At 36.3% G+C, this 255,218-nt stretch overlaps 1 protein-coding gene, 1 long non-coding RNA gene and 1 pseudogene across 2 annotated transcripts; 1 reads left to right on the forward strand and 2 right to left on the reverse strand.

Annotated features, from left to right (window-relative positions):
- Positions 1-61,937: 61,937 nt before the first annotated feature.
- Positions 61,938-221,176, reverse strand: ADGB (androglobin). Its single transcript, XM_059941038.1, has 37 exons — positions 221,103-221,176; positions 193,392-193,548; positions 188,642-188,734; positions 185,027-185,098; positions 182,852-183,061; positions 174,377-174,516; positions 171,414-171,500; positions 159,649-159,896; positions 158,322-158,323; positions 155,358-155,496; positions 151,435-151,529; positions 146,277-146,451; positions 143,260-143,350; positions 138,471-138,600; positions 131,722-131,758; positions 130,670-130,856; positions 129,415-129,478; positions 125,612-125,714; positions 123,065-123,206; positions 121,592-121,706; positions 118,093-118,260; positions 110,919-111,054; positions 110,154-110,291; positions 108,318-108,411; positions 103,635-103,769; positions 102,941-103,094; positions 96,999-97,186; positions 92,172-92,356; positions 88,384-88,580; positions 85,825-85,936; positions 76,812-76,984; positions 72,121-72,297; positions 71,270-71,372; positions 69,296-69,512; positions 63,946-64,041; positions 63,068-63,251; positions 61,938-62,164 (listed from the first exon to the last, which is right to left on the reverse strand). Exons 1-37 carry the CDS (start codon positions 221,174-221,176, stop codon positions 61,979-61,981), a joined length of 5,004 nt encoding a protein of 1,667 aa, XP_059797021.1. The 3' UTR covers positions 61,938-61,978.
- Positions 74,252-75,925, reverse strand: LOC132376374 (calcium-independent phospholipase A2-gamma-like; annotated as a pseudogene).
- LOC132375855 (uncharacterized) lies at positions 113,146-121,369 on the forward strand. The gene is made up of 3 exons (XR_009506136.1): positions 113,146-113,261; positions 115,123-115,216; positions 121,094-121,369. It is a non-coding gene; the product is annotated as an uncharacterized LOC132375855 (long non-coding RNA).
- Positions 221,177-255,218: the final 34,042 nt, after the last annotated feature.

Below are 255,218 nucleotides of genomic sequence, written 5' to 3' on the forward strand. Positions count from 1 at the left end.
TTTCACTCGGTTTGTGCATACAAAAAGGTGATATAAAAAATAATAATAATGATAAGTAAATAGTATCTGTCACTTACTTTGGTCATCATTTACCATACCTGTATAAATCAATGCCTAGGTACAATATTTCCATACAGTAATTCAGAATGTCTCTCTTTGGGTCTTTTAAGTTTACAGTTTATAATTCAATTTTATAAATGTTTTGAGGCATGAATTATTCTTTGAGGCTGAAAATATTTAAGAGTTGTAGTCTTGAAGTATTCTCATGCAATACACATACCACATCATTCTGCATTGAATTGCAGAATACCCCCAAGGGCTTTTAGGGGTTCCATAGAGCCCAAGTTAAGAATTTCTGCTTAAAAAAGCTCATTTAACACTGTGGATGAAGAAACTTCCTTCCCCAAATTATTCTTTTCAGCTAAAGACTTTCTTTAGGAAAAGTTTTTTGCTCCACCATGAATCCCATATAAATAATTGCCACCTAATTCCCCCACCTTCACCTCCGATGCCCCAGACTCAGCCCTGAATTTGCAAATGGTCAGCAGCAGGGCCTAAGGGGTGGATTCTCCAGTTTGCCCTCCAAAACATTCTCTCTCCTCCGCAAGGACCCCTGCCCTGCCACCCTGCACTGGCACTGTCCATATTATTGGAGGGTAGGGGCAAGTTCTGGAGGCAATTTAAATAAGGTTCCTTGTACCAGAGATAAGCAGGACATACAGATGCAGTTGAAATTTTATGCACATTTGGAAAGCTTGCTTATTTTAGGATTTTGTTCAGAAATGAGTCACTGGAGCGTCTGTTTCTGGCTGTCTCTCTGTGGCTCTGTCTCTCAGAATGATAAAATTCCCAACTAGCGGCCAGAGAGAGCACATTAGTTTAAAATTTGTTCTAGTCAAGGAGCTCGTCCAGTGAAAGTGCCAAGGGACATGCCACAACAGATTTACAGCTCGCACAATAAATGAAGAGCTGAAGAAGCCCGAAGGGAGGTGAGCGCGGAGGATACTCTGGAGTAGTGAGGACTGAGCGGGTCACAGAGTCAGCACATACCGAGGCCGTTACATCTCCAGCAACCTCGGTTATGTACACAGAGATTTAGGAACAACCATCATGTGATGAGGTCCCAGGTAAAAATTGCAAGCTGTTACTTAGGTGTTAAGTTATTCTAGAATTCACTAGCATAGATTGACTGATTGATCACATAACCACAAAGCAAAATTTAAGAGATTCGTCATGGATCCAGGCATTAAAATTGGGGTGGGTCAGGCAGTTAAATGGAGGGGCAAGCAGCTGGCGAGGCTTAGCTGGGAGAAGCACATCAGGTGGGTCATGCCAGTGGCTGGGTAAATGGCAGTGGCAGGAGGACTTACAAGGTCCAAAGAGTGGGTAGAACTTCATAGATAGGGTTTATTTATCTTTTTCTTAATATGCTTCCCAATTTTCTGAAAAAATTTTTAAGAAGAAAAGGTCATTACTGGCTAGATTGAAAAAAAAAAATCTGGTCCTATTTGAAATCCTTTTGTGAAAAGCTCAGAATGACCTAGTGATAATGAGTGAACATGTACAATGTGATCCTAAATAAACAGTTAATAGAAATATGAAAATTATTTAAAAGTCTTATTTGAATCTAGTCGATCATTTTTCAAAAGGGCCTCCTTTTAAGTTGAACATCTACTAAAATGTCACCGGTTTTGTAGTCGATAAGCTTTAAAACGTATGTTTGGGATAACGATGTATAGCTAATGTGTTCATTATTCATGACAATGGTACATGCACCATTTTAATCTTCATTATCCTCTATAGACATTATCTAATTTATCTGCAGCAGGGTTCTGAGCAGTGCACTGTTATTTCTCTTATTGAGCAGGCAGAGGAATGAATGCAAGGCGAAAGGCCTTGATTCTCCAAGGTCCCATTTCTCAACTCTGATCCATCAGAAATATCGAAGACAAACTGTTGGCTGTCAACAAACAGAAAGGTAGAATGTTTGCCAGTTTGACTGTAAAGCGTTGCTGGTGTTTACTTACCCTAGAAGGCTTAAATGAAGCAGGGATCTGGAAACACTTAAGAGTCCATATGCATTTCTACTGAAATGCTCCAGTTACAGTGGCAGACTCTTTGCTACCTGTGGGCAGCACCAAGGGGTTCCCCATGTCCTTTCCTCTAGGGAGACAGAGGCAACTTTGCTTTGTTGTCCTTAGAGCTCCTACTTCTCTTTTTACCTCATTCAAATGGGACCTCCTCAAAGTGAGCATTTTCACCATCTGGCAAGTCTGCAGTTCTCTCTCTCTAGCAAACAACCTTTAGTTATTCTTGCTACCCCCGGCCCCTCTGTCCACCCCTCTTCCACCTCGCAGGTGAATCTCTTTTGGTCAAGTGCATTCACAGCTATGGGAGAATAGCTGGCTAGCTTTCTGACTTCCTAGGACTGGTAAAACTCTACTTCCCTTTCTCGATGTTTTTTTTTTCTGGGCATTTTTATTTGGTTTGCCTAAAAGTAGGTATGATGAAATTTACCAGAAGTTGATTTTGGAGGATCTGGTAGAGCCATAGGTAATATTAAGACTGTGTAACTCTTGATCCTCCATGGTCCTGAATCTTCCTTTTGGCATTTTTCTGTATTGGCTAATCCCGCTTCAAAGTATGGAGTCTTGAGTAGTTACGGTAGTTTGTACAGTTTCACCACTTACTAATTATGCAAGTTTGGAAACTTGAGCAAATTGTTTTGTTTAAGTTTTAGTTTCCTCATCTATAAGATGGGAGTAATCCAAGCAAGTCACTTAAATAATGCCTAGCTCATACCAAGCATTAAAAAATTGTGAACTACTATTTATTATTTCAGAGCAATTATAATTTGATAATTAAGTGTATAAAAGAGGTTGGCTCTTTTTATCAGGCTAATGGATTCCTTTGAACTTTTTTGAAAAATTTTTATAATTTGTTTTATTTTCTACTCCTAGAAAGAAAATAGAACCTTCCTTAAGAACAAAAAAATGGCTTGCCTGTGACTCCCTGGAACCATTTCAATTTTGTTAACAGCAGAAAACAGCATCTCCCCAGCTTTATGCCACCTTTGCCTCTTCTTACTTCCTTTTCTGAAGTTCCTCTTCAAAAAATCTACTGACACTTTCTTACATCTTCTCCTCAGTCTTTCAAAGTCATCCCTCTGGATGAGACTGGACTTTGTCACTACACTCTTTCTGCCATTTCTTTGTAGTCCACATGGTTTCTGGAAGCTAGACATAGATAAAAACGAAGCAGGTCTGTCCACAGGAGATTATAACAATGATTGGAGGAGGAGGGGTGCTGTGGGAAGAAATAGTTCATCCTGATCCTGGCAAAGGAGAGAAGATCTTCAAAAGACAAGTGCCTTACATTTAGTTTAATTCTCTTTGGCTTTTCTTCTTTTCCTCTTCAGAACAGTTGTCTGAGTTCTTTCTCCTGAGATGGTGTGAACAGAGGGGCACAGCAGTGGTGAAACTTTTATTAACTCTGGCACAGGCCTGACCACAGAGCAGAAAACTCTGTCAAAGCTAGGAAGCAGCCAATGGTGGACAAAAAAGAGATTTGAGAACTGGGAGGGGAGAGGAGATGGGTAGTGGGTATGGACAGGTTGCAGAGACGCAAAGCGAAGTCATCGCACAGCGGCATCTCTCAGAGCCGTGAGGCCACAACCAGGGACCTTGTCCCTTTCCGCAAGTTGTGTTCTCCTGTGACAAGCTGATGGGGTAACCTGTCGGAAAATCTTCTGTAGTCTCTTCCACTCCAGCACAGAATATAGAAATTGGGGGCTTCCCTGGTGGCGCAGTGGTTGAGAGTCTGCCTGCCAATGCAGGGGACACGGGTTCGAGCCCTGGTCGGGGAAGATCCCACATGCTGCGGAGCAACTGGGCCTGTGAGCCACACCTACTGAGCCTGCGTGTCTGGAGCCTGTGCTCCGCAACAAGAGAGGCCGCGACAGTGAGAGGCCCGCGCACCGCGATGACGAGTGGTCCCCACTTGCCGCAACTAGAGAAAGCCCTCGCACAGAAACGAAGACCCAACACAGCCATAAATAAATAAAAATAAAAATAAAAATTAAAAAAAAAAAAAAGAAATTGACATTGTTGTTCTCAAGTTCAAAGCAGTAGAAGGTTGTATGTGAAATGAACTGGATGCTTCACAGACTGATGACCCAAGGTTGGACAGTATAAAAGAAAAGGCTGGAGTAAATGGCTGCTTTGGGAAAGTTGGTTGTTTTGGGAACAGGTCCTGTTTGGGGGAACATTTTGACAGTATCATTTGAATAAAACGTATTCATATTTAACACCCACAGAAGTCTCCATAGATGTGTGGACAAAGTTTAAAACATGCACAGAAGCTGCCTAAAGTTCTAGTAGATTTTCCTGTATTATAGTCTTCGTGGTTAAACAAGCAAACAAACAAAAAACCTGCTTAAAAAATGATTAATCTCATAAAGCATTCTAAAAATATTTACAAAATTAAGACGACTATTGCTAATTCTCCTACCATCTTGAATATCTTTCTTTTCTCATATGTTAAGCAGGACACGGTGGAGGTTTTGGTCTGGCTTGGGGACATTAGGTGTTTCTCTCTTCTTACAAGATCCTGTCTTGATTCTTTGAAAGGCAGAAGATAACTCATTTAGCTTGGTATTGCTTCCCAAATATGTATATTTACTCTTTTATATCTCTATGAAAAGTCCCCTTTCTCTTATTCTTTTTATCATGTAAGGGCCACTTTCTTCTGTGGGAAAGAATAACTCCATGTATAGCCCCAAACCAGTTACTGTAAATCTGAAACCCAGCACTTGTATCATTTTTACTGAGACTGTCAACCTCTTACCATCCTCACAGTGGCCCATTCCAGTTAATGTTTTATCTCCATGGAAACTCAAAGGCATATAAACTAGGCTCTGATTTTACTTTAAGGCCTTCAGCTAATTGGTTGATTTTCCTGAGATGTCGTGTAACAAGAATTCCACTCCTTCTACCTCCCCAGTCCCCCTCAGAATGACTGAGAGAGAACTGGAAGCTCAATGCTTGATCACATTTTGATCAGGTGTAATTTAAATCTTTGTCTGAGTCTGGATACACACAGGGAAGCAGGAACAGTGGAGTTTACTGTAAGGCTTGGGGAGTGCTGAATTATTCTCCATAAGAATATGAGAGGAAGTTAATCTTTGTGTTCACATGAAGAAGAATACAGAGAAGCTGGGGTGGGTGAGGCTAGGGACATGGAGATGAGACAAATGACTTTTAGAATAGAAATGTCTCGTATTCAGTTCTAGATTTTTGGTGAAGAGGCAAAGTAAATCTTTTCCTTTAACATCTCTTCACTAAAGTCTACTACCCACTCAGAAGCTCTTTTATGTATAGAAATCAAGGAAAGAAACTAAAACTGGGCTCAGCCTTTGGGTTAGCGTGGAACAGGAAGCTCTGATTCATCAGGGCCAGGAGGCTGGAACCAGGAGTATCCCTGACAGTGTAAGTCCCGGAAGAAGTTACAGGAATCTTAAAAAAGGCAGTGCGTTTTCTCTGAATTGTGTTATAGGAATTGGGGCCAATTTTACCAAGATCTTAACAAGGCAGCATGACCCCAGAGGGCAGCTGATTATGAGTCTATAGCCCTGGGTAGGTTTGAAGGCTGGCTCAGCTACATGTTAGCTAGTTAATATAAAGAAGGTAAAACCTGGTTTCTTCATTGGTAAAATTGGAATAATATTTTTATAATTCAGGGTCATCAATTGATGCTTAAAATAGATGAAACATTGTTGAAGAAAGTGATATTCTCAAAGAAGCACTGCCCTCCCCCTCCATATTATGTTTGAATTGTAAGGGAAAATGTATCTTTACAACTGAGAAATTACAAGTGATCTTACAATTGACACATATCCAAGAGATCAAACTTAATATGGCCGAAGAATGGGATAATGATACAGAGATTTTGTGGAAGAGCATCCTTGTTTTTGAGAGATGCATGCTGAAGTATTTAGAGGTGAAGTGTTATGTACAACTTACTTTAAAATGTGCCATATATATGCACACAGGTAATATGTGTATGTGTACATGTGTTTCTCTCTCTCTCTCTCTCATAAATATATGTCTCTCTACATATATATGTCCTGTATATATATATATATATCTTTCTCTCTCTCTCTCTCTCTCTCTCTATATATATATATATATTATATTGTGCAGATATGGCATGCAAATTGGGCAAAATGTTAGCAATCAATGAATATAAGTGAAGATTATATGTGTTTATTGGACTATTCTTTCAAAATTCTCAAAATAAAATGTTAACCGTGTAAATAACTGAAGTAAAATACCTAGCATCACATCAGGTGCCGTGTCTGTGCTTGCTTTGTGTTGGTTACCTTTTCCCTCCTTTTTCCTCTACTACATTTGTTCACTTTCCCCCAGTTGTGATAAACCCTCATTATGGTTGTTTAAATATACCTTGGGTCTAGTTTCCTTGCCCTAAAATGAAAGTAGCTTCTGAAAAAGCATAAAGCACAAAAAAGGTAGAGTGCTGTAAAAATGCCCAGAGTGGCACTAATTGGCAGCTCTGCAAGGCTGTTCTTTCTCCAAAAGGGGCATCCCATGGTGTCACACGTTAAATACTTTGCAAAATTAAGAGGAAGAAATCAGTAGTTTAGAAAAAAAGCTACCCAGAATATAAACATTTCTCAATAAATATCAAAATAGAGCAAACATTTTATTTCAGAGTGCTGATTTAGTAATGCAAAGCCAAGATTATCTTTTCTTAGAGCTTTTCTCCCCAAAGTAATAGGTGTTAATGCCTGTGGAAATGACAAACATTTATTTGGAAGTTGCCTCAGGGGGCTGAATTATGTGCATAGTGAATTATATACTATGCCAAAATTAGATACTATGGCAGAAATATATATTTCTGCTAAATCTACTGGCCAGCTTAACTCGTGGCCAGTGTGTGTCTTGATTTTTAGGATTAAAAACTCAAGAGTTCTGGGATAGCTTTTCTTTGCTGTACTTACTTCATACCCTTAAAGCTGGAATGGATATAGGAAAGAGGCAGAAGGAATATGCCGGCTGGGGCATGATTCCCAAATCGTGACCCTTTGGGCTGTGATTCTCTTGAATTCCAACTCTTCTCTTGGTCACTTTGTAAAATGAGTCATTTTCATAATTCTACCCTTAATCCTCAAAGCTCCCCTGGTAGAGGGAGGAGAGTGGCAAATTATTTATTATCCCAACTTGTAAAGCGAGAAAACAGGAGGACTCGTGGGGAAATTATTTTCTAAAACTATGCAATGAAAACTCAGTCTATCCTTCTAGCTTTCTTTTACTCCATGTATATGAAGCACTGTGTGAAATATAGAGGGATGTGAGGAAGAAAAGAGTTTTGGACATAGTTTATGCTAACTAAATAATAACAGGAACAACAACAATATAAGATTGTGTGAAATTGCTATGCAAACGGCAAAATTCTAGCCATACATAAGCTCTTATTATTTTATTCATCAAAGTTACCATCATCATTGTCTTCTTCATCCTCCTCTATGTCTACAATGGTGGAATTCTCAGGAATTGAGGAAGAAAGAAGAAAAATTATTTACTGTTTGGGAAAACTATAAGTTTTGAGTGAAAGCCATCATACTGAAGAGTTTTCAAGACATGGTTGGGCAAAGAGTAGGACAATTGTGTTCAAAGGGAAGATGTCACATGTGTGATGAGGAATGAGAGGGAGGATGAAAAACTCTCTGCTGGCAGCAGAATGGGAAAGTAATAGGAAATATGGCAGTCAGGGTTGGAATAAAATGTGAGAGGATGGGAGGTCCAGCAGTTGGAAGGCAATGAAGCCCCTAGTCTTAGATATTAATGCGATTCAGGAAGCAATAAAGAGCAACTATAGGATTCTAAGAAAAGGAAATATTGTGATAAAGTGATGCTTGGGAAGATGAAGTCTTTTCAAGTGTTTTGAATAGACTGTGGACAGTTGAAACCAGAAGAGGAAGGAGGTTTTTAAAATAGAGCAGACTCAAGGAAATAAAGATCTTGCTTTGATCTGCGATGTTAAGATCGAGACAATGGATGTTTTGAGAGCACAGCTGGGACAAATGCTCAAGAAGTAAGGCTTTTGCTAGACCTTAGGTGTGTGGGAACAAAAGAAGGCTAAAAGGGATCTAAAGGCAGAAACAATTTCCCCTGGGAGCCTGAAAAGAAAGACGGACCTATGTGAGACTCAAGCGTGTTAGATGAGACTGGAAACCAGATTAGCATTAAAATCCGGTGCATTTGAGATCTTGTCTCTCGCAGCCATCATCGGAAATTGCTGATCACTGTCTTCTGCTCACTCGTTCTCTTTCTCTCAGAGTTGCTGTGAAAGAACCTTCTCTCCATCTCAGAGCTGCAGGGCTCCAAGCGTCCTGTTGCCGTCTCCCATTACCGGGACAGAGTCAGTGCCAGGGCAGTGATTGTCAGCTTGCTGAGGCGTGCATTTTAGGTGTTGCTGTTGTTTTTTCTTCTTGTTTTGTTTTAGAGAATTTCAAATAACAAGTGATTTTAAAAATGCCGCATTGATGTAATCTCTGTATTGCTGGCCCTTGTATTCTCCTTGCAAAGAAAGCATGGAGTCCCCTGCAATGTTCTCCTTCAATTCAAACATGCTGCATGGCACAGCCTTAGGTATGGGCACACAGAGAAGATGCAGTGTCTGCTGTGATGACCTGGAACTGTGTCCTTGTATGGGGCTCCTATTCTCCACACAAGGTCCCGTAGTTTTCTCTCCCTGCTGCTCAGTATTGTGGGAAGAAAGAAATTCTAGAACCCTGTTTTTTAATTTATCTTTCTGTTATATTCTGCTACCATGGTACCCAAACAGGACTCTTTATACCATCATATCATTTATTCATTATGAAAATGCTCCTAAGTGTTTTACCTAAGTCCATAGGGACCTACACTGGGGGACATACAGTACCCACTGAACTTACATAGAATCTTTGGAAATAAAAATATGCTAAGTTTATTTAACAGTGTTTATATAGTTCCTACTATGTGCCATGCACTTTATTTAATTCTTATAACAACCTTATAAGGCAGATATGATTATTATCCTCCTCCTCATTGTTTTCAGATGTGGAAACTGAGGTACAGAGTAAACAAAATAACTTGCCCTAGGTTATATAGCTGATAGTGGGGAAGGTGGGGTTCAATTCCAAGCACTCAGGTTCCAGATTTTGGGGCTGTACTCTCTCTCTGAATGAAAATGGAGATATGTCTACCTCCAGCTAATGCTATTTATGAACAGATTAAATCCTGCAATCTGTAAACTTGGAAAGAAGCTTCATATGTTGAAAGACAGCAAGGCTTCCATCCTACCTCCAACTTCCCCTCATGTTAGCCCACTTTCATGTTTTCTTCAGCCATAGGGGTGGGGGAATTGAGGCATTATGGATCTTTCTGCAAATTCCAAGGCCATGGTTAAGGCCAGGGCCTTGCCCCATAATCCTTAACCTCCCTGTCTCAAATATGGTTGCCCTGGGATACTTCTTGTAGATGCAAAGAGAAACTCAAGATATAAGGAGAGTGTACATCAACTAAATCTCAATTTAAAAAAGGTATAAAAAGAAGATATAAGAAGAGTGGATGAAGGGTCATCGTCCTGTATGGTTCCTGTGTCATGTCATCTTTGTTTCCCTTTGCTATCATATGATCAGTCTTCAAATTCCAAAGGCAGCTGGTATAAATAACTTAGCTAAGCACTCTCATCTCTTCTGGACAGAGGCTATCATTTCAGGACATCATGGTGCTAATTGATTTGGTTGCTTCTGAGTCACTTGCCCAAGTCCAGTTTCACCAGTGATTGTCCATCCATGCAATTAAAACATAAAGGCAGTGGGGGGGGGCGTGGTGCTGGGGCTTCTTCCCTGAGCAGAGGGCTATGGGCGGGGCAGTTTCCTAAAGAAGGGGTCTCTGAGTATGACAAGCCTTCTGACTTCCATACGCAAGACACCTCCATTCCAGCCAATGTGTGTGCTCAGTGCATCCCAAACCTATTTTATACTTTGTGTTTGATTTATGCCTTTTCCTCCTTCAGTAGTATCTCTTCACTTCAATGACCTAAATCCTTCCTGTCTTTGAAAACTCAATCGAAATTGTCCAAAAAGTCTTCCAAGCTTATCCCAGCTGGAGGTGGTTGCTATCTGATTATGGGCTCCCATGATACTTTAATTTATGTACCATTTATTTGGCACACGGCATTTACTGCTTTCCCTAGCCTAATCATGAGTCCATGACTCATCTCCCCAACTACATTATATGCTATTTGAGTCTACATAATAGGTACTTAAAAGCCTGTTAATTGAGAGTCACTTCTACTATAGTCTCTGGGAACTCACTGGGATCTTAGTTTTCTCTTGCAAATCAATATCTTGAAGAGCTGCCCCATTCCCCTGTGATGCCAGTGTTACAGAAGTGTGTCAACGACAAACCCAAGAGTAGAACTCTATGTTAACCAAAGGGAAGGAGTCTGCATAGATGATTAAGGGAAAGGGTATCAGAGGAGGCTCTGACAAGGAGATACAATGACCTCGATTACCTGATTTTAGGGCAGCAAGGATTTTAGACTCCCAGAATCCAGCCCATCCCAAGTAAAGCCACCAGAAACAATGGCGCTAGATGGGCGGATTATCAGAACTCTTTTCCACTAAGATCATGCCATCCAGCAAACAAATATAAAAGAGGAGATTCATGAACTAGAAAATCAATTTAGAATCTAGGGGGAAGCCAAAGGCTATCTTAGCTTGACCTTTAGCACACAGTCTATTTCAGACTAAATTTTATTATGGAAGCGCATTCCACAATAGGCTTGTAGTGAGGAATAGAATCTAATTAGAGCTGACAGCGCTCCTAGCCTTAGCAGAACTAACAGTCTGAATGAGAACCTGGCTTGATGGGAATCTGAAAGGAATATAGGGTGAGATTATAAGGAGACAGAGTATCTCCAGGGAACCCAAGGAGTGGCTAGGCAGGCACACTGTAGTTACATGGATTAGACTGTCAGTGGTTAAAAAGTTAAGTAACTCACTGCACTGGCAAAAGGAGCTAAATAAATGCTATTTTTGAAGTCTGTCCACAAAAACTCAATTGAGAACAGAAGTAGCTAAAATATATGAATGAAAATCAGAAAACACAAGACAAAGAAATGGTTTAGGAAAATAATTCTTTGAAATGAAAGGATTAACATGAAAATATTCTACTCCTTCTCTAAGGGTCCTAAGGAAACAATTTTTAGAACTGTGGTGCATGTTTGCTAAAAAAAATTTTCAGTTCTGTGATTTATTTTTTGGCATTACATTTGATTTGAAAAGAAGGTAAAAGTCTTATAATCATTGTACAAAGAGTCAGATATAAACGTATAAAAAGATAAAAACGACTTCCTTACTATTAAGCAATGAGTCAGCATGGGTTCAAGTTTTGCAATATAGATCTCTTGGCATCAACTCTGGGAAAATGCTTTCAAACTCTAAAATCCTATAAAAATGGAGAGAATAATTACCAATATAAACCTATTGCTTTTCACATAGTAAGCACTTTATTAACCATGTTAAATTGTACACAGAGAATTATTTTTGTTATTTCTTTCTCTCTTGAATTATTTTATTATCTTTTTTTTCTTTCCTTTCCTATTCTTTTTTATCCTCCCTCTTGGTAACACTTGTGCATGATATAAATTAAAAAGTTTCCCCATTTTTATTCCCATATAGCCACTTTTGTTGGTTTCTTATGTATACCTCTAGAGTTAATCTATGCACTGATAAGCATATATGCACAAATAGAATTATATATTGCACATTATTCTGCATTTCAGTTATGTAATTACATTTGTACCATATGAACTTTTACATAATTGTCTGCCTTATCTGTCTTAGATGCCATATAACATTTCATTGTACATATTTATAAGTTAAAGATATATATTTAATTACCCTCTACTGATGCACATTTAAGTTGCTTCCAATTTTTCTTATTTTTATTTCCAGCAGGGCTTCAATTAATATCTTTGTTCAAAGACATTTTGCATGAGTGGGAGTATATCAGTAGAATTAATTCCTAAAATTGGAACTTTCTGGGTGAAACAGTAGGGTGCATCTGTAATTTTGATGGATATAGCTAAATTATTCTTTATAGGATTTCTACCAACTTACATATATAACAACAAAGAATGAGAATTGCCAGTTTTCCCATGCTCTGGTTAATGAGCATGATATTTAAAGTAAAAAAAAAATCATTGCCAGTTTACTCAGGCAAAATGTTATCTCAGTATTTTATTTTTCATTTTTCTTATTTTATTTCTTTTCTTGAACAGTCAGCATCATTTTTAAAAGTATTCTTAACTTCTATATTTTAATTTAATTTCTAATTACATTAATTAAAAATTTAAAAATTTTAACAAAGCTTAAAATGTATTAATAATTTACATCTTATATAAATTGTCACATTTACACTTCAACTCTCATAGTTTTCTCTGGGCCTCTTCATTTTTCTCTTCTTAAAGTGGAGGAGTGTATTACCACCAAGGTGGCTTTTATTCAGCATGTCCCTATATTCTTTGGCAAGCTTATACATTTGTTCCTTTGTTATCTGTCTTTAAATGTCAAAATATTCATGAGTACAGTCTATCTGGTTACATTAGCCAGTAAATGACTTGATTGGCATCAATGGGGGAAAATGTCAGAATAAAACTGAGGGTTATCCATTTTTTCCTTTGAAAATGGTTATAAAAGGATCATTAGAGTTTTTCCCTTGTGATGAGCACATTTTGCAAATTCTTTATGTGACTTCAACTCATAGTTAAACCTAATTTCCCTATTTCATCTTAGAAATTCTTCTCTAGTCTCAGGAAGGGAAGGAAGATAAGCTATTTGAATCTTTTAGGGGGTTCTGAGGTCAGTAAAGAAGTCCCCGCCAAAGGAGATGACTTTTACCAGAAAAAGAACGTACTTCATCTTTAGTTACACAAATAAGGTCTGCACTATCAATGAAAATCTTAGACCTTCTGGTGAATGATTGATGCCATCCCTCATGTCTGCTGAAAACCTCCCTGGGCATGTGCAGGCTCTATTTTTCTAATCTTATTTCCATGAAAACGCCAGTAGAAAGTGACAGCGTATATTTGGCAACATTCGACTGTGTCACATGACTCAACAGGGCGGCTCAGAGGTGGGCAAAGGAACTGTACTGGTCTCTGTTGTCAATTTTATTGACAGAAAAATGAGTCATTAAAAAAGGGCATCTGAAATTATAGACCTAATTTAGTTCCTGTGTATGAACCAGCAATTCAATAAAGCTTGAGAGCAGTTTCCGTGTACCTAAGTAGCTGAATGTACCTGGTTTAACAATCTGTTGAGTCTAGTCTCAAGAAAAGTCAGAGATCTGCTGATTTCTCTCCCCTTCTCTAAAACATATTGCCAGCAAACCTGGAAAATATTCAGCTCTCTGCAAGATGGCATCACCTGACTAAGAAGTACTTTGCACACAGCCAATAAATATTTAATGTTTTATTTTGAAAATCCCTACTTTTATTCACTTATATTGCAGAAATCTTCCATCATTGATTGTGACAAAAAATAGTAATCAGAATTTTAAAACTATCATTTATATGTCAACAACCTGAAAGTTTGTTTATTTACTGCTCTATTTTGATTTTATAAATTAGATAAGATGTAGATTTAACCTTCAGGACTATACGTAAACGGAGAATCCTTGTTCTAACTTGCTTTGGTGACACTCTTTGAAGTAGGGTATGACTTTATCTGTTATAGGTTTGGGGAATTTACAAAATTTAATGACTCACTGGGATTTATTTATTCTTTTTCAGATGTAGAATAGTGAAATCTAACATGTTCATGGGTATAATGACAATGACAAGGCATATTCTTATTTGAAGTTTAAAAAAGTGGAGGCAAATCATTGGGTTTAAAAGAGAGAGAGAAGAAAGAGAGTACTGTAAATGTCTTAAACATTTAGGAACATTTAAATATATCTTATAACTCAAGGTATTTAATTGAATAAAATCGATGAAGGATAATGTGCAGTTTGTGGTGTCTTTTCCTTAATTCTGAAAAAAATCTAGTGACTCGCAGTACCTTTTACAGCAGAGATCACACCCACTCTCCCAGTGAGCTTGTGGCTGAACTTGAACCTAGAATGAGCCTGTAAAAGGCCCTGCTGACAAAAGTCCGAGAGAGGCACCTTAATGGATAATGTGTAGTGTTCTGCAGCGTGAGTCACTAGGGTTTCGAAGCAACATCAATTTGGCCATAAGACGTTTCCACGGTTTCCACACTTATCACTCTCTAACTTGGTAATAAGCCCCAATAAAATATGACCTGACTGGATTATAGCAAGAGAAGAATCTGAAGAACACTCTTTTTATAGTTTCCTGTCTTATAAAGCACTTGACTGACTCCTTTTGCTAAGGCTATCCTAACTTTTACTGTATGGTGCAGTATGAGGTCATTGGCTCTCAGTATTTCAGGAGGGTTCTATGTTGCAGTCAGATCAATATTGTGTGTCTCACTTGTGTTATTAGAAGAAAGAAATATCTGCCTAAGAAAGGGAGTGAAAAAAAAAATGCTGGAGAGAGGCATAAACAAACAAACAAAACAATGCCAATATCTATAAGATGCCTGAAATGCACAAAAGTCTGCATCACTTATGGCTAAGTAACAGATGAAGCTGTCAGGTAAAAGTAAAAAAGAAACAGTTGTAATATAAATGATCCTGCAAGGCTGTTTGGAGAATAGGCACAGTGCATTCAACTTTCCACTCGTTAGGGGAAGCTAGGTGATTGAACCAGATTGGAGCAGTTTGTCATGGTGTGATGGTTTAAAGGTCACTCAGTCACACTGAGGTCCTTTTGCGGAAGATTCAGCGTCTAGTTGTGTTTTCTGTGCCACGTGTGTGGGCTTTTCATTGGCAGGAATTCCCAGCTGTACGTCCTGTTCATAACAAAGTGCACTACGAACTGGGGGAAGGGGCTTGCTCCCTGTAGCATCTCACTCCACATGCTCCTCTCCCACCTCAGTCCTCTCTCCCTCTCTGCTCTCCGGCACCTGGCTTGATTAGCTGCTGCCTCTCAACTTCCTTTGTTGGGTGGGAGGCTCTACTGACGGGCTTCTTGGTGCCTGTATTGGAGGAGGAAAGTGATATGAAGGACCTTGCACCTCAAGCATTTGGCAGAGAGGTACAGGCAAGCCAGGAGCCCCTGCTCCACCCTGGGGCAGTGCAACCTGACAACAGGCATCCTTGTGCTTGGGCTTTGACTGCTGCTGATGCCTGAGTCACGCACAGAGAATCCCTGGCGAAAGGTCATCAGGACCTGTTTTTCCTGAGCATTGGGAAAGCCCCTGTAGCGACCACTGATGAAAACCACTGGAAACCAAGTTTACTTTCAGTTTTCTTTTCCAAAGAAAACGACAGAGAGAGAGAGAGAGAGACAGAGAGAGGAAGAGAGAAAGAGAAGCCTCTAAGTTCAAGGCTAATTGAATGGAGGCTGCACAGTGACCATGAAAGCTCCTATCCATTTTCATATTCTGATACCTTGGAGACCAAAGGTTAAGAGTCTCAGAATAGGGAAGTCATCTTGTTTTGAAATTCCTCAAATGTTTATGTCCTGGTAGAGAGCTCTGGTCGTGACCAAGTAGTTATCTATTCCATCACTTCCTAGTTGTGTAACCTTGAACAACTGACTTGCCATCTCTCTATCACGAGTTCCTTATTTGTAAAATGCAATTAATAATGATTTCTACAATATAGTCATCGTGAAACTTAAATGAGACAGTGCCTCTGATGATGCAGCATATGATGAAAATCCAATAAATATCACTTAGCAGTATTATGATTTCAGGGGCACAGAATAATATATTTTTTTCTAATTACTACATATTTTCTAGCTGTTCTATGCATAGACTACATTTATTCAGAAAAAAATAACCTTCAAGAAGTGCTTTTATTTCCCCAGGGGCTATTAAAATGTCTAGTCCTATTATAAAGATTTTTGCTTTCAGCCCAACAGACATGCTCAGAAATGGAATGGACTCTGGGGCAGACGGGGCTGCGGGTTTAATGACATCAGGTACATAGCGACTCCCACTTTAGGCAAGTCTGAAAATACCCTTTCTGCCCTTCTTAAACCAAATGGCAAGGCAAAATCAAGCAAGCTACACAGCCAAGAAATGATTTCTGGGCTTACGGGTCTGTTTTCATTAACTCTTTATTAATTATGTATTGAGTATTTATTGAGTTCTCTATGTGAAGTGTTATAGGCTAGCTGGCATTGGGACTCTATTTAAAAATATATCAGACACAGTCTGATGACCTCCAGGAGCATATGCATAGTAAAAAAAAAATATCACGTGCAAAACTTACCACAATAAAAGTAGGTGTGGAAACTGCTTATCAGAGATATGTAAACACAAGAGGTCAGAACGTTCACTTTTTTCTACAAAAGTTTGGATTTTGCTGTATAATTATGCTTTGAAGAAAAAGATACTCAAGGAGGAGAAATGACATAAACAAAGGTGTGAAAATGCTAAACATGATCACTGTTATAATAAAACTACTTATTTGCAATTTCTACTATGTGCTAGGCTATATATATATATATATATCTCCTAGATATATAGGCTAGAGAGTGTGTCTTAGAGCAGGCAAGAGATTAAGCTGCAAAGGTAAGCTGGGATAAGAATAGGATTTCTAACCCTTCAGTGATGTCAGCCCTCCCTAACAAGAATGAAGGGGTTTTCTGGTCTGGGGTGAACTTATGGCAGTGGTGCCTGGTGGAAGGTGATTGAGTGTAGGTCTGGTCTGGTGGGTTAGCTTCTAGGATTCAGCACTTCACAGCAATCCTATGAGGTAGGTAGTGAAGGTTTTGTTATGTCCACTTTCAGCTGGTAAGAATGAAGCACACAAGACCTAAGTGATGAAACCAAAGGCACTTAGACAATTTCAGAGCTGAACTAGTATCCAAGTCTTGCTTGGCTGACTTCCAATACACTTCCATTCTCAAATCCAGGTTGTTACCCTGTGGCTCTGAAATACATGGTGTTGTCGATTTTAGAGAGAAAGGCAGAAACCTTATGCACAGAAATAACTGTAATAGGTGACAATAGGTTACAGTAAGTGGCAGCGAGCCCAGTGTGCTTGGCTTACTTGAATTGCATGTAAGTTATAGAAACGCTAATGGTTATAATTGTGCTAATATTTGTTTGCAAGGAGTTATAGGGGTGGCTCTAAAGAACTTGGGAGAGTCCAAGGACCTGAGTATTCAGAACTCATAGGTTTGAAAAGTGGGAAAAGCTTTGAGATCATCTAACTCCTTTATTTTATCAGTGAGGAAACTAAGGCTCAGAGAGATCAGGTGAATTGCCAAGGTCATATGGACAGTGAGTGGGGGAGGGCTCATTCTCTTTAATAGATATTAATTAATGAATTAATTTCTTATGAGGAACTGGCTCGCATGATTACAGAGGTTAAGAAGTCCCATGATCTCCTATCTATCTGGAAGCCAATACCTAGGCTTACACCAGTGGTGTAATTTGGTCTGAGTCTGAAGGTCTGAGAACCACGGGAGCTGATGGTACAAATCCCAGTGCAGGGGCTGGAGAAGATGAGCTGAGATGTCCCAGCTCCAGCGTGAGGCAGAGAAAACAATGATCCTTCCTTCTGGGGGTGTTGTAGGCAATTTCGTGTTTCTGATATCCAGACCAGAATACTCATGAAACTCCAGGCACGGTTCTTCTGTGCTCGCCATGACCGGTGCTGTGTCATTTCGTTTCACCCATAGATTCATTTTCAGAAGATTTAGGGACACATGCTGTAACTCTTTAGAGTGCCTGATGACTGGTCCAACCTGAGTAGGTGCCAAGCCCCACTGTGCGGTAGAGGGCAGCATGTGGAGTGAGGAGCAAGCCCCAGGCTTCCCTTCTGTAACCGAGTGATTTCTCTCCCATATATTGACTGTGCTTCATGCCAAGCTTGGACCTCTGAAGGTCAGCTCCTTCCCCTGGTCCACCTCAGGAAGGCACAGGATAATGTAGCCAGGAAATACACCACCTGTTCTCATGCAGTTTGTCTGTGTACTCATTCCACACCATCTAACTGGAAACCAGGAACTCAGCTGCTCTTCCCAGGAGCTGAACTTCTACAGCTCTCGGAGGGGCTCCCGTGCACGTTTGCTGGGAAGCTCAGGGACATGGGGGTCCAGCATACGGAGAATAATCAGGCTCTTGGGCTCCTTCCCACAGACACATACATTCTAGAGGGCAAGGACCTTGGAAAGGTGTGAAACCAAGCACAGAGTTACTGTTCCAGTCTTTGGATTTGTGCCAGCAACTCCACCCCCAGGTAAATGTGGGATAATGTGTTCGTTCTACTTTTCACAGGCAAAGCAGATCATAGAAATTATTTGATGAAAAGTAACTGGGAGTTTTGCCAAGCTCATTTTTGGTTCATTATACCATCTATTATTAATACATTATCACATACTGATCACTTGGTCTGATTTCTTTACCCCATGCACACGGTGGTGGTTTTTCCCCTGTTGTTTATAAGTGTAGACGGTGTGATGGAACCATGTTCAAGGCTGAATTTTAAAATGTGATCATCTTAATATTGGGAGAAAGATTCTTTCCGATGAACGCAGGTCTTCTGAGGGATTGTTAACTGACTTTGTCACGAGGCTCAACTTTCAGCAGGCAGAAAAAAGAAAAAGAAAATTACCATCGTGGGCTTAAGTTTGAGTAACTGGGAAGAAACGCAAGATAAAGTGAAATGGTGAAGAATGTGGGAAAAAGTAACCGTGTCATCTTAGTGTTCAAAATAAACTAAGAGGAAAATATAGAGAATAATATAGTACACAGATTTTTAATTATCAGAGAAAAATAGGTACAATTCCATGACTGGAGGCTTTAAAAAGTAAAGACCGCTCAAAAGAAACTAGTGCAGCAGGAGAAGGCTTACTGTCTACTTTTAGAAGGATTTTGATTAGAAAAAGGAAGGACCAGGGCATAAAGAAGACCAATTTTTACTGACCCATAAGGGGAAGTGTTTTCCAAAAAGACTGAAGTGTGTCCCTACTTTATTCATCTTCATAACTTTAGCACCTATTGTAATGCTAGGGTCACCACATTTCTTTCATTGGTTCTGCAGTTTGGAGAATGTTTATCCCAGGTTCTTATAATAACATGCTGATGTGATCCCAGCATCACTTTGGATAATCATAATGAAACATGGAGAATAAGAGAGGTGTCAAAAATATTGTGACAGAGACACCTAGTTGATCACCCCAACAGCTAGTCTCCTTTTCTTCCTTGGTAATGGAACTCTGATTTCATCTGAGGGTAAAGCATCCCATGAAAGGCATACACAAGGACTTCCCTGGTGGTCTCGTGGTTAAGACTCCACACTTCCACTGCAGGGGGCATGGGTTTGATCCTTGGTTGGGGAACTAAGATCCCTCTAAGATCCCTCATAATGCATGGCACAGCCAAAAAAAAAAAAAAAAAAGCATACACGTCTCAGCCTGTCTTACACCTTGCTAGGGCCATGTGACTATATTCTGACCAGTGAATTATAACAGCCAGTTATTAATGTGCTAGTGTGAAATATAAGATCTGGTATTAATGTGACTTCTGGGTTGACTGAGATCACTTAGCTGGGAAGAGTGGTCCTTTTGTCTCTTTGCTCTTCTGACTACTGCCATCCTGTAATGAAGCCCTTTTAGAGTCTAAGTTATATGCTGAGAATAGTGAAGAAAAAAGGCTGAAACCTGGATTCTTGATGGCTCCGTGGAGCCATCATACCTAACTCTGAGCTGTTTACCTCTAGATTTCTTCTATTTCAGGGAAAAAAAAAAACACTTCTATTTGATTATGTTATTTTGGAGTACCTCTTATGCAGCTGAACTTAAACCTAACTGATAAAATTTCCAGAGACTAGAGATGGTTTTCAGAGACTAGAGATAAGCATGTGTAAATTCCAGGAAAAATCCTCCAGGGCACATTCAATAACAATAATTCTTGCTAAATTACCTTAATTTTTTTGGACCTTGTTATCAGATTAGTAGCTTTTATTTAAGGACCAACATTTTGGGAAGACTTACTCCTTGCTGGATGCTGTTTTAAATCCCTTATGTCTATTATCTTTTGTAATCATCACAACAGGTACTTTAAAAAACCCCATATAGCAAATGATAAAACAGAGGCAGAGAGGTTTAAATAACTGATCCAGTGGAACACAGCTGATAGAGACAAGATACAAGCTCAAGGAGCCTGAGTGTAGAGGTCACTATCTTAGTTCATATACTACACTTTGAGGGGAAAGACACAGATAACAAGTGAATTTTAATTTTTTTGTGCATTGGATACAATCTCATAAAAGCAGAGTGGAGAAATGATAGATGGGCATTTTGAACAATTCAAGATGCCCAGCCAATGTCATCCTGGAAGGAAGTGTCTTGGTACTTGTCAAGGTGTCTTAATCCACTTCTGTTTAAGAATTTTATTAATGGCTGAGGACACATCAGGTCTATTTATCAAATGTGCAAGAACTAGAATAAGTTTAGCCTGGAAAGGAGAAGACTCATGGAAACATGGGCGGTCTCATCAAATACTTATTCTATAATTTTAGAGCTTTAGCAGCCTCCAAAATCACTAATGCCTTTCAGGAATGGTGGGAATGCAAAGCGGTACGAGACCTATGGAGACACTATTTTGCAATACTGCAATATTTGACAATATTCTGATAAGTTGCATATGCATTTACCCTTTGACCCAGAAACTCCACTTCTACATTACTAAAAAGATACGCTGGTGAAAAAAAAGAAACAAATATAAGAGCACAAATTCACAAAGCTATCCTTTGTACACTAATTACATATAACCTATTTTATTTAAGAAATAAAATTCTAAGGAAAAAATAAAAGTTAGATGGACAGGGGAATCTGTAGATTAAAAGAGACTTAACCAATTGCAATGATAGGCTCTCATTTGCATCCTGATTCAAACAAGCAGAAAGAGAGAGAGAGAGAGAGATGATGCACATGTTGGAGAAATGTGAGCACTGCCTGTATAGTTTAAGATATTTAGGAATTATTTGTTGTTACAAAGTCACAGTCCTTATATTTTAGAGAAACTGTGAATCATTATGGATAGTTTTATATGATACTTGGGATGGGATTTGCTTCGATACAAATCCAGGAAAGAGGGAAACTGGGTGAGGATAAAGACGAAATAAGATTGATCACAAGTTGGTATATTTACAGCTGGGTATTGATTACAAGGGCATTCATTATTCTATTACATCAACTCGTGTACATGTTTGAAAATTTTCATAATACGAAAGTAAAAGTTAAACCTATCTCTCAATTTTAAATAAAATATTTTAATTTGCTAAAAAATTTTTCCACTTGAAATGTACAGATGCAGATCTTTAAAAAAGAAACTTACCAAGAAGGAAAAAAAAATAATCAATAGTAAAAGGGTAATTTAATTTAAGGACAGGTTTCACGTTTGATTTGCAGCAGAGCTAAGGAGCAAATTTGGGACTCTGGAAACTCACTCCAGTGCTCTTTTTATGTTATGATTGACGTTCAGTCAATGGGCAATGATGTTGAAGGGAGCACACTGTTTGCTGAGTCTCTAGAGGGGAAGCAAGCAAAGTGATACAAAGGTATATTTTGACTCAAAATAACAAAAACTTTTCCTCCAGTTGAGGCCATTGAGAGCATAATAGCTTTTCTCGAGGTTTTGGATGAATCCAGGTTTGGATGAATTCATCCAGGTCTGGATGAATACACAGGTTGAGACTTGATGGCCACCTGATAAGGATGTTGTAAAGATAATTCCTGTATCAGCTTGGAGGCTGCACTAGAGGAACTTGAAGCTCCCTTCCTACTCAATGATGCCATAATTCTATAATGAGATGATCCTTCTTGTTTCGACACATAACTCATAACTCTTGCTGGAGGGCTGGCATGTGCCATGGGAAGCATTGGCACCTGATTTGAAAGAAAAACACTTGATTTGCAGATACAGACTGATGCAGTCCTTCACAAACAAAAAATTTAAAGACTCAAATTATTAATGTTAAATAATTCCAGTTTTAGTAGTTTGGGGTTTAATACTTATATTGAATTCCTAGAAGGTGTAAGGTGTTTGGCCATAGACTATAAAGGCCCTCATCCAAGTGCTGAGTGCCTGAATGTGTTTGATACCTCCAGCTTCTCCTCCTCCCTCACATGAGCTGTTTTTCCTGTATAGAAGTCTGCTCCTAGACAAAGTTCTGTTACCCACCTCTAGAGCTAAGTGTGAGCTTAAAGCAACATGTCACCATTCCCAACCGTTTTTAAGCTTTATTTCTAACCAGAATAAAAAGATTTATTAAAAAAAATAATTTCTGAGAAATCAGAAATGAAAGAGGAGATATTAAGATATTACAATTGATACCACAGAAATACAAAGGATCATAAGAGACTGCTATGAACAATTATACTCCAACAAATTAAACAACCTAGAAGAAATGGATAATTTCCTAGAAATCTACAAGCTACCAAGACTGAATAATGATGAAATAGAAAATCTGAACAGAATGATGACTAGTAAGGAGATTGAATCAGTAATTAAAAACCTCCCAACAGGGACTTCCCTGGTGGCACAGTGGTTAAGAATCCACTTGCCAATGCAGGAGACACAGGTTTGATCCCTGGTCCATGAAGATCCCACATGCCCCGGAGCAACTAAGCCCATGTGCCACAACTACCGAGCCTGTGCTCTAGAGCCTGCGAGCCACAACTACTGAGCCCATGTGCCACAACTGCTGAAGCCCACATGCTCTAGGGTCCACATGCAACAACTACTGAGCCCATGTGCTGCAACTACTGAAGCCCGTGTGCCTAGAGCCCATGCCCTGCAACAAGAGAAGCCACCGCAATGAGAAGCCCGCACACTGCAATGAAGAGTAGCCCCTGCTCACCACAACTAGAGAAAGCCCACACACGGCAATGAACACCCAACACAGCCAAAAATAAAATTAAAATTAAAATTAAAAATTAAAAAAAAAGCAAAAAACCTCCTAACAAACAAAAGTCCAGGAGAGAATGGCTTCACTGGTGAGTTCTACCAAACATTCAAAGAAGAATTAATAACAATTCTTCTCAAACTCTTCCAAAAAATAAAATAGGAAGGAGCACTTCCAAACTCATTTTACAAGGCCAGCATTACCCTGATACCAACCAAAGATATCACATAAAAAGAAAATTACAGTTCAATATTCCTGATGAACATAGATGTAAAATTCCTCAACAAAATGTTAGCAAACAGAATTCAACAATACAGTAAAAGGATCATACACCATGACCAAGTGAGATTTATTCTGGGGATGCAAGGATAGTTCAACATCCACGAATCAGTCAGTGTGATACACCACACTAACAAAATGAAGGATAAAAATTATATGATCATCTCAAAAGATGGAGAAAAAGCTTTTGACAAAATTCATTATCTATTTATGATAAAAACTCTCAACATAATAAAAGCCATATATGACAAGCCCATAGCTAACATTATACTCAATGGTGAAAATCTGAAAGCTTTTCCTCTAAGATCAGGAACAAGACAAGGATGTCTACTCCCACCACTTTTATTCAACATAGTATTGGAAATCCTAGCCAGAGCAATTAGGCAAGAAAAAGAGATAAAAGTCATCTAAATTGGAAAGGAAAAAGTTAAACTGTCACTATTTGCAGATGACATGATATTATATATAGAAAACTCTAGAGGCTCCATCAATAAACTATTAGAATTAATAAGCAAATTCAGTAAAGTTATAGGATACAAAATCAATAGACAAAAATCTAATGTGTTTCTATACACCAACTACAAACTATCAGAAAAATTAAGAAAGCAATCCCATTTACAACTGCATTAAAAAGATAAAATACCTAAGAATAACTTTAACCAAAGAGATAAAAGACCTGTATATTGAAAACTACAAAACATTTATGAAAGAAATTGAAGAAGACACAAATAAATGGAAGGATTCCATGCTCATGGATTAGAAGAATTAATATTGTTGAAATGTCCATACTGGCCAAGGAAATCTACAGATTCAATGCAATTCCTATCAAAATTCCAATGGCGTTTTTCACAGAATTAGAACAAACAATCCTAAAAATTTTATGGAACCACAGAAGACCCTGAATAGCCAAGGCAATCTTGAGAAAGATGAACAAAACTGGAGGCATCACACTCCCTGATTCCAAACTATATTATAAAGCTATAGTAACTATAAACAGTATTGTATTGGCATAAAAACAGACACATAGATCAGTGGAACAGAATAGAGGGACCAGAAATAAATCCATGCCTATATGGTCAATTATTTTATGACAAATTACAAGAATATACAGTGGGGAAAGGACAGTCTCTTCAATAAATGGTGTTGGGAAGAATGGACAGTCACATGCAATAGAATGAAACTGAACCAGTATTTTATACCCTACAGAAAAATTTACTCAAAATGGATTAAAGACGTGAACGTAAGACCTGAAACCATAAAACTTCTAGAAGAAAACATAGGTTGTAAACTCTTAGACACAGGTCTTGGTGATGATTTTTTGAATCTAACACCAAAAGCAAAAGCAACAAAAGTAAAAATAAACAAGTGGAAGTACATCAAACTAAAGAGCTTCTGCACAGTAAAGGAAACCATCAACGAAATGAAAAGGCAACTAATGAATGGGAGAAAATTATTGCAGATCATATATCTATTTAGGACTAATATCCTAAATATATTAAAAAACAAAACAAACAAAAAACCCTTACACAGTTCAATAGCAAAAAAATGGTCAGAAGATCTGAATAGACATTTTTCCAAAGAAGACATACAGATGGCCAATGGGTACATAAAAAGATTCTCAACATCACTAATCATCAGAGAAATACAAATCAAAACCACCATGGGATATCACCTCACACCTGTTAGAATGGCTATTATCAAAAAGACAAGAAATGACAAGTGTTGGAGAGGGTGTGGAGAAGAGGAAACCCTTGTGCACTATTGGTGGGAATGCATACTGGTGCAGCCACTATGGAGAACATTAGTGAGAATCCTCAAAAAATTAAAAATATATAGAACTCCAATAAGATCCACGAATTCCACTTTTGGGTATTTACCTAAAGAAAGTGAAAACACTAACTCAAAAAGATATATGTACCCCCATGTTCATTGCTTCCAAGACATGGAAGCTACCTGAATGTTCATCAATAAATGAGTGGATAAAGAAGATATGGGGGCTTCCCTGGTGGCGCAGTGGTTGAGAGTCTGCCTGCCAATGCAGGGGACACGGGTTCGAGCCCTGGTCTGGGAAGATCCCACATGCCGCGGAGCAACTAAGCCCGTGAGCCACAACTACTGAGCCTGCGTGTCTGGAGCCTGTGCTCCGCAACAAGAGAGGCCGCGACAGTGAGAGGCCAGCGCACCGCGATGAAGAGTGGCCCCCGCTCGCTGCAACTAGAGGAAGCCCTCACATAGAAAACGAAGACCCAACACAGCCAAAAATAAATAAATTAATTAATTAAAAAAAAAAAAAGAAAAGAAGATATGGGAGATATATATATATATATATATATATATACACACACACACACAATGGAATATTATTCAACCATTAAAAAATAAATCTTGCCATTTGTGGCAACATGGATGGATCTAGAGTGTATTATATTATGCTAAGTGAAATAAGTCAGACGAAGGCAAATACTGTATGATGTCTCTTATGTGTAGAATCTAAAACAGTAAACAAGCAAAAAAACGCAAAGACACCAAAGATCATAGATAAAGAGGACAGATTGGTGGTTGCCAAAGGTGAAGGGTGGGAAGTGAGACAAATGGGTGAACACTTTTTTTTTTTTTTTAGTTTAAATAAATTGAATAAAAAATTTAAATAATAATAATAATAAAAGAATTCCTAGTGTCAACAAATAAACAGGGTGAGGGTTGAGGTGGGTGTTCTGAAATGACACAGTATAACCAATCCAGCTATTCTGGTGATTCCAAAGAGAGACTAGCCACGTGGTCTATATCAGAGACGGTCAGGAGCCCTGCTGCTCAGGCTGAAGGTGACCGCCATCCAGGACCTCAGAGTTAGCCTTGCCATGAATGGTTCAGGAAAAATAAGGTGCCAGACTTCCAAAGATCTGTAAGGGAGTCCATTCTGTCCCTGTGATGCTATTAGCTTCTCTCTCTCTCTTTCTAGTTGTCAGTGACATGAATCTCAGCTCCATTCTACATGGATTACTTCTGATCTAATTCTAACAGCCCTAAGATTTCAAGAGATAGATATAAACACCAGTTGGATATTACAAGAAAATCGGATTGTTCTGCAGTGAGTGAGATATGGAAAGGCCTTTTCCCAACCAAGTAGTAGACAGAATTGTCATAGTAAGTTGTGTTTGAAATAAAACGGTTCATAGATCTGAGGTGACACTGCCTTTTGTAAAGTGTGAAATTGGTCCTTCTGTTGGGCAGAAAGAGAATCAAAAAAGGAAAAAGAAAAAAGAACACAAATAGTTTACTCTCTATTTATTATGTTATGATCTGCCTCAATTCACAAATATCTACCTATACCTGTATCTAGAGCGATAAGATTCTTTAAAAGGCTACATATTTACTATGTTTTCATGCTTGGTCCAGAGCAAATCTGGTTTGAACCTGCAGATAAATTATCCCCAGCTCTAGAATGCTATAGGGTTGACTTTAGATAGGCACATGCTAGATTTCCAACATGATAGATGAAAGTGTCCTGCATCCATTAGTCAATTATATCTCCTCTTTTACACTTCAGTCCATACATTAATGCACCCTTGACACTGTTTTTCAGTTCACTCTTCCATCTTCCTTACTCATTTCGGCACGCAACTCACTTGCTTCTTCTGCCACGTCTGCCAACATCCTTGGCATCCCAGTCAAGTTCATGACCATTTTGGCACCCTACACATAACACTTTTTATTGAAGTTTTTACACATATATTTTTATGCCTCTGAACACTGTAACTTTAACCAACTTTACATTTCCCATACGGAGACCATAATGTTGCACTGCAAAAATGTGGGCGTAACCAATATTTGCTATGCCCCAACGTGTGTGGGGACAGCTTTTATCTGAGATTCACCCTTCTCACCATCCCTGTCATCTTTAATCTTCTGTAGAGTCTAGCATCTATCAAGGCTATGATGGTAGAAGAGGGCTTTTAAAATGTAATCAGGCTGAAAAGTAAATGCACTTCTATTTTAGGAAAAATTCATGAGAAAACTGGCAGGAAACTCATCTTAGTGCAAAATATCTGCTTTTTCCTTTGTCTCTGCTCTATAGGCCAGATCACTTCAAGGGACCCGCCCTCTTTGCCAATCTCCCAGCTTTCAAAGGCCTCTGTCCAGCAGTGGATCAAACACCTAGTAACTCACCCAGTGGCAGAGGTAAGTGGAGACAGCCATGATTGCTATTTACTCATTTGTTTTTGAAAGGCTATAAAGGGGCTGCAGGAAAGGGTATGCAGGTCGAAGATTGGGGGTGTTCTCTATCCAAAAATGGGGCTCACGAATGCCCTATGACCATGGACGGAGCTAGAGGGCAGGTTTGAATAGGTGAGAGAAGTTATTTCCAAATCACCATCATCTTGTGGACTTTGAATGTATTATTAAGTATTATTAAAGATCCTCTAGGATTCCACGTTAACATTTAGCCAGCTAACAGATAAATCTTTAAGTCCCATAGCAAGTGGTTAGTGTTGGTGTTTTACTTAGGAATGGCACAATCTCAAGGTCTAGGTGAAGTACAGCTTTGGACTGGAGAAGGAAAAGGAGTTATTTCCAGAAGAAGGTGCTAAAAGCAGGGCTCTGGGCCAATTTGTTGAAAGCCAATTTACTAAAATTAACTTCATGAATGACCAATTTCCTGACTCATGAGGGTTTTGTTTATAAGTTTTAGTATAGTTCCTGCCGCTACCTCTGCCTCTCCTCGCTCCTGCCTCTGAACTTGACCCTGCCTCTCTAACAAAGGAGCCTGGGCAAACCTCTGAGATGGGGCCAGGGAAAGCACAGGACGATGATGAAACTAAAACTTTTTAAACATTCCCCCAAATTTTGCAAATTGGGCATTTGGCAAATTGTTTTGGGCAAATTGTTTTTCAGTGTAAATCGGTGGTTCAGTAAATTAACTTGTTTCCCCAAAGCAGAGCTATTTCTTAATTGTCCCTCTCTTTCCTAACACGGGCTCCTGTCTCTTTCACACTCAGTTAAAATAAGGAGGGATGAGATCTGTGAAGACATGCACACCCAGCTATGCACGCCACAAGATGACATGAGTATACCTGGGTGTACAAACCAGTTATAAAATCTGAGTCTCAGGGTGAAGAAAGACTTCTCAAAGGTCATCCCTTTCCCCACTGCTACAATCTTGCCTTATTGTGAGGCAGCTTAGAAGCAAAAATCATCAGAATTCTTGTGTTTAGTCTTTCTGACCATGGTGGGTTTTTAGTTATTAAAGTTGAATAATCAAATTTAAGAATTATCCCAACCTGTATCCCCAGGCACAGTCCCTCTCTGATTTTCTTGGCTGTGAATCTTTCCCACTAAGTGTCCTGAGTCTCTATAAAAGCATCGTCTATTCAAGGTCATTGTTCCCTCAAGTCTCAAATGTCTTAAATGCCAGTGTCTCCCACTGCATGTTCCTTGTTTCTTCGGCTGCTACACATTCTTATCTTTTATTGCTTCCATCAGAATCTAAGTCTGTTGGAAAGGTCCTTAAAGGAAATCTGAGAAATTCAAAAGAAAGTGGCAGAGGAATACAAATTAGAAAAACAATGATATACTACCTGTAACCTGTAAAACTGGCAAAGCATACAAAAAGGAACTACACCCGTGTTGGCTCATAATTGTTGGTGAAAATACAAATTGGCACCATGTTTCCAGAAGGGCATTTGCAAACACACTAACTATCTTAAAATATCCACTGACCTTCAATTTCTCTTCTAGGATTTTTCCTAAGGAAATACAAATGTATATAAAGATTATTATCCCAGTGATATGTACTATTATAAAAAATGGAAATAGCTTTAATGTCCATCCCTATGGGATTAACTGAACATATTATGCTACATTTATATATGATAAAGAATATTATGCACGTATTAAAAATGATCACAATATATTAAATGAGGAAAACAATAGATTTTTAACTGGTACATTTAATATCATAATGCTTTGTAGGATAGCATATACAACGTTAGAAAAAAAAGGCCATTAGTTCACACACTAAATTAAATGACAGCATTCATCTCTAGATTAAGTGATTATGGGTGAATTTTATTCCCTTTATTTCTAGATCTATATTTTCCAAATTTTCTACAATTAACATGTTTTCAACGAAGTAAGCTTAGTTTTGACCTCTTACGTATTTTTCTTTCAAAAATAATTTCATGGTTTTCCTTTATGACATAATTAAGAAAGGAAAGAGGTTAAAAAGTTAGTTCTAGTTCCCTACCAGAAGGAACTACACAATACCTTTCTTTCCCTTTTAACCAGTATCTTTCTTTAGAATACGGTATCAAAAAAGATCGTGGACACATTGGAGGGAAATTAAAAACAAAATACACGCATACAAACACACACACAAACACACACACACCTTAAACGGTAAAATAGCAGCAAGATGCAGCTGATTTCAAAAGAGGGAACTCAAACGATATTCAGTTTCCTATTCCTTCTCTAAACTCAAGCTCCCTGATAAGTCCAGTACATTTGGGAATGGATATGTTTCCTCCCTCCCTCTCTCCCTTTTAAAAACAAGCTGTATTTAACGCAGCAGCAAGGCATGAAGTAAGGCGCTGGTAGGACCCCTGGCTGCAGGATGAGGAGATAGAAAACGCAGAGCAGGAAATTGCTGCACAGTGCACGTCAAGCACCGCGCTCCTCGGTGAGGGCACATAGGAACTGCTCAGGGAAAGGTGCCTATTATAACCATTATCATTTGGTCTAAAAAAGAAAAGAAAAGAAAAGAAAAATCAGGACAGCCCTCTTTGGAAAATAAACAGGAGCACTGAGCTAGTGCCACCGGTTCACAGGCAGCTGACATCTGTACGCAGCAGCCAGTCAACCAGAAGAACTACTGAGCGGTTTCCAGGGTTTCACGGGAAGGAGGAAGAGTCCTGAGAGCCCTTCCTCCCCTCTGGGGAAATGGGAGGCTTGGTCCCCAGATGCGCCTCTCTCTCCGGACTGTCAGCACCGGCAGGCGGGGCGGTCACCCGGCCGGAGCGTGCGCTCTCGGCGTTGCGTAATCATCCCGGGGCTGCCTCCCGCCCGCGCTCTTGTCGGAGGCTCCCCCTGATGGACAAACAGGAAAACGGCTCTCTCGCTGACATCTCCTTGCCCCAGGCTTTCTCCACCTTTAGTATTTTCTCACTATGCACGAGAAGGGAATTTTCTGCAGAGAAAGAGAAGCCATGAACCATCCCGCAGCACAAAGCATCCACTGGAGCATTTGTCAGTAGACAGCTTCCGTGGGAGGAAGGGGTCGTTCTCAGCAGTTTCCCCATGTGGCTCAGGTTCTTGCCTTAAGCCTGTACACTGAAGGATGGAGGGGCCAGGCCTCCCTCTGACAGAGCAGAGAAGGGGCCAGGCAGGATTTCTTAGTGTCTGGGGGAACCTGAGGGGGCGAGTTTACAGCCTTTTCTTGCCTTTTTTTTTTTTTTTTTAACCTCTTTATTAGAGTATAATTGCTTTATAATGGTGTGTTAGTTTCTGCTTTATAACAAAGTGAATCAGTTATACATACACATATGTCCCCATGTCTCTTCCCTCTTGCATCTCCGTCCCTCCCACCCTCCCCATCCCACCCCTCTAGGTGGTCACAAAGCACCGAGCTGACCTCCCTGTGCTATGCGGCTGCTTCCCACTAGCTATCTGTTTTACATTTGGTAGTGTATATATGTCCATGCCACTCTCTTACTTTGTCCCAGCTTACCCTTCCCCCTCCCCGTATCCTCAAGTCCATTCTCTAGTAGGTCTGCATCTTTATTCCTCTCTTGCCCCTAGGTTCTTCTGAGCATTTTTTTTTCTTTTTTTAGATTCCATATATATGTGTTAGCATATGGTATTTGTTTTTCTCTTTCTGACTTACTACACTCTGTATGACAGTCTCAAGGTCCATCCACCTCACTAGAAATAATTCAGTTTCGTTCCTTTTTATGGCTGAGTAATATTCCATTGTATATATGTGCCACATCTTCTTTATCCATTCATCTGTTGATGGACACTTAGGTTGCTTCCATGTCCTGGCTATTGTAAATAGAGCTGCAATGAACTTTTTGGTACATGACTCTTTTTGAATTATGGTTTTCTCAGGGTATATGCCCAGTAGTGGGATTGCTGTGCTGTATGGTAGTTCTATTTTTAGTTTTTTAAGGAACCTCCATACTGTTCTCCATAGTGGCTGTATCAGTTTACATTCCCACCAACAGTACAAGAGGGTTCCCTTTTCTCCACACCCTCTCCAGCATTTATTGTTTGTAGATTTTTTGATGATAACCATTCTGACCGGTGTGAGATGATATCTCACTGTAGTTTTGATTTGCATTTCTCTAATGATTAATGATGTTGAGCATCCTTTCATGTGTTTGTTGGCAATCTGTATATCTTCTTTGGAGAAATGTCTGTTTGGGTCTTCTGCCATTTTTGGATTGGGTTGTTTGTTTTTTTGATATTGAGCTGCATGAGTTGCTTGTATGTTTTGGCGATTAATCCTTTGTGAGTTGCTTCATTTGCAAATATTTTCTCCCATTCTGAGGTTTGTCTTTTCGTCTTGTTTATGGTTTCCTTTCCTGTGCAAAAGCTTTTAAGTTTCATTAGGTCCCATTTCTTCTCTTGCCTTTAACTCCGCTTCATATCATAGAAGCAGAAAGACCCTCAGACCACAAGGATGTCCTAAGCTTCTTTCTTTCCCTTTTCTCCAATCGTGACAAACTGTTTGTCACTTCTGTCGATCACAGTGATCTCCCTAGAAGTGTAAGCTGTTGCCCTCACCCGGCCATAAGAATATCAGAGGTATTCAGTCTTGCCTCTAAAGCGTCTTTTAGTTTTATGACCCCAGAACTTGGGTGGGCCTAGCAGTACAAAATTTACATACCACCATGCAGTTTCACTAGAGGAAGGTGGCATTGCTATTGTTCAGCTGAGAAAAAGTTAATGATACTATCATCTTCCCTTTGCTCAGCTTGTGATGGACGTGACACATCTCTCGCTCGAGCTGTGGCTAAAGTGCGGCTGGGCTGAGCAGAGATCGCGGGACCGGCAGTGTTGCTTCAGGGACGGACGTGGGCCCCCAGAGTACCGTCTGGATCTTTTAGGGAATCCTTGCCATTTAATTTTGGTCCAAGTTATTTACTCTCTTGTTTTCTCACGGTTCTCAGTCCTGGCTGCACTTTAGAATCACCCAGGGAGCTTTTAAACATCACTGATGCTCAGACCCTGGAATAATTGAATCAGAATCTCTGGGGAGTGGATCCAGGGCATCTGTATTTTTTTTTTTTCAGATTCTCAGATGACTACAGGATCAGCTAAGGCTTAGAACCACTGCCCTGGCCTTAATCTGCCCAGCTTGTAGGACGTGACCTTATACAAAATAGGAACTCAGACGCGTTCGATGAATGAATGAGTGAATGGATGAATGAATGAGTGAATGGATGTAGTCTGAGAAGGGCCGACTTTATGACAAATATGCTAAAATGCTGTGATTAATGAATTATATTGATAGTAGACCATACAATAAAGGCAGTCCCAGAACCAGGGGCGGAAAGCTCCAAAGACGGGCTTAAAGAGATGGGTCAGGTAGCTAACACTGAAGGGAAAAGGCCCGAAAGTGTTTACTGTTGGTACTGGTCTGGTGCAATCCTCCCTGTTCCCTTGGAGGGTAAGGGCAGCAGGACAGGAAGGGATGGGAGACAGGGGAAGAATCTGAGGTCTCATAACTGATGAACAAAAGATGAGGATGGGGGCTTCCCTGGTGGCGCCGTGGTTGAGAGTCTGCCTGCCAGTGCAGGGGACACGGGTTCGAGCCCTGGTCTGGGAAGATCCCACATGCCACGGAGCAGCTGGGCCCGTGAGCCACAACTGCTGAGCCTGTGCGTCTGGAGCCTGTTCTGCGCAACAAGAGAGGCCGCGATAGTGAGAGACCCGCGCACCGCGATGAAGAGTGGTCCCCGCTCGCCGCAACTGGAGAAAGCCCTCGCACAGAAACGAAGATCCAACACAGCCATATTTAAAAATTAATTAATTAATTAAAAAAAAATCTTCAAAAAAAAAAAAAAGGTGAGGATGCCGCTGCCTGTATTTCAGGGAGTCCGTCGGCCAGAAGCCCTTGCTGAGCCCACAGAGCACATGGAACTTGGGGTGCTCAGGGTGGTGGAAGCACAGGACCAAGGGGTGTTTAGGGGGCAGTACACAAACCCATCAAAGAGATGGGATTCTTGCAGGGGCAAGAATACACATTCGGGGAGGCTAGGCAAGTCCAGTCTCCCACCTGAACTAGACAGTGGCCTTCTTGAGACCAGGAGCAGTATCTTTCTCAGACCTGTTCTGGAAAGTTTCTAGTTTCCCATATATGTGGGAGGGGACTTGGCTTCTCAAGTGAGTGCAAGCAATCGGGGAACCGACGGAAAAGTTAAGGACGGAATTAAAATTCAGTGGGATTGTAAATGGCTGACATTCAGGCAGTGAAGGGTGGGGCAGTTGCATGGCTGAGAAGAGCCAGTTGCTTAAGAAGGTAAATCGGTCTCTGGTAGGATGAGCTTGGCCCTCTGGAACTGTATCTCCGGGCTGGCAGCTGACCAATTTTCCTACACAACCAAGACTATTTCCTTTCTCATTTTCAGCTTCTCCATAGTCAAAACGGAATTAATAACATAGAGTTTCTCTTAATGGTTGGGGCAAAGCAATGTGTCTTTATGAGTCACCTCAGAATGATCTGCTTCATAACTCTAAGGAATTGGTTCTCTCCCAGCTAACGTTCCAAATACAACTGGTTTATTTAATGCAGCGGAGTTGTTAGGTAAATGTGGAAACTTTTAGGTAAAAGTGGAAGGAGAAAGTTCTTCTTCCATCCTGGGGTATGGGGGGGGTTTGGTGAGGTCTTGAACGCGAGCCTTGTCCAGTCTAATCATGACATAATTCCAGTCCACTGTATAATACAGACTCTGAACATTCGGACAACTTAAAGCATCTTCTTTCTACCAGTTTGGGCCTCACCCAGGCCTGGGAGACCAGAGGGGCGGGTGAGAGCCTGGGAGCCCTCTCACTTGCTAGTTGCTGTCATTTAAAGTCCGCTGAGATTGAAGATAGGTCAATGGGGTTAGGGGTGAAGGGTTAGAAGCTGGTACAGTTGTCATCTAGTTTGGTGACCTCTGGCCACCGCTAGATGTTTGAAGCTCTCTTGGGGGATGTTTGTTTGTGAGTCTTTGGAAGTCCTCCCTCTGGAGACCTTGACCTGAGCTCCCTAGAAATGGGAAATGCCTGTCACCTGTCATCTGGCAGTCAGCTGTGACTCCCAGCTCTGTCCCTGGAGTTGCAGTGGAGTACTTTGCCCTGCTTAAGGGAGGGGAAGCTAGCTCTAAGTGAGGTTTGGGCCCCCTCATTCTGCTCTCTGAGGCTTAAGCACACTGCCTCTGGCTTTAGTCTTTTCAAGAATATCTCAGAATTTTTTTTTTTTTGAAGAATAAACTCTTATTTTTAATAGTACATTCAAGTAGCTTTAATAGATTTTTTTCTCCAGTTTTTATTACAGTAACTATAATCCTGGGTGGCTGGTACAATAGGGGAAGGTTATCCAAAGTCACACCTGAAGTATAAGAAAACAATTGGAATAGAAACTAAGTATTGTAACACCTAGACATCATCTGTGAGCATGAGAAAGTTTTCTATTCTAAAGTAGATACCAGACTTTGGCAACTATAGAATGTCATATAACTGCAAAATTATAGTGCCTTAGTTTTGTTATAACACTTGTGAAAGTCCGAGGTCCTTTTTGTATCTCAGGATTTAGATTTTATATTCCAGGACACACGTGTCAAACTCTCCTAAAAGTCTCCATAAAACTCTTTTCACTTGGGCTTAAAACACAGGGGCATCCATCCCTTTTCCCATGTTGGGAGGACTTAGGGAACATAACAGCAAGCTCCAGATATTTTCTCTGGACCTTTCCATCGTAATCTCTTATAAAAGTTGCAAGTGAGGTCTAGCACCTCACTATAGAGTATAGGGATGCTTGGGGCCTCTTGCAGTTTAAAAATATATCTATAAATTCTTGTATACTCCTCCCTTTGAGAAGTGGAACCTAATTCCCTTACCCTTGGGAGTGGGCTGGACTTACTGACTTGTTTCTAGAAAATAGAATAAAAAGAAGTGATGATATGAGAATTCCAAGATAAGGTCATAAATAGGCATTGTGGCTTCCTGCTTGCCCTCTTTTTCTTCCTTGGATCACTTGCTCGGGGAAACCCGCTTCTATATTGTGAGGACACTCCCACAACCCTCCGGAGGGGTCCACGTGGCAAGGATCTAAGCTACCTATCAACAGCCACCTGAGTGAGCCGCCTTGAACACTGCTCCTCCATCCCGAGTCAAGCCTTCACGTGCTGCAGCCCCTACCAACATCTTGACTGCAACCTCGTGAGACAGCCTGAGCCAGAATCACCCAGCTAAATTGCTCCCAAATTTCTGACCCACAGAAATTGTGAGTCGTATTTATGATCTTGTTGCACTATCATGGCCCCTTAAGTAGTAAGTTCACCTTTTGAGAATTACCAGGAGGAGTTGCTTGTGCGTGGATGAAACTGTCAGTACCCCACCCATATCCCCACAAGACGTCCTGTTCCCATCAGTGTCAGTACTACTGCTTTTCCTCTGCACCTGAGGGCTTCCTCTGGTCCCAGGAGCCTGCTTGCCTGAATGGGGTACCCAAGAATGACTGAGGAGTTATCGCCTCCAGCAGAGCTCTCCTCTAATGAAGAAAAGGGTTGGTGGAACCACCTCAGCTGTTTGTCCTCATGGGTGGGACAACTTGAAGACGTGCTCTACTCAGTATCTCAGGGTCCCCAGCAGGATGGAGCCCCACATCCACAGGAGTAACCTGCCCACTGATGCCCTACGTTGGCTTCCTTCCCTTCTAGGTCTCACTTTCTCACTCCACTGCCAGTGTTTCCTTCCATCATTTTCCGGGAAGCATTAATTGTTTGTACTCAAATTCGGCCTCAGGATCTGCTTCTGAGGAAACTCAACCTAGATTTCTTTCCTTCCACCCCCTTTTTTCCCCATCCGCTATACTCTCTTCCCTTGGGGAAGATGGGCTGAGCTGGTTGGTGAGTTTGGGAGAAGGAGTGGAGTGTGGATATCTCAGTCAAGGCTGGGCTTTCTCATCAGAGGTAAGTGTGTCAAGGTCAGTGTGCGTCCTGTCTTCAAGATGCCCACAGTCTCTGCAGCCAATTCTATGATTATCAGGATACACTCTGCCATTGCAGGGGGGTATCTGAGATTTGGGTTTGGCAAGCTCAGTGGGGATTAGATGTTTTAGGTAATTTGATTGCAGATATAGATCAATCCATGATTTCCAATTCAGTCCTCTCTTTAATAAACTGCTGTCATGATTCTTGTCTCTTTTCCCAAATTACTTTAGTATTCAAGAAGGGCAAAGAAGAATGTTTTTTATTTGTGCCCTAAAACTTCAACTACTTGTAAAATATAGGGGGTGAGGTGTGTAATTTATGAGCATTTTCCAAATAACCTGCAAAATTAGTTGTAGAACATTATACCAATTAGCAGTTTTTTGTTTATGAAAAGAAAACTCAACAATCTTTAGTAAGCTACCGTTGTTAACTGTCCATCTCAGGTGATCAAACCCTACAAAAGTCTGAAAGGGGAAAACAACATGGCAGGAAAGCGAGTTTGAATCTAACACTGTTAGGAGAGCTCTGGTATAGGGTTCTGGGATGATGTTGGAATTTTAGCTTCACGAAATGAAGTATCTATTCGCTTAGCGTGAATTTATTTCTGGCACAGTGGGAAGTTCTTAGTCATAAGCTTCTGGGTATTTTCTAGTCAAGATGATGTTTAACATTTACTTTTCAGCTGCATTAAGCTAAATTCTACTGCACCCCCCCAGACACCCCCCCACTATCCCTCCCAGGAAAAAATAATTAGAAAATGACAGATGAAATTTTTTGTTTTTTTTTTTTAATAAAAAGGTTGTGGCCCACTCAAATTTTAAATTCTTTTTGGGAAAATAAAAGAACAGAAACACACAGTAGAAACTAGAGCTGAGTCTGTGCACGTATCAGCTTCCAGGAACAGAAATAGGCATTTGACTTGTGTAGAGTGATGGAGACCAAATACACTCCACAGACAGGAAAGAACCAGAGCCAGGGTCAGGGTGTACAGCTGGGAGCTAGGGTAGTATTCTCCCTCCAATGGAAGGAGACTGAGAAATGAGCCAGTTCACTGTCAGGGGCTGTGACTTGTCCAAGATGCATGAGGGGAAGAAAAATATAGTAACACAACCAGTACCTGAGCCAAGCCACCTATGAGCAAAAATGGATGCCAAAAGTCAATGATCTTTAAAATGATACAGGAATTTAACTGTCTACTCAGAGTTCCCTTTGTGGTCGGACTCTTCCAGAGGTGATAAATGGACTAAGAAAGTTTGCAGCTGTGGTCTCTTACTGAAATAGTTATTGAAGGCTATATAATATTTATTATTACAAGAAAAAAGTCAGCCCAGAGGAAATAAGTAGAATTCCAGACAATGCAGCAAGTATAGAAAAACTGTTTAAGTATGTCAGGAAAAGTTGAGCTGTGTGTATTCATGAGTTTTTTTAGTCTGTTAAAATGTTGATGTGTGACAGATAATCTTCAATTATGTATCCCCCGGGTTTCTTTAGGAAAAGGAAGTCAGTTGATTAAAATGATAATATGGGTGAGTGAGACTATATCAGGAACAATAGTGACAGAGAAATACAAGTGTGTTTGTGCTTCTGTTTTAAGGAAAAGAGAACAATTTTGTCCTATAGTTGTGCCATTTATTTTCCATAATATGAAAGACCATAGTGAAGAAAGAAACTTGGAAAGTGCATTTTACTTGGTCTATAATACTTAAGTCTGCAAACAGCCATAAAATATTAAAAAATTTTTGAAAACAAAATTTTGGATGAACTAAATCTAAATGTATGTGTATTGGCATACATACAGCATCCATCTGAGTGAAAAAAATCATTTTGTAGAATATTTAATAAAGATGCCATATAAATTCAGTTTTAAAACCATGCTGAACATAGAATAACACTCATGTAACCGTCACCTATGTCAAAAATAGATTAATACTATCATCTCACAATCTCTTCTCTTGTCCCCTGACAAACTCTCCCCTTCCTAAAGGTAACCACTATTCTAACACTGTAGTTTAGTTTTGTTTTCAAACTTTATATTAATGAAATCACTTAATATTCATTCTGTTATATCTTCATTCTTTTGTTCAACATTACATTTGTGATATATTGATTTGAGTTTATCTCTTAATTTGGAGGAAAATTCTATCATCTATCTATCTATCTATTTATCTATCTATCTATCTATCTACCTATCTACCTATCTATCTATCTATCTACCTATCTATGAATCTTCTATCATCTGTTCATTTTGGAGTTGTATTGTATCATATTCTATTAGTCATGATACGTTGAGCTTATGTTAGTAACATAACAGTAGTAAAACACCCGTAAAATCTCAGTGATTAACACAAAGTGTTTATTTCTTGCTCATGCAAAATGCACTGCAGGTCAGGTGAATCTCTATAACTATCGTCTTCCACACACGACTCATAGACCCAAGTTGTTTGGGTCTTATGGCTCTGATATTTCAATATATGGCTTCCACACTTGCTACCAACAGGGAAGCAAAGGATGTGAAATCACGGAGTGCCAGTTTTCTATTCCAGCATGGAAGCGACATACATCACATCGACTCACATCCATTTGTCACAGTGAGTCATAAAGTGCTTCTTACCGGCCTGAAGGCTGGGAAGTACCGTCTTCTGGATGCCTAGACAAGAGAGGAGAATCAGATATTGTTGGGCACTAACGAAGTCTATCACACATACCTTAATAAAATAATTTTTAGATAGAGCTAACATAAATTACATCTTGTAACCATGGTAGAAAAATTTTGGCTACTGTTTGTGATAAACTAATGATGTATGAAACCTATTTAAGCAAGATAAGGAATTCAGCTGCCATAAAGAAAAAAAATGACAAATTTAACTACAAAATATGTTGAAATTATTGTATATTAAGGAGTACAATAGACAAAGTCAAATCTAAACAAACTGAAATGTAAGTAACAAAATGTTAATGTCCCTAATGTATAAGTAAGCTCCAATAAATGGATAACAACAACAAAAACAAAACAATAAAATGGAGAAAAGATACTTGCAGAATATTTATAGAAGTGGTAATCAAATTGATAATGATGCTTATACTGACTAGTAATTAGTGAAAAATTTTACCCATCAGAACTACAGAATTTGTTAAAATTGATAATTTCCAGTACCAGTAAAGTTATAGGGAAATAGATATTAGTTTCACATACTGTTGGCGGGAATGTAAATTACCTTAAACCTTGTGGAAAGTAATTTGATGTGATGTGTTAAAATTTTATATATGTCTGTCTTATGATTCAGCAATTCCATGTCAGGGAATCTACATTAGAAGAATACTTATACGGACTCTGAAAGAACTAACTTTAAGAATGCTTATTTCAACACTGTCTGTAATAGTATGAAATAAGTGCTAACTTAAATATTCATTAATAGGGGACTAGTTAAACAATTCAGAATTTAGTCATATACAATTCTATAAGCTGCCAAAACTATAGATTTACTTCACAAAATGATTGTTCAATTACTGACTTTTCACCGTAATGCTTTTTGAAAATTTTTACCACTTTTTGGGTGACTATTTTTTTTGTAACAATGCTTTCACCTAAAAACCTACAAAAGAAACATAATCTAAAGAATATTTTGACTTTATCATTTTAGACAAGGACATGCTCAAATTTTAGTCAACACAATAATTTCTGTGCCGAGGAGATACATACGCAGAACATATTTGAATTGTTGTTAGATTTGTCTGATCCCAGGACATCTTCCTTTCTGTAGGCACACAGAGCAAGAGGGATAAAAGAGTAGCAACTTCTATGACTTTGGCTTTTATGCACATGCATTCCTATTTCCAAATGTTTTGACCTACTCTTGTGTTTAGCCTTTACTTTCAAGTCTACTTTGAATTAAAAGTTAACCACAAGTGCCCAAATGGCTCAAAAATTGACAAAGTAAATGTTATAGAAAGAAAAGTGAGAAAACTTTAATCATGGAGCAAAGGATAGGTGTGATAAAGGAGGACTGAAGAGGAAGAGGGAAATAAAGATTCTGCAGTCCTTTAAGGTAGTTTATTTAACATACGATATGGAATGCCTGGCTGAAAGTTGATTACGTAACCTTTCTATGTCTTCCTTAGACTGCCTTCTTTGCACCTCTCTTCTGCCTCACCGTTCACTATCTGTTCCTTCTCACTGAGTACACTAAACCTTCATGACATTATTACGTTTTCTTCATTTATGAAAAACTGATTTTGTTTCCTCTCGAACTGTTTTTTATTGCTAATATAAACTTGGTTTTATTGTCAATTAATGTATTTTTCTCTGTGAAAATAGTTTTGGTATCTTAGGTTAGGTTGAAAGGAATCATAATTTTTCTCATTAAAATTAGTATACATATTTCTTTTGAATTTTTAAAAAAATTTTTATTGAAGTATAGTTGATTTACAGTATTGTGTTTAATTTCTGCTGTACAGCAAAGTGACAGTTATACACATATATATTACATTCTTTTCATATTCTTTTCCATTATGGTTTATCACAGGATATTGAATATAGTTCCCTGTGCTATACAGTAGGACCTTGTTGTTTATCCATGCTATATATAATAGTTTACATCTGCTAATCCCAGCCTCTCATTCCTTTCCTCCCCACCCCGTTGCCCCTTGGCAACCACAAGTCTGTTCTCTATATCTGTAAGTCTGTTTTTGTTTTCATAGCTATGTTCATTTGTGTCGTAGATTCCACATGTAAGTGATATCATATGGTATTTGTCTTTCTCTTTCTGACTTACTTCACTTAGTATGATAATCTCTAGTTCCATCCATCTTGCTGCAAATGGTGTTATTTCATTAAATGGCTGAGTAATATTCCATTATATATATATGTACCACATCTCTTTATCCATTCATCTGTCAACGGACATTTAGGTTGTTTCCATGTCTTGGCTATTGTGAATAGCGCTGCTATGAACAGAGGAGTGCATGTGTCTTTTCGAATTAGAGTTTTGTCTGGGTATTAGCCCAGGAGTGGGATTGCTAGATCATATGGCAACTCTATTTTTCTTTTCAATTCAATGACTTTACACTTAGTGGCACAGTTTCGGTTATGGATAAAAGTTGTTAAGCAAGGAATGAATGTATTAAAGAGGTTTATGCATAATGATGTGCAAGGTTTTCTATGATTGGTGAGTGAAAAAAAGTAAGTTGCTGAATACTTTATAAGTTATGACCTCCTTTTGGCAAAAATGATCAGGAATGACACTATGAATTATGATTATGTCTGGGCTTATGTCGCATACTAGTTACTAGTTTTAAGATCCTGAGACAGGATGCAAAAGATCACATCCCCGCTTTATAATTTACTGTAAAATTTTCGATAACATAGTCTCCTCCTCCTTAGCCTTACTGTTTTTTTTAAACCTGAATATCCAGGATGATAATTATTCTACTTCACAGGGAGGTTATAATTAAATAAAATAATTAATTTTCAGACATAGTAGATAAACTACACATTGCAGCTAAATATATGTATACAGATATACATATATCTGTATTGTTCAAATTTATTTTAAAATGAATGTGTATTAGCTTTTTTAAAAAAAATTAAAATAAATCTATAAGGTGTGCTGAACTTTTGGAATTGGTTTTCCTATACCACATATGACTGTTCTTTCCTGACAAATTTGAATAAATGTATAAATTTGAATAAATTTGAATGTTTATAGGAACTGACTATCGATTCCTGGGTCTAGTACTGGTTGCATTTCCACCCTGCTGCTACTGCCTGGTAGAGATAGAGATGCTTCTCCAGTTTTGGACTCCTAAGTAAAGCATGTTTTTTCATTTTGAGTACGATAATTTAAAAAAAAATTTTATCATCTTTACCTATTTCACCTATACATTTGGAGCACTATAATTTTAAATAACAAATGGAATATATAGTGTTTTCACATAAGGTATAAATACTCACCATTTATTAATTTTTGCTTCTGTCTTGTTGCTTTCTGTTTTCATTTTTGAGGGAGAAGAGACTTGGTAATGAGAACACTTTAATGTAGAAACCCTGAGTCCATGGTTTCCACCTACCTGCCTTTGGGGACACTGAAGATTGGTGCTGGGGGAAGCTGGGAAGTTCCTGGAAATGTGATAGCAAACTTTGAGGGTTAAGGGAAAGCAAAATAATACTAGACTTCGAGTATCTACCCAGTGACAACATCCTTTGGTAGAGTGTGGTCTATGTATGAAGTACTCGAAGAGCAAAGAAGTCTTCTTTCCCTTAAAATATAATCAAATACTTGTCCCTGAGCAATTGTGAGGAGGAGGATGGATGGAAGGTGAAAATTAAAAGGGAAAAGACTATTGAGAGAGCTGAGGGAAGGACTTTGAATCACTGCAGATTTATAAAGATGTAGCTTTTTCCCCCTGCTTCAATCATTAGAAAATTTACATAAGGAACCTTAATTTTGTTGGGAATTGAAGTAAATCAATTTGCAACATCAAACTTTCTTCCCCTTAGCCTTCCTTAGTTTTAGGTCCTCACAGATTAGCAGTTATTGTGGGTGCTGTATTATTCAGCCTTGCATCTGAGGCTTGGGAATCATTTCACACTTCAACGGATCTTTAAATGTGGCATCAAGTTATCTCATAATTGACTTGTCTCCACTGTGTGTTTTAACACATGAAATTCCAGCCAAATTAAAGTACAACAGATGGGAAAAGTCACTAGGAAAGGAACACTAGTGAAGCAATTTCACTTCCTCTTGGAAAGCTAGGATTAATATACTGATTTCAAATAACTGAGGATTCGTTTCAAATCCTTGGAGTTTGGAACATAGGTATGTGGACTGAAAATTCAAGCAGCAATTAGTGCTTCTTTTAAGCCTGTAAGAAAATCTCCCCATTTCAGCTGGTTCCTTGTCATGATCATCTTGTATCATCATCACCACCCCAGGTATCAAGCTCCTGCTTGGGCATTGCACTGCTCACTGCTTGTGAGAACGGCACACACTACTGGTGTCAGCCTGGTGCCTGTCAACCCTGTTCATACACAGAAATAAAGCAGGAAGATCAGAGCTAGTCAGGACCACTCTAAACAAACCCCAAACCCCAAAGCCCTCAAGGACATAGTCTTCTGCTGTAATATAATGTCCCAGTTAGGATATTGACCCTCATACAATCCACCGACCTTATTCAGATTTCTATAGTTTTACTTGTACTCAACTCTCCGTGTGTGTATTTAGTTCTATACAATTTTATCTTCTGTGTAGATCTGTGTTTCCACCACCACAGCCAGGATGCTAGGCACTTTCAACATCATAAGGGTACCTGGTGTTGCCATTTTTAAATGAAACCAGGCTCCCCTCTCCAAATCCTGGCAACCGTGAATTTGTCCTCCATTTCTAAAATGTTGTTATTTCTGCAATGTTATATAAATGGAATCATTCAGTATGTAACTTTTGGGGATTGTCTTTTTTCACTCAATATCATTCCTTGGAAGTTTATCCAAGTTTTTGTGTGTTATTTGTTCCTTTTTATTCCTGAATAGTATAACCAAGGTATATGTCTAGCAGCATTTATTTGTTTAATCATTCACCTGTTGAAGTACATTTGGTCTGACTCCAGTTTTTTGCTGTTGTGAATAAAGCTGCTGTGAACATTCATGTAAGTTTTTGGGTGAATATAAGTTTTCATTTCCTGGGATAAGTGCCCAAGAGTTCAATTGCTGTATTATATGATAGTTGTATGCTTAGTTTTTTCGAGGAACGGCCAAATTGTTTGCCAAAGTGGCTGTACCATTTTATATTACCACCAGCAATACATGAGCGATCTAGTTTCTTCTTATCCTCACCGGCATTTGGTGTTGTCAATATTTTTTATTTTAACCATTCTGAAACTATGAAGTGATATCTTATTGTGGTTTTAATTTGCATTTCCCTGATCGTTAATGATGTTGAACAACTTTTGTTGTGTTTGTTTGCTATCTCTTTGTCCTCTTCGGTGATGTGTCTTCATGTCATTTGCCCATTTTCTAATTTCTACTGTTGAGTTTTGAGACTTATTTACATACTTTAAATACTAGTTCTTTGTCAGATATGTGGTTTGCAGATATTTTCTCCCAGTGTATAGTTTGACTTTTTATCTCTTCATATGATGCTTGGAGGAGAAAGTTTTTAATTTTGATGAGGCCCAATTTACCATTTTTCCCTTTTATGGATTGTGATTTTGATGTCAGATATAAGAATTCTTTGCCAAAGATCCCAAGGATTTTATTTTATGTTTTTTCTAAAAGTTTTATAGTTTTATGTTTCCAATTTAAATCTGTTATCCATTTTGAGTTAAATTTTGTTTGAGGCGAGAGTTTTAGGCTGAGGTTCTTTTATCTTTTTCTTTCCTTTTTTCTTCTTCTCTTTCTCCTCTCCTTCTCCTCCTCCTTCTTGTTGCCTATGGATGTGCAGTTGTTCTGGCACCGTTTGTTGTAAGGCTATCTTTCTTCCATTGAAAGCGTTTTGCATCTTGGTCAAAAATTAATTAAGCATACTTGTGTGGGTCTATTTCTGGGTTCTCTATTCCATTCCATTGATCTACTGTCTATCATGCTACCAATATTACATTGTTTTGATTATAATAGCTAGATAGTTAGCCTTAACATTAGGTAGAGTAATTCCTCCTTTGTCAATATAGTTTCAGCTACCCTAGGGATTATGCCCTAGAGAATCTTGGGCCCCTGGGAGCAAAGATGCTTCCTCAACCAGGTACCAGCTAGCTGGTTTCCTCCTGTCAGATCCCTCGGCCTGCCTCAGTATCTCAGTGAAAAAGGGGAGTTACAGCCCTGGCAAGGAGTATAATACTTTCTCTAGCTGCTTGTTTGTGGTGGGGCTCCCATTTGATCTTTCTTGCCTGTGGTGTCAGCTTACCTGATGTTGTCAGAAGGATTCCCATTCTAACTGGGAGAAAATGAACCTACCTTGATTGCCTTCTTTTGCTAGTTTGGTGATCAGAAAACAATGGGTCTGGGTAATCTTCCTTGTTGTGTGGGGAGAAGAAAGATAGCCTTGCTTCTGTGCTCTTCCTCCACCCCTTGGCGTCCAAAACCGGCTCACCCTCTTACGACACTCCAGTTATCTCCTTGGTTGTCTCTGTCATCCTTTCCAGATTTTAGAGGTCTGCTTAGTGGGGAAGAGCAAGGGCAAGACTGTAAGCCAGGTTCTATCAAATAGATATTTTTTAAAAAACCCAACTAGATAAGCAACTGCTTATTTAAATAAAAAAGATACTGGTATATCAAGAGCACCACTTGAACCTTTATGCAGAATGAAATATAAATTTCAGAGCCTGGAAAACTTGAGCCATATCCCCAATGAACCAATGTTCTTGTGCTTTATTAAAATGCTTAAACTTGTTTTCTTTTCTTTTTTTCCTTTGACAAAAATAGAGTCTGGGCTAAATTCCAATTTGAATAAGTATAGTGATCTTCCAAATTCCCTTGGCAGTGTAAATCACATGAGGTTTTCTTCATGTGCTGTCCTTAGCTAGTGGAATAAGACGGCTGTGCACACTGAGATAGATGCTGAGTTATACTGAGAGCTGCCTGGAGATGAAACACCTTCCAATTAATTATCCCACCAGATTTGCAATAATGCCAAAGCCCACCAAGCTGTGTATTTGAATCAGCACTCTGTTTTTCTCTCTAATTGAAACCCTCTTATTTTTCTTCTCATTGTTTTTGAATCTGTTTAATGCTTTTATGAAAATAAAGAGATCTGTTTGCTGAAAAAAAAAAATCATGTTGACATTTTCAAGTGCAACATTTGGATGAATGTATTAGCTCCTGCCAATGAATCTGTACACACCCCAGTTCTTTACCCTCCCATGTGATAGTTCTACTGCAGAAAGAGTCTCCACTTCTACTTCTCAACTGAACATCTTACAGTTAAATCTCTTTGCCCTTACTTCCTTCTTTAATAACAGCTGGCCTAGAGCTCTGACACCATACAGTATTTTGTATTTAGATGCCATTCTTTTTTTTCAAAATACAGAATCTTAAACATATAGGGTTAGAATGGGTTAAAAATTCACAAGGTGTCCAACTCAATCTTTTTAAGGAGGACGAATTTAAACTAAACTACTTACACTAGATTTAAGAACCTCCAGAGAAGTAAATTTCATGATAACTATTGCAGAAACATTCTAATGTTGAATAGCTTTATTTTGAAATAAATGTCTCCAAGTTGACTAGGTATTAAGCTGTTCTTCAAAGAAAAAAATAATTTGCACTAAAAGAAAATATTTAACTATTTTACTATCCCTTATGCTAATTGAAAACTGAAATAAATTTTTAGAGCAGTAGTTGTTAGAATTTTACGGGTTATAGACTTCTTTAATAATATGATGAAAGCTATAGATTTCATCAAAAGACAACATATATAATTGCAGGAGGCTCAGGGATCACCTAAAACCCCCCAGGTTAAGAATGCTTGCCCTGGAATGTAGGTCATTGTTTTTTAAAAACTTCTAAAGTGTCTCTTCTAAATTTCAGAATCCAACTATTTCAGGGAGTAGAACCCAAAGTGAGCTTTGAGTGTATGAGTTATGGTTCTTTTGGTTATATATAACAGAAACAAACTCTGGTTATCTTAAGAAAAAATGTCATTGGAGAGATATTTGAATAACTCACAGATTTGAAGAAAAACCCAGACCAGAAAAGACAGAAAGTGAGGTAGCAGATACTAATATAATGGACAGTCCCTTTGAGATGCTCATGACCCAGCTTTAGCTCTTTTGTTGCTGCTAAAACACACACACACACACACACACACACACACACACAGAACAAAAAACAAACAAAAAAACACCAGTAGAGGGGATTCAGGGCAGGCAGAAACAAGAAATGAGATGTATATTGTAGGATACACAGACTCCTAGGGAGATAGGAATGGAAACTATTGTTATCCCTTATTTTAACTGCCTTTGCTATTTTTATTATGGACACAATTATTCTATTCTTATTAATTTATATCTACATACAAAATATCCATAGGAATTTTGAGGAACCAGGATACAAACACTGGTCAGCTTCCAAGAAGGACATACTTTCAAAACAGCCACTTCAGTTATGGCCAAAGAGTATAATAGAAAAGAAGAAATTCTATGGAACCAGGGACCATGGAGATCAACTGAATAGCAAAGTCTTCCTAGGGTGCAAAATCAGACCTGATCAAGGATCTTTCCCATTGCTTGGTGGGGCCTTTACAATGTCTACCCTGAGGAATTTCAGAATTGCTATGAAGCAGTGATGGGTGTGTCTCCTGTTCTTCCATTTTCATTCATTGTTTATTCTCTGATCCACACTTGTATATACTTGTATATTGGAGTTGCGTGGGGGAAAGGGGCAAAAATCAACTAAAGGGATGCTCTTCTAGACAAAGACATCAGTAAAAGATATATGCTTTTGTAAGTTTGGAACATTCTCGTTTTAATTGCATGAATATGAGCTCCCTGGTTGCTTTAGTGGTGTATAATTTAAGATCCTATTTGGAGAATGAAGCTGTCTCAACTAGCCTATGATACATGTCTTCTGTGAACGCTGCAAAATTCCATTGTTGACAACCTGCCATCTGGTGTTATCACAGTCTCTTAAGGGTGTAAATCTTTTTTTAAGCTCTGTATACTGTATTTTTCAATATTTCCACTTGAAGGCCAATCTGATACATTTTTGAAAATGATCATAAGCATTGATATAGGCCCATTTTAACATCAGCCTAATAGCTCAAATAATGCAAATTTATTCAATTATAATCTACTGAGAGCCTACTCTGTACAGTTTTGTGCTATAATCTGTGGATAATTAAGATGCTTAATATATGACAATTATGATGTAGTTCTGGCACTCAAGGAGGCTATAAACCATTAGATAACAGAGAAAAAGTCTTTATATAAAGTATTATAAATGATCCTAATGTGACAAACTAGTTAAACAATAATGACACAGCTGAAGAAATAAAGCTTATCAGCCAAGTTTGAAGTATCCAGGGTACTGAAGGTCCAGGGTTATTGAAATGTGCGGATGACATATGAACTTCTCATAAGGAACTTTCACTTCCCTTCAGGAAATTTTTAAATCATATCTGTAAACCACACATGAAACTCTTTGGATTTTCTCCTGCTTTCTTCTTCTTTGTCTTTATGGATACAGAGATGACTAAAATGTTGATAAATGAAAAAGGAAGAGTAAATATAAGGAGTCTGTATGAATTGTAAATTGGAAAAAAACATCTTTTGAATTCAAATTGACTATTCTAAAAACTGTTTTCATAGAGTGTAACTTTAAAAGTTTAATGACTTCAAATGATTTGCTATGGAAATGAAGGTCCTTATACAACCTTTTATATTATTTGCCAAAGGTTGTTTTCCACACATCTTATTGTAGAATATGCAGACTTTGGGCACATGCTACTTCAGAAGCAACTGAGTTAAAAATTGGCTGAGTTTGTGGAGAAATACATGAAAACCTCAAAGGTCCATGAGAAAAAAACACATAAGAACAATTTTGTATTATATTATTAATCAGTGGAATAGTCATTGATGAGGTTGTATCTAATATAATTTTGGCCATTTGTACAAGTTTAATATTCTTGGTGAAAACGGCATGTAAATTTTTTCTCAAATTCATAAAATGTTATAAAGATGATAACCAACTTAGCCCAATTTCACCCATGCGCTACAATCATGATTTATATTATTTAACCATTTATATATTAACTGTTAAGTCTTTACTATGTAACATATTAATTTGGAATAGTTTCCTCTAAAGCAAACATCATTTTTTATGAGTTTTCTCTGTATCTGTCAAAATATATCAACCACCTACAGTGGAATGAAAGATACATCCATATGCTATCTGAATTGGTGATTCTGAATCAACAGTTTGGTAAACATTGAAATTAAAGAGTGTCATTATATTATATACCAGATGGGGAAGTGATTTACAGATTAGTGAATTTTTATAATTGCAAAATGTATTAGAAGTGTTGGGCTTATTTGAATAAAGTTAGAATTGTCTAAAGTTATAGGTTGAATATATATATATATATATATATATGTGTGCATATATATATACCATACTCTCTCTCCCTCTCTCTCTCTCTCTCTCTCTCTCTCTCTCTCTATATATATATATATATATATGGTAGAGTGATTTATCATATAGGTTCATTTCAAAAACAAATCATACTGTGTGGTGATACCGCCATATGTGCTCATACCAAAAACAGGGATGTTTAGCCTGAAGTTCCAAGCACTTGCAAAGCCTTCAGTATGTAATGAAGCTCTTACATGAAAACACACCTGTGTTTGGAAACTATTTTATCTAAATTAAGATGAATAAAATCTGTTTTGTAATTGATTAGACAAAAAATGTTGTAACAACAGCTTGAAACAAAGTTCTTTCATAATGTTAATTTCAGAACTGTTCTGTGAAGGTCATTGAACATTTTATTTAACCTGGTATAAATAATCCCACCTGGGATATGACCCAAGCCAGGGGTCGAGGGTGGCAGCACAGTGTTTCTTCTCTGGGGGGAAGTCCTTTACTGTGTGGCTCTTCTTGCCACTTCTCCCTCTATTTTCCCATTTTCAAGAGTCAGTGGATGCAAGGGCTTCTTTTGAATGAGACAGAGACACAAGGTAAATATCAGTTAACATATCAGAATATACGCAACATTTCTCATGCAGAATATATCCAATATGTGCCAGTAGTTTATATTAACAGGGGGCTGGAGACTAGAAGTCAATGTTTTGTGTTTTTGGAAACTTGATTTCTAGAAGCCAGTTAAAAGTCTATTGAAGTTGTTAGCAATGTTCTGATCCCCTTAAATGAAGACTGTCCCTGGTTACATTTCAAAAAGTACTTTAATGGATGCTTTGATTTTGCAAATGGAAAAGCCACAATGTTATTCTTCAGAGAAGGTGTTGGAGACACCGAGGAGTTACATTGCTCTGATAATGATGTTTCATTATCACCGGAATTGCACCCTGGGGATTATTACTATTGACTCAGAGGCAGGCCTGTGACTGCAGAAGAGGAAAACTGTTTTCTCTGCTTTTACAAGCGGTTCTGAGAAAGGAGGGGTTGACCTTGAAGTACTTGGGGGGGTTGTAAATAGGTAGATGGTAAGAAACAAAGGAGGAAGAAACTGAATGGTAAGCCATATACTTTGTCAAAGACAACAGCCTAAGGATTGTAGGAACAATGATATGCTTTATAGCTCTACCCTGGTTAACTCAACACTATGGAGAATATTTATATGGCTATGTATTCTAAGAGAGTTATTTGTTAACTGTGATCCACAGACATTACTATCTTCACCGTCCCAGCAATCTTTACTATTTTTCTACATGAGGATGATCTGAGGGGGGAAAATGACACCTTTAGAGAATATTTAGGAAATATATGGTGGGGGGCATTTCAGGTTGTCCCAATAATAGGAGAGAACTACTACTATTTATTGGTTGAAAGCAAACTATGTTAGACATCCCTCAATTTTGTAAAGAGTTACATGGAACAGAGAATTATCTTTCCTCCTATAAATGATTTGAATGGCCCAACATTCATGTAGTCTAAAAACAAGTTGGTGAACCAAGAACCTAACTTTGTAAGATATATAAAACCAAAGTGTCTCTTGCACGGTTTAAAGTTCACTGAATATTTCAGGAATGCAACCATTGTGTACAGTAAGGGCAGACTAAACACTGTTATCTCTGAAAAGGGTTGTTCACTGTTTAGGAAAATGTATCACCAATGGCAACCTCATTCCAAATATTTGAGTCACAATTACAAACCACCTGTATATCAGTCTGAAGTTGTACATGTTGCATTTTCAGTGACTTCACATATAGGTATGAACATCGTAACTAGTGTTTCATGTACCACGTATTTCTAGTGTAGTCACTCCAAGCATTTATGCATCAATATTCATAGTACCTTATTACAAAATATTTTGATTTTATTTTTCCTTTATTTTAAAGATTGCACTCTATATTTATTTTTTATTTAGTAGAAATACTTTGTTGAATCTACCATATTGTTATCTATTTTCTGTTCTTACCAGCTTTTCTTTGTTATTTTCTCTCTCTTTCCTAACCTACTTTTGGGTTAATTGAATTATTTTTATTATTTCATTTCAATAATAACTTATTTCCTTTGTTTTATTTTTTGCTTAAAGTTTTAAAGTTAACAATATACTTTGTGAACTTGTTGGAGCCTTCATTCAAATAATATTCTAACACTTTGTGTATTATGTAAGAACATTACAGTAGTGTACTTTTATCTCCTTGTCTGTTTGATGATTATATATATGTACACATATAGTGAAATGATAACCACAGTCAACTTAGTTAATGTATCCATCACCTCACATGGTTACCTTTTTTTTTTTTTTTTGGTGTGTGGTGAAAACACTTAAGGTCTACTCTCTTAGTAAATTGCGAGTATACAATACAGTATTATTAACTGTAGTCACCATGCTGTGCATTAGATTCCCCGGAACATATTCATCTTATAATTAAAAGTTCATGTCCTTTTGATCAACACCTCCCCATTTCCTCTGCCTCCCAGCCCCTGGTAACCACAGCTTTAATTTCTGCTTCTACGAGTCTGACTGTTTTAGATCCCACATATAAGTAAGATTATACAGTATTTGTCTTACTATGTCTGGCTTATTTCAATTACCATAATGTCCTCTAGGTTCATGTTTTCACAAATGGCAGAATTTCCTTTTGTTAATGGCTGAAATATATGTGTGTATATATATTTTTTATTTTCTTTATATGTCCTTTTATCTATCTGTCCTTTATTTATCTATCCATCTGTCGATGAACACTTAGGCTGTTTCCATATCTTGGATATTATGAATAATGCTGCAATGAACAAGGGGGTGCAAATATCTCTTTGAGATTGTGATTTTTGTCTTTTTTTTTTTTTTGGATATATACCTAGAAGTGGAATTACTGGGTCATGTGGTAGTTCAATTTTTAATTTTTTGCAGAACCTCCACAATGTTTTCCATAGTGGATGCCCCAATTTACATCCCCATCAACAATGCACAATGGTGGGGGACCAGAGTACTGTAGCAGCAAAATACAATATCTAAACATGAGAGTTCTACCTTGAAAACCAAGGTTTACAGAGAGTTAGGCAACAGAGGTGTAGTGGCAAAAAACAAACCAAACCAAAACAAAAAACCTTCATAAGCCAAGGTTATCTCTGAGATAGAGCATTATAGCTGGATAAAAGGCCATAGTTGATGATTACAATAGGGGAGGGAGTCCTCCATCCATAAAGTTGGGAAAGTTATTCTATACTATCCATCATACATAGGAAACTTCTCCCAATAGTTCATAAAAACAAATCTTTTTTAAAATAGTGGGATAGCATCACTGACAGTAAACTGACTCAGATATGCTCTTAGGGGATCTGTATTCAAGCCTAAAGAGTAGAGGTAAGTGTCAAGAGCTGTGAAGGGCCTGAGACTTTACCCTACTTGAAAATTAGCAAGGTGGCCTAGAAGAGTATACAAAGCTCTTGGGTCAGGCACAAAAGACTTGGCTACTTATGGCATGGCAAGCTGATGAGCTTCAAGCTCATGTCCGTTACCCTGGCCCCCAAGTTCCATGGGGGCGGCAGAAGGCCCAGATATGTGCTATGCACTTGGTGGGTTTGTGTCACAGCTGAGGAATCCCAAATTTAGAAAATCCAACACCCATATTTTATAATGGGATACAAGCAAATCTGCCAAACCTCTGTGCCAGAGGGAAACATTATTTTGCTGGAAAGCAAACAAACCTTCTCTCCTCTGAAGGGAAATATTCTCTATTTCCCAGAGCTGTTCTCAGTACAAACATCCTTAAAAAGATAATCTAGGTCCCTTTCACCAAGTGCAGACACAGCAAGAAGACAGCTGTCTGTGAACCAGAAAGCAGGCCCTCACCAGAAACCAAATCTGCTAGCACCTTAAACTCGGACTTCCCAGACTTCAGAACTGAGAAATAAATTCCTGTTGTTATAAATCAAAAAAAAAAAAAAAAAAAAAAGTCTAGAACAAAGGTGGTTTAGTTCCTCTGCTCAAAATATATTCAGAAATATGGGAAACCCATGGAGAACTGTCTTCCACCAATAAGACAGTATGTCACTGTTTCCACATATGTTTCAGGTTATCTAACTCACTCTCTCTGAGAGGCAGCTGATGTCCCTACTGTATCAGCTGCATTTATCAAGTCAGCATTTCAGTGGATTAGGTTTAGGGCGCAGCTTAGGAACACATCTTGACCCCATAGTATTTCCTTTTTATAATGGTATGTTCATTAAAAAGTTAGCATTCTAATATTCTAAAAGAAAAATATTGAAACAAGGAAAACCACCTTTAATTTTATTATCCAACATAAGTTCATGTTTACATATTAACTTTAGGCCTTAACCAAATGCAATTTTACCTTAACCATATGTAAAGATTAACTCAAAGTGGATCATATACCTTAATATAAAACTTGAAGTATGAAAGTTCTAGAAGAAAACATAAGAGAAAATATTTATGACCTTGGATGAGACAAATATTCCTTAGGTATGACACAGAGGCATAATCCATAAAAAGCTGATAATTGGGCTTCATCAAAATTAAAAAGTTTTTATTCTATCAGAAGAATAAAAAGACAAGCCATAGACTGGGAGAAAATATTTGCAAATCATGTATCCAACAAAGGGCTTGTATCCTGAATATATACAGAACTCTAAAAACTCAATAATAAGAAAACAAACAGGTTGATGAAAAATAAGCAAGATATTTGATCAGACACATCACCAAAAGAGTTATGTGAATGGAAAATAAGCACATGAAAAGATGCTCAGTGTCATTAGTCACTAGAGAAATATAAATTAAAACCATAAGAGATACCACTACAAACCTGTTAGACAGCTAAAATGAAAAAGATTGACCATACCAAGTGTTGGTGGGCATGTGGGAGAACTGAAACTTTTGGGAATATTAAATGATCCCACTGCTTTGGAATACAGGTAAAAAGTTAAACAAAATAATCATATGCCTACCACATGACCCAGTCATTCCACTCCGAGTATTCACCAAGAAAAATACAAGCATATGTCCATACAAAGATTTAAGCACGAATGTTTATAATGGCTTCATTTGTAATTGCCAAAAACTGAAAACAGCCTAAAATGTCCATCAATAGGTGAATGGATAAACAAATCGTTTTATAAGCATATAATAGAATACTACCAAACAATAAAAGGAAATGAACTAATAGGTACATAAAACAACATGGATAAATTTCAAAATAATTATGCTAAGTGAAAGAAGCCAGACAAAAAGAGTACATGTAGTATGATTCTACTTATATAAAAAACTAGCGAATGCAAACTAATCTATCATAACAGAAAGAACAGTGGTTGCAGGGATGAGCAAAAGAGAAGCATAACAAAAAGACAGGAAGAAACGTTTTGTGAGTGATGGATATGTTTATTATTACATCAAAACCTATTAAAACTTGTGCTCTTTAAGTATGTGCAGTTTATGTCAATTATACCTCAGTAAGCTGTTAAACATGAGGAAGGAAGGAAAATAGTTTGATCTATTTTAAAAAATTTCTAGTGGGCATAAAATATTAAAGAACTTTCAACATGACTCTTAAAAAACATGTATAGTATGGTTTAATTTGTATAAAACTGGACATCTCTGTGTGTATATATGCACACAAATATATCTAGGAAGATGATCATCAGAATGTCAATAGTTTATCTGAGTGGCAGGATTTCAGATGATTTTTTTCTCCCTTCTTTTATACTTGTTATGCTTTAAGTGTTTTACAGTGGACATGTATAGTTATAATCAGACAAAGCAGTGAAGTTGTTTGAAAAGAAAAATAAAGACCGCCATAAGAAGCTTAAAAAAAAAATAGTGGGTAAAATCTGTCTAACTCTATATAAATTATTAAAGGTAATGAGATGAAAATGAAGCAAATAACATTCAGATAGAAAATAAGAACATACCAGAGAAGTGTGTATTAATCAAAAGAAAAATGTTGTATAGTAAAAATTTTTTAAATTTTAGAGCTTTGAAAAATCAGAAATAGAAAAATAGAAAAGCTCAGAAAAGCAATAGGTTAAAAAGTATAACAAGAAAAGTAGAGAATAAAAAGGTAAAAAAAATTTAAAAATCAAATAAATGATGACAGCAATAAAAAAGATTTGACAGAAGTGATTGATGATTAAAGATAAATAATTTAATTATAAAGACAAGATATGCTTGCAGCTGAATTTCATCTAACTTGAAAAGAATTTAAAATACCAGTTACTACAGTTGAACAAAGTGGAGGTTAGGAGCACCAACCCCCGTGCAGTCGAAAATCAAGTATAACTTTTTTTTAATAAATTTATTTATTTATTTATTTATTTTTGGCTGTGTTGGATCTTCGTTTCTGTGCGAGGGCTTTCTCTAGTTGCAGCAAGCGGGGGCCACTCTTCATCGTGGTGCACGGGCCTTTCACTGTCGTGGCCTCTTTTGTTGTGGGACACAGGCTCCAGACGCACAGGCTTAGCAGTTGTGGCTCACGGGCCTAGTTGCTCCGCGGCATGTGGGATCTTCCCAGACCAGGACTCGAACCCGTGTCCCCTGCATTAGCAGGCAGATTCTCAACCACTGTGCCACCAGGGAAGCCCAAGTATAAGTTTTGACTCCACCAAAAACTTAACTACTAACAGCTTATTGTCGACCAGACGGCTTATCGACAACATAAACAGTTGACTAACACATATTTTGTATGTTATATGTATTATATACTGTATTCTTACAATAAAGTAAACTAGATAAAAGAAAATGTTATTAAGAAAATCATAAGGAAGAGAAAGTACATTTACAGTACTGTATTTATTGATAATGTAAATTTACATTGTCTGTTTACAAGGTGAATCGTCTGTCAGTACCTAATACATCAGTATTGTCTATATGATACAAAACACTGTAGATGTTATACTAATTACTAACACGACATCAAAAATGAAAAGATAATGTGAAAAAGAAATTTATATTTATTTACAGGTATAGCAATTCATGCATTGATAATAAAGCAGCAGCAATATGATTGCTTTACGGTCGCCTAATGTAATTAATACAAGTGCTTCACGGCAGCTTAGCCTATACACTCATGAATGAATCGACATAAAATTTTTGTGACATACAGTATTATAGTCATATTCATAATACAGTATCGGAAATACTGTTAACAGTTTTTAAAAAGCCATTTACCTGTGATGATAGGCTGGTAGGCAGTTTCTTCAATTATGAGAGAGGCATACTGTATAGTAATATACTATAATTCTTTGAAAGCAAAGTTATAAAACAGTAAGAAAACTAATGCATATTAATTTTATATTAATGATCACTCACCTTATGTCTATGTAAGCATAGGCTCTCCCCTTCAATGCAAATCTTTCACAGGATGTCCTACAGGATGAATATTTAGGCGACAGTGATGATGATGGTGACACAAAAGCATCTCATGCAGTGCTTGACATACAGTTATTAGATTTTCACACGAAGACACACACATACATGGCAGATAAGTGTATTAACTGTAAGGCATGATGATTATGTACCATCCATTAAGTGGAAGTGGATCATCATAAAGGTCTTCATCCTTATCGTCTTCACGTTGAGTAGGCTGAGGAGGAAGAGGAGGGGTTGGTCTTGCTGTCTCAAAGGTGGCAGAGCTGGAGGAGGTAGAAGGGGAGGAGGAGAGACAAGCACATTAGGTCTAACTTTACAGAAATACATTCTAATTTCTGTGTGACTTTTTTGCTTTTTCACTTCTCTAAAAGTTTCTGTATGGTTCCAAGCCTTCTTCTACCGTTTGCTTTAGTTTCAGTGCCCGTATCATAGAAAGGTCCATGTTGTAAAATAAGTCAGAAGCAGTCTTGAATAATTGGAGCCCTTCTGCCAGATTGTCTAATGTCAATCTGTTTTCTGGCACTGCTTCTTCTGTGTCTTCTTCCTCCTCATCTGGCACTAGTTTGGAAGCACTCATCTCCACCAAGTTGTCTTCTGTGAATTCCTCTGGTGTGGTATCTGTTAGCTTTTGAATTTCTCCAAGATCCTTATCTTGAAATGCTTCACCCCACCCCACCACATTTTTTTGCCATATTCACAATCTCTCTCATGATTTCCTTGATTGGCTCTGTCGTGAATCCTGTGAAGTCATGCACAACATCTGGACACAGTTTTCTCCAGTAGGAATTTATTGTATTGGGCCTTCTGGCTTTCACAGCTTTCTTCTATAACAACGATGGCACATTCAATGGTGTAATTTTTACAGACTTTCATGATGTTCTCTCTATTCGAGTTCTCTTCTATAGCATTAATAATCCTTTCCATAGAGTCCTGTGTGTAATAAGTCTTTAAGTTCCTTATTGTTACCGAGTCCAAGCTTGTACTGCTCACATCACGACAGGCAAATAAGTTGAGAGACAAGGTGCTGGGCAGGGACTAGAGACTTTATTCAGGAAGCCAGCAAACCGAGAAGGTGGTGGAATAATGTCCTAAAGAACCATCTTAACTTGGAGTAGATTCAGGCTTCTTTTATGCTAAGGGAAAAGGGGAAGTGGGAGGGCTCACGATTAAAGGGTAAAGGCAGATTGCAGACTTTTTGGAGCCACCTGGCCTTCAAGGGAAGCATGACATTTCTTTGTGCTTCTGCTTGCTCATGTTGGCCGGATCACAGGGCTCCTGCAATACCTTCAAGTTGTTAGCAGTTATTTTTACTTTACCATTCTTATCTCTGCTTATTTGCAAGGTTTCTAGGCTGAAACCTTATCGACAACAAGTAATAGCCATAACTAACCCTGGACGGCAGGATGGGAACTTTCTTCGGGAAACTTACTGAGCTATTTGGGCACAAGCAGTGTTTCTCTAATGTTTAACTCTTGACATGCAGGACTAAAGTAATAGAATATATAGGCTAAAGAATGAGGGAGGCAGTTTCAACAGGGTGTTAGTTCTGTTCTTCCTCTGTTACATTATGACCCCTTGATCTAGAGGCTGCATTAGAGCTGTTGTGTTTGAGGGGCAGGTAGACCACTTGAACACCTTCGATGTTGAACTCATGGGGTTCTGCGTGGCCAGGTCATTGTCCAAATATCAAAAGAACTTTAAAATGCAGTCACTTACTGGCAAGGTACTTCCTGACTGACCAATCCAGAAGAAGGGGTTCCAGTGTCCAGGCCTTCTTGTGATACAACCAAGACTGGCAGCCGGTGTTTATCTTTTCGCTTCAAGGCTTGGGGGTTAGCAGCTTCGTAGATAAGGGCAGTCCTGATAAACCCAACTGCATTTGCACAGAACAGTAGCGTTAGCCTGTCCCTTCCTGCTTTAAAGCCTGGTGCTCGCTTCTCTTCCTTACTAATAAATGTCCTTTGTGGTATTTTTTTTTCTCCTAGAATAGATACTTTTGTCTGCATTAAAAGCTGTTCAGGCAGATAGCCTTTCTGTTCATTTATTTAATGGCTTTTGGGAACTTGTCGGCGGCCTCTAGGTCAGGAGAAGCTGCTTTCCTGTCATCCTGACATTTGTTAAGCCAAACCTCTTTCTAAAATTATCAAACCATCCTTTGCTGGCATTAAATTTCCAGCTTTAGATCCTTCACCTTCCTTTTGCTTTAAGTTGTCATATAATGATTTTGCTTTTTCTTGAATCATATTAGAGTGTATAGGCATGCCTTTCTTAGAGCAATCCTGCCCCCACAGAAAAGCTACATTGTCAATACAAGATAAAAAGGTATTTCTCAAAAACTGCAAAGTTTTCCCACCAGCTGGCATAGCTGCAGTAATGGCTTCACAAATTTCATTTTCTTTTCTTTTTTTTTTTTACAGTGGTCCTTATTCTGGATTCATTTATCTTGAAATGTTGGGCAATTGCAGCTGCAGACCCCAATCTATGGTACATATCAAGCAATTCAACTTTTTCTTGTAACGTCAGGACTTTTCTCTGTTTCTTGGGAGCACTTTCTGCATCACTAGTGACACTTTGTATGGGTCCCCTGATGTTATTCAAGGTTTACAGTATTGCGCTGAACGCAGTGAAAAATACTCAAATTCTATGAGAGATCATTTTTTACTGCCATATGCATTTCACTGGAGAGACTACTTCTCACATGGAGATGATTAGCATCACATGGCATTTAAAGCAGATACTTACAACACTTGAGCTCACTGCAAAAGCAACAGGAAGTGGCTACAAAATTATTACAGTAAACACTGGGTCGGCCAAAAAGTTCCTTCAGGTTTTTGTAACAGCTGGGAAAACCCGAAGGAACTTTTTGGCCGAACCAATACTACAGAAAATTTTATTCAGTTATGATTTAATAGTACCTTTTTTAAAAAATAATTTATTTGTTATTTATTTTTATATTTATTTTTGGCTGTGTTGGGTCTTTGCTTCTGTGCGAGGGCCTTCTCTAGTTGCGGCAAGCGGGGGCCACTCTTCATCGCGGTGCGCGGGCCTCTCACCATCGCGGCCTCTCTTGTTGCGGAGCACAGGCTCCAGACGCGCAGGCTCAGTAGTTGTGGCTCACGGGCCTAGTTGCTCCGCGGCATGTGGGATCCTCCCAGACCAGGGCTCGAACCCTTGTCCCCTGCATCGGCAGGCAGACTCTCAACCACTGCGCTACCAGGGAAGCCCCAAATACTACCTTTTTATGTTTGTTTATATTTCTCTTGACTGCCAAAGGCACCAGGTATGATCTGCAAGTGTTTATTTTGATGATAAATTTTAACTTTTTATAATGGATTTGTGACATTTCATGGTAGTAAATGATAACACAGACTAGTGTCTACATGTATTTTATGCATTCATGACATATCTTTTTCTTAATTTTTTTTTTATATGTCTAGGCTACACAGTTCATCTGTGAGTTTTTCAAATTGTTGCAAGTCTCCAAAAATTTTTTCCAATATATTTATTGAAAAATATTCATGTGTAAGTGGACCTGCACAGTTCAAACCTGTGTTGTTTGAAGGTCAGCTGTACTTGACTATCCTGATACACACATGTACACACACATTTTCATGTAGATTAGCTTGTATAGTAAAAATCTAAAACCAAAGTCAGTCATTAGCTGGTTAAATTATGGTATATTTATACTATGGAATGTTGCACAGCAGTTAAAAAATAATAAATTACTTTTGACTAGATTTTGTATTGTATGGTGAGAAAAATCAAAATAAAGTGAAGTATGTATAATTAATCAATTTGTAAAACAAGCCATGATATAATATAAATATTGATGTATAATGACATGAGATAAGTGAAAAGTATGGTAACATCCACACTAGGTTGTTCCCATGGATTATTTGGGAGGGGCTGGTAGATCAGAGGGTTGTGAAGGAAGTGCAGGCAAAGAGTAATAGAGGAAAAATGTATGTGTTTGCATATTTAAATAAGTAGATTTACACATACATATGTATAAAGAATTAAAATTTTAATAATAAGGAATTTAAATAAATGAAAAAAGTGAAATCATCTATCAAAGTGGAACAGCTTTGACTGGTTCAGAAATACTATGGGAATTTTCACCTGAGAAAGTCATGAATTGGAAGTGTGCTTTGGGGGCAGTTTCCTACCACGTGTCTCAGTTAAGGCACTCACTGTTTTTTTTTTAAACTAGCATACAAGAACATGCTCTATGTTACAAAAAATACAATGCTGGTACACATAACAAAGGATGTGTGTGATCACATTCTCTATGCCTGGGTTGCTCTGACTCATTTTTAGAATTCAAGCTTCTAGCACTTTGAGTGTGTGCTTAACCTACAAAAGTTCTTGCCCAATGAAGGGGGTTTGTTGACATTCTGCTTTGAAAAAGAAAAGCACAAGTCTGAAGCATACTTTTTATTAAAATTTTTTTTTAAGTTTTATTTATTTTTGGAGGTTTTTTTTTTTTTGAGTGTGTTTTTCATGCTTCAATCTAGACTCATTCATACAGAGCGTCATCTCTACCCTGTTTAATGATTTTGAAACATATTTTTTAATATATTAACGTCTTAGTTAGAGATGAAAGAGCAATAGCTATTTTTATCATTGTTGAATTTTTCAAAGGCAATCCTGTTGGTTCACTTATGATCCTGTTCTGGCACTAACTAAAAATGAAGCAATTCAGAGTGAGACACATATATTTTATTACATTCCAAATATTTTGAGACTATTTTTATTGAAATTTTAAACTCAAATCATAGCTCTCTGGGAAAAACCAGTAAGTTAACATCAAAACACAGAAACTACTTCTAAGGTGGGAAAACGTCTATTTTCAATTGACCTAATACCTTATTTTCATCAAAAGGCAAAGTTATAGATAATTAAAAGTAGGTTTTCCCTCTTTGGAGGAAAAGGAGTATTGGGCATCTCCTGGTCACTTTTTCTTTCCTTTCTGTTTTTTTTGTGTGTCTGGAGCCGGGACCTTCTTTTCTGGCTCTAGCCGGCTCGCGGCTTCCTCCGCAGCCTGAGACTCCAATCTTTGGCGCTCAGCTTCCAGTAACTTGTTTCTATACTCTTCCCGGATATTGAAGATCTTCTGCCGGGCTTCATCTAAGGAGTCCTAATCCAAACAAACAAATAAACAAAAAACCCAAGCAAATAAGATCGACTGATAGAGCCTTATTATGGTTCCATAAAAAACTGCACTCCCTTTCCTCAGGCCAACTGACTCATGTAGGAAATTATTGAAGAAAGATGAAAATTAGGTTATGGTCTCAAATGTTTCTTAGTGCATAAAACATGAGATATCAAAGGGCACATGAGATTTTACAGAATGGTAAATAAAAGAGTCAGTAGGAGAAAAATAAAGAGAAAGGTGAAGAAAGAAATGAGCAGGGATTTTGACAAAGCAACTATCTGCTTTAAATGAATTCAGCCATAATCTATATAAAATATGCAGCCGGTGTGTCTCTCACAGTAACTGTGCTCAATAAGTTACTAGTTCCCCATACATATTGTAACCCTGACAAAATATATCTGATTTGTACTTGAAGAACTTTAGGTGGTATCTAAATAATACCACCTTTTTTCTTCCTCTCACTTACTTCACCTTCACTTCTTAACGTGGCTGGTGCCACCGACTTCTGAGCCTTTGGGGCATTCTGTGTAGCAAACTGGGTTGACTCTTAAGAGTTTTTCTACTGCCAACTTAGGATTTGGCTACTTCAAGTCTGTTAATGTAATCTTTCTTCAGCTACTTTCCGACTTCATAAATATTTTGCTATCGTCTCTGCTTCCATTCTTCCCATTTTGTGGATAAATTTCCAATAGTGTATTTTAGAGGGATTTTAGGGAGTGAGTAAAATAGATGTGTATAATTAATTTGCCAATTCTCTGAGAAGTTGGGAACTAAATGTTTTCAAGACTTCGTTCTACCTGGTTACAGTATGATTCTATGATACCTTTTGAATATTACAGAAGAATTTGTCAATTGTGATCCAAGTATATGCCCTTTTAGACTCACCCGCATCTCCCCGTACATCTCCAGAACTTGATCCTTTACTTTAAGCCTTTCTTCTTGCTCAATACCACGAATGCTAAGGAGTCTGGTCCTATACTGTCGAAACTGATGGACCTCCTCTGCCTTTTGCATTGCCTGCTGCTGATTCAGCTCATCTGTTTGCAGCAGAGGATCAGTATTTGTTTTTCTTGACATAAAAACGTCAACAGAGATACATAAGTCATTTGGGAACTCTAGCATGAACTTTAGCACTCAAATAATTTAAAATCATGTCAGTAGGGTGGTGGTCTGAATCAAATCAAATATCAGGAACAGAAAGAATAAATCATTATTTTTACATGGGCTAGGCTCCATTTATTAAGTCACTAATATTTTAGGAAATTATTTTAGGAAAATACCAGCAAAATTAGATGTACTATTTGAAGAGGTGTTTGTGGAATTGGTGTGCGAAGCTATAAGAATATTTTGTAGGAGTTTTCTTTTTAATTTATGAAGCTAAGTAGGTTTGAAAATGTTTTCAAATTGATAAATGTACTTGAGTAACTATCTCTATTAATCCTATTGTTTAGTTTTTAAGAAAATTCAATCTAATTAAATAATAGCAGCAGGTATGATGGGATTTTTTTGCAGCTCAGCTCACCTTAACCAGGCTACAAATTAAATCTTTACAGAAAACATTTAAATGCTTTTATAACTGACTTTTAATAAAACATTTGGTAAATTTAAGATATAAATTCTGTACTTCTAAAAATTCAAATACACTTAAAATATATTAAGCATTTAATTTCAAATTTTCTGTTGTTTAGCAACTGCCTATTGACAATCTATCCAAAATTCTATGAACACAGATGTCTGCATTAACCATGTTTATTAAAACTTACCGTACATATTGACTTAAGTCTACACATTCTAGTTTTTTTCGAATAAGTTGGGGAGACATTTCCAAAATTGTTGGGGATCGTGAATGAGGCCCTGTTGTAAAAAAAAAAAAAAACAGTCATAGGCTTTCAAGAAAGAATCAACAATGACTAGCTAAACGATTGTATATCTTGTTTAAATTGACAATATTTTGGACTTGCCTTGTTTAATATGATTTTAATGTGGTTTAATGACTTTATTGAAACATAATTATATTTTACATTTATCCTCTAGCTGGTGTAACTATACTTATAGTTAAATGAAGGAGATGACAAAATGAATATAGAAAAAGATAAATATGCTCTATAAGAAGAGTAACAAAATTACTCTAATTACAGTTAAATGAAAGCAGAGACCTAAAAAGGTCATATTTTGTTACAAAATTTCATTATAAACAAGTTAAATAAACTAATATTTAAAGAGCTTGGTCTATCTGTGAAAGCTATGCGAAGCACTGTGGAGGTGGGATATAAAAATGTTTTAAGACACAGTATCCTATCTTCAAGAAACTTTTAGTTCAGTAGAGTAGGCAATATATAACAGGTGAACATTGAGAATCAAATATCGGGAGATTTTTTACCCCACGGACTCAAGAACCCAAGAGAATAGTTTTAAGAAAGAAATTTTAGAGACTAAGATATTAACCATTCAGCCATTCCAGCCCATTTAATCTCTCTTTTAAAAAAATTATTGAAGTGTAATTTACATACCATAAAATTTACCAATTTTAAAAGTATAATTCAATATGTTTTAGTAAATTACAGAGTTGTGCAACCAGCACCAAAATCCTGTTTCAAAACATTTCCGTTATCCAAATAAATTCTTTTGTGCCCTCTTAAAGTCACTCTGCATTCCCACCACAAGCCCCAGGCTTTCTCTCTCTGTAGATTTGCCTTTCCTGGATATTTCATGCAAGTAGGAATCAAAAAATTAACTTTTTAAGAAACTGTCAAATCATAGTGTTTTGATTATTGTTAGCTTCACAATAAATTCTGAAATCATGAAGGTAAAATCCTTCCTCTTGGTTCTTTATCAAAATTATTTTGGTCATTCTGGGTATTTGCATTTTCATATAAGTTTTGGGATCAGCTTGTCAAATTCTGTAAAATGTCTACTAGGATTCTGATAGAAATTTATAGATCACTATAAATTTGATCTATCTAAATTCAGTATCTAAAGTCAGATACACTGAATTTATAGATCAATTTAGGGAGAATTAATATCTTACTATATTGAGTCTTCTAGCCGCAAAGCATGGACTGCCTCTCTCTTTACATCTTTCAAAATTTCCTTCAGAAAAGTTTTGTAATTTTCAGTATACAGGTCTTGCACTTTTGTTAAATTTATTTCCATATATTCATTATTGATGCTATTGTGAATGAAACTGTCTTCTTAATTTCATTTTTTGATTGCTCATTGAAATGTAGAAATAAAAATATATTAATCTTCTATCATGTGACCTCACCAAACTCACTTGTTAGTTCTAGATGATATTCTTGGTTCTTTTCCCATGATTTCTTAGGATTTTCAATACACAGGATCGATTTGTCTGACAACACAGTTTTATTTCTTCCTTTCTGATATGGATGTATGGTTAAAGTGGACATCCTACGTTCTTGAAGGTTGAAATCACTATATCTGCTTTGTTACACAGATGTCTTTATTGAATTTTTGGCTTACTTTTTGCTTTTCCTGACCAGTGTCACAGTTTCAAGCAGCTGTGATGTTGGCTATTCCAGTTGTTTGCCACCAAGTTCACTATTCCTTGCAACACTATCCATGGGCATAGAACTTTTCCATGGAGCCTCAAATCAGGTAAATCCTTTTTAGCACTGGCAGCAAGACTGCTGGTTCTCCTGGCTACCACGCTACAGACCTTGGGGCTGATGAGGGAACCTCACGTTAATATGCAATAGTTGGTAGGCTAACTGTGGTAGACAGACTAATGGACCTCCGAGGATATCCATGTTCTAACCTCTGAAGCCTATGAATATGCTACCATACAAGGACTTTGCAGATGCAATTAAGGATCTCGAGTTGGGAAGATAATGCTGTATTAGTCAGCTGGGCTAAACCCTTGTAAGGGAAAAAGAGAGGAAGGTAGAAAAATAGAATCCAAGAAAGAGATGAAGTGATGGTCATAGAGGAAAGAGAGAGAGGGGGAAGGAAGGAGAGACAGAGGGATAGACAGAGGGATTTGAAGATGCTATGCTGCTGGCCTTGAATATAAGGAGGGAGCCGTAAGCCAAAGAGTCAATGGCCCTAGAAGCTGAAAATGGAAACCGATCTTCTCCAAGGGCCTCCAGGAGGAATGCTGCCCTGCCAACAGCTTAACTTTAGAATTTCTGCCTTCTAGAACTGCAAGTGTTAAGTCACTAAGTTTGTGGTTATTTGTTACAGAAGTAACAAGAAATTTATCCAACTAAGTTAATTTATATTTTTTTGTTTTTATTTTTAATAAATATTTTTCATTTAGTTGTACACCCTCAGAATTTTGAAATGTTTCTTAATCTTTTCCAGTTTATCATTGCTTTTGGGGAGAGGATATGTCAAGTCTTCTCTCTGCCATGCAAAAAATCCCGCCCTCCCACTGGCTGTTTAATCTTGCTTTTCACGTGTGGTTGTAATAGTCTCCAGGAATATTGTAAAGTGTTTAATTTATAACAACTTGTTAAAAGGGATTATTCATAGAAATATAATCTAATGTAAAACTTTAAAAACGTAAAAAGCAGTAACATCAAATTAATTTTCCATTTTTCAAAAATATCATGCTTTTATAGGCATGATACCCGTGAGAAATAAAGAATATAGTAGTACAAACCCCAACTCTGCTTCATTATTAAAACATAAATTCAGTCATGTTTTTCACTTTATAACATTAAATAAAACATTCCTGAAATATTGCATCTTATATAAAATATGACTCTTCTAGAAACCAGTGGTTAATAACTTTTCTTTTTTCATCATGGTTGCTCTGTGATCTTAGATTTCTAAAGTTCATTTGTTTTTCTTATGAGCCTATCTACTTTTGTTGCATATGTTTTTGGCATTTCAAACTTGAATTGTTTCTGTAAGACACCAACTCCGCTGACTCTGACTGGAAAGAAAATGTTTTTGATTAATTGGATGTTTGCGTTCTCTTGCATCCTGCCAAGTAATATGTATTTAAACAGGGAGGGTGTAAAAGGGGAAGAGAAGGTTAATCTTCATTTTCACTTATAAAACTGTTGTATCAGAATAGCGTGTAAGTGTAGTATGATCTTGGACCTCTAGAACAGTGCAGCTCCAAGTGTGTGCCCATGTGTGCACGTGTGTGTGTGCATGCATTGTCCGTCTGCAAACTGGTACTCTGTGGGATAAGTTCTGAAAGTGAGAGTATGCATTTAGAGATATTTTTATAGCAATTGGTCATCACTGGGTCATTTTATTATATTTTACAAAAGTTTCAGTTTGCAACAGAATCGGCAGAAAACTTCATCATAGATTGTAAGAAAATAGCTGTTTAAAAGAAATGGTGAAGAATAGTTTGACTGATTGTGAAGCCTGGGGAAAAGATTGGGACTAAAGACAAAGATCACCTCCAACCTTTGGAAGAGGCACTTTCCAGAGGCCTCCAGAAATAAAAGGGAAGTTGAAAGCAAAGTTTGAATTCTTGACCTTGATGATGGCTTGGTGTTGAGAAAGAATGCATAAGAGTGAAATCCATAATGATATTATTTATTTACATGTCCTCTGGCATTATGAAGGAAGTTGTTCTAAGTTACCTACTATATGTGAAAATAGAAAGTAGCAAGAATAAGGTAGCATTTTGGAAGTCACAAATAAATGAGTACATAAATATACATACATGTATATGTGTATATGTATATAAATGTAGAGGCCAGAGCATGTAAATCTCTCACAAGGTCTGTAATCTCCTATGGGCGATGCTCCCTCAGGAGTGAGGGCCAATTTGTGGTGCACCAACAGCAGAGGTGGGAGCAACACACAAAGTTCCAGAGAACAGCTAGATAACCGGACCCATGATTTTCAAGCAGGATTCCTTCTACAGCAACAGTACCTGGGGTACATGGCAGTGCATCAGTGCTATAGGATGTACTAGACCCAAAGAACAGCACACCTCTTCTTGCTGGGAGGGGGAGTAAATTTCGTGTTGATGGTGTGTAATTCAACTTATCATCTTATATTAAAATAAAATTGTAATAAAACATACTTAAGAATGCTTTGAAGCATTTTTTGCATGAGGACAGGCTGCTTTGGCCTCTAGGTCTTCCATCCCTGCTCACTCTTATCTTTCCTCTCTGTTTCCTGACCCCTCCTTATTACCCCAAAATGCACCCCAATAAGGGGTTAATATCTAAAATATATAAACTGTTCATACGACTCAATATTAAAAAAAAAAACAACCAAACAACATGATTAAAATGGACAGAAGACCTGAATAGACATTTTTCCAAAGAAGACATACAGATGACCAACAGGCGCATGAAAAGATGCTCAACATGCTAATCACCAGAGAAATGCAAATCAAAACCACAATGAGGTATCACCTCACACCTGTTGAATGACTGTCATCAAAAAGACTACAAATAACAAATGTTGGCAAGGATATGGAGAAAAGGGAACCCTTGTACACTGCTGGTGGGAATGTGAATTGGTGAAGCCACTGTGGAAAACAGTCTGGAGGTTCCTTAAAAAACTAAAAATAGAGCTACCATATGATCCAGCAATTCCACTCTTGCGTATATATCTGAAGAAAATGAAAACACTATTTCCAAAAGATTCATGCACCCCAATATGCACATGTTCACAGCAGCATTATTTACAATAGCCAAAATATGGAAGCAAGTGAAGTGTCCATCAACAGATGAATGGATAAAGAAGATGTGGTATATATATATAAAATGGAAAACTTTGTGTTAGAATAGAGATTTTAGAACATTTTAGAAACCAAATATTTAAAATTTGTTATAAAAGATGTAGTATACTATAGATAAAACAAAAAATCTATTTTTAGTGACAATTGTATATGCGATCTGTGCAATTTTATTTTTAGTATTCGTAGACACAGAAAACTATGTGAAAATATAACTGCTACTTAAAAATTAAAAAAAAAATTTCCCACTTTTATCTTTAGGTTAAGTATTTAGTAATCAGGTCCTTGAGCAGATTACCAACTCTGATAATCAAAATGAAGACCTATACACATATTTTTCTGTGTTTAACCCTAGCCATCACGTGCTTAACTTAGTATCTTTTCCAGAATTTTTATTTTAAAATATGTGTTTATCCTACCAATAAAGGCAATACTTACTGATATTTTCCTTCCGCATGCTCTGCTCATGCTCTTCCTTCCCTGCGGGGGATGATCTTCCACTTTCACTGCTTGTTGATTTTGCCAGATCCTTGAAGCCCTTGTTCGTCTGCCACTTCTTCCACAGCATACTCCCTGATAGTATAGTCTCTCTGTTATCTAAACTCATGGAACTCTTTATATCTGACTCTTTTATGGCACTTGAAGATGTTTCTACTAAATATGATATATGCATTACTGAAAAAACTTGCATTCTATGAAATCACATACAAAAATAGCGAGACATAGAATACATAAATATGTAAAGTTCAAAAACAGGAAAAATTAATTCATGGTCATAGAGATCAAATAGTTACTTTCAGGAAGGAAAAGGCTGGGAAAGAGAATGAAGAGGACTATTGGGATGTATTAAGGGTTTTTTATCTTGATCTGAATGGTGGCTCCTGAATATACTCACATATGAAAATACATCAAGCTGTACAATTAAGATTTGTGCCTTTTTTGCCTGTATGTTACATGATAAGTTCAGCCTTCTCTGAGCTCTGTTCTCCACTAGGCCTTGTCCTTGACTTGTGATGAATCCCAGTTTTAGCCAAGAATCCTGCCAAACTAGTTTATCAAGAATCCCCCTACTCTTGATATCCAATTAAACTCCTCTTCCTCCACACTTGATATTTAATCAAATTTCTCTTCCCTGACCTTTGATACCTAACCAAATTCCTGTAAGTAATTTTTCATCCACTCCCTGCTAGTTAGTTATAAATCCTCACTTGTTTCTGTTGTTTTCAGAGTTGAGTTCAGTCTCTCCTCTATTGCAATAGTCATAAATAAAATCTTCTTTGCCATTTTTAACGTGTCCAGTGCAATAAAATTTTCTTTTACATACAAATTAGCACAACATTTAAAAAATTAATAATAAAATCTAGAGCCTAAAGAACAAGAACTATATTCTATTCACCTTTATATTCCTAACATTACATTAAACTCTACCAATTAGAGGAGTGAGTACTTTAGGAGTTAGAAATATTTCAAATCCCAACTTGGTCACTTTATAGATGTATGGCATAGGAAGAATAAGGTGACCATCTGAGCTTTGGTCTCTAAATCTACAAAATGGAAATAGTAAGGTCTACCTCATAGTTGCTGTAGGTTAAAGTGAGATAATAAACATAAAGCACTTTGAGCAGTGCCCATCCCAGAATAACAGGATTGGGGTGATATTTATTTTTTATCCTCTTCACATGCAAAGTTAAGGGACATTACTTTTATAACAATTATTGAGTTATACTCCTGAAGATGTAAAAGTGGAAAAGCACGATTTGGGATGTGAATGTCTTCAGCCTCCCTGGACAACTCAGCATTGTGATAGATGGAGGTATAGCCAAGTGTTTGTGGGAAGAGCCCTGGAGTGATGGAGAGCTATGTCTGCATGCTGCCTCTGTCCTTGGGTAGCTTGTGAATTTAGCAAATTAGTCTGGGCCTGGGTCCTTACTGGCAAGTTGGAAATAATATTTGTATCAGTGGGTTGATGTGAGTATTGGATGAAATAATTAGTATTTTATAGTTCCAGGCCCATGGCAAATTGTTCACTGAAAGTAGTTAGCTTTCTTACTTTGATTCTTATTGCTATTGTTTATTGCTATTGTGATTAGAAAGGTGCCAGATTTATAGTTGTGAGCCTGCCTTCAAGTTCACATACTGCTACCTTCTAACGAGGCGGCACCCTTATTTCTGGTTTCATCTTTTCTTAAATGGGGAAGATCATATCTACTTGGGGACAAAGTGAACACCTGCTTGGTAAAAAGAAAATGCTTCAGAATCTATTTTCTTACAGAACTGTCTATAACTTTACAATCCTATAATGAAATAGATTCTGAAATTTTTCTTTTTACCAAGCATGACTTGCTGACTAGCTTTGAAGAGGTGCAAGTAACAGCTCCGTGCTTGGGGCAGCTGGGGCAGGGTTCACTGACCTTCTTCCCCTCCTTTGGTTTGGCTTTCAGACATAGGCACGCACTCAGCATCAGGTGTTTTCTTAATGAACCGGCTGAGATAATGGAGACGCGCCTGGGCAGCCTAAAGGACAGACATTATCAACACACATTACAGGCAATACCATCTCAACAGTACTCAAAAGACACGGGAAAATGTGAATGAATATGGCAGCCTGAACCAGACCAGCTCTTATGAATTACCAAAGAAAAACTCCAATTCTGAACCATCCATGATCTTGACAGTGATTTGTGAGAACTAATGAAGAAGAAGTCCTAAAACTCATACGCTGTGCATGCTAGCTTAGATCCAGGTGCTCCTGAACCTTTTTCATCTGCCTCAATAACCCTGAGTTGTGGACATGAAGCACATATAAATAATAATGTTTCACTATGGCAATGATTCTTATATAAAATATAGAGAGGAGGAATCATGAGGTATGTGTATTCCACAAGGGCAGCACATGATTTTTCTCTATCTAAGGTTGTTCAAAGTACATGAAAGCACATATTAAACATTTTTATGCTTTCTTAGTTGGGAGTGTTAAGGACAGAGAGTGTTAATCCCAGATGATGTGAAAGAACAAGGCGACCTACAGTTTGGGCCATAAGTGGCACCATTATGTGCTTTGCTTTTGGAAGTCATCTGGGTATCTGGATAATAACATTTCACAATGTGTTCAAATGTGGTCTTAATATTTAGTTAGTTGATGTCGGACAAAATTCCAGGTATTTCCTAAAGGAAAGACTATGTTGTTTCACCAATATGGCTCTTCCTTCAGACCACGCCCAGGAATGAAAGGTAAAAGGACAACTTTTCAAACTCAGGTAACCTTGATCGATCTTCCTGGCTCAGTCATCTCCCAGGCCTGCTTCATGGCTCGGATTTCATCTGCTCGTTCTGTATCTTTTTTCACTTCAAAAAAGTCTGCTTCATTGTATTCAGTGACCAACCTCAAAATCCAGTAGGGTTTATTTGGGTCTTCTTGTTGAGGGTGAGCAGTGGATATCTGGCAAAGTAAAGTAAAAACCTTTGGGTCAGATGCTTTCCTCCTTTCAAAAGGATCTAGATTTTATCCTATGACCCATAATTTCACTTAAGTATTTAAGCCAAGAGAAATGAAAACATATATTCACAACAAGACTTGGAAAAGAACATTTATTATAGCCTCATTCATATTAGCCTAAAAAGGGGAAACAATATAAATATCTGTCAACTGATGAATGGATAAACAAATTGTAGTATGTTCATACATGGACTACTACTTAACATTAAAAAGTAATAAACTATTAATGCATACCACAGTGTGGTTGAATTCCACAGACAGACATTATACAGAAATAAAGAAGCACAAAAGAGTACTTTTGTGTTGAGCGCAAAAGAGTACTTCTTGTATGATTCATTTGTATGAAATTCCAGAACAGGCAAAATTTGCTTGGGGGAGAGGTATGGGGATGACAGAATCCACTGCAAAGAGGTTTAAGGGAATTTCTAAGCTTATGGAAACGGTCTAGAATCTAAACCTTGACAGAGATGTGGGTTACATGGTGAATTCACTTGTCAAAACTCACTGAATTGTACATTTAAGATTGTTGCATATCACTCTATGCAAATTTCACCTAAAAACTGTAAATAAAAATAATTCTAAATTGCACTTAGGCTCACTCATACCATCTCTTTACAAGAATGAGGGCAGGAATAGTTGATCATTTCCAAGCCTGGATATACTTGATATATATTCATTAGGAAAGTTAACATTTTGCTGTCTTGTAGGATCACTTTCACGGACTTTAGGCTGGGAGCAGATTGACATAGGACTTGAAAATGTCTAGATAAGTGAGGCTCATTGGTAGCAATCTGGTAAGGAGACGAGCTTGAGTCTGATGAGGTTACTAGCACTTTACATAAGACTGAGACAATGTCAATAATCCATATTACATAACGCAGATGGGGAAGTGGAGATTGGGGGGCCACTGAATAAAGTTTTCATGTGTAGTTTGGTTTTAAGGTTATCAAAAAGACCTCCTAGCTTTCTACAATATTCCCTTAATATTCTGATGAAAATTTAAATCTCACAATTGGATATTCTTTTATTTCTTCCTTCTAAAACACAGTACATAAGCTTTTACCATCTTTTATATTGCTTGATAAATGAGTTTTTCAGAAACTTCTCTGGGATCAAGTTTTGATTAGGGAAGGGAACACTATGAAGGACTAAGGGAAGGCCACATGTCTATAAGAATTTATGGGTTGAATTTAGCTTATTTGCTTTAAACTTGAATAGTTTTGTTGTTGTTAATGATAGGACTATTTTCTCAGAAAATTCAAATAATTGATTTTATAAACTGGGCTACATCTAGAAAAGTTAACACACAGCATTATCTTGAAGTTTCAAGTGGAAAAAAGTGGTTGACTGGAACTTCACCTATGTTTTTGAGCAAAACAATGTTGAAAGAAACACATTTTGAATAGAAAATTTTATCTGGCTCTTTCATATTTCAAACGTAATTGTAATTTGATAGAGAGCGTTCCATTTGTCTGCATTTATTTAGATGATATTACACTAAAAGGCAGTATTTGGATTGTAGAATGTAGCTAGTGAGAACATAAGTAATATAAATTTAAGAAGAAATTAGCTTTTCCATATGAAATAAAATAAAGGATCAAATAAATTCAACATGATTCTGGTGAATAAAGCAAAAATACAAAGTATTATTATAGTTTTTGGTTTCCTGTTTGGCCTATATGTTAAATTTTCAAACATCAAACAATATAATACCAATAGCTACTAAAACCAACTAGCACAATATTAAGGTTCCTAAAGCTTAGTTCATTTTTAATGTCATAAAAACCCAATTCCCATGCGAATTCTGTAACCAAACATACCTTTTGTGCTTCACAAGATATTCTAAACATTGTCTCTTTCAGGATTCTCTAGAATTCATGAGTATTTGAAAGTTAACTCAAATTGAATCCCACAATTCCTTACTGAATTTGGTGGACCTTCTGAACAGGCTTTCATTTTGGAGAATATGCATACATTCTTCAAAATTTTGAAAAGAACAGAGGTTTTCACACATGTCAGTTTTTAGTTTTATCCAATCATTAGTTTTCTGAAGAACTTTTTTCTTGACAATATTTTTGTAAGTTTTTAATTTTTTTCTTCATTTCTTTCTATGTACTTCAACTCTTTTACCTGCAGCTTATCCAGCTTTTCATTTCAACTTTCATCTAGAGGTAAAGTTTTTACGCATGACAAGATTGAATCTAAAAATAGGTGTCAGGAAGTAATATAATAGATCATAAAGTATTATATGGGTTTCTTCTCTATCTATTGCACTGTTGATAACTTTAGACAGTTCAAGCTTGTGTATGTCGCCGTGTTTCTCACATCACTCTCATGATGTCCAATGTCCTAGGCACTCTAATGGTATGTCTGGCCAAAGACATTTACACTCATGCATTGCTAATGCTGAGGGGTTATTCGGAAGCAAATCTCCATTGTGATGAAGATTGTTTTCCAAATGCACACTTCGCACAGTAGCCTGGAGCAGCAGATATGGCTCTAGTGGCCTTCCACATCTTATACTGACAGCCTCCCAACTGGTAAGAGTTGATTCCAGGAAAATGATCATAGTTTCAGAAAACAAAAGTTGTTGGCACTTTCCTTCTGTTTACCATGGTAATTACTGCAGCTACCTTAGGACTTCAGGGATTTCTTGCTGTTTCTATCATTGGTGTGTATCCCATTCTATCCTTAAGAATATTTCCCCAAGTTTGACTGTCATAAAATGCAGGGCTCCAACTCATTTTGACTGTTCCAACAATGACATTTTGTGAAAACACATCTCATCCTAATTTTCGATAAAGTTCCTCACATTCATCCAAGGGCATATGAAACAGCCCCAACATGAAAGCTAATATGGCACCTGTACTTCCACCACAAATGCAGTCAGAGAGCTGATGAACTGGCTTCTGAGTGAGTTCACCTGATTTCCGCAATGTCTAAAGAGCAACCACACCCCTTGTTCTTCCATCGTCAATTGTGCGAATTAGGATTCCTCTTCCTTTCACTGGATTCATGCAGCCAAATTAAGGCCAGAATTTCTCTAACTGCAGCCTGAAGAATGCCATCCTTAATTTGTCTCAGTCATAATAAATATGGAATAATTCTTTCCTTGGCAGCCACTCCTTTTCCCTCAGGAAATTCTTGAAGATGAAAAGTCAGTTGTTCAACCCTATTAATGCAGAGCTTTGGCTCAGTTGTTCTTAATGCTTGAATAAATGCCCAGGTTCTGTCATCAATACTCATCCTAGCAATCTTGTCTTGTTGAAGAGATAAACGCTTTTTCTTCTCTCCATTTTTGTCTTTGCTAATAGTCTGCTCAGTTTTTAACTGCCTCTTCCTTTTCTTTGGACTGAATCATACTTTAATTTGGGAATGTATCCACCAATTTAACCACCTACACTAAAGTTTGTACACCTTCAGAGGGATGAGAAAGAGAGTTAGCTGTACTTTGTTTAGCAGAAACTAGGAGAACCTCATTTGTCCTCTTCTTCCTTCCTCTGACCTGTATCTGGTACAGCTTGTACTCTTTTGTCTGGACTATTGCAGTGCTTTCTGATGGTTTTCCCATCTCTAATCTTTTTCCCTTTAATTTCATACCCTTAAAAGTCACCAAGGTATCTGAAATGTAAATCTGATCATGTCAGTACACTTCTTAAAGTCAGTACCCTTCTTAAAGTCCCATGTCCCAGCCCTGTGTAGCCTAAGCTGTGATCACAAATGACAGGAAGATTTTGTCCTCACAGGTAATTTGTTTTGAGTTCAGTGTTTTTAAATAACTTGAATTTGAGTATCTTTAGGACTCTGCTTGCACTCCTCAAACTTGCCACCCACATACTCTTCCTTACCCTTAATCATTGGGATTACCTACCTGGTCCTGAAAAACTTTGGAATCAGGACCCCTGGCTTGTAGATAGAGTCCCAGGTTTCTAACCAGGCTTTCTAAAAGGCTCCCCTCCACCTGACCCTTACTTACCCTTCCAGCCTCATACCCCATACCTTAGTGGTTCAAAAACCAAATTGTGTTGGATTTTTGCCTCTGAATGTCTTTGCTCACTGATTCAGTTCAGGACTCCTCTAGGCAGAGGCTGAAATAGGTACCTATCCTTTCTACCACTGTGCATACCATATCTAACATTACAACTCTCTCTTTACCTTCAGTCTCCTCCATTAGACTGTGAGTTCCTTGAAGGTAGGGACTGTATAATATTAATATTAGAAACCCAAGTCCCCAAAACAGTGTCTTACATATTAAAAGCTCAATTAACACTTTTTGACACTAAACTAAGGAAGACTGCTTACAGAAGGTGCCCAAGGAATGTCTTTAAGGTATCTAGATGATTGCTGCAAACAGGGAGATGGAATTTTTCAGGTTTTCCTCAAAAGATATGGGAAAATAGGGACCCAATGAACCTAAATTTATTAAATGACTCCAATAAAAAAAGCATCACACCCACCTGAGGCTCAAAGCGAGGCGCTTGTTTTTCTTTGGCTATCTTTTCTTTCTCAGAAGACTTTTCTTTGCCTTTCCTTGTTGTTTTGGAAGTTCCTAAAGATTTTTGTCCCTCACTAATAGTGTGGGAATCTGGACTTCCTAAGGTAATTAATTCCTCATGTTTCTCTCCATGTGCTAGAAAAACAAAAAAAGGAAACCACTGAGTCATGATATAATAATAAAATCATGTCATGTAGGAAAAAGGGAAGAAGTTGGAAAAATGGTTAGTCTAAGGCATTTGGATATTTTTTCTTTTTTTAAACAAGCAGGTAAGCAAACAAGCAGACAGACCTTTTATAAAGATCTGTGTGACTCCCTTTTATATAATTGAGAAATAATTCATATACTATAAATTTCCCATTGAAATGTATAAATCATGGTTTTGGTTTATTCATAAGGTTATATAATGATCATTACTATATAATTTGTTTCTGATCTGGATGCTCTCAGTTCATTTTCTTGCCTAATTGCCTTGGCTAGTATCTCCAGTACAATATTGAATTGATTTATCTCTGCTTTAATATTTATTATTCCCTTCTTTCTGCCTACTTTGGGTTTACTTTCTTTTCCAGTTTTCTAGTTTTTTAAGGTGGAATATTAAGTTATTGATTTGAGATCTTTGTTCATTTTAAATGTAAGCATTTATAGCTATAAATTTCCCTCTTAGTACTGCTTTCATTGCATCTCATAAGTTTTGGTATGTTGCTAATTGTTTTTCATTCATCTCTAAGTATTTTTAAATTTCTCTTATGGTGCATTTTATTTCTTCACGTGGATACAATTTACTGCATAGTGTCCTTTGATTTCAGCCTGTACGATTTCCTTCAGTATTTCTCATAGGGCAAGTTTGTCAGTGACAAATTTTTTCAGTTTTTGTTTTTCTGGGAATGAGGCTTTGAAAGAGATTCAGTTCCATTTTCCTGTACCAGGAATGCAGGCTGTTAGTTTTCAAGGTTACTGCTGAGCTGGAGACCAGGGGATGGGACTGGGGCAAGTAAAATGTCATAAAGCTTACTGTTCTTAAAGAGATATGGCTGTTTTTCTTGAATAAAGCCTTTGTTAATTTCCTGAATTCTGAAAAGTTGATTCTGATCATCTCTGCTAGTTTTTTCATTGTTTTTATGGATGAGTAAATTTTTGGAGTCTTTTTTCCTGCTATTTCCATTGATGTCCTCCTGGATTTCTTTTCTTATTTGAAGCTTCTGAGTTATCTCTGCATGCTGTTTGTCTGGGGCAGAGTCCTGAGAGAATGGAGAACTCACATAGGCCAGGTCTCTCACAGCCGCCTGGAGACCTTGTCACAAGAGCATGAAATATCAAAAAGCTCTGTGGAGTACGTGAGACTCCATACTAAACAGCTCAGCTCTTGCGTGTGATGAGTAGGCAAAGAAAAAAGTGGACCGATTGAACTTGTGAGCAGAAAAGTGAAAATAATGAGACCACAGAATGAAAATAAGGTTACTTAAATGAGAGTAAGGATGAGGCACAAGGGTAGAAATGATGAGCCACAGAAACTGAATCAAGAGAAAAAGAAGAAAAGAAGACAAAGATTTTTATAGGAAGCCACACAGTAAAATCACCTTTTATCAGAAACCCAGGATAGAATGTAGAGAGGCTGCAAAGGACATATTTTCTCTTTGGTTCTTTGATATCCTTTGTTAACCAAAAACTTTGAGGTTGAAGAAACACTATTTGCACAGAAATGGAAGCCCATGTATTTCAGCACCGCTTCCCTGCAGAGGCTCCTCATGCTGTCTCTGCTGTATAGAGATGGTGCAGTACCAGCTCTTCATCTTTAGCCCAATATGAGGTAACTGCGCTTCGACCAGTCTCAGTGGCCACAGCTACCACCTCACTTAAATCCAGGTCCCAGAGGTCTCAATGCCAGCAAAATCAGGAGTTAACTACATTTTAGAGATCTATCTGTGGCCAGTGCTACATAATAATATCTCATAGAAACTGGAGTAGAAGAATTCATTCTTTTTATCTTGTGCAGCCAGACAACTCTGTTACCAGTTATGCTATGCTTACTGTAAAGCAGCAATTCACAAATTTGATGAATGTATGAATCACCTAGGGAGTCTGGAAAATGTAGGTCTTGAAGCCCAAACCCCAGAGAGTCCAACCTCTTAGAGTTTGATATGGGGCCCAGGAATGTACAGCTTTAAAAACTCTCTCAAGTGGCTCTGATTCATACTTCGAGAAACACTGCTTTAAGAAATGTATACAGTTTTCCCTTTCCTTGGAAGCAAATGTTGCAAAGGGATGGGCGGAAGGGAAGAATACCAGTGAGTTAGAGTTCAGTGAAGCTGAAGGTTCCTTTACAAGAGTGGTTTTCACACTTTAGCCTGTGTCAGAACCACCTGAAGGGCTTGTTAAGAAACAGATTTCTGGACCCCACCCCCCAAAGTTTCTGATTTGGAAGGTATGAGGCGGAGCCCCCAAATTTGCTTTCTAACAAGTATCCAGATAGTATCTGAGTATCTGAGGCTGCTGGTCCAAGGACTGCACTTAGAGAAACACGGGTTTACATTTAGGAGGGTATAATTACCTTTTCCCAATATGAAGGATTTCGCTTTATGTTCTATTAATTTTTTTCTAACAAATACCCAAGTATTGGGAGAGCAAATGATATTTGTTGAATCCCTACGATGTTTCTCTCTCTTTTAATTCTCAAAGAATCCCAGCAGGGTAGGTTCAGAGAGTTTACATAATTTACTCAGGCTCTCCCAACTGATAAGTTGAATCAGCATTCAAACAACAGTTCAAAGGACATGTCAGTCCCTTTCAAAATCAGAGTCTCGTAAGTCACCCCATCAGCAAAGTAAAACAGTAACTGCGAAGAATCCAGATCTTATTTCACTTGGTCTCGGTTATCGGCTGCTTTCAAAGTGGGGACAGAGCATCCTGCACTACCGCAAGCACCGTGATTTTACAAGGGGGCAACTTGCCTTTCTGCCAACAACCCCAGCCTGCTGAGAAGTGTGGTGCTAGGGAAGATCCTTTGGTCAAATAATCAAATGACTTAGTAGTGAATCCCGGATCAGCCACTGCAGGTTAACTTTGGCAGGTTTATTGTATTCATTAAGCTTAAGTTTCCTCCTCTATGTAATGAAACCTAAGACTGTGCCACAGGCTTTAAAAAAAAATCAATAAAAAACATTTAAAATAGGATCTTACCTAGTATCATACACCCCAGGTTTTTAAGATGTTAACAAATGTCAGATGAAATGGAATCTCAAGCTGCTCCATTAGGTATTTCTGGTGCTTTCTTTTTCTCACTACCCATAATTCTTAGCGTTTGAGTCATACATTTAGGCACATTTGATTCCACTCAAATTAACATATTCTAATATTCAAGTTTACATACGTGAACATTTACTACAGTGTGAGGCACACAGCAGGTGCATACCATCCTCTTTCTTTACATTATTAATATATAGAATAAAATAATTTCTATATTATTTAATGGCTTACAATATGGTAACTTTTCTTCCAGGAATTACAAGTTCAACAAAGGTGAGAATATCATTACATACTTCATTTTAAATTCCTAATTTCACCTAGTATAGGGCTGAACTCATAGTATGTATTCATTATCAGATTGCCTACGTTTAATATGTAAAGCTTTATAGGGAACCTGTATGTATTGGGAGCATATATGTCAGTAAGATGCAAGAATAAATATCCTAGTAGGTCAAAATTGTGAAAAATGTGACCCTGCTTTGCATATTCATGTAATTAGAAGAATTACAGAAATGTAATTTTGATTTTATGATTAAAATTCAGTGCTTAGATTTATATATCCAGAAAATAAAACTGGTTGGGATTTGAACATTAATATAATTTCTCAACTAGAAAACTTGTTTAGAACAAAGTATACATTTACCAAGTACAATCACACTTGGTAAATATAAACAGAAACACCATGTATATATGAATATATAAATATATATAGTAAATATATATAGTATCTACAATGCTTGGTTTCTTCAAATACTCTGAACTGTATACACCATGCATGTATTGTGCCTAAGAAAAACCAATAATATAATATTTATTAGAGTTCAGGAAATAATGTTATAATCCTGCTAATAAAATTAGCAGTGGGACTTGAAACCTTTTTTTGAGAATGATAAAGTTTACGTTTAATGCGAATAGATTAGAACTTCAAATATGCAGGCCAGCAATATAAACAAAAGGACTTCAAAATAACAAGACCGCTAATTATGTATAAAGGCAGATGATATCACTAAGTATTACCTGCTCAAGATTCTCCATTTTCTATTTTCTTAAGTGAAAGTAAGCAATTTTTACTAAAACTTAAGTATTGAAATATACTAAAGGTGGCACTGTTGCTTCATGTTAACCAGAGGCCAAACTTCCTAAAATTTTATAATAGAAATATCCTAGGTTGTACATAGCCATGTTTCAGGCCTTATATTTTATCATGAGTTATAAAGATGTAAAATTTTGAAAAAAATTAAATTATATATTTTTAAAAAATTATATATTTTATTTCTCATATAAATTAAACATTGAGTTTAAATCAGTAAATAGGGCAACATTTCCATTTAATTTACATAAAATTTTAAATTAGGTCACCAATGTACAAATGAAAAAAACACTTGACCAATTTATGTTTGATATATTTATAATTGAAAAGCAAGCTAAGTGAATAATTTTAAGACATTAATAACTTAATTTCTCTAAAATATATCACACTCTTAAGGTTAAAGTTTGTAGGTTATGAGTTGTAAATATAATTGACAAGTGGAAGTGGGCATATTGATATGTTTTAATTTAAACAAATTGGCTAACTAAAAAAAACATTTATAAACATGAAATTAGAGAATGATTATTCTGAATTCAAAAGCCACTTAACTTTCAAAAAGATTGAAACATATTCTTTCAAATAGATAATTTTCCTGGTTCATTTTAAATACAATTCAATCCTGAATTTCTTTGCTACTTTCAGCAAAAAATGTATTAGGTGACACAAGGTGTCATTTAATTTTAGCAGCTGATCATTCACACATAAACTTGTCAAATGTGATGTCAAAAAAGAAGATATATAATTATTCCTAAAGACTTATTTTCTAGTTGGAATACACAATAATGATAAAGCCATTTTTTGAAGTGCTACTAGGTTCTAGGAACTTTATATATATTATCTTGAATCTTCCAAACAACTTTGAAATAGAGGAGTTATTATATAATATAGGAGTTATTCTAATTTTGCAGGTGATAACCCAGTTTCAGGTAGTGGAATGTACAGTAGTTTAGCCACTCTACTGTATTTCTCCATTTAATATTAACTTCCTTTTAAAAACTTAATTCATATTATTAATTTTGTACCATAATCAAGATCTACATTTTACATTATTCTAGTTCATAAATTATACTACCGTGTTCAGTTACTGAAAATCCACCTGTGTCGGACAATTTGAACTTGAGAAACATACATTACATTCCCAGGACTTATTTATCGTATAACTGGAAGTTTGTGCCTTTTAAGCACTTTTACTCATTTTCTATGTCCCCCAGCCACCTCTCTGGCAACCACCAATCTGTTCAATGTTTCTATGAGTTCCATTGTTTCAGATTCCACATGTAAGTGAGATCATACAGCGTTTGTCTTTCTGTCTGACTTATTTTCCCTTATCATAATGTCCTCAAGCTTCATTCATGTTGTTGCAAAAGACAGGTTTTTCTTCTCTTTATGGCTGAATAATATTCCATTGTGCATATTTACCATAATTTCTTTACCCATTCATCAATCAATGGACACTTAGGCTGTTTGCATGTCTTGGCTATTGTAAATAATGCTGCAATGAACATGTAGGTGCAGATATCTCTTGGAGATAATGTTTTCATTTCCTTAGGATATATACCCAGAAGTGGATTTGCTAGATCATATGGCAGTTATATTTTTAATTTTTTGAGGAAACTCATCCTCCATCCATAATGGCTGCACCAATATACATTTCTACTAGCAGTGTACAAAGTGTTCCCTGTTCTCCATATTCTCGCCAGTACCTGCTACCTCTTATCTTTTTGAGAATAGCCATCTTAACAAATGTGAGGTAAAATCTCATTGTGGTTCTGAATTACATTTCCCTGATGATTAGTGATGTTGAGCATCTTTTCGTGTGTATGTTGGCCATCCGTTTGTATTCCTTGGAAAAATGTCTATTCAGGTCCTCTGCCCATTTTTTAACTGGATTGTTTCTTTTTTTGATATTGAGTTGTATGAATTCTTTATATATATTGGATATTAACCTTTTATCAGATAGATGGTTTGCAAATATTTTCTCCCATTCCATAACTTGCTTTTAATTTTATTGATGGTTTCCATTGCTGTGCAGAAGCTTTTTAGTTTGATGTAGTCCTACTTGTTTATTTTTGCTTTTGTTGCTTATACTTTCGGTATCAATACCAAAAAATCATCGTTAAGACTGATGTCAAGGATTTTATCCCCTATGTTTTCTTCTAGTTTGTAGTTATATACAAATTTTAGGATTTTACTTTTTCTGTGAAAAATGCCACTGTAACTTTGATAGAGACGGCATTGAATGTACACATGGCTGTGGGTAGTACAAACATTAAAAAAATATATTGGATTAGAAGCCAGACCTTCAGGCAGTAGCTTTTAAAGTATGCAGATAGACCTTTCAGGGAAAGACTGGGAGATGGGCAGTTCTGTCTGCTGTCTCTGCACTGAGCCCTGGAGGCCAGAGCATCCTTGGAAGCCTACTAAGAACTATTTGCTATAGTCTTATGGGTCTTGTGGACAAAACCCCATTGGCCTTTAGAGCTAGGTGTTTTGGGTGCCAGTCACTCACGTGGAAATTTTAATAGCTGGGGCACTAGACATTCAGTCCAAACCCTTTGCTTTGGGTGTTGTGAGTTCCCTTCCAATTGTATGTCACTGTGCTGGGTGTGGGGTTTATGGCGAGAGTATATCTCAACCTTTACGATACGTTTTGGTGTGAGTTTTTCCATTTGCCTGATGTGTAGGAGGTAATCAGCTGTGTACCTGTGGGAGGAGGTAAATTCAGGAGCATCCTATGTCACCATCTTAAACCAGAATTCAGTTTTCAACTCTTTTGTGTAAATACTAAAGAGCACAGTTACTGGTTACATAGTGTCAATGAAAAGTTAATTAGTCGATCTAAGAAAGAAATGGAAAAGTTTTTCGAGTCAAACTGAGGATTATAACCCAGGAACAGCATTTCAGAAAGCTCTGAGAACTGTTCCACCCATTAGAAGTCAAGGCATAGTTATATAAGGTTTTTGAGACAGAGGGCTATACGTTTAATGATGAATTATTGACAGTTTATACAATCCAGATCTAAGCGTCATCTTGGCCCCTTACAACATCAAGAAGGAATGTTATCCTTTAGGAGTTGTCTTGTTGATGCCAGGAGAATGTTGCTTTTTATGATTGAGCAGGTATTTCTGCTGATGGGGGAGGTTTGGTAGATGCATAATGCAGATACACAATGCACAGTAGAGGGAAGAGAGGAGACCAAAGGGCAGAGAACATTTTTTATGTTCACATTTTTCTTGTCATGCCATACAATGTGAATTTTATTTCACAACAGTAAATGCATTTTTAGTTTCATAAGAAACCGTGCACCTCAGTGTTCACTGCAGCACTATTTACAATAGTCAGGACATGGAAGCAACTTAAATGTCCATCGACAGATGAATGGATAAAGAAGATGTGGCACATATATACAATGGAATATTACTCAACCATAAAAAAGAATGAAATAATGCCATTTGCAGTGACATGGATGAACCTAGATATTGTCATACTGAGTGAAGTAAGTCAGACAAAGACAAATATCATATGATATCGCTTATATGTGGATTCTAAAAAAATGATACAAATGAACCTATTTGCAAAACAGAAATAGAGTCACAGATATAGAAAACAACTTATGGTTACCAAAGGGGAAAGGGGGTGGGGGTGGGGTAAATTGGGGGTTTGGGATTAACATATACACACTAGTATAGATAAAACAGATCATCAACAAGGACCTACCTACTGGATAGCACAGGGAACTCTACTCAAAACTCTGTAATGACCTATATGGGAATAGAATCTAAAAAAGAGTGGATATATGTATATGTATAACTGATTCACTTTGCTGTACAGCAGAAACTAACACAACATTGTAAATCAACTATACTCCAATAAAAATTAATTAAAAGAAAAGAAACCTTGAAACTTGTCTTCCAACTTGGCTGTACCATTTTGTATTCCCACTATCAATGTATGAGAATTCCTGTTGCTCTGTATCCTCACCAGCTTTTGGTGTTGTAGTATGCTCTTTTGTATTGTATAGTTTTATTTTAAAAATAATGTACATATGTTAATTTTTATGATTAGGCAATCTTGCTTCAAATTTGAAAAGAATATGCATTGAAAATACTCATTCCTTCAGATTTAATTATTATACTGCATAATGTGATATAGTGCTTAGGAGTAGAGGCTATTTCAGATTTTTTTTTTAGTCTAAAGCATCAAACTATCATTTCCTTCTCAGGAATATTAAGAGTAGTTTACATTTTAAAAAGTAAACCTGTATCTTCTTTCAGTAGGAGATTCTCCTTCTTTTAAATATTTTTAAAAACTTATCTATAAAGTTATACTTTCCCAAAAACTTGGACAAACATAATTTTATAACTAGAAAAGTTTCCTGTACCTTTGTTAGATAATCATCTAGTAATTTTTACTAACCGGACAAACTTTGTTTAAACTAGGCCTAAACAATCATATATTTTTGGTTTTTATAAACCAAACAGCAAGATTTTGAAACATGTAATCAATTAACAGAACAGGAAATGCCACTGGATTAAAGTACAAATTGTAAGCAATAAGGTTTTAATAATTACATGGTAAATTTATTGTTAAATATTTCTAGAAGATATAAAATACATGAATAACATTTAGGGTGACATACCTTTGTTATCATTTTTCTCTAAGTCTTTTAGTGCTTGAACAAACATCTGTTGACTTTCAGTGAGAGGCCAACTGTTATACAACACCAAACACTGTATAATATACTTGTATACCTAGGAAATAAAATGCAATAAACAATTAACAATAAAAATAAACATAGGATTTTAGGCACATAATAAATGCATATTTTTCTGGATCATATAATAATACTTTAATTAGATACTGTCAGATGTTCTCCAAAATTCTATAATACCACAGTCTATAAAAGTTTATCCTCACAACCCCACGAATACTTACCATCATATATTCTAGTATTTATAACTTTTGCATTCATGTTTATAAATGAAATTTACTTATTTTACTTTTGCTACTTATCAGTTTTGGAATCAGAATTACATTAATCTCTAAAAAAGGATTGGAAGGTTTGTATTTTTTTTCTGTTTTCTAGAACAATTTACTCTTCAAAAGTCTGTTAGATCTATCCTGTAAAGCAGTTAGGCCTATAGCTTTTTGGAAAGGTAAGACTTTGATTATCATTTCAGTTTTATTATTCTTATTTATTCTTATTTTATATTTTCTTTCTTTTAGTGGAGCAGCTATGCCATTCCTCCCCCTACTCCAGGAATTTTACATTTGAAACAATTTTTGTCAGTTTTAAATTGCTAGTATAGAGCTGTATATAATACTTAAAATTTTTTTAAAACCTGTTGTTTACATTTATACCTCTATCCTAATTTTTTGTTCTGTATTTGATTTATTTATATTTTCTTTCTTTTTTTCTTACTTGATTAGTCTTACAAGAAGCATGTTTACTTTATTAATCTTAAGAAAGCATAGGTTTTATTAATTTTCCTAAATTTTATTCCCCATTTCATTAATTTCTACTCTCATTTTTATTAAAACTTTTTCTTCTTATTTTTGAGTTATTCTTTTACTCTTTTTTTAACTTTTTGTTTTAATAGCTTAGTTCATTTGTTTAATCATTCATACTTTCTGATGAAATTAATTTGAAAGTCGACATTCCACTGAATGCTACTTTAGATGTGGCTTACAAATATTGATTTGTAACAAGTTTTTTATTTCTATGGAGTCCTTTGTATTTAATAGTTTCATTTTTTTTTTAAAGGATATTTATTTTACTTTTTTTTTAAAGGAATTCCTTTATTTTTATTATTTATTTACTTATTTATTTATTTTTGGCTGTGTTGGGTCTTCGTTTCTGTGCGAGGGCTTTCTCTAGTTGTGGCAAGCGGGGGCCACTCTTCATCGCGGTGCGCGGGCCTCTCACTGTCGCGGCCTCTCTTGTTGCGGAGCACAGGCTCCAGACGCGCAGGCTCAGTAGTTGTGGCTCACGGGCCTAGTTGCTCTGCGGCATGTGGAATCTTCCCAGACCAGGGCTCGAACCCTTGTCCCCTGCATTGGCAGGCAGATTCTCAACCACTGCGCCACCAGGGAAGCCCAATAGTTTCATTTTTTAATGATTTTTTTTAAACTAAAGAATTATTTAGTATATTTCACTGTGTTTTCATATTTATGGGATTTTAAGCAGTTAATTACTAATTACTATTGCATTATGTTCAGGTAACATTTACACAGTATAGTTTGGTTTTTATTGAGGCTTCCTGTGTGTTCTATGAAAAAGTATATTCTCTTTTATTAGGTGGAGTGTTCTATATAGATATCTAAAAGATTAAGCTTATACTTAATATTTCAAATCCTAGTGATCAAATACATTTTGTTTTTCAGCTTGATCTACTTGTTTCTGAAAGATATGTGTTAAAATATTCAACTCAATTGTTAACTTATTTTTCTCTACAGCTCTAATAGTTTTGCTTTTTATTTATTGAGTCTAGGCAGTGAGGTGCCTATATGTCAGTTATGGTCATACTGCTTTATTTTTCCTTTTATTTTTATATAATATCCCCCATGAATCCTATGTATTGAGATATTAAAATATCATCACAGCTCTCTTTTGGTTGAAGTTTAAACTTTCTGTGCTATTTTGTTTAAAAGTGTCACCTTTAGACTACTTACAGTTGGATCTTATTTTTTATCTAACCTTAAAATTTTATCCTTCTAATTGATTAATAATCCATTTGCATTTATTTTAATTACTGCCATATTAGGATTTATTTTTGGCATTTTGTTTTTATTTCTTTTAATTAGTTAATTTATTTTCTTGGTTTTCAATGGATAAATCATGTTTTCTTTTGCTACCTTAAATTATATGCATTGTCCTTTATTTCTTCAACTTAAGGCACATGCAAATATGTTTTTCTTAATATATGACCTTTTTCAAAGTCACATAACCACTAACTCATATGTAATGTAAGATAATAATATCTACATTATAGGGTTAGTGTAAAAATTCAATTTGTCACATATTTTAAAATCTTGGCACAGAGAAAATTTTCAATAATTCTTCAATTCTGGTTATACACTAGTGGCACTACATATAAAAAGTATTATACATTAACAATTTTTAGGAAAATAATTGTTGTGAATTACATTAAATTTTTATGAGCAGTACCATTAAATAATTCTTTTAAATGTAAATTACCTGCTGTGGTGTGCTAGCATTTTCTTCTATAGCGGGTACAGAGATAGTTTCCTCATCCAAAATAGGCTGGCCAGTGTCTACTATTGCACTTCCAGGTCTTTTATAGGATTTCTGACCTCCTGTGGCAGATTTCTTCTTAATGTAAAATTCTTGCTCTTTCTTGAATGAAGCATGAGTTGAAAGAATTTGCTTGCTAGCTGAATATGAGAAATATTAGGATTAAATTAAGATATGTGGAATGCGTAGTTATTACTGACTGTGTTATTTAGTTATATCCTTATAAAACACTCAAAGGGACAGGTCAATTTGTTTTGTTTTAATGAGATAAAAACCAACATCACTGGCTTCTTGGAAATATTCTGGTCTTAAAGAAACTTACTGTAATGGTATATGACTTGCATAGAGCAATGCATATTCTGAGCAACCACTGATTGATAAAAGATTATACAACAATTCAACAATTTCTCATTCATTCTGTGCTGCTCAAATGACAATAAACTAATACCACACACTCTGACTTCTTCAGCGTTTAATATTATGTGTGTGTATGTTACTGTAATTTTTAATTTTTGCATTCATTATTTCTTAATTAACAGATAATATAAGTGCCATTGGAAGGGATACAAATAGATATGTTCTGGATGATATGAGCTGTATTCTCTACGCTAGATATGAGCTGTATAATTGAATTAATTTAATTAATTAATGAGCTGTATAATTTGCATTAATTCATCAAACATGTATTGAGGAAACATAAGTGAAACACACAGGGAAATTCAGATTCCAACCATGACAGAATAATGGGCATTGGATTTATTTTTATACCATAAAAATGATAAATTTGGACAAAATGCATAAAACAACTGCTTTAAGCCGGAGGACAATAGACAGCCCAGGACTGTGATCCTTGAGAGAAGGGCAACATTCAGGATGATCTCTCCACTTCCCCACATTTCTGCCCGTGAGGATCTTCTTACCCATGGCACAGGGAAATAGAGTTCAAACAGTGAACAGCTGTGTTGTCAGATTTAGGAAGCAAAGACTGGAATTTGAGGCTCCTGAGACAATTAGAATTTGTGAGGCAGGGTACCAGAAAGCAGGCATCTGAGCAGCAAAGGAACTCACAAATATGCATAGGGGTCTACTTGAGTCTTTACCTGAATTTTAAACTTTGTTTGTACAAATACCTAATGATGCCTGGTAGACATTACTGGAAGATTGTGAGCTTAATGGAGATTCTGAAGGTTGCAGTGTTGAGAGACATTGGAGTTCTGCCAAAATGAAGAAAATTTAATGAAAACACAGAGCATTCAGCTGAAACTCAAGAAAGGCTATTCTTTAGAGCTACCCTAGCCCTGGAGTAATGGAAACTCTAGACCTGACTTAAGAAAGCTTAGAACAAAGTTTTGATAGGATTAAGCTAAACTGTCAATAAATTGTCTGCCAGAACAAAATTCAACACTCTTTTGATGAAGACAGCATAATCTAGAGTCTTGGTAACGTAGCAGATACAATGGACAGTGCACAATGTAACCAATAGAAAAAAGTCAATAGAAATACCCTTAGAGCTGACACAGATGTTGGACTTAGCAAACAAGGACTTTAAAATAGTGATTAAAAATGTGTTTAAGGATTTAAGGGAAAAGGTTGACATAATGAAAGAACAAATGGTGAATATTAACAGAGAAATGAACTATATAAAAAATAAAAAGAAATTCTAGAGCTGACTATAACTGAAATGAGACATTCCTGGATGGACTTAAACATTGTCAAATTTAGAAGAAAACGTTAGTAAACTTGAAAATAAGCAATAGAGATGATCTAAATGGAAGCAAAGAATAAAGAAAAAAAAACTGAACAGAGGCTAAGTGACCCATGGTACAATATTGTAGTGCATGGAATAGTGACCCCACCCCCCAAAGAGATATGTCCACCTAGAACCTCAGTATGTAACCTCATTTGACAAAAGGGTGTTTGCAGCTATAATTAAGGTAAGGATTCCACCATGAGATCAACCTGGATTAAAGAGGACCCTAAATCCTATGATGAGCATCCTTAAAAGAGAAAAGAAGAAGACACAGACACACAGAATGAAAGTCATGTGAAGAAAGGGGCAGACATTGGCAGAGATATGCTCTCACAAGCCAAGAAATGCCAGGAGCCAACAACGGTTAGAAGAGGCAAGGAAGGATTCTCTCGTAGAGGCTTTGATGGAGATGTGGCTCTGATAACACCTTGATTTTGGACTTCTGCCTTCCAGAACCGTGAGAGAATATATCTTTGTTGTTTCAAGCCACCCAGTGTGTGGTAAATTGCTACAGCAGCCCTAGTAAATGAATATAGCTATCAAATGATAAAATTTATGTGTATTCTTAGTCCTAAATGGAGCTCCTATAGAAATAAAATACTTAGGTATAGATTTAATAAACTATCTGTAAAATCTGTACATTGAAGGTTTAAAACATCGTTGAGAGAAATTAAAGATATACTGTGTTCATGGACCAGGAAACTCAGTTTTGTTAAGATGCCAATGTTCCCCAAGTTTAACACAATTCCAGTTAAAATCTAAAGCAATAAACTGTGTGGTCTATCCATACAATGGACTAATACTCAGCAATATAAAAAGGAATGGAGTAGCAACAACATGGAAGTATCTTAAAAACATTATGCTGAGCAAAAGATACCAGTGCCAAAAGAGGATTTACAGTTTTCCAATTTCATGAAGTTCTAGAAGAGGCGAAACTAGTTTATTGTTATGGAAATGTGAACAGTGGTTGCCTCTTTGGGGATTGGGAAATTGAATGGAAATAGATTGAGGGATTTTTTTCTGGGTAATAGAAATGTTCTATATCTTGTTAAGAGTATGAGTCACACTGGTACATTGCACTTGTCAAAACTCATCAACTTAGGTTTGTACTTCTTCCTATATGTAAATTACCCTCCAATAAAAAATTAAAAATGAATGACACAAAGTCCCTATCCTTGTGAATTCCTTCATTACTTCCTTCAGACATTTAGTTATTCATTCATAACCCGGTATCAAAAATATTGGAAACAAATATGAAAAAGGAAAATCATTTTTCTTAATATACGATAATCTACACATAAATTAGGAGAAAAACAACTAATTCCAATAGAAAATGAGCAAAACACTCAAAACATTTTTCAAAGAAGGAAATATTAAAGGAGGATATATAAGATATATAAAAATATGCTTAAACCTCATTAATGATAAGTGAAATATAAATAAATCTTTTTAGCATTAAAATTGAAATGAAGAAATATGAAAAACCAAGAAATGTGATAATTTACTGTCATTCAGGGGAGTATGGACAAAAGAAGGTAAATTTACACAAACTCAATGGAGGGCAATTTGACAAAATATACCTAAATCACTACTGCATGTACCCAATGACCCAATAGTTCTACTTCTAAGCATTTATCTAATATATGCATATACATGTTCAGAAGATTATATACTCAGATTTGTTTAAAAAAATTCAGCACTGTTTATATAAACTAATGATTATAATGATCACAAATCACTATCAGTAGGAGACTTGTTACATTAATTATATCATCAATAAATTTGAGCCTTATACAACTAAATGAAATAAAATATTTTACTATTATTAATCCATAGTACTTCCTCAAGCCCTCAATTGCTTAGATTGCAAATTTTGTGGGAAATTACAAATTTTATATTAACCCTACAGCATGAGTACTGGTATATGATATTATGCCTGAAAATTATATAAGATATGTAAAATTCTAAAAGCCACACTTACACTGGGAGCTCAAGGCTTTCTCATTCCCCAAGAGGTTAATTGCTGGAATTATAACTTGGCCCTTCCCGGTGGAGCTCGCGATAAGTTCTTCATTTTCTAGGATCTGTAGCTTGATGAATGCATCCGGTTTGGACGTGCGTACCTGTATTGTAACAGGATGTGGTAATGCAACTTTAACTGAATACCTATAAAGAAAAACATTCACCTTTATAAACAAGTATGCTGGTCTTTCCTTCAAATAGCTAAAAGAAACTGTCTCATTTGCTGATATGATACTCTACAAGTAAAACCACTTTATAAAGTCAGTTAAAATCCTGGAAATATTAGTGCTATTATAGACTTTGGCAAAAGATCCCAGTATGCTGTGGTAAAATGAAGTTAAATATAGGATGTTTATTATCATCATATCCCAAACAGGAAATGTAACTTTTTATTTAGATATAATAAGCACTCACTTGTAAAACTTGATAGATTGCAAACTACTGCCACATCAAACCTTTCCATTACGCCCTCCTCTGCAGTGGGACAAAGAGCACAGCCGGCAGTAGCTTTCAAAACCTCACTGTTAACAGTGTTTGTTAAATACTGTTAACAGTGTTTTCTTTCACAAAAATACAGAGAAGTCAGAAGTAGTACCTGTCGCTTGTGCTCTCACCCTTTCACTAAGCTGGTTGGGAACCTCTTGCAAAAAAGACGAAATGTGCAGTCTAATTCCTTCCCAACTCCTCCCTTAATGCAGTCTAAGAGGTTTCTTGTTTTGTTGAGGTTCTTTCCTACTTTAGGTGAATCTTTGCAAATGTTCAGGACCCTATAAACTTTCAGTTTCTCTAGAAATTTGCTTTTCTATCTTCTCTTTTCTGTATCTTAAATTTCCCCACTTTATTTCTCCTTGATATTGGCTTTTGTACCTGTGCAGTTCTCACCCACTGAAAAACAGATCAAAACAAAACAAAAAACAAACCAAAAAAAAAAAAAATCTTCAATCAGCCCTGTTGTTCAGTCTCAGCTCTTTTTTATTCCCCAGCGAACAATCTCAGGAGAGTTGTCAACTTCCACTGTCCTCGGCTCATCACCCCCCACTCGCTCACAACACTCCACTCTGCCCCCAACCAAGGTGCTAAACTTGCTCTTGCCATGGTGTCAAGCACCTTGTCACCACCCTATAGAAACCTCAGTTCTCATCATCCTGAACTGTTAGGAGAATCTGACAAAGTCGAATCAACCCTCATTTTCTCTTTCTTCAAAAACTTTTCCCCATGAGCATAATAACTTTTGTACCTCCTATTTCAGGGGTGCTATTTTTAGACTTCTCTCACATTGACATTCCCATACATATCAGAGAATCTTAATATTCTGTCCTGGATCTGACTCTCTTTGTACAAACTTTCCTGGGCACTTCCATGTGCAGAAACAGAATAATGAGTTCCAAATCTATGTCTCCAACCCGACTCCCCTATGCAGTATCCCTTGGACATTTCACTGGTCTACCATGTTTAACACCTAAAAATGATTTAGGACTTCCTTGGTGGTGCAGTGGTTAAGAATCCGCCTGCCAATGCAGGGGACACAGGTTCGATCCCTGGTCCAGGAAGATCCCACATGCTGCAGAGCAACTAAGCCCGTGCACCACAACTACTGAGCCTGCGCTCTAGAGCCCGCGAGCCACAACTACTGAGCCTGCGCTCTAGAGCCCGCGAGCCACAACTACTGAGCCTGCGCTCTAGAGCCCGCGAGCCACAACTACTATAGCCTGCACACTCTAGGTAATCAAGTTAAAATGAGGTCCTTATGAAAAGGGGAAATTTGGAGACAGAGAGACACAGGGAGAATGGTGTGTGAAGAGGAACACAAAGACCAGGGTGATAAATCTACAAGTCAAAGAATGCCAATGACCAGAACCCCCTAGAAGCTAGCAGAAAGCATGGAGTATTTTCTCTCTTTCAGCCCTCAGTAGGAATCAATCCAGCTGGCACTTTGATCTCAGACTTCTAGCAGTCAGGATTTCTGTTGTTTAAGCCACCTACTTTGCCAGTTTGTGGGCCTTTGTTATGGCAGCCGTAGCAAACAAATACACTGACTTATTTCAGTTGCCATGATCACACACCTGGGTTATTCTGCAACTGCTACCTGGCTGGTTTCCCTGTCTCCAGTTATGTTTCCCTTCATCCATTCAACACACTGCAGTCTTCCGAGTGAGCTTTTTTTCCTTTTTTTTTTCATGTTTTGTACCTTTTATGATTACATATAATTTCATAACAATAAGGTTCTAACATTTTTTCTGTTCTTAGAAATTATATTTAGAGTACTTTTTCAATTCATACATTGCAGACATAATGTTTTAACACAAATCTATTAATGCCATTTTTCTTAAACTCCTTCAAAGCATCTCATTGCCTCTATGGTAAAATCTGAATCTCTTCTTGCCTTGAGGCCCTTCAGGAAAGGGCCCTGCCAGCCTCTGGATCTTACTGCTTGCTATAGCACCCTAGAACCCCATTTTGCAAACAAAACAAAGGTCATCCTGAAAAGGTCATAGTCTCTCTAATTTCTGAATTTTTACATGTGCTAGTCAAGCAGTTCTCTCCTCACCTTCCTCTCAACTCATCCTGACAGATTTAGGACCAGCTGCTATGACTAATTTAGGTATTGGGTTCAATATCACTGAGTCTAATAGTGGCCCTGCTGTGTGATACAATGATTTTCTATCATAGTAGTTAAAATACTTTATCACAATTGTTATTTTTAGTTACTGCCACATTTCCTTCCTTCTCTCCATTTTTTTTTTTTGCTTTCTTCTAATAGGCAGTATGCAAATATATTACAAGAAGCAGATAGATTAAAAAGAGAATTCTTCAACCCTTTTATTGCCCTCAGTTTATGTGCTTTTGTTTAGTATTTTCTCTAAAATTTTACCTGTATATAAAATATATAAACAAATATAAACATAAGAAAATATACTTGGGATATACTGTATATATTGTTCTGTAATTTTGTTGTTGATTTATCTTTCTTTGCAAAAAATGTGAGCATGTTTGTTAAAGGGAAAAAGATTTTAAGGAACAAATAAATATGAATTATAGAGAAAAATCAGCCAGAATACAATGAATTATTATTTGTCCCTATACTGTCAAAAAGACTTGGGTTTTACTTTTGAAAACCAATTTACCAATATGTATGGTATCTTTAAAACATTTAATCTCTTTAAAACAATAAATCTTTAGACAATAATCAGAAAATTTTAAAAATATTTACAATAAAATTTGCCCATCATATCTCTATTAATACTATAGAAAAAGTAGAAAAGGAAATTTGTAACAACAGGGAATAACCAATAACCAAAAAACTTGTATATTCATATGAATAATTATTAGATAATCATGAAAAAGAGTTCACAAAATGTCTTAATGGCATTGGGAAATGTTAACACTATAATGTTAAGTAAAAAGGTCAGATTATAAAACTTTAATTATGTTATGATTTTAATAATGTTAAACTGTGACTAGAAAAAACATTCTAAGAAAATACAATAGAATACGAACAATGATTGTTTCTAGGTTGATTGATTATGGGTGATTTTTATTTCCTTAATAATATATTTACATATTTGCCAAACTTTCTGCATTGAAAAAATATATGAAAAAGAGAAGACAAGTATTCTAACAACTCATTTAATAACAACATTTAATGAACATTTAACAATATTTAATGAAGGCCAACTACGTATCAGGCATATATCAATACATCCTATATTGATAAGACATGGTTCCTGCCTCCAGTAAGTGTTAATTCTCATGGAGGTGGATGTGAAATTAACCATATAAAATTTGATATGTCACATTCTCAGAAAGAACAAAAGACTATAGAAACACGACCAGGACTAACTAGTTATATTTGGAGGTTTGGGTATAAAAGATTTGACTGTTGAAAATGATCCTTAAAAGTGATAAATTTTGCTAGGTGGAGAAATGGGGACAGGATATAACAAGACAAGAGGAAAGGCATGGGCAAGATAAAATCACATTACAAATATGTCAGGAGTTGGTCCATAGCTCCATCAAGAGAGTGCACCATGTGTTGGGAGGCTGGGCAAGAGTGTTTGTGGTTTGGATTTTATTTTACAGCCAGTGGAAAGTTGTCCAAAATTTTAAAGAAGGGAAATCACATATTTAAATATGTGTGTTAGAAAGGTAACTACTCTGGTAGTAAAGGATGGATATGTAAATGAATAAGGTAAGAGAGACAGAGAAATAGTTAAAAATGAAGAGTGAATATAATGGAGACATGGACACAGCATTTCTATAGACAAAATATAATGAGGCCCTGAAGTAGTGGAGGACATTGAGAATAAAGAGGAGGGCATAGAGATGAGAGGTATAGGGGAATGAGAATGAAAAGGGCTGATTAATGAAAGAGAGTGGAGTCCATGATGAGGCCATTCATGGAGAATATATAAATAAGTATGAAAAGAAGGATGAGTTGGCAGATAAGGAGAAACCTACACAAGAGAAGAGTTAGAGATGGAACAGAACGAGGAGAGAGTAAAAAAGAGGGAAGAGTGTTATGAAGGATGTTCAATGAAAGTCAAATACGATGAGGACTAAGAAACCATTATGTGCAACATAGGCTTGATCTTATATAGCATTTATATAATCACATTACTCTCTATGTTGTTTCCAAAAGAGTATAAAAGTGAAGTTCAAAATTCACCCAGAATTTTACAGAAAATTTATTGTTTTTGATAATATTAATATTTAAATTTAAAGTCAATTATTTAATTCAAAAATTATTAACATTTTTAAAGGAATGCATTTCCTTTCTGTCACATACCTGAATACAATTTTCTTATCATTGGGTATGTAGTAATCTCTGATTTCCTTTATGGCAAAGGTATTACATGGAAGATCTCGAGACAGGCATGGGAGTGGATGATAAGAACCAATGAGGCGCATTTTCCATCGTGAGGATGTTACATACACATCACCAGTATATGCTTCTGCCACGAATGTATATCCTTTCTACAGGAAAAAAGAATTACACAGAAGTAAGTGACATTGTCACTAGTCTCTCAAAGGTACAATAGATGATTTCACAGTATTAAAAATATTTATTATCTTAATACACATAAAGATCCTAAAATCGATTGATAATCAACAAATCACTAGCATGTTTTGAAATCCCTCTTAAAAATTGCTATCTTACATGTTTTTGGAGAAAATGGAAAACTCTAACACTTTTGTTTGTATGGTTCCCTAGCTATAAAAAAAAAGTGCTTAACTGTGGTAGATGATTACTACATTTCCTGCTAATTCTCCTAATGCTTCCTAAGGCAGATTTTTATCATTATATCATCCTGGATTAGCCCAATAGCTTCCTACTTGATTTCCCTGTCTTCTCAGTATCATCTTTCTAAATATGAGATGAAAAAGGCAGAAGAGTTTATGGAAATGTAGTGCCCTTGGGATGACCATTGGCAGGTAAAGCTATCAAATTAGCAGCAGATCTGGTTCCATGGAACCCAGATGTGAGCCTGGAGATGAGCTCTTTAGGTTGGAGAAAAGAAGCAGTTAAGGAACCTGGGAAAGTGCTAACAGACAAAAGTTCAAAGTAATTCTGAGTTTATAATTCCATACATTTCTAACAAGACATAAGAATATAGATTTGTATTCCAGTTGCTCTCTGATGCAGAGGAAGCTCTCCGATGTGTCTAGATTTTCAGAAACAAAAATTAGAAATACACAAGACAGAATGAATTCATAACATTGCAAAAAACACCTAGGAATGTTAACCAAAATTCCAAAACCTGTAATAAGATCAGAATTGCAACACCCATAAGGACCTTTGACATTACGTTTGGGGCAAGAAGAAAAGGAAGATAAATCATGTACGCTAAAGTGTTTTTATCAGCAAAGTACAGATTTATTGCTGTTTTTGTTATTATTTGAGCTTGTGGTACTAATCTATTAAAGAAGCAAAACAAAATTACATGACTCTGATTGTGTGTTTGTCTAGACTCAGAACAATTTTGAGAGGAATAAAAGTTTATAAAATGGTAGGATAGATATTGGTAAGTGAAAGTCTAAAGCTAAACCAGTGATAGGATTTTAAGAGAGGACCTGGTGACTCTAAAACGACCTCAAGACTCTGTTAATAGAAGAGTAACATAAGAGTACTGAGTACTGAGAAACCTCATAGATAAGTATTTCAAATCACAGGTTATGGTCTTTGAAAAATTATGAAAAAAATATATGTCAAACAATTCTAAAGGATTAACTGTGTAACCAGTTTTTTTTTTTTTTTTAACCTTAGACACTAGTTCTGTGGACATACGTTAGAAAAAGTTGACCTAAAATAGGCTACATATGTGTCAAATGCCTGGCAAGTGCCAAAATGTGAATGCAATCATGGGCTACAAAACAATGGAGTAACGATCCTCCTTCAGATGGGTTGGAATTCCCTTTAGAGGCTGCATTTAGTTCTGGGAACTACATTTTAGAGGAGACTTAGATAATTTGGAGAAATGTTCAAAGATCAAGAATTGTGACGAAAGGAAAACCATACCACAAAAAGGATGACTGAAGCTATTCTTGTATTCATACAGTTCTATATTCTCCTCCTCATTCTATTTTATTCTAAAAAGACCTACAGTGAGAGGTTAGAAGACAGGAGGTATTTGACAGAGGGAATGGCTATGCTTGTTGCAATCTTAAATTTACAGTTTAGAAATAATAGTTAAATGGAGATGATAGAGTGTTCTTCTGCATATTGACTCAAAATGCATCATTTAAAGCTATCCCCCAAATTCAAGTTTAGTCTAGAAAGGGAGGTCTTCACTGGGGTTACTAAACAAAAACCAAACCAAACCCAAAGTATGCTAGATATAAACAAGAATCAGATTCTTATGTGGTTCAACTAAATATCCTTAAAGATCCCTACAAAAATTAAGTATCAATGGCTAATATGATTAATATTAGCATACTTATCTAGAGAAGTAAAGAGCTCATCTCTAGAATTTAATGATATCTATGATCTTGATAACGTCTCCCTTTGAATGAAATCATCTTTTTCATGTGGATCTTTGGGACTTTTGATTTCCAATCACAAATGAAATAAATTTTTATATTCAAAAGGAAATCTAGGCCAAACTTGACAAACAGACATTAAAAAAATAACCCATCAATTGTTACTGGTGTGAAGACAAGTTTGTTAACAAAGAACTAGTTATCTCTTATAGTGTTTGGTTTAACCCAAGATATTCTGCTGGAGAGAGGCAAGGTTTATCAATAAATTTCCCAAGCTATAATTTTTAATAAATTGCTATTTACTAGGACATAAGGGAGAATAAATATAATGCAAAAGGGAGTTGTATGGAGGGTCAAATTATATTAGCGTCAAATAAATTCAGTTTTTAAGTACCTGTTTGATGTACAGAAATTGTCTTTTATTGGCAAATTCTATTTTTAATTGAAATATAAATACTCTTTCAAAGCAATTAGAAAAATAATATATTGGTGCACAGACTTTGAGTTTTTAAAAATTACATTTAAGTATATAACTCCAAATATACATAACTGCACACAAAAATATTGTCTATCAGACTTTCTAATAAAATGTAAATGTGAAGTAAATGTGCAAAATTTAATACAAACTAAAAATGATTTAAGTCCAATTTACAATTTGATAATATCTTCAAATGTAGTAAAATCAGACTGCATTATTGAGAAAATTTGTATCTCATGAAAAATAGAAAAAATGATAAGCTTTTAGTAAAACATGAGTTTTTAAATTATAATGAAATAGTATAAAAACTCATTAGTAAAATATAAAGTTTTAACAATAGTTATACACAGCCACACACCTCTATATATAGATATGAATGGATTAAATGATTTCATCAAAAATTTAATTGCCCTGATTTTTAAAAAGTTTCCTAAAATCCTAAAATCTTGAAAATAGTTTAACAGTGAACAAGTAGAATTTGAAATTAAAAACAAATTACATTAGCATCCACAAAACTGAAATACTTAGATATAAATCTAACAAAATATGTACAAAATGTGTATGAAAAAATTATAAAACTCTGATGAACAAAGTCAAAGGAGAACTAAAAAAACGAAGAGATATTCTATGTTCTTGGATAGGAAGAATCAACATTGTGAATATTTCAGTTATTTCCAACTTGATCTATAGATTTAATGCAATCTCAATCAAAATCTCAGCATGCTATTTTATGGATACCAACAAACTGGTTGTAAGGTTTATATGGAGAAGACCAAGAATAACCAACACAATACTGAAAGAGAAAAACAAAGTTGGAGAACTGAAACTAATCGACTTTAAGACTCGCTATAAAGCTGCCATCATTAAGACAGTGTCATTTTGACAAAGTAACAGACATACAGATCAATTGAATAGAATAGACCCAGAAATAGACCCACATAAATATAGTGAACAGATCTTTGACAAAAGAGCAAAGGCAATACAATGGATCAAAAACAGTCTTTTCAACAAATGGTGCTGGAAAAACTGGACACCCAAAGCAAAAAAGAGAATCTAGACACAGACCCTCACCCTTCACAAAAATTAACTCGAAACGGATTACAGACCAAAATATAAAAATACAAAACTATAAAACTCTTACAGGGTAACATAAGAGAAAGCCTAGGAATCTCTTGGGTGTGGCAATGACTTTCCAGATCCAACAAAAAAGGCATGATCCATGAAACTGGATCCATGAATTTTAATGAAGCTGGACTTTATTAAAATTAAAAACTTTTGCTCTGTCAAAGAACATGTCAAGAAAATGAGAAGACAAGCCATAGACTGGGAAAAAATATTTGCAAAAGACACATATGATAAAGGACTGTTTCCAAAATGTACAAAAACTTTAAAAACTCAATAATAAGAAAACTAACAACCTGATTTAAAAATTGGCCAAATATTTTAACAGGCACCTCATCAAAGAAGAAATATAGATGGCAAATAAACATATGAAAAGATGCTCGACATCAGAGAAACTAAAACAACAATGAAATAACACTACACAGGTATTAAAATGGCCAAAATCCAGAACATGGACAATACCAGATGCTGAGGAGGGTCTGGAGCAACAGGAGCTCTCATTTATTGCTGGCAGGAATGAAAAATGTTACAGACATTTTGGAGGCCAGTTCGGTGGTTTCTTACAAAACTAAACAGTTTGGCGGTTTCTCACTACATGATCCAGAAATTATGCTTCTTGTTATTTACCCAAAAGAGTTAAAAACTTATGTCCATACAAAAACATGCACACTTTGTTCATGATTGCCAAAACTTGGAAGCAACCAAGATGTTCTACAGTAGGTGAATGGATAAATAAACTGTGGTATATCCAGCCATGAAATATTATTCAGCATTAAAAATAAGTGAGCTATTAGCCATGAAAAGACATGAAGAAAGCTTAAATGCAAGTTTTAAAGTGAAAGAAGCCAATCTGAAAAGTTTTCTTATGTACTATATGATTCCAACTTTATGACATTTTGGAAAAGACAAAACTATGGAGATAGTAAGAGGATCAGTGGTTGTCAGGGCTTGGGGTGGGTGGATAAATAAGTGGAACCCAGAGCATTATTAGGGTAGTAAAAATACTCTGCATGATATCATAATAATGGATGCATGTCATTTTACATTTGTCTAAACCCATAGAAGGTACAACACAAACAGCAAACCATAATGTAAACTGTGGACTTTGTGTGATTATGATGTGTCAATGTAAAATGAGCAACTGTAACAAATGCACCACTCTGGTAGGGGATGTTGATAATGAGGATGGCTGTGCATGTGGGGGAGAAGAGAGTATAAGGACTATCTCTGTACTTTGCTCTCAATTTTGCTGTGACTCTAAAAAATAAAGTCTTATTTTAAAAAAATTCTTAAAATAACACAAAAGAACTATCGGGTTCTTTTAAGGAGTGATATTCTATATCTTTTATTCCTATAAACCAGTATTCATCAGGTAGATATGTCTAAATTTATACAAAATAATGCATAGAACCATAAAAGTCAATCACAACCACAGCTCGAAGAGAAAAATAAAGAGGTTCAAAGCCATACAACTAAAGAATGGAACATCAGAGCTACAGGAGATCTCCTGATTTACAGTGCAGGTATACACTATCTTTTATCATGCTTCCCTCTTAGAAGAAATGACTGGAAACACAAAACTGAGGTTCAGGTAAATAGAGAGGCAACATGATTTGCGTGGACATCAGCCATCAGGGTCTGTATTCAGCAGGAGTAATGTGCCAAGAGTGTCTATTCGCGAAGGAATCTGGGCAGCCCTGGAAAAGACTGGGGCTGGTGGGGTGGTGAGTGGCTGTGTAATCACAATCTTCTGACATGTTTAGGAATAGAATAAAAAACCCACTGGGAAACTGAGAAAACCTGCTGCTTTGGTTTGGTTTAGGGATAGGACTAAATGTGCTCTTTACCTCCATTTTCATTTTAAGGGTTTGTATGATTTTATGATTTTAATTATGAGAATTTCTAACTTTTCCTTTTGTCATATTTTCTTTGGAGAAAAGATAAGGAGGGCTAAAAGGTGAATGTTCTAGCACTCACATTAATTACCTTTTGCTGTCAAATACATGGGACTTCTATGGAGAAAGACCAGGACCCTATTCCTCTGTTATGTAGATTGAAAACACATCTGTTCTACCTTCTGTTGGAACCTCTCAGGGTGCTGACTTCTCACTGCTATTCTATCATATGAGGAGAATAAATTTTACACCTACCTTATTCTTAGTATAAAGATAAGGCACCACTTTTTGGAATACCTTTGGCACTTGTTCCATTGTGTCATTATTAACAACGTGGAGGATACAGACTGGAAGTGTAGTATATACTTTGGGAACCAAAGTCATATCTTGAGGAACCAAAAATGTTTCTCTGTAATTACAAAAGCATGAACTTTCCCTTGACATGAATCATAAAGAAAGTTTGAAATTAGGTTTGATGCTAAGAAATAAAAACATAAGTTTAAAGCTGCAAATAACTTAAAAGCACGCATACCATTTTCCTTTAAAATTCTTATTGATACACTATTTTGTCATGCAAAAGCAAACCTTTTAAGAAATCCCATTTATAAGTAGTTTGTGACTCTTACCTAATAGGCTATTGCTTTGAAATTAGTAAATTTATTTCTATACGGAAAGCGTATCAATTTATTATATTATGTTTACCATACTCATAAAAAGATCTAACAATTAACACTTCATAGTCTTCATATTTTGTTTAAAGAAACATGAATAAAAATTTCTATAATATCTCATTTATGCATAGCAGATATGGAAGAAATTTTAACTAACTTCTCAAAGCAACTTAAACATTCATATTAATACTTTTACTACTATCATAAAGAAAGCTCTGTATATATGAATATTTCATGCCACTTAAGAGTGATGTTACTTGCCAATATGATAGCCTCACCTGAATACTATAAACCAAGTATTTGGTGGCTGGTCTGCGTAAGTCACAGTGTAGTCAGCAAAAGCAATCTTAGTTTCTTCATCTTGATAGCATGGATAAGATTCCATAGACTTGCACTTACTTTTAAACATTAGTCTAAAAATTTAAAAATAATTTAAGTACCAATGGCAAAAGAACTTTTAAAATAAATTCTATTTACAAAAGAGAAATAGGCAAAGAAACAGCATAAAATATTGTAGTACATTGTTGGCTAGATTGAGTCCTTCATCAAATGGGGGCTCGTGGTGCACGGCACCAAAGCAGGAGAGCCCATTCCAGATTAACCATGATGTCTATCAAGGGTGCCCAAAGTTATTTGAAGTTCTTAGTCAAGAGAGAACCTAATTCATGATCTAAGGAGTAACTGAAATTTATAGATGGGAAATCAGCACTAAAGTTCAACCTATAAGGGTGATGAAACTAGAAGCAGGCAAACTAGCAATAAAACTGGGTGGGAGCCACTGAAGGTCTGGGGTTGACTGGAGACTCAATACTAGAATGGAGTTTAAAGTGAGGAATGGATTTGGAAAAAAAGACTTAAAAAAAACCCCTAAAAACAGAGGCCACAAACAAGGGGAGAGTGCCAGAGTTTTCCTTCTACATGATTTCTGGTGCAACTGAGGTTTCTCCATGTTTGACCCCTGGAAGCCTGTGGCATATTCCAGAACACGATGGAAGTGATGAGAGAGATCCTCCGGGTCCTGTACCTCCCACTCTGCCAGGAACCGGACCCAGCCTCGGTAGCACCAGGAATCTCAGGTCTTTTATCCAATGTCTTGGGTATTAGCTGGGACAGAAGCTATAATGGCCATAGGAATGGTTCTCTGTTAGAGGTCTAGACAGAGCTAGAGGTGCTCTTGGCTTCCAGAAGGTGGATGGCTCAACTGTGCTGTCACGGGGAAGCAGAGCCATAGAGGTCCTCACAGAGGATAGGATTCACCTGCTCCATTTGATCACTGGTCTTTGGTGGTGGGAGGAAAATGACAGGTTTATATTCAGAAGGATTTTAAAAAGCTTTTCAAAATAATGACAAGAACAAAGACCAGGGCGATTATATATTCTGGTTCTTCTGGGGCAGTCCTGGTTTAGGCTCATATCCCTGGCATAATTATTAATAATGCTCCCTCGTTCCCTGTCAAAGTGTCCCAGTTTGGTTGATAAATAACCTGATCACCCTCACTAGGAAGTATGACGTGATGGTCTGTCAATGCAGAGTACCCCTGTCAATCATACGGGGGCTGGCTGAGTCTAAATGCAGGAGCTGGCTGAGCCAGTACAGGAACTAAGCAGGCCACATAGGGAGCTGAGTGCAATGGGTCCCACCACGATTCTAAGAGAAGGGTGCAATTTAAAGGCTTTCCAGACTGTCACTGTTTCCATCACACATTCTACTATTTTTCATATACCTCAGGAAATTCTAATGAGTATAGGACCATCAAAATCCTGATGTACCATGTGGAATATCTTAAATGACCCATAGAGAGATATCCCTGACATAATCAAAAGATTTTAACTTTGCATCCTAGGACAGAGAGAAAGTTATATTGGAAAACTGAGCCTTGCCCAAAGTCAACTTGGTGAAGTTGTGTCCCTACAGGTCTGAGAATGCAAGGCTAGGCTCAAGGACCTCAAAGTTACTCATGTACTACTACTACTAATAGCAATATTTATAATAGCTAATGTTGTGTAATGGCTCAATCTGTAGCATTGTGCTAAATAATTTTCCAGGATTACCTTAATTTATCTTTACAGCTTTATAAAGGAATAATACTATGAAGTAGATATTATTATCCTTATATTACAGATGAAAAAAACTTAATTTTATGTTCAGAGCGGATAAGAAACTTACCCCAGGTCACACATCAGATAATTAGTAGAAGTGGGGTTAGCATTAGGTCTTATACTAAAAGATGTGCTTTTGACCATGTAATTAATGCCTGCTAGGATGAGGAGGTAGCTTTGGATGCTCCTGACATTTAAGTTTAAAGATGGGTGAGACTTGTGAGTTTCATCCGTTCAATAGATTGGGGGGTACAACTCAAACTATTGAAAGAGCATGGCCAATATCTGCATTGGATATTCGCTGAGTTTCTTTCTGGGAAATGCTCTTGGCTATGGTAGAAGGAACACATGGAGAGGAACGCCAGCTCCCTGAAGGAGTTATGCCTGTGTTTCAAATACACCTCCATAGTGAACTGACCTGAGTCCCTAATAGGGCAACACATGATTTTAGCACTCCATTTACATGAAAATTAGGTGTAATTTCTGGGCCAGAAATCTTCCTCACAATGTTGAAGCAGTTTGGAGAAGGAGGTTCTTCGTGCTCTCTGTGTCTGTCCAAACAATTGGGGTCTTAGGCAGAAGAGTACCTGTTTTAGAAAACAGGGCTTCTGGAGCAAAAGTTTAATCAAGCTGAATTATCAGGTGATAGCAGAATCCACAGGTCAGGACTTAGGTGAGGTGAGTGAGGTACTCACTCTCAGGGTTGGGAAAATACAAATTTGGATTTTTTCCAAATTTAAAATTTTGACATTTGGCTCATGAAATTTTTTCATTAACTTTAGGTTATTTTAAATTTTTATATGTTTACATGCATAATTTTCTATTTGGCTCTTGCTTACAAATATAAGTCCAATCGTTATTTCATTTTGACCTTGTATCCAGAAACTTTAATTTTCTCATTAATTCTAATAAATTCATGTAGATTTTTTGGCATTTTCTACATATATAACCATGTTGTCTGTAAACAGTGGTTTTATTTCTTCCCTTCAAATTCTAGTGACTTTTATTTTGCTTTATTGCCTTTTTGCCCTTCACAAAATTCCAGGATTATCTTGAATAGAAGTGTTTGGTCAGGCGTCTTTGTCTCATTCTCAAACTCAAGGAAAAGCTTTCAAAATTTCACCACTAATCATGTTTGTAGTAATTGCTTAAAAATAGTAGATACCATAACATATTAAGGAAAGTCTTCTCTAATCCTAGTTTGCTAAAAAATTTAAATATTTTGAATTTGTGTTAAAATTTTTCAAATGTTTTTTTCTGAACCTATCCAGAGAACCGAGTGATTTGTTCCTTTTCCCTGTTAATGTGCCGAATTGATGAATTTCCTAATGTTAAACCACTATTACATGTCTTAGATTGGGAGAGCCACTTGGTTATAAGGTATTATTCTTTTTATATAATTCTGATTTTGATTTGCTAATATTTTATTACATTTTTTCATCTAATTTCACGAGGGCGATTGGTTTGCAATTTCACTTTTTTTACTGTCCTTGTTGAGTTTTTTAAATCAAGGTTATGAGTTGGTAAATGTCTCCTCTTTTTTTCTGTTCTCTGGAATATGTATAAGATTAATCTAATTTCTTAAATTCGCTTGTTGATCCATTAGCATTGCTAGCGAATGTATTATGCATCCTTGCCTTACCAGTGTTTCATCTAGATTATTACTTTTACCATTTCTGCAATAATGCTAGAACCTTAGAACTCTTTAAAGCTTATTACTCAACTTCTGCATTTTGCATTGTTAAGGTTAAGAATTTACTCCTACGTATGGCTCTTAGTGTGATTGTCCTTTGAAAATAGTGTGTCTTATTTCTCTGGTTACTTTGAAGGTTTTTCTTTTGGCCTTTGGTTTTCAGCAATTTGACTACGATGAGTCTGGGTATGGTTCTCTTTGTGTCCTTCCTGCATGGAGTCTGCATGCAGAGTCTCTTGAAAATATGGGTTGATGTATTTTATCAGTTTTGGAAATTTATCAGCTATTATCTTTTTACATTCTGGGACAATAATGATACAAATATTAGACTTTCTAAGCATGTTCCCCATGTCCCTTAGCTCTTTCCTTATTTTCCACTATTTTTCTATTGACCTATCTCCCGTTTCACTAATCTCTTCCTCTATTCTTCCTGATCTGCTGTTAACTAATTAAAAAGTTTTAAATTTCAGTTGTTAAAAATCTTATTTATGTAATTTCCATTTAACTGTGTTTTATTAATCTAGACTTTTAATTTATTTTCTCTTTCTTTAACCTTTATTTTCTTGGACATTTCCATAATAGTTACCTTTAGAGATTTGGTCTGCTAGCTCCTACATCACCAAATGGTCTGCTTCTTTTATTTATTTATTTATTTATATATATATATATATATATATATATGATTTTCTCTTAGTTTTTTCAGATTATCCTGCTTTGAACATGGTTTGTGGTTAAAACGCAGTTTTCCTAAGGCTCAACCTACTTCACACTTGTCCCTGTTTCTAGAATGTTGTCCTCCAGGGATTTCAACTGACAACTTTCATTGTTTACTGGAGTCCTCTCCCCTAGCAGGTCCTAAACTCTAACTTTTATCTCTTTAGCACCAAAAGACTTCAAAAAAACTCTGTTTTGCTTCTCAGAGGTTTTATGCTTAGGGTATTAGGTAAGTGCAATGAAGACAAACAAAAAGTAGGAAGTGTGGAAGTTCAGAAGCAATGGTATGTTTCTAGCTGCGGTGATTAGGAAAAACTCAACAAATATAGTAGCATTTGAACTGGAACTTATAGTAAGATCATTACACTGCTTTACCTTAAGAAAGGGACATCATTAGGTTACAGTAAGAAACAATAAGAAAGGTTACAATAAGAAACATCATTACACTGCTTTACCTTAAGAGAGAAATCGCATACTGTTCTATATTCTGTTCCAGTACAGCCCAAACTTTCCTAAGAGTATCTGCAACACTGGTATTTTCCTTTGTGCCTAAAAATAACAATAAAAAATAGCAATATCAAGGCTGTAAGGTGCCTGAAAAATTATTTTGTTCTAAGCCCTCCTTTTACAGGTGAGGGAGTTGAAACTCACCAGTAAGGTAATATCCAAAGTCTGAAGCTTTACTAGCAATAAACCATGTTTAAAATATAAAGCTGTGAACCTCTAGTCAAGAGCTCTGCTCACAATTTTATGCTGTTTCCCTTCATCTTTAGTTTAAAAATTATAAGATGCTCTTTGATCTAACTGAAGATACTCATCAAAGCATTTACAATGAGAGATCATTTATCACACCAAAAAAAATCCTTATGAAAGCTCTTGTGTCAGAAAAAATAATCCATCCAATTTTTCTAAAAAACAATGGCTAATAGGATCTCACTGAAGCTTAATCTAAAGCATAATCCACAAATGGCTTAAGAGGTGATTTGGCAAGAAAAATGCAAATCCATAATAAGTGCCTCAAATTTAACATGTCAGAAACTGACCTTTTTTTCTAATTATCCTAATTTGTTCACAGTACTTACTCATATCTGAAATCAGTATCTTAATATTTTACTTTCTGCTGTATGCTTGTGACCACCACAACACAAGATTCATCAGAGCAGAAACCTTATCACTTTTACTAATTTCTTTCTATAAGGCCAGAATCTAGAACAGTTCTGTACACACAAGAATTATTCAATAAATATGTCTGAGTGAAAGAATGCAAATGCTATTAAAATATTATTAAGCTGCTCATTTTTCTCTTTATAAAGAGAAAAAAGTCATTGTATGAATATAATTTTTACAGCATATATGGACAACATGTGTATTTTACCACATATTTAATTTGATGAATTTATAATTACTTTTTTTTCTGATAGAAAAAAATATAAAAATCAAGTGACAGCAATATTTTTCTACCACAAAACTATGCAGTATAGTTTGTTTCTTTTTACACTTGTGTATCTATAGTTTTTACTGCTTAGATGAACATTTTGATATTTCTCATTAAATGTTTCAGAGATATTTTTACAACAAATTGTTTCAAAATACTCAAAGAATTCTACTGGAGGCAAGGCTTTTTCTCTAAAAGCATTAACAAAAATTGCAGAATGAAAATAATTGAATACTTTTTTTTTGCCTCTGCAGTGTATTATTTTGAGCTGTTAAAATGGACCTCACGAAATAGTTTACTTCATATGCATAAATATATTTGATTTAATAAATATAATAATATACTTTAAAAGCATTTTATGCCTTCTAAATGTATGTCACCACAGGCATATATGGAAGCTTCTTCATTAAATTCATTCATTCATTCACTCATTCATTCATTCGCTTCTTTGAAAAATGGTCTAGAAATGTAAAAACTGTCTATGACTTAGCTGAAACTGACTGCTAAAGCATTCTGCTAGGCACAGGGGATGGATGGAGAAAAAGGCCAGTTTCCTGTTTTATAAAGAACGCACGATAGATTGGGAAAATACAGCTGATCATTTATTCATTCATTCATTCAGCCAGTATTTGTTGTGTGCTCAGTCTGTGCCAGGCACTGCACTATATTCCAGGAACAAAAAGCATGAGTGTACTGACATGCATCCTGAGCTCAAGGAAATTCAATATTGATAGAATTAAAAAGAATTAGCTGAGCCATAAAGTAGAATGACTCTAAAATGCTTTTTGTTAGCACGTAAACAAATATTCATCCTTATTTATGCAAGTTCATTTTATAAATGATTGAAAGAGTATACCTGGTGTTCTAGCTTTCATAAGTAATCTGACGTACGTCCCTCTCCACATGGCTTGAATTTCAATTGCTGCTGCTACTTCCTCAGGAGAATACTCTTTATCGCTTGTTGGCACATTATATTTAACATCTACCCATTCCGCTGGAAAGAGAAAAACAAACTTTGGACTGAAAGTTATATCTAATCTCTACCCCAATTTTCACTGCCTTTAACTGTTAAAGCCCTCTAATGTATAAAGTGCCACAACGATAGATTTGTTGTTATATTTAACATTGCCTTCTGCAGGTGGTTCTTTTTTAGAATATAAACATTCTGGAGAAGGGAAACACTAAATATTGACACTTTCGTGAACTAGTATTGATTCCTATGTGAAAGTAGCATGGAGGTTCTCTTAAAATTGAAAGAAAATGTTAAAATGGTGGGAATAGAACATCGGAAGAGGAGGAAATGAGGGTTACTTAGATCAGAGAATCTTCCCAGAATTACTCCAGTGCTACTGTATAGATAGTGATTGTCATGCACTTTAAGGTCAAGAACAAATAAAACTGGGAAATTCTGGGCTGCCCTCGGTGTATGTGGGACAGGGGACACACATCAGATCTTTGGAACCTTTTGAGCTTCTCAGGGCATAGCCTGAACTCTACAATTGTTAATATAGACCCATTCTACCTACTCCACAAAAATTTTGAGTGTACTTTTCTCAAATTATTTATCCCATATAAGGCTAGGAATTCCTTTGTCACATAAATATCTAAAATTAATCAGTACCTAAAGAAGCCTCTTCCAAAGAAGAATCAAGTAAGTCCAAGTCCAAAACCATAGCACGGAATGCAAATTTGAGGTTGGGAAGAGGTTTTGCTATTTGAGCTTTTTTCATTAAATGCCATAAAGAAACATGAAAAACCTGAAAAAGATAAAAATGCACTAGTATATTTTTTAAATCAAGAAAATACCCTTACCTGGCCAGAGAGGCTCTAAAAAACTTCAGATACTCTAAAAATAAAAACTATGTATTTCTCAGATATACACACCATCTAGCAGAAGACTCTTTGCAGACTCCCTCATCCAGTAAGAGACGAAAATTATTTATCATTTGACTAATTTTAACTTAATAAGCTTTAATCACCACAACAATGTTTATAATGTACATTCAATTAAAATATAACATTAAATGGATTGAGGAGATATAGTGTAAGATAAAAAATAAGGTTCTTATGCCTAAGCAAGTCAAATACCAGATTTTTTTTATCCCAAGATGCCACCCATTATAAGACACACTATTAGTTCCTGTGCTTCAAAAAAGAAGATATGTCACTCAAAGTTTTTAATCACTTTCTTGTCACTTAACGAGTATTTACTTCCTATTGAGAAAGCTCTTTTAAATTTATTTAGGCATAACTTTTTCATCATGTATCACACTTAAACGTACATGAAAAAGTAAACTACATAAACTGGTTAAGTATTCTGAAAACTTATTCATACTCAAACTCCTACTCTTGTAAATCACTTTTTGTAAACACTAAACGTGTGTTTTTCTATGCAGTTTAGTCCTTCGTGTTGTCAAAAGCTTTGAAGATGCACCATTGCCTAAAGAGTATTCTCCTTTTGTTCCTGGGGTTTCTCTCAAGCCACCGACCCTCATTCAGGAAGTGCTGATGCTGACTTGTTCTTGATCTCACCAAAGAGGACCGCTGGAAGGTTTTTAGACCACATCCAGAACACATATTCCTTCTTCCAAGTTTTTTTTCATGGCTTTTATCCTGAAATGCTGATGGATTCCATATATCCAGTCTCACCACTGGGAATAACAACCAGCCACTGCAGATTTCTGCTTGCTTACTTGTAGCTATTTACATGTTCACAGGGAGTAAAGTGCTTGGTGAATTAGGTAGGGCTCCTGGGGCACCATCTGTGGTGACTTTCAGCCAGTCATACCTCTCCCTCTCTCTCTTTTCCTCAGCCATGGGGGAGTCATTCTGGTGTGAGGAGAACCCCTTTCCCTTCACATTTCTTTGAGAGGCTCTACCATGCCATTTAATTCTCTTCCCCTAAGGATTAGGCTTTTGTCAAACATATTTCTTTTGAAACGGAGACGATATGAATTCTTATGAACAAGTCCATGTCCATGTGTGTGCAGAGAATTGTGGAGGTCACTTGGCCAGCAATGATTGTAAGGAACCACCAATGATAAGACACACTCTGATTTCATTCTGATGTTAAAGGGGAAAAGCAATGTTCGTCTTAGAATTGGTGAAAGACAGTGCTCTGCAAAGGCATATGACTATTGCATTTCCTGCTTAGTCTACATTTTCTGACAACTCCTCACCTCTCTTCATATGTATAGAAACAGGGACCTAGTCCCACAGTCTGTATCTGTACCTGCCCCATCAGCTAGCAATGGTGGACAAGCCTGCGAGCAAGCATCTAACCCAAGCTGAGCAAATCTTTGTCACTTCGGCCAATATTTGTTTTTTTTAATTTTTATTGGAGTATAGTTGATTTACAATGTTGTGTTAGTTTCAGGTGTACAGCAAAGTGAATCAGTTATACGTATACATATGGCCACTCTTTTTTAGATTCTTTTCCCAGATAAGTCATTACAGAGTATTGAGTTCCCTGTGCTTCGGCCAGTAATTTGACACCAGGATCAAGGTATTCTAAACTGGCCTTGTGTGAGAAAGCAATATAAAATTCAGGAGCCATGTTTTCCATGATGTGAACTTAAGAGGACAGAAAACATGTTTACAAAGAGAAAAAATGGAGAAGACAAGTTCTGAGGGCCTTCTTTTCCCGCTTTAAAGTTCCTCACTGAGTCATTCCTGTTCTTATGTGTCCAGAAGATGTCCCTGTATTGTTATAACAGATCAACACATCCAGCTCCTTGTTGTGGCTTAAATAAGCTAGATGTGTCCTCATGACATGCTAATAAAATGCACTAAATAGTTCAACATCTAAGGTAAACATTTTTGAAAAAATCATGCTAATGTTAATCCTCATACTCTCTGTTACAAATTAGTGTTCAGAGTCTTTGGTGATACTGACATTTGGGAGTGCTTGAGTCTGGTCTACACGTGAATATTGATGACAACAGTGAACTCAGAACCGTGGGCAGTAAGTGGCCAGTACTCTTAATCCTTCATTAAGACACATGCATGCTAGAGAGCGGGGAATAAATCTTACAGAGATTCATGGACTTACCACATCGGTGGAGATTTTAGGGGTCCAGAGGGCTAGGCATGCTGGGACATCCTCTCTAAGGTAAAGGATAAGACATAACTAAGAAAGAGGCCAGTACTTGCTGGTCCTCTCTGCATTTGGGCAGTAGAATATTCTGCTTTGGGGAGTATTATTTCAATGCATTCATTGAGTGACTCCGAAGACCATCAGCTTTGAGTGGGATCCAATGCAAGAGAGGCATCTGCAGGAAATTTGAGCATCCCAGGAAAGAAAGAAAGATCACCTGGTCCAATTCTGTTGTAAACATGCCACTGAAACACCTCCCAGCAAATGCACAAATGTTATTTACTACTGAGAGAATCCTTATCTATGGGGTCCTTATAGTATGATGCACCTCATCTGTCTAGAACTGTTTACAGTAGACATATTTGGAATCGATTTATGGAGCATGGCTCTCTGAAAAATGTCACATAACTGTGTAATATACAAGTAAACAATGGAGATGTTTCATTACCAAAATAGCTCCCTTTTGTGTAAGTGATACATGCACAAAGACCCCCTACATATTAGATCTGGGCTAGCATCAAAAGGCCTATACAAAAGTAATCTTCATAGCAGAGATGGTGACGATGAATGGGCCCAGCAGTATGGGCTCTCTTTCACCCAGGCTTAGCTGTCTCAACTGTCGGTCGCAAAAACTGACTCATTATTTAATATGGTATCATCCTCCAGGGTGTACAGTCAGTTACTTCATGACAAGTTGATATCAGTGGACTTCTGTCAAGGAGGGGTGGGCAGTGATTCATCCTTACTAGACTTGAGACTTACCTCAAATATGAGTTTGTTTTCCCTGTATTTGGTGCCTCTGCCAGCACTGTTATCTTAGGGGTTACAGAGACATGGATCCAGCCTAACATTCCCCTTGGACCAAGGATCAAGTTATACAGTGAACATTTAATCACTGGGGAATGTTTGAGACTCACTGGTCCTAACATATACCATAGAAAGAATTGATAAAATTCCTGGCAGATTGAAAAGGCATATAAAAGGCTCAGCTAAGAAGCCAGCCTGGTGATGACATCCTGCAAAACTGAGGCAGTATCCTCCAGAATACAGAATATTTGTATAAAACCAAAGATCAATACACAGTACTATGACTGTAATAGCTATAATATACTGGCCTGAGATTCAAAAATTAGAAGTAGGAGTGGCCTCTCTCACCATCATTTCCAGTGGTCCATTTTCAATAATCAGTGTTCTCTGTCCCCACAACGGGGAGTTTCTGTACTGGAGGACCTAATTCCTGGGGGTGGATAGCAGGAAATATTTTCACCAGGGAACACAGTATGATTTACAATAAACTAAACTCTGATATATTCCTAGTTGCTTTGAGATCCTCATCCTGGTGGACAAACAGGAAAAAAGAAACTAATATAATGGAGTGGTGGGAGAATTCATCCCGCTTGTCATGAGGAGCTAGGTTTCTGCTACATAATGGGGACAAGAAGAATTATGTCTGGATTTGCTGGGACACTTGTTGGCGCTTCCACAGTGAATGCTTAATTACAACAATCTCAGCCTGATAAGAGTAAGGCAATCAAGGTCTGTACCCATCAAGATTGAAGGTCTGGGGCACCAACCAGGCAAGCAACTAGAGCAGCTGGAAGAAAGGGAAATCTAGAATAGGTGGTAGAGGAGAGATGTTGACTACCAATTATGGCCTTAGGGCCAGCTGTAACAGTGGATACTACAGCTTTCTTGTTATATGGTAATTTGATTATTTATTTATTTTTAGAGCTTATGGCCGCCGCCAAGAGCCATCTAGAGCCACCACCTTGAGGACTGGAGGGACAGAATTAACTTAAGGACCAATCAGACTAGTTAAAGAGGTAAGTCATGGCAGATTTTTGGAGATTGCTCATGCCCGAGGTGAGTGGTTTTCAACTGGGAGTGATTTGTGTCCCAGGTAGGGTTGACAGATAAGATACAAGAAACTGTAAGGGCAAATACCAGTTTAAACAAAACAAGACAATTCTCCTTAAGGAAAATAAGGGAAGAGACTCTTCCCCTCCCTCTTCTTGGAGCATTCACTTTAGAAAACTTATAATTTTAGCTTCTCTCTCTCTCTTCTTCTTTGAAATATATGTAAATATTTTTAAAGGCTAAATAGGTATCTTGCCAGCTTTAAGATCCAGGAATATCTTTCTCAAGGACCTGGAAGTCATCTCTTTGAAATGTAATCATCAAGGAAGATAGCACCCCAATCCCCCAGTTTCTGTGGAAGGGGAGGAACCTAACCTTGGTGGGAGCCTCCCACCAACTTGGAAAAATACCTCCTGCCATAAAGGCATGAGAAGTTTATGTTTCTTTTGGATAAACTCAGTTAGCTAATGCAAATGGTCACTCCAAATAGCAGGTGAACTTAGGATTCACTCTGTGTAACAAATGGTGCCATCAAATCCCTTTACTTAAGGGACTAATTATCATTTATCTTGAGAACATGTAGGTAATGGGCAATATCTGCTGGGCTATACAAAAGGGTGAGGTTTCTTTGGCTCTTTGCTATCTCTTTAGCAGATTGCCCTTGACGGGTATCACATTCTGGTTTAACGCTTATTCAACAATCTTCTGTTTCTTCTACCTTTGTGGAGGTTTTCCTGGTTTGAAGGAGATTCTGTTTTTAATTATCTATCCCCAACAACACCTTATACCCAGTTAAAGTGGAATAACAGGGAAAATAAATTTTTAGTGTAATTTTTAACAGAAGTATGTGCTATATATTGCACATACTGTTTGTTTATATGAAATTAAATTTTAATTGGGTGAAATGACTCTAGACAGAGACCTTGCACCCTTCACAAACATTAACTCAAACGGACAGTAGACTGAAATGCAAAATGCAAAAGTATAAAATTCCTAGAGGATAACATAGGAGAAAATCTAGATGACCTGGGTATGGCGATGGCTTTATGGATATAACACTAAAGCCATGATCCATGAGAGAAAGAATTGATAAGCCAACTTCACTAAAATTAAAAACTTCTGCTCTGTAAGGAAAATGTCAAGAGAATGAGAAAACAAGTCATAGACTGGGAGGAAATATTTGCAAAGGAATACTTAAAACTCAGTGATAAGAAAACAAACAACCTGATTAAAAATGGGCCAAAGACTTTAACAGACACCTCACCAAAGAAGACATACAGATGGCAAATAAGCATATCAAAAGATGTTCCGTATCATATGTCATCAGGGAAATGCAAATTAAAATGAGATACCACTACACACCTATTAGAAAGGCCCAAATCTGGAACAATGACAACATCAAATCCTGACTAGGATATAGAGCAACAGAAATTCTCATTCATTTTGGTGGGAATGAAAAATGGTACAGCCACTTTCGAAGACAGTTTGATAATTTTTATAAAACTAAACATACTCTTATCACATGATCCGGCAATTACACTCCTTTGTATTTACCCAAATGAGCTGAAAACATATGCCTTCACAAAAACTTGCACACAGATGTTTATAGCCACTTCATTCATAATTGCCAAAACTTGGAAGCAACTAAGATGTCTTTCAGTAAGTGAATAAATAAATAAACCATGGTACATCCAGACAATGGAATATTATTCAGCATGAAAATGAAGTGACCTATGAAGTCATGAAAAGACATGGAGGGAACTTAAATGTGTATTTCTGAGTCAAAGAAGCTTATTTGGAAAGACTACATACTTTATGACATTCTGGAAAAGGCAAAACTATGGAGACAATAAAAAAGATCAATGGGTGCCAGGGCTTGGGGGAGGGGAGAGATGACTAGGCAGAACACACAGGATCTTTAGGGCAGTGAAACTATTATATATGATATTACAATGATGGATACATGTTATTATACATTTGTCCAGACCCACAGAATGTACACCAAGAGTAAACTCTAGTGTAAACTGTGGACTTTGAGTGATTGATGTATCAATGTAGGTTCATCGACTGTAACAAATGTACCACTCATGGGGGGTGTTGACAAATAATGGGGAAGGCACGTTGTGGCATCAGGGGATAAATGGGAAATCTCCATACCTTCTGCCCAATTTTGCAATGAACCTGAAACTACTCTAAAAATTAAGTCTTTAGTAAAACAAATTTTAACGGGGTGTCCTGTATTTTAATTTCCGACTCTAGCAACACTGCTCCCCAGGGGACACTTGACAATGTCTGAAATCATTTTTAGTTGTCACAACTGGTATTTAGAGGGTGTGGGCAAGCCATGCTGCCACTGACAGGTCAGGACCACAACAAAAATCATCTGACTCAAAATGTCAGTAGTGTACAGGGGGTACCACAAAGTTGTTTTGCTTCACTCCCTCAAGGCTTTCAGTAAAGCCAGGATGCTGCTCAACCCCAAGAGAGTGTGAGGAAATAAATACCCCTGAGAGCACCCATCCATCAGGGGATAAACGTTACAGTCGCCGCATCCTCTAGGGGGACCTTTCTAAGGGATGTCCTACACAGTTTATCAGGATTCCCCGGAGCACTGAGCCCCAGTAGCCCACAGCAATAATCACCACATCCTTTAATGAATATCCTCCTCTTTCTCATGTCATTCTTCCTACTCTCTCGTTTCTGCTTGCTGACGTCACTTCCCAAATAAACTGTCTTCATCCAGAACACTTTCTCGGCTGATTTTGGGGGTCATCTAATATGAGAAACATTATTACAAACACAACATCCTCTCCTAGGAACATTACAGCCTGAACACGCTTACCCGGAAGTGCTGTGCGGTTAGTCTTTTATCCTGGAGGGGAATAGGGTAGTGAGCTGTTTGTAGATCCCTCAGGGCTGCAGAAAGTTTAGCCTTATCTTCGAAATAAGCAATCCCATGTCCAACAGCTTTCAAAATTGTTAAAGCCCGCTCTGTAAATCGGTAGCTCTCCTGTGAAGACAAAGGATAGCGGTCAGCCTCCCTTTTGCTTATTTAGGTGTAACTAGGCTTCCAACAATTTAATTTCTGTTCATATATTAAACATCTGTTATATGACTGACTCAATAGTTATTTATGGAGGACTTACTTGATCAAAGCATTTTGCTAGGTGCTATGGTCTGAGGGATATAAAACAAGGAACATGATTCCTGCTCTAGTAGGAACGCACGGAAACAACACCTACCTCACTTTGGGGGCCAGGGGAAATTTCTCCACAGTATGAATATCCAGCCTTTGTTCTGAAGAGTGTCTAGGAATTAGTCTGACAGCTGTGTGGAGTTTGACGACTGAAGGGCAGAGAAGTGCTCAGGGAGAGAGCAATAAAATAAAAAAGACAAGACGGTAAACTAGCGTGGGCTGCTGGCTCCCTTCTGCTATAAACTCGGAAGAAGCGATAAAAACAAGAAGGAGATAGGGATGTCAGGAAGGAACTTATTTTTTTAAATGGAGAAAACACTGAGGTGTTTGCAGATTATCTTGACTCGTGTGTGGTGGGTAGTTGGTGGCTGGTGGAGAAGTTACTCAGAGCAGAGGGTGCTTGGAGGAAGCATGACGAGGGTCAAGTAGGAGGAAAACTTTGTAAAGTCTGTTTTTGCCTCTTTCCTAGGGGCACCATGGTGCAATCATTGCTCCACGGTTCCCTGCAGAAATTTTGAGGAATGGCCCAGCAGGAATGGCATGAAAATGGGGTGAGAAACTGTTGAAAACAGATGAAACTGACTTGCCACCTTAACACATTTACTTCTTGGTGACCTTCTCCCAACCTCCCCAAAGCCTAGGGAAAGTCTCTTCTTAATGGTGTTTCTCCCTGAGATAAAACCATGACCAGAAAACTTGTCTGGTTAAATGGTAGTATTGGGAATGATCATGTATGGCTCTGAGGAGCTTGAGTCTCTCTGTTCTTGGACCAGTCTATATCCCCTTTTGCTTCTTCATTAGAACCGAAGAATACTGGGGCCTGGATGTAAGCCTCAGTAATTTTTATAAGATGGAGGAGTTGGTAACGCCAGGGAAATATGGGTTCACAGACTAAAATAACTAAACACTTAGGGAGTTAAATCACCTAAAGAAAGAAACAAACTGCTTCCCTGTCTTGGCTATTGTAAATGGTGTTGCTATGAATATCGGGGTGCACGTGTCTTTTCGTGCCTTTTGAATAAATGTCCAGGATATATATCCAGGAGTGGGATTGCTGGATCATATGGTAGCTCTATTTTTAGTTTTTTATGGAACCTCCATACTGTTCTCCATAATGGCTGCACCAATTTACATTCCCACCAACAGTGTAGGAGGGTTCCCTTTTCTCCACACCCTCTCCAGCATTTATTATTTGTAAGCTTTTTGATGATGGCCATTCTGACTGGTGTGAGGTGATGCCTCATTGTGGTTTTGCCTTCCATTTCTCTAATAATTAGCAGTGTTGAGCATCTTTTCATGTGCCTGTTGGCCATCTGTATGTCTTCTTTGGAGAAGTGTCTATTTAGGTCTTCTGCCCATTTTTTGATTGGGTTGTTTGTTTTTTTGACATTGAGTTGTATGAGCTGTTTGTATATTTTGGAAATTAACCCCTTGGCAGTCACATCATTTGCAGATATTATCTCCCATTCCATAGGTTGTCTTTTCATTTTGTTGATGGTTTCCTTTGCTGTGCAAAAGCATTTAAGTTTGATACATGCACCCCAAGGTTCATAGCAGCACTATTTACCATAGCCAAGACATGGAAGCAACCTAAGTGTCCATCAACAGATGAATGGATAAAGAAGGTGTGATATATATATAATGGAATATTACTCAGCCATAAAAAACTAAAATATTGCTATTTGCAATAACATGGATGGACCTAAAGAATAGCATAGTGAATTAAGTAGACAGAGAAAGACAAATACTATATTATCAATTTATCACTTATATGTGGAATCAAATAAATAATAGAATGAATCTATTTATAAAATAGAAAGACTCACAGACATAGAAAACAAACTATGGTTAACAAAGGGGAAAGGGGTAGGGGAGGGATAAATTAGGAGTATGGGATTAACAGATACAAACTACTATATATAAAATAGTTAAGAAGCAAAGATTTACTGTATAACACAGGGGACAATATTCAATATCTTCTAATAACCTATAATGGAAAACAATCTGAAAATATATATATATATATAACTGAATCACTTTGCTGTATACCTGAAACTAACACAATATTGTAAATCAACTACACTTCAGTTAAAAAAGGAAGAATAAAAAAGAAACAAACTGGGTAATCCATGCTATCTAAAGCAGAGTTATTATTTTTTCCAAGAAAAGACAAGAATCTAAAATAAGCAGGGTAGGGACATCGACATAGAAGGTGGGCTTCCTGATCTTCCTCTGTGTCTGCTGAGCAGGAGGCAGAAGACTGATGAGAGATGGCGCAGAAAGTGAAGAAGCAGCCATGGGGAATCCTGCACAACCACTGCCTGGAGATGCAGCCATGCATGACTGGAGCATGTCTGGGCCATGGAAACATGAGCATGAGGGAGCTGGTCTCGAGCCGTCTTGTTGCTGCTCTGGCCAAGAGGTTTACTGACTGGCTAAGTGGATCTCATCTCACTAACAAAGCTGTGTTATGTGGGATGGATTGGAGGGAGCAAGTAAAGCTGAATTATGTAGTGGGAAGGCTCTATGAATATATCTGCCCCCAAAATGCACATGCCCGTGTCTAAAGACGTCCTTTAGAGGACATCTAAACCAAGACAGGACCTCAGGGAAAATGCTGGACGCATTTACCTCTCTCTTCTTTCAGGCCCTGTCAGAACAGAGGAGCAAGAGAAACTAAGAAGAGGTCAAGAGGAGAAAGAGGAGATGAAGAAGTGACCGAACCTTCCGTGGATCCTCTTGCCTTGAATCCCAGAGACCCTTCCTTAGATCAAGGAAGGGCAAAAGGAGCATATAATATATCAAAATTGTACACTGTATTAAAAGGGACTTCACTGATCCTATATAGCTTCCAAAGGACCAATAATAGAATGGGATCTGCCTGAGGTGTTAACAGATGTGAAAGGGGATTCAACAGAGCAGAGGTGAATAAATAAAATAAAATGAAATAAAATAATTTTATTTGTATCCCTACAGAGTTTAGACTGTTTATTAGCATGTCGTATTGGGGAATTTCTTACAGAATATACTTAATAGTTTTAAAAAGTAAAAAATCGGTAAGTTGAAAACAAAATAGCAATGTGATTTAGTTCAAAATCTTTGAAAATAAGGCACAAAAAAAAATCACAGTTACTCAAAGATTTACCAGCTCAAAGTTGGGTAGCACAACATCTTCATCCCCGACGACAAAGGTCACCGTGCTGCAGATGTGTATGGAGTGGCCCACGGGGGAGTATGCGGTGAAGAGCAGCATGTGTCTCCTAAAGAGAGTGGACACTGTATGAGGACCGAGGGTTTCCTTTGTTGTAGTCCTTGCCTCTGTTACCTTCTTGATGATTCTTTGTGCTCAAATGAAGTCAAACGTTAGTAAGGGCTGAATTTTGTAACACAGATGAGGTAAAGACTGATGAATTTTTCACTCTGAAAGAACCCTCCGAGATCATGGAATCTATATTTCACTGACTATGCTGGACAAAAAAAGGTTACAGTAAATGACAAACTTGCACATGTTGGAGACATCTCCCATAAGCTGCGGACACGTTGCGAAACACTCGTCCTGATTTTCCCCCTAACAAACAACAGTAATAATTCATGTTGGCCTAGCGCTCTGTAGATTTCATAGTCAGTTTCTCACAAATGCATAATTTCATGTGTGTTAACTGTGTCTCTCCTACCAGGTTGCGGCATCAGGGAGAATACTGAGAGCATGTCCAAAACCCACCTGTCTATAGCTTAGGTCCTGTGGGGGGAAAAGCAGATCAAAATACTAGATTCCTTATCAGTTCCCCATTCTTGGTTGTCTTGATGGATGAGCACTCAGACAGAATAATGATTTCTGGGAGAATCTCTCCATGCCAGAGTTTTTAGGGAAGATGTGAAAATATAGAAGTTTTAAAATTTATTATTTCTCTAGAAATATTGGATGCTTGCCATAGATTATTTTAGCACTTCATTTTGTTGCTTGGGCTTTGCCTTTGTACAAGAGCCATAGCTTTTCATTGATCACATAGAATTATCATGATTGATCTTGGGAAATTCAGCAAAAATATTTATTTCATCTGAAATACGAGGTAATATTTTGAATTTTATTTATCAAAATCATGAAAACTTCTCAATTATACATATTTTCTTTAAAATGAAAAATGTGATGTGCTTAACCAATTTTATCTTAATTCAAAATAGAACTACAGGTAAAATTAAAAACAAACTACAGGTAAAACTACAGATTTGTAGGGGAAAATGCTGTTTCTCAACCTGTTTTTAAATAAAATCATGGTTCTTATTAAGGAATTTAATAAGTTTTACAATAAAACAAAAAAGATCATTTTAATAAATTAATTTTAGGAAATGCTGGGTTAAACAAGTTTAAACTGTATTCTTTACTAAAGAAACAACCAGATTCTTTAACAATTATGAATCTTCCAAAAGGTACAGCATTTCTTCACTTTATTTGTTCACAGACTTATTTTTCTCAAGATTCAGGATGATAGACCTCCGCTTTATGAAATTGCTTCAGGAAACAACATATTAGATTCCATATTGTTTCATTATTTAGTAGTCAAAAGTTTACAAGTCTTCAAATAATTCTTAGTATGGGAAAAATGAAGTCACTCCATACCCAACAGGCAGGCGAACCACTGTAGCCTTGGTAGCATACGTGTGAATTGTCACAACAAGATCACGTGCCCTCAGAGATTTCCAAGAAACTGTCTCAACTGTAAGTAGGCCAGGCTGTATGGGAGGGCTGTTCTTTGTTAAAGCTTTAGGAAAATTTAAAAGAAAAAAAAATTATATATATATATACACAGAAATTTGATTGTGAGAGTATAGTTGGCGTTCACTGGTATTGCTTTTTACCAATAATGACATTAATAATATGATAATAACAATAATATTAACAACAACAACCAAGAATTAAACCTATTCTGAAAATGTTCATAAAACATTAGAAACTACTGTGAGTAAATAAATACTGGAAATAATACTCAAGAGGAATCAAGATCTTCTTCCCTCCCTATCCTACTTTTCTCCTCATAGTCATCCCCTCAGCTGAAGAAAACAAGAATGGAAAAGTTAGGAAAAAGAGGACAGACAGGGGTATTTCACTGTAGTATACCACTGCTTTTCTTATGTAGGGCAGTAATAACAATATCCCTCTAGACACAATTTTAAAGGAGGAAAAATACCGCATCTGGGAAAATGAGAGATTTTCCTAAGATAGTGGCAAAGCAAGGGCAAAAGATGCCACTGTTTATTTAAGTTTTGACCTTTGATCCTTAGCTTTGACTGTGTAGAAAAATAATTACCAAAATTTTAATTTTAAGTAAATTAATTAAAAATTAAAAATTTTACTTAAATTTAATTTTTATAAATTAATTTAAAATTTTATCTAATTAAACTTTAATTAATAATTTTTTTATCTTGAAATTGCTAGAAAATAATGACTATTCTTCATCAGTAGCTGAGAGCAAAAGACTTCTTACCCTGTTTCCAGATAACACCCAGGCTAAGGATACAAGGCCACCACATGACCTGAAATACCTGTACGCATTTCGAGTTTCAATGTTCTAGGCCATGGTGTGGCTTAGGAGCTATTGGTTAAGTAGACATACTAAGCTCACACCACTGAAGTCTGGAAAGTTTATTCAACAAGTATTTATTGCCCACTTGCTGCACATCTGACACCATTCAAAACATTGGGTACATCCTGATGGAAAATCATAGTCTGTGCCCTCAGAGTGGGCAAAAAATTCAATATTAAGCATTCAGCAAATATTTGTACCTGTACAGTATCAGGTACTGTTAATTTGAGTTAAATATAAATGCTTTAGTAAAATAAGCCAAACAAAGAATGCTGTTTTGTGCATATGTGCATGTGTTTGCAAGAAGCTGGCCTTAGAGAAGAGAAGGAACAGTCCATCTGTTAGAACAGGAGGGAAGGGTGACAAGAGCTTGGGAGAGTTCATTATGAGAAGATGAGTGGGTCATTTCCAATTTCTTCTATCTCTTCAGTGAAGACAGCAGCAAGGTCATCAGCTGAAAATGAGGACGGATGAGAGTGGGAGTTGGAGATTTGAAGGCAGAGAGAGAGAGAGAGATTTGAAGGTTTGAAATAGTCACTCATGAGAATGAGAGCTGGGAGAATGAATGAACTCAGGAAATGTTGGCAGTGCACAGGGGCTTTTTTGAGATTTGTGGTCCTCAATTTAAAGTGGGGCTAGGTAGTAGGATTTTTTTTTTTCTCCAGTTACACTCAGCTGTTCTGATGAAACGTCAGGTTAGGCACAGAGATATCTTCAACCAATATTAGGATTTTGCCAGGAGTGTAAGATGAGAGGGTAAGAAGAGCACTTGTGTTGAGGGCACCTGTGAGGATATAAATACAATCATGGACCATGGAAACTATGTTGGGAATAAGAGAAATAAAGATGTGAGGAGAGTGGACATAGAAGAAGTGGTAAGGTTGATGGATGGAGGTCCCAGTTCAGACCAAGACCTGTAGGGGTGGGAGTTCTAGAGAGAGCGAACTGGAGATGCAGGGGTGGGGGTCAGAGAACTTGAAATTTGATTAGGATAATACAGTTATTGTTTCAATAACGTCTAAAATATAACCATGAAATTAGGGGGCCAAGGTGGGATGGAGGAAATGATCTTTGGAATTGTCAAATCAAAGAAGAAAGAGGTCATGATTTTCAATAGATTTTGAAAGAATCAAGAATGATAACATGTGGGACTTCCCTGGCGGTCCAGTGGTTAAGACTTTGCTTTCCAGTGCAGGGGATACAGGTTTGACCCCTGGTCGGGGAGCTAAGATCCCACATGCCTTGCAGCCAAAAAATCAAAACATAAAATAGAAGCAATATTGGAACAAATTCAATAAAGACTTTAAAAATGGTCTGTATCAAAAAATCTTAAAAAAAAAAAGAATGATGACTTGTATAGGTGGAAAGAAAAACAGAGGGACCAGGTGTGCTCAAGAGGTGACCGTAAGACCACAACAAGGAGAGGGACAGGTGGCAAGAGCGAGTATAATCCTTAATGTCAGAGAAGCAGGAAGATCTTAGGAGGTCTGGAGAGGGAATAAGTTCCTTCACACATTATACATTTTCCCTGAACAGAAAGTAAGTTGGGATCTCAGACAGTCATTTTCTCATAGCCTTCTTACCTCCAGATTCTCCCCAGCGTACCAATGCAGAAAAGCAAATCAGTAGTTCAATGGGCTTTAGACTGTCCACAAATAGATAGTAGGACACACGTTCATCTGAGAACTGCAAGAAATCAGACCAATCATTGTATTTCATGTCAGCCTATTAATGCTGTATTTTCCACTTCTATTAAAAGTACAATATCTAACATTTATAGAGAATTTACTGTGTTCTAGACACCACGATAAGTACTTTACAGGTTTAATGATAGGAAGAAAATCACACCGGTGAATGCTGGCAGCAGTCCATGGAAGCTGGGTCTGCAGGGCCTGTGTGAGACTGGCCACCATATCAGAGAGAGCCAAAGCTCCTTCCCATGAGTAAAGAAAAGGGATATGCTTATTCCAGAAATGACAAGTAGACGAAGAGACTGAGCCCAGAGCTGAGCAGTGCTCAGAGGATAGGCCTTTAATAAGCAAACAGTCCGTGGAGTAACTTTGGCAGAGAATGGAAATGTACTAAGGTATGCTACTTGGTGGTTTTTGATATAAACCCTCTATTCCTTCTTTCTACAAGATCCTCAGAAATATACCCATTGTACGCTAATGAACCAAACTGGATTTTTGTCTTGGGCGTGCAAGAAAGTACTGAGCACAACTGGAATGTTCTTTAGTGGACAGCCACATAAGGACTACATGAATATGATTTTAATCCATCTTACGTGGGTACCGTTAATATCCATAATTATGGATGGAGAAACTGAAACACAGAGAGGGTAAGTAAATTGCCAAAGGTCACAGCACTTGCAAGTAGAAAAGCTGAGATTCAAAAGTAGGTCTATCTATCTACCTGACTCCAATACTGATCTTCACGATTACTGGGCTATTATTGCATTTCAATTTCCCAGTGCTTCAGCATAATTTTGACTGATGGTATATGGTAAATGTGTTAATTTGTCATTACACTTTCAAAGCTTCCTATACTATTGAACAACAATATTTAAATAACAAGTTGCAATACAAAAGAAAAATCTCTAGCAATACTGTGAAAAAAGAGATCCTTATTAATCAAATATAACAAGATTTCTAGAAACGCTTGGTACAATGTAACTATTTAAAATGATCACTTCCCTCAATGTCTTCCAATAGTTAGCATTAGACACTTTATTTCATTTGTTTTCTTTTGGCTGCCACATGTTGGTGATAGAGGCAGTTGTTTCAAACACCATCTAAAACTATGAAGGGCCCTGCATTTGCCAGCGCAGCCTGTGTGGCTGAGGAGGGGATTCTGCCTAGAGATCATTTGTTGTCATTTTAAAGAGCCTGAGAATTTGAGGGTGAGGTGGCCCCGAGGCCACATTCAGGGGCTCTGCTCTGGTGCGGGGACCAGACACCTTTGTGAGCCCCTTGCCGACCCCCATGACATCTCCCAGGGGACAGCTAAGGCATGTGCAGCAGACAGGCCTCAGGCTGTGTGTCTCCAGCTCAGCTGGCAGTGCCTGTGGCCACTAAAATCAGGACTGTCTGGCCTCAGACCACGAACAATCCATGTTAAAGGCCGTTAAGTTTGGGTACCTAAAACATCCTCTAAGAAAAAGTCATCATTTTCTCAGACCATTGATGTTAAAAAAAAATTCAGCGGAGTGAAGGGACTCATAACGGATGCCGTCATTTTATTTTGCTAAGCTGGGACTTTACAAGGAAAATACAATTCTCTTTTTACCATCACTTCATAAAAATAGGATCTGAATAAAGAACAGTTGGCCATTTTCCGAACACACATACACCTATATATTAGGGTGGTGATGTATAACAAAAACTCATATGCAAACTGCTCTTAGTAATAATAATGACAGCCAGCATTTATTTTCACTTACTAAGTATTAGGCATTCTCCTAAGTGTTTTACACATGTTCTCTCATTCATTTCTCAACTCTATGATGTTGGTCTCTCACTGTCATTGTACAAATAAGAAAACTGAGGCAAAGAGAACTTAAATAGCTTGCTCAAGTCCCACCTCAGATGTGATCTAGATTCAAACCCCGGCAGTCTAGCTCCAGAGCCACTCATCTGCTTCCTCCAAAGGTGTACTAGTGAGAAAGGCGCAGGTTTTACATCGGACAAACGCAGTTCTCGTGATGCTTGCGCCACTTACTAGTTTGGTGATCTTGGGCATTTTACCCAAACTTGGTTTGCCTCAGTTTCCTAACCTGAAAATTGATAATAATAATTGTCCTTTCATTGAGTTTGCTATGAGGAGTCGATGTAATAAAGAACCTAGGTCAGGGCTAGGAACAGAGTCAACACCTGTAAATGACTGTCATTTAATTATTGCCAATATTTTGAATATGACAACATTCCTAAGTTAACTGTAAACTGTATATTATTCTCATACCGTACTCTGGGTTCCACTATTCCCAATTAACAGGTTTTTTGTTTTGTTTTGTTTTTTGTAATATTCATAAAATCAAAGCATTCCTCTGGGCGTTTTTATAGATAGACTTCAGAACCAGGTCACCCATTCTGCCACCCCTGCAAACGCCACCCCAGTCACTACTACAGACCTGATTCTTACTTTCAGAGCAGGCAACCAGCTACAGAGCACCTCTTGAGGGATGCTCAAACGGTTTTCTCTGCCTGCATTTTCATCTTGTACAAGTGCAAAGGGAGAAGTCATCACCAAGCCTCCTACTTTCCCCAGCTCTGCATACAGCTCATGGATGTGTCGGGGGAGTATCACTGGGGGCTTGCAGGGCCCCATACAAGTGACATGCAAGTTTCAGCACAACTTAGTTTCCCAGGATATGTTTCATAGTTTTCCACAAAATTCCACTCAATGTGACATTTGTTCGTTAATTCATTCAACAATTTTTTTTTTTTTTTTTTTTTTTTTACCAAGCTCCTACCTCATGCCAGGACCTGTACTGCAACAGTAAAGAAAAGGATGGAGTCCTCCTTAAGCTGCTGACGGGAAGTGGCTGGGTAGGTGGAGGGGCACAGAGAAGTGACCGTGCAGTTAGGATGGAGGGAGGGAAGTGTCGGGGTGGCGACAGTCATACAGAGTGCATGGAGTCAGGGTACTTGACCCAGACTCTACAGGCAGGGAAGGAGGTCTCACAGGGTCAAGGACATCCATGCTGTTCTGAAGGACTTCTAGGTGTTAGCCAGATGAAGGCAATAAATATGAAGAAGAATGAACTCCAGGCAGAGGGAAGAACGTGGGCAAAAATAACAGAAATGATAGTGAAAATGTGCTTATATTTTAGGAATTGTGCACAAGTCAGTAAACACTAATTGAAATCAAATATAGTGAATTTACTTGTGCTTTTCCTTCATTTATTCATAAGTCAAAACTTCCTTTATGTGAATTTATATAATAATGCGGCTCAGCATTGAACCACTACAACAAAATCTAATGGATCACACTTGGGGATATGAGGTAGAAGAATTTTGCTTATTGTCTAGATCAGAGATTAGTAGAAGACCCTAAGAATTAAATATTTTTTATTTGTTTTTTTTTTTTTGATGTGGACCATTTTTCAAAGTCTTTATTGAATTTGTTACAATATTGCTTCTGTTTTATGTTTTGGTTTTTTGGCCGCAAGGTATGTGGGATCTTAGCTCCCCAACCAGGGATCAAACCCGCACCCCCTGCATTGGAAAGCGAAGTCTTAACCACTGGACCACCAGGGAAGTCCCTTAAATTTTTAAATATAATTATGTTAGAAGTTTAGAAATGCTTGATAAATCCGAACGAGTTTTTCACTAGCATGATTCCATTAAAAATGTAAGAAGGGAAAGAAAAGAGATCATAATCTATTTACCTTGAATTCTGATTTTTGAAAGTTAAGGCAATATGAACTTGGCTTGTGGAAAATATATATATTCCTGGAAAACATTATTTATAACAGGTTATTGTCATCATATGCAACAAAACAGTACTACATGTTAAGTTTCTCAGAAGCAAATAATTATAGGCAAAACAGGTAAAGACAGATGAAAGTTAAAAAAATAATAACAACTCAGAAAGGTAAAAAGTGGTTGCCAGGGGCTGGGGGTGGGGAAAATAGGGAGAGATTGGTAAAAGATACAAACTTTCAGTTATAAGATGAATAAGGTCTGAAGATCTAATGTATAACATGGCAACTATCATTGATAACACTATATTGTATAATTAAAATTTGCTAAGAGAATAGAACTTAAATGTTCTCACACACAATAAAAAAATAAATATATGAGGTGATAGATATGTTAGTTAACTTGATGGGGGGGATTTTTCACAATATATATGTGTATCAATTCATCACCATGTACACTTTAAATACTTACAATTTTATTTGTCAATTGCATCTCAATAAAGCTGAGAAAAAATAATAACTGTATTGAATTAGTTGCCTGAAAGGGACAAAAATGATCTCCTTCAGTGAATAAACTGCCTTCATCTTAATAAACAAATAAGTCTTTGAGGATAAGCTGAAACTGGCCTGAGACTGGTTTGGCTATTCGTGTTTCATGTGGACAATCAACTCATCCATATTTCCTTCTAATATTTTTCTTATTAGTTATCTATTTTATACATATTAGTGTATCTATGTCAATCCCAATCTCCCAATTCATCTCACCACCCCCCCCCCCACTATCCCCCCTTGGTGTCCATATGTTTGTTCTCTATATCTGTGTCTCTATTTCTGTCTTGCAAACCAGTTCATCTGTACCATTTTTCTAGATTCCACATATATGCATTAATATATGATATTTGTTTTTCTCTTTCTGACTTACTTCACTCTGTATGACAGCCTCTAGGTCCATCCACGTCTCTACAAATGACCCAATTTTGTTCCTTTTTATGGCTGAGTAATATTCCATTGTATATATGTACCACATGTCCTTTATCCATTTGTCTGTCGATGGGCATTTAGGTTGCTTCCGTGACCTGGCTGTTGTAAATATCCTTCTAATATTTTTGTTTGATATTATATCAACACCAGACTAATATTGGCTTAACTCTTTTAAATGAAAGCTAAAAATGAATAGCTTATATACCCACTGTATTAAATGCACACAAAAATTTATACTTACTGAAAGCATACACAGAAGTCTTCAAAATCTAACCATATTTCTTTAGAAACACCATTATTTACTGCTGCAAGTTCCTCCTTCGATTTTTCCTGTGTTGCTGTTGTCTGGCTGACCAAGTCTCTTTCCAGACTGATTCCTTCAGCTGCATGGGCTGCATCATTCAATCCATAGTCTGGTAGTTCATCTGCGTACAGCAGAAGACAACCATGTCAAACATACCTAATTGTTAAATATTAAATTATTAAGATATGAAAAATTGTAGAGGAGAGCTCACATATCAAAATCTATTTTTGAGAAAATATTTACTGAGGTAATAGTTTACATGCAGGCCTCAAATTTGTAGAGGTCCATACAAAGACCCACTTTCATACCCTCAGGAGAATTTAATCATAACTTACATGCAGAGTGTCCAGAAATTTTGAAATCACTTTCATAAATTTGTGCACACATTCTTTAGAGATTAAAGTTATAACACAAGTTAGCTGGTTTATGTATTTAAAATCTGCTGTAAACAGACATATTCATGTAAGAGGGGCTGACGCAGACAACAGAAGGAGAAGCAAAAACTTGAAAGATCTATTGTGATGGATGTATTTCTGTAAGCCCTGCAGTCAGTGATTCCGTAATCTTATTTTATGTTTATCAAGGAATGGCATAAAGTTCTCATACACTTTTCTTGAACCAAAATGTTATATACGCACATGCCAAATAACACTTTTTTGGATTTCAGCCTTGGTCAAGTCTTTATTTAGGATCTGAGGAATTTGCAATGGTTCCAGTGCTTTGATCATAACGTGCATGCATTAAGACACAAGAATTTTACTCATGGGACTTTAATGAGATAGTCTTTTATTTTGACTTTAAGCTTGAATTTAACAAGTGAGATTATCTGATTTTTCTAGCCCAGAGCAGATTAGACTCAACACATCAGAGGAAGCCCTGGAGGGAGGCTGCTGAGAGCCAGGAGGAGGGAGAGCAAGAAGCTGTCGAGAAGCAGAGACCCCTTTGTGCTTTGATGTCTGTGAAAAAAAGTCTTGAGAAGATTATTAATTTACCTTTTCTGAGTATAGCTTGTGAAGCAGCATTACCCTGTGAAATGAAAGGAACACGTTAAGAAACCATTTATAAATTCGACAAAACATTACAGCTCTCTAAAGCACCACAGTTTCTAAAAGAGTTAATACAGTCTTTTAAACACTGAAGAAATAGATTTCTACAAATACTTACTAAAACCTACAGCAAAACGAAATTTGTTTTTAACCTTAAAACTCAAAAGATGTGAATTTGGCTGAGAGTTTAAATTTGTGACATTAAAATACAGAAGATATGAGTGTATTAAACATTTGAATCTTATAATAAAAGTTAAATAAAAACAATAATATCCCCAAGTAGATATATTAGTTGGTATGAGGCACCTATAATTAATACAGATGGAGTAAAATGAGATTATGATTGATAATTAGTGTACGGAACCTAAGGATTATTTCAAATTATAAAAATGTTTTCTCAGATTTTTAATAGGGAAAATAAGCTCCACATGTATGACTCTGTTATCTCTGGGACACAATTAAAATAAGTATAAAAGATAAAATGGTATAAATTTATACAGACTGATGGGTGATATTTTGGATGATGTAAAGTATATGGAGAAGACAACAGAGTAGACAAAACTTAATACTAAGTGCTGGTGAGAAGCAAGCCCATCCACTCCTTAGGACCCCAGAAACAATTAGCAGGCATCTGGGAAGGACAGAATGAGATACAGGTTGAAAATACAGGGATGGGTTGAATGTCTATATAAGGAACAGACAAATCCCCACTTCTCCCTAATCCCTTCTGGTTTAGCATCTATCCTTCTTCTGCCTAAACAGGACACTGGAAGTTGCTTCAAGTAGAGAAATTAAATGAAAAGTCTCCAGATCTGGGTTCACAGATACTGTGGGAAGCAAGAAAGTTTACTACATAGAGAGGAGAGGAATTAAGTGAACATCCACATGCTGAACTTTGAGACTCTCAGGAACTCTGTGCTGCTCGGCTTTAATAACTCTGGTGGATAAGGATATAACAATCCTTATGACCACATTCCACCCCAGCAGGGAGATTAGAGGACCCTTAACCTGAGACACTGAACAGAGCCAGGGAAAATCCTCAGGGAATCTGATATTTGGAGCTAGTCCCACCCCAAATGAAGCTCATTTACCCCCAATTATCTCAAATTAAAACTTCCAGTTGACAAGCTCTATCCATGCCATAAAGCTTCTTCTAATCAGCAGCTCTTTAATTTCATAAATTCCTTAAATATATGTGTACAAAAAAGTACTGCTAGATAATTGAGGAAAGAGTCTCATATAAAAGAAAGAAACTAATGGGTGTGGGTAGGGAGATTCATAGGAATCAGAAATGATAATATAGGGAGAAATTTTTAAGTTAGTAATATCAGAAAGTTAAGAAGATACTCATTTATCAAATAATAAACTATAAAAATACAATCAAGAACAAGAGACAGTTCTTAGAAACTAAAAATAGGAAAGTGAAATAAATTCAATAGAAAGTTTGGATGTAAAGTTGATACAAAAGACTCAGAGACGAAAACTAAAAAACTTTTCAAAGAAAACATAGGTGACGAGCTTCACGACATTGGATTTGACATTGGTTTCTTAGATATGACAATAAAAACACAGACCGCAAAAGTAAAAATAAATTGGGCTACATAAATAATCTGTCATTCAAAGGACGTAATCAACAGAGTGAAAATGCAACCTATGGAATGAGAGAAATTATTTGCAACTCATATGTCTAGTAAAGGGTTAACATCAAGAATATATGAAGAACTTCTACAAAAACAATATAAAATAAAGAAACCCAATTTAAGAATGGGTAAAGGACTTGAATAGACATTTGTCCAAAGAAAATATACAAATGGCCAACAAGCACATGGAAAACGTCCTCCACATCACTCATCCTTAGGGGAATACAGATCAAAACTGCAATGAGATACCACCCTCACGGCCACTGGGATGACTACTGTTAAAGAAAAAAGAAAAAAAAAAAACAGAAAATGACAAGTGTTATTGTTACTGTTATGTGGTAAGGATGTAGAGAAATTGGAACCTTTTTGCACTTTCTGTGGGAATACAAAATGGTGCAGTTGCTATGGAAAACAGTATGGTGGTTCCTGAAAAAGCTAAAAATAGAATTAACGTATGATCCAACAATTCCACATCTGAGTATATACCCAAAAGAACTGAAGGCAGCATCTCAAAGAAACATTTATACACCCATGTTCATAGCAGCATTATTCACCAAGTATCCATTGACGGATGTATGGATAAACAAAAGGTGGTATATGTACATGAACAATGGAATATTATTCAGCCTTAAAGGAAAGAAATTATGACACATGGTACAACATGGATGAACTGTGAGGACATTTTACTAAGTGAAGTAAGCCAGCCCCCAAAATACAAATACTGTATGATTTCACTTATTTGAGGTACCTAGAGTAATCAGAATCCTAGAGACAAAAAGTAGAATGGTGGTTTTAAGGGGCTGAAAAGGGGCAGGAATGCAGAATGATTTAATGGGTATAAAGTTTTAGTTTTGTAAGATGAAATGATTTCTGGAGGTTAGTGGCACAGCAATGTGAATGTATTCAATATTATTGTTCTCAGAAAAGGAAATTCTTGAGGAAAAAGTATAAGAAAATTCTCCAGAACTGAAAAACGTGAGTATCCAGGTTGAACGGGCTCATGGAGTACCTAGCACAGTTCATGTAAACAGACTCATTTACGCGGCCAATCATTGTAAATTTTTCTTATTCCAAGAATGGAAGGAATGTCTTAAAACATTCCCAGAGGGGCAAAAAAAGAGTCATCCTAGAACAGATCAAGAATCAAAATGTTATCTGTATTCTTAAGAGCAATGGTTGAAGGTAAAAGACAAAAGTTAAGGAACAGAGTTAAAATTCTGAAAGAAAGAACATCCACACTGGAATTCTACAACACGCCAAAATATAAATCAGGGGAGGGGGTGGAATACAGACATCTGCAGGCATACAAAACCCTCATAATTTTCACTTCCCACGCAGTTTTTCTCAGGGAGCACTAGAAGATGTGCACCACCTAAATTAGGGTATCAAGTAGCAGGAGAGCATAGTTTCCAAGAATTAGAAAATCCATCAGAGGAGAGAGAGAAAAGAAAGTCCAATGATGACAGGTGCAAGTTTCCATCAGTTGGAACAAGAGCAAGAGAGCAAAGGATTCCAGAGGGTGATATCTCCAGGAAAACAGGCGGCATTGGTAGAGTTATCTGATGTGTTTGTGTGGTAAAGGGGGTTTAAAGGTATTTGTTCAATGGTGTTTCTTTTTTTTAAAAAGAGTGTCTGGGAAGGTTTCCTAATGTGTCGTAGAAAAAAAAATGAAGTAATTGGTTTGTACAAAAAGTTGTGTAAGAAAAGAAATTTGTCTCTCCAATAAAAATCCTTCCACAGCTAGAATATTTTTTAACGGAAGAATACTTTTATTTATTACCATCCTTCTTCTATTACAGCCTGAAGTAATGATGAAGGTGGAAAAGGAAACAGGTAAATAATTAATGCCTGACTTGCACTAAATATTAATTCCTAAGGAAAGTCTGAAGACAGGCCTAGTGTCCCTAATATTTGTATCTATTTTAAGGGCAAAGGTAGGGTAATTTTGCTATTTAAAAACATAAACTATATTAGGCTGGGCTAGTCTGAGGTAACAAACCAATCCTGAAATTTCAATGGCTTAACACATAGGGTTAATTTCTCCCTCATATTCAGCCCATTTTGGGGGGCTCCTTTTCAAGGGATTCCTTTCCCAGTTGTGATGTAGGGATCTAGAAACTTGTATCTTGTAGCCTTGCCACTGGGATACGCGGTTTCCTGATGGTTGTGGGAGAAGCAGAGAGCTGCAAAGCCACGTGCAGACTCAGTAAGTGCTTCGGCCTGAAATGGCACACCTCACTATTGCCTGCAGTCTATCAGCCAGATTGTGTGTCGAAGGCAAGCTCAAGAGCAGGGCCGGCTTCATGAGTGTGTAATCACTCAGGGCGCTGGGCTCAGAAGGGCCCTGTGTTTGTTTTAATGCTCTGCTGTCACTCTCTTGACATTCTTAATAATTGTTGAACAAGGGGCCCTGCATTTTCATTCCACAAGTTATGCAGCCAGTCCCAGTTACGAGCCAGGAGCCAGACCTGTGAGAGGCCTGGGAAGTATACAAGGGGCACTGAGACTCCCAGGGGGCAGTGGGCATCTCAGTCAGAGATCCTGCCAATCAAGCCACAATGCAGAGCCCTTCGCTTCCACCGTTAGGGCTCCAGCTGTTACGGCTCGTAGAACTCTTAGCTTCCCCAACAGCTTCTTCCCTATTAGGTGAGAAGCATTATGTAACAGCTCAGGAAATCTCAACGGGGTCTGCTCTGGTATCCAGCCTCACAGCTAGAGTACTGATTGGACAAAAACTTGTGAAATGAAAAAATCTTGAAGACAGAGGAAAGTGGAGGTATGAGACGGTAAGTGAATACGAGAGTGCTAAATCCTTATCTTCTACAGCAAGAGGTCAAGAGATAATGTTTAAATTGATAGATGGAGAAAGAACGGAATTCAGTCATCCAACAAATACGTAACAGTGTCTGTCATGTGCTAGGCATCTTTGCAGGTGCTGAGGGAGAAACAGTATATGATAAAGATCAAGATTTCTGCCTTCATACAGCCTACTACTTAGAAATATGGAGACACATAGCAGAAGAAACACTTAAATAAAAGTGATTGACTCTGGGGAGGAAGGCTAAAGAATGAGGAGGGGTAATACAGGTTGGTTATTTTGTGATTACCTTTTTGGTAACTTTTGACTCTTTAAAACTATTGCATACAGTACTTTGAAATTAAGAAAAAAAGTTTAACAATGTTTAAGTCTATTCATTCTTCTTGCAAGATTTCTCATCTGTTAGTCTCTGCTTTTCAACTAATTCTAAAAAATGTGTTTACCTGCGTGTGATTCTGTACCCTCCAATGTATCTTATACCATTTATAGAGGTTGGTAGAAATCAACTATGGTTCATTCACATAATGAAATAGTATGCGACTTTAAGAATAAAGACGCTCTTTAGGCACAGTGAAATTATCTCCAGTATTTACTAAGTAAAAACTTAAAAAAATTTCATTAAGTTTTGAGTAGAAAAAGGTGGAATATTGTATGTTTCTTTATATTTACATAAAGACACCCTGAAAGTGTCCTACAGAGGGCAAAGCAGTGAAAGTGGGAGAAGTACTTACATGGAAACAAGACTTCTTGATGTATGCCTTATAATTTTATTTTTGAACATGCAAATATATTATGCATTAAAACCCTTTCACACCTACCACACTGGCAGAAGTTGAAATATCAGACAATATATGGGTTGGCCAGAATGTGGTGTGCAGAGAAAATTCTCATCCAGCGCATTTTATTGTAAGGTTAAAAGGTGAATGTCCTATGACCCATCAGTGATACTCCCAGATTCATATCCTAGAACAGAGCTTCCTAGGCTAGTGTCCACTGGGGCCCATGGTTAGATTTCAGGAATCCATGAACATGGTTGCTTGAAAGATTATTTTCATCTTTAGCTGAAGTTCAGCATTCAGTTTTCTTCAGTTTTTAATTTATCAATGCAGGTGAGTAGCTACAGTGTTATTGGCAATAACTGTGACTTTATCCATGAAAGAAATCACAACATTTTACATTATATTAGAGTTGTTGCAAAATCTGAAATGTCACATATGCTAATCACTACTTTGAAGTTACAGCAGTTATTAGGCCCATTGTTGGATTCCATGTGGTCACATCTTCCTGTCTACAGACACTCCTGTAACCTGAACTGCCCAACTATCTGGCAGCTATCCTTTAGTATACCTTCAACCACCAAATCGTGACGTTGTATGTTCACACGGTGCTAACCCAGACAGCTGTTCTGCTTTCCACTGTTCCCTGTTGCCAATACTCAGCTCATACGCAGAAAGAGATAAGTTGTATTCATCGTGTGTTTTAGAAAATTGACAAAGGGAGACATAACACATAAAAGTTCACAAACCCTGGAACTACAGAAACTCTTGCATGTGTGTACAGGGACAGTCAAGATGAGTCATGGTACCACTGCTTGCAATAGCAAGAAACAAAAAGCAATGAATGTAGCCATTAACACTGTGAAAGATGTTTTTAAATGGTAGACTAGTTATGTATTAAATACCTTTGACCAATGAAATGAATGAACTGTAACATGTGGCAAAAGAGACAAATCTCATAAACAACATTAAGAAATCCCAGAAGAATTAATACAAGAGTCCACAAAAATAAAATGAGGATGACAATGAAACCAAGCTATATATTGTTCATAAACGTGTACATAACTGACAAAATTAGAAGAGTGTGGAGCTGACAAATACCAGACCTTGTATGGCAGGTAGGAGATACAATTCAGAAGAGACACACGTGGAACTTCCCTGGCGGTCCAGTGTTTAAGACTCTGTGCTTCCACTGCAGGGGGCACGGGTTCCATCCCTGGTTGGGGAACTAAGATCCCATATGCCATGCAGTGCACCCCCCCAAAAAAAAGAGAACACAGGAGACATCTATGAGAGATGAATATTCCACTTTCTAATCCAGAAGATGGGTACGTAAGAAGTTTATTTTCAGTATTCTTTATTCTTCTCAAATGCATTTATGTATAATATATTTCACAATTTAAGAAAAAAATTTTTTATAGTTAAGAATCAGGCTAATAATAAGAGTAACATAGTTACCTGAGACATATTTCTTGTCAACTGACTTAAGCCTGTCTGGCTAAAGGTTACAGTTTCATCATTTTCAGTAAGGGAAGATAAACCAGATCCTGGAAGCACCCCTTTCTTAATCAAAGATCGTACAAAATGACTAATGGAAAAAAAAGAAAAAATCTTCTGTTATCTTAATCTCTTGTTTAAAGCTACTAATAAATAACTGCAGCTTTTATTGAGATATACTTGACATGTAACATTATATTAGTTTCAGGTATACAACATGTTGATTCAATATTTGTATATATGGCAAAATGATAACTACAATTCTAGTTAACGTAGGCCACCACCACACACAGTTACAATTTTTTTTCCTTGTGATAAGAACGTTTAAGGTCCACTCTCTTAGTAACTTTCAAATATACAACACAGTATTATTAACGATAGTCACCATGCTGCACATTATAGCCCCAGGACTTACTTATTTTACAACTGGAAGTTTGTCCCTTTTGACCCCCATCACCCATTTCATCCACCCCCATGCCCTGCCTCTGGCAGTCATCAGTCTGTTCTCGTGTACTCTGTATCTATGAGCATGTTTGCTTGTCTGTCTTCTTTAGAGTCCACGTATAAGTGGGATCATAAGGTATTTGTCTTTCTCTGTCGGACTTATTTCACTTGAGATATCCTCAAGGTCCATCTATGTTGTCACAAAAATGGCAAGATTTCCTTCGTTTTGAATGGCTGAATAATATTCCGTTGCATAGTGATGTTTGGTCAACCATAGAAAGTTCTGATTTTTTTCATTTTATCACTCTCATTCTTTTACAACCAGTAATTTCTTTTGCTTCATGTTAAAAAATATTTAATTGCTATATATACTACTGAAGCAATATTCTCTATCAGTCACTGGAATGGTGTAAAAATTTTCTGGAACGCTATTTATTGTAAAGCTATGGTGGCCATCTTTGAATGTTGATGATCAGAACACATAGGAACCTGGCATTTAGAAGTGATTTAATTAAGTATCAGAGTAGTGTAGCAGTGAAATAGGGCTTGGAGTCAAAAATTTAATGATGCACGTTGAGCCCTTAAGTTTACAACTGTGATATTTATACTAGCTACCCAAGCATACAGTATTTTCTTTCAAGTTATTGCTGACATGGGCTTCCCTGGTGGCGCAGTGGTTGAGAATCTGCCTGCCAATGCAGGGGACATGGGTTCGAGCCCTGGTCCAGGAAGATCCCACATGCCGCAGAGCAACTGGGCCCGTGAGCCACAATTACTGAGCCTCTGCGTCTGGAGCCTGTGCTCCGCAACAAGAGAGGCTGCGATAATGAGAGGCCCGTGCACCGCGATGAAGAGTGGCCCCCACTTGCCACAACTAGAGAAAGCCCTCGCACAGAAACGAAGACCCAACACAGCCATAAATAAATAAATAAGTAAACAAACCCAAAAAGTTGAAAAAAAAAAAAAAAGTTATTGCTGACATGACCCCAAATCAATGTTGCCACAGCTAGAAGTTTATGGGTACAATAAAAAGATATTTGTTATAGTACAAATATATTAGGTGTTTCAAAGATAAAATTAAATTTCATGTATATAGAACTTCCCATACTTTTGGATTTTTCCTTGCTAGTGTTCTGTAAAACTTGGTTCACCTCAAGCTAAATGTCTCTGAAACTGCCACTAGAGGGTAGCACAAACATATCTGTGAGGCTCTGATTCTCTAAAACAAGGCCAGGAGCCAGGACTGGGCAAACTGGGCATGTTGTTGCTACAGTGACAGCGTTCCAAGGAAAGGCAGTTGCATAGCACTCATTCTCCAGGGCTCGCCAAAAAGCCGGCTTGCTCTTGTGCTGACCTGAGAACTCTGACTGTACAGCAGTCAGGTACAAGGAAATGCCATTCACATGTTTTTGCTTTTGGCTCTGCCAGATAAAATGGATATACTAGGGAATTCATAACAGGTTCAAGCAGTGAATAGATTAGTTGAATCCAATCAAGTGTTGAAGTCACCTAGACCTGGGTTAAAGAATTTCATCCAACTTAATTAGGTTAAAAAGCTGAAAGAAAGCATAAGAAAATTAAGTAAGAGAGTCAACGTTGGAAGTTCAGGTTATGAAACCAACGCATTTGTGGTCTCTCTTGGCATAGGGATTCTAGGAGTCTGTGTGTGACAGTTTGAATCCTGAGAAAATGTGTCCTGGTGGTGTATGCAGCTCTGGTTCATACAATCCGCAAAATATTTGAGTAATATGCAATCTCAATAAGCTAAGAGATAATCAAAAATTATTTGGAATGGTAAAATCATCATCTTAGTGGATAACACTAACTATAAAATTAATTAGAAAAAGTATAAAGCATTAATATTTTTATGTTAAGTTTAAGAAAATTCTGTCTTTATGCGGTATTTTGTATTGGTAACAGGTGAAAGAAGTGTAGCATGTTACATAATCCAACAAATTAGGCTATAAAATGTGTAGCTTTATATTTAATTTTAGGTTTATAATTAAGTTATAAGAAAATTTTGGTTTGTAAAAACTAATAGTGTACATAGGAAAAACCAAGGTTACCAAAAAACATTTTGATTATTTGAACTTTTAATAATGATTTATATAATTGGCAAGATTTTATTTGTGATTTTTGGCTTTTCAAGAATTGCTTAAAGCAAAAATAAAATACAGTACTGTTGTAAATACAATTTAAAATGTTTAAATAAATTCAGCTAACTAAATTTATTTAAAACTTTTATAGAAATTAATAATTTATGTATAAAATAAGAATTTTTATAAGTTAAAATGAAAGTTTGAGGAAAACTAGATTTGCAAATACATAGCAGAACAAATTTTTAAAACCAAAGAAGCAGCAAATTGTTTTTTCTGTTTATAAAGCTTGACATGGCTAAATGCCATGTTTGTCTACTAGTGCTGCCTAGGGGGTCCCTCCTCACCCACTTTTCAGTGAATTGTTGATGCATAGAACTGCAGGAGCTTTAAGTTAAAACATTTGAATAATGTTTCTAATATTTTCAACTTAACTAGAGTCCATAAAATGTAAATTAACGGGCTATGATGTAAAGAAGCTCTAAAAGTAGGACAGTGCAATGAACAGACTTCTGATCTAAATTTTGACTGCTTTTATTCATCAACTTATATTCTTATCGTGGATTTTAATATATCTAAGAGAAGGATGAAACATACCTAATGGTCATTATATTTGTGACCTATAAGCTGTTCAAAAATTTTAATGATGTTCTAGTAAAGTTTAAAAAAAAGTTCAAAAAAGTACACACATCATAAATGTAAAACTTGCTGAAAAATCACCAAGTAAATATGGCCATATCACCATTATTCAGATCAAGAGATATTAATATTACCAGCACTCCACAAGCCCTGCCAGATGTGCTTCCCAATCACAGCTAGCACTCCTCGCCACAGGTAACCACTATCAAGACTTCCAACACCATATATTGCTTTTTTTTTTCTTTTTAAAAATCTATATTAATAGAATAATTAAAACTAAACTGTATACTTTTTATACCAGATTTCTTTGGTCTAATATTTTTGTGTGTGACATTTATCCACGCTGATTTTTTTAGCAGTATTTCTTCTGCTTTATATCTATGTATTATTGTATTATGTTTGTCTATGGTTTTACTATGATTATCTAGCGGCAGTTTTCTCCCCATTTACATTACTTGACTTTTTTTCAGAACTTGCTGAATCTTGACTTGATTTTTTTTAACTTTTGGGATAATATTGGCCATTATATTTTTATTTCATGATTATTCCCCAAACTCTCTATCCTCTACTTCTGAGACCCACTTGCAAGTATGTTGGTCTTTTTCAACTTTTCTTACATGTCTTTATTATACTTTTCCTCATTTTTTTTTTTGGTCTCCATACTTCAGTCTGGATATTATCTTTTGACCTGTTTTCCACTTTGCTAATTGTCTTTTTTTGCTGTATCTTATCTGTGATTAAACACATCCACTGAATTCTAAAATTTCAGTTATTATATTCCTTGGTTCTAGAATCCCTATTTTTTTAACCATTTTAAATACTATTATTTATTTTTATATTTTACAACTTTACTGAGGGATTATTGAAGTACATTTAACTGCACAAATTTAAAGAATAGATTTGATAATCCTTGATATATGTATATATCCATGTGTTAGTTATCAATTGCTTCACAACAAATCACCACACTTTTAGTGGTAATAATCATATCACCCACTATTCCTTCTCATTATTGCTATCTGTGGACTTCCTTTTCACCACTATGAACTCATTAAAAACGTTAGACCCAGGATGATAATTTTTATTTCTACCCCTATTGTCACATTCAAATATTAGTAAATTTGGATTCTTCCTCCCCTTCCTCCTTTTTCTTCTTCATTGTCTTTGCTGTTGTATTTAGTTAGCTCTTTTTTTCTCCTCTAAGACTGACAGACTTCACCTCCCAGGTTTTTATGACAATCATTTGATCTTGTGATTTAATTATCAGGTAATAACCAAAAACATTCCCCAGTGTTAATGTTTAAAGTAAAACAAAATACTGTGTTGTTCTAAAACAGAAGCCAAAACTGTAAAGCCAGACATATTTAGGCCTCATTTTGACCAATTCAAAATTTATCTTAACTGTTTATTACTGTGAAATAGAACCTAAAAATTTTATTTTCCTATGATCACTGCATTGACACAAACTTTAATACATTTGTCACCAAGGGATACATTTTTAACTGCACAAATCACAAAATGCTTCATCTGTTAACAAGATGAATTCATGGGAAAGAATGTTCTATACTTACGTTTCTGTTGGAATTGTAAATGCAGTCATTCTATAATTCAAAAACGGACTTGAAATCTCAAGAAACTGGTCAGGCTTCTTTATTACTAATTCTAAAAAGAAAAAGGTAGTGTGATGTACTTTTTAAAAAATCTTTCAAGATTATATGTAAAATTTGACATTTAATGCAGTACTGATTAGATTAACTATTTACCCAGCAAATTTCAATAGAGTTAAATAGAAATGTACTATGATACATAAAGTTTTATATTAAAAAGGACTTTATAGATCCTACCAATATGAGATTTCTTTAGTCTATTTCTCAGTTGCTTTCCAGATTTACAACGTGAAACAATGAAGTCTCAAGGGAGAAAGTCAGCAATGTCTTCTGGAGTTATTATTTGGCATTTGCTGCTATTTCAAGTACACAAAAGACTTTCTATAAAACTCTTTTACTAAAAATGTGTTCTTTTAGTTAACCTCTACAACACAATTGCTCAGGACATGAAAAAAATGTGGACTAATACATGGAGATAGTGGAAGAACAGAAAATGTAACAAAGTAAGGGTCATAGGTAGAAAAGAAAGCAGTAGTCAAGAAAAATGTTGTGGGTATTCCTAAAGATGTCTGAAGCTGACATAGAAGTAAATTCTCAATGGATATAGCACACAACCCATGCACTAACACGGTGAACATTGAAATTAAACATTAGGCATAATTATTTTAAATAAGCTCCTATAGCAGTGGAAAGGATGACCACAGGACGAAGAGAAGTGAGACTATAACACAGTGCACGTGACTTCTCTGTGCTTGTTCTGTGATAACCTCTATATTGATCTCTCTCTCTCCCTCTCTCTCTCTCTCTCTCTCTGTGTTTCCTGTTAATTTCACTTAAAATATTAAATCCAATAGAGAGAAGAAAGGCAATGATGTGGTGAGCCTCAAAGCAGGACACTGCAGTTATGGAATCCCATCAATCCATAGGTTTTCTTTCCCAGCTTACAATGGAGCTATCAAATTATACAGAATTACACAACAGTCAATATCAAAACCAGGAAGTAGCTGAATGTCCAGTATTTTTCCTTTCATTCAGCTATTCCTGATGTTCTGAATGAAGAATGGTTGTGTGGCTCTATGCATTTAACTAAAATATAGCATTCAGTGGTAAAAGATTTTCTTTCAAGCATCATGTGAATGCTGATCTTTGGTTGGAAAGACAGAAGAAGATAGGAAGGAAGGAGGGAAGGGAAGGAGGGAGGGAGGAAACTGGAAAGTTCTTGGAATCCAAAGCAACAGTTGGCACTTTGGTGGCACAAACAGCCTGTTGCAGGAACTCAAAGAATGTAAGGAAATAACTGAAATAATCAAGCAGGAGGGAGAGAGGCAGACAAGTCTAATTAAAAAAAAAAAAGATGAACTGACCATTTCTCCTGTATATCTAAACCAGATATTTCTTTAATCTTTGTTCTTTTCTGGCCAGGATAAAACATGTTGTGCTAGAAAATCTTTGCCACCAGCTGTACTTGTTGTATAAACGTAGGCAGAAAGAAAATGTGAGGAAAATTACATGGTTAACAGTTGTTATTTATATCTTAAAAACATGTAAATTACGGTTGGAAGTAGGAGGCAAGGAACAGGTAAATACTCCAATCTCTGTGGCTACTGTGGTTTTAGGATCCTGAGTACCAACGAGACTTACGTATTACCCTGTGACTGAGATATGTTTCCCCTGCACTGAAGGATAAGCAACACTTGAATTGGTAGCAGAAGCCACAGCAAGCACCATCAATAAGGGTACAAGACATGGTTCATAAGCCCAGCCACTTAAAGCTTATTTATATGCTTCTCGGGGATGCCTTTAGTAAACTGGCACCAGGTATGTTCATCGTGGCTTTGTCTTCATTGTTCATTCAAGGACAGGCCTGTGAACCCTAATGCAACAACTTCTAGAATGTGATGACCTGTTACTGGATGAATACAATTAGAAGATACTGAGGTATTGGAAAAGACAAAGGAAGAAAACGCGAAAGCAAGGAAATGAACACAAAAAAGATAACAAAAAAAGCTGTTTTTGAACAAAGATAATTTAAACTTTTCGGAATGGGAAATATATATACACATATACACACATATACATATGTAAACCATAGCACCACAATTCTCTATCACCCTTCATTAAAAATCGCAAGTATAAATTAGCTATGGAAAGGCCATATGTTTATGTTGAATTAACATAAACAAGTTATTCTTCTAAGCCATAATTTTTTAATTATTAGTTTTTCTTTTCTAATCCCCTCTCCTTATGATTTTTCATTTATGGTCTCGCTCATTTCTTCTCTCGCCATCTTGGTCTCTCTTCCATTCAAACGTGGTGCTCATGGTAAAAGCAGTAAAAATGAAGACTTGTAGAGAAAATGATTGAAGGAGCGAAGAATTAGACATGGATTATGAAGAATTTAGAAACAAAAGGTGAGAATAAGAACAAGGTGGGAACAGCCTCCCTGCCCCATTCTCAGCCTGTGTGAACCTGTGTATTTCTGAGCACAACTGCCATTCACTGTGGCTACATGACAACACTGACACGGGAACCAGCCCAGGGTAAAAGTCCTATTCCTATAGGAGTTCCAAACAGAAATCGGTCAATTCAAAGATTATGTCCTACAGGGCACTGTAGAATGATGCCCATGTTAGAAATTCACACCAGTGGCCTAACATATATGCTGCTTAACCTTCTATATTATTTACTACAAACCACTTTTCTATCACAGTTATAATCACAATGCCGTCACCCAAAGAATGGCCTTTATATATCTGACCAGTTTAGACATGAAAACCAAACTGCTTGGCATCTGAGATGTGCAGAATTAATCCTTTAAAGATTAAATTCGGATTAAAGACAAAATTCGGACATAAAATTAAATGAAGGTTTTAACTGTAATGTTGGGTTGTTTGCCTTGATATGTATCTCATTACAAATGAAACTATTAGAACTTCATAGAGAGAAATGTTAATAAGATTTTCAGACAATATGATTCATACCTTGAGCTTCATCTGTTATAACAGTTTCTTTTTTTTGACGAAGGAGTTTCCACGGAGGTATAGGAGGTAGTTTTGGTGGTGCTATAAGGGGGCAAGACCTAGTTCTTGTCACCAGCACAGGATGGCTACAGAGGTGGGAAAGCCCATATTCCCTAAGCTTCTCAGCAGAATCAGCCTAAAAGGTGGAAGGCAGATTTAAAAGGATTCTTGTATTTGCTTCATGCACTTAAGATAATACTTTTCGTCATTATAAAAATACTGTCACCACTAGAGAGACATAGTGGTAATAAGAAAAAAAATAACCACCCGTATTTCTACATTCCTTAACATGAGCACTATTACTCTTTGTATTTCTTTCCATCTTTTAAGTTATCTGGGGCCCCCTTTCCTTAGTTACAAAATGAGAGACTAGAACGAGAAGCCACTTTTCAGTTCTAAGAGTTTAAGATTCTCTGAGATTGCAGAAGTCTTAGTACATCAGTTTTGGTCCAAAATTAATCAGCTACTATTTTTATAGGTTAAAGCTTTGATGCAGTACTTAACATGTAAAGTCTTTGTTAGTTTGTTTTTTAAGCACCAGCAATTGCTACATAGTGTTCAAAATAAACCCACTGCCTTTAGCGCGTCAGGTCCATGAGAGTAAGCGGTTGCCTTGTCTACAGTTTATGTCCTCAGGCTCCCCCCACACACAAAATCCTCATGATCACGCCTGACAATGGAGGCATTCACAGAAGGACAGAGGGTAGAGGCTCCTCTGTGTCCTGCCAGATCAAGTCATTTCCCAGGCAGATGCTTTCCGTATTCGACGGTTCAGATCTCCTGAAGCCACTTGGCTTTGGAACAATTCAGAGTAAGATTTAAGTAGAAATTCAGTTACTGACTGATGGCTGAAATATACCATAAGTAATCAAAAAGTATGTGAAAGTTAAAGTAATGTACACTGTAGTCAAATTCTCATGTTCACGGTCTAAATGTTGAAACATTTAAAGTAAAATAAAATATTAACTACCTTAAAGTCAGTTTTGCCAGTAACTATTTTTCTTCCTAGTGATTTTGCATCATTGATTTCTATGCAAATAGCAATGTTTGAAAATGTAAATTTATAAAGCAGTCATTTAAATTGGGATCAGAAACCCACCTATTAGCCTATTCTAAATTATCGCCTCAGCTACAACATGCCTTGCTGTTGTGGCTGTTTTTCTATAGTTCAAACTATAGCTCAGTCTATAGTTGAGGCACAAAATAGGCGGGGGTATCCATGAGCTAGAACAGTTCTTCCTGAATCCAGAGATTAATTATGATTGTAATAATTAATAATTGTAAGAAAGAGTTAACAGTGCATTATTAAGTCCAGTAGAGCCATTTAAAAGCATTATAAATATGGGAAATAAAGAGGAAAGCACTTCAATTTTTTTTTTTTTTAAAAAGGCCTAATTTAAAGGAGAGGAAAATGTCACATCCCCTTTATCCCATCTGTGAATGTTAACAATTCACTGAAAAAATTCAGAAACCCCTGGAATTATGCCTTAGAGTGGCTTAAAAATTTTTTTTCCTAGATGTTATAAAGGCTAAACCTTTTTTGTATAACTTTAGCTCTGTCAAATTTTAGAAGTTTCCCAACACCTGTAAGGAACCCTTTCCAATAAGAATTTATGGAAGAATATATTGCTGTTATTCACTAAGTTAACGTCTCGGTATAGTAATAAAAATACATTACTGTAAAATTTACATTTAAATAATATCTAAAGTAGTATTTATAAGTTGAATAATTCCCAGATAGTTTACCGTTCAAAAATTTGGTCTATGTATCTCAACTCCTTCTTACAATTGCAACCACAATTGTAGTCTGTTTGCTTTCTTTTTTGAGCTGCAGAGCATCAGAAAATAAAACTATTTAAGGCATTTAGAAAATGTAAGATATTGTATCAAATAATTAAGTATGGTATTTTCACCTATTGTATTGTTTGAATAATCCACAAAAGTACTAGCTTGATGTAAGGTATGTAAGCCAGTTTCTCATACTTTGTTGTATTTCCAACATACTACACAATACTTCTGAATGACATAAAGTAATGCTATTAATAATAGTTATAGTTCGATATTGAGAAACTTTGTTCAAGGGTCGCAAATTTCCTTAGATTAGAATTAGGGACAGAGAGAAATTTAGAATAGTGAAACATTCTAGTGAAATACTGAATAGGCCTTCAAGAAATATTTTTGAATAATTCATTATGTAAGACAAATTAGAAGTTTCCTTGCCCATAAAACCCTTTCACTCCCTTACCCCATCCCACCTCAGACATTCTGAAAGTAGGGTTTTGAGCAGATAGGGGAGGCTTTTTTAGAACTCCCAGCTCACCCATTTAAATAAAACTAAAACCATTTAGAAGACCCAGGAGCAAGAGAATGGGGGATAATGTGGGGTAATTCTTAACACTTTGTTTCTTCCAAAGTTTTTTTTTTTTTTTTTTTTTTATTCTTGCATTCTTTACCAATTCTTTAAATAAAGGAAAAGTATTGACTTTATTTTTACAGCCTGGTCTCATTGTTTTTGGGGTTAGAATTTTTTGCAATGTACTCCATTTAACAAAATTCCACTAAAACAGAACTTGTTTTCTGTAGATTCAGCTTGAAAATATTATATCATCTTTACATTCTGATTTTTACCAGGAGAATGTGTTCATCCTAATAACTAATGTAAAAGAATCAGCAGAAGACTGTAACGTTGTAGTCAATTCATTACAGCCTTGAAGTTCATCTCATTACTGTTATAGACACTGGGCTCATTTCTGAAACTCTGGGCCCTTTAAGTCATTTCAACCCCCAAAAGGAGGATTTATAATACTCTGCACATCCTGGCTCCCTCCCACATGTCAAGCTGCCTCTAAGACTTCTCCCTTTGCAATCTGTTCAACCTCTAGCAGTCCCTCGAACCCAGTGGGTTCTCCTTCACCTTCAGACTTTCCCACATAAGCTTCCCTCTGCTTCAAGCACACTTTTTCCTGTTTTCCAGGCTAACATCTTAAAGCCACTGCTTAAACATTTTTTTTTCCCCCTTTGGGAAGACTTCCCTAGTCACCCACTAGAGAGAAAGATGTGTTTCTGCTATGTGTCCAATACTCATTTTTCCACTCCTTCATTAATTTATTTATTTGGTCACTCATTCAACTTTATTTTATTTGAATGCTACATCTACCATGTTCCAGGCGCCCTCTGTTATGCGAGTCTTCTAACTTTATTACTGTCGTTGCTCATCTGCCTTTCTCATTGACTCTTAACTTTGTGGGGAGCGTCCTTATTAATCATGTTCATCATGGTGTCCTCAGATCCCAGCTCATTGTTTAGGACATAATAGATAATTAATAAACATCTGTTGAATTAATGAATAAACATGAGAGTTTCTTTGTCTTTTCAATTAAAAATTTTGTGTTTACAGGTTAGTTTTTCAGTAGGACAGCAAAAAGTTCGAGTGGATTATTTCGCACCTTCTTTGTGTAATGAAGATGTAAATTCTATCTTTATATTTTTTGGTTTTAAAAAGTGTTTAAGTACTTCCCATACATGAGGCCAGGACACTCCATAAAGCATGGCTCATGGTCTTTTGTAGTCCATGGTGTTAGACTACTGGAATATCTAAGACAACACCTAGGCCAAGGCTGGGTAAGGAGATTAAAAAAAAATCAGGGCTGACATAGCCAGCTCAAATCCTAACTCGGAAGGCTTGGAAGCCTGGGAAGCACACTAGGATTTAACCATGGCTAAAGGTAAATAACTTTGAATTAAAAACAGAGACACTGCCCCTTTCTCTACATTCATAATGGCACATTACATTCTATTGTTTTGACAATATTACCCTTGGTATATTACAGATTTTCGCAGGAAGGAATGGTTTCTATCTAAAGAGAAAGAAGGAGGAGGAGCAGGAGGAGGAGGAAGGAGGGAAGGAAGGAAGGAAGGAAGGAAAGGAAGGAAAGGAAGAAGAAGGAATGGTAACACTATATGCCCCTTGGGCAAATCATCCAGAAGATAAATGTAATGCACATAGTAAAGTGCAATAATCATACAATTGAAACAATGTAAACATTTCAACCAAATTTCCATTCAATTTTTAATACTCAGCTATTTCTAACTAACCAAATAATTATATCACCGTCTTCTTATACTTTGATGTAGTGATTTCAGAACATATAGAATTCTAGCAATACAATGTTGGATGTCTAAAAGTTCCCCAAAGTGTTAGGAATCAATACAAATACAATAGGTTGTTTTCTAAGTAGACTGAAGAGTAATCTGACTTTATTCTTTAAAAGGGAAGGAGAAAAATGATTTTTATGTCCCAGAACAAAAGATAACTTAAAAAATTATGGCAAACCAATGCATCCCGTGTAACTATTAAATATTATGTTGTCAAATATTTCACGTCATGGGAAAATGTTAATGATACAGCGTCAAGTGAAAAAGCTGGTTTCTAAACAGAAAGTAAAATAGAATTCCCCTGTGTAAAAAAATTTATACACATGTACACATAGAAAATATGCAGACAAGAAAAAAAGTCAAAGTGTATATGCCAAAATGTTAATAGTGTCTATGACTAGGTATTTATACTATGAATAGTTTAATTTTATTACCTTTGTCCATATTTTCTAAGTTTTCTATAAGTTGTTAGATTTATAAGAAAAAAGCAATTAGCATTTTTGTGTGTATTACTTTAAGATACAATGAGCTCATAGCAGTGGTTTACTAGCCCTCAATATGCATTTATTTAAGTTGCCTTGGGTTAAGAATATGTGTATGACCTGTTTATAGAAAGATGATTTATTATTATTTAGGAATGACTTACACACTTCTCACTGAAATATATAATTTGATGCCTTTTGTTTACAATGAAAGGAATTGATAAAAATATATGAGACTACATCCTTTTTTTTTTTTTTTTTTTTTGTAGTTAAAACTATTGTAATCATCTAAGAAAATTTTGGATGTTCCAGGTCCCTGTACCTAAGTGCCTAATTATAGAGATAACAAGACTAAAATTCAGGAATGAAATTTTGATTAAATTCTGATATACCTTCTACTACAAGTAAACACAAACACACGGGCACACGTACACACACACACACCATAAATTATACTGAATTTCTTGGCCTTGAGTACTTACCATCTTCTCTAATACAAAGATCTTCTTTTCAAACAAATAGAGAGGTGTAAAGGTAGCATATACAACCATCTGAGGGGACTGTATTGCTGAAGAACCTGTAAAACCAAACACATATTGCGTCACGGAAATTCTAGCCAAAATGGAACTGGCAGGTCGTGGTAGACTGTTCAAATTCCTTAATGAACTTACCTTTGCTGATGAAATATAGGTAAATGACTCTACATGCATTTAATAAATGTTAAAGCTCAAATGTGCATCTATTTTATAGAATGTCTCATCAGTGTTACCTTCACAATAGTACCATATAATTCATTAAGAAATCATTTTACTTCATTGTAAAACAGTTATTACATAAACTCACTCTAGCTATCTGTCAATGTAACTTAGCTTTCATAGAATCTTTATTTTGAATTTAAGGAATTCTGGGAGTTTCTATGTCATTTCAAGTAGAAAGAAAACATAAATAAATTAATCCTCCCATGAAGAAGGGAAACTAAGAAGGTAACTTAGTTTGGAATGTTTAATGCCTGTAGATTTGCTCCTGAACATCAATATTTATTCATGTGTTCCTTAATATCCCTGAAATTACCCCATTTGATTCATGATGCTTTTGCTATTTAAAGATTCTGGCCAAAATAATAGAATTTATTTTCCTCTATTGTTTTTATTTTTAATTAAAAGGTTTTGATTTATTCCTTTAAAATTCACGCACTTAACAAAAACAGAAATATAGATCAATGGAACAGGATAGAAAGCCCAGAGATAAACCCACGCACATACGGTCACCTTATCTTTGATAAAGGAGGCAAGAATATACAGTGGAGAAAAGACAGCCTCTTCAATAAGTGGTGCTGGGAAAACTGGACAGGTACATGTAAAAGTATGAAATTAGAACACTCCCTAACACCATACACAAAAATAAACTCAAAATGGATTAAAGACCTAAATGTAAGGCCAGACACTATCAAACTCTTAGAGGAAAACATAGGCAGAACTATGACATAAATCACAGCAAGATCCTTTTTGACCCACCTCCTAGAGAAATGGAAATAAAAACAAAAATAAACAAATGGGACCTAATGAAACTTAAAAGCTTTTGCACAGCAAAGGAAACCATAAACAAGACAAGAAGACAACCCTCAGAATGGGAGAAAATATTTGCAAATGAAGAAACTGACAAAGGATTAATTTCCAAAAGTTACAAGCAGCTCATGCAGCTCAATATCAAAAAAACAAACAACCCAATCCAAAAATGGGCAGAAGACCTAAATAGACATTTCTCCAAAGCAGATATACAGATTGCCAACAAACACATGAAAGAATGCTCAACATCATTAATCATTAGAGAAATGCAAGTCAAAACTACAATGAGATATCATCTCACACCGGTCAGAATGGCCATCATCAAAAAAATCTACAAACAATAAATGCTGGAGAGGGTGTGGAGAAAAGGGAACCCTCTTGCACTGTTGGTGGGAATGTAAATTGATAAAGCCACTATGGAGAACAATATGGACGTTCCTCAAAACACTAAAAATAGAACTGCCATATGACCCAGCAATCCCACTACTGGGCATATACCCTGAGAAAACCTTAATTCAAAAAGAGTCATGTACCAAAATGTTCATTGCAGCTCTATTTACAATAGCCAGGACATGGAAGCAACCTAAGTGTCCATCAACAGATGAATGGCTAAAGAAGATGTGGCACATATATACAATGGAATATTACTCAGCCATACAAAGAAACGAAACTGAGTTATTTGTAGTGAGGTGGATGGACTTAGAGTCTGTCTTACAGAGTGAAGTAAGTCAGAAAGAGAAAAACAAATACCGTATGCTAACACATATATATGGAATCTAAGGAAAAAAAGAAAATAAAGGTCATGAAGAACCTAGGGGCAAGACGGGAATAAAGACACAGACCTACTAGAGAATGGACTTGAGGATATGGGGAGGGGGAAGGGTAAGCTGTGACAAAGTGAGAGAGTGGCATGGATATATATATACTACCAAACGTAAAATAGATAGCTAGTGGGAAGCAGTCGCATAGCACAGGGAGATCAGCCCCGTGCTTTGTGACCACCTAGAGGGGTGGGATAGGGAGGGTGGGAAGGAGGGAGATGCAAGAGGGAAGAGATATGGGAACATATGTATATGTATAACTGATTCACTTTGTTATAAAGCAGAAACTAACACACCATTGTAAAGCAATTATACTCCAATAAAGATGTTAAAAAAGAAAAAAATTCACGCACTTACATTTCACTGCACTAGATAATATGTTTATTGAAGAATAATATCTTTAGAACCACAATATATAAATTAGATGTGAACCCTGGATCGCTCTAAAATGGATTAAGATGTGAAATATGCCAAGCTTGTAAAAATATGTTTTAACATTTAAAAAGTAAACTTTGTATATGTAGGGGAGCAAAATTTGTCACCTTAAAATGTGTCTCTTTGTCATGAGGATTATTTTAGGCTTTTTTTTTTTTTTTAAGAACAGAGTACTCAGGAATTCTTTCTTTTTACCTCCCCCTTAACTGCCTAAAAGAATTCAGATAAAGGGCCTGGTCCAGGAAGAGCACTGTCACCAGAGATACCTACAAAGAATATGGGCTAAGTGTGGTAGGGCAGGGCCTAGAGACAAGAGTCCTCTCTGTGTCCCACTGCCTCTACATGGTAGAGCAAACATGTTTACCAAACATTTGCTTTTCAATCTCCAGGTGAATTGCCTTCCTCCCTTTTGAAGTCACAAACCCCCGACCCCCTTTTCTTTCTCTCAGATGGTAGATAAGCCTCAATTGCCTAACCTGTCCTTGGGTTTCATTTTTCTTATGAGGCCTCATACATACATAATTATTATTCTTTTTCTTCTGTTAATCTGTCTCATGTCAATTTAATTCTTAGACCAGCTAGAAGAACCTGGAGAGAGTAGAGGGAAATTTTTTCCTTCTCTAACACATATTTTTCATGCAGCAGAGATCTGAACCCAGGCAATTTTACTCCACAGCCCAAACTTTGAACCACATTCTGTATCTAGAGGTTGACTTAACTATGAGTTTGGTAGGAAAAAAGGCATTGTTACCATCATTTTCACAAAGAAAGAAACTCAAAGAAAGGTTTAGCCATTCTCACAAACATGAATAATTATCAGTAACTTTGGGACTGTTATGTCATCCACTATCAAAAAAGATGGTTTAAGGCATCACTATAAGAAAATAATTTTTTATATAAAATTAAAAATATAATGACTAGCGTTTGTATTTTCTCTACCAAACCACCAGACATGTTTCTGTAAAAATACAAAGCCAGAACTATGAAAATGCTCTCACAAAAAAAACACAGTAATGTATTAAGAAAGAAGACAAAATGAAAAAAAAAAAAAACTAGATAAAGCATAGTGCTGGAGGTAAATGGACACATTTTCATGTAAAGAAGGATGAACTGAGAATTATGATATACACTCTGGAAGCACCAAGATAGATGACCCAATGTTAGGACTATAAAGTTTAAAATATATATTTTATATATCAACATATATATATAATTTACACAGAGGAGGACATATATTAATACATATTAATTTATAATTATATATTTATATAAATATATTTATATATTTTATAATAAAAATGTTATGTGTACTAACATATAATATATATTTTTATTAGTATTATATATCCTCCTTCATGTAAACACTTCTGTGACTGTTGTATCATAAGAACTTGGATAACACTGTCTCATATGTAGGATCTTGCTCTGTTATGTATAACCATCTGAGGGCCTAACAATTATGGGCAACCTTGAAAACCTTATTTAGACATGTCTAAACAGGAAATACGTTTCTATGCTCCAATGTTTTCCAGCATTTTAGGAAATAAGTACAATAATTATTATTCTAGGAGACTGAGAACTTACAATCTGACAGAGACTGTAGAGAATATTGTACGTCTGATGAGGGCCTTGAACCATGAAGAGACCATTTGAATTTTTCCTTTTCTTTTTCCTTCTCTCCATCTTTACTCCTCTTCTTTCCAAGGTCTTTTGCATTGGCTTTCTCCAACATATTAAAAAAAGGTAATAAATCTTTTAACTACAAAACCTCAATGTATGTTGCTTATTAAGTCATTGTGTTGAAAAGAAAGTTAAATAGTAGTATTTAACTTATTTAAGTGTAAAACAATAGCCATAAATTTCCCCAAGTACTACTCACCTCAAATTAGTAACATCAAAATAAAGCAAAAGAAAACTTTGAAAATTGACATGTATTGTGAAAGACATGCAGCATTATTTATTATTGACTACACATAATTTTATGTTAAATGTAGATGATCAGTTAAATATAATTTATTCATATAAAATCTTGGTGTCAGGCTGATTTTCTCATTTAAAAAAGAAAAAAAAAAAAAAAAACAGCAAAGAAAGTACTTAAAATTGAGTCCTAAATGTGGAGCCCTCTTAGATCTTCTTGCCAAAAAAAAAATAAATAAATAATTAAAAAAAAAAGAAAGGATATTGGAGACTGCAGCCAAAAAAATAATAATAAATAATTAAAAAAAGAAAAAGATCTTCTTTACTTGGGGCTTGCATTTCAAGAAACACAGCTTTCTGCCTCCAGAATCTCTTCTGGTGGAAACTGGCCACCAACCAACGTCCACAAACCAACATCTGATTGTCCACAGGTTGTGTGTAGTAAAACCCAGTACCCAGAACCATCCACCATTTGAATTTCCATTCACATTTACATTTCTATGAAACATGTTCTCCTTCAACTGAAAAAAAAACCCCTAAGCTTTTTTATTTCCTAATAAATCCCTTCCAATTCTAAAACAGAAATTTCAAATTTCTGCCATTCATTCGTTCATCATTTGCTAAACTTGTAATCACCATTGATCAGGTTTTTTTTTTTTAAATTTGCATAAATAAAAACTATAACATTAACAACTTGTACTGTTTCTTAGCTTCTAAAGTAAATCTATCTCATAGCTTTTATAGTAGATTTAACATCTATGTTAGATACAAAGGCAAAGATAACTATAACTTTAAGTGTAGGATGAGATACTTTATTGGGAAACAAGTATAAAAAATAGATTATCAGAGTTTTATTTTGTGCCTTTTCTATAAATATTTGACTTAAAACTAATTATAGGTAATAATATATGACTTCATGTATGATTTTAAATTGGGATTTTAAAAGCCTTTAAATGCCTATTCAGAATTCATAATTTAAAATAATATAGTATATAATAAAAATTATAAATAGAAAAACACACTTTTCACATAGAAATTTGGAAAGTATGCAAAAATGTTTATCAAAATGTGTTTTTGCCAATACCATGAGTAAATCTGTTGCTCCTCTGTCACCTCATTTCACCCATCTGGCCAACCCCTCTAAATAAAAGTAGCAGCTGAGTCCTACTGGACATGGCCTTCCTCTAGTTCTGTAAGCTTCTGCCACATCTATTTTAAATAACAACGAGAACCTCCATCTCCACCTCCACCTCACTCTCAGCTCGTAGAGAATAGAAGCCTTTAGTCAGAAACCCTCAGCTTCTCCCTATCAAACCCATTCATCCACTGACATGTGCATCTGTCCTCTCCCATGCCCTGTGCCCACCCGTTAGGATGGAGGAGAATTTGCTCCCTGGTTTGGTCCAATCCCTTCACCTGGGCTCTCTGGAAACCTACACTACGGCTGTCATGTCAACTGCATCTTCGCAATCACTTAAAAGTACTTCTTCATCAGGTAAAAATTTAAATATCTTTCACGGATCCCTCACATTCCCTGTCAGCTTCTACTTTGTCGCTCTCCTGTTCTTCACAGACAAACTTCTAACAGGGGTGTTTATACATTATTTTACTTCCCACTTATTTCTTAACCTCTCCAATGTGTCTTCCACTCCCATCACTTGCCAGTGCCCAGTGACCTCCATATCACAAAATCCAGCAGAGAAACTTGAATTGTCCTCATATTTCAACTCTCAACACTACTTGACACAATCTCCCTGATTCTTAAAACACTCTTTTCCTTTGACTTCAGTAGCAACATGCTCTGCTGGTCTTCTTCCTGTTTCTCTGGTCATCCTTTAACCTCTTTTGCCAGCTCATTATTTTGTACCCAGTTCTCAGATATTTAGCTTCTTTAAGGCTGAGTCTTAAGCTTCTTAGTCTTCTCACTTTATGCCATCTCCTTGGGAATATCATTCATTGTTTAATTTGGCATGAATTTGTCAATGATTCCCAAAAATATATCACCAGCCTGGAACTCCTGACATGAAAGTACACTTGATTTCTTAAAGGCACATCAAATTCAATATGTTCTGAGTCATTCTGTGATCTCTCCTCATAAAGCCGTTCCTCTTTTGGCATTATCCCTCTCAATAAAAGGTACTACCATCTATCCAGTTTTGGAAGTCAGAATTCTGCACATCATCTTTGCCACATTCTGCCATTTTTTACATTTTAAATATCTCTCAATCATTTACTTTATCTGCCTCTCCACTATGACTGTCCTATTACCCTATGCCAAGCTACTATTGTCTCTGACCTGAGCTGATGCAAAGGTCTCCAAATTGTTTTTTCTATGTCCACTCATGTCACTGACTCTCCACCCCCACGTGCACACCAAATTATTTTCTTCTCAGAGAACCAGAATATCCTTTTGAAAACGTGAAATAGATCATGACTCAACCCTAAACTTCATTAGCCGTCAATTGCTCCTTGGTAAAGATCAATCATCTTAACATGACCTGGAGGATTTGACATGATCGCTATCCTATCTACTTCTCCAGGCTCTTCTTAAGCCACTTTATTCCACACATCCTCTCCTCCAGCTAAACATATCTTCTACCAGGTCTTCCAAATCATTGTCATTCCTGCTACTTCTTCATAATATTTATATCTGCTGTCTCCTCTACCTAGAATGCTCTTCCCTTCTCAGTCCTTAATCTTCCTCCAGCTATTCCTATCATCTTTGCAAACACAGCTCAAAATTCCTTAGGGAATTCTTCCTTGATGCCCCAGACTAGGTCTTTCATATGAACTCCTAAAGTTTCCTGTATTTCCCTTCAAGACTCATGTATTAGTATGTATTTATGATTTTTAAAATTAATGTTAGTCCCACTCACTAGTCCTTAGCTCTAGGAAGTGAGTTCCACACCTGATTTTGTTCATCAAGTTATCACTAATTCTTGGAACACTTACTGATATTCTCAGCAAGTAGTATGTTGAATGGATTGTAAAATGGAGGGATGGATAGACAGAAGTTAACTTGTGATACATGAGAAAGGGATTCCAGGTTCAAATTAATTTAGGACACACTGGGTAAAACAAATTTAATCTGGCTTTTTTTTTGCTTTCTTTTATAAACTAATGCACATTAGATCATTTTAAACGGCACTGATGATAGGCAGATATCACACACACAATTTTTTTGTATATTTTTGAGGAACATTTACAGTAATTATTTCTGGGCAGTATATAGTTGGAAATGCTGGTTGATAAGATCTAGATAAGGACAAAATATCAATATCTTATAAAACATAAACATTTGAAAGATCATTATAGATGCTATCACAGTACACAAAAAGCTGAGTATTTTCTAGTATATTTAACTCTACTATACAAGCATTATTGTTCATATGTATGGCTATATGAAATATTTTAGAAAACATAAAATAAATAATGATTAAATATATTTCCCACCTAAGAAGAAATGCTCCTACACTTTGTAAAATAACTCGAAAATTTTTTTCCCAGATTTTAACTTTCACCTTACAATAACCTGCAAATCATAATCTAATCTATGTCCATTTCACACTTCCTGAAAAGGAAAACAGGACAACATTTCTCCTTTGGTATTCTGGTCCATTCCACTCTACAAATAACATATAAGAAAGATGTGTTTAAGGGAAATTGAAAACTTAATGTGTTTTTCTATATTAATAATATATTAATTTAGTATCATCAAAATATATAATTGCCTTTGATTTTTAAGGAGAGCAAAATATAGTAGAATAATTAACATATGGTAAACACCATTGCAAGTTCTAATATCTTGGAAAGAAAGGACCTTAATTACATGACTGTTTTCACAACACTTAATAAATATAATGACAATAAATAATCATTAAATTAAGCAATGACTAAACTATAAAGTGTTTATATATAATACCCATATTGAATAACATCATGATATAAAATGTCTTACCCTTTAAAACTCTGTCACTTTTCTCAGGTAATTTTAGTGTTGTTGCTGAACCTTCAGGTTTGAATTCCTTGCCATCTTTCATTTCTTTGCCATCTTTCACTTCTTTCCCATCCTTCATGTCTTTCCCTTGTTCTTTCAATTTGGCATCTATGTCTGTTATTTTGCTTTCAGAGCTGGACTCATCTGACAGCTTAAACTCGGGCAATATTTCTCTCAAGAGCTCCCAAACTTTGTCCATATATCCTGGGCTTAGGTAAAAAAACAACATTAATTTCCAAATTAAGTTTTTTATTCCACATCAAGAAATTACCGACAGAAAAAAATCAACTTGCTATTTCAAAAAACCAATTACAATAGTTACTTCACATGTTAGTTAAAAACACCATTATGTGCTTATTTATTCAACAAGCTTTGATTGAGTGCCTACTCTGTGGTGGGCTTTGCTGATGCAAGGAGACCAAACACAGAGTTCCAGTTAAAGATGGTGATGTAGGAAGATTTTGAACTCACCTCTTCCTATGGACACAACAAATCTACAGCTACATACAGAACAATTTCCTCTGAAAATAATAAAAAAACTAGCTGAGGAATTCCTTCATATCTGGCAAATGAGAAAAAAAACCATACTGAAGTGGCTAGGAGAGGCTGAGACATGGTCTTGCCATAAACCTCACACAGTGTGGGCACACACAGTTTGGAGGGAGCTCACATCCCTAAGCTTTTCCCTGAAGAGTGAAGGGTTTGAACCCCACATAATGGCACCCCAACTTTTAAGACCTGCAGATCAGAGACAAGCTCCCAAAACATCTAGTTTTGAAAGCCAGCAGGGCTTGCATCAATGAGGCCCACAAGGCTATAGCAAACTCAGAAAGACTTCTTAAAGGGCTCTCACGGACTCACCCATCCCAGGACTCACCCATAGAAGAGCACCCAGTAGGAGACTAATATCCCACTTTCACCAATGAATAGATCATCCAGACAGAAAATCAATGAGAAAACATTGGCCTTGGGACTTCCCTGGCGGTCCAGTGGTTAATACTCTGTGCTTGCACTGCGGGGGGAGTGAGTTTGATCCCTGGTCAGGGAACTAAGATCCCACATGTCACGTGGCATGGCCAAAAAAAAAAAAGAAAACATTGGCCTTGAATGACACATTAAATAGGATGGACTTAGACACATATAGAACATTCCACCCAAAAGCAACAGAATACACATTTTTCTCAAATGTACATGGAACATTCTCCAGGATAGATCATATGTTAAGTCACAAAACAACTCTTAATGAGTTCAAGAAGACTGAAATCATACCATGCATCTTTTCCAACCACAACTGTATGAAACTAGAAATTAATTACAAGAAGAAAACTGGGAAATTCACAGCTATTAGATTAAATGTAGATTAAACTATATGCTACTAACCAACCAATGGATCAAAGAAGAAATCAAAAAAATGCTTTGCGATAAATAAAAATGGAAGTACAACATAACAAAAATACAACAGATACAACGACAACAAAACAAATACAACAAAGCAAAGATAGTTCTAAGAAGTAGCTCTGTGAGAGTTCGTAGCAATACATGTCTACATCAAGAAATATGATCTCAAATAAACTACCTAACTTTACACCTCAAAGAAATAGAAAAAAAAAAGAACAAATGAAGCCTAAAGTTAGTAGAAGGAAGGTAATAACAAATATTAGAGTGGAAATAAATGAGAGAGACTAAAAAGACAATAGAAAAGATCAAAGAAATTAAGAACTGGTTTTTTGAAAAGATAAACAAAATTGACAAACCTTTAGACTCACCAACAAAAAAAGAGAGAAGACTCAAATAAAGAAAATCAGAAATGAAACAGACACATTGTAATTAATACCACAAAATACAAAGGATCGTAAGAGACTACTATAAACAAATATACAAAACAAATTGGACAACCTACAAGAAATGGATAAATTCCTAAAAACATATGATTTACCAAGACAAAGAAATAGAAAATCTGAACGGACTGATTACTAGTAATCAAAAACCTCCCAACAATGAAAAGTCCAGAATCAGAGAGCTTCACTGGTGAATTCTACCAAACATTTAAAGAAGAATTAATACCAATACTTCTCAAATTCATTCAAAAAATAGAAGACAGAGGAAAACGTCTAAACTCATTTAACAAGGCCAGCATTACCCTGATATCAAAATCAGACAAGGATATCACAAGAAAAGAGAACTACAGATCAAAATCCCTGATGAACATAGAGGCAAAAAATTCACAACAGAATGTTAGCAAACAGAATTCAACAATACATTAAAAGGATCATACACCATGATCAAGTGAGATTTATTCCTGGGGTGCAAGAATGATTCAACATGCAGAAATCAATCAGTGTAATACATCACAGTAAAAAAAATGAAGGATAAAAATCATATGGTCATCTCAATAGATGCAGAAAACCATTTGACAAATTCAACATCAATTTATGATAAAAATGCTCAACAAAATGGGGTTAGAGGGAACATACCTCAATATAATAAAAGACGTATATGACATGCCCACAGTTAACATCATACTTAATGGTGAAAAGCTGAAAGCTTTTCTCTAAGATCAGGAACAAGATAAGGATGCCCACTCTCACCACTTTTATTCAGCACAGTATTGGAAGTCTAGCCAGAGCAATAAGGCAAGAAAAGGTAATAAAAGGCTTTTAAATCAGGAAGGAAGAAGTAAAACAGTCATATTTGCAGATGATATAATATTATATATAGAAAACCCTAAGAAACGCCACCCAAAAGCTGTTAGAATAAACAAATTCAGTATAGTTGCAGGATACAAAATCAATATACAAAAATCTTTTGCATTCTATGCACTAATAATGAACTATCTAAAAGAGAAATTAGGGAAACAATCTCATATACAACTGCAGCAAAAAGACCTAGGAATAAACTCAAGGAGGTGAAAGACCTGTACACTGAAAACTATGATATTAATGAGAGAAATTAAAGAAGACACAAATAAATGAAAGATATACAGGGCTTATAGATTGGAAGAATTAATATTGTTAAAATGTCCATACTACCCAAAGCAATCTATAGATTCAATGCAATCCCTATCAAAATTCCAATGATATTTTTCACAGAAGTAGAATAAACAATCCTAAAATTTGTATGGAACCACAAAAGATCCTGATTAGCCCAAGTAATCTTGAGAAAGAAGAACAAAGCTGGAGGCATCACACTTCCTGATTTCAAACTGTAATACAAAGCCATAGTAGTCAAAAGAGGATGATATTGGCATAAAAGCAGGCACATAGATCAATGGAATAGAATAGAGAAGCCAGAAATAAACCCATGCATATATGGTCAATTAATTTATGACAAAGGAGCCAAGAATATAATGGGGAAAAGTACATTCTCTTCAATAAATGATGCTGAGAAAACTGGACAGTCACATGCAAAAGAATAAAACTTGACCATTATGTTATACTATACACAAAAATTAACTCCAAATGGATTAAAGGCTTAAAAGTGAGATCTGAAACCATAAAACTCCTAGAAGAAAGCATAGATGTTAAGCTCCTTGACATCAGTCTTGGTGATAATTTTTTGGACTTGACACCAAAAGCAAAGACAACAAAAGTAAAAATAAACAGGTGGACTATATCAAACTAAAAAGCTTCTGCAAAAAAAAAAAAAACCAAAACAAACCTACAACAAAATGAAAAGATATCCTACTGAATGGAAGAAAATATTTGCAAATTATATATCTAATAAAGAGTTTATATCCAAAATATAAAAAGAACTAATTTAACTCAATAAAATGACTATCCAATTAATAAATGGGCAGAGGATCTGAATAGACATATTTCCAAAGAACATATACAGATGGCCAACAGGTACAATGAAACGTGCTAAACATCACTAATCATCAGGTAAATGTAAATCAAAACCACAATGAGTTATCACCTCACACCTGTTGTAATGGCTATCATCAAAAAGACAAGAAATGACAAGTGTTGGCAAGGATGTGGAGAAAAGGGCACTTTCATTCACTGTTGGTGGGAATGTAAATTGGTGCAGCCAGCATGGAGTTTCTTCAAAAACTTAAAAATGGAACTATTGTATAATCCCACAATTCCACTTCTGGGTATTTATCCATAGGAAATGAAAACACTAACTCAAAAAAACAGATGCACTCCAATGTTCATTGCAGTATTATTTACAATAGCCAAGACATAGAATCAACATATGTGTCTATGGATGGATGAATGAATAAAGAAAGTGTGGTATTCATATACACAATGAAATATTGTTCAGACATAAAAAATGAAGGAAATCTTGCCATTTGCAACAATGTGGATGGACTTCGAGGACATTATACTAAGTGAAATAAGTCAGAGAGAGAAAGACAAATATTGTATGATCTCACTTATATATCGAATCTAAAAACAAACAGCAAAACAAACAAAAATGAACTCACTGATATAGAGAACAGATTAGTGGTTGCCAGAGGCAAGGGGTCGGATTTGGGCAAAATAGTGAAGGTGTTCAAAAGGTACAAATTTCCAGTTATACAATAAATGAGTCATGGGGTGGTAATGCACAGCATGGTGACTGTAGTTAACAATACTGTACTTTATATTTGAAAGTTGCTAAGAGAGTAGGTCTTAAAAGTTCTTGCCACAGAAAAAAAATGATAGCCATGTGTGGTGCTGGGTGTTAACTAGATTTGTGTTGAACATTTCTCAATATATACAAATATCGAATTATTATGTTGTACACCTGAAACAAATATATTGTTATATGTCAATTACATCTCAATAAAAATAAATAAACAAGCAAAGAAACAAAGAAACCAAAATAAACAAAGAGACCAAACACATGGCCCTAGTCTCAAGGCTCACTCAGTCTGGCAGAGGAGAGAGGCATGTCACACACATGACAGGGAAAGAATATGTATTTGAGCATCTGTTAAGTGCCAGGCACTTTCCTATATATTATCATTTAGATAAATGGTCTCTATGTTACTTCTCTGTGGAATTTAACAATATTTTTACTTTCTCTAAACTCTTTCCTGAGGCTTCTACAACATCATTCTTTTCTAGTTTCTATTATTATAGAAATCACTTGCGGACTCCTTTGAACACTCCCTTTCCTCTGCTCACTGCTGACCAATTAGGGCTGCTTCCCCAGAGTTCTCCTCAATATGCTCTTGATAGCCTATAGCCTTTCCTCAGTGAGTTAATAAGCACAACCATATTTTAGGTTCACCTGTACTTTTATGTAACCCTCAAATCATTAGCTCCAGCTCAAACCTCTCTCCAGAAGAGAAGAGGTTGTGTACAACCACCTAATAGACATCTATCCAAAAACAAACAACTCAGACTACTCTGGTGGTGCAGTGGTTAAGAATCCGCCTGCCAATGCAGGGGACACGGGTTCAAGACCTGGTGCAAGAAGACCCACATGCCGTGGAGCAACTAAGCCCATGCACCACAACTCCTGAGCCTGCGCTCTAGAGCCTGTGAGCCACAACTACTGAGCCCCCATGCCACAACTACTGAAGCCCATGTGCCTAGAGCCTGTGCTCCACAACAAGAGAAGCCACTGCAATGAGAGGCCCGCGCAGCACAACAAAGACCCAACACAGCCAAAAATAAATAAATAAAATAAATAAATTTATAGAAAAGAAATCAAAAACAAACCAATCAATCAATAAAAACATCCTGCCACCATCTTCTACTTTTCAGTCAAGTTAGAAAACTGAGAATGACCAAGTCTCTCTCCATGAAACTCTCATCAAATAAAAAGTACGTCCCTTAGATCCGACCTCCTCCTACTGCAATTGACAACACTTTCTCCATTCTTTTACTTTTTAAAAATATCTTTATTGGAGTATAATTGCTTTACAATGTTGTGTTAGTTTCTGCTGTACAACAAAGTGAATCAGCTATACATATACATATATTCCCATATCCCCTCCCTCTCGCGTCTCCCTCCCACCCTCCCTATCCCACCCCTCTAGGTGGTCACAAAGCGCAGGGCTGATCTCCCTGTGCTATGTGGCAGCTTCCCACTGGCTATCTATTTTACATTTGGTAGTGTATATATGTCAATGCTCTCACTTCTCCCTAGCTTCCCCTTCCGCCCCCATGTCCTCAAGTCCGTTCTCTACATCTGCATCATTAGTCCTGCCCTGCCACTAGGTTCATCAGTACCGTTTTCCATATATATGTGTTGGCATACAGTATTTGTTTTTCTCTTTCTGACTTACTTCACTCTGTATGACAGACTGCAGGTCCATCCACTTTATTACAAATAACTCAATTTCGTTCCTTTTTATGGCTGAGTAATATTCCATTGTATAGATGTGCCACAACTTCTTTATCCATTCATCTGTTGATGGACATTTAGGTTGCTTCCAAACCTGACTATTGTAAATAGTGCTGCAATGAATATTGTGGGACACGTGTCTTTTTGAATTATGGTTTTCTCAGGGTATATGCCCAGTAGTGAGATTGCTGGGTCATATGATAGTTCTATTTTTAGTTTTTTAAGGAACCTCCATACTGTTCTCCATAGTGGCTGTATCAATTTACATTCCCACCAACAGTGCAAGAGGGTTCCCTTTTCTCCACACCCTCTCCAGCATTTATCGTTTGTAGATTTTTTGATGATGGCCATTCTGCCTGGTGTGAGGTGATACCTCATTGTGGTTTTGATTTGCATTTCTCTAATGATTAGTGATGTTGGGCATCTTTTCATGTGTTTGTTGGCAATCTGTATGTCTACTTTGGAGAAATGTCCATTTAGGTCTTCCACAAATTTTTGGATTTGTTTGTTTTTTTGATATTGAGCTGCATGAACTGCTTGTATATTTTGGAGAAAAGACCCCGAATAGCCAAAGCAATCTTGAGAAAGAAAAATGGAGCTGGAGGAATCAGGCTCCCTGACATCAGACTATACTACAAAGCTATAGTAATCAAGACAGTATGGTACTGGCACAAAAACAGAAATACAGATAAATGGAACAGTATAGAAAGCCCAGAGATAAACCCACACACATATGGTCACCTTATCTTTGACAAAGGAGGCAACAATATACAATGGAGAAAAGACACCCTCTTCAATAAGTGGTGCTGGGAAAACTGGACAGCTACATGTAAAAGAATGAAATTAGAAACCTTCCTAACACCATACACAAAAATAAACTCAAAATGGATTAAAGACCTAAATGTAATGTCAGACACTATAAAACTCTTAGAGGAAAACATAGGCAGAACACTCTATGACATAATTCACAGCAAGATCCTTTTTGACCCACCTCCTACAGTAATAGAAATAAAAACAAAAATAAGCAAATGGGACCTAATGAAACTTAAAAGATTTTGCACAGCAAAGGAAACCATAAACAAGACAAAAAGATAACCCTCAGAATGGGAGAAAATATTTGCAAACAAAGCAACTGACAAAGGATTAATCTCCTTTCTCCATTCCTATCACCACTTTCTCTGTAGAAGCCCTTGGCAAAGACTTCTGCAATACTGCACAAACCAGTTCCCCTGTTCCAGTCCTGACATCTGAGCCATCCTCCAAAATCACAAGTCTGATAAGATAAGATCATCCTCCTGTCTAAAATCCCTCAGTGACATTCTGTTGTGAAGACTTCTTAACTTTCTCTGTTTGGTTCCTACATACCTCTCCACCCCATACCCATCCATCCTCCAGAACCCAGCACATAATCTAGTCCTGCAGAAAAATGTGCCTTTCTGGGACTACACCCTGCTCCCTTGTAGTTTCAGGCTATTCTTTCTTCTCTGAGTTGGCTTCCCTACCTCAATAAGCTGCACTAATTTCAACTAATCCTTTGAGGTCAGTTTAAGCATTACTTTCTAGGGAAATTAAGCTCTACATTCCTGTTCTGGATTCCCAAAGAATCTTTTACACACTTCTAGTTTAGCCTTTTAAAATATTTTTGAAATTACTCTGTCAACAAACATTTATTGAGAACATACTGTGTAATGGCCATTCAGTGTCATTTCTCTAAGCACAGAAATCTCAACATTGAGAAAGACAAAAAGGGTCCCTATTCTCATGCATCTTACCATCTCAGTGGATGGATACAACTGAGAGAGAGAGAGACAGAGAGTGAGATTGAGAGAGAGAGGGAGAGAGAGAAGATAACAGGCAGCTATAACTTTCATGATGAAAACAAAATAATAAACAATGGGATATGGAATCATTCAGGAAAGAAATAATTTAGATGGGATAGTTGAGAAGGCCTATCCGAGGAGCTGATATTTAAGCTTGGTGATATCTAAATGTTATGACATATCCAACCAAGTAAATATCTGATGGAGGATCATTCCAGGCATAAATAAAGAACAGTTCATATAAAGACCCTAAGGGACAATGAGTTTAGCACATTTGAGAAACAGAATGAAGATGTGGGTGGCCAGCTAGTGGTTGCCAAGACAGTTTTCATTTTTGTATTTAATCCCATAACAGCTCTGCAACATAGGTAGTACAATCCTAATTGAAGTTTAAGAGGTTGTAAATTTTATGCAGTCACAAATGATAGACTACCAAATGACAGAATCAGGATTAAAATAGATCTTTCTGAATCCAAAACCCCTGTGTTTTTTCCCACCTACAATGTAAAAAATGTTATGCTGTGAAAAAGAAATATTCATACACCAAAGGATGAGACTATACAACATCTTGGACAGTTAGGCTTAAATATGGGGTGGTGGAGTGCTCTTTTCACAAATGAACTACACCAAGATCAGAGAAATTTGTGTAGAAAAGCATCATCTCTTCATTTGAAATTGTCAGACTTCTAATAGCCACTCTGTATTTCTAGTATAATACGGAGAGTTAGAAGGGTTTTTTTTTTTCCAAATGATAAAACAGTGCTAACTGTAGGAAAACATAAGAGGCAGGTCAACAATTGCAAATACAGCAATGTCTCCCTTTGGTACTTCTATGGGAGAGGGAAGGGAAAGGCTGTCTGTTGAAGATGTCACAAAACACTTTTCACCCTTATTGATTTTCATATGGAAAAAGTCAGTAGTGAACACAAGTATGAAACTTGAATACTCTAATTCTCCTGGACCTCTGTAAAACCATGACCATGACTGGCGAAGCCCCTCAGGGGCTGTCTCTGCACAATCGAATCCTTTGTAGGAAGAGAAACATCCCACTTCTGAACATACCATGGCTTTGATCATGTTGTTCTCCTGCTTTTCCTGTCCCTTTCCTTCCGTCCCCTCTAATCAAACCCAGTCAATGGTAAAGGCTCAGATCAAGTCAGAACTTTCTCCATGAAGCCGTACCTGACCTCCGCCTGCATCCTTGGCAGATGGTGATTTCAAATTAAACATTTCTTGACAATCATTATTATACTGTTCCATGACATTCTTTTCATTTAAAATTATACACTTATATACACATGAATTAACTTTGTGATTTTATAGTGTAACTGTAATTTTAAATTATATGCATAGTGTGGCAGAATGTTCATAACAAAAAATCCTACAAATCATGACATAAATCAGAGAGCATATATCTTTTACTTTCTGGGTACATTTAGAAGTAAAATGATAAACTTGAACATCTGAGTCAGTCTCATTTTTTTAGACTTTTCTCTGTTTTCAAAGGTTGATTATTAACTACCATACATATATCTATATAATATTAAATAATATAGTGATACTCATTAGAGGGAAAGAAACTTGCACTAATTATGTATCTACCATACATCAGTTACTTTTTCTGACACTCTTACCTACTCAATCTTGAGAACAACCCTGTAAGATAGGTCGTTTTTACCTGCATTTTACATATGAAATAACTAGGGCCCAAAAAAGTTATATTACTTGCAAAATTCACATAGCTTGAAATTGGAATTATAAGAATGTAAGTTTAGCTATATAGTTCTGGCACCAAAGCTCAAGCGTTTTCCCCTTATATCATTTTCATAGACATTTTATAAGCAACCATAAAAATAAAAATTCATGCAAATTGAGCATCTAAAATCCTTCAAATTTTTAACTTAATTTAATTATTAAACTGGTCTTGGGACTTCTCTGGTGGTCCAGTGGTTAAGACTTCACCTTCCAATGCAGGGGGTGCAGGATTGGGGAGCTAAGATCCCACATGCCTCATGGCCAAAAAACCAAAACAGAAAACAGAAGCAATATTGTAACAAATTCACTAAAGACTTTAAAAGTGGTCTATATCAAAAAAAAAAAAAAAAAAAAAAGTCTTTAAAACAAAAGAAATAAACTGGTCTTATAATCATGAAAGTATATGAATAGTGTTTTCAGTTTTCATGTATGATTTCACTGTATGATTCTAGCAAGAGACAATTCCCAATTTTTAATTTTCTAGTCACAAATTACTTTGATCTCCTGTTTCTTTACCACCCTCTGATAGACTTCTGATGTTTTCATGCCTCTGGTATATTTATTGCAGGGAAAATTAAGGCAAAATTTTAAGCATTCCATCAATACTGAAGATAAAAATTTAGAAAAGTCCATACTTATAAACCCCATTCTCTCTTTATTTCTCTCCACTAACATTGACCATATCATGTCAATAAATATCCTCTTCTCTTAGATATCAGAAAAGGATTTTCCATGAGACGACGATCTAAAAGGCTGCTATCTGGACCTTTCCCAAAGGTAAAAAGCAAAATCAGCTCTCTTTCGGAAAAGTGGTCCTTAGAGGAGTTTGTCTACCCTCCCATTTTTTTCCCTGCAAATATATTTTCTTTGAACCAAACAATGGCTAGTTTATCCTGCTGAAAGGACGCTTTAGGTGGTAGAATCCAAGTTACTAGGACCTGTCTTCAGTCTCCTTTAACCTGGACACTGGGAATGGTAGCTTTCTAACACCAAAGATCAGAGATGATCCAAATTGATAACTGTACTGTGGATTTGATCTTCTTATAAAAATCAGCATCTGGATTGATGGCAAGTTCAGATCTATTGATATAATTATTTTCTATGCACCTTAACCTGATTAATTTCCAGGATCAATGGTAATATGATCAAATTATGTGGCTATAACCTTTATGCATGAAACAAAAAATATTTGTGAAATTTTAAGTAAGCATTACATTAAATGCTCTCTCTTTGAACATAGACAAACAATCTCTATATATCTAGAATCATATGAGAGAAAGACTGTGGGCTTTGGACCCAGAAAGATTTACATTCAAATATTACCTCCAGGTACAATGTACACGGTTTTAGGGAATTCAACCACTCTGAGCTTCAGTTTTCTCATTTCTAATGACATATAACACCTAGCTGATAGGGTCATATGGATAATTAAATAAGATAATCTTTTGAGGACTGTGGGTATTAATTAGAATAATATATTAAAGTGCTTAAAGTCTAATAGGCATTTTAATATTATTCATTCCCTAGTATGGGTAGCTAATTAAAAGTCGCTTGTACTTTTCTGTATTGAATAAGTGTATAAGTAGAAAGGGACACCTGTAAATATTTTATCATAATAAATAATTAACATTGTTTTAATATTTGCAATTCAGATATTTAAGGATTAAATTTACTATATATAAGCAAACAGAATTTATCCTGGTATTCTCAAGGAATTTTTTATAATACTATAACATGTTATTCTCCAAACATTTTGTAAAATGTGACAATTTTTTAAAATTTTCTTAAAGACTAAGAATATTTTAGTTAAAGAAACCTTACTGGGGAAGAGAGAAAAAAATATATGAGTTACTTAATGGTCAAACGTACTGGAGAGAAATGACTTCTGGTAACCATCCTGTGAGTGCGTGAATCACTGTGAACTCTCCCAGTTCTCTCCTCTCTGCTACATGGATGCTAAAAAAGCAAATGCACAATAGTCTGGTCAATAACATTTGAAAACAGAGAGAGGTCTATAAAAAACAGGAATCTCTAATAAGCAGTGATATAATAATAAATGTAGGGGTCCTAGTGGTTATACATTAGAGCACAGGAATATACTTTTCCAACAGTCAGATGACTTGTTTTGATAAGGCACTTAAATAGATCCAATGATAAAATTACATATCTATTACAAAACATGCTTACAAGCTTTATTTTATAAATGTATTTATTTTATTTTATTTATGTCTGTGTTGGGTCTTCGTTGCTGCGCGTGGGCTTTCTCTAGTTGCGGCGAGCGGGGGCTACTCTTCGTTGCGGTGCTCGGGCTTCTCAATGCGGTGGCTTCTTTTCTTGCGGAGCTCGGGCTCTAGGTGCGGGGGCTTCAGTAGTTGTGGTTCGCTGGTTCTGGAGTCCAGGCTCAGTAGCTGTGGCGCACGGGCTTAATTGCTCCGTGGCATGTGGGATCTTCCCGGACCAGGGCTCGAACCCATGTTCCCTGCATTGGCAGGTGGATTCTTAACCTCTGCGCCTCCAGGGAAGCCCACAAGCTTTATTTTAAAATGTCATATATATAAAGCATTAACGTCATATACATAAACATATCCATACATATTATATATCGGGAAATATATATAGATGACATATAATCTATTCTATATATTCAATATATTATCATGGTCTTTTAAAAATAGGGCAGTATCCTTCATCTTTCTAGTTTCGGTAATTATTCTAAGATTCCTATGAGGCTGTGTATTAAGTCAGTCTCACACATGGCAGGACAAGATGGGCATCAGACATCTTTAATAAAATCCTTAGATAATTTCAGAGAATCAGAAACATCCATTCTATCCTGTACTAAAGAGTGGATCTGCCGCCATAGCATAAAGTCAAATGAGGCTGTGATTGATCAAATATTGCTCTTCTCATTTTAATCCTTTTGTTAAAAATTTTTTTTTCTGAAGTGATTAGTCTATTTTCATTATCACACACAAATGCCGTATCTATGTTTTGCTCGGGAATCAGAGCTTCAGTCCGCCTTATGCCAACGGTGACGACTGATGGTATTGACCGGCATACGTGTCTTTTTCTTCAGAAAGAAATCTTACTATCTTAGTCACATGCTCCATCATTTAAAAATCTACCTTGGCTTCTTGTTTACAGATTATAAATTGTGATATGTCTACATATCTCAAAGATAACTAGTATCTAGTGGGATAATTCACAGTCTAAACTCCTCTTGGAATAATCATATTAATATTCAGGATGTGACTGTGCAAACCCCATAAAAGTAACTCTTTTTCCTTTGCATATTTCATAGTGGTATTTAAATAACTACTAAATATTAATTTTTTAATGTAGAAAGCTAAAACTCACATAAAATATTTACTATCTACTATAAAATCTGAGAAAAACTTTTGGACGAATATAAATTGGACCATGTAGTGATTTCCACTGGAAAGCCTAAGAAATGTCTTACATTAAGTCTGGTCCTTTATTTTCAAGTTGGATTTGTTTATTTTTCAAAAATAACAATAATTCTATTACTCAAGTTGCTACAAAATTCTACTGAACTGTAGTTTTAAGAAAGATAAAATGCTACTCCAATTATCCAGGTCACGCATTTACTGCTTCACTGGCCTTGTGGCTCTAATTCTCAGAACTTCAAGTTAGGTCTGAGAATTAGGAACATTATTTTCTTTCAAAAATAAACAAACATAGTTGTCACCATTTTGAATACTTGGTAGTATTCAGCTACCTAAAATGATCTGAGCTGAGCTTTTAAAAATGATTGAAATTAAGGGTTGCAAGCTGGGTAAAACAAATTGCCAATAGAAAATTGAGGGTTGGTAAGAGAAAAGAGAGATGAAAAGGATGGCAGTAGGAGGGGTTGTTTTCGTTGTGTGGCTTTGGGAGAGAAAAAGGAAGCTGAGCCAAATGAAAATCCACAAAAAATCAGACCAGGCTACTGACTGACAGTGCTATGTGTAATAATAGAAGGGGAGGGGGCTGAGCTTTGAGCAAATGGCTGGAGTGGCCTCTTAAAGGAGCGGCTGTGACACACTGCACGAGGGGGAAGGGTGTCAAATTCAAGTTGGTGCAGTGTGTGTGAGAATTCTCCCACTGAGCAGAGACACACAGTTGCCATGCATTTGCAAGTCAGGCATCAAAGCTTTTTTGCATCATTCAGGCCGGCACGGAAGGACCGACCACAGGTCTCTGCAAGTGGAAGCTAAGAGAATAAACGTAGCAGACATGTCCCATGCATGTTGGTTCACAAGTCATGCAGGAATATAAGACACAAGCAGATTTCACAAGAATATTGAAGGAAACATGAGTAGTTTTCATCCTGAATGTATAAAAAGGAACAATGTTACCAAAAGCGTGAGGAGCACACTGACCTCCTTCAGAAGAGTTCAGGGTTTCAAGATGAGTAAACGACTGCTGCATATACAGAGCCTAAAACTTTAACTGGATTCCAGTATACATTATTCAGTATTTAGATGAACTAATATTTTCCCCTACTAAACAACTTCTTTCTCTCATTAAGCTGAAGATTGATTTTCCATGACTGACTTTCCATTCATTATAAGGAAACACTGGATGTAGAATAAGTTTTTAGTATTTTTCTTGGAGGAATTTTGTCTTATTGTGGGCTAATGCAATATTTCAAATCAGTGGCTTTGGCTTATTTATTTTTATATCAGAAAGTTTACATTGTTTGGAGAAAAGGCTTCTTAAAATTGAGTTTTTGAAAAATAAAGCTACGCAATACAGATGTATAGCTGTCGTTGCTGTTGTTTGCCTTTTTGTTTGTATACAAGTGAGCGATAATTTTTTATTCTACTTACTCCACATTTGCCAGCTTAATGATAGCTTTAGACAAAAGCATTGGCCAAAGTTCAAATTCATAGGTTGTAGCTGGAAGCAATAGATTGTTTTCTTCATCAAAAGGCAGAAAGTCATCAATAGTTATCTTTCTCCAGCAACCCTAAAGATGAGAAGAAAGGAATATATTATCAGTGATTAACATTATTTTTTCTCATACATTATTGTACACTGCTGACGTTATTATTTACTGTTTTATAATTTTATTTTAGCGTCTTACATCTAATGACTGACATACTGGTATTCAATACTACTCTGTCTGAGCGTTTTACCTTATTATTTTATTTAATCTAATTATAGCATGCCTATATCTATATCAATAGTATGATTATTTATGAGGTCTTTTAGCACATTCTAGGGTGCCCCATCCTACATAATGCAGTAAATTGAAGTGTTTCAAATAGCAAAACCAAAATACCACACAATCATGGCAAGTTTGGACATGATTAAATAACTTAATACAGTCATAATGCAAATTCTGCAAATGTAACTTTAGTAACTATTTTTTATCCTTATGTCCTCAGTGATCTTATACTTCCAATTACCATATTACTCCTACTCCTGTTTAAAGATCTATTTTTTAACATAAAGCTAATTAATACTTTATTTAATAAAATCATTATGTACTTACCTGTATACATATTATTTCATAATTAAAAGCTTGAGGCAAACGATAAAATTAATGATTGTGAACTCAAATATTTTTTTAAACTTTGGTTTTACATGTGAAATTTTAGTTTGAATTCATTTCTTCCCCCAAGAAATATTTCAGCAGTGATGCAAGCATTGTGAACCCAAAGATTTGTAACACGTGGCTTATATCTATACCATTGAATTGCTTACAGACTAGTGAGGGAAGGCATATAGGCAAATACAAAATGTAATATGTTTAAAATGCTCTAGGATCAGAAAGGAAAATGTGACTAATTTTGCTTGGGGGATGTCCTCACAAGAAGGTGACATTTGAACTCAAGATTCAAGGAACAGTATAAGTGTAATTTTCCTAGGTAGATAGGAACAATAGGGTGAAAAATGTTTTCTTTTTATGACACCTGTAACTGAACTCATACTGCCTTATTTAGTGGTTATATGACTTTTTCTTTATTTCCTTATGGATGATGTAGGGCAAACAGGTTTAAAGTCACAGGTGTTTAGCTACTCTCTCTTCTAATTTTAAGTGAAACAACCCAAAAGAATACACAGTGAAATAAGCCAGATTCAAAAAGACAAATATTGTATGATTCCTCTTACATGAAGTACCAGGAAAAATCTAATTTATAGAGACAAAAAGTATAACAGAGGCCACCAGGGCCTGGAGGAGAGGGGAATGAGAAAATACTGTTTAATGGATGCAGAATTTCTATTTGGGATGATGAAAATGTGGAAATAAATAGATAGTGATGATTGCACAGCATTGTAAAAATACATACTGTCTCTAAATTGTACATTTATAATGCTTAAAATGCTAAATGTTATGTTATGTATATTTTACCACAATAAAAAAATAGCAATAGTAGTTCCCTTCTTACACTTTGATTTTCAGAAAAAAAATTTCAAAGGGGCTATCTGGATTCCCACAAAGGAAAAGTTTTAAGTAGCCATAAGAACTTTGTTATACCAGTTTAACAAGTATCACCTGCTTCCAGCTGATCAGTGATTACATATTTCAATACAGATGCTTTGATTGCTAAACACTATTGAACTGTATACTCTACATGGGTGAATTGTATGGTATGTGGATTGTATCTCAATAAAGCTGTTACATAAAAATACACAAGGATGAATGTTCAACATTACATATCTAAAACATAATTTGACTAAGGTTATAATAATTTTCACTGATATTAGTACATTGGTTAGTCGCCTCCTTTAAGTTTATGAGTAAATGAAATGTTATGTATATATAAACAAAAATAATTTTTGAAACCCCATCATAGGGCATTGAATTATTATTGCGTTTGGTATTTTTTGTCACTGCATGTAAATGATGTATATTGGACATTTTTACTGAGTTTACTGTGTTAGTGCCACATAATTTTAAAAGACCATCAGAATGTTTAATTATAGAATGCTTGTAAAGAAAGATACCTTTTTGTTAAGATAAACATAGATTAATAAAAGATACTTTAGAATACAGTCTTGTTCAAATTTTATTATTTTCCATACTTCAATTCCAGGTCACAATAACTAAATGGCTACATATATTTATACCCTCTTCCTCCTACGACCACCCTGAAAGGAAAATAAAAAATTTGTTTTATAAATAATAGTTCAAATCACAATTACAAAAGATCAAGAAAAGAGTAATCAGTGGACAGAGATTTCAGCAAAAACCTGAATGGTCATAATTATATGAATGAGATGGAATTCTGACTTCGCTTCCCTACTTCTACTGCAGTAATAGGTGGTGCCTTCCCACTCAGGTTAGAGCTCTGACTTCTGCACTTGCTCTGAAGTAAACAAAGCAGTTTCTCTCCCCAGAAGAGTCAATGGGAAGGACTGACTTCCATCCTCCTCCTGCAGTAAAGAGGAGGTGCCTGGCCTGGTAGAACCTATTGGAGGAACTCTTATTTCCACACCCTACCCATGCAGTAATGAAGCACACTTCCCCCTCCTCAGGTGGTGATAAGGAGATTGTGGGATGGAGTCTTATCCTCTGGGTAACAGAATAGCACTATACAGGTGTTACAAACTAAATTGAGATTTGAAACAAAGCCCACAAAAGTGATCCAGGGTGTGCATTCCAAATCTAAACAGGCTGACTACTTGCTAAAATAGAAATTTTAATTAGAAACCACAGTCATAAGACATAACACAAATAATGTCCAGGAAACTGTCCAAAATTTCTCATCATACCAAAACCCAGGAACATCTCAATTTCAATGAGAAAATACAATCTACAGACCACAAAATCAAGATAACAGAGAGGTTGTAATTTTTAGGTAGGAACCGTAAATATGCTATTATAAAAATGCTCCAACAAGTAATTATGAACACTCTGGAAACAAAGGAAAAATAGAAAATCTCAGCAAAGAGATAGAAAATATGAAAGAGGAAAAAATGGTAATTTTGAATTTAAAATTAAACAATAAACAAACAGACCCCTTAATAGCAGAATGCAAATGACAGAAATTAGTGAACTGTAAGTTATATCGATAGAAATTATGAGCAATAAGGGAGATATAGATTGAAAAAATAATATGAGCCTCAGGGGCCTGTAAGACAATGCAAATATATATAACATTCATGTCATTGGAGTCCAAAAAAAAGAGGGACAAAGAATGTAGGGCTGAAGTAGGTTTGAAGGAATAATGGCTGCAAACTTCCCAAATTTATCATAAAACATAACCTTACAGATTTATGGAGCTCAGAACACCCAAAACAGGATAATTCCAAAGAAATCTACATCCAGAAATCTACACATGTTAAATTCAAAATCCCAAAAAACAAGACAAAGAAAAAAGCCTGAAAGCAGCCAATGAGAAAAGACCCATTACCTACAGGAGAACAGCCGATTGCTCCCCAGAAACCACAGAGGCCAGAAGAAAGTAGCACACGATGCTGAAAGAAATAAACTGTCAACCCTGAATTCTGAACCGAGTGAAAATATTCTTTAGGAATAAAAGTGAAACAAAAACATTTTTAGGTAAAGGAAAGATAAAATAATTTGTCACCAGGAGACTGGCTCAAAAAGAGTGGCAAAAGGAAACTCTTCAAAGGCAAAAAAAGAAAAAAAGAAAATGGAACATTAGGAATGAAGAAAGAGCAAAGGAAAGAGTAAGCACATTGCTAAATGATAGAGCATTAGCTTCCTCTTGAGCTTTTAAAATTATTTTTGACATTTAAAAGCAAAATTTTTCATGAGGGTCTCAATATATGTTCAAGAAACATTTAAGACAACGATAATAAAGAGGGAGGGGTGTAAAGGGGCCTAAAAGGTGGTAGTTATATTCCAGTTTAAGTGGTAAAATGTTGATATTAGTGGACTGTGATAAGCTATGCATGTATAATTTAATCCCTAGAGCCACCACTACAAACAAATGTATACAAAGAGATATACTCAAAAACACTAGGGATACTAATTCTAAAAGATATAATACATGCACTCCAATGTTCATAGCAGCATTATTTACCATAGCCAAGACAGGGAAGCAACCTAAATGTCCATCAACAGATGAATGGATAAAGAAGATGTGGTACATATATACAATGGAATATTAATCAGCCATAAAAAAATGAAATAATGCCATTTGCAGCAACATGGATAGACCTAGAGATTATCATACTAAATGAAGTAAGTCAGACAGAGAAAAAGCAATATATGAGATCACTTATATGTGGAATCTAAAAAATAATACAAATGAATCTATTTACAAAACAGAAACATACAGACATAGAAAACCAATTTATGGTTAACAAAGAGGAACAGGAGGAGGGATATATTAGGAGGATGAGATTAACAGATACACACTACTATATATAAAATAGATAAAAAACAATGATTTACTGTATAGCACAGGGAACTATATTCAACATCTTGAATACCTATAATGGAAAAGAATCTGAAAATATATATATATATACATATATAACTGAATCACTTTGCTATACACCTGAAACTAATACAATATTGTAAATAACTATAGTTAAAAAAAATAAAACACCAGAGATAAACAAAATGGAATCCTACAGAATGTTCAGGAAATGAATAAGAGGACAGAAAAAGGAAATATATAAAATGTAACAGAAGTAACAGAGTAGACAAAATTGCCGACAAGACCCAATTGTATCAAATATAAATTACACACAAATTAAAATACAAGAGTAACTTGGATATACTTATCAAAGTTAAGAATTTGCATATATTTTGACAGAAAAATTACACACGTAGAAAGCTGAGAAAAGTCACACAAATAGGAAAAAATATATACACGAAGACGTTATTTTAGAGCATTGTTTGTATTGGTAAAACACTGGTCATAACCTAAATGTCTGTCAATATGAAATTAGCAAAATACGTATTGAGTCATCTCTTGGTATCTGTGGGGGACTGGTTCCAGAATCAGCCACATATACCAAAATATGGGGATACTCAGGTCCCATAGTTGACCCTCCTTATCTGAGGATTCAACCAAGGGCAGATCATAACCATAGTGCTGTATTTATTGAAAAAAATACACTTATAAGTCAACCTGGGCAGTTCAAACCTATGTTATTCAAAGGTCAACTATAGTTATTGTCATCTTTAAACAATGGAGTGCAAGGTAGATCAATAAATATTAGCATAAAAAATGTCCATGGTTAGGAAAAAAAATACAGAATGATGAGTACTGTATAATCTTACTGTTGGTATAGATTATATATAGTAGGTTTACATATATTTGTAAGAAAAAGTTTAGGATGATATACAGAAATCATTTACTATGATTGTCTGGGTAGGTAGAGTCATAGGGAACTTCCATTGGCTAATTTAAACATTTTAATAATGTTTGAATTTTTTTAATAAAAGCATATATAATGTTAATAATAATGAACGGAGAACAAAAACATTTCCATTTTGGGAAAATGTAATTGAATGATGGAAAAATAATTTGTCATGGCATATACCTTGAAAACACTGTTTAAAGAACAAAATGTCACTGGGTGGGAGAGAGTTTGTTTCAAAGGCTGACTGCAGGCTCTGCCCAGAGACTGTGGGGTGAGGGGTATGGGAAACAGGATAGGTGATGTTGATGCTGGTGTGTTCTGCACCCCACAGTTTGAGAAACTCTGAATTCTACGATAATATAGTGCTTAAAGAGTTAAGCACTTAATAAGTTAATTAACAAAGGTTAATCAGAAATAAAAGATAATATGTTTTTTATATGGATAGACAGATGGCAACAGGGGAAAAGTATTGGTCTCAAGGTGTGAGTTTCTCTGTTTATTCAGAGATAAATGAAAGCACTCCGAGAAAGGCTGCCAAGAGCACCACCTATCTGAAGTGGAGAGCAATAACTTAATTGCTTCTTTCAAGGAGCCCAAGGAATGCTGACACTGAAAAGCACCTGAGGAGACCACATGTGGCCCAGTAGCAGTGTTATCACTGCCAGGTGAAAGAAGAGAGAAAACTTCTCTGTTTTATAATACTGTTTTTATGCTACCCAATAAATTTTTGATTGATGTCAAAGAAACTTGAGGCTATTTACTTACAATCCTTACTGGAAAAAATGGAAAAACTTTTACAGAAGAAACAATATGCTGGTGTAAAAATCTGAACTTTAAATGTCATGCCTAGAGGCTCTCATTGGTTGGTTTACTTTGAAGAAATGACTAAGGTGATTGCTTCAAGAGACAACAGGAAAGGGGGAGGAGAATATATGTAATAAGGCAGAGAAGGAAAAATCAATGTCCAATAAGAAACAAATGAGAAAGTATCAATAAATGGAAAAAACAAACAGTGAGGTGTATGCCTTAAGGTGTACAAGATGGGACAGTGGAAGGAAAATAGATGTAGGGTAGAGGATGTATCTCCAGTACATTATCCTGAATCAAGCAGTAGAGGGTAACAAAGAATATTCTTACGAACACCTTTCTTAACTATTTGCAGTGAAAACCAAAGGATATACATGTACATAGTGAATTAGAATTGGAAGAGGAAAAAAATCAAAAATTAAATTGTGTATGTCTGGAAAGGGACAAGAAAAGAAAATAGCAATATACTTTATCTTGTCAGAAATAATTTACTCTAATACTTTATTACACCTCATCTGCAAAGAGGTGTTGACTCAGCCCCACCATCTGGGAATTAGGGAGAGAGAGGTAGAAATGTCCAGCCCAGAGAGAACAGCCAGAAAACCAGGTAGCCATCTCTATCACATGAACACAGCCTCTGAAACAGCAAAGTTCTTGTTTTGCTCCCTTTAAAAATTGCACCTGTCTATCTATTTATTATCATTGCTATCAGTATTCTTCTATATCCTTCTAGGACTACAGTCCCAATTTTAAAAAATGGACCAAAGGAGAGGAGGCCTAGCAGGAGAGTGTTGTAATTTGGCTTGTGTATTTATTTTACAAAAAGAACTGTAGGGCTTCCCTGGTGGCGCAGTGGTTGAGAATCTGCCTGCTAATGCAAGTGACACGGGTTCGAGCCCTGGTCTGGGAAGATCCCACATGCCGCGGAGCAACTGGGCCCGTGAGCCACAACTGCTGAGCCTGCGCGTCTGGAGCCTGTGCCCCGCAACGGGAGGGGCCGCGATAGTGAGAGGCCCGCGCACCGCGATGAAGAGTGGCCCCCGCAGCACGATGAAGAGTGGCCCCCGCTCGCCGCAACTAGAGAAAGCCCTCGCCCGAAACGAAGACCCAACACAGCTAAAAATAAATAAATACAGTAGCTATTAATTAAAAAAAAAAAAAGAACTGTAGATTGGACCAACTTTGAAAATAAGAAATATATATTTGAACAAAAGACTTGGAAAAAGAAAACATCTAGAAGGTAATAGCTTCTTATATATATTTCCATATACTAATGAATACACTAAGTGAATGGGATGCTGGATGCTTCAAGCTCAGTGCTATAGAGAAAAATGAAGCAGAGACAGGGGAGAGAGTGTCAGGGTTTCAGATAGGGTGGAGAGTAAAGGCTCAGAATGAGTGTCTGAAACACTAAACCCAGGAGATACTCGGGCATTCTAAAACAAAAAGGTTATTATCCATGTATTCCATATGTAGCCAAATTATCATTCACATAACAATCATACATAAAGGAAAATAGACCTCAATATTAAGTTACCCCAAAGAAATCTCATGTATATTCTAAGTGAATAAAACTTTGGAATGCATACTCCATCTGAATGAAAGATGAATCAAAATAAAATACTCAAGAGAGAGGAAACTGTATTTAAAATAAAAACAATGATGAGGGCTAACCCTTTTATATATAGAATAAGGGATAAATAATTATAAATATGTGTTCAAAGATAAATACTAGAAAAAATGTTTACTCAAAAAACATATATACCAAGAAAACATTGAAATAAGAGTATTAGGTGGATTTTATTCTAAAAAAACAAAACAAACTATAAATTCATAATAATTAAAGCAATATGGTATCTGAATAGGATAAGGAAGCTAGTGAAAGAAAATAGAATCCAAAACCAAACACAGTCAAATTGGAAATTAGTGTATGATAAAAGTGGTTTTTAAAATCAGTGGTAAAAGGTAGAAGATTCAGTATGTAATGCTGGGGCAACTGGCTGAGGTTTTGGAATAAAAAATAAACCAGTTCTTCATTTCTCACAGTAGATAAAACAAAAGATCCAGACATTAGAAAGATCCAGACAGCTGATAGCCTTCGTAAACTGCCTCATCTTCTACTAGCTTCATTATCGGCATGTAAGAAAACTATATTTCAATATGAAAGACACACAAATTTTTAATGCATGTGAACACAAACTTACCATCCAGTAAAGTTTCACAACATACTTTCCATAGCTATTGAACAAGGGAATGTGACCCTTCACAGCCTTGCACAGAGAGTAAATGTGTTCCCAGGGCTTCCAGACCAGAAGAGGAGGTTCCCCTGCAGTCCCTTTAGAATAATTGCTCAAAGCACCCCCGTTGACTATCTTCCACATGACGTAGATTTCGCTGATAATCCATCTCATCAGCTAGAGATAAAAACCAGTAGTGTTCATTAGTTATTTTTCAGTTGTTGGCACTGTAATTTGAAAGGGGGTGGGGAGAACAGTTGAAAATCTACTTCCAGTGGTAATGTCAGATTCTACATGTAGTATATCCCACATTTTGATTTCTGACCTACAGAATGGTCATAGATCTTGCTTTTGTTTTCAAAAAATATAGTCACAATACAAGCTAAAAAGTCTTAGCTAAGAGCTGTCTTCCAGAGTAAACTGTCAGTGATGTGACATTGACCTCCATATTAGTTGTGTGCATGTGTGTGACAGAAAAGGAGGGAGGAGAGAGGGAGACTGAATGTTTCTGAGAGCAATGATGATTTTATTTTGGAATTAACATTATATAAAGGATTGAGCTACTCTTCTGTAAATGTTGAGAAGTTTGAGAAGGAAATGATCCCTTTAAGTCTATAAAACCAATTAGACAAGCAACGAGACGTGGGAAAGAATTAAAATTACACATACACTTAACTCTACTCTAAGTCTCATATTCATGTGTTGATCTGCAGGTGCAGAAGTTCTCCAAGTAAAACTCCCAACTGCAGGGTTTTCAACAGGCAGCAAGGCACAGTGGAGAGTTGAACTTCAGAGTATGTTTTACTGCCTGGTTTGTAAGGAGATTAAACACTTGAGACTAATATCATAAGATTTATGTTTTCCTTGATTTGGTTATCTAGAAAATTTCTTAAAATTTGGTTAAGTTGAAAAAGACAAATCAGATATCCTCCTGTATACCTGGAGAATTTACTACAGAATTATTTTATACTTCCTTTGTGGAATCTAAAATATGACATAAACGAACCTACCTGAGAAACAGAAAGACTCACAGACATTGAGAACAGACTTGTGGTTGCCAAGGGGGAGGGGGATTCGGGAAGGATGGAGTAGGAGTTTGGGCTTAGCAGATACAAACTATTATATACAGAATGGATAAACAGCAACATCCTACTGTATAGCACAGGGAACTATATTCAATATCCTGTGATAAACCATAATGGAAAAGAATATAAAAAAGAATATATATATATATATATATATATATATGTATAACTGAATCACTTTGCTGTACTGCAGAAATTAAGACAACATTGTAAATCAACTATATTTCAATACATAAATATTTTACACTTCTCTTGAAAAATGATATGCTAAAGTCTATGTAGGTTTAGAATTCATAAAAAAAGCATATTTTAGACTAAACTATAAAATATAAAACAATTCAGAGATAACTTTATACTAATCAGTACAACCTGGCTTCAGAAAAAATATTTTGATTTTAATATTGGTCAAGATATTAAAGATCAGAAAGACAAAATGTTTAAATGGATAATGACTCTGCCCCACTCCTCTGACTGGACCTTAGGAGAAAATAATCAAAAAGCCCCTGTTTCTGATGTAACTACCTTAGGGGAGTGGAACAGGTCTGCTTCTGATGTATAGAACCCCGGGTGGAGAGTGGGGAGGTGTGTTCCCACTTGCTATAGGACTGCTGCACTGAAAATCTGGTTTGTTTCAATGAGGTGTTGCATTTGAGCTGCACCCCCTGATTTCTCCACATTAGCAAGTCAAACAACACCAAACACCCTACTCTTGGACATGATGTAGGGCCAGACTGGCAACAACTTTATGTCAATTGCTAGGCACATGGATCTGGAGGAGAAAGGCCTAGATGGTGTGTACTGGGCTACCCTGGTCCATGGGTGGGAGAATAGGGGCATAAGCAGTGCTAATATTAACATCTCCCCCACCTGTTCTCTCTACTCAATTAAAGAGCCTTCTCTTCCTCTTTGAGTGTCTGGCTTATGAAATATTCAGTTATACCAGAACTTAAAGGTGAGCAAGACAGCACTGAAATTGACCGACTGGGAATTGTTTAAGGGCGGGTCCCAAAGGCATTCTGCAGGGAGGCTTTTCTTAGGTTGATACTCCCCTACTTACCTCACTGCAGAGTAAATGCTCATTTGCTGAAAACAAGTCAAACAGGATTTCGTTTTTCACAACCACTGGAGCCTGAAATATATATATATATATATATATATATATATATATATGGGGAGGGAGAGAGAGAGAGAGATATTACTCTTTAGGAAAAATAAAGGAAATGTAGCTTAATGAAACAGTTTCATGTGCTGTAAACAGGCCAAACTCGATTTCATTTCTCACAACCAGAGGAATTAGAAGAAATAAAAAATAAGCATATTATTCTGTAAGATAACCCTGTTAGAGCTGTAGGTGACATTAATTTAATAATGTAATACCTATAAAATACAGTATTTTATGACATTGGCAGGTAAATATTTATTAAGGCTTTATCTTCCCTCCATCATAAAGGGCATAAAGTGGCTAGTGAAAATGAGGCAAAGATACCAAGGGTGACATAATCTATCTTCCAAGGGTATCTGAAACACCTGTAAGTCATTGATATGCTATTCTTAGATACAAATTTAGCCATAGTAATTTTAGAATGTTTGAGGATGATGTAGCACTTCTAGGAAAATTCTTGACTTTAAAATATATATATTTTAACATAGTAATCCACCAGTTCTTTGTTATATTTCCAGTTCTGTAGCTCAGAAATTACAAGACTCTTTTTGTTTCATTAATTTTATTGATGGATGTTTCTAGTCTGGCCTGGTTCTGTCCCCAGAGGACATTCCACAATAAAGTCTTAAAAATTCAAAAAAAAAAAAAATACAATATTTTAACATATAATAAAATGTTGTAAGATATAACATATGCAGATAAATTTAGCATGCATAAACTCACAAACTGAGAGTTTAAAACCTGATTTGAAATTTAAATTAACCGCTCTAGCTAAACCTGAAGCTTAGTTAACATCTGGTAGCTAGAAAAATGTCTTCATCTTGGATAAAAAATATTAGCTGAGACAGCTTTTTAAAATCTTGCTCAACTTTAAATATTGTTATGTCTTTTAAAGTTAATTTGGTGGTCATTATTTAATTGGTATATATCTAAGTTTGCTTTTATATTTAGACCAAAATATGACTTGTAACAGTTTTTAAAATTAGTTACAATTAATATCAACCTTATATATTTAACATATCAAAATAAAATGAAAGTTGCTTTGATTAGCAAAATAGATTTTTATAGAAACTAATGCCATCAATTACTCTCAATCATCTGTATAACTAGCATCTTGAAAATTCAATAAAATATTTTTATATGTCTGAGAAAAATTTACCTAAAACTACCTTGAAGGCCTGAATTGACTCTTATGTTCATAGTTTAAAAATATAATTTATATAATTTATAAAATTACATATATATAACTTTATGTTTGCATATATATATATATATAATTCTGGTTTGTCTGATTGTGACGCAACACTTCTAAAATGCCTATACCTTTCAGTATGTACAAAATGCATTAAAATTGACTATAGATTAAATATGTATTAGATATCTAAGGTTTGACGGGTTAGACTTAATAGTCACCTGCTGACAAATGGAAAGGAGGAACTGACAGTTTCTAAAAAGACAACAAATATTAAGACAGAGGTCTCTGCAATGGTATTTTAGCATCTTTATCCCCTACACCTATACCTGGGGCAAGACAAAGTTTTAGACATCTTACATCTGTTTAATATAATCAACATTGAAGGACCTGGGCCACCAATATCTGGTTCTCAGAAATAAACAAATCTGATTATTCACTCTGCTATTAGGGCGTGTTAACCCCCTTGGTTGGAATGGTCCATGTTGACTCTGATATCTTAAATTTAGGCTTTTAAGTTTTTTAATAAGTTAGCTTCTCTTTGACTTAAATCATGTCCTTTGATTTCATATTTTGCTTAGTGTCCTGGGGTATGTTTCTAGTGCTCTTTAAATTGTGGGTTGCAATTATTTAGTGATTCATGAAATCATTTAATGGGTCAGGACTATATACATATATATATACACACATATATATATCTATAAGATGTTTCAGGAATATATATATATATATATCTTTACATATATGGACTATAATAAATAGAGTAAATTTCATATAGAAAGGTCATTATTGTTTTGTAATATTTTTGTCTAAACTTTATGTATGTCCATATTTAATGACTCTCAATGTAAAATGTATTTATCACTGTGGTCTCATACATTAAAACTTGACAAGCACTATTCTAAAACTTTCCTGCTTAGCTAGACTTTCAGTTTGGGCTGTTCTGGTTCACACTTCAGCATGATGGATCAAGAGAAGGAGTCAGCGCAGAGGGAGAGGAGAGGTAAGGAGATGGATGGCAGCATTTCAATAAATACAGGTGGAAGTGTCATTAACAACAATGAATCAGTTTATTTTTAGTATAAGTGTATCTTCCAGAACTAAGGTATGCTAAAAGAGAAAAAGGTATAAAACTTTCCTACTTATTCAAACTTACAACACTCATTTCATGGAATTCATATCCTTCATTTGCATGGAATATAAACTCTGCACTTATACTGAGTAGAACCTGAGTGTTATTAATAATATATAAATATTAAGTGTATTATATTAACATCACAGAATTTGTATTCTTCATTTCGATGTTACCTAACATTATAAGTAATTTAAAGGTATGGTTTTTGTAAATTTGATTTATTTTCTTTAAAATGTCTTACAGATAGGCATTGAATAAATACTCTGATGGACAAAGATGTACCTTTTTATTTTCTCATTTTAATAAATATTTAGGATTTAGGATTTCTGACTTTCTTAACTAATAACAATAATTGAAAAGCATGACAGATAAATTGTATTTTCTACATTAGTAGCAGTGCTTCTAAAAGCTAAAACTCTTAGGAATAAAATCACTAGGCATAGAAACAGAGATGCAGTGAATTCCATGATTACAGAAGAATCAGCTTCATTATAACCTTTTGACTAGCATTAAATAACTAATTTAGTCTACTGGTTTTCTATGCATTAAATGAAAATGGGAGATTCAAGAAGGGAAAAAAGGCATTAGTGATAATTAAACCCTTGGAAATACCAAATATATTCAAACTAACATAGCTATTAATTAGGAAGATAGACCAGTAGGTCTAAAGTTTAATGTACATAAGTGCTATTTAAAATGAAGTTTTCTTGGGTGATGTCCATGTCAGTGTGATTCACATGGGGTTCAGAAATGAAAGTGGCACTTGAAAAATTATTCAAAAATTCCTGGAATAGAGAGATCCAAGTGCAGATCTCTTGGGCTGGAAAATAAATGCTTATTAACACTAGCGTAAACAGACCTTTACACCATGTAAGAAGCAGAAAGAAGAAAGTCTGTCAGAAACTAAGGAATAACTTTTTGCAACATTTTAGGTTAAAATTTGACATCATGAAGAGAAGAAGGAAACTTGAGGCCCTAAACAAAATTTCATTATTCTCTTGGAAACCAGTACAAACTATATCGATAAATATTTATTTCTAATTTAAAGGCCAAAAAGTAATTACTTTTTCTTACTAAATACCAAGAAAAAATTACCCTAAAAAGCTTTTAAAATGCAAATTTTCATAACTAGGATATTATATCTCATAGTTAATACATATTTTAATAGTAAAATATCTCTTACCTGATTAATTAAAAAATCCTGTGGACGTTTCCAGGAATAAATTTTCAATGATGGTGGTAATTCAATCTTTCCTTCAGGGTCTTCAAAAAAATGCTATATAAAAAACGTATTAAATATTTTCTCCATATAGTTTTATTAAAACAAAAACAACTCTATCCTAATAAAAATGAATACGTGCATTGATCTGATCAATAAATAAGCATTTTTAGAGTAATTTGTGTGTTTGTTCTCAGAGCTAGTTCTTACAGTACTTGGAGAATACTGAAGTTAACAATACTGTATTTAATTAATGAAACCTTGATTACTGAGTAGCATTTTGATTGCAGAGGAAGCAGTTCAAACAAGCATGAGTGGCTTGGGAATGTGAATTAGGTATGGTGGGGAAACAATTTTGGATGGGCCAGATATGGCCACATTTTCCACTGAAAATATATATTTTTTAAATCTGAGTAGAGAAGATTGAAAAGTATTTACTTACTTTTCAGTTAGAATCATAAAAAAGATGATATGTAAATGAAATTTGTACCTTTGATCTGACTTTCATTTATTAATTATTTTAATTGAACTTGTTATTTTGAGATAATCATGATTCATAAGCCATTGCATGAAATAATACAGAGAGTTCCTACGTTCTCTACCCAATTTCTTCAGCCATACCATCTTGCAAAACTATAGAACACAACCAGGATATTGACACTGACACAGCCAAGATATACAGAACATTTCCATCAGCACAAGGATCCTCCTTATGCCCTTTTATAGCCACACCCATCTTCCAACTCCCCAGTCTGTGCTTAATCCCTACCACTTGGCAATCGCTAGTCTTGACGTTTATAATTTTGTCATTTCAGTAATGTTATATGAATGGAACCTACCATATAGTCTATAACCCTTTGGATTGGCTTTATTTCTCTCTCTGCCTAATTCCCTGGAGATTCAATCCATTCAAGTTGTTGCATGTATCAGTAGTTTGTTGATTATTGCTGAGTAATATTTCATGCTATGGATATTTGTTCGTTTACCACCTGCCCATCGAAGGCCATCTGGGCTGTTTCCAGTTTGAAGCTATTACTAATAAAGCTGCTATGAACATTTGTGTATAGGTTACTGGTTTTTGTGTGAATGTGAATTTCCATTAATCTGGGATAAATGCTCAAGAATGCAATTAATTCTTTAATTTTTGAGCCCCAACTATGAGTCAATTAGTGAGTTCTGGAGAAAGAATGATATCCATATGCAAGCAGTCTAGCAAGTCAGAGAGACTTCAGGTAGCTGCTATGTAAAAATTCTCATAGCTCATAAAATGGTAGGGGACAGGGGATCTTTACAAGAAATAACATGACAATTTCTAGGATTACAAACAAAATGCTAAAGGAACATAAACTATCTGTATGGGAAAAAGAAATGTAATTAAATTTCACCTCAGTTAATAGGCACAGGGGAAAATATACTGTTTTGTGATTTTCATCGTAATTATATGTTTACCCTAATGCTGGTGTGGCTTGAGAAATAGGTTATATTTTAGGGCATTGTCTGAGCGTTAAACATAATAAATGTCTATGTGTATCTGGAGCATGTGGTTTATTGTCAAATTTAAGATACTGGAATAATTCAAATGAAGATAAAGGCAACCCTAACATCCAGTCAAAATGATAGAAGAATGAGTCCTTAAAAGACAAACTGATGTCTTTTCAGGAGCTGTACTAGACTTCTGGGTTTCTCTCACATTGCTTTTTTCCCTGCAAATATTAATTTAGTAATTTTAAAGTCCCCTATCTGACAATTCCAAAAGAGTCTCCTTTGGATCTGTTTCTATTATCTGATTTTTCCTCTTGATTTTTAGTCACTTGGTTCCGTTTCTCTTCATGTCTGGTAAATTTTGATTGTATGATATATGCTGGATATAAAAATTTATACACATTCTAAATGATGATGTCTTCATCCAGAGAGGAGGATTTTATTCCCTTCTGACAGGCAGAGCACAAGATGAACTAGACCTAGTCAACACTGGGTCTTAGGATTTGGCAGGACTGGTGTGATTTTGGTTTGTTCTTACTCAATGTGGAATTCTGTAGCCATGTTGGGGCACTAACTAAAAGTCTGGAGTGTTTATCAAGGTCCCTTCACTTGGTGTACATTGAATTCCATTCTCTACGTATCATCTTGAAATCTTTTCTCAATTATTAAGCTTCCAGGCTGCTGCTTTTTACTCATTTGCTCAGCAGCAAAACTTCACACTCACAGCTTAGGAGGTAGACAAATGTCTCAAAATAAAATTGTATGCAAAATTTACAGATCACTTCTCTATAGTTACCTCTGAGATTTGGGTTCAAGTTCTGGCTGCTTTGGCAGTCCCAGACAATATCCTCCTTCCCTTCAGCCCAGAAGAACTGACATAAGCCCCAGGCCAATACTCTGTGCTTGCTTTCTAATTTCCATGCCTTGAATTAATAAATGTCTTTGAGGAAAAAAAATAGTGGGGCTCATCCCATTGTGATTCCCTTTTCTCCAGGATTTGAGCCCCTCATATTGTGAATGGTAATCCTTCCATGTCATTTTGCTTTAGGTATATTTCTTACATCCACCTTATAGTACTTTATCGTATACCTCTTAATTTGGTTCACCCATCATGTCCTTTTCTTGCTGAGTAAGTGAGACATAACGCTGGACTTACAGGGAAGGGTCGGGCATCTGAGGCTGATTTCCTGATCACTAGTCTCACATCTAAAGAAGTGGCCTTTGTAAAATTCCAAGGATAACTGCCATGGTTACATGCTTAAGGCAATTTATCCTGGTAAAATATGGATGCTGCAAATCATGGCTCAGAGCTAATGTGCCACCATATCACAGAAATGCAACCACAGTGCTTGGAGTGTCCATGACTCACTCCAGCGGGGAAACTATTGCTTCCTGAGCCATGAATGCTGAGGTTGTGGAACAGAACTGGGGCTGGGGGTGGAAAGCAAGGTTCTATCTCAGATGGCACCACTCTGCACTGTCGTAATAACTAGGACGTGAGCTGTGCTCTCCTACCTTGTGAAAGCTGCGGTGGCAGAATGGGGTGTTAGTTAAGGTTCTGAAGTGTCACCCCCCATTGGAATAGCCCCTGTTCACAGCAGGATTAGGGCTAGTGCTTCCCAAATCATGCAGTTTTATACAGCAGCCAGCAATAGTCCTATATGTTGACCCCAAATGAAATGGACATCAACTGTCCATTTGACCAGCACATTTATTACTGCTCCAGTCTCAATGGTTTTTCTCCAATAAATGTTCTTCCAACAGACTTGCCCTTGTTTCTTGAACATTAAGTTCAAGAATTTGGCACCTGACCTTCCAGAGATCTGTAAGAACTGTTCATAGTCATCTAATAAAGATATGTTTGCATTCTAAGGTCCTTAAAATGTTGTTTTATATGCTATTTCTTATTTCAAAGTTTTCAGGTACTTCTGCTCTTCCCTTCCCCGTTGATCCTTCGCAATTTGGAGTGACTCATCTCTGGATCTTTTCCAGAGCTCAGCTGCTCAACTGAGGATATGCACAATCTATCTTGCTGATGAAAGTTCACAGACAATCCCCATAAGATCTGAATTTCTATAAAATATGTAGAATATGACCATTTTCATTTGAACCCAGAGAGTTCAAAAGTCCTTTGCATCTAAAAGTTCCATAATCACCTTAGGCATGGTACAAAGAATGCATTCCCTCACATATTGTTATTTGAAATTGTTCAAATACTAACAGTGTCAGCAATTAGTTATCATTATTGAGTATCTTTTGTAAACAAATTACTGATATGAATCATGCAGTTGGTGACTGCATTTTGTGAACAAAATGTAAATGCTAATAAGTACCATTTCAGAGTGCTTTATGCAAAAAAAGACACTAGAGTTCAACCTAGCCATTACGGCAATTTTGTTTGTGTTCTGAAAATTGTATTGTGTTTTCTTTTTTAATATCTTTATTGAAGTATAATTACTTTACAATGGTGTGTTAGTTTCTGCTGTATAACAGAGTGAATTAGCTATATGTATACATGTATCCCCATATCTCCTCCCTCTGCGTGTATTGTGTTTTAAAAGTACTTTTGTTGAATGAATTACTGCACCAAATAAATGGGTCATATTTAAAATGCAACCCAGACCGGTACCTTCTATAAAGAAGTTTTTAGAAAAAAAACATTTTTAAGTAAGCAAAAGAACCTAGAATAATATAACTGGAAAATGTAGGAACCCCATTCTCAGCTCCAATCTCAGGGACGCAACATGTTTAAAAGCTACAGGTAAATGAAGAGTAACCTGGATTTTTACCCAAATGTCTTGGGGGGCAGATATTAAGAAGGATTCAATTCTTATAGTAACATCTCTTAAAAATTTATCTTCCCTGTAATCTCCAAATAACAGCACACAGTTTCGTGGGGGGCTCTCATTTTCGAAACCACCATCTCTAAATGTCTGGTTCCCAATTCTGTTCAAAATCCACTTGCTAGCCTGTTCTAGCAATTTTCCCTTTCTTCCATTATGACTCTTTGGTCATTTCTCTCCTCCCATTTACTGAAACGTGATTCACCAAAGCTCAGGACTAAGGCTTGGAAAGACAAGGTAGGATGGGGGAGGCAAGGTGGACAAAGACAAAATTTCTCTTTTGAATGGAGACTGTGGAGAGGAGTGAGCATGTGCACACGTTAACAAATCTTATTCCATTAAACAAGCAACAACCAAAATGAAATCTAGTCATATTCAAGTCTACTTACAAGTATAGGGCTTTTCCCTGTTTTGTCCTTTTCTTTTGCACCTTTGCCTGCATCCCACTTTTCAGCATTTATGTCTGCCTCGCTCCATTCTGGCCAGATTGGATATTTCCCCTTCTTCTGTTCACTGGGTTGCACATTACTGCCAAACGGGAACTGACTAGAGACAGGGGGGGGGAGGTGATTTTCATTCAAATCTCTGAGGTAAAATACTGGATTAATTTCATGATGTAAATTTAATTATCTGGTTAGCAATCATGTTAAACATATTTTTCAATACAGTGGATGGACAGCTTCCACATGTTAAGGTTCTAAGGACAGAAATACCCCAGAGTTTATTCTGTAAGCAAATTTTGAGCATTAGCCCCTACTTATTAAGGCAGGACATTCATCATAAACACGCAAGATGCCACGAAGGGGAATATTTATATACAAACCATACCCAATGAAAATCCTTTACATGTATAATAGTGATTGCTTTTTGAAGATCAGTGAAAATATAATTTGGATTTTCCCAAATATAAAAGTGCTATATGATCATCATTTTAAAAGAAAATTAAAAAATACAAATCAGATAAATAAGAAAGGCATACTCACCTCATTCTAGAAACCACATTGTTAAAAATTATCCATCCTCTCAGGTCACTGTACAAGGATATACATCTTTCCTCAAAAATGACATCATTCATCATATTCTCTTTTACAGATTGCTTTTTTCCACTTATCAGTCTATTGTTGATAGTTCCCATGCCAATAAGTGTTTAAATACTAATTGAATGATTGCATAATCTTCCATTGTATGATATATTGTCTTTCATTTAACTAAGTTTCTATAGTTGGAAATTTGAGGGTTTTGATTTAAAAAAATTTTCACAATTATAAACAAGACTGTGATGGCTATCCCTGTTGCCAAATCTTTGCATACGTGATTATTTCCTTAGGATAGATTTTAATAAGGAGACTTACTGAATCAAAATATATGCAGGTTTAAAGTTTGTGATATATTTTGAGTAATTTTCTGCAGAAAAGCTGGACTTATTTTATAGTCTCACTGTGAGTATATTGGTGCTTTCCTATCTCTAAACCTCTTTTGCTTTTTCTACATTTTTATGAATTGTAAAATCTAAAAAAGGCATCTTCTTAATTATTCAAGTTTTTAGCTACTTGTGAGGCTGGAAGCCTGCTCTAGACCCCGGGATAAGCAGTGAACAAACCAGACTAAAATCTCTACCCTTATTGAGTTCATAATCTAGCAGTGGAGACACAAAATAAACAGCATGAATTGAGTAAAATAAATAGTATATTATAAAGTGAAAAATGCTAAAGGGAAATATAAAAGAGGAAAGGGGACCTGAAGAGTTAAGTTGCACAATTTTTAATACAGTAGTTACGGGAAGTGTCTATAATAGGGTTATATTTAAGTAAATAGTGAAAGAAAATAAAGGATCAAGCTATGTGGATACCTGTGGGAAGAATGTTCCACAAACAAGGAATAGTATTCCAGATGCAAAGAGCATCCTAGCTTATTTGAAGAATAATAATGAGATCAGTGAGGCTGAAGAGGGGGTTAAAAAGAGATGATTTCAGAGAGGTAACAGGAGGGGCAAAGATAATAAAGGTGATCTAAACAAAGGGAAGCACATGGGTCTTTAGTCTGAGTGAGACAGGAAACCAAAGGAGGGTTTTGAGCAGGGTTATAACATGACATAACTGAAATTTTATAATCACTTTTGTTGCTATGTTCAGAAAAGACAAGAGCGACAACTTAGAAGGCATTGAAACAACAGGTGAGAGCTGGTGGTGGTTTGGACCAGGTTGGTAACAGTAGAGGAGGCAAGAAATAGTCCCTTGTGTATATTTTAAAGGCAGAACAAGTAGGTATTGAGTTGATATTGCCTAAAAGACAGAAGATTATGGGATGGGACAAAGCTGAGGTAGGCAATAAAGCAACATTTCACTTTTGAATGAGTTGTGTTTTAGATGTTTATCATACATTCATGGAGATGTTAAACAGGTAGTTATAGAATTCTGAAGTTTGGAAGAAAGAAATAGACTAAAAGTGAAAATTTGAGAGTCATTAGCATTTCAATGATATCTAAACTCTTAAGATTCGGTGAAATCACCAAGAAAATGATCATACATAAAGAAGAGGCAGTCCCAGGGGTGCTATTCAAAATGCCTAACAACTGGGAAGGAATGAGCATTGACTGGTCTAAATAGATGCTGTCCATGATCCTGGATCAGGGTCTTCAAAGCCACCAGCTCCGCCAGACATTTATCCTTTACTTTAAGTAGTAGGGTCGGGGATGTAAGGTCCTCAGGGTGGGTCAGGGACCCAGGGCAAGAATCAGAAAAGTCTGGGGATCAGGGTTATTGGTGAGGTTATTGTTAAGGCTACTCACGAATCAATATAGAAACATTTCAATATTCTATTAATCAGTACAGCTACATATCTGCCCTAGTACTCCATATTAAAAGAGAAGAAAAAACCCAAAAAACTGAGAAAAGCAGTCAGTGAGTGTGGTAGACAGAATAATGGTCCCCCAAATATGTCCATATGTCCATATCCTTATCCCCAGAACCGGTGGATATGTTTCCTTCCATGGTAAAAGAGAGTTTGTAGATATCTTTAAGTTAAGTACCTTGAGATGGGGAGATTATCCCAGATTATCTGGGTGGGTTCAGTGGAATCATAAGGGTCCTCAAAACTGGAAGAAGGAGACAGAAGACGTCTGAGGGAGATGTGACTCCTGAAGACTAGACAGAAAAATGCAAAACTTCTGATTTTGAAGACAGAGAAAGGAGACCACAAGCCAAGGAAGGTGGGCAGCTTCAAGAGGTTGGAAAAGGCAAAGAAATGGATTCTCTCCTTGAACCTCCAGAAAGGAATGCAGGCCTGCTGACACTTGTTAGCTCAGTGAGACCCATTTTGGACTTCTGACCTCCAGAATTGCAAAATAATACACTTGCACTCTTTTAAATAACTGAGTTTGTGGTGTTTTCTTACAGCAGCAATAAGAAACAGTGAGGTAGGAAAAACACAGTAGAGGGTGATGCCCTGGAAGCCAAGTAAAGCTGTTTTTTAAAAAATGAGAGAAAGAGCAACAGATCCAAATGCTCCTAACAGATCAAACAAGATGAATTATTAACAAATAAATATTGAACTTAGCAACAAGAAGGTTAAGGTCTCTGCAAATTTCATCTTCTAAGGTCAAGTTTGGGAGGGACTTTCCTGAACACCCTACCTAATATAGCAACCCTCACCTCTCTGCATCTTTTCATCTTTAATAGCAGTTGACAGTTCTCTCACTAATCATTTATGTGCTTATTGTATGTTTCCAAACATAGGGTTTGTAAGTTCTCCAGCGGCAGGAACACTGGGTTTTTCTTCACTCCCTCTATCTCCAGCAACTAGAACAGTGCCTGGACAACATGGGCAATCTATATATTTCTCTGTCATCTACCTATTTACATGAAATAGAAGAATATATGTCTTTATATTTCTATAATTTCTAATTAGAACTGTTTCAAATTTTTATATATAGGTAGAGATTGGCCAGATGCTCACCAGTCCTGTTTTCCATTTCCTATGTTTCCCATACTCCTTTGCAGGTTGGCTGGTATTTTGTGATGGTGTTTTGGAAAATAGCATGTGGGGAGATGTGTTATATCCCATCTTTATGCTCCTAAAACATTTCCTGAGATACTTCTTACTCTCTTCCTGCTTGATGTATGGCTCAGTCCTTATGAGAAGACTTTAGAAAATGGTAATACCACAAGATGAAAGGTGCCAAGAATCCTTATGTAGCACATGCAAAGGCACCACTAAACTCCTGATCATACTCTGGTATGAATGAGAAGTATCTTTTGTTGTGTAAGGTCACTGAGGTTTGGGGATTGTTTGATACTGAAGCTAGCATTGAGTACTTCCTATTTGCTACTTTGTTACTGTAGCTAGCATTGATTACTAACACTGACTAACATAAAGAGTGTAATTCTTTTCTTAGGGTTTGGATTTCCTCCTTTATATCTTTAATCATTATAAACATATACATGGTAAATTACATAAAGATCATTTTTCTATTATCAAATTTGTGACACCTGATTCTCTTCTTTGTTGTAACTTCTGCCTATCTTTTCTATGTTCTTGTGTTTTAGGACACGTTTATTATGAGCTTATCCTTATTAGGATAAGGGTTTTCTTTCCCTCCAATACCCTTCCTCCAAGACAATCCTGTGTTGAAAGAATGTTCTTTGCATGCAGTATTGAGTTTTCCTCTTTCACAGACCTCAAATGAATAAGCCATCCAGAAACTTACAGGTACTTTAAAATCAGATCTCAAACTAATGTAAGTCTCAGTCCAAGGGTTTCCATTTCTCAAGGGAAAAAAAATCTTTTTTTTTTTTTTTTCAGCCAGACACCAGCCAGAGAAATGCTAGCTTTCTTATCAATCTCTCTGTGCTTGGGTGGATTTTTCTCATTCACCTTTTTACCGAAAATTAAACTCGTGGAAAGCCATGCCTTTATGTAAGGTGGGAGCAATCCCTTTACTCATTTGGGCTCAAGATCTTGCCTTATATGTGATAAAACAAAAGAGTCCACTTTCATAAACTGATAAGGCAATGCAGCAGCTTCAGCTCAGAGCCATGCCATTCTGACTTTCAGTTCCGTCCTTATTTCTGGATCCTGAACATTTTTATTTCTCTATGTAGGTGTTTCTAGGTATTATTGTTATTTTTAAAAATTGTGATCCACCATAATGCTGGAAAAGAAAGTCTGATAATATATACATTGTAAAGGGGTGGTCCTAAGTAGCATGTAAGAGAAGGAAGACTAGAACAGTTTTCAGGGGAAAAGCGCAATTTTTCATAGTATTAATTTTAAAAATCAAGGCATAAATTAGTGTATTATAGTACCTCTGTTTTATTGAGTGTTGGTACAACCTTACAGATAAAAAGAAATTAGTGATTTTGTATCCATCAAAACCATGATAAAATTACCTCATTCAGGAAGCTCAAAAATCTTAAAAGCTGTTTTGTAAAAGGAAGATTTAATTTCTTAAAAAATAAGGGCTCTGTTGAGACTCTGTTTTGCTTTCCTCTTCATTCTGTCAAGTGTAAGTATATTCTGGCTCCCTCCCTTAAGCTGTGAAACCTTATTACTAATTGGCCTACTTTCCTTGTAACATGTCAAATTTGTTTCCATCTATATTGAAGATCACTTAAAAAGAATCTCATTAGAGGTATCTTATACCAGCTCAGTAGCTCCCTTATTGTGCTACACGCACAGTACAAGCAATGGTCAAATACAGTCCAATGTCAAATATACTGTAAACTTCAAATGATCATGTACAACTGTTGCTTTTGAAGCTCTCAGCACAGTATGCCTTTGAATTTCATTGCCAGAATGTACCTACTGTTCTAGCATAGTCAGGATGCTTTAAAATATTCAAATCACATTATTCCTGGTTTCATCAATTCTGAAAACAAGATAATCTTTAAACACAAAGGTAACCCAGGACTTTTGAAGATTTAGGAACTGGTAATATTGGGAAATAAATGCTGAAAATTTAGAAAATTCAAACATGCAAAGAAATCAAACCGGCCCCTGAAAAAATCAGGAATATACAGAGTTACTCTATTCGTATAGCAATATACCCAAGTACTAGTAAATGATTTAATTCATTAAAATTACAAGTTGTATAAAAGATTTCGGAGATAAGTATATTCTCTGCTATATGGCTAAATGCTCTCTTCCACACAGTAGGTCTAAATATGCTATTGAGATAAGTGAAGTGTCACTGACCCATTTAGGAGAGGTTAGCAACTTATAAACAAAACATATTCGTGGAAAGTTATTTCAAAAATTTTAATAAAATCAGTGAGGAATGTTTAAAATATAAAATATGTATATCCCAAATGCCAAATTATATTCCAGAGGAAACCGATGTTTAGAGGGAAGAAAAATGCCAGAAAGCCAGGCAAGGGGCTGATTTCCAGAGTAGAAATATAAAATATAAAGGTACTCCTGGGGAAAAGAGAGGAAGCATAAAAGAAGCAAATTTATAACAGCGGGGAAAGTCAAACAGAATAGTCTGACATGAAAATGATGTATAATGTAAGCAACAGATACACAGGTGTTAAAATAATTATACATATATATATACTTTTCATTACTAAAATGAATTGATCATGATTGGAAGCCACTGAAAAATGTAAGTGGGTGGTCACCAAAAGCAGGAGGTGAGGGGTGGGCAAAATGGGTGACAATGGTCAAAAGGTACAAACTTCCAGATAAAAAATAAATGTCACGAGGATGTAAAATACAGCATAGTGACTGTAGTTAATAATACACTGTTGTATCTTTGAAAGTTGCTAAAATTCACATCACAAAGAAAAAAATGTGCAACTACATATGGTGACAGATGTTAACTAGACTTATTGTGGTGATCATTCAAAACATATACAAATATCAAATCATAATGTTATATACCTGAAACTAATATAATATGTCAATTATATCTCAGTTAAAAAAAGTCAATGGACTAAACCTGTAGTGGTGGATTGGGGTCTGGAATAGTGTAACCCACAAGCAGGTACTGGGAATTGGAATTGAGCAAGCTTAAAAGTCTATTTTGGAAAAGAAGCTGAATTCACCCTGCAAATGTCAGGAGACCAGAAATAGGCTTTGTGAATGAGCAAGTGTCTAGAGTATTCATGAACTCCTAGCATTGAACTAAGGCTGGAATAACTCCCCTTATAGCTTACGGTGTCAGAGGCAATATGCCACTTTCCTATGATTCCATGAGGAAATAGTCTGGGCAAATGGGAAAAAATGGGGATGGGGATGGCCCTCTACCACCATGGATGTGGTATCAGGGATAGCACTTCCTGCGTGGGAGAAAAGCCTCCAACCTCCCCATGTTAAGACTTGAGTGGAAGCAGGGGTGATATAAAAATGCACCCACCAATCAGAAAGGACTTTGCTCTTGTATTGGAACAGAGTGCTAGAGGCCTGAGCTGGTTTTTAACCATTTAGTAACTGAATTGTGGATAGGTCCTGGGGTTCTCAAAAAGGAGTCAGAGTTCAATGGGAGAGAAATATTCTTCAGGGAGTTTGGAAAAGCAGCTACTTGCCAACTGATAGGAAGTATTTCAATAATGTAACAACTATCCTGTCCTTTTCACTACAGCATCCCTACTGGATGTCAGAATGGGTAGGGAGGGAATCATCCTAAAAGCCATCCAAACCTCATGGCAGAAAACAGCATGCATGAGTTTAAAATATGAACTAAAATATGAACTAAAGAACTAACATTACAAAGCAAAAAAAGAAACTTAAAACTAAAAGGACAGTCAGTAAATATAGCAAAAGAAAGAAATCACACCCAAGGAAAGAAAAATAATGTAGCAAACTTAAAAGGTGTTTAAAATGAGTATATTTAGAATTACCAAAAAGATAAAGGAATAAAATTTCTTCTTTGCAATGAGAACAGGAAGATGTCAAACAAGAAAACAAAAAAATAAGACCAATATAAAAAAGAGACATTGGAAAATTTTAGTAATGGAAACTTCAAATGTTGAAAGAGTAGACTGAATAAAGTTGAAGAGGACTAATGATTTAGAAGGTAGAATTTTAAAAATCAAGTGTTCTCATAGATAAAGAGTTAGAAAATGTGAAATACCCAAGTAGATAGATTGAAAAACACTAATGTATGCCTAATAGAAGTCTCAGAAGGATGAAATGGTTAAAATGGTGGTGGGGGGGCGGTGTTTAGGAGAAATATTTGATGATACAACTGCTGAAAAATGTTCAGAATTGACGAGAGACATGTCTTCAGATTGGAAAAAGCACATCAACCAATAACAAAGCACAAATGGGAGGTCAGGGAGTAGAATTCTGCATCTAGATAGATCAACTGAAATTACAGACCAATGTTGAAGATTAAAATCTAAAGAACTGACAAGTTACCTAAAAATAAAAACCAATCAAATTGACAGCAAATAGTAGACACTATAAAGCAGTGAAGTGATGTCTTCAGAGCTGAGGTAAAATAACTGTCAATCTTGGAATTAAGACCCAATTAAACTCTTATTCAAAAGTGAGGTAGAAACATTTATTTTAAATTAAATAAAAACATTTTGAAAATGTGAGTTTACCATAACAGACTCTTGCCCCCCGCCAAAAAAAAAAAAAAAATTAATGAAGGATTTATCTCAGGAAAATAGAAATGAACCCAGAATGAAAGTGTGGAATACAAGTTGCAATGGTAAACAAATGAGTCAATATAACATTTTGGTAAAATTCTAAAAAGTATTTCCTGTAAACAAATAATAACAATCACTTTGTGCTTTTGAAGGCATACAAAATAAAAGATATGGGAAAGAGAGGGAATTCTGATAGACACTAGCGTGCCTGTTTTTTTCTTTAGGAATAATACTAACTGTAGACTTTGTAGGAAAATATTTAAAGATTAGGGTATTTTAAAAAATTAAGGATTGTCTTAGTCAGTTTGGGCTGCTATAACATCATACCATAGAATGGGTGGTTTATAAGCAGTTAGAAGTTTATTTTTCACAGTTCTGGAGCCTAGAAGTCTGACATCAGGTTGCCAGCATGGTCAGGTTCTGATGAGAGCTTTCTTGTGTTTTACAGATGGCTGACTTCTCTTTGCGCCCTCACATGGAGGAAAGAGAGATAGGTAGCTCTCTGGCCTCTTCTTATAAGTCCACTAATCTCATTTATGAGGGCTTCACATTACTTCCCAAATGTGAGTAATTCACATTACTCATTACTCTCCAAAGCCCCACCTCCAAATACCATCACATTGGGATAAGGGTTTCAACATATGAATTTTGGGGAATGCAGACTTTCAGTCCATTGCAAAGATATTCCAATAAATAAAATATAAAACTTCCAAACTGAGAGAGAAGAGAAAGAGTAGACCTGACATTAGGGAACAACTCATTACAATTTGGGTAGAAGGGAAATTAGGAATGCAGAATTTTAAAAATTAGGGTCAAATCAACCAATATGACTGGAGACTAAAACATTTTAGAAAAACACTGTTTCAGAATGAGAAAGGATTCTCACTCAACAAACAGTTCACTTATTTTTAACTCACATTTATTGAACACCTGCTCTGTGACAAGCACTGTGCTAGATGATGGGGTTACAGATATGTAAATATATATCTATACTCTTGAGTTTATTTTGGAATGCAAACAGATAAACAGAAAATTTCAATATAATGTGGTATGTGCAGGGATGGAAGTATTCACAGGTGGTAGAGGGGGAATTGTGCCTAATATGAGGCAATTAGGAGAAACTTCCTGCAATAGATAGCATCTGAGCAGTCTTGAAGGATAACTACAGATTTTCCATATTGAAAAAGGAGAAAGAACATCACTATGAAAGAACAGCATACAAGACAGTCAGAGGTAAGAAACAGCAGAGTGGGTGCAGAGAATTATGAGGCCTTCAAGTACTGGGTGAGCATGTAGTATAAAGTGAGGGGAAATTAGGCTGGAGAGAAACATAAGATAGGCAGGCAGTTCCCACTTAGGGTCTTGTTGAGGAGCTTGAACCTTGTTTTGTAGTTATTGCTGACTTTGCTCATTATACTAAGACAAACATTTTATTTTTAGATACATATTATTTAACATTTACTCTTAACAGACCACTGGTTTAACATAGGAAGTTTGAGGAATACTGAAGTTGAAATACAACTCAAAAGTGAGCACAATATAATGATTATGAAAATTTTATTTAAGGTAATCTTCGTAAGATCTGGAAGTTGCATTCTTTTAATTAAAACTTTTGTATCATGATGTCTCTACTACATCAAAAACCAATTAAAAAAATATAATATATACTGGCAATTATATCTAATTTGGAATTTTATTTTTAAGGAAAGAATTCTATCCATACTTGCAATATATTATTTGTGGATATATATCTATAAATACTGCTTTAAATATTCTCATCTTAATAGTTAGAAATAAAATGTAGAACTTAATAACCTGAGACATACCATGTCCACTTCAGTTGGAGTAACAAGGACTGGATTGATCCTCCCAACTAAGACAGCTAAAAACCTGAGCAAAACACATGAAACTGGCTTTCAAGACACAGTCATAAAATGATGAAGGATAGTAATTACCAACATATAGGAAACAAATGAGGTGAGCCCTATAATTGCTTCAGCTTATGGCCATGAGAGAGTTTTCCGGCTGCAGTGCAGGGAGAGTTAACCTAGGCATATCTCAGCATATTCCTTAGATAGAGGAGCTGGAGATGAAAGAAAGTCTAGGGGAGACCAAGGCAGCTAGAGTTTGAAGGACAGAGGACTAGAAAAGAGAGCTTCATAGAGAGAGAACTCCTGAAATCTTCAGAGGGTCACCCATTCCCTATAAGTTTTAGGATGTGTTTTTCTATTTCTGTAAAAAATTCATTGAGATTTTGATAAAGATTACATTGAATCTGTAGACTGCTTTGGGTAGTAATGACATTAAAATGGTCTTCCAATCCATGAACATGGGATGTGTTTCCATTTATGTCTTTAATTTCTTTCAGCAATGTTTTGTAGTTTTCACTTTACAAGTCTTTCACCTCCTTGATTAAGTTAGTTCATAGGTATTTTATTTTTCTTTTCTTTTTCTTTTTTAACATCTTTATTGGAGTATAATTGCTTTACAATGGTGTGTTAATTTCTGCTTTATAACAAAGTGAATCAGTTATACGTATACATATATTCCCATATCTCTTCCCTATTGCATCTCCCTCCCTCCCATCCTCCTTATCCCATCCCTCTAGGTGGTCACAAAGCACTGAGCTGATCTCCCTGTGCTATGTGGTTGCTTCCCACTAGCTATCTATTTTACGTTTGGTAGTGTATATATGTCCATGCCACTCTCTCACTTTGTCACATCTTACCCTTCCCCCTCCCCATATCCTCAGGTCCATTCTCTAGTAGGTCTGTGTCTTTATTCCTGTCTTGCCACTAGGTTCTTCATGACATTTTTTTCCCCCTTAGATTCCATATATATGTGTTAGCATACTGTATTTGTTTTTCTCTTTCTGACTTACTTCACTCCGTATGACAGACTCTAACTCCATCCACCTCACTACAAATAACTCAATTTCGTTTCTTCTTATGGCTGAGGAATATTCCATTGTATATATGTGCCACATCTTCTTTATCCATTCATCTGTCGATGGACACTTAGGTTGCTTCCATGTCCTGACTATTGTAAACAGTGCTGCAATGAACACTGAGGTACATGACTCTTTTTTGAATTATGGTATATGCCCAGTAGTGAGATTCCTGGGTCATATGGTAGTTCTATTTTTAGTTGTTAAAGGAACCTCCATACTGTTCTCCATAGTGGCTGTATCAATTTACATTCCCACCTACAGTGCAAGAGGGTTCCCTTTTCTCCACACCCTCTCCAGCATTTATTACTGGTAGATTTTTTGATGATGGCCATTCTAACTGGTGTGAGGTGATACATCATTGTAGTTTTGATTTGCATTTCTCTAATGATTAGTGATGTTGAGCATCCTTTCATGTGTTTGTTGGCAATCTGTACATCTTCTTTGGAGAAATGTCTATTTAGGTCTTCTGCCCATTTTTGGATTGGGTTGTTTGTTTTTTGGATATTGAGCTGCATGAGCTGTTTATATATTTTTGAGATTAATCCTTTGTCATTTGCTTCATTGGCAAATATTTTCTTCCATTCTGAGGGTTGTCTTCTTGTCTTGTTTATGGTTTCCTTTCCTGTGCAAAAGCTTTTAAGTTTCATTAGGTCCCATTTGTTTATTTTAGTTTTTATTTCCATTTCAATAGGAGGCAGGTCAAAAAGGATCTTGCTGTGATAGAGTGTTCTGCCTAGGTTTTCCACTAAGAGTTTTATAGTGACTGGCTTTACATTTAGGTCTTTAATCCATTTTGAGTTTATTTTTGTGTATGGTGTTAGGAAGTGTTCTAATATCATTCTTTTACATGTAGCTGTCCAGTTTTCCCAGCACCACTTACTGAAGGGGCTGTCTTTTATCCATTGTATATTCTTGCCTCCTTTATCAAAGATAAGGTGACCATATGCGTGTGGGTTTATATCTGGGCTTTCTATCCTGTTCCATTGATCTATATTTCTGTTTTTGTGCCACTACCATACTGTCTTGATTACTGTAGCTTTGTAGTATAGTCTGAAGTCCGGGAGCCTGATTCCTCCAGCTCTATTTTTCTTTCTCAAGATTGCTTTGGCTATTCGCGGTCTTTTGTGTTTCCATACAAATTGTGAAATTTTTTGTTCTAGTTCTGTGATAAATGCAATTGGTAGTTTGATAGGGATTGCATTGAATCTGTAGATTGCTTTGGGTAGTATAGTCATTTTCACAATGTTGATTCCTCCAATCCAAGAACGTGGTATATCTCTCCATCTGTTTGTATCACCTTTAATTTCTTTCATCAGCGTCTTATAGTTTTCTGCATACAGGTCTTCTGTCTCCTTAGGTAGCTTTATTCTTAGGTATTTTATCCTTTTTGTTGCAGTGGTAAATGGGAGTATATCCTTAATTGCTCTTTCAGATTTTTCATCATTAGTGTATAGGAATGCAAGAGATTTCTGTGCATTAATTTTGTATCTTGCTACTTTACCAAATTCATTGATTAACTCTAGTAGTTGTCTGGTAGCATCTTTAGGATTCTCTATGTATAGTATCATGTCCTCTGCAAACAGTGACAGCTTTATGTCTTCTTTTCTGATTTGGATTCCTTTTATTTCTTTTTCTTCTCTGATAGCTGTGGCTAACACTTCCAAAACTATGTTGAATAATAGTGGTGAGAGGGTGAGAGTGGGCAACCTTGTCTTGTTCCTGATCTTAGTGGAAATGGTTTCAGTTTATCACCATTGAGAACGATGTTGGCTGTGAGTTTGTCATATATGGCCTTTATTATGTTGAGGTAAGTTCCCGCTATGCCTAATTTCTGGAGGGTTTTTATCATAAATGGGTGTTGAATTTTGTCGAAAGCTTTTTCTGCATCTATTGAGGTTATCATATGGTTTTTATCCTTCCATTTGTTAATATGGTGTATCACATTGATTGATTTGCGTATACTGACGAATCCTTGCATTCCTGGGATAAACCTCAGTTGACCATGGTGTATGATTCTTTTAATGTGCTGTTGGATTCTGTTTGCTAGTATTTTGTTGTAGATTTTTGCATCTATGTTTATCAGTGATATTAGCATGTAGTTTTCTTCTTTGTGACATCTTTGTCTGGTTTTGGTATCAGGGTGATGGTGGCCTCACAGAATGTTCCTCCTTCTGCTATATTTTGGTAGAGTTTGAGAAGGAAAAGTGTTACCTCTTCTCTAAAGGTTTGAAAGAATTCACCTGTGAAGCCATCTGGTCCTGGGATTGTTTCTTGGAAGATTTTTAATCACAATTTCAATTTCATTACTTGTGATTGGTCTGTTTATATCTTCTATTTCTTCCTGGTTCACTCTCGGAAGGTTGTGCTTTTCTAAGAATTTGTCCATTTCTTCCAGGTTGTCCATTGTAATTGGTTTATAGTTGCTTGTAGTAATCTCTCATGATCCTTTGTATTTCTGCAGTGTCAGTTGTTATTTCTATGTTTTCATTTCTAATTCTGTTGATGTGTCTTCTCCATTTTTTTCCTGGTAAGTCTGGCTAATGGTTTATAAATTTTATCTTCTCAAAGAACCAGCTTTTAGTTTTATTGATCTTTGCTATCGTTTCCTTCATTTCTTTTTCATTTATTTCTGATCTGATCTTTAAGATTTCTTTCCTTCCGCTAGCTCTGGGGTTTTTTTTGTTCTTCTTTCTCTAATTGCTTTACGTATAAGGTTAGGTTGTTTATTTGAGATGTTTCTTGTTTCTTGAGGTAGGACTGTATTGCTATAAACTTCCCTCTTAGAACTGCTTTTGCTGCATCCCACAGGTTTTGGGTCGTCGTGTTTTCATTGTCATTTGTTTCTAGGTATTTTCTGATTTCTTCAGTGATCTCTTGCTTATTCAGTAGTGTATTGTTTCGCCTCCATGTGTTTGTATTTTTCACAGATTTTTTCCTGTAATTGATATCTAGTCTCATAGCATTGTGGCCAGAAAAGATACTTGATATGATTTCAATTTTCTTAAGTTTACCAAGGCTTGACTTGTGACCCAAAATATGATCTACCCTGGAGAATGTTCCATGAGCCCTTGAGAAGAAACTACATTCCATTGTTTTTCGATGGAATGTCCTATAAATATCAATTAAATCTATCTTGTTTAACGTGTCATTTAAAGCTTGTGTTTTCTTATTTATTTTCATTTTGTGTGATCTGTCCATTGGTGAAAGTGGGGTGTGTTAAAGTCCCCTAAAGTCCCCTGCTATGATTGTGTTACTGTCAGTTTCCCCTTTTATGGCTGTTAGCATTTGCCTTATGTATTGAGGTGCTCCTATGTTGGGTGCAAAAATATTTACAATTGTTATATCTTCTCCTTGGATCGATCCCTTGATCATTATATAGTGTCCTTCTTTGTCTCTGTAATTTTCTTTATTTTAAAGTCTATTTTATCTGATATGAGAATTGCTACTCCAGCTTTGTTTTGATTTCCATTTGCATGGAATATCTTTTTCCATCCCCTCACTTTCAGTCTGTATGTGTCCCTAGGTCTGAAGTGGGTCTCTTGTAGACAGCATATATACGGGTCTTGTCTTTGTATCCATTCAGCCAGTCTATGTCTTTTGGTGGGAGCATTTAATCCATTTACATTTAAGGTAATTATTGATATGTATGTTCCTAGTACCATTTTCTTAATTGTTTTGTGTTTGTTATTGTAGGTCTTTTCCTTGTCTTGTGTTTCCTGCCTAGAGAAATTCCTTTAGCATTTGTTGTAAAGCTGGTTTGGTGGTGCTGAATTCTCTTAGCTTTTGCTTGTCTGTAAAGTTTTTAATTTATCTGTCAAATCTGAATGAGGTCCTTGCTGGGTAGAGTAATCTTGGTTGTAGGTTCTTCCCTTTCATCACTTTAAATATGTCCTGCCACTCCCTTCTGGCTTGCAGAGTTTCTGCTGAAAGATCAGCTGTTAACCTTATGGGAATTCCCTTGTATGTTATTTGTTGCTTTTCCCTTGCTGCTTTTAATATTTTTCTTTGTATTTAATTTTTGATAGTTTGATTAATATATGTCTTGGTGTGTTTCTCCTTGGATTTATCCTGTATGGGACTCTCTGCACTTCCTGGACTTGATTGATTATTTCCTTTCCCACATTAGGGAAGTTTTCAACTATAATCTCTTCAAATATTTTCTCAGTCCCTTTCTTTTTCTCTTCTTCCTCTGGGACCCTTATAATTCGAATGTTGGTGCATTTAATGTTGTCCTAGACATCTCTGAGATTGTCCTCAATTCTTTTCATTCTTTTTTCTTTATTCTGCTCTGCAGTAGTTATTTCCACTATTTTATCTTCCAGATCACTTATCCGTTCTTCTGCCTCAGTTATTCTGCTATTGATTCCTTTTAGAGAATTTTTAATTTCATTTATTGTGTTGTTCATCATTATTTGTTTGCTCTTTAGTTCTTCTAGGTCCTTGTTAAACGTTTCTTGTATTTTCTCCATTCTATTTCCAAGATTTTGGATCATCTTTACTATCATTACTCTGTACTCTTTTTCAGGTAGACTGCCTATTTCCTCTTCATTTGTTTGGTCTGGTGGGTTTTTACCTTGCTCCTTCATCTGCTGCGTATTTCTCTGTTTTCTCATTTTGCTTAACTTACTGTGTTTGGGGTCTCCTTTTCGCAGGCTATTTCCCATTGTATTTGGTGTCTGCCCCCCATGGGTAAGGTTGGTTCAGTGTGTTGTGCAGGCTTCCTGGTGGAGGGCACTGGTGCCTGTGTTCTGGTTGATGAAGCTGGATCGTGTCTTTCTGGTGGGCAGGACCACGTCTGGTGGTGTGTTTGGGGGTATCTGTGAACTTATTATGATTTTAGGCAGCCTCTCTGCTAATGGGTGGGGTTGTGTTCCTGTGTTACTAGTTTTTGGGCATGTGGTGTCCAGCACTGTAGCTTGCTGGTCATTGAGTGGAGCTGGGTCTTAGCGTTGAGACGGAGATCTCTGGGTGAGTTCTCCCCAATTGTTATTACATGGGGCTGGGAGGTCTCTGGTGGTCCAGTGTCCTGAACTCGGCTCTCCCATCTCAGAGGCTAAGGCCTGACACCCAGCCGGAGCACCAAGACCCTGTCAGCCACATGGCTTACATGTAAACGTATTAAATAAATTCTTCAATCCAAAGGTACAGGGTGGCTGGCCTTCTGCATCTGCTCGGAACTCCAGCCAGATGTTGTCTTCCGAGCCTGGTTGATATGGAGAGCCTGCTTTGGATCCAGGTCCAGCTGCATTCCCTAGTGCCTAGAAGAAGCAGCCATTTCCCCCATCTTCCCCTATCCCTGCCACAACTCGTGACGATGCTGGAGCACCTGAGGCTCTGCCCCTCATGCTCCAGATGAACGTTCTTTTCAAGAGCATACATTTTATTTGCCAAGTCATACCATAATCTGAGACATCAAAGAAGTCTCAATAAATTTGAAAGAATTCAAGTCATACAAAATATGTTCTCTGACCAATGGAAATTACACTAGAAATCTCTAACCAAAACACCTGGAAAATTTGAAGATATTTGGAATCTAGGTAAAATATTTATGATTAACCAATGTGTTAAAGAAAAAATTAAAAAAGTTATAAAAGTATCTGAATTGAATAAAAATGAAAATATAACACACTAAAATGTACAGGATGCCACTAAAGCAATAGATAGGGGAAGTTTATAGCACAAAACGTCTACATTAGAAAAGAATCAAAGTCTCAGAACAATGTACTCAGTTTCCACCTTAAGTAACTAGGAAGAAGAGAGCAAGTTAAATCTAATGTAAATTAATAAAAAATTAGAGCAGGTTAATAGAAATAGAAAACATAAAAATGGCAGAGAAAAATCAATAAATCAAAAAGCCAGTTCTTTGATTGATCAAACTCTAGTCAGGTTGATCAGGAATGTGGAAGAGAAGATACAAACTACCAATCAGAATGAAAAAAGAGACATCACTACTGATCCCATAGACATTAAAAAGATAATAAGGAAATATTACAAACAACTCTATGTCCATGTATTTGATAGCTTAGATGAAATGGATCAGTTCCCTGAAGAATACAAACTAAGAATCCTTGGTAAAGAGGAGATAGATTGGACTGGAGATATTGAATACCCTTGTCTGTACCTATTAATAAAGTGAACTTAGCATTAAATATTTTCCTACAGAAAACTCCAGACCCAAATGGCTTCACTGGTAAAGTCTACTAAATATTTAAGGAAGAAGTAATACTAATTCTACACTAATTATTGGCAACAACATGGATGAATATCAAAATAATTATGATGAGTGAAAGAAGCCATACAAAAGGAAGTTTATTATTCCATTTATATAAAACTCTAGAAAATGTAAACTAATCTATAGTGATAGAAAATAGAACAGTGATTGCCTGGGGACTGGGGTCAGGGAAAGACAGAAGGAAGGCAAGGAAACTTTTTTGAACAGTAGATCTGTTCATCATCTTGATTGTGTTGATTCTTTCATGTGTGTGGATGTACATCAAAACTTATCAGAATGCATTCTTTAAATATGTGCAATTTATTGTATGTCAAATGTACATCAATAAACCTGTTTTTTAAAAAGAAAAAGAAAACCTGGGGATTTTAAAAGGCAAATTTAGGAAAATCCAAACATCACCTTGTGATAGCAGTATTATCTGTTTCTAGAGTCATAATACATAGTTAAATTAAATCTAGATTCTATGATATATTTGACTGCCAAGTCATATTCAACAAAATGTATTTTGTCTGTCTTTCATGTATACCTATTCCTGGTAAATTAAACCATGTATAATTTGGACTTGGGAAAAAGTCAAAATTGTCTTTATATGTAATAAAAGTAGTCCATATTTGCATTAATATATATTTTATAATCTGGTTATTAATAAAACACTAATGAAATAACTTTTTAAAACTTAAAAGCACTTGTTAATCACATACATAGCAAAGATGACAAAATGATTTTTTAAAAATTCTTAGGTCAATTAACAAATTATATAATACAACAGAAAATATAAGAGCTGAAAACCAAAGAAAATTTTAGCTGGCACAAAATCATAGAGACTTCTAAGAAAAAGTTTTAAAAGAAGCAGAATCTTATTTACACACAGGCCATACACACTCTTATATATGCTTTAATTAGATTACTTCCACTGCGAGGATGTTAAAATTTCAATAAAGTGAGGGTCTGGAATTTTGCTATTATTTTCCTTGAGCATGCTGCTCAGGGTAAAGACATGATTTTATTCATAGTGGGAGGTAGTTTATTTATGCAATGTGTAATCAGCATGCCTTATTAAGTAGCATCAGCTCATACCCTGAAGGAATCAGAATACACAATTGACTTAATTTGCATTAGGGGCATTCTGAGCCATATTCTTCAGAAATATTAAATACGTGAGGAAATAAATTGCAACCTCTAAAAAATGCAAAAATTAAAAATAGTTAAAGTCAGATTGTTATGTCAACCTTTATTCTCTTGATTTGATGAAAATTATTTAATTAGGCATTTAACTTTAAAAGTTCAACATTTATCTATTTTTTTTAATATACTGTGCTTGTGTGAATACGAAAACAAATAGGTGAGGGAGATTAAGAGGTACAAATTTTCAATTACAAAATAAACAAGTCACAGGTATGAAATGTACAGTGTGGGGAGTATAGTCAATAATTATGTAACATCTTCATCATGGTGATCATTTTGAAGTGTATAGAAATATCGAATCACTACTCTGTGTACCAGCAACTAACAGCATGTTGCAGGTTAATTATACTTCAAAATCAAACAAACCAAACCCATAGAAAAAGAGATCAGATTTGTTATTACGATAGGTGGGGGTGGAGAGGTGGAACTGGATGAAGGTAGCCAAAAGGTACAAACTTCCAGTTATAAGATAAATAAGTACTAGATATGTAAAGTACAGCATGATAAATATGATTAACGCTGCTGTACATTGTATTGGGTTGACCAGAAAGTTCATTCAGGTTTTTCTATAAGATGTTACGGAAAAACCCGAACAAACTTTTTGGTCAACTCAGTATATGAAAGTTGCTAAAAGATTAAATCCTAAGAGTTCTTATCACAAGGAAGAAATTTTTTTTCTAATTCTTTAATGTCTTATCTACATGAGATGACAGATGTTCACTAAACTTATTGTGGTAATCACTTCACGACGTATGTAAGTCAAATCATTATGAAATGAACACTGGGCCAGGGTAGAGAAGCAATTTGAAGGGAAAATCAAAAGAACATGGAAACCAACTGGACATAACAGACAAAGGAGGGTGAAGGTCAAAGATAACTGCTTGAAACTCAAGGTGGCAGGGAAGATGGTAGTAAGATTCTCTAAAATAAACATGGGAAATCTACACATTTGGAAGAGAAAATGATGACCTCCATTTTGGACATATTTAACTTGGAGTAGGAGAGTACATCCAAGTGGATTTGTCCCCTTGAACTTGAGCTCAGTTACATGGTAAGGACCACAGGTGCTAATTCAGTCATCTTTAATCATCATTGTTTTAGATAATCAAAAGGGATAAAGGAGAGAGGAGTGAAGCAAGACCATCAGAGAATGGCTTAATTTGGGGGGTAGAAGAAAGAAAACAAAGCAGGGGCAGGTCAGAAGGAAAGGAAAACTCCAGGAAAGGATAAGAGAGGATAGATTTAGCTGGAGTGACACATGTTCCCCTGAGCCCTCTTGAGAGATGGAGGAACAAAGGGAGAGAGCAGAATAGGAGGGGGCTTCTTCTGCTGTTCTGATCCCGATGAACACAGGCCCCTAGTATCTGAAGCTTCTGCCTTTTACTGGAATCTAACACTGTCCAGCAGCAAAGCTGATATTTTAAAGAGCAAGGACAAAACATGATATGCAAATACATGACATAATGTCCTTAATGACTTTAACCAAAATCCATGAAAGAAACAACAGGTCCTCAGCACCCTGGGTGAGTACATGCACAAGCTCCTATTAAACTTTTTTTTTTTCTCCTTTTTACACAGCTCCAACTATTTTCTTCCTAACTTTATTCTTTGTTTATGGAGCAAACTGATCACAGATCCCTCCTAGACTTTGATCCAAGGTAGAGCAAACATGTGGCTTTGTCTCTAATTTCTAATTAATTTACAATAGTATGTGGAAAGAGCTCTGTTAGCAGATTGTACAGCACAGGCTTCACCTTTGACCATGACCTCACCTGGTTAAACTCTCACGGTGTTTCTGGCTCATACCTGGGATGAAAGCAGGCAAAACAGGCCACAGTTCCTCCTGCTTCCTCTCCTTTTGCCTGTGTATCCACAAGGTTTGATGACCTGTAATAGCCTTTTTTATTAATTTATAACTAAACTAGACATATTTCTTCCCTGAATGAAGATTGAGAGGTGAAGAAATGGGAGCAGAAAGGGCACATTGACCTTTTGAGGATTTCAACTGAAGTAATATATGTAATTCTGATACCCATCACGTCAGAGGATGGAATAAAAATAATCACAAAATCTTTAGACTATGTTATTCATTTGGCACCAGCAAAAATATAAATATATATATATTTTATATATATATACTTTATATATATTTATATATATATTTTATATATATATACTTTATATATATATTTATATATATATTTTATACATATGTGTGTATATATATATATACTTTATATATATATTTATATATATACTTTATACATATGTGTGTGTGTGTGTGTGTGTATATATATAGATATATATACTTTATATATAAAGTTTACTTTTAAAATGTACCATATGTTAATTCAGCCATACAGATCAGCATGCCTATAGCCCTAGACCCTGGAATTAATTAGCCTGAACCTACCCTAGGAAAGAATGTAATAAAATTTCAAAGCACCTAGTTGAATACTTCTTCTGACAATGTATGCATGTCTTCTTTGTCAAGGGTCAAAGTGAGAAAGATTAGTAATATTTCTATCCAATGCTTCATATTATACAAATTATATAAAATTATACAAATCATATCAAAGGTATATTTTTAACATCTTGGATACAGATTTTAGTCATTTTTATCTCACATTAAGTAGCCTAATAAGCTTATAGATTATTTAATCCCTTAATTTCAATAATCTGTGACCTAGAAATGTCAAAATAATAGTAAAGCCAACTAAAATATTTTTAAATAACCACTTTTGATTGAGGCAATATGACTTTGCTCATTTGAAGCACTACCAACAGTGCTGTGAGTTTCAAAGTATAAATTTGATTTTGTTTTTAGGTAACGCTGAAGTACGAATTCCATGAGTTTGTAAATTTAAATCTTTTTAATCTAACATCTTCTACTCCTCTAATAATGCTACAGAGTAAACTGAGGAGGAACCATTTCTCCTCCAAAAGGAAACAAAATAAAAATTGGTTGATTAAAAAAATTTTTTTCATTGCCAGAAATAATTGTTAACCCATGTCAAGTTTTAACAAATTATTAAACAAATGTTCAGATTAAGATTATTTCAGGGCTTCCCTGGTGGCGCAGTGGTTGAGAATCTGCCTGCCAATGCACGGTACACGGGTTCGAGCCCTGGTCTGGGAAGATCCCACATGCCGCGGAGCAACTAGGCCCGTGAGCCACAACTACTGAGCCTGCGTGTCTGGAGCTTGTGCTCCGCAACAAGAGAGGCCACGATAGTGAGAGGCCCGCGCACCACGATGAAGAGTGGCCCCCGCTTGCCGCAACTAGAGAAAGCCCTCGCACAGAAACGAAGACCCAACACAGCCAAAAATAAATTAAATAAATAAATTAATTTAAAAAAAAAAGATTATTTCAAAGGAAGAACTAGTGGCAGACCCCACTAAGACTAACAGGTTATTCCTAGCCTCATTAAGCAGGGCTTTTTGGCTGAGATTTTTATATTTAAGAAATATGCAACAGACATTTATATGATGCCCTAATCTGTGCTGAGTGTTGCCTGGTGTCCTGGGGATGACTGACAGGGCCTCTTCCCTCTGGGTCTCATAGTCTCTCTCTGGTTCTGAGACAGAGGGTTTTATGGCCAAGCTGCCACACCAGGTTTCTATTTTAACTCAAAGTACACACACACTTATTAAACACACATCGTGCCAGGTCCTGAAGAAAATGCAAAAACAAGCAAGGAAAGGCCCTCAGAAATTTGTCATTGAATTTCATTTACACTTTTTTTCCTTCTCTTTTCAGACATGGTGGCATCATCACCTGGACATCATCACTGCTGCCACTGAAGGTCAGTAACTTGGCTTTGTGGTCTTTGACACAATCATCTTACAGGTCTGCTCTGTACCCACTCACCCTTCTTTAAAAAAGTTCCTCACTCTCATGGAGAGTTCCCAGAAGCAAGCATTCCCCCATTATCTCCCATTATCATCACCCGTTTCTTGCTACCCTGATTCTTAATTCAGCATGAATTCCATTCAGACAACTGTTAAATTGTACCTCATAAATCATCATTTTGACATTTAAAACAGTCTATGTTTCCCCATCACATAGAGTTCAAATTCCTTAATCTGTCCTTCTCACGTGCTGCATACTTGCCTCTGATGCTTTATGTGCCGGAACATTCATATGAAATCCCTCTGCTCCAGCCAACCTGGATGACTTTCTGTGCCTCAGACATCTCCATCACCTGCCCTAGCCATCTCACTAGCCTGTGCCTTTCGAAGTTGGAGAGTGGCTGTTAGAGGGAGATGATGAAAGACCAGCTCCAGTTGGAAGTGACCCTCTTCTCCTCTAACTCACATAACCATCATTTTAGAAATGTCATGATTTCTCTAATCTAACCCTATGCCAATACGTGGTTCTTTCCATTATTTCCAACAAGTTCTCCCTGACAAATTCTACATTACTGTGTATTTCCTAGTTATTTCTATTTGAATCTTAGTTTTTCTCCCCTAGATTACAAATCCCTGGACTTGTACCCTGTTTTGCAATTCGTTATTCTCCCAAGCCAACCAATGACTTGGGCATGAGAAGCGCTCAATTAATCATTGGGAAGTGAACATAAAGAATTGGCTTTCCTCTAGGGAAGTTTTGGTCACCAGAGATCACCTTTTAAATTGTGAGTACTTACGACCTTAGTTGTTGAGGTTCTCAGAGGTGACCTAGGTAAATCACAAAACTCAGTGTGAACCCTGGGTTGTTTCCTGCCCTGCTTCTCCTCTTCCCTCTCTGCCTTTTTCTGTGGAGCTATAAGGACTATACCTAGAGCTACAAAAGGCATCTCCCTTCTCTCTCTCTCTCTCTCTTTCTTCCTCTCTCTCTCTCTCTCTCGTGTACACACACATTTTTTTCCTTTTTGATTTCTGGTGGTAGAGGAATAGATTATCTATAATCTATCAACCACTGTTGCATGGTTTCATTGAAGCAGCTCTCTCTTTGACTTGGTATAACCAAGAATTCACTTAATTTAATCCTCAGTAAGATATGTATTCTTCTATTTTATGTTGCTTTCATAGTATTAATCATAATTCCACTCTTGTAATAGTCTTGTTTTCAAAGTTTTGTATAGACAAATATGTTGATCTTTCTTGAGAATTCTATGAAATTTAAATGCACACTTCAGTAAGTATAGATTAACTTGAGCTTTATGAAATATATTTCATTCTGTTTTGAAAAGAGGTCTAACTATATTCAATATCCTGTGATAAATCATAATGAAAAAGAATATGAAATAGAATGTGTATATATATATATATATATATATATATATATATATAACTGAATCACTATGCTGTACAGCAGAAAGTAACACAACATCGTAAATCAACTATACTTCAATAAAATACATTTTTAAAAAAGAGGTCTAATGATGTTTCATCATCTATAAGAATCTAGAAGGTTGCGTAATTCTTGTTAGTTCAACAAATTATCTGTTTGATCTTGATTTTAATGTGCTATTGGAAGTGGAACAAAACTGTGACTATAAACACCAAATTGTATTCCTATCTCAAACTTCCCATTCAAGTTTCAAATATTTTAGCATTTGAAGTGTAAGCATTAACACTTCTAATAACCCTTAAGAGTTAAATTGCATGCCTTCTCTTCCCTCTTTTAAGTTGTCTATCATCTACACCAAAACTTATATTCAGTACTTCTAAGAAGATCAAATTTTTGTCTTGTGTCACTACAAATCCTTCCATGGTATCTTTGCAGTACACACTAGTTTTCAAATTGATTAATTTAAATTGGTTTGTAATTTCCAATTATCATTAGGTACTAATAATGAAAGACATAATTTGTGACAGTTGTTATGACAATAAAAAATATGGTTCTCAAAGATGAAATTTTAAAAAGATGACACCCCCAATTAGAACAATAAGTTAAATCAAAGTTTTGAACACTTTACTGTAACAAAATTCTCTCACTTATGGATTCAGTAGAGTTAAAAAGCATCTGAAAGAATCATGATAGTTTGGAGCTGGAGGAAAAAATAAAGTAGAGAAGGGAGGACAGGGAATGCTGGAATGGGAACAATTTTAAGTAGATGGTCCTTCATTTAAAGAAGAAAAAACTGAATGTCAGAATAAAAAAATGACATATCTAATGTCACAAAAAGTGGTGCAAGGGTGAACCCTATATCAGAGATTTCATTCTTGCTGATACAGAGAAATACAGAATACATAAAATAGAAATACCTTAATCTAATGTAAAAACTGTCAGCTCAGTTACCTGGCATACTTATTCTTGGTGATTCAAAGTCATATTTACTTATGAATTTGGTCACAGCTGGACATAGATGGTTCTGCTTTCTCAGTTGAAACATCTCAGTTTTTGAATTTTGCCAACAGTGGATCAGATCAGAAAAGGAGGGAGAACAAGTCTCCAATCAAATTTAGAAGGAATGAAAACCAAGCTAGGTAACTAAACTATGAACTCATTTAATAAACAAATGGTGAGTGGCTATTATGTGCCAGCCACCAGACTAGGCAAAAGCCAGACCTGGTCCTGTCCCCAATTTGACACATAAGTTTAGGGAATACAAGAGATATGCTACAGATGGCAGCTGTAGGACAATAAGGTTTTATGGGACAGCCATTTTCAAGGCTCTGAATACTTTTTCTCTCATTTCCGTAATCAGGACCATGTAGAGTTAGTTGCATTTATTATATGTATAACCACAAGGTGTGGTAAAATAATGACATATAAAAACTTACTCTAAATGTCTCCAGTATATTTCAAATGACAATTACACTGGAGCCTTGCTAGACTTTGATCCCTGGGCCCCATGCTAGGTGACACCTATATCTATGACTTAGCCTGATATCTATAATTAGTTCTTCAGTAAAACTTAGAGGATAAACATGATTTACAGTGGACTTCACATTCTATTATATAATGCTACAGCAGAACCTAATGATTTGATGTTTAATACTCAATAGCTAGTTTCTAGCAAAGCCTAGATATTGTATAACTATTTGCCCTTACTCTTTTATTTTCATAAATATATACATGTACTTTTATTGATATAATTCAATTCAGACATTTTCTGGGGAAGAAAACCTGTTAGAAATAACATCATCTCAAAAAGGAATGGGACGTCCCAGTAAGGAAAGAGTTAACATCTTATCAGCAGGGATCTTATCTCTATCATGTGATAAAATCACCACAAAACCAGGTCAGGTACTGTGTTTTATGGTATCTGGTTTGATCAGTTTGTTTTTTTTTTTTTTTTTAAATGGGCGTTAACAATCTCATCTCTTTCAGGATATAAACTCTTTAAAATCAAAGCTCCTTAAGAGTTGTGAGCCTTCGATGTACATTAATTATAACCATTACTAAGTTTGCTTTTCTTTTTTTGGTGTATTGCAACCCTGTTATAGTCTTTTATTTAATCACTGTCATTCACTTATTCATTAAATAAACATTTTTGAGTGCCTACTACATATGACCCAAATATGACTAAGGACCCAATAGTGTATAAAATAGAAGAGGAAAAATCCTTGCCTTCATGGAACTTACATTTTATTAAGATGACATATGCATAAACATAATTTTTAAAGCAAAATATATAGTATGTTAATGAGCAAAGCAATTAATGACAAAAAATAAAGCAGCAAAAGAAAAACGGGGAGTTTTTGGTTTTGGCAGGAAAGTGGGGATAGCAATTTTAAACCAGTTGGCCAAAGAAGCTGACATGAGAAAATGGCATTGAGCTAAATACCTAAAGGAGGTGAGGGAGAAAACCATATGGAAATGACTTTCTAGCAGAGGAAATAGCAAAGCAAAGGCCCTGAGGTAGGAACAAGCCTGGGGTGCTCCAGGATGTGAAAAGGAGGACAGTATGTGAACAGGGGGAAGGTAAAGTCAGAAAAGGAATAGGGGAAAAGGGGAAAGACCTTGATCCTGTAGGGTCTTGTAGAACTTGGACCTTTAAGAATGGAAGCAACTAGAAAATATTGAAATGACCTGCCCTACACTGGTATGTAGCAGGAGAGCAATTCTGTTAAAAATCACTTACGTATGTAATATAGTATCTGAAATTTAAGTTACTAATAAAAATGAATGGATTATCTGCCAGGAAGCTGGAAGCTTGCTTACGAGAGAAAACAGAACTAGGAATAGAGAATCACAGACATGGGAATAAGTGCGGGAGAGGAGTTCAGGGAGGGAAAGAGTTTAAGTACTAGGCATCAATGAACAGAAGTTCAATGTGGGATTCTTTAGGTAAAGAAGGAGATGAAGAATTAGGCGACCGAAATCGAAGAACCCAACTAAAAAGAATTTACTGTCCACCCCTCACAGGCATAGTGGGAAAACATGAATGACCCCACTGAGTTAGGTTTAGCAGCTGGCACTCTCTTATAGCTGGAATACATTTTAGAAATTTGTAAGTTCAAATAATAGCCCCAAATCTGTGATATTAATAACTAGGTATTTTTAGAGGGGGAAAAAAAAACACCAGAGGACAAAAAGTAATAAGGAGGTACATACAGAGACACGACAAACACCACCCCAGGTCAGAGAGGCATCATGTAGATTCCATGAGCTAAAGTCTGTACAGTTTCTTGGAGTAAACATTAGTAACGTGAATTACATATTTATATAGTTTTACCTTTTAAAAACCATTTTATGTCTGATATAACCTGACTAAAAGTCTTCAGCTGTTGCACTGGGGCAGATACAAACTAGGGAATCATCACTGAGGTGAAAGCTCTCTCTGTCTCTGTCTCTTTCTGCTAATACTGGGGCCATGCAGACGTGGCCCTAACTTTGAGCCTCGCCTCTTTGGCAAGGAAGCAGCAGCCTTTCTAAGTGCCTGGGTGGACTCTGAAGGAGAGGAGGGGCAGGAAGGGGCGGGAGGTTCATGGACGGGAGCCAGAGTGCAGCCGCCGAGCAGCTGAAATAGGGAAACCTGGGAGGAGGTGGATCGAGGCAGGCATGGAGGAAGAATGAGGGCAAGAATCTCCCGAGTCTGGGTTCCCACAGAAGGGAAAGAAGCTGCCAAGAGGCCATCTAAACTCGTGCCCTGGCATAGTTTGCTACAGTGAAGCAGCGCCAGGACGAGTGGAAAGGCCAAGGGGTCAGGCCAGGGGTGGGAATGGGCAGGCAGAGGTCCCTTACTCTTTAGATTTATCCGATCCGTGCGCCGAGTTGATACGATGCACCTCTTTCTTTCTGGTTTGTTTGGTGGTCATGGCAGAGGCGGACCCAGGCAGCGGCTGAGCTCTGAGCTAGGAGCCGGCTCTGCGACCCTGGCTCCGCGTCTGCCGTTGCCAGGAGACGACCCGTGTGCTTCCTGCAGCCGCGGGGCAGATGCTGGCAGGGCTTTAGCAGGGGCGGCTCTAGCGGAGGCGGCTTTAGGTCGCAGTGGGGATGCGAGCTCCGGCGCTCCACAGGCGGGTGGTAACCTAGGGGTTGAGTGTCTGGGGAGGAAGGCTCCCCGGGCATGGATTCGTCCGTAGGATTTATGGGCAGCTCTGATAAACCGGAGTTTTTCTATCAGGTTGACTCTGCCAGGCTTTGCCCTTCGGAACCATAGACATATATCGACTCTCTTTTGGATTTGAAGACGTGTACTATGCAAGTCCCCTTTCCCCAAGTCTTCTCTCCGCTGAACAAGTTCCTTTAGCAATAATTTAAGAGACATTACAGACACAGTAATTTGCCAATGGCTTGAAAATCGTGGGTTCAGTAGTGAATACGGTGGGTGCAGGGGGATCCCTGTACCGAAGGCAAGATCATGACACCCTCAGTCGCTTAAGTTTCGCTAATGATGATGTCTGTATTTAAATAAGTTGTGTGTTTGGGTTGTTCACATGAAAGGATAAGTCCAGGTCACGGAATGGAGCGGCCCTTGATAAGCTCACTTGAGAAGGCACTGGAGCCAGATGACACGAATCCAAGCAAACCAAGACCCATTAAGCCTCTAGCTTAATGGTCAGCCAATCCTGGTGGTATCTATAAGTGATCTTGCCTTGGGCAAGTTCTTCCTTTTGAGCCTCAGTTTACTCATTTGTAAGCAGGAGATGCTAATAGCTAACACAATTCTATCTTGAGGATAAATAAGATGTATGTAAAATGTTTAGAACATAATGAAAGCACGGAAAGTAGGGGCCTGTATTTCAAAATGCCTTTGAGGAGCAGGCAGATAACATGAATGAATGAAGCTGAGAAACGCTTAGACTGGGAAAATTTTTAAGTGCATTAAAATAAAACCAAATATTGCTCCGGCCCAATACAACCTCACTTCAGAGAGATTTAACCGTGCACAGGCCTGAGGTTTAGAACCCCTGTCACTAGGTGGTCTCTTCCATTAGCCTAGAGATAATTGACCATCTTTAAATAAAGACATTCCCTCTGTTCTTGGAACTGTTCAGTGGCCCAACTCTACAAGGGAGAAGCAGCTTCCTGCAAAGCAAATCTTTCAACTGCTCTGAGGAATGAACGCCTAGACCACTCTGCTCAGCGTAGCTTTTGCTTTGTCAGACTGTCCCAATCTTATTATTGGGTGTGACATAGGTGACAATCAGAGAGCAACTTCTCTGTATTCTATATGCAAGATAAATAACTTCTAAGTCAGCAGTGTTAATGTTATGACTGAAAAAATGCCCTACAAATAGCTGTATGTGTGAAGAAAGTGAAGACACCTTGAGAACTCTGCCTCATTTATCCCAGCATTGAGATTTCCAGAGAGCTCTACTGAATGAAAGTAAAGGATCAAACTTCAAGAAAATATTATTTAATACTAAATCTAATCAGAGTCATCAATGCAATGCCATAAGCATATACAAAGACTACTGGGTGAAAATAGCACAATTTTAAGCAACCAACCCATGGACGGGTGAGTTTCCTCTTGAACAAGGGCCATCCCCGAAGCCATAGTTAATGGTTGCAAGGTGCCAAGGCCATTAGAGAAGAAATGTCTTAGAAATCAGGTGATCTACAGCCCACACGTATTTTACAGACGAACAACCCCAGACAAAGAGAAGAGAAATGCCTTGCCAAAAGTTGCTTGGCTACTTAGGGGTAGAATTTGGACAAAAGGCATTAAAAACAGGAGCACAGGTTTCAACCAGACATATTACTACTCGACTCAGAGACTGTTTTCTTATCTGTTAAATTAAGATAAAAATAAAATAAGGGAGTTGGTATCAGGATATAATGAGATAATAAAAATTTGTTTTTAAAGTATGAAGTGCTTATTAATTCCTCATCCAGTGTTTTTCTCCATTATTACATTATGCATGCAGCATGCAGAAATGGAATTTCTCTTTTTTTTTCTGAAGCCAAACTCTGGTCAGGTCATGATTCTAAGAAGCAAATATGTTCCTCTATAAACCATAAGATGGCATTTGTATGTGCCAGTGCAAAAAGGAAAATAGGCCCTATATCTATCCTTTTTTAAATCCATATTCTTATGTGCAGGTGGTAATTATGGTCAATGTCATTTTGAAACGTTAATAATAGCTGTGATTTATTGAGTTCCTATGACATGCCAGGCTTAGTAGGGACGGCTGCTAGCTCCTTAGAGCACAGGCTTTAGAGACAGACCTGAATTTAAATACTGACTCTTATTGAGTTACCCTGGGTAAGTCATTTAAACTCTCTGGATTCCATTTTCTTCATTTGCGAAAAGGAAAGAATACTACTACCTACCTGAAATGTTGTGTTTGGAACATTATCAGCACTCAAATAACAATAGCTAATACTTTCCTTATTTCACAGGTAAAAAAACTGAAGTGCAGAGGGGTAAAGGGACTTGTGTGACACAGGGCCAGTGGCACAGCAAGAGCAGCCTTCCTCCGTGGCCTTTGCCTCTGCAATCCTCCAGACTAACCATCCAGGCTGTAATCTTTCGGACATGCTCCTGAGCACAGCAAATTCAGGTGATTGCCCTGCCACTCAGCTTAGGGATGTCCAAGATCTCTTGCTGTTCAACCACTCTCAAAGGCTGAGAAACAGGGCTTGTGTTTCATTAGAGCTACACAGAGCGGAGCCTTTCTTTAGTCTGTACTTAACGTTTGGAGGAAGAGTTATGACTTCAGACAACAGTAACCCCTGCTCCATAGGGAAGTGGTTAGAAATACTTACTTCCTCATGCCAGCAGAATCAATAACCAGGGGCTCTCTCTTTGGACTGCACGGGGAAGTGAGTTTTGGTAACCACTTCTCTACCCACCCTTGGGAGCCCTAGATGACTGGAGCTGAGTAGGAGGTAGGGCAGGGAGAGGGGCAGTGTTTCGGATTCTTGAAGCCATAGCTCTGGGCAGCTTTAGACACTTGGTTCCACAGCCTCGGGAAATTACACGATGGTGCTGCTCAGCCACCTCTTTGCCATGAGGTCAGTTATGAAGTTGCCTACTTCTAACCAAATAAATGAGGAAGTGTAAATTCTGCCTGTTCTGCTTATGGCTCAGGTTAACTGTCTTTACAAGTTCCGTCTTTCAATTGCCACTTTTCCTTAGAAATTAATATCCTTCTCCTTTATTTTCCACAGAGCTTTATTTGTTCATTTTTTTAAATTCTGATAATGTTCCACCTTATTCTTATCGTTACTTAGGCCCCGGCCCTTCTCATTTACTAAACTGTAAGGGCACTTAAAGCAGGACCGGTTCTACTCTTCTTCACCAAATTCACATCAAACTTTGCAAACCTCCTCAACATCTCATCATCAGAACTCACATTTATTGAGCACTTGCTATCTGCTTGGCACTACTAAACGCTTTTTCTGTAATAACTCACTTAATCCCCATAAACACCCTAGGGATGTGCTATTATTACAATCGCTCTTTTGTAAATAAGAAAACAGAGGTTAAATTAAATTAGTAGGTATCAGGCAGCATTCAGGCCCATGTGGTCTGGTGCCAGATCCACACTCTTTATAACCACATTATTCTGCTTCTGACTGCCTCAGTGGTGGCAACCCTGTAAGGGGTTATAATTAGCCCATTTTGTAGAGAAGGAACATGAGCTTTAAAAAGCATAGCACCTTGCCCAAAGTCCAAAGCACAGAGAGGGTAGAGCCAGAATGTAAACGTCAGCCACCTGGCTTCAGAGTGCACACTTATTTTATTTGATTTTTATTTTATGATTTTTATTTTATTTATTGTGGTAAGAACACTTAATACAAGACCTACCCTTCTAATACATTTTTAAGAGCACAATATAGTGTTGGTAATTGTAAGCACAATGTTGTACAGCAGATCTCGAGAGCTTATTCATCTTGCATCGCTGAAACTTTCTACCTGTGTATGCTCTCAAATTCTACGGTACATTGCCTCCTTCAAACAGAAGGAGTACAGAAAAATGTTTACTATCGGTCCTAGAAAAATTTATTATAAACTGCAACTTAGTTTCAGTTTTGTCCCTTAATGTTCAGCCTCTTCAGGGCCCTCTAGTTATCGAGGATTTGGATCCGGCAGATACGAAACCTCCCTGTCCCTGCCAGAGAAAGCCTCATTATGCTGGGCAGAGCTTAACTTACAGTCTTAATTGTCTTTGAAAGGAAATTCTGAAGAGAGATTCATAAAAAGTGGGATAATAAGGAAAAGATATTTTCCTGATACTAGCTGAAAAATACTTTCCATTTTGATAAGCTGTTTAAATAAGAAACAAGTTTTCCTGATTGTAATAAAACACTTCATCAGGATGCAAACTGACGTGCATTTGTGTAAGGTTGCAGTCACCTAGGCACTGGATGTGGTGGTACTCAGCCTGGACAGAGGTACTCACTTCCCTACCAGAGAAAGCTCCTCACTCAACGCAAGGTTATGCCTTCTCCCTGAGAGCTTCCTGCACCTCAGTGGTGTATGTGTAAGAAAAGGGATATAATTGGGACAACTCTGAAAGATCCTTTTGTCTTTCGAGCTCCCTCATTTATTGGCAGAGACCTCTTTCCCAACAGCATTGCAGTGTAACTTCTGCTGCCCAGTCCCTCTTGCCTTACCCTCTTAGAGATACTACTGAGAACACTCACTAACAAACATCGTGTACACAAATCTCAGAGTGTGAGAGCCTGTTTCCTGGGAACTAGCCTAGAACAGTTAATAGCAGGTTTGACTGCAGGAAGCAGACTCTAAAATGAGACTTGGTAAGCCTTCAGCTTCCAAACAAAATGAAGTAACAGGGAATGAATTTACCTTCTCACGCGCAATGGCTAATAAAATGAATAAAATATATGAAGACATTGGCCTTCAGGCAATGAAATCAGTGATCCCAGAGATGAAAAACAAACAAAGGTGAGCTTTTCAGAAATAAACCCACGCACTTACGGACAAAGGAGGCAAAAATATACAATGGAGAAAAGACAGTCTCTTCAATAAATGGTGCTGGGAAAACTGGACAGCTACATGTAAAAGAATGAAATTAGGACATTCTCTAACACCATATACAAAAATAAACTCAAAATGGATTAAAGACCTAAATGTAAGACTGGAAACCATAAAATCCCTAGAGGAAAACATAGGCAGAACACTCTTTGACATAAATCATAGAAATATTTTTTTGGATGTTTATTCTACAGCAAAGGAAATAAAAGCAAAAATAAACAAATGGGACCTAATTAAACTTAAAAGCTTTTGCACAGCAAAGGAAACCATCAACAACGTGAAAAGACAACCTACTGAATGGCAGAAAATACTTGGAAATGATATGATCAATAAGGGGTTAATATCCAAAATATATAAACAGCTCACAAAACTCAATATCAAAAAACAAACAACCCAATTAAATATGAATAGGGAATTCCCTGGTGGTCCAGTGGTTAGGATTCCACGCTTTCACTGCTGAAGGTGCAGTTTCGATTCCTGGTCAGGGAACTAAGATCCTTCAAGCCATGTGATGTGGCAAGATAAATAAAATAATAAAATAAAATAAAATAAAATAAAATAGACATTTTCCAAAGCGGACATGCAGATGGCCAGCAGGCACCTGAAAAGATGCTCAACATTGCTAGTCATCAGGGAAATGCAAATCAAAATCACAATGAGATATCACCTCACACCTGTCAGAATGGCTACGATCAAAAAGAACAGAAATAACAAGTGTTGGTGACGATGTGGAGAAAAGGGAACCCTCCTACACTGTTGGTGGGAATGTAAATTGGTGCAGCCACTGTGGAAAACAGTATGGAGGGGTCTCAAAAAACTAAAAATAGAACTACCATATGACCCAGCAATTCCACTCCTGGGTATATATCTGAGAAAACCAAAAACACTAATTCAAAAAGATACATGCACTCCAATGTTCATAGCAACATTATTTACAACTGCCAAAATATGGAAACAACCTAAGTGTCCATCGACAGATGAATGGATAAAGAATATGTAGTGTGTGTGTGTGTGTGTATATACACACACACACTGGAATACTATTCAGCCATAAAAAGCATGAAATTTTGCCATTTGCAGCAACATGAATGGACTTGGAGTGTATTATGCTACATAAGATAAGTCAGTCAGAGAAAGAAAGATACTCTGATATCACTCATATGTGGAATCTAAAAAATACAACAAATTAGTGAATATAACTAAAAAGAAACAGACTCACAGATATAGAGAACAAATTAGTGGTTACCAGTGGGGAGAGGGAAGGGGGAGGGGCAATATACAGGTAGAGGATTAACAGGTACAAACTACTATGCATAAAATAAGCTACATGGATATATTGTGCAACACAGGAAATATAGCCAATATTTTATAATAGCTATAAATGGAGTATAAACTTTAAAAATTGTGAACCATTATATTGCATACCTGTAATTTATATAATATTGTAAATCAACTATACTTCAATTAAACAAACAAAAAAAACTGATGGACTTTATAATTGTCCCAGCTTTCTGTGAGGGCTTGACACAGGGCAAGGGAGCCCAGGCAGAGCCTGATGGTGTCCCCGGTTTAGGGAAATGGAACTGGAATCCAGCGGGGCTAGGAAGCTGAAGTTCTCAGAGCAGAGTATGTGGAGGAGAGAGCAGCACAGAGAGGAGATACTCAGAGGGTAGGCCCTCAGTGTCTGTCAGAGCGCTGATCTTCACAAGCACAGGTGGTAATGCCCTGAGGCCATGGAAAGAACCATGTGAAAGGGTTAGAAGGGGCATAAGCTCACATGGGGCCTGTTCCCACCAGCATGACTGGAAAAACCTCAGAATTCACAGGAGACAGAATATGGAGTTTTGCCCCCTCCGTAGTGGTGAAAATTTCACCCTAAACAAAACTCCTCCTGTTCCCATCTAACAAAATTTAAAAGCAGGACCTGAAATGATCAAACTGTTTCTAAGTAGGTTAACAGCTTCCCTGAACAAATTTAAGAATATTTCTAGGAGTACAAAAATAACTAGTACCCAACAGGTAAAATTCAAAAAGACTGGTATCCAATAAAACTTACCAAGCATAAACAAAAAGAAGCAGGAAAATATGTCCCATTAAAAGGAGAAAAAAAATCAACCAATTGAAAATGACTCAGAATAAAACATGGATGATAGAATTAGCAGACAGAACGTTAAAATAGCTGTTATCACGGCATGCCATATGTTCAAGAAGCTAGAAGAAAGATTAAATATGTTAAGTTCCTCTTAAGAACACCTAAAACTACACATATGATGTCTATGTCGAAAAGATACACTGGATGGGATGAATGACAGATTAGCCATTGCAGAAGAACAGATTGGTTAATTTGAAGACACAGCAACAGAAACAATCCAACGTGAAACACAGAGGAAAAAAACAAAAAAGAATAGGACATCAGGGAGCTGTGAAACAACTTTAAATAGACTAATACACATGCAGCTGGAGTCCCTGAATAAATGGGCAAGGAGGACAGGCGTGGGGGTTAGGAGAAGAAGATCCAGAAGAAAATAGATGCAAAAATAATGATTGAAATTTTTCCAAATTTTGGAAAATTAGAGGTATGAGATTAACAGATACAAACTACTATGTGTGAAATAGATAAGCAACAAGGATACATGGTATAGCACAGGGAATTATCGCTATTACCTTGCAATAATTTATAATGGAGTATAATCTGCAAAAATAGTGAATCACTATGCTGTACACCTGAAACTAATGTAATATTGTAAATCAACTATACTTTAATAAAAATAAAATAAAATATTCTGTATAAACAGCATTACATGAGTTCATAGACATGTAGACTTGGGCTCCAACCTAGCTCCATCACATGCTAGAGGTATGATGTTTGGCAAGCTATTTAGACTCTGAAGTCATTTTACTTATCTGAACAATGATTATAAACTGATTGTTGTCAAGATTGGTTGAGATGCATATGTTTTGAAAAACAAAAACAAAGCAAAACAAAACTAAGTATGGTCCTTCTCCTATGAAGCAGCACTATTTGTCTATATGAAAGTTCTAAAATAACTTGGCAAAAGCTGCAGCTGCGAAGAAGAGGCTAACAGAATTTTGTGTTATGGTGATTTATAAGGGCTTCAAATAATTTTAAAAACTTTTTGGAGGGTAAGAAAATAATTTTGTATAATAATGAAGTATAATTTTTAAACATGAGAATTAAAAAGAAAATAGTTAGGCTTCATGATTATAATAAGGTATATTATTCTCCCCGCAAAACCTTTACCTTATAAACCTGGTTAAGATAGTTACAAGCCATTCTCTCTTTTGACTTAATTGCTAGTAATTCTATACATCTATGAAGCTTGCTGAATTTTCCACACATTTATACCTCATATATATCTTACACATGCTATTTATACAAAAAAAAGTTAGCACATATAAATATATTCCAGTGCTTAAAAATGTAGACCTTAAAGTTCATTGGAAGTGAAATGCAGGGGAAAAGTTCAAAATGGACTCTTGTTTAAATGTTTTGATTTTGGAATTATGAAAGTGTAAAAACAAGTTTAAAAAATCTCTAGTCCCATCTTCCAGAAGTAACCACTGATAATTTCTTGATGTGTTTTTGATGTGTCATCATTTACACAACTATTTTATATAATTGAGTTTATATTATTTAACTTTCTTTCACTTAGCTATGCTGCCAGTACTTCCCATGTCATTTAATGATTTTCTACATGATGATTTTTAATAGCTGTGTAGTAAGGCATCATATGAATATATGTAACCATTGTCCTACTGTTGAACTTTTAGGTACTTTCCTATATTTAATCAATGTGAATAACAGGCTGATAAAATACAGTGCAGTACAGATGAACAGGAATGGGGAACTGGAGGCTTGGACTCTGGGGCCACCTCTGAGTGCTTTCGGATAAGTCATTTCACCTCCCTGAGTGCCAGTTTCCTCACTTAGAAAATTGTAGGGCTGAACTAGATGAAGTTCCAGATCCTCTTCTGTGCTAACATAGACCCCAGCACTTGCAGGATTAATGAACACTTTGGTGGGGAAGGTCTTGAGTAGGGTGCTGCACTGGAGAACTCTAAACAACTAGAAGGTAGTGTAAGGTCTACACTTTCTGGGTTGTTTGCAGAACTAAAACAGCAAGAAGTGATCAGTGCACTGGAAAAAGTGGGAAAGCATCAAAACACCTCTGATTCTGCCGCCCCTTTCCTCTCCTCTGAGAGCTAAGAAGGACTGACATCCAACCTTGCCGTCCCCCTAGACTTCAAGCGTGTGTTGCTCAATTGGAGGGTGACGCCTACAAGTGTGATGGGGCATTTTACCCTGTTTGCATTTGTGCATATTCTCAGCTTCATAAACAAGTTTAAAAAAAATTTTTTTTTAACTTAAGTATGATCCCATAATAAGATCCCATATGCTGCATGGCATATGGAATCTTAGTTCCCTGACCGGGGACCAAACCCACTTTCCCTGCAGTGAAAGTGCAGAGTCTTAACCACTGGATCACCAGGGAAGTTCTCAGTTTCATAAACAAGTTTCTAAAAAACAGTTTCAAAATGCGCATTAATTTAAAGATAACTCATTTAAAGTAAGTTAGCTTTATTGAAACAATGCTATATACCTCATGAACTTACATTCTAGGAGAGGGGGAGAGACAACAAACAGACACAAAATATATCATGTTGTTCCAGTATGTCAAGTGGGGCTAACTACTAAGCAGAAAAAAGGAAGTAGGGTAAAAGAAATAGGAAATGTGTGAACTAGGGAGGAAGTTGCTATATTATATTGAGGGCACAGGAATGACCACTCTGGTAATGTGACATTTGAGGAGAGACCTAAAGTGTATAAGACATCAAGCCATGCAGACCTCTGAGGGGATGCGTATTCTAAGCAAGGTCAATAGCAAGTAATTTTTTGAGGTGGGAGGTCATGTGGTGTGTTCTCTGCCTCTGTGACTAGAACAAATAGAACAAGAAGAAAAGTAGAGAAGATGGAGTCAGAGAGGCAGCAGGGTGGCAGATCCTACTGGCTACTATTAGGAACATGGCATTTATTCTGAGTCAGATGGAAGCAAATAGACGATTTGGGGCAGAGAAGTGACATGACCTGGTTTAGGCTTTAAAATGATCCTTCAGGGTGCTTTATTGAAAATACACATGGGTGGGTATTGAGGGATGACTAGGGCAGAAGCTAGGGAAAACTAGTTAAAATGCTATTGCAAAGACACAGACCTACTAGATAATGGACTTGAGGATATGGGGAGGGGGAAGGGTAAGCTGGGACAAAGTGAGAGAGTGGCATGGACATATATACACTACCAAATGTATAATAGATAGCTAGTGGGAAGCAGCCGCATAGCACAGGGAGATCAGCTTGGTGCTTTGTGACCACCTAAAGGGGTGGGATAGGGAGGGTGGGAGGGAGGGAGACGCAAGAGGGAAGAGATATGGGAACATATGTGTATGTATAACTGATTCACTTTGTTATAAAGCAGAAACTAACACACCATTGTAAAGCAATTATACTCCAATAAAGATGTTAAAAAAAATGCTATTGCAGTAATTCAGAAAAATGCAGTATTGGCTACACTAGGGCAAAAGTATAGGAGGGTGAGAACCGGTCTGATCCTGGGTGCATTTGAAGGAATAGCTAAAAGGATCTGCTGATAGACTGGATACAGAGTGTAAGATAAAAGAGGAATCAAGGATGACAGCAAGGATTTTAGCCTGAGCAATTGAAAAAACAGAACTCCCATCCACTGAAGTGAGAAAGACTTTGAGAGCAGAAAGTTTAGGGAGAAAATTAGGAGTTCAGGTTTGAATGTGTTCAGTTTGAGATGCCTATTAGAAATGCAATCAGAGAGTTCACAGGCATTTGGATAAATGAGTCTGGAATTCAGGTGACAGCTCTGGGCTGGAGATAGAAATTTTGGGGGGTCTTTATCATAAGATGAATTCCATAAATAACTTTACCCATCCCATAAAAATATTTTTAAATATTACAGGAATGTACGGAAAAACTCAATTAGGTCAGAAAATGATTAATAAGGATTTATGCTTGAGTCGTCCTGCAAGTTGTCACCCAGGTAATTATTTTTAAATCAATCCATGCTGCTTAAATGAAATTCTACTTTAGAACGATGTCTTTTATTGCTTTGGAGGATTACTCTAGCTTATGAAAATTATTGCTCTAGTGTTCTTCCTCTACACTGTTGACTTAAATGAAACTTGTATCAAAAAGGAATGAGGTTTCACAAGCAATTATTGTATTTTAGAGCTGGAATGGCCTTAATGGCCTCATTTAATCTAGGACTTCATTTTACAGAAAGAGGAAAAAACGGAAGTTCAAACAGTTCCCAAAGTCATTCAGCTAGTGTACTTATCAAATATTTACTTAACACAACAAATTAAGTTGGGTGATATTCTAAGTGTTGGTGATAAAACAGTCAACAATAAAAATAAAGACTCTGTCACACGGAATTTACAGTCCCTTTGGGGGAGCTAGAAAACAAACATGCAAATGTACAATATGGCACATAATTGATAAGTGCTATGAAGAAAAGTGAATCAAGATAAGGATAGGGTGATAAGTAATTTATTTTTCAAATTGGGACACTTTTTAGAATAAAAGGGGTTGAAAACTAGATGGGAAGTCAGGTCAGCAGGCATAAGCTGGGGCATCCAGCTTGGACAAATGAAAATGTAAGGTTGCCCAGGTAAGTTGGATAGGGTGGTGCTGAGGGGGTGAGTCAGGTTTATTCCACATAAAGTGGTCAGTAGTCAGAAGACATGGTGACATGTGAGGAGAGGACTGAAGACAGTGAAGGAAGAAGCCATGCATATATTTGCGGTTGGCTGCCACAGAGAAAGGAAGCGACAATGAAGCCTCTGACGAGGGCGGCATGTGGAGAAACAGTGTGGTTGCTGGAGAAGGGAACAGGGGAATAATGGTAGGAGGTGAGACAAGCTGAACTTTTAGGCTATTAAAATGATTGTGGTGTTTGTTATGCTTAATAGAAGAAGCCATTTGTTGGTTATGATATGAAGAGTGACATCTAATTTTATTTTTAATAATAATAATTTGGCTGTCCTATTGACTATAGTCTGGGATGGGGGTGAGAATTTAAAAACAATGTCACTTACCATGCCAGCAAGAAAAATTCTTGGTAATAAATATAAGAAAAGCTGTATAAGGCTTCTACCGGAAAATCTTATTGCTAAAATTAAGGACGACTAAATAAATGAGGTGCTCTGGGATGACCTAGATGAGTGGGATGGGGGACGTGGGAGGGAGGTCCAAGAGGGAGGGGATATATGTATACAAATAGCTGATTCACTTCATTATGCAGCAGAAACTAACACAACATTGTAAAGCAATTATACTCCAATAAAAAATTTGTTTTAAATGTGAATTAAAAAAAAAAAAAAAAAAAAAAGAAGAGGGCTTCCCTGGTGGCGCAGTGGTTAAGAACCCGCCTGCCAATGCAAGGGACAAGGGTTCGAGCCCTGGCCTGGGAAGATCCCACATGCCGCGGAGCAACTAAGCCCGTGCGCCACAACTACTGAGCCTGAGCTCTAGAGCCCGCAAACCACAACTACTGAGCCCACGTGCCACAACTACTGAAGCCTGCATGCCTAGAGCCCGTGCTCCACAACAAGAGAAGCCACGACAATGAGAAGCCTGCACACCGCAACGAAGAGTAGCCCCTGCTCACCGCAACTAAAGAAAGCCCGCGCACAGCAACGAAGACCCAACACAGCCAAAAAAAAAAAATTTAATTAATTAATTAATTAGAAAAAAAAAGAGCCCTTCTCTTAAAAAAAAAAATACATCATGTTCACAGATTAGAACACTCAATATTGTAAAAATGTCAATTTCTCCCCAATTCTATAGATTCAACACATTTCCAACCAAAGTTCAAGCAGGTTATTTTTTGGCATAAATTGACAATCTGGTACTATTTATAAAGAGTTGCCAATGACCCAGAATAATTTTTTAAAATATTTAAATAGAAAAAATTTGCAAGATTTGTATTATTTTAAGAATTACTATAAAGTCATAATAATTATTGATATGGAATAGAAGAATAGATTAGTAAAAACAGGAAGTCCAGAAAGAGATATACACACAATGAAATGTGGTAATTTTATTTTTATAAAGGCACCAATGAAATTTAACGTGGACAAAGAAATTATATATGGTTTTCAATATATAGTACCAGAAGAACTGGCTGTCTACATGAAAAAAAAAAAAAAGAAGCTTGACCAATACCTCACTCCATATACAGAAATTAACTCAAGATGGGATATAGATCTAAACATAAAAATTCAATCTAAAAGTCTCCTTAAAGAAAATACTGGATAATATCTTTGCAAACTTCAGGTGTTCAATGATTTCTTAGAACACAGAAATCATTAAACATAATAAAAAGTTTAATAAACTGAACTTCCTTAAAAGTAAAAACTTCTTTTCAAAAATAGTCATTACTAAGAAAATTAGAAGGCAAACCTCGATGGGATAAAAGTATTGCAATGTATTTATACAACAAAGGATTTGTATTTAGACTATATAAAGATTTGCTAAAATTCAATAATAAAAAGACAAAAAACTTAATAAAAATTCACACAAAACATAGACAACCACAAAATAAGGAATATTAATGGCCAATAAGCACAGTCATTAGGGTTGTGTAAATTGAAACCCAATGAGATATAATGAGTATATACATACCTAGTACAATGCTAAAATGAAAAAATAAAACTAATAACAGTATACTGTATTTTTCTATGTCAACCTGGTTAAGCTGAAGACTATATTTCCCAGAATTTCCTTTTCTGTTTTAGATTTGGCCCAAAGAGAAACTTTCGTATAATTTATATAAATAAAGCAGTAGCCATTACTCTCCAAAGTTTGCTGGTGTCAGATTTAGTGCCAGACTGGTGCAGATGTATTCACTGAGTCATGGCATGACCTCATTTTACAAGGTTGTCCAACTCATCTTCCAGGGTGATCAACAGCAGCCCCAGGTCCACCATGCTTGGCTCTGGACCCACAAAATTGGTAGCTACACAAAGACAACAAGTTCCCATAGAGCTCGCCATGAACTTCCTTTTCTTGGTCCTACTGCAGTGGATGTTTAGTTTCTCAGACTTCCCTGCAAGCTCTAACTTGTCTACCTGCACCAGTACTTTAGGTAGACTCATTAATGACTCTTTTTCTGATCCCAACCCTTCCATTTACTTCATCTACTTTCACTTTTGTGCAAGGTCTAATTCCTACAGTGAATCCCTTATTCCACTAACACTCATGCTAGCTCTGTTTCCCAGACGAATGCTTGATGACTACAGTTCTTGGAACCTCACCTGCATTTGGATCTGATTTAGATAACTATATTCTCAATTCTGAGACTGATGCCATCATTGAAATGAAACTTTGGGGGTTCTGGAATGACAGGATTATATTTTTTCATGTGAAGAGACTATAATTTCTTTGTGATCAAAGACTGCTGAAAGGTAGATTGCTAAAAGGCCTCAAATACTTCCTATCCCTGCAGCAATACTCCTCTCCAATGTGATTTTTCAGTTCTTTCTATTAACGGTGGAATCCACTTCCCCATGCCTTAAATGTGTTCTTGGCCACATGACTTTCTTTGGCTACTAGGACATTAACAAACGTGAACCAAGCAGAGGATTAGAAAGTGGAAGTGGAATGGAGCTTGCTTTATTCTGCTGACTTTAACCAGCAAGCCATGTGGATGAGTCCTGGCCAGCCCCTGAAACACGCAAAGCCAAGTCATGCCTGTCACCCCAGTTGATGATGAGGTAATCACCAAACACACAAGTGAGGCTGTCCTAAGCCGTCAAGTTCCAGTGAGTTGGCTCAGATTGGTGTTATTTTATGGCACTACGTTATGTAGAGATTTGTTATGAAGCAAAAACTAACCAGTACAAATATTAAATGTTGAGACGATGCCAAGCAACTCCGACTCTGATTAGTCACTGATGATGGCAAATGACTCTGGAAAACTGTTTGGCAGTTTCTTATGACGTTAAACACACACTTACCGTAATATCCAGAAATTCCAGTCTTAGATGTTTACCTAAGAGAAATGAAAACACATAGTCACACAAAGATTTTAACAAGAAAGTTCATAGCAGCTCTATTAATGACAGCAAAAATTGTAAATAAGCTAAATGTCCATCAACAGGAGAATAAACAAAATGTGATATATTTGGTAATACCATTCAGGAATAAAAAGGAATGAACAACAAATATATAAATAAATATATAAATATATAATATACAAATATATAAATATATATAATAATTATATAATAATTATATTATTATAATAATAATGAATATATAAATAGATAAATAGATAAATCATAAAAACTTTAGGTTTAGTGAATGAAGCAAGATACAACAGTATTTACCATGGAATCCCATGTATATAAAGTTCCCGGAGAAACATACAAGGAAACGGAGACAGCGGAGTAAAGGTGTATACAGGTCCTCGGTGGGTTGAAATGAGATAGAAAGAAAGGAGATTTTGTTAGAAGTTTGAATGCTTGAATTTGTCACCTTAGCTTTTATTTTCTCTACATATGATTATTTTTCTCTTCTCTCCCCAATATTTCTGCCACAGTTTATGTTCCAGTTAAATATCAGTTAACTTCAGAGACCCATATAAGCAAAGCAGGCAAAGACACCACAATCTAAAACATGAACAGCGTTGGACCTCAGAAAAGTGTATTAAAATAGTTTCCAGAATTGAAAGAAAAAATACGAAATTACTGGAAGCAAAATTATCAAGAACAACAACAAAATGATTTTAGCTTTGAAAAAAGCCATCTGCTCCTTCAGTATGTTCATCATATATGATCACTTGATTCTGAAGAACAGTCCTTCCAGATAAATTGGGCAGGGATGGTTATCATTCTTTTTTTTTTTTTTTTTTTTTTTTAACTGATACAGATATTGAGGGGAGAGTGCGTTGGTAACTTGCTCAAAATTAGGTGTTTCCTCAAAACCATTCCCAGAAGCCAGGCTGAACTCTGACAGCACTGTGCTTCTCAGTGGACTATATGTATTGAAAAATGTGTGCTGTCAATCCACAGAAACACATGTTTTCATTTAACTCAACACTGGGATCTGAGGTAAAATCCACTAATCTAAAAGGAAATCGCCAATGCGATTTTATTCCACTAATTCATTCTGACCTATTATTTACAAAAGACTCAGAAACCAAATTCAAAAATTAATTCAACATACAGGAATTTCTATTCATAGTGTACTGAACCTAAATTTTTCTTTTAGGGCTGCTGGGTTTATTGTCTTTTGGGGTGGTTTGCTTTTGTTTTGCTTTGTTTTAATCTAATGTTAAAAATATATCAGTGACATCATAAAAGTTCAATGTTAAAACTTTTTAACATTCTTATGTTTTCATCTTATTCAAAACAAACAAATGAACACTCTTACTAAGGACGTTCTAAGTAAAAGCTTTGTCTCCATGCTTGAAGTTTAAAGAAAAGATAGCATTCTCAATAAATTAAAAGTACTTACAGATTTTTCACACACTTTTTGTCTAGAACCCAGTGGGATGTAAATTTAGTTCTAGAAAAGGGATCAGGTCTGAAAGCAGTCTTCTGAGTTGCTAAAACTCCCCTGGAGAAGTTCTGAGGAGAGATTGTAGACATAATCATTGATACAGGTCAAATTTACTAATTTTCTGTTCATTCTGCCATCTGTGACACCTAACTTTTAACACACATCATTATGCAAGATGATTGTTTTGATGTTTGGCTACATAACAAACCGGCCAAAATTTCACAGCTTAAAACAACCATTTGATTACTTCTCACAGTTCTGCATGTTAATTGGGATCGCCTGGGTAGTTCTGGGCCAGAGTTGCCACCGTTGGGGTCACAGCTACTGGGTGGCTCTATTGGGCTTGAACATCTAAGATGACGCACTCACATGGCTGTTGGTTGATGCTGGCTGAAGGCTGGGAGCTCAGCTGGGCATGTGGACCGCAGCACCTCACATGGACCCTCAGGTGGCTTGGGCTTTTCACGGATGGCAGCTGGGCTCTAGAAGGCAGAGTTTGAGGAGTGAGTGTTCCCAGAGGACAGAAGCAAAAGCTGCCAGTCAGTGCTCTAAAAGGCTAAGCCTAGAGCTGGCACGGTGTCACTTCTGCCATTATCTATTACTTAAGCAGTCACAGGATGAGACTAGATTCAGGATGAGGGAAAATAAACTCTACTTCTCAAAGGAAAGCGTTACAAAGAAATGGTGGCCACCTTTAATCCACCAAACCTCTTGTCAATGAATCAAGCTATGGATTACATAAAAGGTGTTTTGAGGAAAAACATTTCTTATATCTTTATCTCAATAATGTTATATGGCAAATAATGCCACATTCCTAATCAATCTATAGTCCACATTCTATGCTTTTTTAAAAAATTGTTCATTGATTACTTCTTTCTGTAAGGTACAACCTTAAAAGCACAATTTTAGCAACCATATTTGTTCCTTCATACAGGTTTTTCTTTCCCATTTACTTTTATGAAAGTAAAGTCAGAGCTGCCAGAATTTCTTTCAGATCATAAAGAAAGATCTCTCTACCACTAGGCTATGTTTCCCCTCTCCAACAGCTACATCCCACACAGAGCATTAAATGTGAACCTGGATGACCTCCTTCATTATTTATTCCCAATTTCTAGCCTCTGCATGGTAAAATTATAACTGAGTGGGAAGCAATTTCTGTTCAGTTTAAGAATCTGTTGAAGTCATTCGAGTAACTTGCCCATAGCAACAGAGAGAAGCTACAATGTCATACTTGCAGCTTAATACTGAGCTCTGCAAATTGCACAGACATAATTTCCTTTTCTTTTTCACAAAGATGAGCAGTTGAAGTGTCAGAGCAGGTATGCTCATGTACGAGCAAACTCAGTATACAAAGTTATAAATGATAAATCTAAATTAAAGATTTATTGCTTTCCCTTTCATTAACATTTACCTCTTATTGGGAAATTCAATTTTAAAAAGTCCACCAAACTGTTATTGTGTGTAGTGTAGAGGAACTTATTATATGACACAGCACCTACTCTATGACTCTGTACTAACCTTATGACTGTCTTGATTGCTGTAGCTGTGGAGTGAGTTTTGAAATCAGAAGGTGTAAGCCCTCCCACTTTTTTCTCCTTCAAGATTGTTTTGGCTATTTGATGTCTCTTGCATTTCCATATGAATTTTAGGACCAGATGTCTCTTGCAGTTCCATATGAATTTTAGGATCAGCTTATCCTTTTCTGCAAAAAAGGCAGTTGGACATTTCACGGGGATTGCATTTAATCCGTAGATAATTTGGGGGGGGTGGTTACTGTCATTTTAACAATATTAAGTCTTTCAGTCCATGAACACAGGATGTCTTTCTATTTATTTAGATCTTGCATTTTTAAAAATAATATTTTGTGGGTTTTAGTGTACAAATCTTATATTTCCTTGGTTAAATTTATTCCTAAGTATTTTATCCTTTTTGATGTATTGTGAATGGAACTGCTTTGTTAATTTCATTTTCAGCTTGCTCATTGATGTGGTATAGAAATATAACTAATTTTTGTATATTGTACACTGATCTTGAACACTGACACTTTGCAGAGCTAGTTTATTTAAAACTAAAGCTACTATTGTTTTAGTGAATTATTTAGGGTTTTCTGTATATAATATCATGTTTTCTCCAAATAGAGATAATTTTATTTCTTACTTTCCAACCTAGATGTCTTTTAATTCTTTTTTTTTTTTTTTTTGACTAATTTCCCTGGCTAGAACCTCCAGTACAATGTTGAAAGAAGTGGCAAAAGCAGACATACTTATCTTGTTCCTGAAAGCTTTTAGTTTTTCATCATTAATCGTGATGTTTGCTGTGGGTTTTCAATAGTTGGCTTTTATCATGTTGAGAAAGTTCCCTTCTATTCCTAGTTTGTTGTGTGTTTTCATCAAGAAATAGTATTGGATTTTGTCATATGCTTTTTCTGCACATATTGAAATGGTCATGTGTTTTTTTCCCTTTATTCTATTAATATGATGTTACTTTGATTATTTTTGCAGGTTGGACCAATCTTGCATTCCTGAGAAAAATTCCACTTGTCATGGTATATAACTATTTTTAATACTGCTGGAATTAGTTTGCTAGAATTTTTTTTTTGAAGATTTTTGCATCTATACTCACAAGGGATATTGGTCTGTAGTTTTCATTTCCTGTGATGCTTTTTTCTGCCTTTGGCATTGGGGTAATACTGGCCTCATAGAATGAGTTAGGAAGAGTTCCGACTTTCTCTTTTTTTTTTTTTTAAATATCATGATGTTTTATTTATTTATTTATTGGCTGAGACGTGTATGCCTTTTTTTGGCTGCACCGTGCATTATGAGGGATCTTAGTTCCCTGACCAGGAATCGAACCCAAGCCTCCTGCATTGGGAGCACAGAGTCTTAACCCTGGGCCGACAAGTCTAAACACTGGACCGCCAGGGAAGTCCCCTCTTTCTGTTTTTTGAAAGAGTTAGTGAAAGGTCGGCATTAATTCTTCTTTATGTATTTGGTAGAATTTATCAGTAAAGCCCTCTGGTCCTACACTTCTCTTTTTTGGCATTTGTTTGATTACTAAATCAGTCTCTTGTAGTAAGATTTTGTATTTCTCCTTTAGTTTAGAACAATGCCAACTTAATTTCAATAATATATAAAAACATTGCTCCTGTGTATCTCCATCCTCCACTTTCATGCTGTTATCAGAAATCACATCTTTATGCATTGTGTGCCTGTTATCACAGATTTATAATTATTGATTTATGCAGTTGTCTTTTAAGTCAGGTAGAAAAAATGAATTACAAACAAAAATACATTTATACTGTCTTTTATATTTACCTAGGTAGTTAGTTATCTCTATCGGTGTTCTTTATTTCTTCATGTGGATTTGAATTACTGTGTAATGTCTTTTTATTTCAGCCTGAATGACTTCAACAAACATAACTTTAGCAGTTGTTCTAGGAGAGGTCTGCTAGTGACAAACTCTCATAGTTTTTGTTTATCTGGGAATGTGTTAATGTCACCTTCATTTTCAAAGGATAGTTTGGTCAGATATAGATTTCTTAGTTGAAAGTTTGAATATGTCATCCCATTGCCTTCTGGTCTCCATAGTTTCTAATAAGAAACCACTGTTTATCTTACTGAGTATCTCTTACACATGACGTATCATTTCTCTCTTGCTGCTTTCAAGATTCTCTTTGTTTTTGGCTTTGGACAGTTTGATTATGATGTGTCTAGGTATGGAGTTTGAGTTTATTCTACTTAGAGTTCATTGAGCTCTACAGATTAATGTTTGTCAACAAATTTGGGAAGTTTGGACCATTATTTCTTCACATATTCTTTTTTGCCCTTTTCTCTCTAGTCTCCTTCTGGGACTTCCCTTATGATTGTCAGTACATTTTACGATGTTCCACAGGTCTCTGAGGTTCTGTTCATTTTTCTTCATTCTTTTTTCTTTCTTTTTCTGGGACTTGGTAATTTCAATTGTGAAGTTCACTGATTCTTTCTTCTGCTTGCTCAAATCTGGCCTGCTGTTGAGACCTTCTAATGAATTTTTCATATCAGTTATTGTACTTTTCAATTCCAGAATTTCTATTTGGTTCCTTTTTACAACTTCTTTATTTATATTCTCTATTTCATGAGCCATCAGTCTCATCCTTTCCTTTAGTTCTTTATTCATGGTTTCCTTTAGCTCTTTGAACATGTTTAAAATAGCTAATTTAGAGTTTTTGTTTAGACAGTCCAATGTCTGAGTTTTCTCCGAGATACTTTTTTTGTTTCTTTGCATGCATTGTAATTTTTTCGTTGAAAACTGAGCACTGTGAATCTTATAATGGGGAAACTCTGGAAATCAATTTCTCTCCTTTCCAGTCCTCCAGCTAGGTTTGTTGATGTTGCTGATTATTGTAGTTGTTGTTTGTTTAATGATTATTCTGAACTAATTTTGGAAAGTATGTATCTTTTGTCATGTGTGACCGCTGAAATATCTATTCCATTAGGTTAGTAGTTAGCTAATGACTGGACAGAGATTTCCTTAAAGTCCTGGAGCCACAAAATAGCCCAGTCTTTGCCAAGAGGTTTGCCTTCAATACTAAACCACGAAGTTTAAAATTCTTCCTTAGCTTTTATCTTCTGCTTCCACAGTTGAGAGCTGCCACATAACAACCACCACGACAATAACTGATCCCTCACTGCTAAATCAAGGATGTACAGTGCCTAAGAAAGGTTTTATTTCTACCATTCAAAATAGACTGGAGTTGCTTTAGCACTTAATTTTCAAAGAACTTTTGAATAACTTATGAAATTGTTATGTTCCCATATAAAGGATTCATACCTTTTGTATATCAATGTTTTTTTTTTTTTTTTTTTTTTTTTTAAAACAACTGCTTTTTTTTTTTTTTTTAATTTATTTATTTATTTACTTTTGGCTGTGTTTGTTTGTTTGTTTATTTATTTATTTATTTATTTATGGCTGTGTTGGGTCTTCGTTTCTGTGCGAGGGCTTTCTCTAGTTGTGGCAAGCGGGGGCCACTCTTCATCGCGGTGCGCGGGCCTCTCACTATCGCGGCCCCTCCCGTTGCGGGGCACAGGCTCCAGATGCGCAGGCTCAGTAATTGTGGCTCACGGGCCCAGCTGCTCCGCGGCATGTGGGATCTTCCCAGACCAGGGCTCGAACCCGTGTCCCCTGCATTAGCAGGCAGACTCTCAACCACTGCGCCACCAGGGAAGCCCTATATCAATGTTTTTATCTGATTGTGAAAGTAATACCACCACAGCATTCTTTTTCTAATCCACGATTTCTAGTTTTTTGCTTTTATAAACATTGCTGCAATGAATATCCTTGCAACATGAACTAAATTTACAAATTTTCAAGCATATCTGCAGGATAAATGGCTATGGGAAATTCAACGTAAAATGGCATTTGTAATTTTGATAGGTATTGTCCATTTGTCCTTTATATACATTTTGCCACCTTTCATTCTCTTCAGCAATATGAGATGCTGTTTTATCACACCCTAGTAATTTTAATAAATATTTCTTTGGCCAATCTAATAGATGAAAAATGGTATCTTAGTGTAGTTTTGGATTTGCATCTTTGTGAGTGTGTTTCAGCATCTTCTCATCTGTTTAATGGTCATTTTATTTCCTCTTCAATTAGTTGTTTCTGCTTATTTGTTGTTCATTGTTCTGGTCTTTTTGACTTGTAGGAGGAGTTCTTTAAAAATCAAGGATAATAGCAGTTTAACTATAACATAAAATACTTTTCCAGGATCATCTTTTGAGTTTACTTATGGTGAGTTTTGGCAATGTATTTATTTATTTTTGTGTGGTTGAAAGTATCAGATTTTGTGTCATACTTAAAAAGACTTCCCTAATTCCAAGATTTTTTAAAAATCTCATGTTTTATCTTAGTAATTTTTTTCATTTAAATCATTAATCTATCTGAAATTAATTTGGATAAAAAATTAGATCTAGGGAGCCAACATTTTCCCCTAGATGACTACTCAGTTATCTCAACACATTTTATTAATAATCAAATTTTCTTTGCTGATATGAAATAACATCCCTTCATATACTTCATTTCCAAATGCTTTTAGACTCAGTTTTGGACTTTCTAACCCTGTGATCTATCTGGCTATTCTCATGCTAATATCTTTTTTTTTTTTTTTTAATTTCAAGGTATATAGAATACTTACTTCAGCAGAATATTGAATAACCCAAGTCTTTATCATCACAGAAGGAAATGTTGGTATGTAGAATTACATATAAAATTGCATCAAAAATGTAATGGTCACAATTTTATTATTAAAAATGTTTTAGTAATCAAATTTTAGAAGTTTAATATTATAGTGCAGAGAAATAGTTTGTCAGTATCACCAGCAGCTAGATAGTTCCTGTCTACTCTACTATATGTAATCCGTCATACAAAATTGATGTTCACTTCAACTAAACAAACTGAACTTTTTTTTTTTTCTTTTTTGGCCTGCTCTTCCAGTATAGGTTACTGATGATGGTGATGTTGCTTTTTTTCCTTTCAAATAATAACTAAAATATGCATTTATTTCCCCCACAATTTCTGGACTTGAAGACTTGACTTATGGTGGTGATGATATTTCATTGACACTATATCATGAAATAAGATGCTTTCAGAATAAGATTCAGGAGTACACTTAATAGCAGTAACGTTAAAAAAAAATTTTTTTTTTGCACACCAGAATGTAATTCAGGAAATAAAAAAAGCTTTTTCACTAATGTCTTCTAAAAGGAATTTTTACTACAATTCATAACTTGTGAAAATCTAAAAAATTCTCCTCTTCAATTATTGAAAATAGTTGGAAGACTACAGAACTCTTTTCAATGACATTGTTCTTTAAATTCTTAGTTTCTACACACTCAAAACTAGAAAATTGCCTCATTACAACATTCTAGCCAAGTCTTTGTTTTGAAATTTGATTAATGGAAAAAATATGTTTTGAACACTCGGTTTTTCTCTAAGACTTATTTTTCCTATTATTATTTAGATTCTTTATTATATCTGGCTTCAAGATTATCTATCACAGATGTCACTGTACATGATTTTGGAGTTTTTGTCATCTCAATTCCACATGGAGCAAAATTAACATCTTTTTTTAAAATTTTATCTTAAGAAGATTTGAAGATTTCTCAAAATGAACTTTTTTCTTGAAGGAACCTTGTTCTAAATTGAATCAAACAAATAAAACTTAAATGAAGCTCTTAAAGAATAACTTGTTATTGTTATGAATACTAAATAGTAGATTAAACAACTCTACAATGATCAGAAGTCTGCAATTGAGAAGCCCTTCTGCTACTAACAGCAACATTCTTGGGTTCAAAAAGAGAAGTTGTGAGACAAAAGAGGCTTTATTCAGCATCAAGTTTATGTAGCTTTAAGAAAGAATATAGGATAGGCAACAGCACAGAATGCTTACAAAGGCATGACTGTGGTCTTGGAACTTCCAGGAATTTTTCAGTATCCCAGTCACTCCGCACTCATAGGATCCTAGGAGAAGAGGCTGAGTGAGTGTGCACTATCTTGTCTCAGAAAGCCCTTCAGCGTTGATTCCTACCTAATCCTGCTGCCCGCTCTGGAATTGCAAGAGCCTATACCTCCATGTGGCTGCTTCATCAATACTGGTTACTCTTTATAAAGAATATTGACAATGAAGCCCAGTAGCTCTGTGTCCTACACGGTTCTCGGTAAAAGTCTGATTTATCTTAGATCCAGTGTAGGCACACCCTTAATAATTTCTTGAGTTAGTGTTTCAAGGAGGATTTCACCAAGGGTAAAATGATCAGGTGTCATCAAGGCTGGAAAAAACGCTACCAAACCAGCATTAACGCTTTCCTTCTAAAAATCTATTCGGTCATATTAAATTTTTACAAACATTATATTAATAAGTATGCTGCCTCATATTACACTGTTATAAATTCATTACTTTAAAAAGGACATAGCCCTTTTATAGTCTTTTAATATTGGTATCAACTGTCAATCTATTTCTATATTTAAAGGACATTTATTAATAACCGTTTTCTACATAAAATTGTTTTCACAATCATTAGTTATGAGATGTTTAAACAAGATAGAAGCTAGTACATGCTATAAAGGGAAGCTGAACGAAAACCACAAAAAAACCTTAATTATTAAGTAAACTACATCTTGCTAAAAATCAATGGGTGTTTGCAGAGAATTAATCAGTTTGCTGGAACCTGCTGAAGAGGTAAGCAAACTAATATTCTTGAGAGTGTATACATGCTTTATACGATATTTGCTATAACAATCATTTTAATCTGTCAGCTCCAGGAAAAATATTGTGTTTCAAAATAATAAAAGTCTCTCAATTTTTATCTGCATCTCAGATTTTGGATACTCACCAATGTCAGCATTTTCCCTAAATGTTAACTTTGGGGCACATTAGTTTAAAAAATCATATTCAGGAAATATCTACTTATTACTAGTTTTTTTTTAAGTTGCAGTTAATTTTTTTATTGAATGAAAGAATAATTACACTTAATTTTTATAAATTCTTTTTCAGCATTTACGGAAAAATAACATCCTGTTTTGATTTGCTTTCATGGTAAATCTCATTAATAGCTTTCTTAACAATCTTAATAGAAACAACTGTATAAACCCATCCTGGGCATCTTAAGTTGATCTTTATTGTGCTGTTGATTTTATTTGTTAATTATTTATATGGGGTTTTTCCATCACTTTAAGATTGGTAGCTAGTTTGCTATTTTGGGGCACCCTTGTCAGGTTTCAGTATAAATATCTTGCTAACTTCATTTATATATACTATTTAATCCTGGAAAAACTTCATGTTTGGGTCATTTTTATTAAAAAGGGCTTCCTTTCTAACAAATAACATTTCTTTGATGGTTGAGAGTTTCAATATTTATATAATCATCAACACACAACAGTGCGCTGTTTCATTCTTGATAGTAAGCCTGGAATTATAATAAAACACCAGCAAGACTGACGTCATGGAATTCATAGAGTCTGTTTCTCTGTCTTACCCTCTCCATTTATAGAAAGCCCATCCCTCTCCTCTGATTCTGACGTAGTAATGTAAATGTGGGTGTGCAGGAGGTCAATGTTCCTCAGGGTCCTTGGGACTCACTTTCTTTGCATTGCCAAAATTACCTTGCAGCACTTCTCAGATTCCATAATCACCAGTAACTAGTCTTTTTCTAGTTACAGTCTGACAGAGACCATCCAGAACTGGTTGGTAAGTCACTGTCATCGCTTGCTCAACTTTAGTCAAGCAACAAGGTGTTTCTCATACTTCAAAGCTAACATCCTTTAAAAATGGAGAGTTTTCTTTGTTCTATACTTTGGAACAGTTTAAATGGCATTGGGAAGATGAGTTCTTTAAATGTTTCAAGTTACCCGTGGTATATACTATACCTGGTGCATTTTTTGGTGATGGAAGTTACAAAGAGGGCTGGGCTAGGTGAAAGTTAGATTTTTTGACCACTTATTTCTCAAATATAAAAATTGGACTACTTTTCTCCCTGGGGAAGTTTAAGAAATTGTTTTCCTTTGAATTAATTTGCATAATGTTGAGCAAAATTTTCACTTAACATCTTTTACTTTCTCATTTAAATGCCATTATTTTCTTTACACCATAATTTTCAGGTTTATCTATTTTATCTTCTCCCTCCACAAAAAATTTTACAAAAATTATTATGTTTCTAGTAAACAAACTTCTGATGTTAGCATTAATTTCTTCCTTCACTGGTCTTCTAAATTCTTGTATTGAAAGTTTATTCCATTCACTTTTATTCTTTAATCGTTTCAAAGTAAGCATTTTGATTTTGGCATTGTTATCTGCAGTTTGGTAGTTTCTATATATGGTGTCTTCATCATAGTTATTTTCCAGATATTTTGTAATTTTAGGTTTGATTTTCTCCTTGGTCTGAGTTATATGTCCAGTTAGTTTCTGTTTAGTTGGTTTGGTTGTGTGCCTTCCGCTGTTTTCTGATCTTATTGCTTTGTGATGAATGTTGTCGACTCTATTTCTTTCAGAATTTGAGGTTTGTTTGTGGCTAGTCCATGGTGACTTTTGTGATTGATTTTTCCATGATTACTGGAAAGTAAGGTATATCCTTCTGTGGGAGTGGGGAGTATGTGTGTGCTTGCAGAGGATCTATCTTATATTATTTCACAATTGATTGAGGAAAGTTCAGCTGAAGTCTTGTACTACATTTTTTTCCCCTAATACTTCCTAGCATTTGTTTTATGAATGTTGATGATAAATACATTTATTACTGTTAGATTCCCATTATGGATTCCTCCTTTTGTAATAAAATGTTCTCCTATGTCTCATTTGGTACTTTTTGCCCACAACTCACCTTGATTGATATTTGTGCCTTTTGTATGTTTGTTTGCATTGTCCTAATATGTCTTTAGCATCCTGTTATTTTCAAATTATGAATCACTTTATTTCAGCATATTCTGAGCATACCAATTGCTAGACCTCCATTATCCGTTCTCCCTTTGTTTTCTCTTTTAAAATAACTTTATTTCCATTTCTTTTTGCCATCTTGAATTCTATATCCCTTATCATCCTTTCAGCAATCTGTTCTTTGTACTGCTTTCAATTTGACCTTCAGTGTTTTGGTATTTTTCCCACTTCCACTTCTTTCTCTGACCAATAATGTAAGTAGAAGTGGTATTGGAGTGTGTATTCGTTTCCTGGGGCTACTGTAACAAAGTATCCCAAGTTGGGTGGCTTTAAACAACAGAAATTTATTGTCTATTGTTCTGGAGGCTGGAAGTCCAAAATCAAAGTTTCAGCAGTGCCGTGCTCCCTCCAAAACCTGTAGAAGAATCCTTCCCTGATTCTTTCTAGTTTCTGGTGGTTTGCTGGCAATCTGTGGTGTTCCTTCACTTGTAGCTGTCAAGGAACTCCAATCCTCTGTCTTCACATGGCATTCTCCCTGTCTATGTCTTTATGTGGCCATCTTCTTATGAGGATACCAGTTATATTGTATTGGGAGCCCCCCCCTATGCCAGCACCTCATCTGAACTAATTACATCTGTAACCATACTATTTCCAAATAAGGTCACATTCTGAGGTGCTGGGGATTAGGACTTCAACGTTTCTTTTGTGGGGGACCTAATTCAATTAATAACAGGGTGCATCTGCCCTAAGTTCCTAATTCTGATGCATCTCTGGTTTAAAAAATAAATCTTGGAAATATGGTTGGTTATATAGCTGTTCCTTGGTAAAATTTTCACTGCTGTTTCCTTCCTATCTTTTTTTTTTTTCCTGATATTTTTGTATAAATTCTGATCTGGTTATAAAGTTCTGACATAGTTAACAATGTGATTTTTCTTAAAAATGCCAAATTATCTTGTTATACATCAAAATGCTTTTTCAGAAGCAAGCGATCATGGTTATTAAATAGGACAAAGATTTTGAATTCAACGTATAATGCCTCATCTTTATTTCAGACTTATTTTTTAAAGAGTTAACATTAATTTCCTGTAAACTAATGCTGCTTTAGAAATAATGAACTACAACTTTTTAAAGTGACTTATAAAACTAATGTTAGAACAGAGTTAACAAACTATGGCATATTGGATATTTTATTTAAAACATGGGGCCTGGGAACAGAAAGAAAAATTACATTTAAGGACCTAGCAGGATTTGGCTAAATTTCTTCTCGAATATAAGCAGACTGAGTGGGTGGAGAAGCTCGTAGGTAATTCCATTTGACAGACCTACTTCATTTTCTCTTTCAAGTTCACCATTAACCTTGGTTTGAAAAGAACAAGAAGGCTTCAAAAATGTACTTACAAATATGTCATTTAGTAAAGGTTAAAAAACAGACTAACTCTTTCATAATATGCAGTTCCAAAAATATCACTACTTGAAGTAGCCATTTGGAAGATTGTCCAGCTCCTTAAGAAGAAAATAAATGTTGGCTTCCCTTCTTTACCTGTTGATTTAATATATTACATGGGGAATTAAAGGAGAGCAGAAAACTTTTAGTTGTCTCCTTTGAACTGTAAGTAAGGATTTTGGTGCTGACATTCCAATGATAGCACATGCCTGCGCATGACCATTGATTTGAGTAAAGTCTTAGTTATCACATCAGATTCTGTCTGGCACCCACAATTCAGGATAGTCTTAAATAACAATGAGTTAAAGAGCTGGGTACAGGAGTGGATTTCATATACTCTTGATTCAGCTTAGGTTGGTTCATCCTAGAACTATCTTAAAATTTACAGGAAGTAAATTCTTCTTTGGGGTCCTTCATTGAGTCATGTAAAAGTCTGCTACAGAGTGAAGTGTTCATTTCATGTTTCCTTTATAGGTAAATTAAAGTGTATGGTGACAAAACATTGAAATATTATAATATATAAATTAAAATCATAGGAACATAATATTTTAAACTTAACATTGATTTACCAATCAGTCTTCATTTTATACTGAGATGGGTCTTTAAATTTTTGAATATAAGTTGATTTTTGGTTAACAGTGACCATTATTTTAGAATATAATATGCTTAGCTTTATATGTATTTAAGGAATGGCTCATTTATCTATCCTGTCATCAGTTCCTATTTTAATCATAATTCCTTTCTTTGCAGAGACAACTATTATATATATTACACATCAATTGCAACAGGCAATGAATTTATCATTAATCACCTTGTTAAATAGAATTGAATAGAAATATGCTCAAGTAGTACAACAAAAAATACCTAGAGTACATATTCAATTTTTAAAGGTGCTATGCTACAAAAATTAGATTCTACTCCCAGCTATTATAATCATTCTGAATCAAACCGGCTCGAAAGTACTACAGTACTAAATTTCCATAAGAGAAAAAAATTTGGAGAGTATCTCAGTTTGTAATGAATAAAAGAAATCCTCAGAATTTCATCTCTAAACCACAGACAGACAGTGAAGCAGTACGTTGAATTGAAATTGAAGCCAGTTTCAACCAATGTTATTATGACTTCACTTAAAGCAATTACTGTATTTCTTTAAAGTTCTGTAGGCTCTCAAATCACAGTTTAACAGTATGACTGAAGCTATACTAAAAACTCAAAAGCAAAGTTTTCTTAAAGGGAGGGAAATGGCAGGTATAAATCTAGCGTGGTTCACAAAGATCAACAAAATAATCATACTACTAAAAGATAGCATCACATGTTAACTTAGAGTGAACATAAAATTTGTAATACGTAAACACTTCAACCTCTAGAGCAGGTTTGGCAGTGGGAAGAAGATTGATAGATAATTAGTTTGATTTGGGAAATGCTAATGGACAAGTAGAACAATGCCAGATGGTATACAGGTGACTTTTCAGAGGCAATAGATTGATTTACTAATATGTATGTAGTTCTAGCACTATTTTATATGTAACTCTAACCTATCATCTACATTCCTACCTCCTCATCCCACCATACACACAAAACTTGGAGAATCAGAAATAAAAAGAATAGTGGTTTTCTATATTCAAATTTCAAAACAAAATCCAGTTTTGGAAAAGAAATGGGTAGTTCATATGATTTCACGTGTGGATAAATCTTGTTCTTTAAATTGCACAATTGTTTATTCTTGAACACTGGCAAGAGTGAGCAGCAAAAATTCACCTCATGTGAATGTAGATGGACATGTTAAACTCTGAGCTGAATAAGTCCAGCTATTAATCTTAGGAAACTTAACTGATTTAGCAAGTAAACTAATATATGTAAGATCCAAGAAGGACCAAATTATAAGTGATGTTATTAAATGTAGTAAACAGTAAAGATCATTCAAAGCAGCTTTTATTTTCTTAAGTATTATGTTTTAAATGGAAATATTCCTCTTCATTTCAGTGGTAGTGTAGGGAACATACTGACCAATGTAAAATGAAATGTACCATAAAACTGTAAACATTATCTAAAAAGCTCAAGTCAGCCTTGACCAATATCCACAGTTCTAGCTTTTCCCTGAGGTAATTATAATCAGGAACTTGGTATTTAGCTGTACAAAGTCTTTAAATTCTTAATGCATATTTTTATATAACTGTTGCTATACTGCTGTACAGTGTCTCCTTGTATGGGTATTCAATCGTCCATTTCATTTTTCCACTACAGATAAACATTCAGATTAGTTCTTTTGCATGTCTATCCAATCAATGCTGCAGTGAACAAGCTCCTGCATATTCTCCTTTGTACACATAAGCAAATGTTCACCCAGAGTTGACAGTAAGGGCAAATACAAATTAAAAGTATTAAAAGGCTTGATTCTCCCTGTGGTAAATAAGGGAAGAGACTCTCCCTGCCTGTACTCTCCCTTTTTTCTCAGAGTATTTACACTTGAAGACTTGTAAGTTCTTTCTCTGTCTCTTTGGAATGTATGTAAATCATTTTTAAAGCTAAATAAGTCTCTCATCAGCTTGCTCAAGGACCTAGGAGCCATCTCTTTGAAATGTGATCATCAAGGAAGATAGGGTCCCGTCTCCCAGTTTCTGTGGGAGGGGGAAGCCTAACTTTGGTAGAAGCCTCATGCCAACTTGTAAAACTTCCTCCTGCCATAAAGACATAAGTAGTTTATTTTTCCTTTGGATAAACTCAGTTAGCTAATGCAAACGGTCACCCCAGTTACTAAGTGAATTGAAGATTCGTTATGTGAGAAAAATGGGGCTGATAAGCCCTCTTATCTGAGGACTAGTTATTGTGTACCCTGAGAACACGCATGGAACGGGTCGGATCTGCTGGGCTATATGAAAGGGTAAGATTTCTTCCTGTCTTTACAATCTCTTAGCATATTGCCTGTGACGAACATGTTCTGATTTCATGCTTATTCAATAATAACTGCTTTCATTCTGGTCTAACTTTGTGGGGAGGTTTTCTGGGTTGGGAGGAGGGTGTGTTCTTAATTCTGTTTCCCCATCAATAGCAGTTCCACTTCTAGGCAAGATGTGGACTAAAAGTGTAAAGTGAACAGCAACCCGTGAGGGAAAACTCAGAGGTATCTATCAAGGCAGATCTAGTTAACAGCAGATTATGAATATCTATTTTCCCATATGTTCATCCAAATCAGATATATAATCAAACTCATTCATTTTTGGTGAATTTTCCTGGATACTAAGACTTGACACATGAATTGACTCTTCTGTAAGTGCTGGTTTTACATTATTTGCTCATTTTTACTCATTGTCTTATAGAGTGCTTATTTTTATTATTTGACTTATTAATCCTCACCCAACTGAATGAATTACAAATATTTTCTTTGCTGTCATTTGTAATAATTTTACTTATATCATCTTGCTATACAAGATATACTGATATAACCAAATGTATCTATGTTTTCCTCTTTGGCTTTAAGCATTTGAGGATTTAGAGATTTTCTTAGCCCAACATCAAAGTTTTTTCATACATGCTAAAGTTTTTGTAGTTTTATTTCTTGTTTTCACACTTATTAATTTACAGATTGTATCATTTTGGAGAACAGTGTAATAAAGATATGACACAGAGATTATGACTTCCTTTTTCCAAATGGCTACACTACTTGTAGGTTAGTCCAGCCTGTCAGAACCCTCAGGTCTCCATTTTCTGCAGTGGACGAAAGTGAGTTTATTCTGCTGGTCCACTGTTTAAGGAGTTCAGACTTTTGAACAACACTGATTTATAAATGGAAATGAAAATGCTATATTTTAAGCATGTTCATGGTTTATGTAAAAACACAGATTTCAAACTAAATAACACTTTAACTATTGCTACCCACTCCACAGGGTTTTCAAAATGGACATCACCAGATTTTTTTAAAGCAGATTTCTGAGCTCCATTCCCAGAAAACTATTTAATTCTGAAGTGAGGCTGAGGAGTTTTTATTCAGCAATTAAGTGAATATGGAATATCAAAGTATTCTCTTCTTTCCTTTAATCATTTATGTAGCTTACCCTTGTAGGGGAGCAAAATTTGCCACCCCAAAATATATCTCTTTGTCATGAGGATGATGTTAGGCTGATTATTTTTAAGAAATCCGAGACTCAGGAAGTCTTTTTTACCTCCCCCTTAACTGACTAAAAGAATTTAGACAAAGGGCCTACTGCTTATTTCTGCACCCGAGATACCTACAAAGAACATGGGCCAGGTGTGGTGGGGCACTCAGCAGAGCCTGAAGACCAGATTCCTCCTTGTGTCCCACTGTCTCTGCATGGCAGAGCAAATACTTGTTTACCAAACATTTTCCATCTTCGAGTGAATTGCTTTCCTCCCCTTTGAAGTCACAAACCCCTACCCCCTTCTCTTTCTCTCAGATGGTAGATAAGCCTCAATTGCCCAACCTGTCCTTGGGTCTCATTTTTCTTTTGGGGCCCTGTATGTATGCAATTAAATTTGATTTTCTCCTGTAAATCTGTTTCATGTCAACTTAATTCTTAGACCAGCCAGAAGAACCTAGAAAGGGTAGAGGAGAACTTGTCCTTCCCCAACACCCTCACTTCAAGTTTCATGTTCAAGTTGCAAAAATAAATTATAGTGAGAATTTAGGAGTAAAGCAAAACAGTTACTCAGTTTTACTTCTAAAGTGTAGGAAATAATAAATAGAATACACTACCTCACACTGACAAACAGAACCCTGAGTGTTTATAGAAAAAAATTATTTAAGGTGTTGTCAATCCTTAAAATTACTCTAAGAGAAGAAAACAAATATGGTAAAGATGGGCAAAGAAAGTGCAATACTACTGATTCTGAATCCACTGCTAAATCAATGTAAACATGATGAATTTCCTGGAAAAAATAAAACTCAGTATATGAAAAAAGAACATTCAGTCTTTCAATGACTACCTAGAATAAGCTTTATATTTCTAACATTTTGGTTTTGGCACAGATATTTCATAATACTTACACTATTGGACTCTGGAATTTAAAAAAGGTTAAAAAGTTGAACTTTGTACATAGACTAGAAAAAAATTTAAAGTATGACACATGTTTCCTAGAAAGCAAGATTTAATGCATTATTTTTAAAAACTTAAGAGGGTTGTATTAATTAAATTAGTATTACTTAAGTCAGGGTCTGCTTTCTATTCCTTGGCCTCAGGAAAATCTGATTCTACAGAGAATACGTGTCCAAAGAGGTTAAAGAGTTGATTTACTTAAATATATAACACACAAACACATCTGATTCCTAGCCAAGGCTCAGGTTTAACATGAGAAGGGCAAGCTACATTTTATAGCCCATGATAGTTATGACTTATTCTCAGAGTACACCTGTGAGAGCAAATGCAATTTGCTAGTCTTTTTTTTCCCCCTGCTCAATAAATGTACAGATATTTCCTATCGAAGTTCATACTTAATGT

The sequence above is a fragment of the Balaenoptera ricei genome, chromosome 12 (assembly GCF_028023285.1).
Source record: "Balaenoptera ricei isolate mBalRic1 chromosome 12, mBalRic1.hap2, whole genome shotgun sequence".
NCBI lineage: Eukaryota > Metazoa > Chordata > Mammalia > Artiodactyla > Balaenopteridae > Balaenoptera > Balaenoptera ricei.

What these genes read in the sequence shown, in the direction of transcription:
- ADGB (XM_059941038.1), bottom strand. Translation starts at nt 221,176, where the DNA reads ATGACCACCAAACAAACCAGAAAGAAAGAGGTGCATCGTATCAACTCG. An exon ending in ACGCTGGGGAGAATCTGGAG is followed by an intron (nt 123,207 to 125,611) that starts GTAAGAAGGCTA and finishes ATTTTCCTAAAG; the next exon opens with CTTTAACAAAGAACAGCCCT. An exon ending in TTTGGAAGAGGCTTCTTTAG is followed by an intron (nt 110,292 to 110,918) that starts GTACTGATTAAT and finishes TTCTCTTTCCAG; the next exon opens with CGGAATGGGTAGATGTTAAA.